The sequence below is a fragment of the Megalopta genalis genome, chromosome 2 (genome assembly GCF_051020955.1).
Source record: "Megalopta genalis isolate 19385.01 chromosome 2, iyMegGena1_principal, whole genome shotgun sequence".
NCBI classification, from domain to species: Eukaryota; Metazoa; Arthropoda; class Insecta; order Hymenoptera; family Halictidae; genus Megalopta; species Megalopta genalis.
Window position 1 is genome coordinate 19,069,112 of NC_135014.1, and position 223,889 is coordinate 19,293,000.

Sequence of the window (223,889 nt, forward strand, 5' to 3'; positions counted from 1 at the left end):
CCTAAAGTCGATAATCAAGCTGATAGTTGCTCAAGATACCGGTAGCAACTCGGATTTATTTAACATTGAACCTGCTGAGAACTAGAAGCGACTAACAAGTGTTGCTTTATGAGAATTAGAAGAAAGAATTTATTTAAATTTTTCACAATTATTATAACAGCGTGCGTCTATGGAAGCAGTTTTATGATTTCAATAATTATGGAGTAAAACATGTGAAACCAGCCATTTGACTGGCGGTGATAGGTCCTGTCGCACATATGCGGGTCAATTATTTAGGCAGATTTGAAAATGAATATTTACGGTAATGTATTAGGGTGACCTGTCCAATGAATGATCACTAGACTGCGGATTTCATGCATTTATGAGAAAAATGAGTAGGTCTAAAATACAAAACTAAAAAGATATTAGACAAATTTAAGGATATTGATACATCGTTTTCACCTATTTATGACTGTTAAAAGGGAAAAGATATTTTCATCTAATTTATATTTCTTACAATTAACTCAGATAATTGTTATTTTGCATAAAGATCCGCAGTATAATTATTAGTAATATTCGTGATCGTAAAGATATTTCCATGTAGCATTAATTTGAATAATTTGTTTTTAATAAACGGTATTTTATTGTCTTCTTAATTTTGAGGTAACTGACTAATTCAAGAATAAATTAAATAGCTTGTGTAAAATAAATTTCCATTTTGGACGATATACGTTGCAACAATGTAATCTTCCGCATCATCATTCAAATCAAATACATTCCTTTACTTCGAATTCGAGCGAAAATGGTAAATAGTATTTTTATATAATATATAAAATATTTTATATAATATTATTTTCATTTAAATAATTGTTGTTTAACACTCCGACTATTGCAGGAGTCATTTCTGACTCACACTGATATTCTACTAATCCATGTTTGCGGTCCTTCCCACTCTTGCTCGCCATGTGACTCCGACACAGTAGACGGAAGGTTAATCGCCCGAATCATACTACGGTAAGCGAACTGTTTTGCTATTAAATTCGTACAGCCCTGAGCACAATCTTTGTGCACATTGAGCATTTTTTGATATTATATAATTCGCGTTCAAATTGGCCAAAAAATGGATACTTTGGGAAAAGGAAATACGATTATCCGAACTTTGTGGCTCGTTTTTATTATAGTTAACTTTTTTGTTGAAGTCTGGAGGTTTGACTATAATCATTTTTTTTTAGAAGTGCGTCCTTCTAGGTTAAATTGAGACATTTTTGAAAAGTGTTCGTTTGTCATTCAACAACGAACAACTGGATGTGTTTCATTTATATGGAAACACATTTCGTTAAAATGATCGCACAGAAGAAGTTTACAAGGGTTTAGAAAAATATTGTAACATGTTTTTTATACGCTAAAGGCACCAGTAATTTTGTAATCAAAAATATTTGCAACAAAAAGTAGACAATACAGAGTTTCTGAAAAATTACATTACTAAATATCGATGAAAGATCTTTTTATTCGACGAAAAATTCAGATCACGCGAATCTTCCTTAACAAAACCGTATATCATTTATGTATTATACTGTATATTAACTGTATATTACATTATTCATTATCTAACCCTGACGTAACTCGATGCATATTTGTATTCCCTTTAAGAAATTATTGACTTACTTAGGTCAAGAATTAATTAGTTTAGAAGTCCTGGTGTTTGTCCCGAAACGCCCGTATGCTCGAAGCCCGATGCGGCGGAGGGATGGATTTCGCAGCGACGTCAATTAGCGTTCGCAATCGCTCGGTATCAAAAAGACTCGTTTTCGTATTGTCACGCACAGACGTCGTTAATCGGTTAAAATGGCCCGGCCCGGCCCGGTCGGCTGGCTGGCCGGCCGGCCAGACAAGCGGGCAGAAAAACGACCACGGGCAAAAACGCGGACGACAATTAACAGTTAACGATGTCATGCGTGGTCATTGAAGCCGGCCTATTCATCGGCCGATTGGACCAGCCTTGCGCAAACCGATAAGATTGCGAGCGAAACGGAACTCGAACGAGAGCAATGGCTTCGTTTCGCCGATATCGTACACCTTTGTAATAAACTCCATCGCGGACTGCATTCCAGGTATATGTATCGGTGTCTACGTCGTGTCGTTGTCGTGTCCTCTTTCCCCTCGGTTTCGTGCGGCGACAACGGGTGCCGCCGGGTTTTATCGGGACAGGAAATTGCGAAATTTCGGGGTGCGAGACACATTGGGGTGATATATTAATTTATTGGGAGGCCCCCCGGTAGTCGGTGGCTGAATAGTAGAACCTGGCGCTGCGACCTCCGCTATCGGCTATTGTGGTATTGTACTTGGTTTCGCACGCGTGGCGCAACCAGCACGAAGTTGACGAAGGTAATGGTAGATAACGAATCGTATTATGAGATCGGAAATTTATATCGTTCTATTTAGTCGCCATGACGGTACGCTTGATATGAAAGCGACGAACTTATTCTCGCTTAGGCACACTTTAGGGGGTATTCCAGTGTGAAGTGGGTGCGTTTTTAACACTAGATTTACGGAACCCGTCGAAATGACGGGTCATTAATGTTTTAATTTACGATTATGTATACATATAGTAAAGGTATATTTATGAGTTATTTATTCAATTTATATGTTACTTATGGTAAATGTTATAATAACATTTTTTAAACATCAGATTGATTCTAGTAGGGGCCGAAGTCAGAAATGTGTTAAATGCGTACTTAAAATGTTGAGTAAATTGATCAAGTACGTTTTGAGATATCATGGACACCGTTCTGAAAAAACATAGTTTTCAAAAAAATGCCTTTAAAGTTTAGTATATCGATAATGATATAAGATCGTCGGGTCCTTTAAACAACCATAACTTCGTTAATTGTAGGAGTTAGCATGTAAGGTTCCAAAGATGCATTTTTGAAATCGCATCCTTCAAGAATTTGCTTTGTTACCGCCAGATGCACGCTTCGAAACTATTTGAATACCGTTTTGTCATTTTTTCCTACCTTTCGTAGTAACGAAAATAATTTTGATGTTCAATTTAAGTGAATCACTGAGTATAATAATATTTATAATAATTAGACTCCTTCAGAATAATATAAACAATATTTAAAAATTTCGTTTAACTATTAGGTTATATTATTCTTCTATAATTTAATTTTTCAGCTCTTCTATTGTTTCGAATTGTCTTCCGTTTGCAGAAACATGTCTAGCTCAAACTTTTAGGTTAAAAGAATGTACTAGTCATTCAAGGATATTCATATCATAAGTAAAATAAATATGGACTGACCTGACTGTTCACCTATTAAGTCGATATACTTAATTGTGCCGATAAAAATTTACTATACGTTTTTTTTGGTTCTGGTAATTAACAAATAAATGATAAATAAATTATAATAGCACGTACGTTCATTCTTCCATAAAATAATAAAACAAATTGCAAATAACTAACTTACTATTTCTTAGTCTCTCTCTCTCTCTCTCTCTCTCTCTCTCTCTCTCTTTCGGCCATATAAATTAATTACGAAAATATACAAATAGTCTGAATCGATGCATATTTTCAAAGTGTTCTTTCGTTTAAGATGAACGACAAGAATATCGTACTAATGAACTGAATATTTACGACCACCTGTGCGCTAATAATTTACCATATTCGAAAAATTTGTGACGCTATAATGCAAATTGTAAACGTCATATGACATAATGTTACTATCGAAGTGAACCAGGTTAGATATTTTGTGCTGCTGGTAACCGGTTTGAGCGGTGGCAATAATAAAATATTATAAAATATGTATTCGAGTCAAAGACTAAAAATACTTCTGCAAAATAAACAGTTCTTACGCGATTATTGCAACTTTAATTGGATGATCTTTTTAAACGCCGGACTATTTTCATATTCAGAACGTGCCTGTATAAGTTTAATGAGTTGTCAAGTCAATAATTTGAAGCAGCGACGGGTTATTCTCGATTATATCAAGTCCTTGTTCACCGTCCCTGACCGTTCCGGTCTCGTTGTTCCTGCTGGTGACGATTATGCAGAGGACAATCTAATTCGTGGGTTTATCATGCGATCGCGTAAGTTTCCTTTCAGGTTAATCAATAATCCGTGTCTTATAAATATTCAGCTAATTAAGCTAAACATTTCTGTGAAACTAGCGCTGCGTGTCGCACGGTGGCACCTTTTCCTAAAAATGTTGGCCGAAATACGATTTTCGAGTAATTAAAATTATAAAAATCGTTTGTTTGTATAATTAAAATTAAAAAAAAAATATTTATCATAAACTGGAACGAAAATTATGAATGCAACTTTCGAATTAATATAAACCGGTCTAAATGACTTGAAATCTTTTTCAAACGTTGGAGGGACTAGTTTACTGTACAATGAATAAAATAGTTTTTTATAATAAATAGTCTAAAATAGTCTAAATGACTTGAAATCTTTTTTAAACGTTGGAGGGACTAGTTTACTGTACAATGAATAAAATAGTTTTTTAAAAATCGTGCCATTACTTGACGTGACAACAAAAGATGAAGAAAATCCCGTTTTTTAACTTTTTTCATCTGAGCCTGTAACGAACATTTAAAAAATGTCATGCAAAGTAATGGCACAATTTAGACAAAAGAGGTAAAAAAAAGTGACTTGTCATTCCAAATAATAAAAAAATTAAAAAAAAGCATTCCAGTCATTATTTAGTAGACTAGTCTTTCTGTCTTTTATGAACAAAATTCGAGTCATTTAGTCCAGCTTTAAAAAAGTCATATCGTTTTAAAGGGTGTACACATATACTTGTCACCGACTGTATGTTGTATAACATTTCAGAGCATTTTATTCTTAGCTAGGCTAGAGGCCCCAATTACTGTTAGTGTTCCTATAACTGCCACTCTTTAATTATTTAAAATACTGTAAAGTGGTAAAATAATGCGTGCAAAATCGTAAAGAAAAAGACGTAACAATAGGGGAACATTGCATACTTATATTTATAGATTAATATTAAAGGATGAATTTACCATTAGCTTATCAAAAATTCGAAAATGTCGTAGTGCCAAAACAGTGGTATTTTTCGTGCCGCAATAAATGAATTACTAATATATTTAACAGTTATTTTAACAATATAATCGAGTAAAAGTAGTGGCTTTTATTGTTAGTTTGTAATAAATAGTAGTGACAGCATCGGGAACAATGTTCTTTTGTTCTGTCCACATTACCGTCGTCAGTAATCGGTACGACATAACGTGACGTGCCACGCATAACTGCCACAGTGTATCCAGCATACATAACCTTAATCTATGCCTCAGGCTTGAAGTCTGTCTTGATTGAAATTCGTTTGTTTGATTCAGATCGTGTAATTTTTACATGTTGCTTGAATTTATTTATCGCCTATGTCGTTTATAATGCGTGTACGTAGCATTATGATTATCTACTTCTTGTCGTTATAAATTATCTGGTCTCAGTCAATACGACCCGCAGTTATTGGGTCACGTTTGTGATAGTTGTACGGACACGACGATTTTTTAAATAAGAGTTATAGGTACACTGTAGCTCTGAATACATTTTCAATTAATTTGTAATTCTTTTTATTGCAATCATTTTATATCATATTTTATGCCTCGTCGAGTACGATGCAATGTGGTGGGAAAAGAGTGGGGCTGGATCGTGTAAATTTAACCGTACGAATTTCAACCGTGAGTTGAAAAATTTATTAAATAGAAATTTCACGAATTCTAGTCTATTTTATTACACAGATACGCCAATGCTATTGCTAATTTCATTCTTATTATCGTCACTAACGTGATCAGCAGTTCTGCGACGAACAGTTTTAGAAACACAGTGCAGAATATGATAGTCAGGAAGTTTCGTGTTACAAGATTTTCGGTTTCTTGATACATACAGTCGCTCGCGAAGAGATTTCTACGCTTTGTTGCTTTTTGAAAAAATCGCCGATATTTAAACTGTTACAATTTTGTAAAACGGAATCGTACAATAATAATCTTAGACACATTTTAAAGCTTGGAACTTCTATCTTTGCTTTGTATGTAGACATGTTAAAAAGGAAGAATCAATCTTTAAACATATGGTAGATTCAGTCATAAAAAATTTTCGAATGTTTCTAAATAGGTTTTTCGCCTGCTACATCATGTTAAAGCAAGGTAGGAAAAGATAAGCGGTGAAGTAGTAGATGCTCGAGTATCAAAAGTAGATGCATGAAGTTTTAAAATGAGTACAGATTTATTGTTGAACGACTGTTCTTTACGTTACTATAAAAGTTCAAATGTCGACGATTTGTGGGAAACCGGAAACTCAGTGTACGTATACTTTTTGCCCCGACTGTATGTAACATCGAAGTACAACTAATTACCGGCATTTCTTCTTTGTGTCGACCTCGCTTAATTGCAAGCAATTTACACAATATTTACAAATTCCGAGCAAAAATGAATTTTTGTATTGCTTCCGCATACTCGCTAATGATACGTCCTTAATTTCGAACGCATTGAACTATAGAAAGTCGCCGTGACGTGGTTATAATGACATCTAAAGTAGAGGTAAAGTACACTCCGCGACAAAAAGGCTGCACACTACTATTATCATTGTTTATTGTCAATTCAAGCCTGAAAACCACGGAATAGACTCGGTATGCAATTTCCAAATGCTTAACCTAAACTCATTTCGGGCTACACACTTATATACATATTGTTTTTAACATTTGAAATAGTGCAGGTTGACCCAAAAGTTACTCAAAATTGGGAAATGAGGGGTTCCCGAGGTCATTTGAAGTAACTTTTTCTTTAGCGCAAATGCAATCCGCGGCTTTGTTTGTGAGTTATTAACGAAAAAGAGTGACCAATGAGAGGCGAGATCAGTTGATGCGAGACAGGCAAGCCAATCAATGGAACTGGTCTTCGTCCGCTCGTTGGCTCGGCCGTCTTGCGCCAACTGAGCTGGTCTCTCATTGGTCAGTGATTTTCGCTAATAACTCGTAAACAAAGCCCCCGATTGCATTTTCGCTAAGGAAAAAATTACTTCAAGTGGTCTCGGGAATCCTTCATTTCCCGATTTTGAGTAACTTTTGAGACACCCTGTATATGTAATTCACTCTTAATCAGTTTCAATACTACATTCCTATCGGAATTAATCGGTATTGGTATTATATCGATCTTGGTATTAATCGATTTCACTATTAATTGGTTTCCATATTATACGGATCTCAGTATGAATCGTTTTCAATATCGTACAGTGGTTTCGTTAATAATCGTTTTCAGTATTAAGCGGATTCAGTATTAATCGGTTTCGGCATTATATTGGTTTCAGTATTAATCGGCTTCGGTAGCAACCGAATTCAGTATTAAATATTAAATATTAAATATTAAATATTAAATATTAAATTATATTTGTATCGATATTAATCGGTTTTGTTATTTATCGGTATTGGTATTATATCGTTCTATTAACCGGTTTCACTATTCCTCGATTTAATCGGTTTCATTATCGTATTAATCGGTTTCAATATCGTACAGCGGTTTCGGTAATAACCGGTTTCAGCATTAAGCGGTTTCGGAATTGTATTAGTTTCACATATGAATCGGTGTCGCCCTAACTTTGTTAGCCTAACACCGGTATCAAAACCATTCCTGTATACAGACGTGTGCATAATTATAGACTCACAGTAACATTTACATTGTTACTGATATCTATATGAAAACTTAACAAAATACGGTAAATTCACCCCAGATTTCCTTCAGCTTGTAAACAAGAATTAACAATTTGGGAACATCGGTCCTGTTGGTTCGTTCATTCAGAAGATCTATAATACACTGCGGTATGTTTACATTACTTATTAAATATCGTATCAATTAACTAGAGAATCTTTTTAATTTTTTACAACGAAATATTTGTTCGAATGATTTATTTTTAACGTTAAAAACTACCAAACACCTAACTGTTCCACAGGAGTACGATTTTCATGAATATATTTCGATTATAGAAACTATTTAATTTTGGCCAAAAATTACGCCTTCCAAACAATCGCTCACTTGCGTCCAACTTCAAAACAAACCACGACACCTCAGACATTTTTAATGATCTGGCAATAAAATGTGTTTCCAACAAAAGTTGGTCAGTATTTGCTTTTCCATATATCAGAGTATAAAAGCTTCCAAAAAACAATTTTGTTTCGAAAAAGTGCTGGTCACCTCGTTTTTTTGAATGTTAATATATAATTTTGACTTGATGATATTCTAGTTAGTGTCGAGACGGATTCAACGACCTGCTATACTATGAGCTTAAACCTTGAAACAACGCTAAAATAATTGAAGCCGAAGAAATCGAGTTCCCAGACCGCCGTGCGCTGGGCGGATTGGTAATCGCACTGTTAGGTGTGTTTCCTTCAATTTCGCGTCGACGATTGCGACAACGCGGCGACGCGAAGGAAAAGGTACTTTAGATCGGGCGCTTACGAAGTTTCTGACACGTCGCGGGCAAGTCACGTTCCGCGGTTGGCCGGTGCGCTTTACACATCCGGTTGCAACGAACGTGGGCGCAGTGGTCGACAGGACGAGCCGTGCACCGGCGTAGAACGAATCGGAGCGTGTTGGAGCCGGGAGAGCAAAGAGCCGCGGTTGATTTCAATTTCAATTAACCGACTGTTTCCGAACGGTGTCTCATTAGCGGTCAACTGGTTGGTCAAGAATCGATGGGGCCGCTCCGAATGCACCGCGCCGCCACGCCGCGCCGCGAGCCACGCCGATCAGCTCGGGATCGATGGAATCGTTTCGCTGCGATCGAATCGATCGCGGCGCGCGATCGTAACGCGATTCATCGTCGACGTCGCGGTCGCTTCTCCGCGGCCGACGCGACCGCGACGTTTCGTTTCTATTTATAGGAGTTGAAAAATGGCTGGCGGATATCGACGGTGACGGCACACCGGCGGCGTGTTAATAATGAGACACGCGACACGGCCCGAGATATCCCGACATTTTGTTGCAAAGCAATCGATCAATGTATCTGTCCGAGTGTCTCTACTCTAGGCTATCCCGGCTCTCTATACGGCAGAAATGTTCGGTAACAGACTCAATGCATCTTTATTGATGTTCTCGAAACTCTGGGTGTATTGCTTTTGCCTCGAGACAGGGTACAGTGGTGTGCAAAAGTAATAGTTACTTCACCGATTTTGATGAAAGGGATAGATAACAGAAATCTATCTATTATTCAAATTATTTATTTATTATTTATTTATTGTTTATTTATTTATTTATTTATGTATACGGGTAAAAAGCCATTTTTACAATAAAGAACAAAAAGCTAATATTAAAATTAGTACAGTATCGGCGAATCAGTGTTTTAGATGAACAATTTATAAAAACTAGTTTTAAATCTTGTGATATGGGCTGGGAAAATGTTTATATTATCGCTGTTGTCATTAATAAATTGCAGTGACCTGTAAAAAGAGTCAATCTCATTAAATCTCGACGAATAGAGGCAAGTTATAAAGGGCAGTGCTGACCTAGCAATTCGAGAAAGAGTATTGAAGTTGACTAGTCGAGTCACGCTCGGATTATTGGTCATAAAACATAGGTTGTACATAAAACATAGGTCAGCAATGATCCTTTTCGACTCCACAGAACTTAAATCAAACGAGAACATTAAAGGACCATAGTTGTGATCCATTCGTGATAACGGTTGACCCATTTTAGAGGCAACAAAGCGAAGGAACTTGTGCTGAATCCCCTCACTGTTGTAGGCATTTCTTACCGTAAAAAGAAACTACAGAGTGTCCCAAAGTTTTTGTTCAAGCGAGAAATGAGGGGTTGCTGAGGTCATTTGAAGAAACTTTTTCCTTTACAAAAATTTTCTCCAAAGCATCGTCAACGAGTTATTAACGAAAAACACTGACCAATGAGAAGCGAGCTCAGTTAGCGCTAGGGGCCGAGCCAACGAGCGCACGAAGCCCACTTCCGTTGATTGGCTCGCCTGTCTCGCGCCAACTGATCTCGCCTCTCATTGGTCACTCTTTTTCGTTAATAACTCGTAAACGAAGCTGCGGATTGCATTTTCGCAAAAAGTTGCTTCAAATGAACTCAGGAACCCCTCATTTCCTGCTTGTACAATAATTTTGGGACACCTTGTATATTGAAACCATACTATAGCTGTCGATCACGAGGAGAAATTGTTCAGAGAACGACGCGATCGGAAGATTTCAATTTTTGGTGACAATAACAATTAACCATTTTGTTCATTACTGGCAATGATTGTTGATTACTAGACTGTGGATTTTATGGATTTATGACTGAAACGAGTAGGCGTCATCCAAAGCAGTAGATATTAATATTAACCTCTTGCCGTATCATTTCTTTTTATAGGTACAATGATTAGAACTTTTTCGATAGCAATAATTTCTTAGAAGAAAAACAACTTTATAATTACTGTGTGTATCTACTTTTTTTTCTTTTTTCATTACTCTGTGAAACCCGCGACTGGGATATTAGCAGCATGCATACTGCTGTACAGAAAAAATACGTAGAATAAATTTTGTATCACAACATTATGATTAGAATTTAGGGTACTACGAACGGTTCAACGAGGAATATTTGGATCACGTCTTTCATTAGAATTTCAGTACACCTTTTTAGATAATTGCTAGCAGAGTTTAGGATTGATCTTTCTATAAGTGTTTTTCAGGTCGAACTGCAGCATTTTCACCGTAAGTATCTGGATAGTTTTTAAATGTTTAAGATACCTTTATGGCTTTCCTGGTATAATGACTTTGCATAATTTTCTTCAGACGTTAAATATTTTCAACGCCCCATCGTTTCGTATCAACTTTTTATGTTTTCTTCTTTCAATATCGTTAAAATAAACATTTTAATACACGTTTCAAGACACGTTCAGTTAGGTAACACGAGGACATCGTAAACTTGCGGATATATCGATGTCATAGTTACGCAACAATCGAAAGTCGCTCTTTTTTTAATTAAGGGAAAGCCGTGTAACCTCCGACATTTTAATATTTTTATTATTACTTCGTATTGACAAACAAATAACAACGGATAAGACCACCACTCATGCCCAGAAACAATTGCACGTTAGACGTAACATGCACGCCAAACGAATTGGATATTGTAATCAGTTTTCGTCGCGCTGAGAGTCACATTGCCAAAACCATTAAATTTCATCGACGATTGTTGTCTGCAACATGTAAGAATTGAGGCATTGGGTGCGAAAACAACTTAACCCAATTTAGGTTTGGGAGCCGGTAAAGAAAAATGAAACCCTTGTTCATCGATTTTACATGAAATAATTAAAACGAAGAAAGCTTTCTAATATAATAAAATATTTTTATCGATCGATAATAAATTACGATTAAAATGCAATCGGGTGAAATAGTCAGTCGTTAAATCTGAAAAAAAAACAGATTTAAGGAGGCACATATTCTAGGGTGAAGTGCGTGTTTTTTTAACTTTGTCATCATCCTGCGATGATTTTTCGCGGAGTTATTGTCAGTCAAAGTTGGCCGATTTTTATTCAAAATTTGTCTATGCCACAATATTTTTGAACAGCTTATATCCAATTTTCACGTTTTTACAGATAAAATTGTATCTTAAAACTTCGAGACCAAAATAATGCCAAAAACGTACATGTAACAAACGTTATTACCATTATATATTAAATAAAAATTTGTCAAATTAATAAGGTGCCTCAGCTCGTTGTCTACGCCTGTAGGATCGAACGCAGCGATGCCGCGGCGAAGGATCGGTTTTCCGGCGTTCGAGGCCTCGTGACCAGTAGGATGCCGTTTTCCTATCATTTCCCATGTGTCCCCGGTCGCGTGTATCGCGTGGAGGTCGTCGACCTGCTGGCAGAGGCCGATTGTGGACATTCGAAAAGGCGGCAGGCAAGATTGGCGAGGGCGAGAGTCAACGGCTGTGAGCTTTCTCTCCTCTCTGGTTCTCTCCTCGTCTCACCTTCGCAGCTGGCTCCCTTCCACCTCGCCGCGTTCGCCGCGTACGTACGTGTGTATGTATACCTTCGAGCATCATTCAGAGAGCCACCTAAAATTAGCGAGGGAGTATATGGCGTAAAGAAATTTGGCAACGGCGATCGGACCGATCCTAAACTACGGGAACCATTCTGGTCGCTGCTCGTGTTTTTCCATTTCTCTGAACCCCGAGGTATTTATTGACGTCTTCCAGAAACTAGATCTCCCCTAAGTTTCAGCCCTGTGGTTTATTCGAGGCGTTCCTGGTCCCATGTGAACGTGTTTACAGCATCGTCACGGATGTTTACGCGTTTACAGGTTGCGCACGAAAAATTAATCTCGTTCGACCACGGATTTCATGCGTTTACGACTAAGACGGGGAGCTGTGATTTTTAAGGGGAAGAAGGAGATACATTACTTTCGACCTGTTATAATGATTAGATCTTTAGGCAAAATAAACGTTTTCTAAGAGGACTGTAACAAAAGGAAAATAGATGGACAATCAATTGTTCCTTTTAATTATTTTGATAAGTTGCAAATGTGCAACAGTGTTATTAAATTCTTCTTTTGTCTTCAGAATTTTATATTTCAGCTACTCAATTTTGCCATCAATGTATAAAATCCGCGGTCTAATGGCGATAAAAGAAAGAAAGACATTATTGTTTCTCGCAACAAATTGCAAAACAGTTTTATTTCGCATGTAAGTCCACAGTCTATTTATCAGTTTGTAGATTATATTTACCCTTTGGCATTCGAAATTAATCTTTTTGTAGATCATGTTCACCTTCCATTTTTTTTTTATTAATCATTAATCCCCTTCTGTAGGTTTTGTTCGTGTTTTTGTAAATTAAATTAACCCTTTCATAGATAAAAATTGGCTATCTTTTAGTCAATTTTTTAATTCATTTGTTATTCATTCCAAGTAATAGCAAAACTAAAAAAAAGGATTATAGTTATTGTCTAGTAGACTAGACTCACTATCATTGAAAAATAATTATTGTCATTTAGTCCAAGTTTTACACATGAAATGTAATGGATCTACATAGATTATTATTTGTTGTTATAAAGCTACTCTAAATCAAACATAAAGTCTCCACTGTTTGAAAATGTAAAATCCTAATTTAATTATAATTAGATTTAAATAGGGATACATTTCAATTATACAATAGATCTTTAATGGAAAGCTCAATTAGAGAGAATTTTTATTATAAACCTAAATTATAATAGATTTTTAGCAAAAATTTTAATTAGAATGGATTTTTAATATAAATTTGAATTACATAAGAATTACGAATACAGATATAAATTATTACAAATTTTTAATAAAAACTTTAATTATAATTCAGTTTAAATAGGAATAAATTTTTGAATTATAATAGGTTTTTAATATAAATTTAATTTACAGAAGAATTTCATAATAGAAATTTACATTGCAATATATTTTTATAATGCAATAGAAATGTAATATTTATATTTCTTACATTGTAATATATTTATAATAGAAGCATCAATCGAAGATTGGCAAATGATAAAAAAAGAATGAGAGTTGAAGAAATTTTTTCTATATTACGCATACAGTAAAATAAAATACCAAAAGATATTTGAATAAAATTGAGTGTATGTATCAGAATTATTTAAAAGTGCGACCATATCAGTTCTCAATATATTAGTTTGTGTACATTCGCATGTGCGTAGATTCGTTCGAAAAATATAAAAGAGAACAATTTGTAAACATAAGATTTTATACTTAAACTTCTATTGAAGCTGTTATTAGGAGGAAGAGAACAATATTTAAAATGCAGTATCTAATAACCAATTCGCGTGTAGTTAATGTAACATTACCTATAACAAATAGATAAGAAATAATTGGCTTTGATGGCCGGAGGAAACGCATTCGTGCGCACAAGGCCAGCACAGTTAACAATTACTGTAGTACATTATTCGACTATGATTCTATTCAATCGACGCAAACAGCTTCGGATCTAATTTCCTGGAAGAACCTCGGTTTTACGAGCGAAGGTTTAGTTTTCATTTCATAATCCATGTTACAACTTTTTTCAAAAATGTCTTCTATACAGCGCACCGTGAATGTATTGGAACGTCTTTCAACCAGTTAGCTACTTTAATATCTTTGATAAGTGTATAAATTACTGGTAATATAAGAATGCAATATAGGAATTGTCTGCACTAATTACAAGACATAGGAGCGCAGATATTGATATCGGTTTTTAATCATTTTAACGAGTTGAAAGTAATGCAACAGCATTTTCAAATTCTTTAAACGTTTTCACTGTTTCGTATTTGATCCACAAATTTTTCTCCTAAACGCATAAAATCCGCTGTCTATTAATTATTTCGTATACATTTGATTTTCTTCAGATTTTGTTTAAATACGACGCTTTTGTGAAATATATAATTTAATTAAGAATATCAAATTATGCAGGATGGGCCACCACATATTCAGATTAAATTGAATATTATATTTAGATGATTATATTTTTTATCGCATCACTTGATGCACCTTGATATTATTCGCAAAGAAGTATGAAACCTTTGCACTCGAATGGCGACTCTAAGATGCGCAAAAAATTGCTATTTTCAAAAGAATTTCCACATTATTAAATTTGTCTCTATTCGATAAATTGTTAAATAATAGAAGTCTTCTACAGGCATACACGTTCAATGCGTGTCAAATAACTACTAGTTTACCAGGCAATGTTCAAAAAATTGTTTTCAGAAATTGCAATTAGTTGAAGTGACAAAAGAAGAGAGAAAATACCACCTTTTTATTTATTCTTAATGACTTATATGGATGCTGTAAAATTCATCGATATCGGTATTTTGAACACAAACAATTTCTAGTATGTAAAAATAATAATATGCAGCTTTTAAAAAAATGTTTTATATTGAGACTTGTCAAGAAGTGAACGGGGCAAGGTTCTCTCGGGCAAATAATAAGTTTCATAATTGGAGATACGTGTAACTGTGCCGTTAAGTAACTGTGTACACAGTTTTCGACACCAGAGATAGATGACTGTGCCTTGTTTACGTTAGAGTTTAGTACTTACACACTTTTAACACCAAAGCTACTGAATTACTGAACGCGAATGGTTTGCGTTACCTTAGAAAAGCAACGATATTGAATTTATAATTTGTAGTATTTCCAAGGAAAAGCGCATCTTCAGATTTCCACTCGTTGTATTATGTGGAAAAAAGATCTTAACAAACAATGAAGGATGGATTTCAAAATCCTAAAAGAGTCAGTCTAGACAAACAATGAATGACGACAGAAAATCCATTGAATTGTTCTCACCGTCCTTCTAAAGTTTCTTATCTGATAAAAGGTCTGTTTCTCACTTTTCTCTTGTAGTTAAAAAAGCAGTATATTTTTCCATTAGAGCTATCAAGCTATTTTTCTACGATTACGATAACGTTGTTTCGTTGAACGATACACATTTGTTGCATCCAAATGTAACATTAAAACTAATCGGATAATAATACATTATGTATAAAAAAAAGTAACTGAAATTAATAAATAAAACACATACTCCTTATTTATTCATCAAAATTTATTTTATCGTCTTCAAAATAGGTTCCATCCGAGACAATATTCAAAATATTTTCTAAATGCTGCAGAAGGTACAGGGTGTCGCAAAAGTTACTCAAAATCGGGTAATAAGAGGTTCCTGAGGTCATTTAAAGTAATTATTTTCTTAGCGAAAATGCAATCCGCGGCTTTGTTTACGAGTTATTAACGAAAATTAGTGACCAATGAGAGGCCAGCTCGGCTGGCGGAAAGCGGCCCAGCCAGCGAGCGCACGAAGCCCAGTTCCGCTGATTGGCTCGCCCGCCTCGCGCCAACTGATCTCGCCTCTCATTGGTCACTGTTTTTCGTTAATAACACATAAAGAAACGACAGATCGTATTTGCGATGAGGAAAAAGTTACTTCAAGTGACCTCAGGAATCCCTCATTTCTCGGAAGTACTATAATTTTCTGCATCCAGTATAATGATAGTAATAATAATAATAATAATAATTCTTTATCTTTGGCCCCACAGTGAAGAAAAGGAACTTGGTTTTACAAATGTAACCTAAATCCATTAATTCGTCTCATTCATACATTCTATTCGTTCCATCACCTGTTTTCATATCTATCTTAAACGAAGTCGTACTATAAGAACATACAAATTCACACTTTGAAAAAGTGATTTTGAAACGATTTACAGCATTTTCAGCGTTTCTCAGTGCTTTACAACCTTTTCCATGGTGGATGGATCACGATCGAAATCAGCGTCGCCACAGAGTACAGTGTTGCCTACTTACATACAAAAAATAATATCGATATCGATACATTCACTACGGGACTATGGAATGAGAAATTCCGGGTACTTCTTTTCATAATGTATAAGCTCAATACACAGTAGACCTAAAAAACACGGTAAAACGGTTAATTTTTCCAGAGTTAATTTAATAAACATTCTCGTACTTCACTCTTTTACTCGTGTCATTTTTTATTCATATCAAATAAATATTTCAAAGTTCATGACTATCGTATAATGACACTTTTAAGTTGTAATAAAATCGATGACAATCTTATGCCCTCTGAAAAGCGTTCCATAATAGGTATCTTTACCTCAGCCTCACTAACATGTGAAACGTCAGAGAATTTCTTCGTTTTCCGTGTTCCAAGGCACTCTTCGTTGTCCCTGTTCCTTCGAAGCATCAGTTCATCTCGTCTTCTAGAGAATCGGTTCGAATTCTCTGCGGTTTCGCCTCCACTGCTTTAGCTCTTTATCACTACTGTGTCAGAGGCCGTTAACCTCTTCCACTCCGTGTCTTCTTCTTCTTCTCCTCCTCCTCCTCCTCCTCCTCCTCCTCTTCCTCCTCCTCCTCCTCCTCCTCCTTCTCCTCCTCCTCCTCCTTCTCCTCCTCCTCCTCCTTCTCCTCTTCCTCCTCCTCCTCCTCCTCCCCGTTCCTCTAGCCGGCTCCTTTTTCTTTCCCGAGAGATCAGTACTATGGCGCTTATCTGGCGTTCCTTTCCTCGTGCATCTCGCGATTCGTTGCCGTTGTGTGGTTACTTGGTCGCTTGGTTACTTGGTTACTCGGTTACCAAGGTGCTAAGGGAAAAAGGACCCGGGGACCCGAGAATTCTTGGCCAGACGTCCGCGAAACTAAGCAGCCGCATCTCTTTTTCGCTGTCCTTTATCTGCTTCTACTGCGTCCCCCCTTTGCCGACCAGTAACGATCAAAGAGACACTGGTTAACCCTTTCGGCCCTGTATTTCGTTTCATCACGGGCTCCGGACGAATCAACTCGATGTTTCGGCTTCGGCTTTGCCAGCCGAGGACTTTTGTCTTTTTTTCTGAGATGAAATGAATGTCCCAGTGATTGAACATGCCCAATGATTATATAGCGATTTACATAAATATACATATAAAACATAAATAAACATAATTAAACATACATAATACATATATATACAAAACTGAATAATTTTTTCCAAACACTTCTTTTTGCAAGAGAACAAACGGTGGTTTTGAATGTGGGATATGTCACACAGAAGAAAATGTTATAATAATATATAATATATATACATTTTACATTTTACATATTACATTTTATATATATAAAATGTAAAATACGTATGAATTGTATGTTTAAGAAGCAAATGAAACTTCTTAGCAGAATTAATAAATACATACATGTTATAACATTTGTATTTTAACATTTATATTATAACATATATATAATGTATAACATATATAATATATGTTAAAATACAAATGTTATAACACGTATGTATTTATTAATTCTGCTAAGAAGTTTCATTTACTTCTTAAACATACAATTCATATGTATTTTATATTTATACAACAAACAGGATATTTATAAGGATATAAAATTCAGATATATTTCCTTTTATATAGTCGAAAGTATTCGATATTATTGAAACATTAATTTGAGTTCGGTACTTTCCCCCGTTTAATTTCGTAAAATTTATAACTGAAAAGCCATAACGTTAAGTATTTTAGGACATAACTTAAGTTATAAGAACATAACTTCAGTTTCTTCACATAGAAGGCTTTACTTAATCTTATTGAAAATGTCAAAAGTGTTCTGTATTAAATAGTTAATTCTTAATTGTATTGAAATTCGTAATTCTACTCGTCTTTCATTCAAGCTTTTTAAGTATTTCGTTTAAGCTTATCATTAATTGAGAATAATGTTCAGTATTTACTTGGATTTAAAATTATATTAATCTTTCCTTTTGATGAGAATATACAATATTTCTCTCCTTTTTGATAAAAAAAATATATTTTTTTATTGGATATGTATATTGTTACATTGTTTAACTTATGTGTTAATTGTATGTGATGTACTGAAGAGATGCAGGAGTGAAGGAAATGGAAGGAACAGCGTTTCGTCCTGGCTTCGCTAGAGGACTCGTCAGTAAGGCCATCTAGTGGACCCAGTCTTAAACGCGGGGATAAGGGATGGACAGTAAAGGACGGTTAATGACGGTATATACATACATATACAAATCGGAACGGATTAGGTAGTTGGGAGAAAGGCATCCATCTGCTGGCGAGCGCCGGAGGTAGCCGCCGCAATTGTAAACATTTTTGTCAGTACACTTTGTAATTTGTTCACTTTACGTCTTACAAGGAGAAATTTCTAGGCATGACACTCACTCTTTCATGAGATTTTGCACGTAAAATATAGAGTTTGTAAAATATTATCTAATGGTACCCCATGTTGAGTGCAGACGGCTTATAGGTTTTAAGATATTTCATGATAGAATTGTTAGTAACAAAGCTAGAAAGATTGGCTGAATTTCGGGCCGTGGCATTGTGCAAGCGCTGGAGAGAAGCAATGATGTCAGAGGAGTGGTAGAGCGAGGGAGAAGAATCTATGAAAAGTAACTAACTGTATCTAACTAACTATAACTAACTAACTGTAACTAACTTACTGCTACTAACTATGACAAACTAACTATAACTAATGCACTATAACTAACTAACTATAACCATCTAACTACAACTAACTATATCTGACTCACTATAACTAACTAATTATAACTAGCTAACTATAATTAACAAACTATAACTAATTCACTATATCTATCTAACTACAAACTAATTAATTATAACTAACTTACGATTATAAACTAATTATAACTAACTCACTATAAATAATTGACTATAGTTACTATAAATAACCAACTATAACTATCTAACTATAACTAGTTAACTATATGTAACTAACTATAACTAACCATAAATAACGCGGCGCAGCAGCTTATCTTTCTGGTTTTGTTACAAACAACTTTAACATTAAATATCTCAAAAATTATAAGCCATCGGCACCCAAAATCTGGTATCATTGGATTCAGTTTTACGAGCTCTACCACTGCGAAAAATCTCGAAGGTAATGTCACAACAGGTTGATGAATTCTCGCCTTGACACGAACTACTATAATACGAAGTAAAGAATATGCAATGGCATTCAAAAAAATGAAGGTGATCTCGGCTTTCAATTTAGAAAATAATAATTTTCTTTAATTCAATATTTTATCACGTAGTCGATAGGAAACCAATAAACTTTCATGCGAAACATTTTTTCGCGAGATTAACAGAAGTGCAGGTGTGCGAAAGTTAAGGTAACACCCTGTATAGAATAAATATCCAATCGAATACAAATTTACTCAGATAACAATTTATCTGAATAGAAATACATTTGAATAAGAAGTTATTTGTTAGTCGAATAAGAATTTATTTGTACAGAAATTAATTTGGAATATAATTGATTCGAATAAAGATTATAGAATATAGTGTTTTCCTACAGTTAATTGATTAATAATTTCTTACAAGTTAATTTGTATAATTAACTTTTTTTTCAACTGCTGCATCGAAAAGTTTCTTATTTTTGGGTAGATTGATTTAATAGATTCGAATGATTTATTCGAATAAAAAATTAAAACTTATTCGAATGAACAGATAAAATAATTTGCTAGATATAATGAATTATTGTTATTCGAATAAAAAATATCAGGTTAAAAAGAATTCATTCGAATAATTCTTGTAGATAATTATTTGTCCGTAACAATTCAAATAATTATTTTAGATAAATATTTATTCAATATAATTCGTATGATGTCCAACTCTGATTGATAAAAATGTAATTGTATTTTTAATAGTCTATTTTTAAGACATTGACAATAGAAAATTGATAGCTCGATTTCGAAAGCATGTTGTTTCGAACGCAGTCAGCTGATCGTTAAGGTGCATTATACGGGCACACACAGTCAAAAAGCAGAGGGCAATGTCCTCACCTGGGGACTAGGATTATCACAGCAGGGTGCCCAAGGAAAGGGCCCCGCCGAGGGCATTGACCTCAGTTTTTTGAAAGAGTACATATGTATGTGAATACATATATTGCTTATCGATCAGCTTATTAAGGTTCAAACAGACACGTCGATCATAGAATCATCAATTTTCCACTGTCAATATCTTGAAAGTTAAGCCTTAACTTGCATACTCGTAATGACCTTCTAGATTTATCCGTGCTTTGTACCGCCACCTATTTTTAGGATACCCTGTATAAATCGTTCGGTGTGCATCAAAGGTATATGTATGTGCAAAATGAGTTAACATAACTATTTTAAATTGCTACAATAGACTTCCGTGATTGTAAGTCTTATGCAATAATTTTTATAATTTTGTTTCATATAATTTGAAATATAACATAACGATATAAGAATGATATAACAATATAATATAACAGTATAATAATAATATTAAAGTTTAAAATATAACATAATCGTATAATAATAAAATATTACAATTTAAAATATAATATAATAATATAATAATTTAAAACATTTCAAAAGACAATTATATTTTAATTAAAAAATCGAAAACACCACTATTAACTCAATGTTTATTTTTTTAAATAGTGAACATGATAATAAAAAGATGTTTGCGTTTGCAATTTTCCTGAGAATATATAAAATTGATAAATATTTTGTTAAAAGCGGGAAATCTGAAGAAGAGTTAGGATATAAGAAGCAAATTAAGATTAAGAATTATTAATATTGCAATTTTCAAAATATATGCTCAAGATATATTACACCTTTCTAGCTTTCTTACTATAATCATAGTCCTTTCTATTTGAATATTTTGTAGTTTTGTGTACTAGATTTGTGTGTTAAATTTTTGTGCACTAGAATGTTCGAATTCGAATAACTATTTCACCAAAAATGAGCGATGGCTGAAATCTGCGAAAGTACCTTTTGGAGGGTGACCTTGATAAAACATGTCAAGATGAAAAGAATCAAGAACTATGGTAGTATTGCAAATATTTACAAAATTGTTTTGTTAATAACCTCTTAACCAAAACCGAGATACGGCTATAATGTCTTGAAGATCACTATCTCCTGGCAAATATGTTGTCAAGGTCAAGGTAATTTATTGGTATTCCCCTATTGTAAATATTTTTTATTTTTGTAATCGAATATTTTTTGCCAGGTGTTGTATTCGCGAGTATTAAAAATGTTAACTCCTTATCTACGGATGACATCTTCTGACGTCAAATTGAATACTGATTTTTGTTACGAATGACGCCCTTTTGCGTTAAATTGAATGCTGATTTTTGTTACGGATGACACCGTTTTGCGACAAATTGTATATTATTTTCTGTTACGGATGGCACTGTCCGGCGTTAAATTGTTATTAATTAATATTATTTTCTATTTCAGTTTACAGCATTGTTTATTCTCATCGTCTCAGCAATGATAAAATAGGGTTATAACCCCGTCGATAAGGTGTTAACCAAGGACACCGTGTCTAGACAGTGCCATCTCCTGTAGCTCGGCCATCTTCGCTTTTACTGGGCCTCGGGCTGCTATTGCGAATGAACATTTCACCCTTTTGTCTCGCTTCCGGTTGCTGTTCACAATAGCTTCTATAAGAAGAACAGTGCACAAAAAAAATGGTTCGGCGTATCATCTAAAGAAACCATCCGAAAGTAGACAGACGATTTACATACACACACAGGCGTCACGAGCAAAATTCGAAGTAATGAAACTGGCTTCAAAAATATATCTGCTCTTTGTAACGATACGTGGAGCTCTCTAAGAAAAAGTTAATTGTTTGAAAAGAATTTTGTATTGTTCATTGCACTTCACAGTATCCAAATTAAAGTTCCTTAAGATTTACAGTAGTATGAATAATTTTGCTTCATAATAATAAAAGCATTGCATTTGTTCAAACGTGGTGCAATGTTTATAATTATATTTTTATTATTAACATAATATATTTATTTTAATCGGTAAATTTATTCGAACAATTCTTATAAAAACATTTTGTAACTTCAATAATTATGGTACAGAAATAAGTAAATTTTGGATTTTCATGCAAAATGAAAATTGTCTGCGTTAATTGCAAGAAATATAAACTAAACAGTAAGTTCTTTTTTTCTTCTATAACTTCAAAGAGTTAACAATAATACATTGATATTTTTTAATTCTTTTAATCTTTCTACTGTTTTAAATTGCAATTATTATATTACATAAAATTGACAGTCTAATCATAAATAAGTAATTTTGATTCTAGTATTAAATGACAAAATTTCGGGTAAAATGTTATTGAAAATTTTATTTCTTGTATCAAAAATCATCTGGTACCTCTCAAATCTTAAATCAACGAATTGTTTCTTATTGGCAATATTGCATATGTATTTACAATTCCCATTTACATGCATTAGATATCGTTTAAGCTGAAACATGATGATTGTTTAAAGTTGATGTTTCAAAACTGTGATTACTTTTGCATTTATGCAATAAATTTAGATTATACGACAAGAATTTCCACTGTTTTCAGAGACGTTTCAATTTGCAGCATTTTTCAAGCCATTTTTTTCAAACAAATGCGAAATAAGATACATCTTATCTTGCACATATTAATATCGTCGTTATTTTCGCTGATATGAAACAATGTTCCGCAGCAACTTCGTTATGATCCACAGTTAAGAATGTTATAATTCATGTTTTTTTCCTCTTGAGATTATTTTTTATATTTTTCGTGCGCATTAAATTCTGTAAATATTATTTATTTTCGAATAACAAAATAATTATAAACGATGATATAAAACTTTATATCATCATTTGGAGATGGGCTACTTTGATGCCATGTAACCGTATCCAAAATGAACAAAAGGTAAAAAAGATTATAGTAAATAATAAGCCACGTGTTTCATTGACTACTAATCGATAATATTCCGCTTTTTGAATGGAAACTGATCACTATGCGACGGTTTCTCGACATAATCGTCGAAAATCGCAATTTTAGTGCCGGAATAATTTTACGACTGACTGTACATGCGATTAAGCTCTTCAAATGCTTGAGTACCATAAGCGTGCTTGCTAGTGGTAGAAACGTATATTCTCGTCACGCGGCTGAAATCGATGGAGTTGGGTGTACGAGATTTAATATTCCATGCAATGATGTTGTGAAGTGTCTATCGTTTAAGAGGAAAACCCGCGATACGAGGAAAAGAGTTACGTATCGGGACAAATTTATGAACCGGTCGAGAGGTTGCGACAAGTGCTTGAAACCTGAACGTATGGTAAGCCTATTCATAGGTAAGTACCGGTGTTTTTTTTCATGATGAACAGAAGACGAGGAATTCATTTTCCTGTTTGCGTCGGTATATACCGAAACGTACTTTCCCATATTTTCATAGCTTCAACTATTTCCAATCTGTGAAAACACAATTATTATTTAATTTGCTAATTATTTCCAACGTAATGATCGAGAATCTGTTAGTTTTATCTGACTGATTTTATGGTTCACAGTTATTACAGAATATTAACGTTTAAACATTGAAATAATTACTACTACACTAAATAGTATATTGTTTGAAAAGTTGGTATTATAATAGATACGACTTTTACTGGTTACAATAATTTGTAAAATAGAGTAAAAGGTTTGGATATATGTATACATATGAGGTTATTAGTTAAATGAATATTATTAGAACGTTCATTATGAGATACAAAGTGCACATCTTATTAATTTTTTATAAATGAAACATACACGTTTCTTGTAGCTAAATAAGGGTCTTTTGCGGTAGTCTTTCGCTTTTGGTCTTCTTTTTTGCGCTATGCGTGTCTTTAGCGAACGTAATAAACAGTATGTAGTTTCTAAAATATTTCCTACTTGCTGTAATTGTGCATCCTATTTTGTAAATTGTAGGTATCATAACTGGTATAATCACTATGAAAAGAGGGGTTGCGTAATAATTATTATTTGAATTCCAACGATTTTAGTTATAATTAATAGTTACATGTTCTGAACTTGTGTTTCCGAGTAATAGATATAAGAGTCACATTCAGCGAAATTCTATTCCCGTTGCATATAACAGTTATCGATGAGAAACATTGATTCCGGTTACTTGTAATAGTTATTATTGAGGAAAAGTGATTTCGATTACTTATAACAGTTTTCCTTAAGGAAAATTGCTTTCGGTTACTTATAACAGTTTCCGTTAAGTAAGATTGACTTCGGTTGCTTAAAACAATTATCGTCGAAGAAAACTGATTTCGGTTGCTCTTGCAACGATTATTGTCAAGAAAAAAAGTTTTCGTTAAGGAAAATTGATTTTGGTTGTTTGTAACAGTTATCTCCGAGGAAAATTAGTTTCGGTTGCTTAGAACAGTTATCGGTGACAGAAATTCCCTCATAATAGTTACAAATGAGAGAAATGTTGTATCGATCATATATTGTATAGGGTGTTCCATAAATGCAAAAATCAATACTTCAGAGAACAAATCTCACAGAAACAAGAGAAAACTATTATATGAACGATTAATAGCTTCAACTTGTATAACAAACACGTTTTTGATACCGATTATCATTAGCAACCGATTAGCAACTATTATTTTTAGTTCGTGATATAATTTGAAGCATTACATTTTGAGCATTTCATCTTGCTAATAATAATTGCGGTAAATTCGAGTATATTTTTCATTCTTGAAGACATTAGTATTGGAAAGTTTCTCTGATATCTGTGGAGAGTTTCATTCTGAGAAAATTGCGAATTCTCAGTCTGTGAAAATTGAGAATTCTCATTCCGTGAAATATTTATTGTAAGGGGAATATTTTTATTTTTAATGCTAAATTGCATTTTTGTTGAATTTCTCTTTGGGATTTTATAAAGTTTATTTATATGCATGTTTCAATAGCATTTAAGAATGTTTTGCTATGAAAAAGGTTAAAAAATTGGTGCCATTGACTATTTTGAAACATAGTTTTCAATTTCAAAAAGATCGTCTCATGGTAACCATGATCGCGGTCATTTTGTACTATTACGGTGATGCTATGAAATTGATATTGTCGGCGAGTTTTAAAAGGATTGATTCGTTTCGAAGGAAACGAAGAAGAGGAATGCGAGCGTGCCGCGCCGTTTATTGAATCGGTATCCTATAACTTCGCTTGCCTTTTGTGTCAGTCCGTGTAACCTTAAGGATACGCAAACGCGACATGATCTTCATTCACGATCTTGAGACGAGCTGACGCAGGAATGTTTGCTTTCTTCAATCCTATGCATCAAGTGCAATTAACTCGCGGCATAATCAACAACAGAAACAGGTGAAATTCTATTTCGATGCTTATCTAGAGCGTTTCCAAGGAAAATGCACACATACACGTCAGTATTAACGTATAATGTTTATTTTATCGATGATATCTAATCAATTGACCGTAAGCAAAATAAACATAGAGACAAATTTAATTAATTGCTTGTTTACTTTGTTATTGGAGTCGTTATTCGAACAGTCAAAGCTATCATATTTTTATTATAACTTTGTTATTAAATATTTACATTGGTATCTATGTCAGGTCCGCCGTTTATAGAAATGATACGTAGTAAGTAAAATCTTCGAGACAATTTATCTTCCTTTCAACATACCATCGTATAATAATGAATGGTATTGAATAGGGTATTTGCCTGATTTTGCTGACCAAAATTATTTTTCTCACTTAAGTACTTACTGACTTATTTATAGTATTTCAACATAGGACAAATAATTATAGGCAGGTAAAAATGATTAATAAGATATTTAAAATATTATTTGTATTATTTAATGGCTTCAAAACGTGCCTATTTATATATTTATGGTACTTTAACATAGTGGAAATAACTTTAAACATTAAGAAACAAATATTATTATTATTTGCTTTGTACGACGGTTATATGATTATTACAAAATATGTAAAAGAAATTGGCGACAATCAAGATTAATTTAAAGATCATGATTAATTATGTGAAACTATTAAAAAGTAGTAAAATCCATTAAAAACTATTGCGAAGTATTAAAAATGATTGAAAATCGTAAAATAAACTGAAAACAATTAAAGACTATTCAAAACAATTTCGTACTTTGGTTTTGTCTCATTTAATAATAAATCACAGCCTTATACAGTAGACTCTCTTATCCGAAGGTTTATTTTAGTAATATCCTGATACCGAAACATTCTATTATCTAAAAATTCCGTTCAAGTTCTCTATTAGGCGATAATGTATCTAAATAACACAATGATTAGATAGTAGAACGTTTGCATACTAGAATATTGTAAAAATAAAGGTTCGCATATGGGAATCTCTATTGTATAATAATATATCCATATATCGCAAAAAATAATGCAAAAGTTGCATTGGAATATCTTGGCAGTCAATCTATTTTGCATTGCTAACAGAAACATTCACGGTTTCCAATGATTGAAAATTGATTTCAATTGCTTATAACAGTTATCGTTGAGGAAAATCGATTTCGTTTACTTATAATAGTTATCGTCGAGGAAAATTCATTTTGTTTACCTATAACAGTTATCGATGTCAGAAATTCTGTTTCAATCAGTCATAATGGTTATAAATGAAAGAACATGTGTCTCGATCATATATTATACATGGCATTCCATAAATGCATATCAATGCTTTAGGGGATAAATAAGAAAATATTTTCATCAAAAGCTAAAAATAATACTTAATAGAAAAATATTCGTGACTAAAATCAGTGTCGAACATGTGTAAATCGTTCATATGTTATTTTTCACTTGTTTTTCTATGTTTTTATTTATTATTTATTTGCACACGTTCGACACTGATTTTAGTCACAAATATTTTTCTGTTAAGTATTATTTTTGGCTTTTGAAGAAAATATTTTCTTTTCTGAAATAGAAATATGCTGGTAAAGGAATAATACTGGCACACTATGATTCATATATATGTATATTCTAATAGATGAGACAACCAAAAATTGTCATCTTACGCAAGATTTGAAAAATCGTATTTTGACTAGCTGTGGGCCTGTGCTAGGTTGCTAGTTCCTGCGAAGCAGTACGCAGAAACTCGGCTTCACGTAAACACGGCCTAAGCATAGCAATTATCACGGAATCGTTTCAGCGAGAGCTCTTTTATTACAATGTACACGCAGGATGCACGCTGCGCTGCCGTGGCAAACATGTCGCTCGGCAGTCACATGTGAGCAAATAGAAGAAGCAAATGATGGGCGTATGGTCCCCGGAGTATAACGGAAAAAAAAAGAAAAAAGAAAAGGGAAACCGTGTAGGGGCCGAATGTAGAGGCTTAGTCAAATTAATACGTCGAACGAACCACGAGTGATTTCGTTTCGGGTAAAAATTACGTCGAGACATTCGAGACGCTCGCAGATGAGAAAATGATACCGGCGAACATCTGTTGCGGTCAACTAATTGAACCCGATCGTATTTTCCTCGCTAATTGGCAACGAAAATTCGTTGGAACGACTCGTCGTTCCTCCTGCGCTTAAATGCACGAGCGTTCGATATCGTACTCGTTTTCAAACTGGTTTCGTACTCCATTAATTGAAGTTCGTTTTCCATGAAAGTGGTCCTGATCTCCCACGCACGTCAGGAAGGCTTGAACGTTAAGATAACTTGACGTATTTGGTCGGTTCGCTCGAGTACTCGTTGCACTTCAAACTTGCACTTTTCGCAATTATGAGATACGAGAAAACATTACGATGCCAATGACATCGGCACAGCTTTTATAATCAAATGTATGGAAAAGTTCTCTCTATACTTCTCTCGAATATCCTTATATTTATACGCGTTATATAGTTAACTCAATATTGGAGCAATATATTCGAAATGATTTTTCAATTCAGGGTGATCTTAAGGTTATAATTACACTATAGAAGTTTACGCAAATACATATTTTATAGAAAAATGTATTAAACGATTAAAACTTTATGAAATATGTTTCATCATTAGAGGATATAAAAAATATTTATTTTCTTGCACATTTCTTGCACATTTTGCGTAGAAGGTGCATATTCTGCATGTTACATACATATGCACAATTTCTCTGCAAATTTGCTTGAAATCGTTATTACAGAGTAATGTAATACTTTGATTTTGTTGTATCAAGGATTTCAAGGATTTCACAAATTTTGGGAGGACTCTTGACGGAACACCTAGATGATGTTGTAAGTTCCGACAAAAGTTATCAATTTTCAATCGACAATTTGGAAAAAAATATTGTTGTTTAGTGTCACTTACATATGCATGAAACTTGATACATAGAAGCATTATGTATAGTATAATATTAATAGTTGCGTCGGCTGATCGTGCCTCTCATTGGTCACTGTTTTTTGTTAATAATTCGTAAACGATGCTGCGTATTGCATTTGTGCTAAGGAAAAAGTTACGTCAAATGACCTCAGGAATCCCTCATTTCCCGGAAACACCATAATTTTGGGACACCCTATATTTTGAAACTTGATATACACAGTGAGCCTGCCAAGATTTTCACCGAAAATATCTCCATTGTTTTCGAATGATACGAGAGAATGTATAAAGAAACGAAATGTTTAAGAAGCAGTTATTGTGATAAATGAGATTTTTTCTTTACGATATTGTTCCTCATACGTCAAACATTTCTTTTCTATCATGACGTTTAATACGTGTTCTTTTCTTCGTTAATGTTAGCAACAAATGAAATGTTTAACAGTCGAACGACTAAAATATTTTCTAAGGCACTTTTTGCAGACACGATAGTTTTTCTCTACACTTTAATAAAACATACAAAAGCTTAAATTAATTGTCAAAAACTCTGGGTCCATATAGACCCGAATCCCGTCGTCCGAGTGTTAACGAATCTAATTCGTCACGTTTCTCGTCAGAACTTGAAACCAGACGGTTCTATTTAAGATAATAGCTAGACATTATGCAGATTGTGTTATGCAGAGCGTTAACGTGCGCACAATACACATACGACACCATCTTCGCAAATACACAGTCGGCTGATAATTATTTAAGGTTCAATCTACCATAAGAGATAATCTGAAGGATAGCATACGAATATAAATCGTTCGAAAATATTTGAAACGTGAACAACTGGACTGCGGATGTTTATGCAAAATAAAAGTTGTCTGCATCGACTGCGAGATGCAGAAGCTCTTAAATCATTAATTAATTCAACTCTTTAATTCCCAAAAATTGTGATTAGCACAGAGATTAGCAGAAGAAATACAGCAAATAACAGTTAATAGTATTTAATATAGTTTATTTCGAAGCTTCTCTATTTAAGTAAACGTAAAAATAATTTCTCATTTTACATTTGATTACATCATTCATATATACAGGATTATGTTATTTACATTTTTCACCTTAATTTTGCTTGGAAACTAGATGTTGTATAACAAAATGTTTCGAACAAAAGTGGTTTGGTATAAAGAGGAGCATACATGGCAACAATTAATTTTGTGTGTTATCAAAATATGAAGGTCACTCGACAAGAAATGAGACACTTAATTACATGTCACTTGCATTGCCTAATCGTCTTCATGCTTGCATTTATTGTAATGCAAAATATTTTCAACATTTCTTGCATTGAAAATCAACTAAAGAATAATTGGATAAATATTAATTTCTCTGCCCTTGCACTTTAATAATTTTTGATCACGTATTTAATAGGCTTTCGAATGGCATGAAAAAAATATAATTTTTCACGTACAGTTAAGAGGACATGTTTTACCATTAAATGAACACATATTTTATAATTATACCATACAATCGTTTTATGGCTTATTTTACAATCCTATGAACTATAAAGAAAGCAGTATTAATTTTGTTTGAAATGCTGTTTATTTAGGTTTTAAACGGCATCACTAAAAATTCCTTTTCTTTTTAGATACAGGATTACTTGAAAGAAAAATTGAAAAAATGCTTAAAACTATGATATATTCTCTAGGCATTGACGATCGAACATTTCCATTTTCGTAAAAATGATCAAAATGGCAGCTGCTTGTGTTTGACCTATCGAATCTGTACCAAAATTGGCATGTTTTCTGTTTATATTTTTCGAAATTATTAAAAATTAGAGAAACATGGATCGTCAGTGGTTAATATACATATATTATCTGCAAAAGGTATCTGCAAAATTTCAAGGTAATCGGTTGATCAGATCTCGAGATATCTTACATACCGTTTTTAAAAACACAGTTTCGAGAAAAACGCGTTTAATGTTTCCGAACGTAATTTTTCACATGTTTAATGCTACGGCAGGCAGGTGTACGAACCGGCTCCAGGCTTCTTATATCTAAAAATAATTTGTTTTAAAGGCTGGAACCTATTGCAATTTATTTTCGAGACAACGAACTACTATTTTTTTTGATAAAAAAGAATTGGATTTTTTCAAAATTTCAAATTATTTTTCAAATAATGTCATTTTAAACCGTTCGTTTAAATGTCTGACTGTAATAGCGTCGTGTGTGGTGATTGCATTCGTCGATTATTGCAAAGGGCATCTTAAGAACAATGATCGATACCAATAAAAATTAAGAACATTATGAAACGATTGATGTTAAATATATTTCCTTTAACTTCACACAAACTTCTACCTATTACTTGACAAAATAAACGTACTAGTACAATATAATATTATATTAATATTATATTGATATAATATTAATATCATTGATATAAAATTAATTTGATATAATATTAATATAATATTATATTGAAAATTATTCGAAGGTCATCGATACTTTTCGAAATCACCAGCCGACTGTACTTACAGCAAACGAAACGCAGAGTAAAAGAATTGCAATAATGTTATATGTGATATTTATGTGTATCATGGCTGTTGCTAGAGGTTTCTTAAAAACAATGTTGAGATACCAATAAGAATTCAAAACATTGTAAAACGATCAGCGTTAAATATATTCTGTCAAACTTTACACAAGCCTCCACCTATTATTTGTCAAAATAAATATGCTAGTATAAACTACTTGCTTAATATTATATCCAAGGTGATTCGAAGGTCACCGATACTTTTTAAGATCCCCGGCTGTACTTACGCCAAACGAAACGCGGAGTCGGAAACCATGGAAGATCCTTCGTGTGGCATGCAAAAATTTCATACCGGAGCGGCCGCGTATCGCCGGCAACTAAATAACGAAAATAACGAAAGATGGCGAGCCAGCGTGTAACTAAGAATATTACAGCGAGCATGGTGTGACACCTTCTGTAACAATAAAAACGCATCTGTCCGTGGAAAAGAAAAATCTCGGCGGTGCGAGACACGACCCATGTGCGCCATCGGGCGAACTGGTTGCGTGGTTTTTTGGTCGACTCGAAAAATAGATAAAAATGTGCAAATAAACGCCGGTCGTGGCTCAGGGACAACCGGTTGCCATCTTGCTTTCTTATATAAGTCCCTCCTTGGTCTTAAAGACGTTCCATCGCTGTGCACTCGCTAACATTTGACTTGCCTTCGCCTCTGCCTCCCTCCAGTCTCTTCCTTCTCCGTTTCGCCCTCTTCGCTCCTCTCCTTTCATCGCGCCGCGGTTTCTCCTTCTTCGCCGCCTCGCTTTTCCGTTTTCTCTTTCCCGTCCTCGGAGTCTGTAGTTAATAACTTTTGCCCGTTGTCTAGCTTCTCTCCCGTCCAAGTTTCACGCTTCCTTCTTTCCTTCTCCCTTGTTAAGCGGTTTTCGTTCGCATCGGCAATCACGTTTCGCTAAACGCGTTTTCGTTATTATTCCATCCCGGTTCAAGAGGTGCCAGGCTTTCTTGTCGCTGAAAATATTTCAGCGAATTCTGTTCACGCTTCCAGTCACGAAAATCGAAAACGTGTTGTAAATTTGTTTGTTCTCACGTCTTTTTTGAATATTAAGCAAATTAATTTGTATCGATGTACTTGTTTTGTCAAGTAACAGGTGTACGCTTATATGGAAAATTTAACACGAATCATTTCAGAATGTTCTTACTTTTTATTGGTATTCGAACGCGTTGCTCTTTTATGCATTTTTTATGCAATCTTATGCAAGATATTATATTAAGATAAAAGAAAAATTAATACAATTAAAAACTGTCGATTTCTCACTTCTAATCTATTAAAGTGATTACAAGAAGAACAATTTTTATTTTGCATAAAAATTCGCAGTTCGATCATTGCACACAACACTGTTTCAATTTTTCGACTCTGCGTTTAGTTTAGCGTAAGCAGTCAGCTGGTGATTTAATGAAGTATCGATTATGTAATATTTAAATACTTATAAATATTAAATAGTAATATTTAGTATATAGTAAGTATGATATACATAAAATATAGTATATATATAGTAAATAACTATTAAATACTTATAAATATTACATTCTTGTCATTCAACTTTATTTTGTATGTACTGTGATTTCGATCATCCTATTAATATTTAAACAATCGTTTGCTAGTGATTTTTAAAAATTCATCGCAGACCAGTTTTATATCTATTTGTAAAACTGAGAACGTACTGCAACTTTGTTCATCCTGTTATTATTTAATCGATCGTTTGCTCGTATCGTTTAAAATTTCGCACAGGCTGTTTTAAATAATGCATGTTACGCAACAAACTCGTAGTTTTGTTGGACAAAGAAGAATTCGAGCTTAGATATTCGTTCGCGGTACGAAACGCTGCATTCTTCTTGCTCTATCTTTTCCTTTGTTGTCAAGTTCAAAACATTCGTTGTTTTTTAACGACGGGAACACGTTCCGAGAGGCCTCCATTGTTATTCCCTTTTGTCGCCGCGCACTAAAAACGCAGTAGATACGATTTCTTTCGTGTGCAACATTTCTTCGTGGTAACCTTGCCGAATCATTCTTCTGCTTTATTGCACTTCTACGTTTGCGAAGTACGTTGTTAAAATATATTCAGGATTAATCTTATCGACAGCCTAAACACAATAATTCACTGTACAAATTGTTGTATTTATTTTACCGAGTGAATGCATTAAATGATTTTAAACAGCAGCACATTAACGTATTGAATGAAATGATCTTAAACAACAGAACATTATTGTACTAAAGTATCTTAAACGCTAGAGCATTAATTAATATATTGCAATGATGCTGAACAATATGAATATATTAAGGAATCTCAAACAGTAGAACAAGTAGATCTATTTGTGCATGCATATAGTTGAACAAAATTATTTTTTGTAAAAAATACTAAACCTTCTTTTCAACTATTGACCATACAAATCATTTTTTTTTTATTTATTTTATTAGTTATAGATCACGAGAATTTCCATTTTGTCTGTATTCGTGTGTCTATCCTTTTTCTTTTTCACCATTCAGCTTATTTTCTCATTCTACTTTGTACATCATTTTCAATTTCATTTTCATTTTCAATTTCATTTTCTCTTTCATTTATAATCTAATTTTTATTTTTGATTTCATTTTCAACTTTGATTTCACTTTCATATTTCACATTTCGTTTTTATTTTTAAGCATGTACATTTTCATTTGAATTTCAATTTTCAATGTAATTTTCATTTTTAATTTCAATTTTCAATTTAATTTTCATTTTAATATCAATTTTCAATGTAATTTTCCTTTTTAATTTCAATGTTCAATTTCATTTTCATTTTTAATTTCCATTTTCAATTTCATTTTCATTTCTTATTTCGTTCGCTTTTTTAATTTCATTTTTAATTTCATTTCCAATTTCACCTTCTGCCTTTAATGATGCTATCCTTTCTATGTAACAAAGCTGTTGTAAAAGACCGTAGTTCCCGCATTGCTTATCCAATACATTCCGGCTAAAGATCTTCCGTTCTTTTGTCCGCGAAACGCGTTTTAAATAACGTTTCTTTTTAAAAGCCTGCATCTCCCCCCGTTCTCGCCCCATTCACGCTTTCTTTCTCCTTTTCTGCAAAATGCACAATAAGTAATTTCTCTTTCTTTCGGAGCGCCTCTACTTCTTTTTTCTGCTCGCCTGAAAGCATATGATACGTAACCCCTTTCCCCTTCTACGATATTTTCTCCGGTTCTTATCCTCTCTGTTATTTTCATTTCTTTTTCTACCACAATGCCTTTCAACTCTTTCTCTCCCTCCTTCTCTTTCTCTCTTCCTACCTTTCTCTTTCTCTCTCTATCCATCTTTTTCTCTCTTTCCCTTTCTCTCTCCTTTTCTCTCTCCCCTTCTCACTCTTTCTCACTCTCTCCCTCATCCTCCTCCCCCTCTCTTTCTCTCTCGCGTCAATCGTTTTCTGTGTTCTTTTATCTTCGAGGTCTTCTCCCCTTGTTTCTCCTCTTTCATTTTATTTCTTCTCCTCCTCCCGTTTCTTCGCCACCGGATCTCAACTTTCGCGAGTCAGTTACGTTTTCAAACGTGGTTGGCCCCATCGTGTGGCTCTTTTTCATTACACAGCCGCGATTACTCCTTATTTCCTCCGAAGACGTGTTAGAGTCACTCTCCGGTATCGACAACGGAACGATATATTATATATAGACGCGCGGCCGATCGGTTATAAATAAATATTTCGCGACATGGAAATCTTCCGACAATGTCATGCGTCATAAGTATTTAATACTTATAATCTTGTTGTAATTAAAGTTTACATTGGAACACGAGAATTTTCTGCGACAGTGTAATTCAATAATTGTAATTGTTGTATAGCCGAAGTTACAATCGAAACGTGAAAAATTTCTGCGACATCGTGATACAATATTTGTAATACTGCTTTTTCAGTCAAAGTCAATATTATAGCGTGAGAAATTTATACGACATTATAATTCGATATTTGTAATTTTTGTTCAACCGAAGTTGCAATCGAAACGTGAACAAATTCTACGACAGCATAATACAATATTTGTAATTTTGCATTTTTAATTACTTCAACCGATTATTATTATTAATTACTCACAATTGAAACGTAAGAAATTTTTGCAGCTCTGTAATTATTTTAATTAGAACAAATGCAAATTATAAGCTTGCCATCGAGTAACAGTAGAACTAAATTACATGTCTTAACATGATTATCGCAATTAATTCATATTATTTCGGCAGTAGGTAATTTACCTTATTTTTCACTGATAGTGATTAAATAAAAATATTTAGAAATAATAGTAATCAGTACGACTAATATACATATAAATTGGATGTTGTTCAATTGAATATTGCTTTAACTTGCCAATGAAACAAATTGTTCACACATGCTTTAATTTTTATTGTTATATATTAATTTACAAAAATATTAATCATTTGGTTTTCTAATATTCTAGTAATTATTAATAACAAATATTAGGCATTATAATAAATATTAACGTTTTATAATAATCCAATTATCTTGAGGCTAGAAAAAACTACAAGTTATTATACTACTTTATATAAAAATTGTATTTTAAACAGTTTCGAAATATGAAAGACATATTTAACACTCACATATGTGTCAATTATTAACACTACTTCCACCGATATTTCGTACACCAACTTTTATCTAATTAATTTTATAATCATTATCATTATTTTCAAGTAATAAATTAAATGTAAATTAAGGAAAGAGAGAGAGAGAGAGAGAGAGAGAGAGAGAGAGAAAATAAGTAAGATTAGGGTCCAAACAATACATAGTATAATACAGTATATAGTGTATAGTATAGTATATAGTATACAATACATAATGTACAGTATACACTAATACAGTATAATTTAAAGTAATATAATATATAGACTGCGTATTTTATGCATTTATTGCAAAAATGGATGGATGAAACACAAAATAGTACAAATATTAAAGAAATTTAAGATCGTTATAATGTTATTTTCAATTTATTAAAACACTTAAGGAATGAAATACATTTTAATTTAGCTCCTGTTGCAACAAATTTTTGTTTTGCACAAAGATCCGCAGTCTAGTAATTTATTATAATTATAAAAGAACATAATACAATCATTATCGAAACAACAATAATATAAAATATAATAATAGAATATAATGCAATCATTATCCAAACAACATAGTGTACTATAACATAGTAAAACGTGTAGTTGTATAATGTAGTATAGTATAATATGATACAACATAGTATCATCATATCGTCATCATAGTTTCAATCTAAAATATTAAAAGCAGTCTTTCGACATCTTGGTAAAAAAAACAGTGTTAAGAACGCTCAATGGTAGGAATTTAAAAAATTTATCTGTCATTTTAATCAGTACCGTAGTTCTAGTGATAAGAAATTGAGCGCTTTTAACACTGCTTTTTACCAATACGTCTAAAGACTGCTTTTAATATTTTAGATTGAAACTATGATGACGATATGATGATACTATATTGTATCATATTATACTATATTACATTATATAATATATTATTATATTCTTTGGAAATTATGCGATAAATTTACTTCTTCGGCCGCAGAAAATAATAAAAAAATCGCTGGAGGTTCGAACAAATAAATGATTATTATTTCTATAAAGTAAAGCGAAATATAGTTCTAAATGAGCGAATCTAGCGTTAAATGCATTTGAATGAAGGCAATTGCAGCATTGAAAAGAAAAGGTTGGGCTCGCGTGAAGATCACTGGCAAGAGCGGGAAAGACGAAGTTAGGATAAGCGAGATAAGAAGATCGAGAAGGGTGAATGAACGCGTGATATAATAAAACGTGTCTTGACGTTTGCATCACTCGATCACACTCGCATCGAAGACATTTTCCGAGCCGTAATTCCGTGAGACTGCGACTTTCGTCACGTAGTGCCACATAACAATTACTACTATATACGAGGGGAACAATTTTCTGCAATTAAGCTGCAAGAAGGATGATAATTCGCAGAAGACAATTTGTAGTGATCGAATAACTGTTTTCTTTATATTTATACCAACGTTCTGCGGATTGTATTTGTTTGTTGTTCGAACGTTAGTTTACATTTCCACGGCATGGAAAATTTTATCAGCAGCCTGAATACAAAGTCTGTATTCTCTCATTTCTAGCTATTATCTGGAAATTGTTCTACGCAAATATTAATATGCTATCATATGATGGCTGATTAATATAATGGTCGGCGATTTTGTTGCGCGACAAAAATCAGCGAAGAATTTAAATACGGACTGGAAAATCGAGATGATTGTGGAAAAAACAATGGAAAAGTTTAGATCGGTAATAAACAAATATATGATATATACTACGTTGAACATTGATATCAGACTCTCTGTGTTAGTGTTAAACAAATGTAGAATACGTACATAAATGTAGATTAATATCAGATATTCGAGGTTGGTATTAAACAAATATGCAGTAGATTGAAAGTGTAGATTAATATTAGAAATTCAAGATTAGTGTTAAAGAACATAAATAGGTTAATACATGTTCATTTAGATCTTTCAAGCGTGCACATACAAACAAAACAGCAACCATGGATTATGTCCTCCTCGAAATGGAATGATACATTTCGTATGAAACATTTTTTTAAGTAACGAAATAATTCTTGCGATCATCGCATGTGGTGGTTAAAATGGGACACCCTGTATTATACAGGGTGAGTCATTTAAAACAGACTACTAGAATAACTCGATTGCTATTGGTGATGGAAAAAATGTATCCAGACGAATTCATGGATTGCATAATTCCGTTTTTTGCAGGTGGACGCGTAGAGGACGTACGAAGGTTAACTCCATTTTTTCAAATGAAATTATACTCTTTTCTGAGTGTTATTAATAAGACGATTTAAGATGCGTACAGTGACGTACTACTAAAGTTATACAAGGTTTTACCTATAAGAATTTTACTTGCAAAAACACGCCATTCAATTAAAAAAAGCAGAGTTGACCTTCATAAGTCCTCTACGCGTTCACCTACAAAAAAATTATTAACATAGACTTACGTATCTCTCGATGCCAAGTAAGTTACGTTTGGCGTATTGTTTTCCGTTGTAAACAGCAATCTATAATAGTTATTTAGACGGCTTGTTTATACTCTTCCACGATGTTTCGGGTCTGTAATGACCCAGACTGTGTAAGAAACTTATACAAGTTTTTCATTCAAAATTATTCTTTTTATAAATCATACTCATCTTGTTACTCTTACTCGTTTTGTAGATCATATTCATTTATTTGTAAATCCAATTCACCCTTTTGCAAATTATATTCTCCTTTGTGCAAATCAAATTAATTCTTTTGTAAATTAAATAATATTCACATTTTCGTAAATCAAATTAATCTTGTTGTAGATTAATATTTACCTCTTCATAAATCAAATGATTATTATTACATTATTAAATTTTGTAGACTATATTCATCTTTTTGCACTTAAAATTAATCCTTTTATAGAACATATTCACAGTTTTGAAAAACTAATCTAATAATGTTTGATCAAATTTATCTTTTTACAAATTAAATTCGATTATTTGCAATTCGCTATAATATAATTCATATTAAATTCAAAATTCGAATGAGATTTTATAAATAATCATTGAGAGTTTATAAGTAGTAGTTTATAAGTCACAACTTTATTCGAGTCAAATTTATTCAATTCTGCAAATAAAAATGTTTACTTTCCTTTACATCTTCGCGCGAATTATTACATTCTTTCATATAATAAGTTTGAAAACATTGTATTGTAGCGCAGTTTCCAAAAATATACACGCGTAATTTGTTTAATCGGTTAAATACGACCTGGAAACGGTCACTCTAAATTTTTACATACGCAAAAGGATTACATGCCTCACCCTATACACTCGTGCCAATAGTTTTTGAACTCACTGTAGAATCGAAAGAACTCTGTCGAACACATTAGCGTTTCGAGTCTCTGTATAATAAAAATACAGTTGCTGTTCTATCACACCGTATCGGTAAAAATCAACGAAATTGCACAGTGTTTTTTTTTGTGTTAGAGCGTTGTTTCCCGTGGAACCGCACTGCGTATTCACATTCAAGAGATCCCGGACTCGTTTCTGCGCACGGGTCCCCTTGTTCGGCAACGACATACATACATGCATGTATGTACGTATACCTGCGGACCATGGGGGCTGATCCCTGCGTGCGATATTTTTCATCGCTCTAGGTTACGGGGTAAGTTACCGTGGTTGGCAACACTTGACTCCTCGGTGCAAGGTTACGGTAGGCGGACTCTATCTCCTCTATATGAAAAACATACCCATAAACTTTGACGTACACGTGTAGACTGCTACGTCGTCTTACACCCACGTGAGTTGCCAGCCCTCTCCCCTTCACACTTTTTCTCTTTTTCTCTCTTTATCTCCTTCTCTCCCTCCCTCTCGCTCCCTCTCTCTCTCTTTCTCTCTCTCTCTCTCTCTCTCTCAAATCTCTTACTTTCTCACTCCCTCACCCTCTCAATCTCTGTCGCATTCTCTCAATCTCTTACTTTCTCTCTTCCTCTCTCTCGATTTGCCTTTACCTCCCCTCCCATGCTCTCTTTCTTTCTCACTCTTTCTCTGCCTGTCCGACTCTCTTACTCTTTCAATTTCTTTGAGAGAGTGAGAGAGAAGAGTACTCTCTCAATCTCTCTTTATCTGGCTCTATCTTTCTTGCTATCACTCTTGTTCTTTCTCTGTCTCTGTCTCTGTCTCTCTCTCTCCCTCTCTTTCTTTGTCTGACTCTCTCAATTTCTTACACCCTCAATCTTTCGCTTTCTGTCTTTATATTTTTTGCTCTCACTCTTTCTCACTCTTAATCTCTCTCTATCTCTCTTGCTATCACTCTTGTTCTCTCTCTCTCTTTCTCTGTCTGACTCTCTCACTCTCTCAATTTCGTACACCCTCAATCTTTCGCTTTGTGTCTTTATATTTTTTGCTCTCACTCTTTCTCACTCTTAATCTCTCTCTATTTTTCTTGTTATCACTCTTGCTCTCTCTTTCTCACTCTCTCTCTCTCTCTCTCTATCTGATTCTCTCACTCCCTTAATTTCTTACTTTCTCAATCTGTCCACCATCTGTTTCTATCTTCCTTGCTGTCTTTCTCTCTCCCTCTCTCTTTCTCTCTCTCTCTCTCTCTCTCTCTCTCTCTGGCTCTCTCTCGCTCCCTCTCTCCCTCTCTGTGACTCTCTCGCTCTCCCAATCTCTCTGTATCTGTCTCTATATTTTTCGATCCCTCTCTATCTGCCTCTACCATTCTCCATCTGTTTCACTCCCACTCTCTCCTTCTCTCACTCTCCTACTCTCTCAATCTTCCACCATCTTCCCTGATGCATCTCGTAAAAGCGTGCTTGTCAGGAACCCGGTTTACAAACTGAAAATTTTCGCGATTTCTTTTTTCTGCATAAATCGACAGGAAGGTAAAAGTTCCTATTGTGATACGCTTTTCAGAGGACATAAGATTATCATTGGTTTTTTCTACAACTTAAAAGTGTTATTGTTAAATATTTATACTACAGTTCGATTGGTTGATGTTTCTAGGCAACGTAATGAACTTTGGGATATTTATTTAATACGAGTAAAATAGCAGCTGTACAGTAGTATTCGTATTCAATTTTGAACGCTCATTTGCACTGCCCGTTCCAAAATAGGGACATTGACTATGAAACACGGATGCCAGCTGTTCCATAAATCTGTTCCATAAACAATGAAAAAATTGAAGTATACAATATGGAACAGCATGTTCTTGTTTATCTGGAAACAGCCGTATTCGAATAAATATTTTGTGTTCAGCTGATTGTTGGATAACAGTATTTGCGCGAATGAATTTACAAAGAACAATGTTCAAAAATATGGGTAGAATTTTTACTTCCACTTTCATATGCTTTATCTAGTTTTTATTGTATTATTTGTGCTGCTGTTTCAAGTAGGGGTCACAATTGAGCTGTGTTTCAAAATAGGTACTTTTACCATGATACATGCTCACCGAAAATATGCCTACAAAGAGTTAAAGCGAAATTCGAAGTATTTTGGTAGATGCAGCCCACGCAGAGTTAGATATTATTCGAATAACTTTCCATCTGGATAATTATGCGAACGAATGATTGAATAATTTTATTCGCGATTAATTTTATTCACGAACATACCACTACTACCTTACTCGCGAATAAATTATTCACGAATAATTTATTTGCGAATAATTCATTCGCGATTAATTCAATCCGGAATTATTCATTCGCGAATAAAATGTTATTTGTCTTTGCGAATGGAAATAATTGATTTCTAAGCCATTATTCGTTGACTACAATGATGTATATATCGTTTCTTCGCAATGCCAATTTATCTACACGTCTAAAGCAACGGCTAAAAAGACCATTAAAGACTCATTGAATAATTTCAAAAGACATTGGATATTTATTCTTCTTGCTACTATTATTTATTATACTACTGCTACAAGTTGTAGTCTACTTTCCCATCTAAAATACTATAATTTTCTCTTGAACGACTTTTTTGTAACGTTACAAATATGAGAATAATTAAGTGTGACAGAGTTGAGCAGGACACCCTGTATAATATCGGCACGGGTTATGTCAAGGTTATTCGTGAATTATTCGCAAATAAATTATTCGTGAATAATTCATTCACGAGTACGGTAATAGTGGCATATCCGTGAATAAAATTAATCGCGAATAAAATTATTCAATTATTCGTTCGCATAATTATTCAGATAAAAAGTTATTCGAAGTTTTCGACAAATTAAATAGTTTCTTTTACCTTTATCGCACTTCTTAGAACATTTCAATTATATGTTGATATCTTTTATGTAAAGAACACGAAGTATTTAACAAAATGGACAAAACAGTTTTCGAGCGAGTTACTGTGCTCTCAACGAAATGAAAAGTTAATTTCTGTGCGTCAGTTGCTGAGCTTTTTCTTCTTTCATTTCTGTCCACCGTTGCAGTTGTAGGTATGTCAATTTCTATACTCTGATCTAATTACTGTACTTCAATTATCGTAATCAGTTTTAAGTAAATAATTCTATAACAAAAATATAAAAACGTGAAATATACTGTACTAAATTATTAAACATAATTTATTATATATGATTCAATACTTACGCTATTATTAAAAAAGAGAAAGTATATCAGGTGGTGTCACATTAATTGACACATTTGTCTTATCGTTGGCTTTTAGTTCAACACATCTTATACTACGTTCAACGAGAATTGACACAAAATGTGGACGGTACGTTCATGTGATCGGAGCTGCTCAGAGACGAATTTTAGGGGACCCTCATCGAGGGCCCTTGCATGCCCGAAAATTGTGATTCGGTCCTGGCCCGATCACGTTCCGCTCGCGTGATTATATTTTATACCAGTTCTCGTTGAACGAAGTATAGTATATGGTGTGCGAGTGAGAATTCGTCATTCGCGAATATCGAATAAAAATCTTATTCTCATTCGAATAAACCCTTTTCGAAAAAATGTAGTAATCCGTCATTTGCGAATTAAGAATTAAAATTCTATTGTTATTCGTTATTCGTCAACCGAATAAATTTGTCCCGACTCTGAGCTCACCGAACAGTTTCTTGCTCATTGTCACGAACCTCGCACAGGATTTCATGCTCGACAAATGATTATCGGGGCAAGTATGAGTCAACGTGCATGACTAGCAAATCCCAATTAGCGACGTTATCTAGGTAAAAAGAGACTTTCGAGAAGAGTAGCCTGTTTCGAGACGGTTATTGTGAAACATTTGAATTCCGGTTGCAGGTGCATTCGATGAAGGATAGATACACTTTCATTTTACGAGCGGCGAATAATTTGAACATCACTATTGGACACCAAAGTAAATTTTTCGCCGACACTTGTGACGCGGAGCGAATGATGAGGCAAAAGCGCCGCCGACTAAGCGCAACCTGAGAGGCTTGAACATCTCTCAGGCAACATCAAATACAGCAAAATGAATTCAACGAGGAAGCAAAATGGTTGCTGTATAGGCCTGGTATGACGGATTAGCCTCTGACTGCGCTAAGTTTCAAACAGCTATAACTTTTTCGAACCGAAAATTTTAAATGTGCTTTTCTCGAAATTGTGTTTTCAGAGTATGCGTACACGATAGAGAAAAAACTATTTCAACGATTGACTTCCCCGACCATTTTTTAGTTAGTTAATACTTAACTATATTCGATGAATTAAAAACAATCGTAAAAATATTAAGTTATATAAATGTTTTTGCATAAATAAGTCGATTGTTCGCTCTAAAAACCGTAATCCGTTTCCTAAAAATCGTCATATTTTTCCGAGTTTTCACTATTTTAGAAAGTTTGTTAGTTCATAGCTGATAGAATTTCGCGTAGAATAAGAAAAATCTCTGTTTGTTTTGTGTCAGACAAAAATTGAATCTGCTAAGTTTGTTCGAAAACCAACAACTCCGCGGCGCAACCTACGAAAGTGGACAATTATAGCAATAATAAGAGGCTTTATAGTTAATGCAAAAATATTTTTGTACTGACTAAGTGTTCAATAAAACTCTCCTAAACGGCTGAAAAAGTTCAATTTATAGTTGTAGGGGAAAAAATTCTTAAAAATCACTAATATTTCAACGTCGAAAAGCAGGTTCCCAATATCTCAAAATCTCTCGCACAAGTTGCTCTGACAAATACTCGCAAATTGTTTATCCATTTGAGGGCAGCTTCGAGTCACTGATCCTTCTCACGCAATTTCTTGATCTAATCAACTACAATGATAATATACATATTTCCGTTACGATATAACGTGACTCGCAGAGAGCTACTATCATAATAACAAAACCGGTTTGTATTGCGAGAGTAGATGTCTGACAGTGGCTCTACCGCGTTGCCACGGTAACTCGAAGCCAGTGTAGTCACGAAAAGTCACTACGCAAGGAGTGGGGTGGCGACGCATGCGCAAGGGCTCTCGCACAGCGGGGTAGGGCGTCTACCGGGCGACCTTTATAATTCTGAACTACCACGGGCAATTCGTGACGCAAAGCCTCTGTCTGAGGAGTTGTAATGTTCGTCCGGTAGACGCCCCACGCCGCTGTGCGGGGCTCTCGCGCATGCGTCGACTGCCCCCACTTCTTGACTTTTCGTGAGCACCCTGCTCGAGCCTCGAGACTTATAGGGCAACTAGGCTTGTGAAGCCAGTTACTGTGGCGTAGCCAATTACTGTGCCTTCGGTTCATTTTCAAGCATAATTAGCTTTATATTTATCGAATAAGACATATTAAATTTGTTTATTTAAATTCAATTAATTATTTCTTTGTTAAAATGAAACATATAAAAAGCGGAAGTTCTTAAAATATCACAAAACTTATTTCAATTTTTTGATACTGAATTCTGTACAGATTATCAGAAAGCTTAAGAAGATATTGAACGGATGAAGATCAATAATCGGTAAAATAAATCGTTCCAGATAAGATATCACAATGTTAACTGTATTAATCAAAAGTATTAAGATTACGGGAAAACAAAACAGTGATTATTTACTTATTTATTAGCAAATGCGGGGTTGTTACATGTACATATGATTTTAATAAAAACTTATTTTTTTAACGTTTTTCTCACGAACATCTTAGCTGATTTTAACATTTTTACGTTCTATTTATTCTGTAAGTATATTAGGTACTGATAAACCTTGAACATTTCATAAAAATAATTAAAAGATGAAATCAACTTGATTAGTATTTCTACTGCGTCAGCGCATTATATTTGAAAGTATTAACTATGATTAATTATTCTTTTTTAATTACTAATTTTTATAGAATTTTTGTTATTTCATCAATTTTCGGTTATGTATCGCGAACAATAATTATAACAATATATCGTGACTATAAAAATTCTAATATTATCACACTAGAACTTCCATGTGAAATCTGCATTTTTTAGGCCATTTTGAGGTTTTTGATATTTTACGAGCAGGATTTTCAATTTAAAAATCTGAAAAAATTACGGAGTATGTATATAGATGTTTGACATATCCCAGATTTTTCTCAGAATTTCTAAACATCATTAACAAGGAAAAATCGGTCAAAAAATTGATTTTTCGATTTTAAACTATAACCACCCTCCCGATCGAGATATAGGGTTAAAATTTTACACAGTATGTTTCACTTGTATCCTTTATCTTTAAGTTCATAAAAAATGTCAATTAAATTGCTAAAATGTTTTTAGCAGCCAAAACACCTGAAGTCCTTCTCTCCATATACAGGGTGTACCAAAGGTCGCTCGTAATCGGGAAATGAGGGGTTCCTGAGATTATTCGAAGTAACTTTTTTCTTAACGCAAATGCAATCCGCGGCTTTATTTGTGTTTAGTTATTAATGAAAAACTGTGACAAATTAGAGGCGAGATCAGCTTCGTCCGCTCGTTGGCTCAGTCGCTTTGCGCCCTTTGAGCTCGCCTCTCAGTGTTTTTCGTTAATAACTGATAAACGAAGCCTCGGATTGCATTTTCGTTAAGGAAAAAGTTTCTCCATATTACCTAATTTCCCGATTGCGAGTGACTTTTGGGACACCCTGTAGCGCTCCTAGAACTATCTAGAGAACTCCTCTGCCCTATTTAGTTTCAGATGGACACACGCCTTTACCTTCTCGGACTCTAGCCGTGAACATCGAAGGAGACAGGATGCAGCGCGAAGGAAAGAGGAACCAAGAAGGACGGCGACACTCGCAAAAAGATTGCCGCGGCTGAGGACGGCCGACGGAGTGGTGGCGGACGAGAAAAAGAGTGACCGGGAAGTGAGAGGGTGAGGACGATGTAGAATGCAATACGTACTGAGATATGGAAAAGAGAATCGTACAGTGAAGAAGGATAAGCAGATCGGTCGGGGAAGGGATCCGCGGGGAATAAAATCGATTTCATTGACAGGAGATAACAAGAAAGGAGATGCTGAAGCGAAGACGGAGTGGGAGAGAGATCCGGAAGAGTGGCGAGGGAATCGCTGGTATGATGGACAGTCCGCGAAAAAGGAAAACGACGTCGCATAAATAGAGGAAGAAAACAGAAGGTTGAAGACATGTATAAAGGATAGTGGTAGAGTCAGGAAAAAGGAATGGTGAGAATCTAGTGAAGCGAATGGAAAGAATTGATGGGACGTACACAGAGTTTGGCATTATTCGAGTTGTTCCGAATCAATATTTATCCGAGATTATTATCCGAATGAATTCTTTTTAGTCGAACGTTTTATTCGAATAACGGATTAATCATTATTTGTCATAAATCATTCTATCTATTTACTCGAATACATTATTCGCATAATTCTTTGTTCAGGATAGATTATTCGAGTGGAGATTGTGAAATTATTCGAACAAGTTATTCAAAGAGAGATTGTAAAATTTTTCGAATAAGTTATTCGAAGAGAGATTGTAAAATTATTCGAACAAGTTACTCGAATGAAGATTGCAAATTTATTCGAATGGAAATTGTAAAATTATTCGAATAAGTTATCGCTGTACGCTGTGTTACTTCAAACTAGAAACATCCGTTTGTTTAAAACGAAGCTGAATTAATCGATCGATTACAGTCATTGAAAATTTCACGGAGACGATCAAAGATTATGGTGACAAATTTTTGTTATCGTCAATTTGCACGTGCAACGTAGCAACGTAAACATCAATTCATCTTCTGAAATCACTCGTCTCTGAGAAGTTTTAAACTTGAAGCCATTGGAATTGTACTATTATCGCGGCTCCACTAGAAGCACACCGAAGCGAGAAATTAGCAGTTTTTATCGACGCTCGTACAGCTTTTATCGCGGCTCCAATGTAAATGTATCCTTACGCTAACGTCAGTCCATGATAACGATGAATCATAAATTGTCTGAATGCGTAACCACTGTTCCATCAATCTATCATTTGATCCAATTTACAATATTTCACTTGTGTGAACGTTCGGAACGAGAACTATAATTTCCAAATTAAACGATCTTCGATCTAAATATTTTAATACTTTTTTTTAAAGAAAATACAATGATGCATTTACTTGAAGAAAAAGAAATATATGATACTTCACAGAAAAAATTCTAGTTACCTTTATTATTTTAGTAAGTAAACAATTTTTTTTTATTAATTTTCATTAACATCGTTTACTGTTACAGTAATTTCCAAAATCCTTCTTTTTTTATATTATATTATAATATGTACTGCGTTTAAATTCTCTCCATGTTCAAAAAAATTAGAAGAAATGACGCACGTCAATATAGTTTGTTTAAAATTGTACTACGCAATCTTTTGCGAAATTTAATACTTCGTACGCCACAACAACGTTATTAACGTATAGCTATTTATTTTTCGGTAACAGTATCGTCGACGTATTCGATCAGTTGGAAACAAATTTAACTAATTCCACGGGGCACGCATTCATCTGTATATGTATATTCGCTTTCACGAGTTGCAACAGGAATAAATCGTAAACTCAGTAATTTAATTACCGTATGTCACGCATTTTCTGTAGATTCTAGGCGAATACGTTTCAATATTCTACGGCGCAATTCACAATTCACCTGCGGTATAAATTCCTTATGTTACAACTTTGCTTTTCACGGAACAGTCAGGGAAAAAGTTTGAGAAAAAGCTGATGCTTTTATGAAACGATCGTTCCTCGTATTACCCAGAAACCACTGGGTACATAGCCATTTCTGTATTTCGTTTGACAAAATTTTTGTGTTCTTCTGAAAACATCGCTATCCATTCCAAATATTTATTTAATAAAGTTTTAATAAATTAGGTACAAAGTTACTTTGTGTCAACGAATGTATTAATTTAATTTTTTTGTAATTCTTCAATTTTTTAATTTTTATTTCACTTTTGTATTTTTTATTTCTTTTTATTCATTTTTTCATATTTTTAATTTCTATTATTTTTTTTTATTTGTCGTGTGTATTAACTGAAACGATATTGCAATATAAATAATGTGTTATCTGATTCACTATAATGTACTTTTAATTTATTATTATTATTTAATTTATTATACACGTTAATTGAATCTATTTGGATCGTATCGGTGAATTATTTAAACCTGTCAGATGTGTGAATCTTTTCTCAAATATTTATTCTCTCATGACGAAACATTCTAGATACAGTTAGAAGATAACAAAATGAGCGAAATTAATCTCGAAAATTTGTTGATTAGCCATGTGTACCAGCTCGTTATCTGTAATACAGCAATGTGAATTCGTGACTTCGAACACGTCAAATAATAGGAACGAAAGCATTGCTGAATTACTAACGTTTTCGTCCAAAACTTTTATACAACTGTAAAAACTGCTGTTACTTTTTATGCGTCGAAATTGTACAAGGTAATTTAATTTAAGTTTTCTATATTTTTATACATTGTTATAATCAAAAGAAGATCAAATTACTATCTCGTTAAAATTATTCAATCGTTATGTTAATATTTAGACTAATAAAACTGTGTCGTTATAAGCATGTATTACAATAAATTATAAGTTTTCCATAATACTTCTATTTCTAACTATTTTTTTATAATAATTGTCAGCAGCAATTATCAGATACAATAAATAAGCGTTACTTGGAAATGTTCCTGTAATAGTTCTGTAATTTCTGTAATAGTTTCAATTACTTCGAAGTAGTGTATTAATATTCTCCGACACTTTTAATCTTTTTTTTTTGTTTAAATTGACACCTACATATTTACTACACACTTTATTTCATCTAATCAATATCGAATAATAAAATCTCATCGATGATTGCCAGAATGAAACTGCGAATTTTATGCACTTATGACAAAAATGAGTACATACATCGAATACAGTTATTTTCAATTCCATAAAATCATTAAAGAGCTATAGAAATGACTATGCAACTTCTGTATCTTGCAATTGATGCAGGCAATTTCTGTTTTGCATGAAAATCCCGTAGTCTAGTTAAAAGCATCCGAAATCAATTTTCCTAATTGATAACGGTAAATAAATAAAATAATGTAATGTAAGTAAATAAAACAAATAAAATAATGTTATAATTTTTAGTAATCATTAGTAAATCATCAAAGTAATCATTAGTTAGTCATTTTTAGTAAGTTGAAAATGACATACACGAACAGTATTAAATTTTTAAAATATAATAATAAATGCATAAGATCCACAATCTAGTTATATAACAACAATCTAGTTATATAACTATTTTTTATTACTAAACCGATTTTAATCGAAATAATAATTGGTATGCACGACTTTTTCATACTAATTATAACAGTTATGATCTTGGAAAATGAAACATGTGCTTCGTACAATGCATGCATGTTAATACGACATTGTTTGCTTGTTTTGTTGTTTAGATTTTCCCCTTTCAAATATTGTGACACACATTTATGAGATATCCTGCATAATATATGATCAAAATACAATTTCTTATAAACGACCGGAATAAAAGTTCTCTCAATAACATCTTTTAAATCAACATTATGGATCCTTATCCGAAATAAAAATAATAATTGCTATTAATAATCATTGCTAGTAATTGCTGTAATAATTGTTAGATGCCGAATCTACATGGACAATTCTATAAATGTTTTCCCTCCTCAATAATAAAATCAAACGTTTCGAATTAAAACAATAATCGCGACGCAACGAGTTTTTTCGTATCGACTGTAAAACAATTACGATCCCCGCTCACAAAATGTGATTTTCATGGTCGACTTCCGCGGCTAACAAACGAATAGTTCAACTTCAGAATCGGTCGGTGACGTACGAAATATCCCGGCAATCCTCTCGCCGTGGAAGATCAAAACAATCGACGTAACGGAGTTCCCTCGAAGTGGATAATAAATCCTGGCTAGCTAAAAGTTATTAGGATTCCGATGGAGGCGATCTTGCGAGAAACAGGACAGCCGGGAGAAAAACCCATGGAAATGCAAGCGGTTATAACGGCGCGGCGCGTTCGTTCAAACGACTCGCGTCTCCGCGCGTCCATATAGCGGAGAGAACCACACCGGACAAAGTTGCGTTTAGCATATGACTCTGATAACCCACGGGCACCGATAGCGGGCTCTGTTGCAGGCTATCGATTAAACATCGCGTCTTGCGGGCATATTGTGCAATTCCTATGATAAATAGTTCGGTCCAAATATCTACACAGGGGGTCAAGAAAAATTCGTTACCCCGAAGAACCCGCGACCCCGAACGACCCCGCGGATCCCAGACGTTGACGCGGCACTAATGTTACGCTCAAGAGACACCGTCTCGTTAAGTGAATGTGCAAGCGAGTCATTTTGTAAAATCCTGTCGAGATATTGCAATTAACCTTTGCACTCGAATGACGACTCCCATGCGATAATAAAAATTCCTACACCATTTTCCTGCGGGGCTCTCGCGTTGTTTTGTGTTTAGCGAATTGGGAAACGTGAGAGGATTTTATGGACAAATTGGCTGAATTTCATGTGTGGTTGTTTTTATTATTTTAATTTGGTATAGTTGAGAATAGTCGAACGACGCGAGGGAAGCCAGAGTTAATTCATTTAATGATCGAACGACGCGAGACAAGCGAGTGATGAGAAGTATGCGTGACAAAATGATATTGCGTGTGTGAAATTTATGATGCGCTTTAAATTGTTTATTTGATAATTTCACGAAACGTTATTGTCGACAAATTTCGCGAGCACAAGATTAATATGTCTTTTAAAACGAATGTACCATTTAAAACTAGATAACTCAGTCTTTACTGGATCAAAATAAATGCTTTTAGTATCAAAATGCTCGTAATAATTATGATTTATAGTATTGTAAGAATAGTCTGTGTTGCACAATATTTTTCATTATTTTGCTTTTTATCGAATAAGATACCATTTTATTTTTATTTTATTCGTATACCGTTCGAATAAAAATTATTCGACGACAACGAAAAATATTGTGTAATTCGTTTGTTTAAACTGTTCTCTTTTTTAAAAAAATAATACAGTTTGGTACAATTTAATTAATGCGTGTATTAACTTCACTCAGTTTATATATTTTTGAATAATACAATTTGGTACAGTTTAACTAATGTGGATATTGATTTTTCACTCATTTTATATATTTTTAAATAATACATTTTGGTACAATCTAACTAATGTGTGTATTCATTTCACGCATTTTATATTTTCATTAATGTTTATACGCATAAATAATATAGCGGCCACGTTTAAATTGCCATACGAAAAACAAATTATACTAATTCCTTTTTTATCAAACTTCTAAAACCTCAGTCGAGATCGTAAAATTGTACTAACGACGTCGCAGACGTTTACAGAAAAAGTAGACAATGAGCAAAATCGCATTGGATAGATCACAATTTCGAAAAAATCCGAATACTCCACGTGTTATCGAATGTTTCGCAAAAAACAAAGACCCTTCGAGAAGAATTTTATCGCGCGATTTCAAGGAAAACCGTTGTATTTATTAGCAACAATGCATTCAATAAACAATCGGCATCACGAATGATCGAACGTTCCAGGTATCGCGTGAATCGACGAGGTTGCTACAATCAGCGCAGATTAACATCGACCGATTACTTTTACCGCATCGAGTACCTTGCTCGGTAAGGTAAGATGACAATGGAAACAATTATAACGAATTTATCAGAAGCGGAGCGTGATCTTTTTTTTCTTACCGTGGCTTATTGTGCGCGTCTCTTTTCGTTGCGTTACACCGAAGCGTATGTGCATTTTTCAATGAAAAAAGCAAAGCTGACGTGGCGAGTGCAACGAGGACGCAGTCAGAAGCGAGTGTGTTGCACTCGACAAGGACAAGGCGTGTTTTCATAAATTCTGTTAATGAAACAGATGCGTGTAAAGTGTTCCGCCGCCGTCCCGCCGTCGCCCTCGCCCACCCTGCCAGTTTTTAAACGACGTTCGAGAACTTGGTGTGTTGTAAAAATTAACTAGAGATCGTCGGGTAACGCCTTTTTTGGATAATGTGAAAGCGTTTATGATTGGCTGTGGAGTGTCTCATCAATTACGATTGAAATGTGCATTCGAAAATGAAACGCCATCGAAATCTCTCTTTTCTTTTCGAATCGAGAATGTCATTGTTCAACGAATCATTTCTGTGTCACTTTTAAACGGAAAATGGTTTTGCGTACAACATAATATTCGGACATATTTTAAAATTCAATGATTTTGCTGTGATTGGACCAAATGACTTATTTCTTCGAGATGTTAAAGCGATGTTAAAAATATTCTAAAGACATCGTTCTTTAAATATTTGTTGCTAAAGTCAATTTACTCATTGTCTAGTAAATTAGTCATTCTAACATTTCAAAGAATTTCAATTCATTTTGTCCTATCGTAAACAAGTTTTATCGTAAAATATTTTCCGGATATTATCGTTACTCACTGTACGTTGCAGTAATTTGTATCTTACTTTTAAATGTGTATTTTGTGAAATGCAGTGAAACGCAATAAAATGTAAGAAATAGTTCAAAGTTCTATTTCATTAATAAAAGCGTAACATCAATGCAATTCATTTTTCATCTGTTTTATCCAATTATTGTGATAAAAGGTTCATTATTTATTGATATATTTATGTTTATAATATTCGTATTTATATTAATATTAATATATTTATATTTATATCAGTATTTGCATGTATATTCACATTTGTATCTAGATTAATATTTATGTTTATATTAGTATTCGTATTTGTATTAATATTTGTATTTGTATTAGTATTTGTATTAATACACTTATATTTACATTAATATTTGTATTGCATTTATATTGACATTTATTTTCAGACACGTCTATAAATTCTAAAAATGCACTAAATGGAAAGAAAGGCATTTGAATTCGCATATCGACTCGCTATGACAAATTCACGGTGGCAGTTTCAGGTGGAGCACCCTGTATGTGAAGTTATGTATATTGATACGCGACTCTCGTAAATACGCCCTCGTCCATATGCGCGTTTATTTAACTCGCTAGGTTTTAAAGAGCGCGCCCCGGAAGTCGGGAGTGGGTTTACGCAGATCATTGGTTGTTGAAGGTGAATGAGTATATGACAGAAACGGAGACGATCAAACGGACCGTACATTTATGTGTCTACAAAGCAATTTCCTGGACTGAATCCAGTGTTTGCTGCGTAAAATTTTCAAAAAACAGTACGGCCACGTGTCTTTTCAAAACATTTCTCGTGCACATATGTACACATGTATATTCGCTTTGATACATTTTCGTTCTTTGTTAGTTGATAATTTATGCTAAATTCGGCTGCATTGGCTCCATATAGTCGCTGTGTACGAAATTTTCATTTTTCGATAAATTGTCGATATTTAAATTGTTCTAATTTCGTAAAAACGAATATTGCACAACAATGAACCTCGACTCATTTTAAGGCTCCAAACTTCCACTTTTCTCATACGTCGTTCATTTTCTCTAAATGTGCTTTTACAATGTTATAGTAAGCGGAAAACTGAGGACATAGATTTATTCGCAAATGCTGTTACATGTATAAACATTCAATTACAGATAATTTATAATCACCTGTTATATGACCTACTTTCTATTTAAGTTCGATCATTATTTCCAACAGAGTATTGATGCAATTAATAAATATAATAAACTGAATTAAATACGATACAGCAATAAATATTCAATAAACTAAATAAGCGGAACACGCATTACGAAGACTAAAATATAATCAATAATACATCCTTAACGATCAAAACAACTAATTTTACAATATACATACATCGTTACTATATTTATTATCTCTCGCACATTCATTGATAAAACTTCAGAAAACAGTTTCGTATAAAATAAATTTTGTTACCTTCTGCTGACAATAAGTTTATAATTAAAATAATATGTGTCGCATACACACATTTCTGTAGATGGAAACGTATCACGACCTTTATCAACGTGATCTTTATCTTCGCGAATTTCTAAGCATGAAATTCGACATAGAACACGCTCGGCTCGAAATTGTTTGCGATTTCCGTGAACGAAATATTGTATTACAGGTCGTTGAGGACGAGAACCTAGCGCGATAGAAACATCTTATCGCGTGTATCCGGATTGGTGTTCCCTCAAATTACAACGACCGTAACGAACCAACGACGCTAGAAGAAGTGCGACAATAAAAAAGCGAGCCGTGTCAACTTCGTATATTCGCTCTCTTCCCGACATAATAACGAGATAATGAGGCTTACCGTATTAAACAATACACGATAAGACTGAGAGGCGATAAGGAGTATTGATAACGGAACGTCTCTGTGACAGAAAACGCAGCTGTACGTCGGATTCAACGAACAGTTAAGATTTCTATGAAAATAAATTGAATCTTTGAAAGTTCACTCTGTGAGAGGAAACTACTTTTACAATATTTTTAATCGGTTGTGGCAAGCTGTTTATGTGATAATGGCGTTGAAATAAATAAATGTGAGATCAGCCATACTTAAGCAAATAAGACAAGCTTAATTTTTATGAAAAAAATAACTGCGAAAATTTCGAGCCCAAAAATTTAAAAATCAAAAGATTTAATTATCCATGTGAAACTATTATTAACACAATAGTTTTATTATTTCATTATAAGCGTAACTCATATCAACTGTATTGATTTTTACACTACTATAGCGTTCACGATGTACTGTACTTCAAAACGTTCATCGAATGAAATTGTTTTCGATCGTTTACTATACTTAAACTATACTTTGTAAATGGGACATGTTATTGTTTATAAGTTTATTTTCCGCAACGTGTTAGCTGCGTTTAAAATGTTCAAATATATTGGTGCAAGTATCGGATTGTTTCTTTCAGATCGTTGTTTATAACAAATCTATATTTAGATCAGAGTACGTACAACTTTTTGGTGTGCACGCGAATGACGGAGATAGGATGTTTCTTGTTCGACCGTACGCTAGACGGGGAAAAGTGTGTAGTAAAAGTGAGAGTGTGACGAGAAAGCTGTCCTTAAAAAGAGTGTGAACACGTTACGTCAGATAACAATCAGAATTAAGTGCTCTGTGATAAAGAGAATTTAACGGATAATATAATTAACGAACTGTGCAGTTACATGCTACGCTAAAGTAATTCGAGAAGCGTAGATCTCGTTGGGAAAATACCTGCTGCTATTTTTAGCTATGCTTTGTTCATGAAACTTCATCAGATATATATACATACATATATGTACATACATATATATAGCATATAGTATAAAATTATTATAACATATGTTATAAAATTATTATAACGTACATTATAAAATTATTATATCGTATATTATAAAATTATTATAACATACATTATAAAATTATTATACAATTATTATAAAATTATTAGGTATTGCATGAAAGTCAATTTTATTTTATTATTATTTTTAATATTAATTATTCTTTATTTATATGTTTATTATTTTATTTGAAAATCAGATTATTGCACGTAGTTATAAGCGATAAATTATGTTAGATAAGACAGCGAAGCAACATCACAAATTGGAATTGTAGTAGAAGTAATGTTGAAGTTTGTTTAACGATAACACCATTCTATTTATACATTATATATATACATTATTTTATACATTATTTATTTATATATACATTATATTATACATTATTTATGAAACTTGAGTCAATAGTGTATAACTTTTGTATTGGTATACACATAACATAACATGTATATAACAATGTAACAATAATATAATAACAATATAATAATAGTATCTAAATACAATAAAACATTAAACATGTTTTTACAAAATAACGTTCCTATGCTGGTTGCATGATTTACTTTGATAATTAGTAAGTAATTAACTTCTATTTTCTCGTATTCTAGAAAAGTGTTTTTTATTTAATGGTATAAAAGTCTTTGAAAAGTGATATTTACCATTTTTTTCAAGCCAAAGCATAATTATTTCTAGTCGAAATTTTGCAAATTTTTCTTCGTCCTACGTGAAATTACACTAATGTACATCTAAAAAATAGTTGATTAATATGCGTTTAAAAAATTTGAAATAAAATTTCAATTAAGTTAATGTATCTGGAAAATAATGTTTAAAAATATATTCTTCTGATCTATTCATTAGATATGTTATAATTTAAGTCCCTAAAGACAGGAACGATCTGAATATGATACAGAAAAAGGAACATATACTGCTACAAATTTTGTTATTTTTAAGTATACCATATTCTCCTATACTTTTATTCTCCAGATATATTTTCAAATGATATTCACAGATTAGTCAAAACAGTTTCTCGAAGAATCGAGTAACTCTTCTCTCGTGTTTCACACTTAATTGCTTGGTATATTGCGACAGCATTATTATCATGTTTTTCATGATACAGCCGTCATGATGCAATTACCAATTTTTTAATCATTGATTACTACTGGAATGTCGGTGATGCAACATTAAAATAGTTTTCTCGAAACCAATGTGCTGCTGTATTTTATTCGGTGTTTCCATTTCTACTTATTTCTAGAATTTATTATATTGACTTTTCAGTGAAGCAAGTTGTTGATATTAATTATTTATATATTTTAGAGATCAATATACAAATAATTATTATCTAATTTTAATAACAATTGTATTATATTTTTAAATAAAGATTTCAAGTAGTATCATTTATAATTTGATAATTAATGTATTTCTACTGATGTTATGTTCCTTAAATGGCCAATAAAGGGAATTGAGAGAATTAATTAATGAAAATTATTTAATGTAATATATCTTCTAAAAGAAATTGAAAAATTGATTATTTGACACATTTACTTGTATTTGTTAATAGAAAGGACGTGATATTAAAAATAACAGCGCAAGGATAAAAGAAGTGAACTTTGTAATATAGTTTCCTTATATTTTTATATATATATATATATGTATACAGGGTGTCCCAGTTAAATCAATCGTCTCGACTATCTGAAGAACAATTGACGATACAAAAAATATTTTATATAGATATCGATATCTTCTTAATAGTTTCTTATAGAGAATCTCGTGATGCATTCAACGATAAGACACGTGTGATTCGCGGTAATGGATTTATGGTGCAAGAAAACTAATCGTATCAGATTATGTTCCTTGAAACCATTCAACTTTTATTGAAAAAAATATATTTCACTTCATCATAGATATTGGAGTAAATGAATTTAAACGAGACACTCTGTATATATCTATTGTATATACAGTGGTTCACGCAGCTGTAACAGATCATATCTTATTTTTTGTTAAACTTAGGAAAAATGTTAGCGGAAGAGATGAACAGTTTCATGCAGACTATATGCTTACGATAATGCTCTTTTTGTGAATGCAACGATGCGTCTGTATTTTCCGGCTACTAATCGTTAAAATGGAAATACTTGTTCCTCTTACTATAAGCAGAATTTTCTTGTTCGTTTTTTAAATAAGATAGAATATTGTGAGTGGTAATGTTGGTAATAGTGGCAATGTTTAAAAAACTTTCCATTTCTAAATATTCAAAGAATTTATTTGAACAGTTAAAAATGTATTTGGAATGTACCTTATAAATTTACTTGGAAAGGCTTAAAATATGTACTTAAAAAGTGTTTTAAACAATTTGTTCGAAAAGTATCTTAAAATAAATTTACTTTAAAAGTTCGGACAGTATTTCACTTCTAAGTTTGTTCAGAAGATCGTATGAAAGACAAGGAAAGCATGAACAGAATTAAAGATGTAATATGTATAAAATTAATTATTTTTTAACTATTCTATTCCAATATTTTTATATATTATAAGATAAGAAGAAGATTAGTTTCATGCATACAACAGTTTTATGTAAATTTATTTATAAAATAATTTTAAAAAGAAATACTGTTATTCTGAATTTTTTAAAGATGTCCAATATTAGAATTGCTCTCGAAAATGAAATAATACGAAATAGCATAAATCCTTTTCAATTAAATTTCTGTTGTACCTTATTTTCAACTTTTTTCTAATTTAATTAATTTCTAACATCATTTTATTAACAAATTTTTGAAAATGTCCATGCTCTTGAATGTGAAATAATACGAATGATCATTTTCCATCAAACTTGTGTTGCATCTATTTTTTAAATAACGCATTTATACTTAGCAGTATTATTTTAGTATTATTTAGTATTATTTTCAAAGACAAATAAAGTTGTTCAAACATATTTTTTCAAATATCCAGGTCTAGGATTGCTCGTGACGCTTTAAAGAACACAAAATAACATTTATCACGTTCCATCGAAGTTTCCCGCATCTAAAATTCGCAATAAACTATTCGCACTACATTATCGATCCAATTTATATGTTCCGCATTCAAATCGCTATGATCATTTGCACGCAAAGAACATTGTGCAGCCTTTCAAAATGCTAGATAAATCTATTCAGCATAAAAACTGGGCGAAACGCGGCAATCACTCGCATCATCTCGCACGAGCGATAAAAACAAACGCTTCGGTTGAAAAATCCGGTTGTGATCTCGCATAAAAGTATTATGCATAGATCGGTACGGTCGGCAATAAACCGGTAACACAAAGAGACACCTACACACTGTGTGTAAATGCGGCATTAATATTAAACGGTCCGATCCCGCGGGGACCTTCATCACACGTTCGAGCTTACCAACATTGCCCGCGAACAACGAAATCTGTTGTTTGACCTTTAGTTCGACGGTGTCAATGGTGCCGTACGCCGACCTTGTATTTAGGAAGGTGTAAGGTAAAAACGTGCGAAATGAGACAAGGACGCACCGCGACAGATCCGTGTACGGTATAACACACACGCGAAGCCTCGCTCATCAGCGATTCACCTTTACACGGCCGGACTCGCGTGTATACAATTTATGTGCAACTTAAACAGAACGAAGTCCTTGATAGACTGAGTTCAGAGACGGTGAAGTTCTTTCCTGCAACTGGCGCCATTGCTGATTGACTCATGCATAGTTTTTGATGTTTCCTGATTTTTACACTTAGAGTCCTACGATCAATGCGATAGCATGTTTCAACATGTACATCGATTAACGATATAATTTGATACCATTTGATCAGCAATGTGAATTTTCATACATCGACAATGTGATTTAATATGATCTGATAAATAATAGGAGTTCATAGGAGCTGGTAAACTATAGAATTTGATACGATATTTAATCAATGTGATTTGACACAGTTTGGTCAACAGTATGATTTGATACAATTTAATCAACAATGTGATATTGTACAATTTGATGAGCATTACTTTACACAATTTTGTAAATGACATTATTCTGTGTAATTCAATGAACATCGTGATTTTATATAATTTGATCAAGAATGTGGTTTGATACAATCACCAACATCGTGATTTGATACACAATTTATTTATTGTTTTTGGTTCTAAATAGCTATAAATTAATGTCAAGGTTTAAAAGAGTGCCGACGTGTTGTAGTTTCTCCGCAATATTTGTGTAATATTACGAAAAGTTCTTTGTCCAGCACGAAAGCTCTACCTTCTGCCTTTAATCATTTTAATAAATTCAAACCGATGTATCAACACATTTGTAGTTTGTTTTCATATTTTCACTGCTTTAAATTATGCATACTCATTTTCGCGGTAAATGTATAAAATCCGCAACCTAACCATGACGAACGATTAATGTTGCTTCGATTGCTTCTTAGTTATTCATTAATCACGATTGCTTGATTACTTGTAAATTATAATCGTTGATCGTGAATATGATTTCGCGTTAGTCATAGCCGTAAATCGTCAATCGGATTACTTTCTGGCAAACTCAGCGTCGACATTGTAGTGCACAAGACAAGGGATCGTAATGTTGGACCAACGCGTCGCACACCACGACACTGAGTCCCGAAATAAATCAACCGGGCAATTATAGAATTAAGACAGGCCCCGATGTGTTAGCGGAAAACACGGTTGAATCAGAAACGACATCGCGCTCAAAATACAACGCCCCTTCGTGGCCACAGCTTTCATTGACCTGCCAAGGACTCGTGCGATCCTTTACTTTTGTTGTATGGAAATTAACGAGCAAGATCCGAGAATATGAAACGAGCCACGACGAGAGGTCTCGCCACTCCCCGAGTTTCTCTCCGATCGCGTTCTTCTTTCAGCGGATTATTTTGCTTGTCGTTAATCTACACGATGAAAACGATTTAAGAACGACTTTATCGAACAACCCTTTCACTGCATTGCGAACTGTTCAGCATTTATCAAACGCGAGCAAATGAATTTTCATAATTGTACTGTGTGTGGCTGATTTCAATGTCCTCGAAGCGCGTTGTCAGCGTACTACGCATCTCTATGGAAACCAGATTGAAAAACATAAGTTTCTACGTAACTTCGAAGTTGTAGTGAGCTATAAAGGGCTAAATAAAAATGTACTTCTTCGTTTAATAATGTCAATATTTTCAGAAAAATGTGACAATAATCTTAAATTCTTTTTAAGTCTTTGCGGATGTTTGCCATAAATGCATAAAATTTATTAACGTGTGACAACAAAAAAACCCTTCCATTATTGTCATTACCCTTCTAAACATTTTTCTTCTATGATAAAAACTAATTTGTTTTGTCTCTTCTCGTTCTGTAATATTTTCGGATATTTTTACAAAAACAGCACCCTGTATAGGCTTTTAACCGTTCGGCATGGAAATAATTGTTAGTTCACAGGTCGAGAACGTAAATTTCCTGACGAAAGTCACGATTTCCATATAGAGGACACCATTAAGGTATTTTGTTATTTTTTTTCTTTCTTTTTCGATTTCGCGAACTCTTGGTCGCAGAAGCTGCCGGACTTTATTTTGTCGTATTTCAGCGGTATTAATGCTTACACCTGTACACACCTACACCCGGAGCGGTTCAATTAATTCCCTCACCTGCGCCGCGAACGTTATGAGAGCCAAAAAATATGCTGAATTTGTCGCAGGTGTAGACTGCTGTTATTTGATGTTTAATTATTATTATCGACGATTGGGCATCACGGAACACAGCTATTATTACGATACATCACAAAAATGTCTCCTAGATGTTCAACGATTGTAACGTGTTATTAGTTCGATGTAATTACTTGATAATACCAATTAAATTTTATCACGCAATGCTATATTATTAGGAACAAGAGAAAATAGGGAAACGTTGAGTTAAATAACAAGAAAAGCGAAATATATGTATAATTGGCAAACTTTTGTCCGGTTTAATAAGATGTTATTGAAAATCGATTAAAAATATAACATTAATCCTATTCAATTGTGTTGTGATGAATTGATGTCATGAATTTGATTTTTTCGAAGTTAAACGTCTCGAGAAGTGAGGGCGATGAAGAAAAAAATGACTTTTTGGATTTATGTTCAGTGCGTGAAAACCCGCAAAATCAGCCTATTGGTTATCGATACTCGAAACAAAATTTAGACTTTGGTGGACGTTGTAAGCAAATATGGAGATTTGGCTCGGTTAAATATGTAAATAGCCCACCGAATTTCAGGTTTCTAGTTCCAGTAAAGCCTGGGAGAAACTGCAAAATGGTACAATAAAAACCGCAGTTTTTGCGAAACGAGAATTTTTACTACTTTTAACTGGTTTTAGTACGTTCTAGATCGGCGAGATTGTCCTAGTTTATTATTTTCATCGCAACATAAATCTCCTAATTCGCTTCCAGCAGTTTCAAGTATGCAAAAGTGAAGATATATTTTTCCCGTCTGCTTACGTTTGTAGACAGCAATGAAGAATTGATATTAACTCATATAGTGCCTGTATTTGCATCATTTATGTACTATTGTAATTTTTAGCTATTACATGCTCTTATGCTAATCTGTAATCTCTATAATATCTATAACTATAGTCTTCGTCTTGAAACTATAATATATTTTCTTAAACTGTATAATATGAAGAGGTTTAAATAAAAATAAATAAATATGATTATAAAAATATATAAATATAAATAAATAAATATAAGTATAATTGCTCATTTATATAAATGGGTGATTTGAATGAGTAGACAATATTCTTTAGAATCGCAAGTTCTACTCGCATGTTTATTTAATTGTAAGTAATAATCAAGGAAACAATTAACAATGGTTCGCCACTAAATTTTGGGCTTATTTAGAAACGAAAGTTTGCCAAGAGTTTTGCGTCTACCTACGTTTCTCAGACAGTCAGAGTTGCTGTCGGTGCTCCTACTCATTAACCTTAATCGTTATTAGCAGACCAAAGAGATTCTTTTTGTAATTACTTATTTATAAAGGCCTCATTAACATTGAGGCCATTAGCGACCACATTGGTTGTATACGTCGAGAAATAAATCGGTGTACGTGTGTACGCACACGAGAGTTAGCATTGCCATAATAGAACAAGTACATAAGACTGACTTGCATTTATTGGTACACAAGGTGATTCTGGGAACTGGTACGGGTTACTGCTTTTTTTTTTTGAAGGAAAACTAAAAGAGAACGGTACAGGAGCAAATCGTATGGCGTAATACGTTCTAACTTCCTATGGCCCTATTTTTTACGTGGATGTACCGATGCACCTGCCAGGTGCAATGGCACTTTATTCTTTAATTCGATCCAATTTTTTTAGTTAAATCAATCGATCCCTTTTATCAGCCCGCGCATAAAAGTACTAATCCGAGATCATCAAAATGTCAATATTTCAAATGTCCAAATATTAACGGGTGTCGCTGTATGTGACAATAAGAAGACACAATCAATAAAAACGAAAACGAGAGTTTCATGTGCTCTTTTTATATTAATTAAATTTTATATTAATTCAAACAATTCCGACAAAAGTGGAATTAACTGAAGTAATATTATAAGTAATATTAAATTTTTATTGTGACAGTTATTGAAGCACAGAATTCACGGTGGGGGCACAGTAACTGAGGCACAGTAATTGATCTTGGTGGGTCACAGGCACACAGGAACTGGTTCTGGAACACACACACATGTTTTTCCACCTAACATTCAAAGAAGATTTAACATTTCTTTCACGGAAAAATTTGTATCGATGAAAGGAACTTCTGAACTTGAACTTAAGATTCTTGAGAAATGACAAACAAATTACTAAAGTTATTTTTAGCAGCGCGAAAGCTTCTGTAGTCCGGCAACAGGACACGCTAATTGGCTCCTCTATACAGCATGACGATCGACTCCGTCAAGGTCAAGTTCAGTCTCGCACCCTTAAAAATCTGCAGATGTCGTAAACGCATAAAATCTGCAATCTAATAATATGAAACGAGATTCATGCGCTCGAAGCACAGTCATGAATAACACATTGATAGAAGACTGTTAAATGCTTTTACGGTTTCAACAGCAATCAATATGAATTACAATATCCTGCTAACAGTGGAAATGAGTTTCACAACTAGGAATCTACATTTAGCATCGTAACTGTTGGCGTTAGTCGATGCTAATTATAGAAGAGAGGTGCTATGAAAGGGACATGTATTGAAAGGGACATTGTAAATATCCTGCAGATGGGGGAACTAGTCGCGGCGATTGTTCCTTTGTTTTCTAGCGGTATTTGTACTTATGCTTGGTACAAATCGTTATGTTATTATATATGATATGCGATGGAATTTTGTCGACAGGAGAAGTAAAATTTTTGGTGATCTCTCAAAACGTTTCCTAAATTATTCCTAAATTATTGTTAAGGTAAAGATACTTACAGTGGTGTAAATAATTATTTACTCTAAATAACTTTTACATTTTTTTGTGATATTTAAACAAAAACTTAACAAAACACCACATTTGTATATCTCTACGTTAAAAATTTCTATAATTATGCACATCACTGTATTATGCTCTTTTCAGGGGGTTCATAATATTATCATTGATTTTATTACAATTAAAAGTGTTTATTATATCTATTAGTATAATTTTATACTAATTATAATTATAGTTATTGTACTTGTATCGTATTTAACAGTCCCTTCATTCTATCACCATCACTTCAAACTTGAAAGTTTCAAGCATTCCGATGGCGCCAGCGCTAGTTATCGATGACCCCACACGGCATTTAACGTATTAAAAGGTTGAGATAAATCTAACTTTGATCTTACGGATTGATTAAACCAGCGGAATGGAAAGCACAGATGAAATTGATGTTTCTACACTCCACGACGAAGCGTTAGTGCACCCTTAATACCCTGTCTGCCGAACCGTCTACTTATAATCAATATGAAAAAAGTCCTTGCGTAAGTTCTTATTAATTTTAATATTAATTTAAATAAATTAATTAAATTAATTAAATATCACTTTTAGTGATATTTAAACAAAACTGAACGATATGTCATATTCGTATATTTCTATTTTCTATTATTTCTAATATAGAAATATATAAGTATAGTTTTTTTCTTGGTTTTTGTTTAAACATCTGTAAAAATGTAAAAGTTACTTTGAGTTTATAATTATTCGCAGCACTGTAGGTGGACCTTTTTAACTGAGTCATCCAGTATATTTAAGAAAAAATTCACAAAATATCATATTTGTATATTTCTATATTAGAAATAATTGAAAATAGAAATACACAATTGTAATATTTCGTTAAGTTTTCGTTTAGATATCAGTAACAATGAAAAGGTTACTTTGAGTCTATAAATATGCACGCTATCTATAAATAATGATATCAGGGGTGATTTCAGGTTCTTATAATTTCAATAATTGTAAAATAGTAAGGTTAATGTTAAATTGTAACTGCCACGTCTCTAAAATGCCCATAACATAATTGTAAATATGAAAGCTGCAAGAATTTTATGCACAGAAGTTTCATAAACTAATTACAACAAATAATTACAATGCAATAATTTTTTATCTCGTCTTAAACAACTCATAGGGTATACCAGCAATACCTCTCTTTGTCTCCGACCACAAGACGCCATCGAATTGTCGACCAATCGGAACCATTGTTTGCAACTTGATAAGGTCTCTCTGTGTTTTCTAAATCGGACGACGTCAACAAGGGACTATTGTATTTCGTCTTTGCTCCCATTGAACTGGCAACTCGTTGCTGCCTTGCAACCAAAAACAAAGATAACACCGGGTGCGTGCGAGAGCGGCCGGTAGCCACGGACGCTTACGCAATTAACCCTCGGAGTCCAGTTGCCATATCATTTTGACCCAGAATATTTAAATTTATGATACTAGCGCGCATAATTACTCAATTTTTGACAATTAAGAGTGAACGTACCGAGCTGTAGAATTAGTCTCACAGTAGTGAAAATATTAGTGATTAATATAAGTAATAATAATATTAGTAATTTAGTTTAATTACATTGCATTTCGATTACATTGTAATTTAACTACGTCGTAATTCAATTACATAATTCAAACTTTTCAGTTAATTCAATTGTTAATTATTTTAATCATTAGTGTGATTATATTATAATATAAAATAATATAATATAATATAATATAATATAATATAATATAATATAATATAATATAATATAATATAATATAATATAATATAATATAATATAATATAATATAATATAATATAATATAATATAATATAATATAATATAATATAATATAATATAATATAATATAATATAATATAATATAATATAATATAATATAATATAATATAGTATAATATAATAAATAAATATAATATAATATAATAAATAAATATAATAAATATAATAAAGTTGAATTTATTATACTTATAGTACTCGCGCAAGTACGGATATCCATTTAGATTTCATTGATATCTATATATCTACCTTCTTCCTCTTCTTTTTCTTCTTCATCTTCTTCTACGTATTCTTGTTCATATACCACGAAACTGCTATCTCACGATAGAGGACCTGCTGTTATCGGTACGCAGGACTGAATCAAATGGAACAGTATGTTTCCCTTGATATGTTAAGAGAATTTGCTGCGAGAACGTACGTCCCTTATCCGCACATCATTTCATAAAGTTGTTTCACTTTACGCAAATAGCTTTATTAATGAAGGGTTTCTCCGCAGCGAGTTGGCCATGAAGCTTATCTCTTCTCAACATTCAGAGAAATGTTAAAGGCTTGCTTGTTTACCAAAGCTACACATGCACACTGCCAGTCCAAGGTGTGCAGTCAGGTTCCGCAATTAATGAGAATGAAAAATATTATATTAAACATGGTTCAGAGAATCGTTTAGCGTAATATATTACACAATATATTTACATATACGTTTCGTCTTTACACTATTTATTCACAATCTGGAATTCATTTGATTTTATGCGACCATTTATAAAATCCATTAGAAATGTAAAAGTGCACGACGTCTTGATTTCGAGTCAAAATTCATCCGTTGCAGCTAATTAAATTAACATATTTCGCAGTGATGCATTGATTATTACCACGATATCACAAGTTCCATTTTGCAATTATTTTCGAATATTATTAACTAAATATCAATCTCGACAATCAACAATACATTCGTATAAATGAAATGTTGCAGAAATCACAATTTATTTCTTATGTTCAAGGTCACTGGCATAGTTTCAGATAATATGAGTATATTTTCATTATTATATTATTATAGCTGATAAAAAAGTGCATTTCAAACAAACAATATTACTTTGAATATTATTCTGAGAATTATTTCCTTTGTTATATTTGAAATAAAAAGATAACAATATAATCAATTATTTTCAAATTGCTATTAATATTATTTTTATATTTAGACGACAACTTTGAAATATAAAATTGTGAACACATAATTAAATAATAATGCAGTTGCACTCTTTTCAGTTTATTAAAACGATTAAAAGAAACAATATATTTTTCTTTAATTTCTGTTCCTCGAAATCATCTTAGAAAATTTGTATTTTGTATAAAAATCCGCAGTTCATTTATCTCAAATATTTATTTCTTATTTTCCAAGACTAAATTTTTATTTTATTTTAGAAGACTAAAACTTTGGCATCCACCTAATAATTAGCAAATAACGCGAGGGTATTAAACCTAAGCGAAGCAATTTATAAATCGTCCATAATAGGATGCATGTTTTCTACGTTGAGGACAATTACGATGTCAAGTAATATAGCATACGCACCGTAAGTGTACGCTCGAGTATGCGAGTGCTGCAGCCTCTGCAAATATTTGGCTGCGTATCCAAAGCGTACGTTAAGGTATTCAAAGTTGAGTTCATTTGAATTTCAACCGATTATTGAGGCGAATAAAGCGAGAGTACAATGTAAACACCTTCATCTCCTACGAGAGCCAATCGATGTCCGTGCGTATGTACATACGTCCTCGAGGCGCGGTAAGAAAGATATTTAAAGAATCCTAGCGAAATCTTAAAACGGTGTCTTAAAAATCGTTATTTGGTGCTAATTATTCATGCTAATAACTTTCACTTTATTCTCTTGAAAGTTGTCCGAGCGTATTATATTATTCGTAAGGTTACACTTGACGATTGACTAACTTGTTAACAACTGTTACATCACTCTGGAAACGTTGAAACCAGGGTTCGAGATGAAATAGTTACCATCCGTTGTGAACACACAATTCTATTCGAACTCATACGTCCCGCTCAAAAAGATGGTTGTTCCTGTGCAACTTTTACGTAAAGAGTTATTACCACTTGATAACTTTTTCCTACAACAATATTAAATAATTTTTACTTTACTTTGCACTGTAACAATTTTAAATAAATCTTACTTTTCTCCCTACTGTAACAATATTAAATAATCTTAACTTTACTTTGCACTATAACAATATTAAATAACTTTTACTTTACTTTTCACTGTAACAATAATACATAATTTTTACTTCACTTCGTACTAAATCCAGATTAAAGAATTTTAACTTTACTTTGTGCTATAACAAAATTAAATAATTTTAACTTTACTTTGGATTATAACAATATTTAAATAACGTTTACTTTACTCTGTACTATAACAATTTTAAATAATTTTTACTTTTCTCTGTACCATAACAATATTAAATAATCCTACCTTTACTTTGTACTATAACAATTCTAAATAATCTTAACTTTACTCTGTACTATAGCGATATTAAATAATTATAATTTGACTGTATATATATTGTAGCAATATTATATGTATAATGATTACTCTCAAGTTGATAATCTGAGTATGTTACACATATGAAACATTTACATAAATAATTCACAGTCAAAGGGTTCTTTGCGTTTCTTTCGTAGGACCTTTCTCAACATACATTCTACGATAGCATGTTTCCAAAGAAGTACATATTATTACTAAAATTTGGAATTTTATACAAAAACTCGCGCTATAAACTCGAAAATGGTACATATGTATATCAATATTCTTAAATTCTTTTAATTTTTCTATTGTTTTTAGAACGTTATAACAGCATTTTAATAATATAAGCATTTGCAACCACAATATTTTTGCTACCGCGATAACTGGAACAAGTAGCTTTTTCAATCATCGTTAATTACATTATTCACATTATTTTTCCTTTCCATTAATTTCGTATGAAAAAGCCTTCAACATTCTGAACTAAACAATATGAAATACAAGGGAAAGTGAATTTTCACGTAAATTTCAGCTGAAAATGCATAGATCCACCATCGTCCTAAATTCGAACGAAACGAAGTGAATTAAAACAAACAATAACTTATGTTTTCTTCGAAAGCTCATGTCCCTTTATAACGCGACGAACCTTTCGGTCAGAGCCAGCTCGGTTTCCACCGAGCGAAAAAAGTCGTGTCTATTAGGAGAGATTTTTAAATTTACATTTCCAAACGTCTTCGTTTGTTTCAGGGAACACTAGTGCCCCTTTGTTAGGGTGGGAGCCGTGCTATAAACCAGCGATTTAATAACCCACAGAGAAGTTAGACCGTCAAAGCTCGAGACGCGGAACTGCAGCTGCCGGCGCGGCGCGGCGCGGCGCGGTGTGTTGGTTTAAAAATTGCAGTTCCAGCCAGGCCGACACGTGGGGGCCTTTTTTACGACTGATTTGATGTTGTGGCAGCCGCAGAGCTCTGTGACGGACAGAACCGTTCGCCGTTACGGAGGTTTAAAAGCAGCAGTAAAAGGACCTTCGGAGAGCGGTGCGCTGTTGCTGTATCGCGGCCGCGTACACAGGACAAGCGGATGCGATATGGATCTACGGTTCAGGGTGAGCCGTGAGCTGTGTACTCTGCTCTCCGTGTGTTGCGAGTCGCGTGTGTCGTGTGTCGTGCGTCGTGTGTCCTGTGGCCGTGCATCATCCACAGGTTACACACGTCTAACTATTTACGTACAGCCGCGGCGGACATACGCAGTGGCTAACGAAAGTATTCGATCACTAGCATAACTTTTAACTTCTACGGCATATATTTAAATAAATATACATCGAAGGGAAAAAATACTTTACGGTATATTAACGCTTCCACAACCGCGCTAGAAAGCTAAAAAATTTTCATAAAATCAAAATATTTCATTCGATTAAACCAAAATTATGAAGCAAACTTATATGGCATCGATTACTTCTTCAGCATTCGTATCTCTTGCAAATCTTGATAAAATTAAGCAATCATTTTTAATCTTTGATTAATCATCCATTCGATCGTCAACCGACCGAATTTTAAACGGGTAGATCTCCCCGTTCGGTTGGTTAAGTGTTAAAGTAGAATACTATAAATGTCGAAATACAAAAAGAAACATTCGATTTAATATAAAACATTACATACGTAATATTAAAAAAATATTGCATAAAACACAGAATTTGCACGCCATATAAGTATTCGAACGCCTTATAAAATTGAATCAGAAAGTTAGAAAAATCTTTTCAAAATTCTTATTACTAGTTTTATGCATCTATTGTTTAACAATATGTTTTAAGAAGTTTGAGATTTTAAAAATCATTATTTATTTATAACCGATGTCATTTTTTTAACACGATTGTATGATTTGTTTATAGTATGTAATTTTTTGTTGTTGCAACTTGTACGAACATTGTTTATCATCACTGGACTGCGGACCTTTATGGGAAATATTAGGTCGAGTGATAAATAACTTTCATTTATCTATCAGACATTTATTTCGCTTTCTTTTTTTACTTATTTCTTTTTTTTCTATTTTATTTATTTCGCCTTATCTATTTAGTGAAAGCAAAACCTTGTTTGTCCCGGTGACTCATAGTGGGTAGATACGAACAATAGATTCTATTTAGCTGTTTCGGAAGTTATTTATGTCTCGACTTAATAAAATTGTTCTGAGTTAATTGTAAGGAACAAGATTTGAATAAAAATCGATAAATGGAGAAGAATGTAGAAATGTCCTTACATTCATTACACTTTACCATTAACGCTACCATACAGAAAGGGTATAAATTAATTTGTATCGCAGCTTTTTGATGGCGTACGTATGTATTTAAAAAATGCAACATTACTTTCAACTAGCTTAAACTTAGAAAAAAAGATAACTACAATTAAAGCCATTTTCATGTGTCGCCTTGCGAACGTGTAATTATGAACATTTCTCTAAAGTCATAATTAGACATTTATAGCAAAAATAGATAAACGAAACACAGAACTGTTAAGACGAAAAAAGAATTTTAAAATACAGCAGCATTACTTTCATTGTACTAACATCATTAACCTCTTACCTGTAGACGTATGAATTAATATTAAATATCATCGTCGTTTATAAAATCGTTGTAGTATTTAGTATACATTTCACCTCGTTATTTAACAATACATATACATATATTTCTTTTAGCAGATGTACAGCATTGGAAAACAAGTGAAAGTCGAGGTAAAAGGTGGACAGAGATCTCACAAGCAACAGCTAAATGTTGCCACAAGAGAAGACGACATTCCGGTGAATATGTTAATTTATTCCTTTCGTTTTTCATTGACGTACTTTTATCTTGACCGATTCCGACAATATTCATTTACATTCAGATAATGTTTCTACAGATTCCAGTTTACTAAAATATTTTCTCTCCAGATTTTCACTTCACGATGGTCAGTTTGCATTTAATAATTACGAGATTTCTTTTTCACGAAACTTTTTAGCCTGGTCTAGTAAAAATATCTTTATAATTAATTATTTCATATTATCTCAGTATAATAATAATAATATTCATTTTGATTTCAATAATAATTTTGATTTCAGTAATATTTTCATTTCAATATTAATTCCTATTTCATTTCATACCCTTAATGTTTCCTTCCAAGTGGAACGTTATAATTTTGTAGGCATTAATTGATTTAGCTTCTTATTCACTACAGAAATGTATTAACTATTACCTCTGTAAAAGAAACATTAAGTAATTTATTATTAAAAGCCATTAATTCAGAAAATACAGTGGGAAGTAAAAATATAAATGGCTGAATATTTGTCTTATGAAAGATAAGATATTTATGAAATATCTCTGATTGTGAAAATTTTAATAGTATATTCATTGCAAAAGTAGTATTGATATTAATATTAATATTAATATTTTCAGTTTATATGTTTGCTTAGTTAAATATAAATTGTAGTTAAGGTTTTTTTAAGCCCATTGTACATAGAGAAAAATAAAAAGCTATTTAAAGTATTTTCTCTAGGCAAGTCAGTTTTTCTATAGACCTCAATGAAACACGTTAAAAGACGGTTTTTTTACGACCGAGTGCTAAAAAAGATAAAAATTACATTATATTACTTGAAGCATATTATTACCTAATAAAAACATAACTTCTTTTGTACTCAATATATTTTTAATTGAGTGCAAAACATCTTAGAATTCGATAAACTGCATTAATCATAGCATTAGCAGCTGAGGTCATGTTTGATTCTCTACACCACAATGATACATTTAGATCTTGTATATAATTCCCCTTAGACAATAATAACATGATTAAAAATTTGCTATGAGTCTCGTTCTTATAATTAGAACATTGGCTTTCGGCTGAGTCGAGCACAGTTTTTCACTTACATAAGGAAAATCTTATTTACCCGAATGAAATCACTATGAAGATCTGCTGATCTCGCGCATATGCAACGTGCAACAGAAAAGTTCGATGCTTACGAAATTCAATGACAGGCTTTCTATTTATCATGCGTCTGTCGTGAAAACGATACCAGCTTGTTTAATCCACAGTTGTTGTTGCCATTTTCACGACTGTATAATCGACGATGTTTATAACAATTCTGTGCTTTATTTGACAATTTCTCCAGACGTATTTTTCAAGATATTTTACGCAGACTTATTAACCTTCCTGTCGTCTACAGTGTATATAAAAGTCATTTATTTCATTAAATTACCGAAAGTTAACTATTCAGGAGACGATTTAAATATATCGGGTCACAACAGACCCGATAACCGCATGCCGAGGATTCATCTTTTACCCTCGAGTGGTGATTCTAGGGTACAAATAAAAATTGTTAGGGAAGCACTACCATAAATGGGACTCTTCTATTTAGAACAAGATAATAAAAAAAAAATAAACGATCAATCTAATTCGAGTTTGAAACATTTGAATTCTTTTGAGTTCTTTGAGTTTTTTTACTGCAAGAATGCACAGCGTTAATATGGTGGTGAATTAAGAAAAATTAAAATTATTAGTGGAAATGTATTTATACCAAGCGATAGAATAAATTTTTATTTCGTAGAGCGTTTCTGCCACAAGTACAAAAATATTTAATTTAACCTTGATATGACCGTCGTTAACATCACTACGTCGAAAAATGTTGAAATCCTGGGCAAATGTCAAAATCAATAAAAATTGAATTCTTCGAATTTATCTATTGTCGTTGGCTTACGAAACATCTGTGCATAATGTTTTGACATGCATGAGTTTTTAAAGCATAGATCATAGTTGTTTTCAAGATAGCGTTGTGATTTCTTTTTATGCAGTTCTGCTAATCTGTTGATGCTGACAGCTTATATGACGTGTTTTGATATATATCTTATTTACATACTAGCACACACATACGGCCACGCACATTAATCTGTACATGTGCGACCTTGCAAAACAATCGTCTATAAGAAAGAAATACAGACATTGTTACTTTTCATTTACGTTTTCTACTACAATACTTTAAATCGCAGTTGTTTATCCTCTTTGGTTATTTTGTATAAATAAATCTAATGTAACATTATTTTATGTTTAATTATAATTATAATAAATTCTTTATATTTTCAATATGTTTTCGATATAATTTAAAAAACATTTATTATATCTCTAAATGATGAAAACATTGAATTTTTGAGATGTGTTATCTTTTTGTCGTGGAATATACCACATATTACGTTATTCTTCTTTTTTCTCTTCTTTATCCCTTCTTTTCTTTTGTTCTTTTTCTCCCTTCTTTTCTCTCTTGTCTTTTATCTCTCTTCATTTCTCTCTTTTCTTTTCTCTGTGTTTTTTACACTCTTTTTTTCTCTTCCTTCTTTTCTCTTTCTTTTTTCTCTTCCTTCTTTTTTCTCTCTTCTTTTATCTTCCTTCTTTTTCATCTGTTTTCTTTTTTCTTTCTGTCTTCTTTTCTTTTTTCTGTCTTTTCTCCTTTGTAAATAAATCGCATTTCACGTATTCTTTCGCAATGTTAAACCCACCATTAAGAAAAGGTGGAGTCAATCGGTTCATCGTATAAACAGCTCATTTATAATTATTAGTACATAAAACAGTTTTACAGCTTCTAAACCAAATCGCAAAAATCGCGTTATTTGCAGGTGTTCGAAACCAGGCTCCACCCTTAACGAAACTCGTCGAACTTACCCCGAAGCAAACACTCGCCATTGAAACAACAACGATAAATCTCGGCCGGTCGGTATACCTTAAACTCGAAAATACAGTAATTTCGTGGTTGTAACCGCGCGTGAACTCGAAAAGTCATTGAAAATGAAGGGGAATTACCGGCGTAATCTATCTGCAACGTCGAAAACCCAGGCGGGACGTTGTTGTACGGAAGATTCGTTGGTAGCCGAGGTCGTGTGCGGAGCCTAAATGGTAGACGTTCGGCTATATTTTATCCTTTCTTCTTGCTTCTTCAACTCGTCTACCATTTCCCGCTGGCTCTCTATAACATTTCATTATTACGAGTCGGCCACGCCATCCATGATTTATCTGCAGGCGAGCGTTTTCTCTGCGAAAGAGGGTTCGCGTGGAGGCAGAGATGTCTTGGTGACTCCGTCACGAAACAACGGAGCCGAGCAACGTGGAAAACGCTGGCGAACAACGTGAGGGAAACGGGCAAACCGTGGGCCGGCAAGAACCGCGCTCGTGCATGGAGTACGTAATTAAGAAAATGAAATCACCATGAGATTCACGTTTACGGCTGCGACTTCGAGAATACGTCGGCCCTTTTTTCTCTCGTCGATTCGCTTCTTTGTTCATCTGTGCTACCTGCAATTAACGATCGCTTTATCTAGCAAGCTTCCCGAGACCTGGAAACGGCGATCCGCTGATAATTCAATGATTTTATGGAACCGAACGATGCGAACAGACTCGGTGCTGGACAAACGCGAATAAGACGCTCGACATGTGTACACTGCCGCTCAAAAGTATGTACCAATTCTATAGAAACTGCGACATATAATGTTCAGACTGCGGAACTTTATGCAAAATAAAGATTGTCCGTGCGATTTTGTTTCTCTCATGAATAAGTTTAATAAGTTGTAATTATCATGGCAACATTTTTTAGTTTCTTCTAATTTATCACTATTTCACCTATGCTGTTTCAATAGTTTGATAGTTTAAGGAAAGGTTACAGCGATGAGACATCGTCGATTTATGTTAAAAGTTACGATACACCGGAGCTTTCTTCGAACCTAAGTTTGTTTAATAAGATCCTTGTCACTTGTTTCGATAACAATTCAGCAAACTCTACACATAAAAAAAGCTTAGACAGTTCGTTAGTACAAAAATCTTCATTATTACTTGCACAAGGTATAACAATTGCTGTTTTTAGAACGGTACAATTTTATAAATACTGCTTTATGACAAAGCTTGATACGGATAACTGACAATGATTCATATTATACTGATAAAATAATTATCACTTGCTTCTATAACGCTTACGCTACGGGCTATAAAGCTTAGAAAGTACGATATTATAAAAATCTTCGATTTTAATTGCACAAGATAGCTTACAGGTTATAAAGCGTTCCATTATTGCATCAATTTTGACTACTTCGTTAGTAGTACTACTTAGTTCTACTACTAGAACTTTCTACAAGAGTACTTTCTACTGCTTGCAGCATTTCGTGCTGAAAGCAGAACTTAGGCGACTCATTGCAACAAAATTGTAGCATGTCTTCATTCTAATTGGTCGCTTTAATAGCGCAACTGCTCATTGCGTCACTAAAAGACGTAATCAAGCTATCATCTCGAGACGAACGAGAAATACTGCGCTTCCATTTCCATTGAATTATTCGTTGATATAAAAAAAAGCGATGTCGATTTGATCCATCGAAAAGTAATATTAACAGGTGTACCTCGACACGTTACACACATTACATCGACGACTGCTCGACGCTTTTAAAGACTCTACAATTCAAATTTAAAAATCCACTTCGCTGAAGTCGATAGCAACAATAGCAACGTTGATTATATTATCAATCGATGAATCATCGCTAGCGATAAAATCAAACCATTCCTTTCGAGATCGTTATTGACTAGTCCATGAACGTTAAGCCATCGAGTTTAGTCTTGCCACAGTACCTCAAACTCAGTCTCCAGACCCGAGAGATTTTTCAAGATCCTGGTATTTTGGTGTCATTTGCTCGCACTTTGTAGTTCTTCAAGCCATATGACGGCTTTTATCAGTGATTCGTTGTCGAAACTCATCATGGCCGCGGAGGACACGCAACGCGTCAAAATTCTCTGCAAGAAGATAGCTGGGATCAGCAACCAGCTGACTGACTTCGAGGAGTACCTGCGAACATTCCAGGATGATCCAAACGCAACTGAATTAACCTGCAGGCTTCAACGGCTGAAGGACGTTTACGCTGGCTCCGACGACATCCAAGCAGAATTGGAGGTTCTTCAAGAAGGCATAAACGTAGAGGTAGTACGCTCCGCCTTGGAGAAGCATTACATACGAGTAGTCACCGCAGCAGAGGTGCTGCGGTCGAAATTCAAGAGCACCGATTCGAACAATAGAGACATTGTTCATTTTAAGAAATTTCTTCGTTTTGACGGCAAATTCGAGGATTGGCTGTCTTTCAAACATAAATTCTTATCGGTAATCGACAACCACGATGGACTCTCTGACGTTCAAAAATTCAAATTACTTTGCACGGCATTATCCGGTGAGCCAGCCAATGCCATCAATGCACTGCCAATGACCAATGCCAACTACCATAAAGCTTGGCAAATGCTTGAAGATACGTATACCCATAAGAGACTCACCGTCGAACGGCATGTGGAGCTTCTTCTAGAAACGGCTCCCGTAACCAAGGAAACTGCAAGCAATTTACGAGTTTTCGTAAATCACATCCAGCATCATCTTCGGTCCCTCACTGCTCTCAACGTTCCAGTCCAGAATTGGGACGCTCTTCTTCTCCCTATTCTGCTGCCCAAACTCAATCAGAAGACGAGGACAGCCTTCGCCGGCACGCTCAAGGGCACGCAGATAACCAAAATCGAGACGCTGCTCATGTTCCTCTCACAACGTGCGAAGGCACAGATTGATGATTCCCCTAGCCTCATTCCCCCTCGTTCATCTGGTTGCCGACAGCGGACAGAGAGAATGAAAGAGAGAGAAACTCAGGGCAGTCGATGAAAAAGGACAGCGACCAGTATGCCGGTGTACATTAACATCTTAATGGCCGCTCGCACAACATGTATGTGATGCTTTAATAATCATCACACAAAGGAAAAATATTCAATTTATTGTATTAAATATGTTGTTATTATTGTTGTATACGTTACCTTTTACTTTAACACTTAAAAATCTATTTAGTGTAATTTTTTGAAGAATGCATCAATTATATCGTTAACCAAATTTATCTTGTTTATATTATTAATAAGGTATATCATAATTGCACTACTAAAAAGTGTATTATAATTACACTATTAATACTTTGACCGCCACGGCACCCACATCTGGGTGACAGAGTTATTTAAAATTTAATTTTCGAAAATTAATTTCTTTGCTATAGTCCACTGTAATTTCTTAATTTTATTAAAATTCACAAGAGGTAAGAATGTTTGAAAAGTAATGTATGTCACATGCTATGTAATGTTTATGTGTATATTTCACTGAATAAAATACTTTAATTTCATGAGTTTTTACTTTTAATTTTTATTACATATAAATTGTCAAAAGTTTGACGAAACGCACGAACTTTGTAAAATTCTTTTCGGAGATGTCGTTTACAGTGAAATTTAATTTCACCTTCCCCTTTAATTGGAAGAAAAGATGCAGGGCTGCGATTTTTTTTCGCAAAGTTGCAGCACTTTGAAATAACCCTTGCATTTCTGGCTACAAGCAGCAATAGAGCAATGCGAAGGAAACACACGCTACTGAAATTTACACACTTACAAACATACATACACGCAAACATATACAATGTGCAAGATCCGACCGACATCTTTCCTGTTATACACATCCGATAATGCCAATGCCTGAGGTACATGAAAAAAATGCAAGATTTACCACAAAGTCCGTGCATTTCGTCAAACTTGGCAATTTTTGATATGACAAACACGGCCTCACATTTAAAGGGTTACAGTGGTGAGGGTACGTCAAACTTAAAACCCCGACACACAATGTCTTAAAGTAGAGGATTCAAGCTTTAATTTGGAAAAAAGGTCATCATCCTACGATGATTTTCAGCGAAGTTATCGTTGGTCAAATTTGACATTAACATATTAAACATAAATTTTAATAAAAATGAATTTCCTTCACGCGAACAATGCAATAAAAGTGAACAATTTCCGTGTAATTTGTAACAATGAAACGGTCGAAACTGTGTTGCCCGATACGAGCAGGTCCGACTGTCTTCGCACGTTTCAAGGATTTGTAAGAAGAAAGTTCACGTATCGTAATGAACTTCAAATTAAACGAAAGTAGTTCTCTCTAGAAAAAAGGAAAAGTAAAGAGTGTCGTAAGGCGAGAGACGGTATAAAAGTGAAATACAGTAAACATCCGCGAGTATAGTCTGCGACAGAACTGGATAGAAAATGAACGATGGCGGAAGAGAAGAAAGTCAATCGATAAGTGGCACAGCTTTCGAAAGCGAAAGTCCTTGCTGTTTGTACATGTTATATACAAGGTGTCCCAAAAAAGGCTTGCCCAAGCCGCGATAGCTGCGTCCATTCTTCGTTTCGTAATATTTGAAAACAACGCGTACGCGATTCAAAATAATGCTTCCCACACGGTATTTCTTACTTGCCATCGATTCGTGTATAATATTTCTTCGAACTTTAAAGTGGGTCACCCGGTACACTTTATTTACCTCATTCGTGACTGTGACGCAACGCTGGGAGACCACGACACGACACAACTACGCTCGCATTAAAATTAATTATCGATCAATACTTTCGTCATCCGCATGATCAATAAACATGTTTTGCCCGTGTATTTTTCGAAGTTAATGAAGTTGGCGGAAGATAATCTCCGTCTAAATTTATACAAACGTAACTATCAACCTCTTCCACTAGAAAAACCGGTCAGACACTTGATGAAGATTTCACACATAATGTAGAAAACACGAATGTCATCCGTTTCTTCGAAATCGAAACAAAATTTGATTCTTCTGTTACCAACAGACTGTGCATTTCTATGCAAAATAAAAATTGCCTCCATCAGTTGCAAAGAAACAGGAATTAAATAGTGAAGTTCGTTTTTTCTTTAATCACTTTAATAGATTAGAGATAAGACGTTGACAGTTTTAAATTCCTTTAAACTTTCTTCTAATTTTTTACTACGACGATGTGTGTGATTATGACGACTCTCAACTTTATTCACATATTTTTGAAGATACTTAACACGAAATTATTCGCATTCTTGTTGTTTCTAATCCAATAATTTTATTATAAAATTCAGCAATTAAGCACAAAGCAATATCTCCGTTACTATTAATGATGCTCAAAAATGCTAGAGGAATATATTGTAAGGTTCGAAAATACACATATTGCTGTGGAAATAGTTTTTACTTAAAGGTTATACTTCTCGAGATTTCAAGATCACCGATGTTTTTTTTAATGGGATTGCATATTTCTGTCATTACATCATAATAGCATAATGCAATCAACTCCGTACAATATCAACTTTTTTCAAGTCAAGAAATTAATTTCTACGCATTTTAATCACAACAGAAAACAATTACGCAGTAATAGGTGCACCCGCGGTGATAGGTTCCTTTACCATATAGTAATTTAAATATCGACAATTTGTCAGGAATCTGAAAGTCGGTGTACGAATACTTTTTAGGCTGACTGTACATAGACGTTTAGATCGTGTCTTGATGCTTTGAACAAGTTCAACGTAATGCAACAGTATTCCCAAATTCTTTAAATGTTTGCACTATCTTGTGTTTTGATCTACTCATTGTTTGTCATAAATGCATACAATTTTCGGGACTTCCAATATACGAGCACCCGCGTACGATAAAAACATTGAGCAACCGGATGCCGGATGCCGTGGCTGTGGCCACGTAAATCTGTTAGCCTGTACTCAGCCGAGGCCTTGAGAAGTTTCGAGCACTCGGTTCTATTTTCAAATGTGCCCAGTGCCGAGGCACCCGTCAACCTCTGCCGGAGCAAACACGTTTTTCGATATAGCAAATTGCTCTAAATTGCACCCTTCTTTGGTACCAAGTTTCAATGGGAACGATTAGCTTGACGTCACAAGGGCCATAATTTATATTGAAGTCGCAACTAACAATGCTTGCAACGATCAACGTCCGCAATTATACGGTTGCATGCAAACGGAACGTCGGTGACAAACGTCTGCAAACACTTGGCAATTAAATCTCTTGTATGTGGAGAGGGTTTTCTAGTATCTCGCTCGATTTTTTGTTCGTAACTTTGAAGAATTTTTGTAAATAATCATTAACGCTACATTTACGAAAGTTGATTATATATCAATTTTTACTAAAGCGAGTCAATTTGATTCGTACAATGCTTTTAGCAGAAAAAATAATTCCAAATCAATTTAAATGGAAGATTTATATTATTAAAAACTTCATTGAAAACATTTTTTACTCTATACAACGAAAAACTTCGTCTTCGCTTTCAGTTTCTGAGTTAGAAATAAATCTGGCTCTTTTTTTGGTCGGAAATACACTCCCTTCCAAAAGTGTTATGCCGCTCACAGAAAATTAAATTTTGAGAAACCGATAGGAAATTATTATAATTTCATCGCGCGCGATTTATTTCGAAGTTAATTGTATGAAATATAAATATATAAATATATAAATATATAAATATATAAATAAGTATACAAATATTTGTAATAATATATAAATAAAATAAATAAATAAATAAATATATAATACCAATGATTACAGATAAACAAATTTAATCTGTACAGGGGATAATGAAGGGTTAAATTCACTTATTTAGAATTATTTGTAATAAATTTCACATTGAATGGCATTTTATATGCAATTATTGAAGATTAATAATTTGTAATGAAATACATACATTTAAGTTTAACATGAATTTATACAGTCATTTACAAAATAATACATATCTTATTATAAATAAATAATCTTCAATAATTTTATGTAAAATGTCGTACAATTTTCAAATTTAATGTGAATTTTATTATCAATAATTACAAATAAGTGAATTTAATGTAAATACATATACATAAAATAAAGGTTAAATTAGGTTGCCCTAATTCCGACTAATTACCGTTTATTCTTGGCATTCGTAAAAAAAATTCTTTACCCATCATTTTCCCGACCTGTTGCATCAGGACTCCTCGTCTAAACTCGTTTTTCAGCTAAAGCCCGCCATGTTTTCTGGTTTTAGTGGAACAGCGACCAGCAACGACGATTCGTTTCGTGCCGCAATCAAGTAATCACGCTCAGCTTTCCTGTCGTCGACATAAACGTCCGTTGACTTTCGCGAACCACCAACGTGTCTTCTGCTGCGCGAACGAGATTACATTGACAGTCGCCCCGTAAGAGGTAAGTGGCCACTTTCAATTGTAACGGCAGAAATCCCGTGCAACTTTCCATTTCAATCTGGCATATTGTTTGGACGGAGTTTTTTGCGCGTGTTCCACCTCGTCTCGGGTAACGTCGCGTTCAGGTGGGCACCTTAGCCCGAAAAGTTGGCCACAATTCTCATAACTTCGTACGATTTTTATGAAAATCGACGCTACTATAAGGTTTTTTGAATTTGAAAATAATTTCAAAAATGCAAAATTCTAAATGGAAGATTGAGCGCTACTGACGCGAGTATTATTCTTAACTTATTTTTTGCGGAAGTCAATAACTTTTTGCTGTATTGGGCTAGGATTGTATATTTCGAATGTAACATTTAATAGGACGATCTTAGTTTCGAACTATTTTTATAATTAATTGTGATAAAAACGTCTGTTTTCCCGAATTTTTAAAACAGTTTAGTAGGTCGTACAAATACGCTCGTATCGGAAAGTACACTGCCAGTCAAAAGCTTGGGACCACCACAAAAAGGAAAATGTTTTTTCAAACTTACACAATATTAGGTTACAGGACACTGATAGACATTCACTTACTTTTATCATTTCGACAATTTTACTTCATTTTGACGAGGATAAGCAGGATGGATCATGAAACGTGATCAGCTTTAATTTATTCTGTTGCTAGTGCTTTGATTGGAAATTTTTTAAGTTAAAATAATATTGTTAAGAAGGCCTACAACGGCTGTTGAGCCTACAACGAAGATTTTAAAAATGCATTTCGCAGATCTTGATAACTTATATGCATGCTGAAAATTTCATCGAAATCAGTTAACCTTGACAGTTTTCCACGAATTTCGACAAAAAAAACAGGCAATTTTTATGTCTTGCAATGGCTGTAGCTCGACTATGCGTCGACCTATTTTCCGTATGCATATAAATTATCAAGATCCAGAAAACGCATTTTCTAAATTTTCGTTCCAGATTCAGATAAAAAAGTTAAAAAACGCGAATTCTCTATTTCCTTTTCACATTCCAAGTAATAGTAAAATCTAAAGAAGGTATCATAGTTATTGTACGATAAACTAGAGTCGCTCTAACATTTAAAAATACTACTTTCTGTCAGGGTTATGTATGTTCCGCGTTATAAGAATCCAAGCGCGCAAAATGCTATAACAGAATAAATAGCCTTTTTTTAATATGATATAATAACACACGTTTTATATATATTTCATTTGAAAACGATAGCACCACGTTGTAGGTTGGTCCTATTGTAGTTCTGATCGTTACAATACAGGAAACGTACACAGCATATAATGACGCGAATCAGCGAAAAGTAAGACGTCGTGTAATTTTCCAGCGAACAAGGTGATAAAGTCAGCTATGCATTTAGAAGAAGTAACAGCCGCTGCGACAATAATTGTTTAATTACCTTCGCATTACCACTCTTCCAGTTCTTCCAACTATCCAATTAAACTCTATTCCGAACTATAATCGTCTTGATGGCTGGTAACGCGTACAGACGCTGGCGTACTCTAAAAACTGGTAACCGTCCAGTTAAGCTTGTAAACGTTTGCGACAATAGCTGAACTGAACAGCGTAGGAAACACGGGTTTCCGTTTCGATGTGCGACCCTAATTGTACCTTATAATCGCGCAGTAAATTTAATGGTTTAATTATTTCGTTCGAGCTGGGGTCACTGCTGGCTGAAATATTTCAAGCGAGTTTCTTTGTTTCATCTTCGAGAGTTTCCAACCGAGCTGAAACAACTCTATTTGTTTCAGGGACCCAATGTAACGGTTACTTGACAAATTTTCTGTGAAAGAAATCAGTAACCAAATCGTGTTTATTGTTCAAATTGAAGCTGTGAACAGCGAAATGTAAAAGAAATTGTTCAACAAAACTACATGATTTCAATTTTTCGATGCAAATAACAATTACAATTAAGCGAAAATTTTGTTCGTTGACGATAATTATTATTGATGACGAAAATTGTATTTCAATCACTTATAATAATTTTCAATACAGGAAATTTTTTTGCGTTTTATACGTATTTTATGCGTTTATGGTAGAAATGCTCGGATGAAATGCAAAACTGCGAAGATATTGGAATAATTTAAAAATATTGTTACATTATTGTTAATCTGTTAGAACTATTGGAACAAGGAATATATTTTTATTCGACTCGTGTTGCTTACAATTAATACAGACAATTTTTATTTTGCGCAAAGTTGTGCGGGCTAGTTGTCGATGTCATTGTATGTAGTCACCGTACAAAAATTGGTGGAACAAATATGAAACAAAGAAGACATTTAAAAATTATCTGTTACTCTATAATCAACTTACTGAATTCATTAAGAGGGGAAACATATCTACATTAACTCTTGACCGTTGCTATATGACTATGGTGTCCGAGAAACGGCGAAACTTTACTTCAAGGATCCAGAGATTTTTGGCTCTTGGTTTGATCCAAAAACAAATTTTAAATGCTCAATATGTGAAAAGGCCAACAAATGCCAATTTCCTGAAAAAAAGTAAAACTGAGTCTCATATTAGAAACCTATTTTTCAAATCTATTAGTTTTTCTTTTATTACAAAGAAACAGAATTTTTTTCCTGTATTTTCCTGTAAACTGTAAAAGATTACGTATTATAATTCTTACACGTGTGTATCTGCTTTTAATAAAAGTGTTTTGAATCGCAGATTATCATTGAAAAAAATTTACCCTACAATACTACCGGTTACACGAAAACCGATGCATTAATGGCATCAGTATTATTGAGTCTCGTATTTCGCTTCGAGCGTATGGCCTATAGTGGTTGCCAAAGAACCGTTTGTGCATCCACGGTGAGAATTATGGCGTCGCTTGACGTCGGGTCGCAACAAGAAATAATATGCGTGCGCGAACAACAGTACCATCGTGCACATACAGAATTACCTTAGCTGTAGGAAATAATGTCAGCGTTAATTCTGGTAGGCACCAAAGACCGTGTAAGATCGTATTTCGTGCAAGGTACAAGAAATTAATATCGCCATGCTTGATCGGAAATATTTATCACAGATTAGATCCTTCCGCAAATTCTCATCGACACAAATGATTTTATGAAAGCCCAGATAAGGGGAAAAATGATTAGATTCGCGTGCTCATGCAATGTCGATTTTTTATAATAATTAAAATAATAAGAATTGTGGTACCCATTTGTTATCCATCCTTTTGAATTTACACTGAACAAATGATCTGACACTGTCAAATTGACAGCGATCAAAAATCAATTCTCGTGAAACTGCAAACCGAAACAAAATTGGTGTTACTTGAGAAACAATTGATTGTTTGTCTCATCAGTCTATAAAATTTAACGAACGAACAAAATGTAACAAGCGCAGAAATGTAATTAAGGAAAATTTAGATTGCAATAACTTTTGAACTGGAAGCGTTTAGGAGATTCCAAGGTCATTTTTCTTTTCTTAAATGGAATACTACATTTTTATATCAGAATATGGAAAAATAGCGAATTCTGAGTAAAATAGTGATCGATCTTTATTAGCCCTAAATCTAAAAAGTAACGAGAAATGTCACTTTATTTTTTGAAAATTTTATTCACTTTCCTCTGACCTTGTAAATCTGTAATAAGGTTGCATCTCCAATTTGATATTACGTGAAGAAAACCGTAATTCTTTTGTCCAACACATATTTTGAAAGTTGCGGGAGATGCACAAGTTGCGCGGGACATCTGTATTTCCAGCTGGGACTGCAATAATTATTATTGCTGATGTAAAATAATGATGAGCTCACACAACAAAACCTAAAAATCAAATTCCTAATATCGCATAAATTACACTTGAATTACCAAAGATTTCATTTACACAATTTAAAAAATATTATATATATTATTACAATTAAAAAATTGTATGAGAGATTAATCCAATGAGTGGTAAAATTAAAATGTAGACTTCTAGATGATCAAAGAATCAGAAGAAATGTTTTCATAAAACGGGATCACTTCCTCCTGAAGTCGGTCAAAGTGTTGAGATGATTTTTTTCCAGCAGTTTGAACATTATTGGAAGCAATCTTGTCGCGTTCATCGTTCAGACGTTCGGTCGTCAAGGATTCGATGGTTCCGGCAGTAGAAGACGACGAAGAAAGAATCGTCGCATCAGTGTTTATCACGGCTAACTATCCTCTCGCGGTAAATATTTTTAGAATGCGGAACAGGGAAACGATCTGGCCAAGGTTAATACGATGAGAGGAGAGTCCTGCTCGCGGAACACGGCGCGACGCGACGCAACCTTAATGCCGGTCGATTGGTACCTTTTGGAGAACGATCAAGAAGTGTTCGGAGCTCCGTCGAACGTGGGGACTGACTTTTATTGTGTCCGCTATGTCGCCTGCTACGGCCTCGCCTTAAAATCCCGACCGCATAGTCCTTCTTCCGGGGTATGGCTGACCCCGCTCGTAAAGCGGATTTACGCTTCTATTGATCTCTCGGGCCCTACGTGATGCTTGCTTTTAATCCTTTCATTCTTTTCTTTGTCGCGATGTTTTTCTGTTCATTCAACCTCTTATCGATTCTTGTTTACAGTCGAAAAGATAGCAGACATGCTCGCTGGCTTGATCAGGTTGGTGCGCGTGGAGTGTCGGACTTTGTTTATTCGTAAAACTTTCTTCCGCTGGTTTTGTGATTCTTTTGTTACTCGAGTAACCTCTTGCACAGTCTGATTGTCTATTAGAAGAGCAACATTTGCATCAAGGAAGGTTGTTGAACGTGATAAAAACACCCTCAAAGTGTCTTTAACTTCAATACACTACTATTGGCACGAAATCAATTTGACTTCAAGTCACCATTATTGATACGAAATCAATTTGCCGTCAAGTCGCTATTATTGTAATTATACGAAGCCAATTTGACATACGTCACCACTCGAAGGTTGAGCATTCGAGTATAAATGTAGGTCCAAAACAAATATAAATTTCCTTCTTCTTCGGTGGGATTATTAGAGACGACGAACTTCTATCCATAGTAATTGCGAAGAAACTGAGACGGTAAGGGGTTAATAATCTCCCTGATAGACAGAGACAATCTTTATTTCCTGTATGTCTTCACTTACTTTCATTCTTGGATTTTAATAACAAAAAAATCAAGTTTTGTTTCGATTTAGGTGGAACGAATAACATCCATATTCAGCAGTCTGTCTCGTTGTTATAGCGCAGGCAGTTGAGAATTTTGTCGGACAATTATGACACAAAAATTTGAACGATCCCAGTCTACATGTAGAAACCTATCAGCTGAAAAATGTGTATACTCGAAAATGATTGTGCCCAGAATGATGTGCGAGTGTATGGGAGCACTGATCTAAACCGAGCCAAGATAAAACGAACAGCAACGGATCACGATTTGCAAATTCTCAGTTTCCACGATGACGCTGTCGCGGGAAAGAGCAACTTTTATCTCTCATTGCCTTTGGCCGATTGCCAAGAATCTTGGGAATCTTCTGTAGTTTGTGTAAACTCGTCCATCAAGTGCTGAGAATACACTTTAGGCTCCCCGCAGAATTGCCACCTTTTCCGTCTACGTAATTTTGTGTACTTATTGGACCCTGACTTGCCTGACCAAACTAGAACACTGAAACTACCAAATCAATTAGAATCACTGGTCTCCAATGTTTTCTTTCGTGGTTACTGAAATTAGAAAAATGATCCTGTGAGGAATCCTTTGATAAACTTCTTGATTCAAGCAATAATTCGACAGCGGATCTTTGTGCAAAATCAGTCTTGTCTACGCGCGATTTTATGAGTCGAGTGCCGGCGTTTTTTCCCGAATTAAACTGCTATTTTACAAATAAACAAAATTACAATTAAATTATAGTTTGCACACAAGCAATCAATTGTCAAGTAAACTTCACAAATATTGATATTTAAATGTAGTGAGTAGAAAATTATTATTATTAAATTATTAAATTAAATTTAAAAAAAAGAAAAAGAAGGAGTATACATAGAGTCATTTCATGCGAAATCGGACATCTTTTAGGATATCGTTTGTGATTTTGGTCAAATTTGAATACGTCGTAGTCTTTAACGATATATGAACAAATCCTGAAAGATTTTTCAAAATTTTCAAAACTGTTAATCTTACAAGCCAGCAAATAAAATGTCAACCTTTTTTCATTAAATCATAACTAATAATCTACCAAACCGATGAAAGTGAAATTTCAAATGGTTATGTTAGAAACATAAGAGAATTTAAGGAAAATAATTTTAGTTGAAACAATTTATGTTTTCGCTATTTATCTTGCAATTGTTTTAAACACATGCGATGTTTTTATGGCACGGGAAAATTAAAAAAATTAAAAAAAAAATGGAGGATATAAACCCCAATGGATAAAAGTCAAAAAATGTTTTCACCTGAGCTGGGAGTTGTAAACATGGCGATGTTTTCACATCATGATTCAGTACGTGAATCTTCATCTTCATAGGGTTTCTTAGAGATGACCAAACAGGTGGTAGTCTGGTGGAACGAGATCTGTGTCGACGTATCGATCCTCTCAAAAAACTTCGTTTTGAGGTGTTATAACATCCTCGCTATATTCCTGATCTTGTCCGTTGGACTATTACCTGTTAGATTCCCTAACTGTTAGAACCTAAAAGAAACTATCGGAATAACTGAAATTAAGTAAGTCCACTTTTTAACACTATATACATGAGTTATTGACATAACTGTTCAATGCAGAAATTTAATTCTAACATACTTTTTAAAACGGACACAAGTGATTGTTTTAATAATATGTTTGGAAAATGTCATTTTAAATACATTTGTCATCTGGGGAGGGTTTAAATTGATCTGTTTGCGTTTTATGTGTTAAGTTTTGCAAACTTAACAAATATATTTCGATGAACAGATTCTTATACTACATATACATAGTATTCTTTATAGATTACACTTTCAATAAATATAGTATTCTAAAATAATTTTTTTTTTATTCTTATTTTCTCCCATCTTATGCAGCTAGTCAAAATATTTCCGACACAAAATTACATTGATTTACAATAGAACCTTTTTTATACGAATTTTTCAGAAGCAACCAGATATTTGAGTCGAAATTGTTTAATCAACTTCACTGTTTCATGTTATCAAAACTAATAGAAGTAGAGTGCAGAATTTCATACAAAATAAAACTGTCAATATTAATTACAACATGCTGTAGTAAAATAAAAATCGATTTTCCTACTTAACGTAGAAGCTATCTAGAGTAATATGTATTTAAAAATAAACTATAATCTCAGCAAGACGTCATGGTATTTAAAGAGTAAACATTGACGTAGTGATTGACATTAGAAGGTTAATAGCTTTATTAGATTGAAAATAATGTAATAGTATTAGTGTAATAGTAGAAAATAATATTGGTATACTAGAAAAAATATATATTTTACGATAATAGTATTAGTATAATACTAAAAAATATACATTTTAACATAGTAGTATTAACATAATACTAGAAAATACGCATATCCTATGATAATAGTATTAGTGTAATACTAGAAAATGTATATATCTTAAAATTATTATTATGTTTTTATTGTTTTATAATTCACAAATTCATTTTGTCTTACAAGCGTACAGTCAGCAATCTATTAATATGAGCAGCTGGCGCGAATAGCTAGTTCATTTCTATTATCAGAATTCATCGGTTATTTGAACTGTCTTATGCCGTGACATGTTTGGATAAGCGAGGTGTTACTGTATCTGAAAACGCCCACTCAGTAACAAATTTATTTGGTTAACTTTCTTTTAATTAGTCTTATATTCCTATATTCTTCTTATTTTTCAACTATTGTTAACCAATAATATTGTACGCGTATTATTTCAAAAGAAATTTTTAAATAATATTCTTTTTAAAAATATTTAACTCCTTGATTTGTTACTTTTTACACAAAGTAATATAACAATTAATATTTGAAAGGCATATATCATCGTTATGTTCATTGTAACTTTACATACGAAATTAACGCAAAATTAATGCACTATTCTAATTAAGAGAATTTTTGCGTTGCATCCAGAATCCCCATTTAACAAATCATAATGTCAAGTTGATAACTTCAATGATATCAGAGAAACAACTTTTAACATTTTACATTAAACATCCTCTTAACTAAGAATTCGTTTGATAGTGTATAACAAATGTACATACATATAGTGAGTGTAGAGAGTATTCGTACACCTTTTAAAACGTAGTAACTTTATTACAATTAAGCAAAACGGTCTAAATTTTGGGGGGAATGTTAGATGCCAACAAATTGCAATTTTTGAAAATAATTGTTTAGTCATTGTCTAGTAACCATATAAAAAAAACAATTGCTGTAATTATAACAGTTTTAATTGCTTTTTATAAGTTAATAGTTTCTCAATAAATTAATGGTACAGGAAGCTATAAGCATTAAACTAAGATTTTATTTGTTAGTACACACATTAAGATGTATAATACAATAATGTATGTAAAATATATTTGGCTTTGTTTATTAGCAGCAGTGTCTGATAATGTACAAGCTTAATGCGCGGAGAAAAGTTTGTCAATTTTATTGAAAACTATCTTTCTTGACCTGCGTCGTCTTCAGGGAAAACTTTTTTTAAGATTCGATAACATACATCTAATTGATCCAAACTTTCCTCTTGCTGTAACTCTTTTATGCAGCGTCCCAATGTTGTTTGTAAACAAAGTTCTGGGCGCTTGCATTCATTTAAGGCTGGGAGGAAATTATTATTGGTCAAACCATCAAGAATGTTCAATAACTGATCCCTGAAATAATTAATGATACATTGAGACCAACAAATTACATCAGCAAAACAAAATAGGAATAAAATAGTACCTAATATCAGGAATTAATTCATTCCTAACTAATAATCCAGTTGCTTGTTCAATGAAACCCATGTTAATTAAGGAGAGTTTCAAATTATTCGTATTTTCTTTATAACAGAGAGAACATAAGAGGAAAGCAGATTTAATCTGCAGTTTTTTCACTGGACTTTGCATAGCTCTTAAAAGTACAGAATATCCATCATACTTGTCCATATATTTCAAAGATGCAGAATGTTCACGAACTATACCTAAAATTTAAATTTAACCCGAGTTAATGGGGAAATGCAATTTCTAATAAAGTAAGTGACATCAGTACTTACAAGATACAGCGTACAAAGCTTTGATTCTGACAATTTCCACAGGATCTGTATCTATAATTTTCAATAGTACAGGGAATAGGCCAGTTTCGAGAAATTTATTTTGACAAAAAGGATTATTTTGAGTTAATTCAGCTATAACATCTGCTGCTCTCCATCTGATGTTATTATGCGGAGAATTTAAGCATGGACCAAAAATGGAAAAACCTCCTATTTTATAGAAATCATTTGCAATATCTACATTATCTACATAATCTGCTATTCTTTCTAGAGCAACTTCCTGCTGTGAGGTATCATCGTCTGGACAAAGTTCGACTACGTTCGACAATATTTTAATACTTTTCTGTAATTCTTCAATAACATTACATGACAAAGAAGAGAGTGCCTCTGTTAAAAACTGTTGTCTCTGTAAATATATAAACATAATGTTTAAGTAATTCACTAGTTACGTAAACTCTATTAACGGATTTGTAAATATTATATCTACTTCAGCATCCATAGGATTCAACTGGGTACTATTAGTGGAATCTTCAGTATTAGTTGCTTCCATAGCATATCTTAGCAATCCTTGCAGATTTCTTGGCTGCCTAGGTTGGTTCGGTACTAATGCTGGATTATGTGATTCAGCATTATTTGTACTTTGAGGACCCTGAATAGATAACGGTCTTGAACTGCTACTCGCATTCGACTGAGCCTCCACTTTGCCATCTGCACCTGAACGATGAGATCTAAAACAATGTTCAGAATAATTAGATAACTGAAAATTGATTAATTATTAAGTTGACAGTTAAAGAAACAAATTCCTCATACCTTTCCATTTTTCCTATAACCTTCGTCGCATGCGCTGCTCCCATTAATCAAATATATTACTCTTACACAGATGTTTCTTTAACACTACAAAAACACATTATAAGAAGTAGCTTGAATCACTGTTATCTTCTTACAACATTTTCGATAATTCTCGAATAAGATTAATAATGATATATTACAGTGTATAGGTGTATGTATTTACAATAGTACCTCACCATAGTAAGTCAAAGCAGGGGCAACTGGCTTAGAATTATGAAGCAGGTATAGAAACTGCTTCTCCTCTGCTTTTCCTCTTCACAACTAAACAGTGCTGCCCTCACAGTTTGCACCGACAATCGTTGTAACTTGTCTCACTTTACCATGCTTGAGATCTGACTCTTTTCACGTATTCGTATGCCTGGCAATCCATGTGAAACACTCGGTGCAATATTCGACTCGTACTTTTCGTCTCGTAGGATTATCGATCACAGAGTCGACAGTTTTGAAACGACGATCATTTCCACAATTATTAAAATTTTCGAAAATCCGCAAGATTCATTTTAGCTAATGATTTCTACATTATGAATCTACAAAATTTGGTTAATTCAGCTATCTCAGTACTTGCTACCTGGGATGGTCAGCAATCAATATTCTACTGTAAGAGGAGTTTCGAAAGCAATGAATAATTTCGTAAATTTTATACGATTTTTACTGTTTGCCGTCATTTCCAGTGGGAAACGAATGATCATTCTCGGGTAGATGTGATACCCGGCAATCCAGTTTATTTACACCCTGTTACATTTAATAATAATAATAACAATAGTAATAATAACAATAGTAATAGTAATATTATTAATAGTATACATATGTATTCGCGTAGCTGAAAGGGATATGGCTAGCGCATCAGTACCGATCTAACTTTGAGTTATAGAGGTAGCGAAGATAAAAGTTTGACTTTTAGAGGATCTGGCTATCCTAAATTCAAATTACAGAGATAAAAGGAAGCATTTGAACTTGTGAAAAATAATTCGAGTTTTATTTTATCGGAAGTTTTATTTCGATTTATAGAGCTTTTTACAACGGAGCGGAAGGAAATGAACAAAGTTTTCGTCTTATAGAACTTTTTAAGTTAAAGAGATCCATATTATCGATATTCCAATAAATTATATTAAAAAATCGGTGTTAAAATATTCATGTCGAGTCGTCTAGATATACCTTTATGATTTTGGAATTTTATAATTACGATATAAGTAAGTAAATTTTAGGATTCATAGTACCAAAAAATACGACAGTTGTCGTTTCAGTTCCACGATGTTCGTATCGTGTAACATGGACTATGTATGCAATCGCAACAGTTTCCTACTTCCATCGCAACATCGTTTTAGAAATCGTGCACTGCAACGAAATCTGATTTTAACGAAGATTATTCCACAGTTCTGACTAAATTTTTTTTTTATAGACGAATCATTTTTATATACGTTTCTAATTATTGTACTTTTCTATGTAGAGTATAGAGAAATCGAAAATACTTTTTCCTTCTTTACGGAATTAGTTTCTCAAAAAATCAACAATTTCTTTTTGCTTTCTTATAATGTATAGAATGTGTTATAATATAAGAGTTATAATACAATATTTCTGAAGAATTCGAAGAAACATGAGAAATACAAGAAATATGAAAATAAAGCTAAACTGATGCTTGATGTTCTCTAAAAAAATCTTTAATACAGTATCTTTATATACCAGAAAAATATTTGGACTTACTTCATTTTATTAGACTTACATGGTTGTATACCATGTTCATTAAAAACAATTTCAAATAAACCGCCATATATTTTAATTTTGTGACGACATCTTCCACGATTCAACTACAGTAGAGACTTCCTTATCCGAACATTTATTTTTATAATGCGTATTCTAGTATCTAAAATTCTACTAACTAATCATTGTATTATTTAGATACATTATCGCCTAGTAGAGAATATAATAAATATAATAAATCTTCAGATATGAGAGAGTTTCTACTGTATCATCAAATTCAATACTTATTTAATGCCATATATGTAATAACGAAACTATTTTTCATTATAATGTTTAAAACATTGAGAGAATATACTGTTATTCGTTTCATATCAAATCGAGAACTTTTTGGTGAAATAAATCTTTGGATCAATAATAATGCAGATATGCTTGGATGGTCTTCGAAGGAGGATTTGCATCACAACGATTCCAAAAACATTGACTCGTTGAAACGTTGTAAACAGACCACTATTAGCCGTGATAAAAACGTTCGCTCTCATGTTTGACTTTAGGCAGTGACTTTTTTTCAGTGAATGGATAATAGATCAGTGCTTAGTGTTACCACTGACAGTCACGAACGTGTTCTGAAATCATGGCGCTACTCGCGAGAATTGCCAAATGCGAGGTACGTTAGCGCTTTACGACGAGTATTTCCGTTCAGGTTTGGTTATTTTGCACTAACAATTCATTGGTAACCGGTGCATCGAATGTGCATTGATTGTATTTGAATGCTTCACTTTTTGGGGAAAGAGCAGGTGTATGCGAGTTGGAGTTTTCGATTGGTCGCAAGAAATCGATAACACTGTGCAGATATTGTGCTCGTTTCATTCTTCTTATCTATGGTTCAAGTCTGTAGATACAGATACGGACCGGAGACTCGTACTGTACGTTCGTTAAGAACATATGGGAACATATGTATAATACTAAATTGTTAAATTGTTATATAAAGTTTTGCATTATGGATAATTTCAAAATGCATTTATAAAGTTTCGTATTATGATTATTTAAAAATATATTAACCCTTTGCATTCGAGTGGTGACTCAGAGGAACCACTAAAATTTGTTACAACACGTGTTAAGATAATTTTTATATTAATAAAATTTGAATTTAAAAAATTGTTATCATATGCATAAAATGCATTTTGTCATATAAAATAAAGATACTATATGTTGAAAAAATTATTTTATATTTACAGTTAAAATAGCTTCGAGTGCAAAAGGTTAACATTAAACAAAAACCTTTTTTGGACTATATTGTTATTTATTTCTATCAAAATAACAATGATTATTAATAGTATTCAATAACTAAATAATAATTATAAATAATTTGATCATTTTATGCTATTATATGTAGATTAAAGAAGAAATTTATTTATATATGTCATCAGTCAAAGTAAAGAAACAGTACATATGAAACATTTTTAAACAATTCTGAAATAGAATTTTTAAATGTTATAACCAGCAGAGAACTACTGATTCAATCTACATTCAAGCTATACAATATATGTATGTAACAATTTGGAGCAGCGGTGAATCGTCAGCCAATCAGAGCAAAGTAATTTCAGTTCTTATCTTCGACTGCTTAAATGTAAAAATTTCTAAATAATTATTGAGGATTAATTATTTACAATAAAATTATGATTTTTATATTTCATTATTCTCTACTTGTATTATATTATCGGAGAATTTTCTAACGAAATAGTTTTATTTAACTTTTTTTATTCTCTAAATAATTTTGAACTGCTCTATATTTGTGTTAGAAAAATATATAACATATTGTAAAGTCAAAATGAGAACATTTTTTGCTTACTTACGTTTTCTTCTCCTTTTTATATCTGAAAATCTTGATTTTTGTCTGTTGCATCCTGCAGGAGATTAAAGAATTTATTTGACTATGCCTGAATAAGATGAAATTATAGGACAATAGTCTAAGAACTTTAGGTTTACGTGATAAAATGTTCGAAATAAATAATTTAATTTTTATTTGGATATTTGCTCTTTCTTTCTAATTCTGTTTCATTTTTAAGAATAATCGTCTGCTACGTATTATATCCACTTCTGCTGAAATCGACACTCTGTACTTAGAAATAATTTAAACGTTTTATACAATATTTACAAAATATAATTTAAGTAATTTAATATGCACCACCATATTTTATTTTCAATGTAATTTCCGGTGACCCTAACCTCTGTTATCTAGTGTAAACAAATTCAGATTTGATTCGTAATAATTTGCATGACATTAAGTAACAATTGACGGAAGCTTCGTATTCGTTGAATTACAGCCTGTTGCATTTTTAACACGTTGATTTTCTACCCAGAAATCGCGAGAATTACAGAAAAGCAAAATAAAGTATAAAATTAAATTGTAAAATTGATGATATCAGTTCGTTAAATAGACAAATAAATACATAACGAATGCAAACATTAATAGTTGTTCACACAATTAACCACAATAATAGGAACTTGTCATTTTTTATCATTACTCTTTCCTAATTTTCCAATTCATCCTCACTTAATTATCATTAAAAACAGTCTTTATATATGATATGACTATAAAGGAGAAGGTGTTTTAATATTTTGAAGATAAGAATGATGATTTCGATAAAAATGTTATCTTCGAGTTGTATTGTTAGTGGAAAAAAGTAAGTTAAATAAAAATGTCTAAAACTTTTATGAAAATTAGCAAATGGTATAAATATTAAAGCTAAAATTAATAGAAATAGACCCCAATTCAAATGAATAAACAAATTTTTCTGAAATAGTTAAAAGAAAGGAGATCTACGTACAGAGTATAATTTTTTTTTATTAACATAAATTAAGCTATTTATTTACAGAGTAGTTTACACACATGTAAATTCTACAAAGTTCACCTTTGGGAGAAATGGAATACGATGAATAAAACAAATTTTTGATTCCTGACCTTGAATGGTCAAGGTTAAAATTACGTTACGATGGTCTGTATATACATATATAATTTCGTAACACATATATATCATTTTGCACAATTTACAAAATTAACATTTTTATTGAACTATTAAGCATAATTTCAACGCTTTTATTTATATTTCAAAAAGACAGAACCTTCTTGGTTACACATTATGTCTCTGTTAATATCTGTTGAATAAAGTGTGATTCCTTTTTTGCGGGAGATTAGGGACGACTTATTTTCGTTCCAATTCAATCGAATGTGAAATTGACGTTGCCATAACACTCGCTAAGGGGAACATCATTACTAATAATCGTGCAATAGAGCCTACGTACTTTATGTAACACATCTTCACACTAAATCGATTCAGCAATCAGAGTATCGCGTCAAAGCGTCGTTTGTCGCGCGTCGAACGAACAATTAGCTTCAGTGGTTGATGTTTCATCTTGATCTTGCTGATCAAGAACCGAGAACAACCAACCGATTCTCGGTCTAATTTCAACTCGGCGAAACGTGAACTTTAACTTTCTGTTGTCGTACAATCACACAGCGGAAAGTATGTCGACACCAAACCGGAATCAAGTCAATCGATGTTTGACTATTGTTAGTGCAATATTTAAATACGAATGCTTTTACTTTTAAATTACATGTGCTAGCATTTTAAATATATAGTTGCATTTGTAAATAGTATTTCAAATTGATATTATACATTCCATTCGAAAACAGATTGTAAAGTAAAATCTTCTTAGAAATGTTTACTTCAATTGTTTACCACTGTTACATTATTACAGTATTTAGGACATATATCAAATTTGAAATGTTTATTTTAATTGGTTGCCATTGTTACCTTGTATAGTGATTTATATAGTATTTAGGATGTAGATAAATTGATTTTCGAAAATTATTGTAAGAATTATGCTGATTATATCGCGTTTGAATTTGTTTAATCGTAATTCGATGATATTTTAGGCGCGCATTGTTGTAAGGAGTTACAGCAGTAGCGTATCCACGGTTAAGATGTACATAGATGGCCAATTCGTAGGTAAATATATTATTATATTAAAATTTGGATAATGTCATTGCATTCAAAATTAATGTTCGAGTTTATTTATGTACAAATAAAATGATGTGCAACATCCAATTTCCAAAAGTAAACAAAGAAACAAAAATATTAATTAGTTCATAAGAATAAAAGTAAATTACGTTAAAAAGTTGATTTTATAACAATCAGATATAATAAAAGCATTTACATTCATAGGTACACGTAAATGTTGGAGTTTTCTGACGTCATTTTATTACAAATAAGAATTATATATAATGCTATAATTAGTAATTGTACAATTTAGTGAATAATTAATTACTGAAATAATAGATGACATTTTATCGATTTTATGAAAAAACAATACATTCTCTTCAATACAAACAATTTTCAGCGAAGTTGAGTAATTAATAAGTTCTTATATAACTTATGAATGAGATTTTAATAAAATTGATTAAACATTGCGTACATTTATTACGGTGAAGAAAGTATACGATTTTTATGAAATTAATATTCATTGTGTGAAGTGGTCCATAAGCTATTTTCAGAAAAAGTTGTCTATTGTCAGTAGGTATTTAAAGACCATTTCTAAAGACTTTGTTAATCGAAGTTAGTACTGCATGTTCAAGTGCTGTTGAAGTAGGCATTGAAACTGAATTGAAAAGGGTCTCCAAACGAATTTAATGCATCGAATCATTTTAACGAGAATCACTTACTTTCTTTGGTCCGCAATTGTGCAAAAAAAGTACAGTTCATTCATCAGTATTTGTAATTTTATTTTTAATTATTCTGTCTTTTAGAGTATTTTGCAATATTTTTGTGCCATTGATGTAATCATCGTATACATTTGGTCAACTTCTGCAATTTAGAATTATTAATTTAGGAATGCTTTCAAGCATTTCTGAGTTACTTAACTTGTTTATCAAACTTTCACAAGACACATTTTAAATAAAACTGTATGCATAAAATGTCAATTATAAGTAAAAAAATGTGAGCAACTATATTATACTATACTATACTAATTCTGTAAAGTAAAGGTATAGTACCTACATTCAAACTATTTTATATTGTTATAATTTTGTACTTAAACACATATATTAGTAAAATGTGATTGTTAAAAGACTTCGTATTAATTCTTAAAATGAACTAGAAACACAAAATTTAGAGCCTAAATTTGAAAATTAACAACTATTTGATAGGGTAGAATGTACAATTACGTATAATTCTCTGAATACTTTAACACATTGACTATCATATCATACGTTGCTCAAAATACTTTCTTTAATCAGTTATAGAAACAAATTTTGGATGTTTGTGCAAAATAAAAATCATCTGTATTAATTAAAAGCAATAAAAGTTGAATTGGAAGTTATTTTTTGTCTTAATAATTTAAATTTTATAACAGTGTGTAATGATATCCTGAAATTATTCTAATATTTATTGTTATTTTATAGTACTTCGTCTACTTATTTTTATCATAAATGCATAAAATCTGCGATCTAGTTATCACTAAGTTTAATCAAGATTTGAAGCATGGAAGTTGATTAAAGAAACAAATTCTTTACCTAGAGTTAGATTAACATATCCTTTTGAAGTTTCTATATTTGGGGTTTATCACTACCCTAATATACTACCAGTTATATTTTTGCGACGTGGCAATTAATGTGTTAAAAGTTATAATTTTCGAAAAGACGTACAAAATTGAAAATACCGTGAAACTAAAATCTTCGCGTGTTTTAGAATCAAAGGCAACGGAATTTACCGATGTCCACGATCCGGCAACGAACGAATTGTTATGTCGCACACCAAAATGCACGAAACAGGAAATGGAGCTGGCCGTTCAGAGTGCGAAGAATGCCTACGGAAAGTGGAAGAATTCAAGCATACTTACAAGACAAACTTTGATGCTCAGATATCAAGCACTCATTCGCGAACACTCGGTAGGATTATTAGAATTATACAATTATACAGTATTCTCCCCGTAACTGTCGAGAAGATCTCTACAGTAACTGAAAAATTCGATTGTCACCACTGAAGAATACGCTCGCCGAACAAGGCAACGAAGTGTCAGCAATTTTATAAAACTTTTACCATTACATTCGACTCGTTTTTTATTATTAAAATAACATAGGACATGATACAAGTACGATTACAATTACTTCTGTAACAAACAATCGAAGTTTCAGTCTTCAATTTATTATACAAGTAATTATACTTGTGTTTATACCGTGTTTTGGTGCTATATCAATCAGAAAACGATCGTAAAAATATCGCTGACAAATAAACCAAAAATGAGGAATTTTGATTTTTTAATTTAAAAGGCTGAGCCGCAAGAGTACTTTAATGCTTGCCGAACGCCTTGAATCTAAGTCTCTCTTTCTTTATCAATTACTATCATTTTCTACCTTCGGAAGACAATCGAACCGGGTACATAATTGGTGATAAGCTGATTTTATTCCAATAATTGTTACAATTTTGCAATATCTCTACGAATGGAAAAATTTAATTCAATTTGGTAGTCTTTTGTAGTACTATTTTTTATTGTGTAACAGAACAGTATGTTTCTGTATAGAAAAATAGTACAGAGAGTTTGTAAGATTCTTATTATGATATATGTGCTATAATATTATAAAGCTTTAATCGATAATGTATAGAATAATATATACAGAATAATAGAATTAATATTCAATATTTAGGTGTCAGTTAATTTAAAGCTCTTATTTATTATATTTTGATGCACGTCTGTTTTCTAGAAAGAGATTGCAGAGAATTTAGTCAAGGAAAACGGAAAGACGATGGCAGACGCAGAAGGAGATGTTCTTCGAGGACTTCGTAAGTATCTTTACGAAAATATGATCGATAGACTGCAGACTTTATGCATTTATGAAAAATGATAACATCAAGTATGAAATAGGAAGAACATAAGAAGAATGAAAGGGCGCAGACATGTTGTTCTTAAATAATTAAAGCTATTAAGAGAAATTATTAAATGATACATTTTTAGTCAACACTCATTTCTTGAAATTGATAGAGACAGACATCTTGATGGAGAGACATTTTTTGCATAAAGATTTGCAGTTTAATGGCCAGATTCAATTACTGGAATTAGTTTTAACCATGAAAAAAAGTTTTAGTGTCACGTTCATGAATAAAATTGCATGGGAACGTGAAAAATATAGAATATGAGACTCTTTGCGTATGTGTCTTGTAGCATATTTACTTTATACGAATCAGATAGCCATCCACACTTGTTAAGTGTTGGCATTACAATTTCCAATACTTCGCAGACATCAACGGCAATCATTTATTAAGTTGGTACATGTAAAATCGTCCGACTTCACAAGACTTGCTGTATATGAAGTACAAAATTTATACTTTGCTGACATGGATAGGAATGAAAAAACGACTAATTAAAAAGTTAACATCAATTTCTATGGATACGAATCTTTCAGTGCTTTTGGAGACGTTTAAATTTACAGCACTTCTGCAAATTAAAAGTAGATTGAAGCCCCAAGCCTTAAAGTGTGTTTTTCGCATATATAATTGTTACAATTAATACAAATATTGTTAGACTTATTTTTCTTACATAAACCGATTTGGCAAAACTTTCGTTGTATAACTGGCAATGAATTGGGACTAGTATTATGTTCGTCGCGAAGATCACTGCCTAGATTTTCTCAGCCAGTTGAAAAATAAATTTCTTTTTAGATATGCATACTTACTTCAGTAGTCTTTTTGTACGTTATCCATCTAAGATGTTATAAAATTATCTAAGATGTTTATAAAACACTTCAATCCGACAATTTGACTGATTTCTATCAAAATAAATATACAACATATAGAAATAATAACTTTTGAGTACTTCCAACAGTCTTGCAAGCAAATGTTCCGAACAAAAGTTAATAGGTTCTTGGTCAGCTATAGATGTCTATATAAAAAATCAAGGTCACCTTCATTTTTCAAAATTGCATAGTATATTTTTTATTTCATGTTATTGTAGCTCGTGTTAAGTTGAATTCGACGACCATGATCTTCGGATTACCTTGACATAAAAAAAAAATGAAATCAATTGCTTGTTTCCATTGCAGAGGTGGTCGACGCTTGCACCGCGATTCCCACTCTTCAAATGGGCGAGAGTATGCCAAATATCGCCACGGATATGGACATAGTTTCTTACAGAGTTCCTCTCGGCGTAACTGCCTCTATTTGCCCGTTTAATTTTCCTGCGATGATACCGCTTTGGTCGTTTCCGGTGTCGGTTGCATGTGGAAATGCCACCATTTTGAAACCGTCCGAACGTGTACCAGGCGCCTCCATGATCCTCGCCGATCTGTTCACCAAGGCTGGTGCTCCACCGGGTCTACTGAATGTCATACACGGCCAACACTCCGCTGTCGATTTTATCTGCGAACATCCGGACATCAAGGCAGTTTCTTTTGTTGGTTCTGATCAAGCGGTACGTTGCTTAATTGTTAATCGCCAAGCCGGGTCATTTTTGACCTATGCTATTGACGGCGTAAAAACGGTAACATAGCGTTCGCTGTATCGTTTATACTCACAAGGGGAATTTACGGACGTGAAAATTGTGTTTGAATCGAGAATGAGTTAATGTTGCACCTGATATCAAAAAACCTTAGTAGGATTTTTTTAAATGGACCTATCACATAAAGTTTATACCTGCATTGGTATTTTAAATGAGTATTAACTCAGATTTATAATTTCTTCTTCAGACAAAAAGACCAACAACCTAATATTGTACCAACTGTTGTTTCCGCAGGGGAAGTACATTTACAAACAGAGTAGCGCACACGGCAAACGCGTGCAGTGTAACATGGGAGCGAAGAACCATTGCGTTGTTCTTCCGGACGCGAATAAGAACAAAACAATTTCACAAATTGTGGGAGCAGCATTTGGAGCAGCTGGTCAGAGATGCATGGCTCTGTCGGTCGCCATATTCGTTGGTAGATCGAAGGACTGGGTGCCAGAATTGGTGGAGGCTGCGAAAAGCTTGAAGGTGAATGCTGGACACATTCCTGGCACAGATCTTGGACCAGTTATATCTCCTCAGTCGAAGGAAAGAATACACAGGCTGGTGGAATCAGGGCTGAAGGAGCAGGCCACTTTAGCTCTTGATGGCAGAGGATTGGTTGTCAATGGTTTTGAGCAAGGAAACTTCGTTGGTCCCACTGTGCTGACAAATGTGCAGGTTTGTATTGTTTAAGAGGAGCAGTTCACGTAACATAAGACAATGTTTTAGAAGTTTTTCTAATGAAACCATAAACAAGTTATGAATGCTATACTTTTCTAAAACTTTTAGTATTGTCACTATGCGTTTTAAGAAGTATGAAACATTTATTGTTAGGAGTACATCGTTTTATGTTCTAAAGATGTTCCCCGTTGATGAAATGCGTGATGTTAAATATATTTTGTTGATTCTTACAATAGAAACTTGTATTTCTTTGTAACTTTTGCTTTGTTGGCAGAATTTGTAATTGTTGGATTTTCGAAATGAAACTTCTGTTTCAAAAATTTATTTATCATTGAAAAATGATTGGTAGTGGCCATAGTAGAAGAAATCATTTTGTACAAATTACTTTATTACAAATTATATAAATTTTTCTGATTATATTTTTCTAGCCTTCCATGCAATGCTACACCGAGGAAATTTTTGGCCCCGTTCTTTCTTGTATTTTCACCAACACTTTGGACGAGGCTATCAACATTATCAATAGAAGTCCTTACGGAAACGGAACTGCTGTTTTTACGACAAACGGTGCAACAGCCAGAACATTTACTAACAGAATCGAAGCCGGGCAAGTTGGTATTAATGTTCCCATTCCAGTGCCATTACCTATGTTTAGTTTCACGGGAAATAAAGGATCCTTCTTGGGTGACAATCACTTTTATGGTAAACACGTAAGTACCGAGTTGTAAATTATTTCTATATTAATTTTGAAGTTTTTAAAAAATGTATTAATCTTCAACTTTATATTGTAACTCAGATTTAACACGGTATATATAGGATAAATTATACAATGAACGCTTATTTTGTAAATATGAAGAGCAAGATTGGTTCATTTTTCAGTGGATTCAACTTATTTCGAACATAATATCTTCTTGTAATTTCATGGTTAATAATTATCATACAGTTATAGTAATAATTGATAATATTATCCATAGAATGATTATCGAAAAGTATTTTTTCTTGATATCTCGTATTGACCATCTTATTCATATTTCATTTAACATAAAAATTTGTATTATTCGCGTCAGCAGTTAACCGGAGAATTAAATTTCGAATGCAATTGGGTCAGCCAATATTTTAATTAAAGAATTTTCTTAATAAAAATTCGCAGTTGTCGCGATATTAATTTTTGTGCTGATAGCAATCATAGCATGCGTTACTGTAATTTTTATTGTGCATAACACATTTTTGTGTAAAGGTTTATTTACATTTGAATGCACATTTTTATATGTTTCATATACTTTCAGGGGATAAACTTCCATACACAGACGAAAACAGTAACGCAATTGTGGCGATCTGGAGATGCTAGTGACATTGCATCTTCAACAGCCATGCCAACAATGCAATAAAGACTGCCTAATTAAAAAATTACTCATGCTGAATGTCTACGCTTGAACAACATGGTTGAAGAGAAAGAAGTCGTTATCTTTATATACTAGTGATACAAATGAAACGGAGCAATATCAAATAGCGGATAGATTGAAACAATTGAAGACAGAACTACTGCATAAAACTGATTAAAATTATTAAAGAAAAAATCAAAAATCTTCAAAGGAGAATATCAGTTCCTAATAGTATGTAAATAATGTCTTCCATTACAATTAATACTAATGTTTTCCACTATATTATACATATGGGATGAATGAAAGAATGTTATTTTCATCAATCAAATAGATATATATTTTCTGTTGCATTTAATAATAAAGGAATATTCTCTGGATTTTGTAATTTATAATCATTAACCATTACTTTCTATTATGTGCCACATTTGATACTTTTTAAATATTGTAACGAAACGTGTAACTATTTTATGTCTCTTATTTCTCTGGAGCTACTTCAATAACAAAATGCTTGGAACTGATGTGAATTTCGTTCCTTAAATATTGTTTAACTTTGTGTACCTTGTGGAGTAATTTTTAGTCACATTGCAGACATAATTGTATTGATACCAATATTCTGATACAATGAAATATAAAGGGACTTTGTACAAATGAACAGAGGATGTTTCCTGTAATTATCCTCACTCTAGCACAGATTATCTATTACCGACATCATTTTTTAGGTGCTGGAAAAAAGTACTTCATGATCTGAACTACCTGGAAATGTAATTTCATTTAATAATGTAAATTATTAGTTATAGCAATAATAATTAATAATGTAAATTATTAGTTATAGCAATAATAATTAATAATGTAAATTATTAGTTATAGCAATAATAATTAATCTATTAATTATTTTATTAGCAATAACAATTAATAGTGTAACCATCTCTTCTTTTTTTGTACATATACGCGTCCTAAGTTTTGGTTACACAATATAAGATCAATTGTTATCTGAATAATCTAATATTTGAAGTATATTAGTTAACCATTAATTGAATTTGTCTTAGCGAACGTTCTCCTGTAATATACAAAACCATGTAGTATTGTGTTAAGAAGAATTGAATATTGCTTTCATTTCTCATCTTTTTAGTATTCATGATTCTTCTTCTTCTCATTATTCATGAGAAAAACGCTGGCTAGAACTGCATGCATGCGCAGTATGCGATATGTATAGAGTTGCTTTGGAAATAATGGGAATTCCACTAGAGAGTTATTAAAATTTTTTTATATATGTCTTGACAAATCGGGGCACGGTATATTGTACTTGAAATTATAAATTATAAATTATAAATTAATTATAAATAAATAATATTGAATGAAGTACACCATATCTGAGATCACACCAAAAAAGATATGTTTCTAAAAAGGGATAAATTGTGTTCACGAGAAAACTAATTTAATCTTGTTTCGTAACTTCAGAACAAACAAAATAGAATATTTAATTTGACAAAAATTCGACGCGAAATACAATAAAATGAAATAATTTAATAATACGTGTGTCCATTTTCAATGAGTTCAAATATCGATTTTGTATATTTCCAATTAGATTTTGTCAAGGCAAAGCTGACAATCTATCCACGCAACACGACATTTACAGGCTTGGTTTTAGAGTAATTAAACATTATCGGAAACGGTATTTTGCTATTTTTTTGTTTCAAAGTAAATATAATTTGTCCTTTTAAAAAGAGACATTGTTTCTCAATACGATTTCGCACATGGCACATGTTATTCATTATTATATTAATTTCTACGTATAAAAACTGAAAATTTTTGGATGTTTTTATAGTTATCAGACGCAGTGTAGTAATAATTTAAACGATATATCAATTTTCGTCAGAAAATCATAGTGTTATTGTATCCATAAACTTCTATTATACATACTTATCCCGACCGGAATAGATCATTCTCTTTGCAACGGAATACCCTGTTACATAATCAATTCGCATAATCGAGGTTCCATTAACTTCACACTGTTATCTTTTCAGTCCTGTGGTCGAGAGGAGCCTAAGTAACCACTATAAGCTAAGAATCGCAAAAGTTCAAGACAAGTTTCGTGTCAGACATAACAGAACTGCCGCATATTGAGCTAAAGTCGTCAAAACGCAGACATAATTCATATCATTGTTATCCATGCATTATTCATTATTAAATAAACTATTTTATATGTTTCTGGGATCGTTGAATACAATTTTGGAAACAATCATAAAGAATAATAAAAATTAAAATAAAATAAAAATAAATAAAATGCATTATGTGTACACGCCCCTCCAAAAGTATTCGAACACCTGCTGATTTAGTATAAATTATAATTTTTCATTCAATTTGGGTAATGTTTTATATTTAGCATTAAGTTTTATGGCATCATATTGTCGAAATTACATATTAAGTTAGAAGCGTTTGTCACTTATGCAATTAGTTCACCCATTTCTTGCATTTTGTTCGTTGAAAGCGCATATTGAGTTCATTTCATACGATGTGTTTTCCAAATTTGTGGAACATACTACAAAATGCATGGAACCGAATGGGATCTGAAATAATAGATAAGTTAATAAAACGGATGCCGAAATTAGTCCAAGAAGAAATTACAAAACGCGGTGGATATGTGGTCGAAGAGAAAATTTATTTTTCTTTTAGAAAATTGACGTTATTTTTATTATAATGTAATTGCACATGTAAATGTACTTGTTACAGTTTAATACGATTAACTTTGAAATAAATTGAAGAAATTATAACAATTTCCTATCGGTTTCTCAAGTTTATTTTATTTTCTGTAAGTGTTCTAATATTTTTTAAGGGAAATGTACATAATACAACAGTATAATTACTAGTAAATTGATTATAAAATATAAAATAAAGTTTGCCATGGTCTGTACAGACTAATGTTTGTTTACAAAAATCCATTAGAACGTGATATATCAGATGCAACACACATATTAGCGAATTCTCAATACAAAACTTAAAATATCTTCTAGACCAATGATTTTTCGCAATAAATACCTTAGTATTATATAAAAAAGTAAAGTTGACCTTCATACGTCCTCCACGCGTCCATCTAGAAATTTTTTATTCATATCAGATTAGATGCGTTCTAAAACTATTCAACTTTCGTTTGAAACATTTTTTTAGTATCAGCAATGGTTTCGAAGATATTTGATTGGGTCGATTTAAATGGGTCACCATGTATGTGCTCAAAATTACAATGTACGATCGTGGAAAAATAAAAAATAAATCGTGGACATTTTTTGAAACGCAATAACTTTTTCAAAATTGGTCCAGACAACTTGAATTTTGTTGACGTGAACGAAACGCTGGTTTACAATTGAGTGAAACGACAATAAAAATAGAAGGGTGATATTTTTTAATTTTTTTTCACTGGGCTTGTAACAAAAATTTGATCAATGCAATTTTTAGGCATTGATAACTTTCATGCTGAAAATTCTGTCGAAATTGTTTGACGTTGCAATTAACTACGAACAATCGAGTTTTTTCCATGATAGAACCGCGCGTCGTATGAATCTAAATTATATTTAAAAAATGATAAAACGTAATTGCGTAAATTTCTATTTTAATAAAAATCATGCCTTTGTTTTTGGAGGCGCGTGTTATCACTCTTTTGCATTTTGTTAAAACAAGGTTTAGATTCATACGACGTGTAGTTCTATTATGGAAAAACCATGTTTTAGTTTCGTTCTAGAAATTACAATTGAATTACTCGAGGAATAATAATCACAAAGTAATTCAGTTATATTGAAATTCAATTATATTGTAATTCAATTACGTTGTAATTTGTAATTCATAGGAAAAACGACGCCACGTTCTCGCGAAATAACTTTTTGCACCGATCCGATTCCGCTCGATGATATCGATTGGTGGTCCCTATCATTCAATTGGCATACCTACACAACCATGCACTCCATTCTCCTTCATACCACTACATTCATACGTCTGACACTCATTGTTACAAATGCAAGAAATATGGAAAATATTCGGATTCATATTTCAATTACGTTGTATGTCAGTTATATTGTAATTCAATTACATTATATATTAATTACATTGTAATTCAATTATATTCTATGTCTATAAAATTGTAATTCAATCACATTTTATGTCTATAAAATTGTAATTCAATTACAAGTCAATTACATTGTATTTCGATGATACTCGTGATCAAAATAATTAGTAACCGAATTAACTCAATGGTTTGAATTACTTAATTGAATTACAATGTAATTGGCATACAATGTAATTAAATTACAGTGTAATTCCATTAGCACAACTCCGACGGGAGGATTACGGTGAACAAGTTTTATTTCCGTATACGTTGATAACACATGTAACGAAACAAAAATTTGTGTATCTTGAAATGTCAAAAACACTTTGTAGAAAAATTGCCAAAAATCATCTTCGTGTTAACGGTTTATTCGAGACTCCACTTTAAATCATTTTACTTTCGATTCCGACATGAATTTCTCTCGCCTTCGAGGCTGCCCAAAGAAACTTCTCGTCGAGTCACCTGCAAATTATTTTCTATAACAGAATTCAGTACAGAGCGTATTTGAAATTTCATCCTTGAAATTTCATCCTTGAAATTTCATCGATTTCGATCGCGATCGAGACCACGATTAACGGCCGCGTTTCGACGATTTTAGCCCGGTGTGCCTCGCGAGGGAAGTTCAAGGTCGACGAATTCTCAAATGTCCTTGAACCCGGCTCGGTTCCTCGCGTCTCTCTCGGCGCCATTCAAACGGTGACGGATTTCCGGAAGCTGGCTGCTGCGGCTGCGCAGCTCGTCCACCATCCCCCGGCCAGCCGATTCTGCGCATTTTCCACGAGAATTTTCTCTCGCAGGGGAGGTTCTGTCTGTCCCGGATTGTCGTGTTCGTTCGACGGAGCAAACTGCCGGAAGTGGAAACGGAGAATAGCAACCCTTTCTGTTGTTCACATATCGTGAGTACCTGTTTATCACCGCATCTTTACACGATTCACCCCCCCCCCCCCCATTACTTTCGTCTAAACCGATTACTATTCCCGATCATTCCAGCCTAACACCATCAACCGAACCGTGACTCACCAGCGAAAAAATTCCCCTCGTTCCAATTGTTTAACCTGTTTCCCTCAACTTGGGCATGATTTTTCGGTCGGTCTACGGCGAACGTACATTAGAAAGTAATTTCACGTCTTGGCGACTTCGTCTTCAGTCTTATAGTATTTTTTTGCTTTTAATCGGCATAGGGGTTCCGTAAGGACTGCCGAAGTTAACCTTCAGGTGGCAAATACCGGTGTCGATTCGAACGGGTTGTTAGGCTCGCGGGATGTTTAACATTTAAACCACGAAAATCGGGAATCGATTCCGCCGACGGAAAATGTCGAGGTCTTCTCTGGATGGAGTCAGTGGACGTTCAGGAATTTTAATCGTCGGCTCTCGCGTTATATGGGCGAGATATCACTGTCGTGGGAAAATGTGTGACTCGCTGTTTAATTAGTTTCCTTGGGCAGTTTGCGAGGCTCTCGTCAGCCCGTTCGATTAACAAAAATTTAAAAATTTGCATTTGTCTTCTCACGAGACTCAATGTTAATTTGTTTGTTTCAATGCCTTCACGCTCTGTGCACCGCTGAAACTCGAACCGTAGATCATTATTCTGGCACTGATTCAACAAGTTTCATTAATAATTTTCTGGTGACCGATTTTACAGAATTTTTCGATGGCCGATTTCTCACAGAACTTTTCGATGATCGATTTTACAGAATTATTCTTAACGAAGGTTTCTGTAAAATCGTCTTCCATAAAGTCATCAGTCGTGCATCTTGCACTGTGTTATTCAATTTAAAATAGTACGAGACCAATTTAGCTTGAAGCTTTTAAAATGTTAGAGGGTCTAGTTTGCTAGACAATTACAAGTTACATGCATTGCAATTGATTGGAACGATAAAGTAACATAGAACTCGTTTTTGGGCTTTAGTATCTGAATCTGGGATGACGAAAGTTTAAACAACTAATTTTGTAGATCTCGGTAATTTCTATGCATGCCGAAAATTACAGCGTAATTGTTTGACTTCGTAACTAACTGTAAACAATCAAAGATTGCGAAAATTTCGACAGTTTCGACTGATCAATTTAAGAAATCTAGAATTAGGTACGGAGACCTGCAAAATGCATTGTCCAAATTTTCGTTATAGGCTCAGATAATAAAGTTGAAAGAACATCATTTTATAATTTTTTTGTCAATGTAACCAATTGAAATTTTGGTAACAATTTGTTTTCACAAAGTCTAGTCAATTATATTATATAATATAATACTTGAAAAAACAAATTCAAGTGATTTTGGCAAATTTAAAAAAATTTATTCCGTCTCGAATAGTCTCTTGAATAAAGCTCAATTTTCGTATAACACATATACAGTGATATACATAATTATTAGACTGCGGATTTTTATGCAAAATATAAATTGTCTCCATCAATTGCAAAGAATAGAAACCAAGTAGTAACTTCATTCTTCCTTTAATCATCTTAGTAGATTAAGAATAATACATTGACACTTTCAATTGCTTTTAATTTTTACAGTCTAATAATTATAGACTCAAAGAAGCTTTTACATTGTTAATGATATCTAAACGAAAACTTAACAAGATATTATATTTGTATATTTCTATGTTAGAAATAATTAGAAAATACAATTATACGTACAAATACGATATCTTGTTAAGTTTTGTTTTTAAATATAAAGGGTATCGCGCAACTAAAAGAGGCCACCTACAGTGCAATAAATAATTATAAACTCACAGTAATTTTTACATTTTCGCTGATGTTCAAACAAAAACCAAAAGAACTATATTCGTATATTTCTATTTTCTATTATTTCCAATATAGAAATATACAAATTTGATGTTTTATTAAGCAGCAAATATCACTAAAAATGTAAATGTTACTTCGAGTCTATAATTATTCCCACCATTCTAGGTGGAAATAGAAAATAAGATGTATAGAGTATAATTACACTAACTTAAGGGGGTATTCTAGTGTGAAGTGCATGTGTTTTTAATTTTGTTAGAGAATTTTTTCAGAGAAACTATTATTTCTTTTACAGTCAATGAATCGACAAGGTTTATTTGCACGTATTTCAACGACGTTTTACGATTTTCTGAAAAAAGGTGAAATTAGTGGCACTCTCGAAATAACGCTTTAAAAAAAAAGTCGTCTCACGGTGTCCATGATTCCGACCATTCTGCTTCACTGAAATAAAAAAAAACCTGAAAGTTCCTTAATTAGTATGAATTGGGCTATAGCAGGTACTAGAACAAAAGAAAAAGTTCGGTAATTAAAAAAGTGGCGATACATTGAAATTCGATTATCACATATTTTGTTAATCTTCGGTGGCCTAAAAAAAAAATAGAAAAGGATAAAAATTTTTGGTTGATTCTAGTAGGAGCTGTAGTCAGATATGAACCGGTTAAGGGGGTGAAAACTGTCCTTCACCCGATTTAACCAGTTAGCTGTTGTAATCTTATTGAAACGTGTGTAAGCTACTGTAACTGAGCGGTTTAACTTGGAAAGTGTTTTCCAAAAAATATCGAGGTAGCTAGCTATTTTAGTATTTACATTTGTACGTTATATATAATTTTATTTCAGCAAAGACTATAGAAGACATTATATTACCATGTTATCAGTTACCATTTGTTTTAAATTTATTAAAACGCAAAATCCTTAAATATCTGGATTTTAAAATAAATGGACTTAGGCCACTTTCAAAGTAAACTGTTCAATGATTCTGTATGCGTTTGGTTTCTTTCATATTTTCTTGAGATACGACACTTTTAATAAAGACTATTCGTTATACTAATTTAATAAAGACTATCAAAGTATATATACAGGATGTACCAAAATTATCGTACTTCCGGGAAATTAGAGATTCCTGAGGTTATACGTAGTAACTTTTTCCCCTACAAAAATTTTCTCCGAGGTATCGTTAAGTAATTATTAACGAAAAACATTGACCAGTGAGAGGTGTGCTCGGCTGGCGCGATGCGGCCCAGCCAACGAGCGTGATTACTTTCAGGAAGCAATATAAGACTTTATAAACCTAGTGTTAAGATCATCTAGTGAGGGAATATTTGTCAATAACCCTTATATCGAGATTTCCATATTAATAATAGAAGAGTAGAATTTGATTTCGATTTGAAAGACGCAAATAACGTTCACATTTAGTGGATTACGTTCCAAATCTTCTTATCGAGTCTAATACGATATTTTAGGGAAAGGGGTTAATCAAATTTCGATAAAAATATAACATAGAGTCCTATTCGAGATTCCAATTCGTTTTCGGGGTTTCGAAATACCGTTGAACTAATTTCAACTTATTAAAATGAGCAAGAAATCAAATAAATATCCACAAGGTGAGTTATTTAACTCTTTCATCAGAATTTTTCTTATAAACTGTATATCGTATGAACAAGTGTTTCGAACGAAACTTGTTTTGTATAAACAAATGCATACACGGCAACAATTAATTTTTTGCTATTTTCCTTTTTTATCATAATGTTAAGCAGCTTTCCTTAGCAGAATTCTTAAAGAGCGTATATTGCACGTTTAAAAACATCGTTTTTATTTAATAATCTATCTAATCCGTTTTTATCAATAATGTAATTGTTAATCCGATGCTCAATATTAATGAAAATATAAATCGATGTTTAATCACTGGACTGCGGATTTTTATGCAAAATAAAAACTGTCTGCATCGATTACGAGAAACCAGAAACCAAGTAGCAACTGCCCCGTTGATCCTTTAATCATCTTAATGGATTAAAAGTAATACATCGACGTTGTAAAATGCTTTCAATTTATACACATTATATATACACATTATTTATACACATTATACTTTACATTGTAATTACTCAATTTCGCCATAAATGCATAAAATCTGCAGAGTCTACTAATCACTGGAACATTTACCTTAGCTTCTGTACGTTGTTTATTGGCGCAGACAATTTTCACGTTGCATAAAAATCGGCGGTCCAATAACAAGGTAATTGCTTGATTGCAGGTTTATTAGTTATGTACAAAACGGTACGAAAGGGCGATGCCAGTCTACAGTACACAATCCTACCGCAAACAGACCAGTTCTCCTCGTCTGGTTTCCCTCAGACCACCGCGAAATCGAGGCCGAGGATCATCAAATACACCATGGGCACGCTGATGATCCTCATAATTCTCTCGTGCGTGGCGACGCCGTTCTTGATGAACCAAGACGACCAGAGCCTGTTCGCCAGCAGCATACTCGCCATGGGCCGCGTCGGGCACAATACGATGTCTAAAAACTCGTCGAGGAGTCACGGTGAGAACGTCGGCGTCAACAGAAGTAGAAGCAGATTAATGGGGGCGATATCGTTGTCGACGGAAGCTCCTAGGAAACAAGATGTCGAGGATAGGATGACTTCGCCCCTAAAAGCGTTGAAAACTGACGCAGAGACTGAGAACCTCACGACTACAGGTAAGAATCGTTGCAATTATTGTCGTATCGTTTCGGTGACATTCGTGGTTTGAAAGTAGTTTCGGTGGGCCCGTGGTTAGGGCAGATGTCCCAATTTCTGCGCCTTTGTGCTAGACTGCGGTTCTTGTGCACTTATGGCAGAAATGAGTGGGCATAATTTAAAACAGTGAAAATATTGAAAGAGACTAAAATTGTTGATGTATATCAGTTTGAACTTATTTTAAAATGATTAAAGATAGTAAAAACAATAACCTCGACTCCCATGTCTTGCAACTTGGATAGACAATTTTTATTTTGCATAGAGTTCTGCAGTTTGCTTTAAGCCAATTTTTGCTCTATTGAATTTTAATGTTGCTAGGAAATCATGACACTCTTGACAATATTATGACTTCATTAAAATTAACACATCTTCTAAACTAATGATTTTTTAACATAAATAAGCTAATGCTTTTTTTGTAAAGAATATCAATATGCATCATCTGATGCAATAAAAAATATACAATTCCATTAAAAAAAAATGTTAATGACCTACGTGTGTCCTCTAAAAGTCCATCTACGAGAAAACTAGTAACATCAGAATGTAGCCCTCTCGAAACTATTTAATTTTATCTGAAACATTGTCCGTGTGACGCGTGATAATAATAACGTAAATCTAGATTTAGTTTGAACAAAATATAAATTTTAGGTTATGGCTCACCAATTGAGCCAAATATATACGCTAATGCGCGCCGCGTTACGTTTCCTGCCCCCACTCCTTCGGTACAAAATCTAGCTTATTTTTCTGGCTACCATGAGTGAGGTCTTGATTATCCGAACCAATCATGGGAACATGAATAGCAATATAATAATTACTTAGGCCGATTAAATCACTTAAATAGATTGAAATTCTTAATCTCTTAGGAACAAGAATATAAATAAATAATGAATGAAGACGTAGAAAAAATGTTACCCTGCATTGTATATTTTGCACCGTGTTGAAGTTTATTGTACTAAAAAAGATCGTTAACAAAGATTTTCAACACACGAGTGTAAGAGGAATTGAAAGATTTAAATATAATTTAATAATTATATTAAAACGTCGATTTATACCTAATAATTCAAGTAAGCAAGCACTAAGCTTTGAGATATTAAATAATATATCCTTTTGATCCACATAAAAAGGTTATACTACCAGAGAAATTGTTTGAATTTTTAGTAATTAATAGAATTATTTTAGAAAATAAGGTTTTGTGTGTGCAAATTTATTTTTCACATGGAACATTAAAAACGTAATTTTCGAAATTGTATACGAGGTGAAGTGTCGGAAGCTTAACTGGTTGATAAACATTTAATTGCACAAAATTCGAGTAATAGATCATTAATTTTCCTTCCTTGATTGTTGGAAATTGTGGAATCTGTGTGCAAAGAAACGGCCTGTTACGTACATCGACTTAAAGAAGTTTCCTGTTCCTCAGAAATCGAGTTAACTCGACAAAAGAAGTAAATTCAGTTTCCTCGTTTAATCTAACTTTGTCTACCGACGTCTAATTTTTGTCACCGAATACAGCTCGATGTATATTAAAACCTCTTCAATTTTATTAGGTTGCGTCTGCTCACTTTTTGCAGCAGTGTTATTAGAAACTATTGATTATTCTGCAGCAGGTAAACATTTCAAAGTAAAGAACTATTTGACTATTTTCATGGTACTGACATGCAGGCAATTCGTGTTTAACGTGAAGATCTGCATATCTAATTGAAATATGCTTGGAGGAATCTCCTCTTTCAATATCTGTCAGTCTCCATCGATTATTTTAAACTTACTGAAATTATTAAGGAAAAGATGAAATTTATATTTGGCTCAAATTTCTTACAGTTGATACAGACAATCTTCATTTTTCAATGAAGATCTATGTAATTAATTACAGACTGTCTGCAGATGTTTCTCTATTCAGTGAATTCTCTTTAAGTATTTTTATTTTATTGAAATTATTAAAGACAGAATAACAACTCCATCTGTCTCTACTTTCCTACAATTGACGAATTGTAGGACAAACGAACGAACTGTCCTATAATTGACCACTTATCAGTGTACGAAGATCTGACAGCATTATTCCCACGTAACTGCAATTTTAAATTTATTCTTCTCTGATGGAAGAGGTATTTTTCTGTTTGTCCTGGCATCCGTTTTCGAGATCTTTTCTTTCGATTCTCATGACATTTAATATACTAGATAACTTGAAAAGAAAACGTACTGCTCGTAAACAAATCCTTAGAAATTTTTCATTGTAGAGCGTTTCTCCAGCTTTACGAAGCAATTTTATTTGTTGACGTTATCTCAGTGTGTTTCTTTACACTATGTTGGGAAGAAAGAATTATATTTTGATTAATTGAATTGTTCTTGTCGTAGGCACTTTCGGTACACTTCTGACGATTCCCACTGATATTTTTCCTGTTCAATAAATAAAAAATTCATCGCGTCATATTTCGTCATTATTACCATAATGTACACCCCTAGCTAAAAGTATTAGGATACCTGATGATTTAGTGTAAATTGTAATTTCTCATTCTGTTCAGGTAATGTTTTATGTTTAGTATTAAATGTTATGGCATCGTATTGTCGAAAGTACACATTAAGTTGTAAGTATTCGTCACTTATGCAATTAGTTTACCCATTTATTGTATTTTGTTCAGTGAAAACATATGCTGAGTACATTTTGCACGACGAAAGACGAAAAGAAAATGTAATCTTCTTTTATACAATCTTTATTATAATGTAAATATATATAGATTTAATCAAATTAACTGCGAAGTAAATTGAAGAGAAATTATAACAATATCCTGCAGGTTTCTCAAATTGATTTAGCTTTCTGCGAGTGTCCCAATGCTTTTGGCGGGGAGTGTACGAGAGTCTGATGCAAAAACGGCAAGGAAGGCCAAAGTAAACGTGAAAGGCCTCGAACTTTTGGAATGGCTGAAAGCTTTGCTGAAACTTTATAAGGAGAGAGGTTCATTCATATGATCTGTAGACTAGATGAAAAAACAAAAGTATGCTAATTTGCACGTTTATATTTCTATTTGCATATGACCAGTTTTATCATTGTATTAAAAGACATTGTCATGAGACTTGAACATTTCCTTCGATTTCTACCATTCTAAAAGTTCTCTATTTGATCGCATTTTCATGCAAAAAGAATTCTACACCGCACAATTTTATCTAGAAAATTTCTCTTCATTTTCTGCATTCTACTTCAACGAAGATTTACCGTCTCAGCGGCGCGCGGCAATACGCTGAAACGGAATATTCCCGTACGTTTTAAGAAAAGAACAAATAACGTCGGAAGAAGATTTCACGTTAACAGATACGAAAGTTTTCTCGTTTCTTGTTGCCTTAGTAGTGAAACAAGTATCGGCGCATGTTCTGTTTGAGAAGCACGGAACATTTTCACGGAAAGTTTTATGGTGCGTTGCGGAAACGAGATCCTGGGATCATCAAAATACAATACGCGATGAAAAGATATATCACTGCTTCTAACTATAACACCGGAAAACCTTGATTATCCTTCGATATTTTATTTCTTTATTATCTCTACGAGCAAGTTATGTTACTTTGATACGATTCTTGAACAGATATCTCCGGGACCAGAATTTAACGGGAATGTATTTAATTAATTAATAAAGGATGAATATGATTTACCAGAAGATTAATTTGGAATGCAAGGTGAATATGATTAACAAAAGGATTAATTTTGAGTGCAAAACCTGTGTTACGGGTTATCACATTATCTCAATCTAATATACATTTAGTTGCTATTACAAACGCTTGATTTCTTCGATGAAATATCTTTTTTTATCAGGTGTACTACACCCGGTTTCATTTTTTACAACGTGTGCTTCTACGCGGTCTTTTGATGCGTTTTATTTACACTTGTAAAAGGTTCCAAACACGTTCTATTTACGTTTGCACGTATTTACATTTACATACGCGGTACACCAAAACACGTTCTATTTACTTTCGTACAGTTCTGTAACACGTACTATTTACCTTCACGCGGTTTTTCAACATGGTTGCCGCCGCGTAAACAGCGACCCAGGTGCACATTCATTTAGAAAGCCATAAAACCGAAGTTACTGCAAACAACTTTCATGTTGCAAGTTGCGCCAAAGAACTGATGCATACATTAATCATGAAAGGGTGGAAACGAAAGACGACCATTCCTGGAGACACCGCCTTGAAAATTATTTCCATGGCTCTGATCCTTTTTAAAAAATAACACTATTTGAAATATTATTTTAAATACATATTCATAATTGAATCGTTTATTTTGAAAGTGGCCTAAGTCCATTCTCCAAAAACGTCGAGCTAGCTATTTTAATATTTGCACTCCTATGTTATACAAGGTTATATTTATCCCATAATTATCTTAATTCCCGGAAAGGGGTGATTTCTTATAGGAGACCCTGTATACAGGGTGAGTCTCGTGACATGACTACAAATAACTCATGAAATATTTGTTGTACCAAAAAATGTTTCAGATAGAAGATGCATGGATTCCAAGGAGATATATAGTATTCTAATCAGTTTTATGTTATTTTGCTTTTTTATCAAGATATGAAGATCAACTTCAATTTTTTAAATGGAATGGTTAATATTTCTTCGAGAATTCGGATAAAGCGTTGAATTCTATATAAAAAGGTATTACGCCAAATTGGGTGTAAGATACACAGTTACCGAGATATTATCAAAATAAGTTTTATTTTAAGCGATGTTCGAACTGCTGCCCGTTGCAATCAATACAATTACGTAATCTCATTATTAGAGAACGAGACTCACCCTCTATAATTTCATTTGGCCTCTAGAACGCAATAACCCTCAGAAACAAAGAAACATTATACTACCATGTTATCAGTTATCAATATTTTTAAATTCATTAAAACGCAAAAAAACTTAACTATCTCGATTTTAAAATAAATGGATTTCACCTACTTTCCAAAATAAACGGCACAATTATTGTTATACTTACGGTCATTTTTTAAATAACATTATTTGGAATATTATTTTAAGTAACATGTTATTCTATTTTATAATTCTTTGAAATAATTCTTTGAGATAATTCTTCGTGGAAATTATCTGGTTTGTACCGTCATATGGATTGACATTTTTGCAAGATAAAAGAACCGATCTGACTATGTTAAATAATTATTCGCTTGCAACAAACACTTTTCTCAAGAATAATTCCACGACCATATTAGACGAATCCAAACAATAATCTTTTAAAGATGAACTTTTTAAAGAAATAGTTTGCTGAAAGCAAGTTGTTGTAAAATAACATTTTTTCTGTCGAATATTATTTCAAGCATTCTATCTTCGTGAAGATAAAGTTTTGCTAGAAAGTAAATCTATTCCTCAAAATAAAATCTTTTCATTGCTTATTATTTTGATGATTCTTTCTTCTGTCATATTTGAAATAAAAAACAACGAAATAATTCATTATTTGAAATTGCTATTATTTCCAATGGATCGAGATGATTTTTATTTTCAAATAACAGCATTGAGAATTTACGGAAAATCAGGAATTAATTGCGAACTTTTAGCTGGAAGTGTATGTAGAATGAAATTCGATAGCACATCCGTATCGGGGCAGGCAATTTATATATGAATAATTTCAAAATTTACGATATTCTCCTCTTATTTATTGCATTCGAAAAGCAACGAACGATACATGAAACAGGATGTTATTAATATGCGCTTGGAGAGAAAATTCCAAACATATTGAAATCACGTTTATAACTTAATTGTGTCAAGATAAGATAATCAATACTGATAAAACGACTTAAACGAAAATATCTACATGAACGACTTTTTAATGTGCATCTTTTATTATTTTCTAATGTTGCATGTAATAAGTTAATATTACCTTTCTATAATTATAATAACTAATTATAACAATAATTACTTATTATATTATAATTATAATAACGTGTTCTAATATAATTATACCAATTATTATATAATTGTAATAACTTATTTCAATATAATTATAATAACTAATTATAATTATATAGTAATTAAATATTTATACAATATAAGTTATTATAATAATAAATTATAAATAATTACAATAGAGTAGAACGATTTTCATTTTATTTCTGATATTAATTAATTTATTGCATGATCATTGCATGTGCTGCAAGTTCATTAACGCGAAATAAGCATTTCAGCCAAAATGTGAAGGAAAAATGGAATCTCGATAAAAGTAATTGATCCAATTTTTCTGGATAGCTGTCGTATCTTCATCTCTATTTTTCCCTCGCCAGTGTGTACAAACCTCTCTTTGATTATCAACAGGAGATATCTCTATTCTCAATACTCCTCTCGATATCGTATCGAATTAAAATCGATAATTTACCAGAATAGAACATAATATAAAGATCTGTAACATGATGTGCTGACCTGAACAGAAAACAGAAAGTCCCAATAAAAATTAATTAAACTGCACGAAGTTTTATATTGTATTAATTAAAATGTATTGAATACTTCATTTGAAGTGCGATAGAATCTATATTATTTTGAAATCATTATTATAGTATAAATATATTATAGTATCGATATCATTGCAAGCATCGATGTACAGTGGTGTGCATAATTGCTACTGACATCTAAACGAAAATTTAAGAAAATATCGTATTCCTATATTTCTATTTTCTGTTATTTCGAATATAAAAATATACAAATTTAATGTCTTATTAAGTTCTTTTTAAATATATAGGGTGTTTTAGTTAAAGCAGACCACCTACAGTACTCTGAATAGTTTTAGACTCAAAGTATTAAAAACCAAAAAAAAGTTACATATGCATATTTTTAGTATTTATTAATTGTAATACACAATTTAGAATTCATTAATTACAATATAATTTAGAATTTATTAATTATAATATATAAATATATAAATATGGTGTTTTGTTATGTTTCTGTTTAAATATAGTAAGAAATGTAAAAGTTATATATATACTTTGAATCTATAATTATTCACATCACTGTATTTGTCACTTTGTCATTACTGATTTTACTTAACCTTCCAGCAGTGTTCGTAGAAGCTTACTCGAATGCTGTTCGGGTCACATAGATCCAATTAAAAAAATACTTGCACACCTGTGGAAACTATACTATAGTGCAACGTTTTTAAACTTAGTGTATGAAAGAATATAATAATTAATATGAAAATGCAAAAAAATTGTAAATATTGATTTGCGCAATTTAAAGAATTTGAGTCCTCTAAGTTGGTAATTAAAAAAGTTCTATCAGTCTAATTATAGATCCGTATCATATCGATCATAAACACTGTAAAAGAGTTAATAATAGGTCCAATCTTCTGCATTATCGATTATAGTTTGGCAACGTTTCAGCATGCTTTCTACTAATTTTCCGTGCGAAGCAGGCAGTGATTTCCACGTTTTCCAAGTGTAGCTAATTGAAGCTCTTAACTCTAATGAAAGTTTGCCTGAAGTTTGTACTTTGAAATACACTAAACATTTTCTATGACTTTCGTGTACGTTGACATTTATTTCCGGCTAAAACTTAATCTTTAAGACGCTCTAAACTGTAAATATTGTTGTACCACAAAATTTCGTTTCTTTACTCCTACAAGTCAATAATTATCACAATTGTCATTAGTTATTATTATTAGACCACGAATTTTATTCACCTATAGCAAAGATAATTACCCAAAATACAAAATTGAGAAGACATAAGACGAAAATAGGATAATATAGTTACACTATTTTGAACTTATTCAGATTTTAGGAAGAAGCAACTTATTTATATTTAATTCCTGTTTTTTGCAATCGTATTCAGATATTTTTATTTTGCACAAAGATTCGCGATCTAGTAATTACAAACAACGAAAACAACATTTCGGTCACGTATAACTATTATTTGTAATTAAAAAATTTGAATCAAAATAACAATGTACCACATAATATCATTTTTCTTATTGATTATAACTAGACCGTGGATTTTTATGTAAAATAAAAAGTGTTTGTATTAATTGCAAGAAGTGGGTATTGTACAGAGATTTACTACTTCTTTTATTAACTTTAATAAGTTGGAAGGAATACAATAGTATCTTTAAATTCTTTTATAGTTTTGGCTCTCGTATATTTAATGTAACTATTTTTATTATAAATACACATGAACGTCCGTAGTCTATTCTTAACATTTCTTGTTTAGTTCAAGAAGAAAATATTTGACGAATAGCTGAAGTAGAAATCTAAACTCATCAAATCCTATAAAAGTATAGTCCTCACGCGACAAGAAAGCACCTCCATGTTTACATCCCTCCCCCCGTTTTGCTAACTGCCCCACTGCCAGAACCATCGATTGCTATTGACCGAAAACTGTGACGAAGATCACTGTTGGCCAATAGCGACTGAGAGCTGCGGTAGTGGGACAGCTAATAAGAGGGGGGATGTAAACACAAAGGTGCCTTCTTGTCGCGTGAGGACTATAATTAGGTCAAACAGATTATCCGAATTGATTTTGATAGAAACATCGGTATGCTATGCATAAATCTATTCTGCTGTTAAAATACAGTTGTTTTAAACTCTGATCCAATGAGATATTTGTTTTTTAACGCGCAAAAGTGTGTATCTGTCATATGACTACTTTATATTTAAAGATTAAATTGTTTATGCTTGTTCACAAGCTGAGGCACAATTGGGGAGAATTTAGTGTACTTCAATGTTAGGCCGTACAATCGGCTTTACAACCAGATAGATTCATTTAAAATCGCGATATTGCAACGATTTTCTATGTGCCCCATATATAGGATAAGTCGATTGTGATTTCTCACTGAGAGATTATCTCGTATCACACGAAACGTCGGATTTCTTATCAGCCGCAAATTGATCGATCAAGTGATTAATCATATAGAATTATTTATGCGCCAGAAACACGTTTATAAAAGAGAATAGGAATAATGCATATTGCATTAATACACATTTTGCATAAAGACCCACGCTCTAGTTATGACAGGAGACGTATAAAGTTTTCATGCTAATGACTGTGCGTTGAGTCGTTCCATATGTGATGTCACGAATACCTTTCTCAGTACTATTCATAATGGTTCACACGCGGACGTCGCAGTCCGGGTCCATTTTGACCCAGATCATAAACATTGTCATTATGGAGCAGATTATATGGATTTATGAGAGAAATGAGTAGTTGCAATTTGAAATAATAGAATAATTGATATAATTGCTGAGTACTGAAGTATACAGGGTGGTCTACGCAATTGTTTCAGGTAATAACTTCGTTATTAATGCATTTAAGAAAAAATGCCAAAGAAGCAAGATAAATGGCTAGAAGAATACTACATTTGTTGATCCTTAGATCTTTTTTGAGTGCATCGGTGCATGTGTAATTAACGATTGCATCGTTTCTTTAAGTGGAAATGCATATTTTTGATTTCACGCATCGATTCCTCTGTTCATTCCACGTAAAACATTATTAGGGTATCATGACGAAAAAATTAAAATATGTGTTGAAACGAATTTAAAATTAAAATAATAAATGGCCCTAAACATACTCAGTTATATTTTTGTCAAAAAGATTCGATTAATAGAAAAAGATCGACAAGATCGCAAGAAAAATTACGACAAGATTGACGTAATTAGGTTTAGATGAACGCGGGAAATCTAAAATCGGCATACAAGAACGAAAGAGTGGGAAACGTGTTCATGATAACAATAAACAACAATCAAAAAGTTCAAGCGCTCTACTGCCAAATTGTGGTATAGATCTATCTTCTATAAAATTGAAGTATCCAACAGTTTCTTATTTTCAACATTACATCGCCTTCCTGCTGATATCTGAAATCTGCATGCACTAACATGATCTTTACAGTAACTGTAAAATCATACTCTACCAATTGCTGTGCTTTTGGTTTGTTTTTGGGCATAATTAATTTTATATTTATCAAGTAGGACATACTATATCTTTTTTATTCAAAAATGAAGAAATTAAAAGAATAAAAAATATTCGATATGTCTTATTTGATAAATATAAATATAAAGTTAATTACAGCCTCATGCTTCAATTTCCCAAGTAAGCTATTTAGGACGCTGTACAAAGATCCTGTTGCTTCCTCGAATATTGCAAATTAGTGTGCCGAATTTAGCAGGGTCGTAAATCCCGCTTTGTTTGCTTGCGACAATATTAAAGGACCGCCTGCGAAGTTGGATATTAACAACGCCACGTTGAAATTAATTTAGAATGCTCGATTTAACGATTGATATACCAGGGTAGACGAGCCAATTACTGTGCCTGAAAAATAATCTTCGGCAAGTTTTGTTGAATAAAGCAGTTTCATTGACGTCTCTAAACATTTCGGATTATACTTCGAGGTTCGTCTACTTACTCTAAACACTTCTTTCGAATAAAAATATTGAAATGAATTTGAGATATTAATCGAAATAAAAAGAAAATTTATGAGTTATTTATCGTGTTGGTAAATTGCATGTGAATATTACGTAGTTAAATATATTTGATTATTATATTTCCCGCATGTAAATACTATTTCAAGGAAAGTTTATTTGTGAAATTCTGTGTTAGACCTATGTGTAGACCTATGTACTTGATAATGAAATTGTTGAGGTTCAGCAAGACCTGAACAGATGATCGGTTATATTGAATTTTAGTTCATAAAAAGTTTGTCGCTAGGATAGGTGACAGCTGAAACACTACCTCGAACGTCTACTAAGGAGTTGTAGCCCCCTGAGTTCACCTAATAATGTCCCTAATTTCGAACGTCTGCCATTTTAAATGCCCGTCCCAAAATAGGTACAATAGCATATGAAACACGCATGCCAGTTGTTCCGTAAATCGGAACAATAACAAAATTGAAGTATACAATGTGGAACAGTATATTTTTGCTTAGAAACAGTTGTATTCGAATGAACATTCTTTTATAGCTGCTTGTTACCCAACAGTATTTGTGCGAGTGAATTTCTAAAGAACAATGTAGAAAACTGTGGGCAGAATTTTTACATCCACTTTAATGTGTTACATCGATTTTTTATTGTATTGTTTGCGATAGTGCTTCTACTAAGGGTCATAATTGAGCGGTGTTTCATAATAGGTGCTTTTACCTTAAATTTTAACCAAAATGTACTCCGGGGCCTTATTGCCGGTTCGTATTCATTTGTTTTTCATGGTCGCAGATTCTGTGGCGAGCAGCACGCAACGAATTCACGTTTCTCCTGAACCACTGGCAGCCCTCCATCAGACGTCAACGTCCATCACTTTTCCCTCGAGCTCATCTACGACGTCTCCTTCGACCGCTTCCAAATTATCAGCGAGTATTTCGAACGAGCTCACCACATCGGTCTCGAGTGAGTCGCGGAAAGACTCGATGCCGAAGGTGACGCTGAAGCTCAGGGAGAACGAGACAATACCGCAGAGGTACATGAAGGCTGGCATAGCCTCCTACAAGAAGGGGAACATCACTACGAGCGTCCTGGCGCATGGCCTAAGTCTCGAGGGATTAATCTTCAAGACACCGGAGGGAACGATAAAACCTTGGCCGCAGAAGTGGTTTTTCACCGACCCCGCTGCCGATTTCCAATGGAAGGTAGGTGGACTTTCAATTTCAAAAGAGTGCAAGGAAGATTACAGATTTCCGATTGAGATTCGTCCGCTTTCGGACCACGCCAGAATGATTAGTAAATCATGTTCGGAGACAATAGGTTATATGTAACAAGTCCGTTATCGTTTTCTTGGGAGAAAGGGCGTTTTAATTACTGTGACCATCAAAGTGACGTCCGAAGTTTTCGATATGTATTTATCTTTTATAATATTTTCTTTAGCTTCGCTGATATAAAAAAAAATGTGTCAGGACAACTTTGTTCAGTTCGAAGTTAAGAATATTGTGATTCATGTAAGTATAGTACAAGTCAAATTATTGTAAGGGCGTGGTAACCAGGGGAAAGCACAGTAATTGACACACTTGACCTATAAGGCGTGCAGCCGTCGACGCAAACGGACTTATTATACACAGCCTAATAATTTCACATTAATAGGTGCTTCAAATAAAAAAGAAACACACGTAAAACTGTTTTTAATTTTACTTTCTTTAACGTTTTACGTCACAAAACATACCGGGAAAGTAATATTTACATTTATTTGAGGTACTAAGTCCACTTCTACTATAGTCCATTTCAATTCCAAGTCAGGTTATCGATAGTCTGGTTATGTCCTGCTCTAGATGCACTAGAAGAAGTTTTATCAAAATTAATGACCTAACGATTGCGACTTCTTCTTGCAAGTAAAAAGATAGATAATAGGTAATAGAGAAAATATAAATCGAATACACCGTTAACTATTGCAAGAACATACTATGTATCCTTTGATTAGAGCTATAACTAATTAAGCATTATCGTTGGTAGAGGCAACCACTCTAATTTCTCAATAGAAAACAAATACATACATTCAAAAAGTTTCGTACAAAAATTCGCGACGAAGCCGTAAACCAAAATACAATCGAGTTATACAATAAAAAAATTGACAAAAGGAAGCTGAAAAAGTTCAAATAAAATTCTGTTGCAAGCTCTACCTCGAAGGACAAGAGCGTATTTATTTGATTCGAAGTCCAAAATAGGAGTGTAATTCGTTTGTTTGTGTAATTTCTTACCGGAACCCGTAGCGATCGTCGTATCTTTGGCACGGATAAAAATGGAATTTTGAAGAAAACGTGGTGCACGTTAAAGTTCACCGTCGTTCCCGAACGTCGATTACTATTTAGCATAAGAGCGTGATCGCCGTGCTCCAAAGACGGCGAAACTGAAATACCTAGAGACCGATCGATAACCGGAGCACGTTCGTGAATCTAAAAGTAGAGACTGGAAACGGTCGGTTTCTTTATTCCCGAGCAACGTTTCCCGCTAGGTCGCCATTATCTTCATCTCTTGGCCCGCGAAACAGACATATCGTTTCCTTCCTTCCTCTCTCTCTCTCTCTGGGGACTATGTATTCCGTCCGTTCTCGTCATTAATTTTCGACCGCTCCGTTTTGTTTTATCTCTTAATTTCTTAGCCGCGAAACAGCGTCGCGCGACGAGCCGCCGATTATTATCCGGGCGTATCTCTTTCTGCCTTAGTTTTTAAGAGAGAAACGAGGACAACTTCGGTGATGACACGAAAATCGTTGGGCGGAACAGCGCGAGACAAGAAAGCCATTCATTTTGTTGAAACACGGGCATTACCGGCAGTGAATAATTGTTGTCAAGCGTAGGAATCAGCATGAATTTCTGCATGAATTACGAAGTTGTCGCTATTGTGGCTTTCGCGGGCGTGCTCGGCGTATCTCTTGGAAAAATTATCGTTACAATACACTGCTCTAGTGCGGCAGAGAGGATCTTTAGAGATGATTTTAAAAGCGGGACAGTTGTGTTTGATTATTTAGTGGAAAGCGTTCCGTTATCTGGAGCAGAGATTTTTCGGCGAGAGAATGGGGAAAGTTGCAGTTGTTAGGGGAGCGGCGGCATGAAATGGACACCTTTGTTCCGCACACGATATAAAAAAGGACCATTCTCTTTCTATTTGGTCTCGCTGGAGAGCTCGATTATCTGATTATTAGACTGCGGATGCTTATGCAAAATTTATACGTCGAAATATGCGAAATATATGCAAAATTAATGCAGAATATATTAAGAAATATGAAATATAGACGCAAAAAAATGTGAAAATTATATGCAAATTGTTTTATTATCTACACTATTCATTACCACTTACTATTGTTACAATTGTACTTGCTAATATTTACCGTAATTTGCTTTATATTGTATTACGATTATTATTTCTATAATGATAAACGAAATTTCTATCCAAGTCCCATAAATACGTACATATATTATATCTGTTTCCTACAAACATATGAATTTGCATAAACATCCGCGGTCTAAATAGAAAGAGCGAAATAGAATAGACCAAATAGAAAGAGCCAAATAGAATTTTCATAAACATCCACAGCGTGTGTCGTATTTCTCGTTTGCATTTTTTTCGTAACCACATTTTTTCAAATAGTTACTATGATATCTCAAGTGCCAGTTGACCGATTACGACCAAATTTGGCAGTCATCTTCAGCACATGTGTCTCTATCACAAATAATAAAATAGTCGTAAAATATCGTAATAAAATTTTTTAAATCTAATATTTTTAACTATTTCTTTTGGCACGCTAAAGTTGTGAAAACAAGCGCAAGAAATTGATAACCTAACTTTAATAATACCTAACTGCCAAAAATGTTCTCTTTGATATTTTTATACACTTCTGGTATCGACAACAGTCACGTTCATATTGAACATAACGGATGTTTGTTTGTCCATTTCGGAGAAGAAGAACGATCGGAATCGTGGCAACCGCGCAGGCATGTTCAATTGAAGGGGCACTACTAAATCAGCTGTATCTTCGACAATTCTAAATATTTTTTCATGAAAAAAATAGTGTATATTCATCAAATATAGGTCAAAACCATGTCATAAATCCCGACACAATAATGTCTTTATGGTTCTTAAAAAAACTCCCAAATAGCACCTAAAAAATTGACTACTAGACTAGAATACCCCCTTAAATTGATGTCCAACATCAAAAGACAATTATTACACAAAAATATTAATGATTTCAATTTCACGAAATGTAAGTGCCACATTAGCAGCGACTGTTGATATCTGCGACGAACGTTCATTTGGTCCTGGAATAAATATCGAAAAGTCTGTTCTAGTTTCGCATCGAACGAACTTCGATAATTTAGAATAAGGTGTTGTAGGGTATCGCGTTATTAAAGGGAGTTTTGTGTTCTTGTAACTGCGCACAGATGTAGGGATCATTTATTATGAACTGCTCTATTTAATAAACACGGGGCTTAAAGCTATTATCATGCGGAGTTAGTTAAGTGGGACAACATTTCCGATATTGAGTTTTGTGTCATCACGGAGGATTAATTTACTCCTTATTTAAACGGACATCGTCCGTAACGAATGCATCTGATCACCTATATATACCTTGCTCCGAAGATAGATTATGCAATGTTGTTTAAGGCATTCTGCAGTAGTCTGTTCTACCGTTACCGCAATACAAATTACAATACAATACAATGAAGAATTTGTTTTCTCACGCTTTGCATATTTCCATGAAAAATGGAAGTTTACACTGAACCTTCGATATTGGATTTCGTTATTTCATATAAAAGCAACCTCATCGTTTTATCTTTTAGGTGTGTGCAATAGAATTTTTATTAACTTTCGCAGATATATGAACCTCTTAGTTGACAAATAGCGTAAGTCCCGTTTCTTAATATTGTGAAAATTGAACCTTTGTGTAATGCTTCATAAAAATTCAGAACAGAACGTAACTTTATTTTAATGAAGTAAAGTGAAAGAATAGAAATTACGATGACATAATTTAAAGGAAAAACTATATTTCTTTGGTCAAATTCTCCTCTTCCCAAATTACTGTATTACGAAAAAGGCAGTCAATACTTTCCAATAGATACAGTATATTATTACTACATTTTTCAGTGGATACATGCATGTGCAAATTTTGTTCCAATCTTTCTGGACACCCTGTATGTTGCGTGGAATAATGAGTGAAGTCCACGATTTAACCCACTTTTAGTTTTGTCAATTTTAACGTTGTTTATTTCTAGGGGCTGATCCAAGTACCTGTAACAATTTACGTAGTCCTGGCAGGACTGGCAGCCTTCGCCAGCGGTAGCATCGTCTTGATGTTCTACATGCAACGGAAAACTACCAGGCGTCAGCGTCAGAACGTGGAGGAACCGGAAGCCGGCGGTCAGGAGGAAGACAAATCGACCTTGCTGGGCGCCGAGAGCCAAGAGATCGAAGAGAAAGAGTAATCGTGATCTCGAAGCATGGAAAGCGTGTAGCATCCAACAGTCGTATATTTTTACAACACTCACACCGGTTTGGCACAGGTATCTTGCGCGCAAGACCGAACGGACGACTATGGATACATTTTGGTGAGCCGAACCGTTCTATAGATTCGTTTGGTCGAGCGCTTGAAACTCCATTCAAGGAATTGACGACTAAGTATCGACGTTCACATTCGTTTGATTTGGTTCGCGCAGAGAACGAGAGGGCTGCATAAAACCTAATCAGCAAATACTTCCAAAAATATTGATAATCACCGTCGCCGAAAGACGGCCGGACTATTTTAGACTATTCTCAAGCTGTCCACGATTTTCCTCATTTTACATGTTCAAACTCATTTTCAATTGTTGTCTCGTACTTCCTTAGACTAAGGAGCCGTTCAGGCGCGGAAACAAAGACTTTTTAGCTATGACCGATTATGGTTGACGAGTGAATATGTTGTCCTTGACGTCGTATCCGTGATAAGAACCCGCGAGCAGAAGTAAAATCGCGAGGGACGCGTGACCTAGCTACTACACGTAGGAACGTTAATTGTCATCGACTAGGCGCCAATTAAACTTACATATCAACCGCAATCTGAGCATTTTCTAAATTAGTCGATACTTATCCGGAAGTATTATTTCATACCGTCGATATCTTTGGAAATATTCACACCTCGGGTTTTATACATCTCGTCTTCATTGTCGATAGTCTTATCGCCGTAGCAAGAACGAAACTTAAAACGAGTCGCGGCCGGTGCAGTCAGGAGAAACAGCTACGCGAGGCAGCGCATGCGCAGGGAGCTCCGCACAGCAGCGTGGGGCGTCCACCGGGCGAAGATTGTATTCTGAACTACGATAGCGACGCGGCACAGAGGCTCAGTCTGATCACCCGGTGGATGCGCCACGCCGCTGCGCGGGACTCCCTGCGCGTGCGTCGTCGTCCCACTCCATGCGTAGCGACTTTTCCTGACTGCATCGGTCGCGGCTAACATTGGTGAAATACAAATATCCGAAACATGCGCGCGCACGTTTTGAGAACTCCTGCTAGATTCCATGACGCCCGGTCGTCGGCGATCGGTGGTCATGGTTTTTACTTTTGATACGAAAGACGTCAGGTAATTTTTACTGAGTATCGTGAAATAATTTGCAGCGATAATCGATTCGGTATTCGTTCGCCAGCGGATTTCAGGCGACATTGCTTTCGTATTAAGCTTCGCGTGATACTGTCAGAGGCAGCTATTAAAATAACTGCTCTTCGAGATACCTCTATACGAGCCGTTTAACGTCTCCATGACGATCAAAGATCAGCCTATGGAGTGAAATCTTTTGTAAAGAGAATCGGATTCGACCGGTTGGTTCGGCGCGTTTGCTTCTGCATGAACACGAATGTACAATACACCGCTCTCGAATGCGATTCTACAGGGTGTCCCAAAAATGTTCGAATAGGTCGAAACGGGTTACACCTGAGAACATTCGAAGACACTTTGTGTGAAGCGAAAATGTTCTCCGTGGCTTTGTTGACGAGTTATTAGTGAAAACTATTGATAATCAGAAGCCGAGCGTGACACGGCAGTGGCCGCGGAAGAGCGACATCGGTCACTCGCTCTCCGATTGGTCCTTGTTTCTCGTTGTTAACTCGTTAATAGAGCCGAAACCAACATTTTTCCAAAGGGAAAAGCGTCTTCGAATCACACTTTAGGAATCAGCCATTTTATTCGATTCACACATTTCTGGGACACCCGGTAGGAATTGATACGATAGATAGAAGTCTTCAAACACAAACGCTTTCCATTGATGCTTACTAAAATCTGAGCCAGCTTCCATATGGATATTTGCAGCACGGTGCTTTGATGCGCAGACGCATTGCTCTCCGACTACATTTCGTTGACATAATTTTAAGAGATGTCTTTATCGTCCACCGATATTGTTGAATATTGTTCGCTAACGGAATCGATCGATGACGATCGACGCGATACGCTTCAATGATTCTTTTGCGCTCGATTACAACCAACGCGAAATCACGTTCTTGATTAACGATTAATGATTAAGGAGTCCAACAATCGTCAATAATAAATTAATTGAGAAAGACGAAAGAAACGAACGCGACCATAACAGAATAAATGGAAATTTTAAGGTTAATGGTGGCATTGATACTCGGCGTTGTTTTAACTTCTTTTCGTGACAGTTTTATGATATTTTTTACGTGCAAATGAGATTGCACAGATTGAGTTAAGTCCAGAGATCTATTGAAATAGCAAATGATTTCGTACCGCTTTTCGTAAAGTTGCTCCGGTAATAGCATACATAATAAAGGAATGATCTCGTTGACGATTAAACTGTACGCAATGAATATACAAGGCGGTTCGTAATTGGTGATACGATTGAGTCCGAAACGAGTTCACGAGAAAAAATGAGACGGAAACGTGATAAAAATATTATTCACACGAGGCTTTCGTTTTCGAGACAATTAACTTTCAAATTTGTGATAATATATTAATTTTTGTTAAACATTGTATCTAGAGATTTATTTGAAAAGAAATTGTTCGAATAGTATGAAGGTACACCACGCAGAATAAGAAGTATAATTTTTCTATATTATTATAGCCAGATCTCGATTGAATATCGTATTTTGTCATCTAAATATTTTTGTTTATCGATGAATAATCTTTGTTATCGAGAACAGTAAGCCTAAACATAAAGAAGGATATATACTATAACAAAATCTAGTAAGTCGAGATTTTCTATAGCATATTTGATAAATTTCGTTAATCAATTTCCTTGAAAACTAAGCATTTTACATTTTCTTCGTCGACTCGCCTTTGACACAATTGTAGCTACGTCATTGATTTCGTAAATGTCAATAATCAATAATAAACAGAATTTCGTTAGAAACTATTTTCGACAATTTGTTATATATTTTATGAATTTCTTGAAAAACACTTAAAAACACTGCTTTCTTATCTCGTTAGTTAAACCAATATTTTCAACTTATTTTTCTAAATCAGTCTTCGCATGTGATACGGTTTTCTGATTAACTAGCAGAGTGTTTCTAACAAGTGAATCTAATATAACATGCAAACGGTACAATACAGGTAGAAAATCAGTCTGAAGAACGACGAGTGTCTTCGCTGTATGAAGTCATAACGACAAGTAACATTCAATAATTGACATTCGAAACACTCTTTGATTCACGTACAAAATACAATACACAATATATGCCGATTGCTTACCACGTGATCTCATTTGACACGTGTTGCTACCAGTCATCTGGTCCCACGAAACTATGAAAAGCAAATTAATTTTGTAATATTGCCGAACAATTAAATGATCTCATGATGGTACTGATAGATTCGAAGAATAAGAACTGATACAATCTTGCTCTCTTCCTAAATTCTACTGCGAATGCAATTACGGATATCCCGGAGAATATTTTAAATAATTGATTGAAAACATCCGAACGTTTGTTTACAATTGAATACTCTGGAGAAAGAAACTTTGCTGCAACAAATTCGTCTTTATTGAGCATTATTTTTATGTACTTCTCGTAACACGATTTACAAAGTGAGATACGAATAAGAATTTAAAAATGAATGAAATTGATTAAATTTACAGTAACTGTCGAGTTACAACATTGTACGGAATATCCTATCGCAGCTATGATGTAGAGGGATTCATTACGCAGGTCAGCATTAATTTTAGTGCCAGAAAGTTTAGACCTGATTTTGAGTATACCTGGTACACAATTTCAGTTAATCTACATCGAAGTACTATGTCCACAAACAATATAATCTTGCGAATATTTTTTCAAATTGCAGTGGTAGATATTGTAAAAGTGAATTTGGCTGAACTTTTGAAAACGTCTATGCTCTGTTTTGACTAAAATTTTGCAAATACTTTTGTACAGATGTAATGTTTGCAATAAGGATTTTTGGCGAATCGGAAACAAATTTTTTGACATTTTAATTACATTGCCTACCTTGCCGACAGGACGCAATATAACGTATAATCCTCGCGCGACAAGGAGGCACCTTTGTATATTGCCCCTCTTACTAGCTGCCCCACTGCTGCAGTTATCGTCCGCTAGCGACCGCTATAGAACTTTCTCACCGTTTTCGGCCAATAGCGACCGATCGGCAGTGGGGCAGCTAGTAAGAGGAGGAGCGTAAACGCAAAGGTGCCTTCTTGTCGTGTGAGGACTATACAAAGGCGTGACCCAGAATTAACCAAAATTTAACTCAAACCTAACCTAGACCTAATCCAAGCTTATCTACCCGGAAGTAACGTCATTGTAACGGTTCTTAGGCGGGATGTTGTGGGAAGAGGTGGGAACAAAAAGAAGAGACCCAGCCCAATCCTTGCAATCATCGTTTTTGTCAAAGGAGAACCTATTTCCAAAATTTTAGCCAATTCGAAGCACGATGATGTTGAAAATTTTCGGGATGCATTCCCTGTCGAATTAACACTGATATAGAACATTACTCAACGGTTGCCTTTGAAATGAATTTAACCCGAAAATACAAAAACTCCAGATTCATAGGAACAGACTATTAATTTCTTAGTTACGCGTACATACACTTTATTTTTATAACGATATTCTAAAAGAGTGTGAAAATATTTACATAGACATCTTTAATTTGTTTAAAAGTAAGATAAAAATCGAATACATTTCTCGAAATAAATTATACTTTCAATTTGAAAAAAATAATTATGTTACTTCGTTTTATGTGGGCGGCGTTACTTCATAGCATTTGTAAATTTTTCGGTAGTTCGAAACTAAAGTTACTGCGTAAACTTCGTCGGAATTTGTTATTTAAACGAATAGTCTAAGACGAATTACTTGGAAATTTTAAATGTAAAGACTGTGTATTCTTTGGAACAGGTCGATATGTTCAAATTGTGATTAGAGTGTCCTTTATTAAAATTGTAATTTTTCTAAGGCCTAGAGTGAAACAGAGTTTCCACTGTGAATACATTTTCGCTACACTTATGCGCGTACTTTTTGTTGACGGAATATAATCGAAACAATAAAATGTTCGCTTGAAATTACATTCTGCATTCGAACATGACACGTCGTTCAGTATTTTTCGAGCAATATGTACAGGATAAGTGAGAGAATATTCAGTATTAGTCGAATGACAAATAATTGGACATTAACAATCGATGTTTGCAAATGCGTTTATTATTAAATCATTCGATTGGAACTGTGAAAACAGTATAACGCAAAGTGTAACAAATTCGTGGAAATTTGTTAAAAAATTTGAACATTGTCGATCGAAACTTTCAATACTCGTTTGTAACTGTAAAAAGAGTTTTGTTATATCGACACGTCGAACAATTGTTGTATACTAATTTGTGATCATCTGTACAACGCGAAGTATGAAAAATCGGTGATAATTTTAAATTGTAAAAAGATGCGTTGTATCGGTGTGAAAATAGATGTTGAATGACGGATGTATAATAATTTTTTGTGATCATTCGTGCAACGCAAAGTATGACTTTGCGATGATTCGTCCGAATGATTGAACATCGTCAAAATAAATTTTTCAATGTGTTTATTTATATAAATCATTCGAATGTATTAATCTTGACCTGTAAAAAGCTTAGTTGTATCTATACGAAAATATACGTCGAATGATTATTGTGTACTAATTTGCGATCGTTCGTCCAATATGAAGTATGAAGGATGCGTGACGATTTGTTCAAATAATTGAACATTAGCGAATCGATGTTCTCCGATGTATTTATTCATAAATCATTCTAATGCATTAACGTTGAACTGTAAAAAAGCTTTGTTGTATTGATGCGAAAATACACGTCGCACCATTGTTGCATAATAATTTGCGATCGTTCGTACAACACGAAGTGTGACAAATTCATGTGCATGTGACGACGAGTATTCTTATAAAATATAATCTCAGTTTTTTGTTCAAATATAAATTGTTGACACACCGCGTAGCGATGAGAAGAAGTTGTGAAACATTCGATGAGTGAATCTCAGTGTATCTAATGAATGATTTAATCGGTTTTGTTCTAGTTCGTTATAGTTTTCTTAAAGACAGCAGAATTTGAAAATGAACGTCTGCAGTTTCATTTAACGGTTAAGAAACAATCCAGATTGCGTTAACGAGGAGTTTGAATATTCCTGAGAACAGAGTTTGGCAAAAAGTAATCTAATTAGTGTATAACAATTACAGCTAACGTGAAATACCGTTCACGATTAACGTTTACGATTGCTGAGAAATCGCGAGTTATCATGATTAATGAATAACTTAAATAATCAATAGAAATGTAATTATATTATTGGTCGTGACTAATTCAGTGATCATTAATCATAAAATGATTACTTAATTTTCTTTTTATATTTACTTAAGTAGTTCGAAATTATGGTGAATATTATTCATTTCTTTTTACATTTCTACAATTACAGATTACCGATTAATGTTTACTGATCACCTAATCTGATCATGATTACTGTTTTATTTCAGTAATGATTAATTGATTAATGATTACATTTGTCATGGTTACTGTTAACAAACAATTATAAGATTATTCATCCTGCGATTACAGATTATCAAATGTTTATAATGATTAATGATTTACTCCAGTCATGATTAATTGATCAGTGACTAATCATGATTACTGATTTATTCCATTAAGGACTCATTGATCAATGATCGTGATTATCACGATTATTTTTAACAATCAATTATACATGATTACTGATTTATTTCATTAAGGACTCATTGATCAATGATTATGAATATCACGATTATTTTTAACAATCAATTACATGATTACTGATTTATTTCATTCAGGACTCATTGATCAATGATTATGAATTTTACGATTACTTTTAACAATTTATTCTAAAACTATTCAACCATGTTATTAAAGTAAATATTACCTAATGTAATCATGATTACTGATTTATTACATTAAGAACTCATTGATGAATGATTATGAATAATCACGATTACTTTGAACAATTAATTACACAAAACAAATTCATCCTAGTATTAAAGGTTACCGATTACGTGATTACCCAATGTAATCACGACTACTTTTTAGACTACACGATTAGTTTCAGTCACAAAATAATTCATTTCTCGATTACAGATTATTGATTAACGATCGCAGACTAACAAATGTCGCTGTAATTACTAATTCATTCCAATAACAAACAATTGATTAACGATTTCCAAGTGTAATCATGATTACTAAAATATGCCCGCGACGTTTAACTGGTTACTGATTACGATCAACGCGGTTACTGTTAACAATCAACTAAAAAAGTAGTCGCAAAATAATCGATTACAAGTAACGATGCTCTTGCGAAGCAATTCAAATAACGTCTAAGATTAATGGAGCTAGTGGAGGATTTAACGAGAGCAATCGACGTTTCTACGACAGGAGTTTTTATAGGGAAAATTCGTAGTGTATCCACGCGTCGACCTCGACGGATTCGCCGGGGTGTAGTTTTGACCGATACGCCGAAAATATTCGCGAACGACAGATGTATTGTTCAATTATCCTTTGTACCGATCAGTTGTCTAAGCCCGATAATCGAGAGGCGGGTGAGATTTTCGACGAACCCGTAAACTTTTATTTTTACAAACGTTCTACGGTTCTCCGGAGCCGATGAACCGCGGGTGTGTATATCACAGAAGTAGTAGGCGCGTGTACAGTTCTGTACAAAAACGAAAAAACGAAAAAAGAAATAAAAACCGAGAGAACAAAAGAAATGAGCGAAAAAGGGGGAATGATGTCCGACGTGTTTTCGTGGTAATAAAATGAATGGACTCATAAGTAACACAATAGTGCTGTAGCTAAAGAGAAAGACGGTTATAGTTTCTATTTTGAAGATTATATTTTTTTAACTTTATTAATTTTTGACTTCCACATACATATATTTATATATATATACATACTATATAATTGTATATACGTATTCATATAACTATTATATACATATAAATATATCTATATACATACATTATAAATATTGTTTAGCGAGTAATATGAAGCAACACGTACGCGAGATGAGTCAGCTAAAAATGGAATTGCCGGTTTCGTTCGGGTCTCGGTGTGGAGATTCCAACGGCGGTTGTCTGTGTTGTAAACATTTGTACATACATACACACACGCGTGCATAGCCTTAGCCAAATTTTACCGTGACGCAGATATATGTATGTAATATACTTCGTTCAACGAGGACTGGCACAAAATATAAACGGCTGCACGCGAGCGACACGTGATCGGGGCAGGTCCGAAACACAGGCCCTTCTACACGAGGCTACTCTGCATGCAGGGACCCTCAACGAGGGTCCTCTAAAAGAGGAGCTCCGAGCATCGTCGTCCAATAGTGCGACGTCACGTGAATGTTCTGTTTCCATTTGATGCCAGTTCTTGTTGAACATAGTATAGAACTCTGGAGAAATTTGATACGCAATTGGGAGACACTCCTTGCAGTTCTCAAAAGAGTAAATAAGACGTAGGAACAACTAGACTGCGGATCTTATTAACCCTTTCGCTACGGGCGGATTTTCCGCCGCGGTACTTCTGCTGAACGGCGCGCTGCGACATCACTGCACGCTACAAGACGTCGATCGTTGCGGGGGTACTGCAGCGGAGAAACCGCCCGTAGCAAAAGGGTTAATCCAAATAAAGTTAAACAAAATTGAAAGAAAAAATAAAGGCATATCTATTTATCCCTTGTTGAGAGAAAAATAAGGTGAATTATCTTTCTGCAGTAAGCACTGACTTTATTCGCTACAAACGATCGAACTTATGGAGGGCCACTATAGTGACCCGTAGTACCTCAGTCGCATTTTATGGAGGGCCACTTTAGTGGCCCGTAGTACCTCGGTGGCATCTTATGGAAGGCCGCTATAGTGGCCCGTAGTATCGAAAGGGTTAATGTGTGGGAACAGTGAGTGCAATTTAAAACAGTGACGGAAACATCATTTTTAACTCGTTAAAGTTGTTAAAGAAAGTTAGAAATCTGTGTAAGTGTCTTATGTTTCTCGTGGAATATTCTTATTTCGCATGAAGATCCGCATTCTAGTACATTGTTGACACTGCAGCCATAAATTCAGCAATCAGAGGATTTCAGTATTCGTTGCGCCATCGTCGCAAAGTACTTCGAAGACAAACCGTTAGATTTGGGAAGAATGAAACGCGAAGACGATTTTTTGATCTCATAACAAAAAGAAAAGATATATTATTTTCCATTGAAACGTATTTTTCCATATTTCCGTGACGGATACAATAGCGACGACGTTTAAAATTCCAATTTTAGATGAATCACCTTGTACATATATTGTATGTATTCGAAGGAGAGGCCGTGTAACGCTTGAGATCGTACTGTTTTTCTATTGCCGTACAATTGATACGACGGAATCATTGTTTGTATCGTTTATGCCGAGGATTTCGAGGTAGCGACTGCAGCTAGACAAAAGTTGTACGTTAAACGTCGAACACTGGGCGCAGCAACTTGTTACTCGAAACATGTGATACTTTTGCCTTTGGACTATTAAGTTTTTCGAGTTTAACCGAAGGAGGATTTATCAATCTGTTCGAATTACACTTCGATCGTTCAATAAATTTCGATTTTCTCAGTGTCGCGCTTGCTCGTTGTTTACGATATGGATTACGAAAGGATTCGTGCACGAGAACTGTCTCAATCGAGGAAACGAGCCTCCGTAACGAAAGAACCTCGAAACGTCGCGCGAGACGAGACTCGTACATCACGCAAAAGCTTTTGTGAAACTTGTATGCCATGCAAATGTATAGCCTGATGTCACGCACATGCAATCGCGGTGCAATTCAACACTGATATTGTTACGATTATTGTTACAGCGATTTCCGATGGATAAATACACTTCCTTTAGCCGATTGTTATCGATCATGTTAAAATAAGAGAGGAGAGCGTGGCAACAGCAAGCAAGATAGACCACCGGAAAAAATAGTAACGCAATCATTTCCGTAAGCTATTCTGTGAAAAAATCATTACAGTTGAAATCTTGAAAATAGTACGCGATAATATCTGAAGTTCCGCATGATTCTCGGGCCGTGTTTGAGCACAAGGACAAAAATTGCTCTGCTCCGATTGGCTGACGATTCGCTGCTGACAGAGTATTCGTTGCGGATTGAATGCGCGAAAAAGCGGCAAGGACTACCAGTGCTTGCTTCGACCGGTAGACAAACGTGCAGGAATTCAGATATCACTGTAATTAAAAATTACATGAATTGCAGCATTTTTGTCTCAACATGATTGTTCTGTTGACGAAAACATTCGAAAGCAGCCTGAAAATAGTAAGAGAATTTTAGACTGTCTTGACCGAGTTGTTAGCATCGCAGTGCAACGAGTTTATTGCAACGTCCTATCTTGCTTGCTTTGAAAGTACAATATTGCCTCGATAGTTGTCGCTTGTTCGGAAGCCAAAAATGTAAGATTCACAAAAATTTCCCGGATATGTAAACGACTCTTTTAAGAAGGAGACTGGGTTCTAGAAGAATTTTAATAAGTAGACTGCGGATCTGATGCAGTTCTGTCAAAATTGTGCATGTGCAATTTAAGATTCTACTTCTACTTGTCGCAATTGATACAGAAGTTTTTTTTATCGTGCATAAAGATCCGCAGTTCACTAATAAGTGACGGGTGTAAAATGAGACTGTTAAAAGTGTCAACGACAATTGCTACATTCGAGGCATTATTATATCTGATCGTTCTCTTCTTCCATGTTCACGCTTCGATAAGTTCGACCTGATTATTGTAAAATAGTTGCCTTCCCCGTCTACGAGGTATCATGCGTACCTCGTACACCATGATACGTTTGCACTTCGAACAGTGAAAAGTGTATACGGTTGTTTGCATGCCTGTATAACGATTCGAAACGGTGAGAGATTCGATGTACAATTGGTTTCAGTTACACGGCTTGCTGCATTAGCTAGCTTAGGTAGGCAAAACAATTCTGTGTAAATACATTATTAACATTCTAATGTATGTCTTAAGGATCACGGCATAAACTACTGATCGTGATACGTTTACTATTGACAATTGAATTGTTAATTCGAGTTGAAAATAAAATAGCTCATGCCTAATTAGGGCCTATAAGTGTATACAAACAAATAAAATATTGAGAATGAATTGTCATTGTTTTCTGTTCCGTTTATTGTCTGTACTTATTTATAAGGGTAGCCCTTTGTTACGTTCGCGGCGAGTTCTTCGCGCGCTCCTCTGTTCGGACCAGTGAAGTCAGGAAAAGTCACTACGCAAGGCGATGTATGCGCAAGGAGTCCCGCACAGCGGCGTGGCGCGTCTACCGGGCCGACATCGTAATTTTGAACTACGAAGGAGACGCAACGCAGATCCTCTATCTGATCGTAGTTCAGAATTGTAATGTTCGCCCGGTGGATGCTCTACACCGTGCGTAGTGACTTTTCCTGGCTGCACTGGTTCGGACTGCTATCAATTGAGATTCAAACAGATAATGAGTAGCGTGATTGAAAATTGAGCATTAATATTATCTAGTGATTCGCGATGAATGAACAGCAGAGAAAAGCAGGCTGTTGCAAAAGATTATAGCATAGAACAATTTTGGATAAAAATTGATCAGCTTTGACTGACGATAACTCAGCAAAAAATCATCGTAGAATGATGACTGTCTTTTTAAATTAAATCTTGAAACCTCTACTTCAACATAATTTTTCGGGATTTTATGTTTCATGCACCCTCACCACTATATCCCTTTAAATGCGAGACCATGTTTGTCATATCGAAAATCGCAAAGTTTGATGAAATGCACGGACTTTATAAAATTATTTTCAAATATGCCGTTTGCAGCCGAATGAAGTTTGATTTTTCCTCTAAAAAAGTATTTGACTAATTGAGAGTCTGGAAAAAAGTATTTGGTTATTCAACTCTTTATAAAGACGAACAATAAGTTGCTTTATATTCGCAGTATCCAATATTTTAGGACGCTTTTTCGTATGTGTGTGTATAACTGTTTTAACGAGTGCTGATGCTGATTTTATAAAATTTTTCAATTTATTTTTCCCCGTGATAATTTATTGCTTTGCCATTTTTATTCTTATCTTTTGCTATTAAGTTTTATACATTTTTCACAGAGGACAGTGGTAGAAATTTATCAATTTTGGCCTTGATTACAACAATGAAAGCTTTGTAGGAGCTTTGTTCTGAGGAACTCGAAATGTGTAAATATTTGCTTCTTTGGACAATCATCTATCAGAAAAGTAATATTTAAATTATTTAATTTTTCTAAATTAATATTAATTTAGAAATTTATCTTTTGAATTGAAAATGAAAAAAAATGAATTCTGCTTAAAAGAATAATGCATATCGATCTAATGAATACAATCCGATATTGTGTTTACACGTGTAGGTTTTGATTTCTTCACCACTTAAAATATTACACTTAAAAATAAAATGTATATAAATATAAAGTAAACTTACAAAAGTTGATTAAAAAATAACTTTTACACTACAAGAAAAAGAATTACTTATATATTGAATAAATGCATTGAATTCATATTAACTGTTATCGATTAGACGTAATTATGTAATAATTAACGATCTATATTTTATAAAATACAAAAGTAGCTATAATAAGTTATTGAAAACTTGATCTCTTTCTTTCTCAGTTTGAGATCAAGTTTTAAATAATTTATTGAAGCTATTTTTATACATAAAAAAGTATAGATTGTCATTTATCTCGTAATTATATTTAATCTACAATAGGTTATAGGCCCAGATCCCAAATGCATGACAGCAATAAAGTGATTAAAGAAATAACGATGTAAATTGATTTACAGTGCAAGATAAGTAAAAATGGGATATTATTGAAATAGAAGATTGTTTTAGTACATTTTTATAATATTGTAATTAATAGAAATAATTGTAGAGAGAAAATGTAAACAAGTGTACATATAAGGTATTTATGTTCATAAAGTTATTAAACTGCATTTCTGTAGCACTTGTAGTATAAATAAGGTATACACGATATTCGGTGTTTGCTAACACGTTTCAAATGGTGAATTATCGGTAATACTGGGAACGTTACAGAAGTGGTATTGAGACCACTGCATTGTGGGTTCAAATACAGCAACTAAGCAGAAATCTATTACGTCATTTTCTTCAGAAGTTCAATAAACATTCACTTAATTGTACAATTATGTAATTGTATAATTATGTAATTGTACAATTATGTAATTGTAATTAAACATATCTACAATATTAGATCATCAAAATGTTCTTTCTTTTTGCACGATTTGTAAATATTCATTGATTCTCCGGTATTATCCGAGCTTTCAGTTATTCGACCTAGACCCGATCCACGTTATCTCGGATAATCGAGACTTCACTGTACAGTGGTGTGCATAATTACAGACTTAAACTAACTTTCACATTGTTACTGATATCTAAACGAAAACCTAACAAAATATCGTGTTTGTATATTTATATTTTCTATTGCTTCTAATATACAAATGTACAAATACGATATTTCGTTAAGTTTTCGTTTAGGTATCATTAACAATGCAAAAGATTCTTTGAGTCTATAATTATGCACACCACTCTATATGATTCTACTATATATGCATTGCTTCAATACATTCTTTCATATTCACTCATCTCTGCATTTAGACCGAGTTTACAATATAACAGTCTCATACAAAAAACACACATTCACATGTGAACTTTTACGTAATTTCGAACATTTGTATACTCTAATAGTGTATATTCAAATAGTACTATACTAATCGATTCTAGATCCTAGAACTAAAGTTCGTCGATGATCCATACCTAATTGCATCCTTTATAATTATTCGCACCACTGTACTTAGGATTGAAATTTATTCGAAGATAGAAAAGAACATAATATGCAACGTCTATACGTTTCCTTAGTCTGTATGAGAAAATTATTTGAGGCGCGCAAGTTACGTGACTCACCCTGTACTCTATACCGCATCTGTACTCAAATACGGCGGCGCTATTTCCGATACCGTCGGTAATTCAGATCCGGACACCAAAAGTTGCATAGAGCACGGGACGTCTGCACTGCGCCGTAATTCCGCGTAGACAACAACATTTTACACCCGAGAACCACTAGATGGCAATATTTTGACTGTGTAAAAGCGCGCCTCGTGATACGAGCAGACCAAGATTGGTTCACCAATCACGTTTACCTCTATTTTTGCAGAGGTCGAACGCATGTGCCAGTAAGAGCTGGCCGACATGCTCGGGGACTTCAGTGCGGCTTAGACTTCAGCCGGACGGGGTCTGGCCTTTCTCGTCTCTGGTGTGCGTTAACGTAAGTACATGAATTTTTGACTGAAATTTGTCGCATTTTCATGTCGCATCGGCTGTGTCGCGTCTTCTGCGCATCGGATTCTCTGAAAACGGTGGCGTAACGAGATTTCGTGCCGCGACTGTTTTTAATCGCTCCAATTATCGACGATTCCTCGTGGCCGTGCGAAGTGACAGACGAAATTGGCTGGGAAACCTGAACCCATGCTTTCCCGACTGTGCTACGAAACTATAGCAGAATCTTTTTTACACGTTCTCGTGTATGTCTCTCGCTAATTGCACATCTGCGATCAATTTCACCGACGAACACCCGTGACACGGTTCGCTCGTATATTTGTGACCTCTGCCATCGCAACTCGCGAGGGTTAATCTCGCGGGTGTTAAATCTTTACTTCATACCATCGCGTTCCCTGACTATTCCTTGTTTCGGTGGACCATCGAAATGTACGCGTTTCTCGTTCCATTCTACTTGTGTTGGTTACGAAGTACCCGTGGTTAGTTTACGCGAGGGTCCGAAATGAAAAATACATGAGCAATTAGGGGTTGCAGATTTTCATTCGTGTCACGTAATTTTGAAACTGTTATGAACACTGTCTAAATGATCTCCAAATGACGTTTAGGACATTTATGTAATAACCCGGTAGTTGGGATAACTGTAGGCACATCGATCGGCGAGGTCTCGAGGTAGGGTCAAAGATCACGATCTCCGATATCGATCACCTGATAGTAACTTCAACTTTCCATTTTTCGAGCAGCTTCGTTCGAATTGTTTGCATATTACGATTTACTATTCGAAACGAAACCATTGGCTTTGCATCCTTTTTGTGAGAGAAAAATATTTGTAATTAAACGATGCGAGATATTCTAATTTATGCATCTTCCTTCGCGTGTGTGGATTAGGGAAATGGCGTGACAAGGTTAAGGTGAAACGTAGTTTCAAAAAATATACGAGAAAGCGTAGAATCTCTTCACTCGATAACATAATCTTTTATTACGTGAATGCATTTGTTATATCAATCGATTCATGTTATTTACATAACCCGTTTCGTGACAAACGCTATAGTTTTGCCTGTGTGAGCACATATATATATATATATATATGCATTGCCCGTGTCGATCTTTGTCACACCACTGCAACTTTGCCATGTATCTGCTCGAAATGGCAAGCGACAGTGCGTCAGTCGGTGACTGACTTCTATTGCGTGCACATCGTAGACATCGCGCTAAGTATTGCGCATCACTACTACACATTCTCTCTCTTTGCACAGAAGAATCAATTTTTCCGTTAAAGTGCCACCACGAGCGAAATGGAATATCTTGTACTAGTGTATGCTTTGGTAGCAGTCTCATGTTAAATTAATTAGCTCAATTAATTATTGTATTGTGAATCAAAAAGATTGTGATGAGTTGTAAAATTGCTTCGTGGTAATCGTCGCGTCGGTTGTAACGACGTACGTTTTTTTATAGTACGCTTTTATGCGACATACGGAACGCTATTGTCATATTGAATCGGAAGGGTTGAGCACCCTTCCCTCTTAACTATACCGGTGCATGACTTTTTCTAGTCTCTAGTTGCGAATTAAATTTTCACACGGACTGGACCATGTCGTATTCCTTATAAAATTTTGTTATTTGTTGAAACAAAAGGTAGAAAGCAAAATTATATAAATATGCTAAATATTTATCATTTTCCGTTGATGGTGTTTAGTTTATGTTCCGAGAAGTATAGGTATTTATAACACATGGGAGCTGTATAAAAAATAATCAAATAAAATGGAAAACAGAATTGAACGAATACTCAATTTTATGAGCAAGTAATATTCCTTCCTACAATTTTTCTTGTTAATTGAGAGCTTCAGCAATTGTTGTGTATTCTAATAGAAAACAAATTATGTGAAGGGTATGTGACAATTTTTTTTGAAATATTTAGACGTTTTCGTCGGTACCGTGAATTTATGTAGTTGTATAGAAAATGTTAAAATAAAATGTAAAAGAAGACTGAGTAGACCCTTGACCTCATTTTTAATGCCGTAATACAGGATAATAATTGCTTACTTAGTTTTATTCTATACATTAATTTGACGGAATAGGAATTTTCATGAGTACATGTAGTATGATAAGGAAATATAATACAGTGATTATATAGGATATATGTTTTGAGAGTGCTATGATAAAATATACATATTAATAATATTTCTCGTTAATATCGTGCAGAATATTGAGTACCATGTTTTATAAACACAATAATAAATTGACTAGGCGGGCGTAATAAAAGTTCATCTTTAAGGAGGTTTCGGTGAAAGATTCTGATTCGATAATAATGAACCTGGCGAGAGTCTAAACTTAATTTTCGCTAATTTGTTTCTGCTAATTGTTCTATAATTTCGTTGATATATGCGCCATAAATTGAAAGATAGTGACGGATCATGCTAAGTACCTTAAATTGACAATTAAAATACTGTTTAGTATTTAAATACTGTTAAAATACTGTTAAGTTATCTAAAGGTAAGTTTAAATTACTTTAAGAACGCTTAATTGCAAATATTAAAGATAATGTAATATTAAACTTTTTTCATTTTAAAATTGTGTTAATTGCCTTACAGAATTTGTATGATTGAATAAAATCTGTATAAAGTACATTAAGAGTCAGTATAAATATATTAACAGTTATAATGATATGATTTTATAATCTAACCTAATTAGTGAAACTTGGTATTTAACGGGACGCAGAAGACTAGCACTGGGTCATGTGTGACCAATGCTATATGATCTTAATTAGTGAACTTTGGAAACAATTTTTTTATGAAATTTACACATTATGACGGATTATTAAGTAACAATAGTGTTGAACAGGTGAAGGAAAGAAAATAGACTTTGCGAGCGTAAATAATTGTTTTCTATTCATTATTTGTACAATGTGACACAGTGTTGAACGAGCTTTAAACGACTGAGGGTTAAAATCGCTTTTTAAAACATTACTTTCTTAAAGTTAATTCTTATGAAGTGAATATTCTTATAACATAAATCATATAGGTAACTTATTTATTTTACCGACTATTAAATCTTTTCTCTTATTACTCTAATGATGTAATCTTGTGTTTATATTTTTATATCTTATTTATTTACATTTAATACTTTTTTTCAAATTGATGAAAATACACCTTTTAAAATTTTAATTTAACTCTACTTTCACCAAAGTTATTAGACGTTAAAATACTCGTTTTTAAGTTCTAAAATGGTTCTTAAAAATGTTAATTCGTAATTATTTTCAAAGTTTAATCGCTTTTCCTCACAATTTGCTTTTCAAATTCTACTAGAATTTAGAGTTTCATTTAGAATTTAGAATTAATTCGGTAAAATTAGGTATATAGAACAGATCGGTAAATATAGCGTTAATGATCATACAAGAATCTGAACTTTCCAAAAAGAAACTTGTTGAATCTCGTTCCGATAAATTATAAGAAAGTTATTTTGCTTTAAATGGTGATTGACGATTTCTTCTCGACTACGTACATTTTCAAGTTTCCAACGCGTATAAGAGAACTATTAATAACCTCACGTTTCATGGTACTGTAAATGTAAGCATCAACCGCGAAATAAGAAAACGTTTTTCATAGGACATCAGTTATACAATACTATTCGTTCGACTTTGTGTTCGTACGCGCGATATCAAGCGTGAACAGCAACAGTGCTAATGTACACCACGTGTTACTATATCCGTGTGAGTCACAGTCATCAAACGTGGCACACGTTAGAGATATTACTATTATACATTTATGTAACCTCATTGGACTCGAGAAGCGTGTCGCATTCACAAACTTTAATACCTTAATTGTTTGCTCAACGATCTCAAAATTGGGTCAATTTATTTTATTAACACTAGATTTATATATATATACGGACGTTGATTATATACCTATTTTTACTAAATTGAGCCAATTTGACTTATACAACAAAATTGAAGTTTTTTTGCATACAAAAGTGAAAGATTTACTATAAAAAAACTTCATTGAAAACATTTCTTACACTATACATATAACGAAAAACTTCATCTTCATTGCTCGGAAATTCAATTCTATTGGCTTCCTCCCCTATTTCAATTTCGTTATCACATAGTTCCATGTCCGTTGCATCCGATTCATTATCTGATTGGTCTTCCCTTATTCCTATCAGTTTTTTCTCAGCGAAAGAAAATTTTTCTGATTTTTTCCCATAATAGCAAGCCTACGTAATTAGATGTAAAATAAATATCAATTGAAATACCTTTTACAAATAAATATTGCAATTACCTTGCTGGACCAAATTTTTGTTGCAAAAAATTGATTTTACAAAATTATTTTGTTTCGCTAAAAATGCTGTGTTTGCACGCGATATACATATAAATCGGAATGATGAAAGAGGTGAGTAGATAAGGCTTTTTTGGCCCCAGCTAACTATTAAATTGACAAGATTGAACATGAATGTTTACGCATCAGATGTTTTTAGAATACTGATAAGAACTTTTTTCATGTGTTTAAAGTGATTAACAGTGAAATCATTTTTTGAGTTAAATTGGCTCATAACCTTAGGTCGGCGGAGGGGAGGAATTAATATTTACATGTATTTCATTACATAACCAAAAACCAACATGTGTGTTTAGAAAATATTTAAGTTTTCGAGTTTTTATTTAAATTGATTATTTAATCGATTATTTAAATGTGAGTTAAGTTTTTATTTAAATTGATTATTTAATTGATTATTTAAATTCGAGTTAAGATTTTATTTAAATTTTGAGTTATTCGAGAAAACTGAGTTGAAAGATGCGTCAAATTCGTGTGGCTTGTAATATGACGCGAAGTAGAATTGGTATATCATGATCAGACGCGCCAGTTGATTCCTCTTCAACAGTATTACTTTTTCAACCTAATTTTTCTCAAAAACGGAACCTTAAATAAAAAAATGTTATTCCTCTTTCTCGACTTATTTTTGCATGTAGAATCACCCCTTTGCCAGTTGTATCACGTTGGTTGTACCATGGTTGTATCATATACATATATTATATACATATATATTATTATATATATTATATATAATGTATATTATTATTTACATTATAATATTTAAATGTGTTAAATTGGCTCAGTCCGTAAAACCTAGCGTTAATTAAAAATATACCATACTGAATATTCCTTCAACCTTTTTTGCATTTTGTAAGTCAATACACAGAATGTCTGCGGCTGTAAGGAAAAACGTCGTATGTAGCAATTCCAAGAAACTGAAGTTTATGCATTAACCCTATGACTGCGGCATACTCTCGGATAGAGCCATAAATACAAGTGAAGCGAAATATGCGAATAAGTGGCTGTGACATAAAGGAAGAAATCCGATATTAATAAACGAACAACAAATTTCATTTAACGTGTTTAAAGCAATGATAAGTTGGTGCAATAGCGAATACGTTGGAGTTCACAAAATGTAGAAGGCGTATATTTACCCCTTTCGTACATATTGGTAGACTTGTGAGAGCGTAAACAGGGTGTCATGTACAATAAAATACAACCGGATATATGGGCTGATTCTACGTCGAGAAATAAGTCGAAAAAGGAGTAACATTTTTTAATCAAATTTGTTTTCATGATTTCTCTTTCCGATAAATATCGGACAATTTTCTCTGATAAATTCTATATTCTACAGCTCAATTAATCCTTTGCGCATGTGCAGGGTGTCGTGTAACTGTCGAAAAAAAGAGTAACATTTTTTTATTTAAGGCTGTTAACTAACAGGTTATTCATTGTAAAAAGAAAATAATGATGCAATTAAACCTTATTAATTTATACTTCCTTTGCACTTTAAAAATCTGCATATAATACAGATAATAAATACATAATGAATTTTCCATAAATACATAAAAATCTGCAGTCTTGCGATTTTACTCTGTCGATTATTTTACTTCCTGGAAATTCTACTAAAATTTAATTTACATAATGATGTCTCAGCAAAAACTAGTTTTAAAGCGTGGACACAAAGTTATGGCTAGCATCTGTGTCAACATGTTATAATCACGTGTTTTCATAATTAGTACCTAGTCTATCTTCGTATTATCCGATTTACTCTGCACAAATAGTCCACAATGTAGTTGTGAATTGCAATAAAACTGTCCAAGGATTTGTATTCTCCGGATGTAGTTCGCATAGTAAATCCTCGAGTTTGACCTTCCTCAAGTTATAGTTTGTCATTGGTCGGTATCAACACATTGTCAGTTATGTTGGTCGTATATGCGTGACACAATACTTCGTCTATTTTTAAAAATTCGTGTTTGTGTATCATATTTTCGTAAAATGGAAGCAGTACGATAAATTTTTATTTCGCAGTTTCGATCACATTGACTAAATTATTTTACTTTTGTAAGACTTTTTCGGCCTGGGATTCGGCCCTATTGAATATATTAGTGCAAACATTTATTTTTAAATAATTCGTAACGATGCTATTTCATTATCTACGAATTGAACATTATGTAAAGTCTTTAAAAAAAAGATACTAAAATTCAAACATCTTCTAAACCAATGATTTTTCGTAATCAATGCCTTAGTTATTTTATGAAGAGAATGACGAGCTGAATCGATTAGCATAATAAAAAATATATGATTCCATTGACAAAAATAACGTTGACCCTCATATGTCTTCAACGCGTTCACCTAGAATAATCTTATTAATATTAGGTTACGTGCCCCTTAAAACTATTCAAATTTCGTTCGAAACATTTTTTAGCATCATCAACGGTTTCGAAAATATTTTACTCTTTTTTACTCTTATTTTTTGCTCTTTACTTTTATTATTTTATAATAAATGCACCAAATCTGCGGTCTATCATAATTATTAGAAACCAACAGGTAATGCGCGCTGATAACACGAACTCTGCATCCGGGACTCGAGAAGTTTCAGTTTCGAGCTCGATGAAGTTGAATGAATGAAGTGTTATTGTCTGTACGTGTCGCGCTTAACCGCTTGCGCTTATTTTCGCGCGCTGATTCCAGCCGAGAAGATAACATCATATATCGCATAACATACGCGCAATTTGTTAAGCAATGAAGCCACCGTGCACGAATTATCAGTCATCGCGATGTAAAATGGCTTGTGTAAACGCTTTGTAGAACATTATCTCTAGTGACGGGTATTCGATACTCTCTTTCTCTTTCTTTCTCTTTCTCTCTTTCTCTCTTTCTCTCTCTTTCTCTTATACGTGATATCGAGCTGTTTAGACTTACTAATTATATATTCAAGTGACTGTTATATTTTTAGTGATACTTAAACAACAACTTAACACAAATATCATATTTGTATATTTTTACTCTTACATTAGATATAATAGAAAATAGAAATATACGAATACAGATTTTTTTGTACTTTTCTTTTTTTAAATCTCTGTAAAAATGTTAAAATTTACTTTGAGTCCATAATTATTCACAGCACTGTAAGCGGACTCCTTGACACCTTGTATATTTAAAAGAAATATACTGACAAAATAACAGGTGTATATATTTCTATGTTGGAAATAATATAAAGTAGAGATATAAAAATATGATGTTTTGCTATGCTTTCATTTGGATACCAGTAATACTGTAAAAATTATGTAGAGTCTACAGGATGGCCCAGAATTATGAACGTGATTTCGCATCAGTAACTATCGTGAATCATTAATCAAATCCCTTGTAGCTCAGATTGTGAGTGATTCTTACTGAGGTCAATGAAATTTCGGAAAACGCGATCTTGAGAAAAAATCTTCGCTACAATAATCACATCATTGATTCAAACATTTTTTTCTTCATACATTTTCGAATATCATGAAAAAAAGAATGAAGATATTTTAGGAGAAAATGTTAGACGATTCAACCAGTGTTTATTTGTAATGCTTGGAAATTTGAAATATTTTTTTAGTAACTCTTATATTAATATGTAATAATATAATAATAAATTTGGGATCTCATCGTTCTGACGGATGCTGCGAACTTGGTGCAATAAATATTGCGAAAATTTATGATTGATTGATCCACTAGGACCGTAGACCACCCCTTCTATATTTGTCCCGAGGCTACGTCACTGCTCGAATTTCCAGAAGCCTTTACACTTTACGCCATGCGAAGTTTAATCTAGTCCTGGAGAAGGGCCAGTTGTTATACTACTTCCCTATTGGAAATATCGATCCAACTGAAGCTCCTTTTTCGAGGGTATACAGGGTGTCCCGTTTGAAGTGAACAACGCAAGTTTTTCCTAAGTTCTAAACCATAGCTTAGTATTTCAAGGACATTCAATATCATTTTTTCATCTTAAAACTTCCTTTATTTTTGTACGAACTCGTAATTTATCTTGTCTTTTCTTTTGTATGACTTCTACGTTTTCTCAGCTTTCTAGTGTAATTTCTTGATTTTCCTAGCTTTCTAGCATAACTGCTTGATTTTCTTAGCTTTCTAGTATGACTTTTTCATTCTCATCGTTTTTTCGTATGTTTTCTTTGTTTTGCTAAATTCTCAGTACGACTTCTCGATTTTCCTAAATTTTTAGTACGATCTCGTCATTTTTCTTGCTTTTTCGTACGACGTCTACGTTTCCCCAGCTTTCTGGCGATCGGAAAGACTTTTACAAGGAAAAGGACAACAATGATTTTTCTGAGCGAGCTAATAGTAAAATAGCGGGATGCAGCTTCTACGATCACCCATATTCTTTCCGTTGGCAGAAGTTCCTCATAGGTATTCATAAAAATGACGGTTCAGCTCGTTCAATCGTTACGAAGCTTTTAATACTGAAGATCGATACAACTTCACTGGTACATCGAATCGCGTCTAACACTAGAAATACCGCGCCCTAAACGCGACTAATATACAGCGAGAGTCATATAACATGCGTACTTTCACCTAGAAAAAAATAAATATACTTTTAAAACAAATAAAGTTTGTTATTATTTTTTTACTTATTTTCAATACCCTTATCAAATATCTATCTCATATATTTCTTGCATACGTTTGTAGAATATCTTCATACTTCGACGTATTTTAAGAGCATTTAGTATAATCACTAGAGTGCGTATTTTATGCATTTATGGCAAGAATGAGTAGATGAGATATAAAATTGTGAAGACACAACAAGGATTTAATAATATCGTTGAACTATGTTCAAGTTAACAGAATTACTAGAAGAAACAATTTATTATTATTTTATTCATGTATCTTGCAAACGGTGTAGGGCATTTTTATCTTACATAAAGATCCGCAGTCTAATAATCACAACCATGAAAATGAAGATAAACTCGCGATGTTTTGGTAGAACTGTCTCTGGTGTTACGTCGCTCTCGGATCAATACTCGGAATTGTTTCTCACGCTTCCTTGTTCACGTGTACACTATGCAACAATGACGTAACCTACACGTTTTAATTAAAACTCAGTTCTATCGACGACAACGCGAACTAATTTTATGTTAATTCGGCGAAAACATAGTGTAGAAACTACGAATTATCGCAAAGTTCTCCTGTCGAGGATAGCTAGTGTATAAAATTATTTTTTTTAAACAAACATAATAAACATCGCATGAGCTGTGTTTGGCTGAACAAAAGTATGCTTAAAAACGTATGGAAAAAGAAACACTTTCAAAACGCAGTGGTTATATTATTATTATAATATATATATACAATACATTATCACTAAACAATAATTATCACTTAAATTGAAATAACTCGAACAATAATAAAATTTTCGAGCTGAAATTTTTACCGCATTTTGCGTACATGATGTTGAATAGAATCAGGTACGGATTGTTCAATCCGATTTGTTTTTCATAAAAATAAAATTTCTTTATTCTCAAACAGATTAGTTAGCAGAATAATTTGCAAATAATTCGAATCAGCGTAAAAAATGCTATGCAAATGCAAATTTTCCAAATTTTATCTGGAAAATTACCGGTAGTTGAGTTATGCCTGGGCATCCTACCTTAACGGAGTATTGTGGTAATGATCAAAGATTGAATTAATAATGCATCGTACTATTGCCACTATTTTATAACAACAAGAAACGTTAAATGTCACGTCGTGACGTCAGCAATGTCTATATATGTCTCACATTCTTTTGCGTTTATTAAGTAATACAAAACGCAGCGGTGTCTGCAACAAGGTTCAGAGGTCAATAGTTCGGAAGATTATCCAGCAGACGTTCAGTGACTACGTAATTCATGCAGAGACAATGACTTCCCTCTGCTATTTCGAGCGTAAAATTCCTGGGTTGTCCGAAACAAGCATTCGTCTGAACGATGTCGCTAAAGAATAAATAATTTTCCGAACGTTTCATTACGTTTCAGAGTGCGAGGACGTACGCTGTCGCATCGAAATATGCAAACACCAACAGCTACCTGAGGAAACAGTTCCCAATTGTAATTTCTAATTTTGTTTGCACTTTGAAACCATAATTAAGTTAGTGACGAACTTTGACGTACATACTTTCGAAACCTTTTATTCTTGTCACGGCTATATCGCGTATACAGACACGAAAATTATGCTCGTCGCAAAATTTTTTTGTTGTTACGGTTGTGCATTTGTTATGACGTGTTGTTGTTATTATTATTATTTTTACAACACGCCAATTATGAAAAGTCTTGGAAAATGACATTTTTCGTTCTTCATCGTTTTGAATGATATTTTTCAAACAATTTGTAGAAACATTTTTGAAAAGGAACTGTTAGATTATGGCAAATACATTTATGAATACTTAAAATATACAAGGTGTCCAATTTAAATTGAGCACAAGCAGTCACACATTTTTTATTTCGGCATCTTTTTGTAGCAGCTATGTTTATTTCTATCATTATTTATTATCTTTTCATCGGTGTTTTATTAAACGAATTAATAAATGTTTAGAAGAGTTCAGGGTGAAAATTTCGAGCATTTATTACGATTTCCATAAATGAAACAAAATAACTTTCAGAAGAAAATAAGATTTCATTTTATTAGAAAAACAAAATTAACTTTAAAATAAATTTGAGAAATCAGTGAAATATCTTAAGAAATAGGGAACCTACAAAAGAATGGTGTGCTCCATTTGACAAAATCGTGTTGACTTTGACGTGACCTTGGTCCGTCCATTCAAGCGCAAACAGTTATGACCATTAAGTAGAACGGTTAATATCTCCACACTTTGAAATTGACAAGTGCAGATATTAAGAGGGGAATTATTGAGCTCCTATTACATGAATTACTCGATTACAAGTGTCATCGTGTTCCCCGACATGTCTTCCGTCATGTTCGATTAATATTCATTACAGTGTCTCGTCTTATAAATAATCGACGCGACTAGTTCATCATTTTTACAGACTTATAAAATATTCCGCATCGTTCCATCTATAATTACTTACGATCATTTTGACGCGATCAAGAATTACTTATATCAATCAAATGTTTACTTCTGTTCTGCTGTCTTAAAATATGAGTAATTTTTCAGCAGGTTCCTGCACACCGTCAAGTCATCTTAAGAAAAAGGAATTCGGTGCGATGCCGTTTAAAACCTAAATAAACGGCATTTAAAACATAATTAACACTGATTTTCTTATAATTCATAGCACTGTAAAATAAACCGTAAAAACTTATACCAATCGAATGTTTACTTCTGTTGTACTGTTTTTCTTTTAAAATATAAGTTTTTACGTAACTGTTCCATAAATCAGGACAATGGCAAAATTGAAGTGTATACATAGTATGAAACAGTATGCTCTTAATTAGAAACATCCATGAATATGGTTCGAATTTTTACATCCACTTTTATTTGCGCTATCTATTTTTTATCGCATTACTTGGGTTTCTGATTCTAAAGAGGGGTCAATACTGAGGCGGTGTTTAATAATAGGCGCGTTTACCTTATCAATGTAATTCCAGCGAAGAACGTCAACTTTTTTTTCTACGTCAAAGTTTCATGACGCAAGGTGATCTAATCTTTTATCGATGATCGCATGAATTACATGAAACCGTACCTCCTCCAACGTGATCGATGGATTTTGATCGGAATTGCTAATCGGAGTCGCAGAATTCCAGGTGGAGTTTATCATGTTGACAAAGTTGTTCATCCTTGGTACGTGATTTTGTCGGTTATGATTTAGCGATTCTAGAAATCTGAAGTGTTTCGAGTCCGATACTGATAAATACATACTTTAATTCACAAACAGAAAAATTTCATTGACTCCGCACTTGATTGATTAAATGTCGTTCACGTTGGACATGTTGTTATAAACAAAGTTATCTCCACTGTGAATCGTATGCAGAAAGAGTTCAGAGGAAAAAGTTGTGAGTCATGATTTTTATTCGTGGGATGTATGTACATATTGTGTTTTATTTACTTAATATTTTGATATTAATGCAGTGCATCAGATTATAGAATGCCTGAAATCTTCTATCACTGCTCACACAATCAAAGTCCTCGATTAGAAGATGCAAATTGCTAATTTAACAAACAATACAATGATAATTTAATTTTATTATTTATTCCACTTATTCTCAATTTTTAGGATTTTCGTATTCTGTATTCTCACAGTAAGATAATTCCGAAAGTGCTCAAACAAGTTTATACAATGTATATGTATATGTATGTGCGTGCATATATGTGATTTGTATGCATGCCTATGTAATGTGTAGGGTGTTTATTTCACTCTGGAGATTGAAAAAATAATTGTATTTCCTCTTCCAAAATTGTCGATTTTTGTGCGCGAATTAGGGAGAAATTATTGTAAAAGATTAGGCGCGTTCTACAAGTGAAAATAAGACTAAAATGTTATGTAACAAAAAGTCTGTCAACGTTTTGTTGAGAAGTAATAACAAAAATAAGAAATGTGAAAGATATGATAATAAAATATGATAACGTACAAAAGACGAATTAATTACAAAAGTCAACATCGCGTGCCAAAGGTTGGACGAAATGGCAATCAACTGAAATCAACAATGAAACTCCAAAGTACTCGATGTCCAAAGTATCAACAAAGACAGACGTATGAAATTGAGATATAGGTATATTTAGAAGCGTTTAAATCGTATTTTCTATTTTTCTCATAAATTCTTAATTTTAGTCTTATTTTTATTTGTCGAACATAGTCCCGAAGCATATACGGGAAAATGCGGGACACCCTGTATAATTTCGTAGAAATTAATAAATAAAAGATTTAGTGTTTCTTCTTATATGTATTTTATTTCTGTGTATAGGGTGTCCCATTTGAAGCAACGCACTCAATTATCTCGGAAACTATAGTTCGTTTAAAAAAATGTTTTAAATGAATCTTACCCTGTTTCGATGGGGATATTCTATTAATGGTCGCAAATTTTTGCTGGGTGGAAGTACTTTCGAGATTTCAGGTGATTCAAAGTGAGCTTGGTATTTTTTTTCAGTCGAACTGTATTTTTTCCATGTAAGCAAGTACTGGATTTCAAGGTCAATTCATTGATCCAAATACTTGATCTTTGAAGGTAGTTCAAGGTCATTTAATGCTTTATCTCTTGTAGTGCGAGTTCACGTTATGTTTACATACGAAATACAGAAACACTGAAAGGGGATATAATTATTGTTACGTTTAACGAGAATATTTAAACAGCATTAAATCAGCTTTGAAGACTGGAGTGCAGTAGGTAATTAAATTGACCTTGAAATGCACAATCAGTTCACATAAACAAAAATATTCAGTTCGATTAAAAAATACCAAGGTTACCTTGAAATTTTAGATGCATGTCTACCCAGCAGAAATATGCGACCCTTAGAGGATGTCCACCTTGGAACAGAGTAAGATTCACACACACACACACATTTGGCACATTTTTTAAAACGAATTATATTTTAGGAGATAATAAAGTGCGTTACTTTAAATGGGACACCCTGTATAATGTGAAGCTTCAGAGATGACATGTCAATTGAAATAATAGCTTTTCCGCGTTTAGGGCAGATCTGAGTTCCTCTGTTAGCAAATGACAGAAGGCTCCTTCATGCGACGAAGTTTCGATAAGAATCATGGCGATACGATTAGTTGGTTTGTAAATATTGGGCGAATGAATCATGGATTATGATTGACTTACCATTAAACCTATCGAGCATTAAAAGTTTTTTGTCTGCGATGCTTTATAAAGATGACCAGACCCGTTTTACTTGAATCTTGCGTGATTTTTATTCGAAACTATGATAGAATAAAGAAGTTCATTAAATAATTTTCCATCGAAGTATTTTTATGATTTTGATAACTTTAAAAACAAATAATTTTAAATCGGTAATTGTTAGTTTAATAAATTATTTTCTTGCTAGTGAACCGGTCTAAACTTTTGTAATCTGATCTGACATCGCTTGCAATGAGTTTTTGTAGACGTTCGCGACAAATGTTCTAGCGACGAATTCGAAAAATATCGAATATTTGTTAAAAAAATGGATATAAACAAATGATAGGTACATTTGTGAAAAACTGGAGCTAACCTTGAAAATTCTGAAGTATAAACGAGTTCATGAAAGATTTAATCTAATCAACTTGAAGGCCTTATTAAACCACGTTATACGAGATACAAAAATTGACTACAGAATAATCTAAGAATCTAAGCTGATCGAATTCCGTGGGGCATTCTGTGTATTAGATAATGTCTTTTGTATTAAGTGATATAAAATTAAATGTCGGATATTTAATCATTATCATAATTGCACGATTATGAAGTTGTATAATTTTTTGTAATACCTGAATGTTTACTAATTCTTCATCAATCAGCATTTCTTTTTTAATTTTTGCATGTCTGTAATTTTTCAATGTAAATATTGTTTAATGTTAAAACAAGAGTATTTTAGAATCTCTACAGTAAAAGTTTCATCAGAACGAATTATTTTAGAACGTTTATTAAAACAATCCTTCCAAAAGAAATAAAACACCGAATTATTATGTGCTAGATTTATTTAACGATATTATCATGTTTGGTTTATAACCAAAATAATCGTTTTATATTGTTATAATATTATTCATTAAAGAATATTTGGCGTTTGCTGTATTATTAACAAAATAATAAATTAAAATTAAAATATTAAATATTAAATAAAATGAAAATACAAATATGTTTATTTTGTAAGAACTACCGCAATTAATAAATTCCAACGTAATAAATTCCAAATTAACTTTTTCCAAAAGCTATAACATCCAGAAGATAAGGAAAGGCAGCAGTGGCAGACAACAAAGAACTGTATAAACATTAGGACAATAATAAAAGAAAACAAAAATTATCAACATTAACATGAGAATTAGAAATTAGAAATATCATATTATAAAATCGGTCGCGCATTCTTATTCGTAGTACGTGAATTCGAAAAATATTCGACTGCTGGTATAATCGCAGTTTGTTTACATGAACGCTATAACTTTACGAATAAATCGCAGTTTTGAACCGCGCAAATATTTGCATCGAAATGTAAAAATTCCGGAGACAAAAAGCTAGCGGAGTTAAGTCTCCGCCATTTGCAAACAGTTTTAATGTAGGTCAGAAGTGTCTCGGCTCCGCATCTTTTTCTTCCTCTTCTCGACTTTGTGCTGTCAGACTATTAGCAATATCGTAACCGGTGATTAAGTGCAGTTGCTGAAGATAACGCGTCAACGATTCACTTGACGAAAATTCATTTGTCGTAGCACGAATGCCTGGCTGCAGTTGATATTAATACTTACGATTGCTTTCTTCCAGCATTGTGTCTGTCGATAATTTTCTAATCGCCGACTTTAAGGAATCAACGGTTTAGAATTTTTTAAAAATCCTTCGAATGCGGCATTATAAATAGTCGGTGGTGTTGGAATTATTGCAAAAGAAAAACGAACGAATATTGAATTAAAAGAATTGGAGCTTCCGTAATCGATATCTTTTAATAGCCCTACCAGTTTCGATTATGTTCAATGAAAAAATCATTAGACTGTGGATCTTTATGCATGTATGTGAAAAATGGGTATTTCAAATATAAATAGCCAAAAGAGTTTAGAACAATTTAAACATATTATTAGATTCTTTGCAAGTTGTTAATATTGATAGAAAAATAAATTAATCAATACTCACTTCTTGTAATATAATGTAGATCATTTTTATTTTGCATAGAGATCAATTTTTTATTCGGTTATTCAAAATTCTATTGTATGTAAGATGCCTAAGCTAAGTGGAACATGCTGTAGAATAAATGTAGACCTGTGTTTGTGTTTTCATTTACTACACAAAAGTGGGTGATAATGGGAAAAGCAAATTATCTATGTAGCGAGACCAGACCAGTGGAACTTTCTAACGAGTTTTACATAATTTTTTATCGAACGATGCGTGACGTACCTGTCAACAGTGGTGATGATAAAGCACTATCTATATATATTTACTGAATAGTCTCAAATATTCGACAGTCTCATTCAATAGCGTTATCATAACGTGACATACTATTAGCACTGCGATGTACATTATTGAAAATATTGATTACTCATAACAGCACACTATTAGCTTTTCTACTGACACGATATAGAAATGGATGTTGAAGAGGAACATTTCTTTTCAATTAAATATATCGATCTTTTGGCATATTTTATAAAACAAAGAAATGCAGAAATTTGTAATATACGATTGTTACTGTATACTTCTATCAGACTATTCAAGTTTTTTTCAGTTTCATGATTAGAGATTAATTATGAAATTATTTAATTATGCAATTATATTAATATTATTTAATTATATTAATTAATCAGTAATTAAGCATGCAATTTTTACTGTTTGGTTTGTGAAATAGATCACTAGATTAACTGCTGGAAAGAAGTATAGTAGAACTTTGATTATCCCAATTCAGAATTGATAGTTAATTTCTTTTTATTTTCGATAAATTATTAATACAACAGTATAAGATGATAAGTCAAGGTTCAATCGAGGTCCTTCTATAGATTCTTCGTTAATTACACTGCTCCAAAATAATTACAGCATAGAACAATATTGGATAAAAATTGGCTAACTTTGATTGACGATAACTCCGCAAGAAATCATCGTAGGGTGATAACTTTTTTTTTAAATTAAAGCTTGAAATCTCCACTTTAAGAGAATGTTCCGGGATTTTAAGTCCGATGCACCTTCACCCCTATGTTACATGTAATATGTCGACTAGTTGCTTGGAAGGACCACCCCTTTCCAGGGGGCTGACGTATGCGATTGACAAGGGTTACTTTAAAGTGCCGTAGCTTCGCGAGAAAAAATCATACTTACGTTTCTTTTTTCCTAAATCGAAGGGCAAGGATCGAAATTCATTCCGCTGGAAACAGCATATCCGTAAAGAATTTTATAAACAGCGTCTATTTCGTCAAAGTTGGCAATTTTCAATATGCTAAACATTGCCTCACATTTAAAGGATTGCAGCGGTGAGAATAGGTATAACTTAAAGTCGAGAAACATTATCTTAAAGTAGAAGTTTCAAGCTTTAATTTAAAGAAAAAGTCATCATCCTACAATGATTTTTCACGGAGCTATTGTCAGTCGAAGTTAGCCAATTTTTATACAAACTTTTTCTGTGTTGCAATTTTTTTTAAATAACGAAGTTATAAAAAAATATTGTATTTAAATGGTAGACATTGATGAATAGAAAATTTTAAGACGAAAAAACGACATTTTTCAGTTTTGGCACTAATATTGTATTCTACAAGCACTCTTCGAATGTATCTTTACAGTCTGAATAACAGTCGCAAATGAAAATATTCGAGCGTTAAGAAAGAAGACTGATCATAGGTCCGTGCCGAAAACACTAACGGGGTAGTTAAACTCTGCTGATGCAATTGCAATGGATTTAGTAGGATTATTACGAAACTTGGCTCTCGGCCGGGAGTTAGCAGTCGATATCGTACACTATGTTAAGCTTATTGAGCCCGTTTTATGACGCGCAATCAAGGCCGGTTAATGACACGTTTCAATTCGTTACTTCGCGCAACAGTACAATCGATTTCACTTCTTACGCGCGATATCTCGGATCTAAGAATTAAAAATGTTCTTTTCGTATATAGAAATACGAAGCATGTGGTGTGCGATTATGATTGTGACTAGACTGCGGATTTTATATAAATGAATTTATTTATAAATTTATATGAATTTATATAAATGTATTTCTTCGTTTAACCAGTTAACTATTGCAATCTTTTTGTAAAGTGTGTAGGTTACTATAATTATACTGTATGTGTTTGATTTTCTTCACATTTTGTTTAAATATAACACTTTTAGAAAATGTACAAGGAGACACCTTGTATAATTTAATAAAGAATATCAGAGTATGTATCCTTCTTAATTAGTTAGCTGTTTCTGGCGAGTATACTCGCCGTGAATAAATGATATTTCATTTATTCAATTGTACAGGATGTCCCGCATTTTTTCGTTCTACAAGTAAAGATATGACTAAAATGTTATATAACAAAAGGTCCATAAATTCTGCGTTCAGATGTTATGAAAAAATAAAGAAATATGATAACGCTAACGTGCAAGAGACGATGATAAATTCAACAACTCATTGATGTCAAATCTGTTAACAATGACGGGCGTCACTTTGACATAGGTACATTTAGCAGTCTTTAAATCATATTTTCTATTTTTCTTATAAATTCTTAATCCACACGATTTGTTTATCAAATTTGAAAATTCATTTTGATTACAATTTATTGAGTAAGTCAAACATTATTGGGATCCACAGAGTGCGAGTGGGTTGCAAAAGAAATGGCTATAATAAATCTGTTACGCTTTTATATTATTTAACAAGTTGTTCTGATATTTTGTGTGACTTTTATGAACATTGATGAACGTGTTAAAATAAATATAAAAGTAACGAAGCATCGGATGAGTCAATAAGGCCTGCTATCTGTGAAACAACTCGTTACTTATTTTATTAACAGTACAAAGGTCACGGTTGATGCGGGAGATACTGAATGTATAGGAATATAATATGAGCGACGTTTCTCTTAGTAAGTAGACTGTGGATTTTCTGCATTCAACACAAAAATTAACAGGTCAAATAGAATACATTAGAAGAATTTAAGCATATCGTTATTTTATTCTCAATCTATTTTATATATCATAAGAAGAAAGGCATTTACGTCTGACTGATATTTCTTACAATTAACTGTGTCGAATTTTTATTTTATATAAAGATCCGCAATTTGTTAAGAGTGTATCGAGCGTATAGTGCTCGATAGTTTTAGTGCCAAGGTTAACTTCGATAAAAATAGTAAAAGTCACTTTGAATTTATTGAATTGGTTCTAATTCTACAGTTCCATAATTATATAGATTGTTTACAAAGTTATCAATCGGAGTTTCCCGGTCAAGTGATAAGTATACGAAAACATGAAAGAGAAGAAGCTCTCTCTCTATTACTGTTTCGCATAAACAACAGACTTTTCATATTCGGAATATTCTTGAAAAAAATCAATTAGGTTTTTTCAATTTTTCAAATAAAATGCTACATATTGTTTTTGTACTGTAGAAAAGCCTGTATCGGAATCAATTCAACTGTAAGTGACAGAACAGTCACAGAAATTCTTAGATAAAAGAAATATTTTCTTTCGAAAGTGTTAAATCTTTCTGATTTCGATTTCATTAGCTAAGTTACTTTCATTTTCTGAGAAATGTTTTCGGGTAATCTTGGATTGTTAACGTGTTACATAATAGGAAGTGTGACATGATCGATGATAGTGTTCGAAAATTAATATTAGTAAAAACTAGTTAAATTGGTCTTTGAATCTCAACGAAAAAGACAACAAAATAAAATTGAAACTTTACGAAAATGTTCGTAAATTTATTCAGTGTACACTTAACAGCATATAACAATTAAAGTATAAATCCATACAATGCTTCAGTTTATTTTGTTATTCTGTAATTGTGAAACTGTAAAAAAGTAAAATATACTGGTGTTTTAACTGTATTTCATTCAGTGAACTAACATTCGTTAAAAAATCCTACAAATCTATACGTTGTGCAATGTTTTTGTCTGAGAGTATACATAATGAACAAGATGAAGTTCCATCTCATAATTATAGAACAGTAATAGAATCTCTTGTAGATTCGCGAAACGGCCTTCGATATCTATAGATTACCTGTGGATTCTTTGCTATGATTCACCGTTAAGATTGTCAAGATTTGTCGTTCTATACCTTTTTTAAAATTAGATCGAATGACTTAAATTTTTTGAGGTCCAGTTTATTAGATAATGTCTAAAAAAAATTATTTAAAAAACTTACAACTAGTTAGAATCACATAAAAAAATAAATTACGCACGTTTTTAAACTTTTTAATTTGAGCCTATAACGAAACTTTAAAATTTAAAGGTATCGACGATTTATTTGCGATGGAAATTGCACCTTTTTTATGATTTTTGATAGTTTTGACTTATAATTGTAAGAAATTCGACGATGAAAAACTCTCAGCACGTGTATAAGTTATCGAGATTTACGAAATGCATCGCTTAAATTTTCGTTATGGACTCACAAGAGGAAGCTGGACATATGGGACACGAATTTTCGTTTCTCTCAAATCAGATTTTCAAGAATTCGGCGTTTTTATTTCATTATTATTTCGCAAACGCGTAAGTGCCAGATAAAACAGTTGAAAAAACATCTTTTTATTTTTAATGTTATTCCAACTAATTGCATGTTAGGCGATAAGTTTTTTTTAAACAATGTCTAGTAAACTAGTCCGTCTAACATCTAATAAAAATTCAAACAATTTGATCCAATTTTGGGAAAGTTATTCCGTTCGAAAAGATGATAAAGATAACGGAGGCGTGAGCATCGATATCTGGAACAACATTACGAAATGTCCCTAAAACGGAATCACAGGGTGGAGGAAGTGGAGGTCACACTGAACTTGTTATGTAAACTTGTCAATAAGAAATTGTATTTAGAATGGCACGAAACATTCAAAATAGTTTAGGTGTTCCTGACCTTGTATGATGCTGAAGGTCATTCTGTTCCACATAGCTAAATTTGTCTTGATACTCGCTTCTATTTGATACACCATTATATGACATACTGAAAAACAATACTACACATTGCTGTCATTTCTTTCAAATAATTTAACATTGTTTACCAAATCTATCTAAATCTACATTGTTTACCAAACAGAGGAACCATAATGAAATTTGCATTACAATCACAAAAACAGTATTATTAGGTTGTTTCACATGAAATGTCCAATTTTCTAGTAACTTTGAACAAATATAATTTTTCTTCAAACGAATATTGTTAATCCTTGGACGGCGAACCATTTTCACAACTGCACTATCGACGATGTTTGTAATAATTCTGAACTTTATTCAGCAATTTTTCAGAACATATTTTTGATGATATTCCTTCGCAGATTTATTGGCCTTTCTATTGTTCCTAATGTAACAGCAATTTATTTGACTTAATTACTGAAAATGGAATAATTAAGTAAACGATGTAAATAGTCTGGATCAAAATTGACACAGCTACCACCTTTTCGAAAGTTAATTAAGACAAACGTTAATGGAATCGACGTATTTTTTTACAAATTATTTATTTTTTATACATTTCACTTTAAAATATCTGTTAAGGAAATAAATGTCCTTTTCTTGTTATTATCAATCAAATAAAAAATAACTGTTAAAATTGAATCTTTATAACAGAATTAAAGTTGAAATGTTGATGTTAACTTGAAACAGAAAAGTTACAAGTTTACTAAATTACTTACATTTATGAAGGTTTAAAGTTAAAGTACAGTTAAATTCAAGATCTCGAAACGTAGCAAGTTTCTTCTGATATATTTTTGTCTATTACCAATAACGATCGAGTTATTCATGTGGCCTGTTTTAAATAACTCACCAACAAGCTAATATATTATATAATAATATTTCTCTAGACTGCGTAACAATAGAGTTTAAAATGGTTGATTGTCAACTGTACGAATATTCGTTTGAAAAATCAAGTGACTGTTAGCGTCCATTGCAATGTAGTAACTGTATTTTCTGCCAGTATTTTCGTCCGAAGCAATGAATGCGAATCAATTCTACTTTGTAGTTCCCTTGGCAAGCCAGTAAACTCAATCTCGGTACGTAACCCTGCGGATTTGTGTTTCCTGGCATATGCGACCGGTTCTATTTCAGAAACGCCAAACTTATAATAATGTAGGAGTAGTCAAATTCGGCAATAGTAGACAATGCAGGAAAAAGAACCGATGTTCAAAAATAGTCTTCAAGTAATCTATTACTAATAACTAGACTGCGGAATTAATACGTTCATGCCAAAACTGAGTAGATGAATATAGAATAGTTGGAAGATGCAATAAATTCGAGAGTAATGATGTACTGTCATCAATTTAACAAAATTATTAAAGCAATGATAAGGTTTGTATCTGTTTCTAAATTTGCAATCTAATTCAATATATCTTGATATCCTGCATAGGATCTTATATAGTGTGCAATTATGACTGAGTAATTAGGCATGAAATATGAAGGCATACAGAATCTACAAAATTAAAAGAAAGACCAGTTTTCCAATATTTCTTAAAAATTGATTAATCGTTTTTCGAATTTTTACAAAAAGAACCAGAAAATACAGTAAATACGATAAGGAAATATTTATGTTTAAAAATATGACAAAATAAAATATTCCCATGTATTATGCAAGAAGAAATTAATACAGAGAAATGAAATTAAAATGCCAATAATGTTTCATTTTATTGTATAGTTATGGAATTACAAGGAATTACAAGTATAAATAAAAAAGGGTACGCAAAAGTTTAGAGAAGCAAGTTACAGAAACCCTTCGATAAGTTGACAGAGGGTACAGTTACGTTAAAATGTGAACGTCGCCAGTTCTTGTCTTCGTAACAATAATATGAGTTTATATATACATAAACGTAATAAAATTGCAAATGATAGTCTCGTCTGAGGTCCATAGTCTATGCGTTATGCAATTAGAACGCCGTGTGGTGCACGCGGTGTGAAGGAACGATAAAAGTCAATCTTGGGCATTATCTAGCTTCGACGTTCACTGAATCAAAATCACGTTTCTCTCCTATCCGCCTATTCAAGTTTTCTAGGACGTTCAGCAACTGGCACAAATTAATGAATAACATATACAATTACGTAAATGACTCTATCAGTTGTCATTGTTACCAGCTGGACTGCCAATATTTATGCAAAATAAAAATTATGCAAAATGAATATTATAAAAAATAAAGGTTATGAAAACTAAAAACTATGAAAAATAAAAGTTAACGATAAAAAATATATAAATTAGATATCTAGATAAAATATCTAATAAGTTGAAATAAGTTGAAAATAAAAATATCCAATAAGTTAAAAATAATGTAACAATATCCTTAAATTCGCCTAATGTCATTTTAGTTTTTTATTTGACCTATTCATTTTTATCATGAATGCTTAAGATCCGCAGTCTATTAATAACATTGCGTTTGAAGAAATAGAAACTACTACAAGTAGAAGTGGAGCAAAACTTTCAAATGGAATTATTCGTAGAAGTCATTTTACGTAATAGATAATAATCATATTATCTCGCATTTATAATTTATCATACGTTGCAGAAGTAAACTCAAATGATCTTGTCATTTGACATAAAAAATATATACAAAATGAAAAATTATATTTTTTCTGCTTTTTACATGCTCAGTAAACATAACGTATTCAGGTGATTTACAGTGTACTTATGCTTATTGGCACTGAGACTTTAAATGCAAATTCAATATAGATTGTAGTGCTACGTTTTTAGATACTTTGCGAGAACATAAGCTTTCGAGTGATCTTTTATTTATCGCAAATTATTTTGTAGATTATTTAGTAACCAGATTAATTTTGTTTATTAAAATAGAGTCGTTACTTAAATATATAAACTTAGTAATTTAGAAATTTAAGATCATTTACTAATTATCCGTTACATTGAATGTACACCAAGGTATATTTATGAAATGATTTGAATTTTATTTATTTATAATTTCGTTTTACTGTAATTAGCGACCACCTGCTTTATAGAATTAGCATGGATAATATTCAAATACATTGGTAGAAATAAGCATAACAACGGATGAATACGCGGTGTATAATATGTTGAATTGCAAACTTTGAATAGATTTTTACATATTATTTATAGTATTCGTGCACAGTGTTTAATATATTTCTTTACATCCCTAAAAATAACAAACCTAATTGGATTCATCGCCAAGCTGCAAATCTTTATCCAGAATATTACGAAAATATAAAAAAGAAAAGTATTTTAGCCACTTTAAAATTTATGAAAAAGTCCCTCTAACATTTATAAAAAATTCAAATCATCTGTACAGAGATGTCAAGTAAAATATGAATTTAGGATCGTAAAACAAACTTTGTCCTCTCGAATTATGCTCGCAAATGCTTCCATGAAAAAATGTTTCATACAAAAATTTATTCTTCTTTGAATAAAGAAGAACATTTCTTTCATTCTTTTGTTCCTAACATTTTTCCCGAAAATGTGTTCTTTTCGAGATATTTAGATTGGAGAGGTTTTCAAACGATCACCTCTTCGTGTTATCTACATGGATGCGTACAAATTTGAAATCAAAATATCTTGCAAAAAGATCGCATTAGGCTTTTTAATATTGGATATATACTGTAATTTTAACCCGTTCCCGTTTCAAAAGCGATTTCCACGTTAGCAAGTTTCCCTTGTAAGCCTTGCAATTAGTAAATATCTCGTCGACGGAAGTATTTGCGAGCATAAATCCGCAATACACATTTGTTTATTTTACGGTCCTGAAACATCGTGTATACATTCGAGAAGACTTTATACGAGCTTTATTTATTTTTAGGAGACGAGTGCCGCATCAGAATGTTGACATCCGAGACGATTCGCGAATTGAAAGTGCTGCATTGCCGAGAAACGAGAAACAAGTTGCTTTGTATTCACCTCACTCGCTTGACTCTGTTTAATTCGAAAACCAGTTGAACGTAGGAATTCTGAAATATAAAATCACGTGCTTTATTTGATTTTGAATAAGGTTTACTGCTTGATAATATAGGAAGTTGTTGCGAAGGTTTTTGGATAAATGCAGACCTTTCGAATAGATAGACTTAATATACAGGACGAGTTTCGTAACATGACGACATCGAATAACTCATAAAATATTTGTTGTACGAAAAAATGTTTCAACTAGAAGTTGCATGGTTTCCAGAGGTACATATAGTATTGTCATTAGTTTTATGTTATCTTGCTCTTTTATCAAGATATGAAGGTCATCTTCAATTTTTTCAATGAAATAGTTAACATTTCTTCCTGAATTTGGATAAAGCATTGGATTCTACATACAAAAGTGTATAAAAATGGGATCGAAGGTACATAATTACCGAGACATTAGCGAAATAAGTTAGCCCGTTACAGGCAGTATAATTACGTAATCTCATTATGCTGTTGTTGCAGAACGTGCACGACTAATACGTTGTTGTATACGTTGTTATCTATGTAGCATCTAAGACTATGTTTTCTAATACTAATCGGCCGCTCGTAAATAAAGTTGCCTGACTACTTTGTGTTAATTGTTACGTCGATTAACGTCTTTTCTAATAAAACGTGATTTACTTTTGCTAATATCTCAGTAATCATGTATCTTAGACTCCATTTGGTGTAATACTTCTTTGTGTAGAATTCAACGCTTCATCCGAATTCAAGAAGAAATGTTAACTATTCCATTTAAAGGATTGAACTGGAAAAATTCACTGTGATTGCAAATCTCCAAAATGACGTCCCACGTATCGCGATCCATCGGGAGAAATACGATTGAATATTATGTCTTTTCTTACAAAATGTAATCTTAATGTTTGTCAAGTTACATACAATATGTAAACACATAGTTAACTCCGATCTTTCCTAAACGTATATAGCAAAGCAAATAAATCTCAGAAAGATTTGAATGCTTCAAATAGAAAAGAAAAAAAAATACGATTGAATTTTAACTCGTCCGAGAATAATACATCTTGCCAATCCTGACTTGCCCACTGTTTAGATTAGAGTATGATTCGGACCCAATGACAGCGTCTCTACAGTCGGACGACTTTTTCTTTTGTTTTTAAATAAACATTCCATATTGCAAGGCTAACAGTTACACAACAGAGGTTATGTAAAAATGTATAACAATATGTACGATTGTTACATACAATTGCCCACAAAAGTGTTCGTACACCTTTTAAAACACAATAACTATTTTAAAACTGAATTAAATTACTTGAATTTTCTTTAAATCACAGAGGGACTAGCCTACTATACGATGGCTAAAAAGCATTTTTTTTGTAATTAAGCTATTGCAATGAAAAGAAAAAATGAAAAATCCTTGTTTTTTAATTGTCTAGTAGACCCTTTATCATCTAAAAAAAATTCGAGTTTTTAAATAGTTATCACTTTTTAAAAGGTGTACGAACACTTTTGTGGGTCACTGTACATTTGTATAGTCTTACAATTAGTGTGCTTCATACAGACTTTGTTTCTATTGCACTACGCTTATTGTTAGGTTAAGAAAGTATATGGTATATAGTGTATGGCATATGGTATATAGTATACATATATATATAAGTACATAGATTTGCTTTCGAATGAATTCTCCAATTTTCGAAAAATCGTCGCTACTTCAACTGTTATAATTTCGCAGAAGAGAATAGTCCAATCTTGAATTATTTTAGCGAATGAATACAGTCTACTCCCACGAAAATAATGTTCACTTTTCTCCGCCCACCCATCTTGCGTAGAGCGAACGATCACGTGACAAGAAACAAGTACTCTTGAATACGGGATAAATCACGTTTCTGTTTAGACATCCGTCACGATCAATGCGATAAAGAAATGATGAAATGACGACAAAAACAAGCAGTAGCGCAATAACTTGTTAATCTTCAGTCGCACTATTGGTTCAACGTTCAGTTGTCATAATACCTATCGCGAAGTTTACAAGAGCAACCATTTAATGTTGAAAATATTTCGCAATGTGTGATCACGCTACAGCGTTACATAACGTCTCAATAACAAAAATCAGCAGGATCGATGACACTCGTAATCGTCAACAACAACGTACGCATACACTTGCCGACAAAAGTTAAGAAAGCATGTTACACTGATACGAATTCTTGGGTGTAGTCAACTTTCTTATCGTAGGCTACAGATTTGTATTGTGTGTCAATATTAAATGTAAAATATTAATTTTATCTTCTTGTAATCTTGTAATCTTTTATTTTCATTTTATTTTTCTATTTTTCACTTTTAAAATTTGATTTTATTATTTTTTACTTTTATTATTTTTGGTATTTTTATATACGAGTGTGAATGAAATTATGTCTGCCCTCTGACTAGAGAAATTCTATTAATCAACTGCAACAGAAATAGATCATTTAATGATCTAATCATCCGGCTTATTAGTAAATAAAACGACGAATTTGGAGTGCAAAATCTGTAGAGCCAAAGCAGTTAAATATGGACGTATAGTATAAAAACAATTTTTACAGTTCCGTTTGGAATGGTTTTAAAGTGACATCATAAATAATTGGCAATAATGAAATAGTTTTTAAAAATGTCATAGAACTATGCCATAAAACTAAACCATATGTGAAATTGGTTCCCAAATATTCTCAAAACAATTGTAACGAGGTTTCTATGATCTTTAACTTGTTTTTGATTATTTGCAATTCTTCTAGATCCTCTTACTTACAGAGGCCCGTTTTGAATTCATTAAATAATAAAAATAATATTTTTATATTTTATTAATAATTTTTATTCGTTTATAATCATTTTTACTTGTCTATAATCATTTTTACTTGTCTATAATCATTTTTATTTGTTTATAACCATTTTTACTTCTTTATAACTATTTTTTTCCAGCTAAAATACCATAAATAAATTAGTAGATACAATTTAAACGCGTTGATTGAGAAAAATAATTTCGGCCAGTGATATCGGACAGATTTTGCGACACTTTTGTTATGTGTTTCTTCCGGTTATTGCTGCCAAGACTTCGGCTCGCTAATCACGAATTTCTAAATTGTTTGTTTCAGAAAGCTGACGACCACACCACGCAATACTATCGATAACGAACGAATTAGACTCTGGTGCACCTGTTCAAAGTCCGCGTGCAGCAGCAGCAGCAGAAACAAACCCACCCCGAAACAGCGTTCTCGAAACAAGAAAAGTAGTTGTTGTGTGATCAGTTCTGTAACAAGAAGTAAATAAGAAGAGTAAATAGGAAATAAATTTCAAATCGATATAAAATGTGGCGGTGTCTGCTGTGCCCATCCGTTAGAAGTTCGTGCAACAGTGTATGAGTTGGTCAGGGTTACAGTGTGTTCAGTGAAATTTAGGGAAACGACGCGAAAATTCTTTTCGACTCGTGCGTAATTTTTACGAGGCTCGGTTCAACTAAATTAACGGACCTTCCGTGAAAGTGCATCATATATTGTAAATAAATAACTACGAGCGTTTTAATCGATCAGTTGAGCGCCGGGTAATCTTTCGCAGCCATTTGTACATAAAAGGCTCTGCGTCTGATATATTTAAAGACCGTAGTCGAAGTAAATTATTCAAAATGCAATCCGCACGAGCCAAACATGCCTTAATAAGGCATCGAAATGTTCTGCAAGTGTACCAAATTGCGTCAAGACTTTTCGCCAGCGATGTCCAGTTCAAACCAATCAGAAGCGTCCTCGTTGCGAATCGAGGTAAGTCGCGTCCTTTATTCTCGATTTTTTTTAATTACGGAAAACATTTGCAATGTTAATATTGGTATCAACTAATAAAACATTTTATCAACTGGAAAACTAATAAACAAATTTTTAATAATTGTATTGTACCAACGGAAGAAAAAGGACCTAGCTGATTAAGTTAGCTAATTAAATTTCCCTTAGAGGTTTTTTGATGAGTGTAATACTGTTCGATAGCTCATCAAGAAAAACTCATTTGTACAAAATTTCAAACCTGTAACTGTGTGCTTTCCCGCCCATTTCCCCCCTTCGATGACTTTTAAAAATTTTGAAGAGTTAAAAAACCTTCAAGGGCGATTTTGATCGTCTTAATCGGCTAGGCACTTTAAATATCCTTTTTCTACACAATACAGTAATTTCTCCCAGAAATGTTCGGAAGTCGGAATTGAAACCGGCAGATCTGAGAATACTAAGTCGTGATTCTTCGAGCCTCGCGTCTCGTTTTTATAGTTGCTGACAACTGATTATTAGGATGAAATTACCGTACCTACAACGTACCTTTGTAGCTCCGCGGTTTTATATTGTCGTCCGTGAAATCTCATAAAGTAAAAGAAAAATGTATCACAACTGCACTTTTATTGCAGTATTAGTTGTGCAAATAACAAGCGAATTCTGATAGAATGGAACTAGCGATTTTTGTTAACATAATAATTCATTTGCACTTCTTACTTCTTCGTACAGCTTTTCTTATCGATTTTAATACCTTATTTGCGTTTTCTGTTTGCACGTATCGTTAATGGGATAGCTTTCTCATGCAATATTTAATAAAAATTTCATCGACAGTCGTATCTGTCAGTTTACCATACCTCAGTCATAGTTTCATATATTTTGTATGGGCACAGTTGTTGAAAGCTAATGCGTGTCTTTCCATTTATCTGTCCACAGTAACGTACAAAAGCTTCTGATCAGTCAACTTTTCCATTTTACAGTTCAAAAATTTTCTAAAAGAAAATAGCGTAACAAATAGACACGCTTTATCATTTCATATGGGCATATTCAGAAAATGATTTCTAAACTTACATTATAATTAACATAGTGTATGTAGTTATAGTTTCATTGTTTAGAGAAAAGTTATTTCTGAAATCACAGAAAGCAAAAAATTGAATTGCATCAATATTAAGAAAATCACTGACTCTCGGATTATAATAATTTCTTAAATATTATTGTTTCAAGTTTTTAACACTGTTCCATCTTATTGACAAGGTCATATTTTCCAATGATCCAAGGTTACTGTAAGCTACTGAAATCGACAATTACGAATTAAGACGATTTTTATATTCTATTGTAAATGTGACTAAGAGAAATACAGCTCAGAAACCAGAAGAAAATTAGGAAAATTGTTACATTACTTTTGGTTTATTAAAATTATTAGGAAAATAAATATATTCTTATTTACCTTCTGTCGTTTGCAACTGATGCAATGTTTATTCTGTATAAACATCCGTAACAGAATTTATTATTAGACTGCGGATTTGATGCATTTATGGCAAAAGCGAGTTAGGCATAATTTAAAACAGTAAAAATATAAAAAGAAATCAAGAATGTTGATATATCAGTTAAAACCTTTTTAAGATAATCAAAGACATTGCATAAACATCCGCAGTCTAGTTATGATACATTGTTGCAACTTGGCATTTTGTAGATATTTATACTCCACTGCGTTTTAATTAGTCTAGTGATCGATATGATCGCTTTGATTTTGTTTGAACCTAATCGTTTTTTTTTTATTTTTTTACGCCGTATGGATAATAATTAGTGAATTACTGCATTCAATCATTATTCAAAATTTTATTTTGCGTGGGAAAAATCTTGGAATGGACTGTACACTGTAGGTCCCCAAATATTTGCATAACAGAAATATTGTCCAGGTTATTAGAATAATTTGATAACACGTCGCAGCGATACCGTGGGTGGAAACTATTCTGTTGAAGGGTGGGAGAGATAGTAAATACTAGCGCTGTTATGTAGAAACTTATAACGTAAAGGTATATGTAAATCCATTCAAGAAACTTATCCTTTACTACAAATTCAATGTTCCATAATTACTGATATTGTTTAAAACTGCGATATTGAAATACCAGAGAATGTTCATTTTCTATTCTACATAACTGGGTAAACGAAATAGCTTGTTCGTTTCAAAAGAAAACATCGTTTAATTTGGAAATTAAAAAATCTGACTTTTATTTTAATTTATTTAATTTTATCTTTTTAATTTAATGTATTTAATTTTATCTTTTTAATTTAATGTATTTAATTTTATCTTTTTAATTTTATGTTTTTAATTTGTTCTTTCTAATTTTATCTTTTTAATTTTATCTGTTTAATTGCCAAATGTAATGACCAAAGTGCGTTTTTTTATGCAAAATAGAAATTTTCTGCATTATTTGCAAGAAACACGGATTGAATAGAATTACTTTCCTACCGTTAATCCGTTTACTAAGTTAGGGAAAATGTTACATTTTTATATATTGTTTATATTGTTATATGTATATGAGATCGTTAAATTCAGATGTCAAAACTTATCTAATGACCTACAATATCGTGATCTCTACGCGACCGAAAAAATGTAAACAACGATAATCTCAAAATCGCGAAAAGCATGGCTTAGGTTAAAAATCTTTGTTTATAATAACAGAACGGTGTTCGTTGAACATCGACCTTCGTCAGCGTTTCCACGCGTACGGGACGTAAATCTCGACGAGACTAATTTGACGGACTGAGACAGGAGATAACGCAAAGCTGTAGAATTTTTATTGCTGTCTGTCTTTGATAATGATGCTCTGTATGTACTAAACAATCGACAGAATGACAGCATTTCCTCATAATACGACTTGCTGTTTGATTTGTGAATGTGCGACAGCTTTATTGTTATTTTCATTTGGGATGTAATAGCAAAATGAATACCTTATAAGGGTGCGACTCCCGAATTTGGCCTTGAGTAGAATTATCTACAATAGAACATTTTAATTCTATTTTCTTAATTTTATGTTTCAATTTTATCCTTTTAATTTTATCTTCTTAATTCTATGTTTTTAAGATTTTCTTGTCAAAGTTTCGACAGATCGGTGGTTTAGGTATAATTCTATGTGATGGGCTATATCCTACACGATGTATCGGTAAAACAGAATATATGCAACGACGACTGAGGGAAGGTAACAGTTGCGCTAGTAGTGAAAAATGTTGGAACCTCCAGTCGGTGTTTTGGAATATTTCGTTTTTTCTCTTGAATAACTCAGTAATCAGCTAAAAGTACATATTACCACATTTGCACATGTCCTGTCTAGAACTGCTAGGTTTTATTTTTTCTATAAGAACGCTGAATCTCTCGATGTGTAAAAAAAAATCTGTCAGCGGCGGTCATCTTGTGACGTCACATTTGCCTTCGGAAGTCTCGTGACAGGCAGCAATATTTGCCTCGTGATTGTCGAATATTTCAAATTACTCCACGATATTGTAAAAGATGGCATTTTGGAGACCACAATTGACTACTTCTGAACTGCTCATTGCGATACTGAAGCGTCAAATATAATATCATTATGAAATATACGGAACCCTTATAGGTTTCTTAGATTACTTCTTTACTTAGATTTACTTAGGTTTTGGTTCTTCAGAACCGATGTTATAATGGTTTCATTACTATTATTTTTCGATTCTCGGTTTCGATTATTCACTTCGGTTATGGTGAAACAATACGTATCAAAAGCATTGCATTTCCTTTAAGTTATAAAAGTGCGGGTAGTATATTTAAATGGCAAATGTTTGAGATATGATTACATCTTTGTAATACCACACAAAATTAAAATCTAGAACTAAAAATAAGTTATAGAACCGATATAATATCGGTTTTTTGAACAACTGTAACCTTATTAGAAATAATATATATATTATTCTCTTATAAGAACTATATTTTATAAGAGTTATAAAACTTTCTCGGTTCTCCATAATTGTTTCAATAACCAAAATCGATATCACATTTGTTTTAACCCTTGTTATCAACACTTGGACATATTATGGTGTAATATTATTTACGAGAGAAAAGTTAAAGTGTGTAATCATGTGTCACGCAATTACCTTACGCGGGGGAGGGGTATTTACTGTTATAATTTCTTATTGAAATAAAAAAAAACCATATATGTACATATCATTGTTTGTATATTGCTATTTTTTTTTTTTACTCATTCATTCACATCACTGGCTTTTACATCCCTTCCGATATCTTCGGTCGATAATATAGAGATCGCTTACTTTCTGTGACATTCGCACCATTTTAGTAATAGCGATAGTGTTGAAAAATTTTTAAATATTGAAACTTATTCGAATTATGTGCTTTACAAGTACCTTTCGTTTCTAAAGAAGTTCTGTTAGTACTCACATCTTCTACTTAAGAAAATGTCTATATTTGCACAATTTTTAATTTTTACCATGAAGAATCGTTATAAAAGTGTTCTTAACTTTATGAAAGTGAGCAAATTATTTCAAAATATTTATTAGAAAAAGTTTTGTAATATAAATTGAACCACTTATGAAAGAAATACAACAATCGTAATTATACATACATTACGTGACTAATAAATTTTACTTACACTTTTCTCAAAACTTGAACATAAATATATGAATATTTCATTACATAATGTATAGGTCTCGAACAAGCAAAAGCTTTGCACATCTTTATCAATGTCTTAGTTATTTTTACGGAAATGAAAAAATATGAAAAATAATCTTGAGTGGAAAAAAATGTAAATTATTACATTCTTAACTTTGGACTATACGAATTTATCCTGAAACAAAAGTATCGTTAAACAATACCTTAAACGCGATGTTTTTACGAGATAGGAAAAAATATAGTATAAGAGAAAGATACCGATATCGATGATAAGCATAAATGCAAATAAACATGAGATTTTATGTTAGATTTGGTAGATGTTACGTATTTACACATCTAGTGCAAAAGTCAGGGTACAGTAACGGAAACAATGTTGTTATGCCTGTTCTAAAAATATGTTACCGATTATCTTGACCATAACAAGTTGAGTAATTTTTAACAAATTATGTTTCACGTTCAGTGCGATATACCGATATAGTAACGTGAAGAGAGAAACTTCAGCGAGGAAGATCAAATGATGATGTTGATTGTAAAAGAATTCTTCGTGGATGTCTTAATGTTCTATAACATGTTGACACTAGTAATTCATTTATTATGCGACAAAGCCTTCTGTTTCGTCATTAATAATGAAATAAGTATGTTTGGGACAGCAGAAAAATATATCAGGATCCATAAATAATTTTAAAAATATTTTCTTTATTTTATGTATATATTTTATAAAAATATCTTCAATATTATTTATGGATTCCAGTATATTTTACTGCTATATTAAATTATAGTATTATTCCTTAATGCACTGAATTGCGTTTAAATTACATTCTGTTTGTTCCTGAAACCAGTTTAGTTCTTTCTTTCAAACGCAATAAATGCTTCAGAATGTGATGACACATCTTCATCGTGACTTTAATTGCAGTTTTGTTCTACTTCAACATGAGCTGAGTATGTATTATGCTACATCATAATTATTACATTCTCAACATCCAGGTGTTTTATGAAACATAGCAATGGTTACTGTTATGTTCTGTGAACTGGTTTCCTTCTGATTAATTTCTTCAGTATCGTTAAGTAATGGTCAATTTTTTATTTAATTTTATTATACACTTCTTGCTATAACATTGTATGAAACGTCCAATAACTCTTTCATTCAGTGATTAGATTGGACAAAGTAAAATTTTAATAATTCAATTTTTTTCGTCAATTAACAAAAGAATGTTTGAAACTAAATCTTTTTGCATTCAAGGAGATTGAACAAATAAATGTATTTGGATTCTTTCGTGCTTTATAGAGGATGAGTCATTTAACTCTTTCACCTGAATTTTTCTTATCAATTACATGTTGTGTAGAGAAGTTTTGAAAACAGAAGCTGTTTGCTATACAGAGGAGCATACAATATAGCCAGTACATTTGGATATACCAAGATAAGCTGAAGTTTTTTTCCAGTGACAACATTTATTTGTTTTTAATATGTTGTTGTTTCTAGAAGCGATGAATTGAGCAATAAGGAAACTAACGGGTAACCTTAAACCTCAAAACGCAATAAAACTTTGCTAAGAGTGACTGCATCATCTTCAATGGTTTCGCATAAAATGATGTAAAGACCAGTTAGAGAACTTTTTATGATCATTGAACATGAAATAGCATTGTCGAGGATAGAGACAGGTGTGTAAAAAAAAACACGCGTTTCGAATGACAAAATAGTAACTTGAGTCCATCTGAAGGCTGCCAAAGAGCTTTCCGGTTCAGTGAATCACGTCTCTGCAAGGTCAATTGAAAGTCAATTTATAATAGGTTCTTGAATCCGTCCTATTAATGGCCACGACGAATGAAAATGTATTAGGTATCGTTGAAAAATTCAAGGTTACGTTGATATCTCAAAAATTAGGTAGATCTTTATATCTTCAAGGTATACCAAATTCAAATTGTATTCTAATCAGCAAACTACGGATCTTTATATAAAGTAAAAATTGACTGTTTCAATTGCAGAGGGAGAAAGAAGAGAATTGAAACTTGTTCTACAAAGCAATAAAAATTCGATAATAGTCGTTGTAACGAACGTAATAAATTCGTTTAATTACGCAATGTATTAAATTATCCACGGAAAACAGGATTGTTACCCAATGTAAACAATTAAGGTGATTCATGCGTTTCTCATCGGATCGAACAAAATCTTGACGTGTTAATAAATCGTGTACGTTTAATCTTACGTGAACGTTGGATTTGAAGTATCGTCACATTATTTGGAACAAGGCCGTGCGATTAATCAAACCGCGTTTCTTCTACTTTGGAATGAGACACTCCGCCGAGCACTCTGCGTAATTATGCCGCTATACTATTTGGTATGTATGTAGCTCCCGGCCGTATTTAATGTGATCCATTCGGTTGCAGAAATATTTCCTATTTTCACTGCACTTTTTCATTCCTCTTTTTGGATAAGATTAGAGTAAATTCTCCCTAATTGTCGCTCAGCTTGGATACAAAAATGGACAATTTGGGAAGAGGAGGTACGATCAATCGAGCCTTGTGGCTCGTTTTTATGGTTACCAATTGTCAACAACTAATTCAACGTGCGTCACGACGTGCGTTACTTTTGTGACACGTTTCATTTTTCTTACGAAGACTGACACCTTTCAATTTGCCACGAAAAGAAGCACACGCTTCATTTATCCCGCCGAAGACTGTTATGTTGTACTACTATATTGTAGTACGAAAACTAACACGTTTCATTGTTGCGACGAAGAATAACACGTCTTAGTGTGTCACGCACAGGCGAAAATTTCGGCAGTGAGCATATTAATTAATAAAATAACACTTTACAGGCAGCGCGGTTTAATGAAAAACGACGTTTTTTCCTGGATTAAACTGCTATTTTACGAATAAACAATCATCTTTTCACGGGCAAAGTAACTCGCTTAAAAACTATTTTGTATGTTTTATTAAATATTTGATGTTCTTTATATATTTTAATTATAGAAAAAAATCATTCTTACATAAAAGACAACGACATGTAACATAAATGTTTTAAGAATTGCAACATTGGTAATAGAAATTGTTTAGTTCGTCGAGAACTTCGGACGTTACTTTAACGAGCAGAATAATTCACATACTTGTCCTATTCCGTTTTAGAAGTGTACGAATATGTATGTTTTCGAGTCACTCTATGTCTCATTTCAAATATGGAACGTGGTTGCGAAACAGTATCTGTACCGTACGATAAGTTAACAGAAAGTAGAAAACTCAAAGGTTATGGTGTTCGTATACAATGTAGCATAGAACGGTTGATATGACTGTTCGTCGATATGCCACTTCAATCTCTTATCTGTTAGCAGAATTTTTAATTATGAGATTTCCGAGAAAAGATAATCGAGAATGGCCGAATCAATATTCATTTGGTACAATGTACAGTGTGTCCTAAGAAATGTATAGAAGAGCTTATCACTTCGAAACTATTCAGGAAAAAGAACAGTTTATAAATAAAAATGAAATGGTGAATGTATAAATATTTTTGAGCAGATTTTCAAATTTTTCTTGCAATGAAATTATATGTTGTTCGAAGTTCGTTTTATAATATAAGGGAACAACAAATTTAATAATGATTAGCCTTGCAGATTTTTATGCAAAATAATAATTGTCCGTACTGATTGCAAGACACAGAGGCAACATAGACGTTTATTACTTTTCTTAGCAACTTTAATATGTTGAAAATAATATAACTATATTTTAATATTTGTCTGACGTTTTCACTGAACATTTTTTTCACAAAAAGTTTAAGGATTTGACCTATACAGGGTGTCTTAAATAAATTAGTGTCCTTAGGTATCTACAAAATTATTAAAAACACTGTAAAATCTTGCAGGTGTTTAAGAAAATTTACAATTTTAATGATTCAGCTATTTATTTTCATGATATAAATGAAAGTACCACGACGCTGCTGCTACAGTAATTCTCTCGATAGAACCAACGTTATTTCCAATTGTTTGTGAAGAGAATTAGTTAACATTGCTTTCCCACCAAGTTTTTCATGTATATTTCGATGTATTTTACATGCACATAGATGTATTTTGATACGTCGATAGTTAAATCGCCAACTTCTCGTTCGTTACTTAACATGGCCATCTTACTTTCAACTATTTAAGAACTGTTGCTATATAGATTTAAATCTAAAATAGCCTTATTACATATATCGAACTCCGTGATCATGCACCGCGCAGTCTGATATACTTACACATGTATGTAGGTGTGTATGTAACTGTGTAGCACACAGGTAAATAGTTGGCAGTAACTTCGTTACTATAACACATTGCACTATGACCTGCAATTTGTGGAAGCTATTTTTCAGCCGTTGCATTATTATTTTATACGAGAAGGATTATTTTTTTCCTCTCTTTTTTTACATATTTAAGTTCTTTTCTCTATCTAGCAAACAGCCGGTAGTGGTAAACAATTTTAGAGACTCTTTTCGACACGAAAGCATTACATTTGACTTTTTGCATGCGAATGTACCCTCTCAGGGACGTAACAAGACCGCGGATAATTATGATACTTTTGAAATTCAAAATTTTTGTTTCGCGTGATCTGTATCGATGCAATCTTATGCAAAATTCTATTTAAATGGAGTAATTCTTTCAAATGTTATTCTGCTTTATATTTTATGTGAATCATTAGCTATTACTTCGCGAAAAAGCACGTCGAAGTTGTTGGTAGCTGATCCAACAAAATTCTCCGAGTGCAAAGAGCTAATGAAGTGGGAGCCATGTCTGAAAAACTTGAAGACAAGGTTTAATGCGACCTGTTCACATTTGCATTTGCGAAGTAAACTTCATAAACATATATCGTTCCATTTTTTTACCATTTTCTTACCGTAAAAAGTCTCGTAAAAAGCCAACAGTTTTGTGAGTACAATAACGAATATTCACGTAACGACGCCAGATCAAAGTTTTACTATAAGCATAGTAGATTCAAAACCTTGACCCGAAGTGATCTTTGAAGGATCGCGAATATGTGCGTATACATATACTATTAACACGCAGTTTTGTGTCATTTTGTCCGGGTATGCGTTTTCAAGTTAAAATAATGGGAGGCTAAGAAATTCGAATTCAATGTAACATCGACAAAAATTGGGTTTCTATTTTTTTTTATATTTTAACCTAACCTCCTTAAAATTGTTCCAATCGTCGAAAAATTTCCTTCGTGAGCTAGCAATAACATTTTTTTCTTTTATTGGCGTTTATAGTCTAATTTTAACTATTTCTATACTGTAAACCTAGCATAAGTAATCAAAATAATTAACGGCATAAATTAAAACAATCAAACGTACCTTCGTCGCTAGTTTCAATTATAACAATTAATTTTAGCTATAAAAAAGTAAATACAGAACTTATTTTAATAGTATCAGTTGATGATAATCTAAATAAGAACTTCTAAGAATTGTTTTAAGAAATTTAATACAATATAATATAATATAATATAATATAATATAATATAATATAATATAATATAATATAATATAATATAATATAATATAATATAATATAATATAATATATAATAATATCGGAATTAAAAGCGCACGCACTTATGGACCGACCTATTATTATTTGTCCACTCAATAAGCATTAATCGCAACGTTATGCATCGTCCAAAATTTCTTCCCAATACTAATAAACATAATTTAATTCTGTACAGGAGAGATCGCGATTCGTGTGTTTCGAGCATGTACGGAACTGGGCATCCGTTCGGTGGCGATTTACTCGGAGCAGGACAAGATGCAAATGCACAGACAAAAAGCCGACGAGGCCTACATAGTCGGCAAAGGGTTGCCGCCCGTACAAGCATATCTGAACGTCCCCGAAATCATCAAAGTCGCAAAAGAAAACAACGTCGACGCCATTCATCCAGGTTACGGTTTCCTCTCTGAGAGATCAGACTTCGCGCAAGCTGTGATCGATGCTGGTATCAGATTCATTGGCCCCACTCCGAAAGTTGTGCAACAAATGGGTGACAAGGTGCGTATTCTAGAAATTTTTAGGGAACATTTAGTAGAGAATGTGTTCAGAAGGAGTGGATAATTTTTCTTTACACATAAGGAATAAGTCAAGATTATGGTTGCTCGCGTATCATGAACACCATATTTGGGTCAACAAAATTTCAACAAGAAATACAAATATTTGCAAATACTATTTTTCTCAATTTTACAATTTTCTCGTATTACATATGCTTCATTTTGGGATAGTAATTTATTTATATATTAAATGTGAGATACTAGTTGAAATACTTCATTGATTTTACAAATACATAACAAGATTTTAAAATATATATTTTGGGGTTCGAATAATCGTGTTCCCCTTTCCCAAGTTGTCCATTGTTGTTTCCAAGTTGAGGATAATTGGGGAGAATTTATTGTAAATGTAAATTATATTGGGAAACTTATGTGGTCTCGCGTAACCGTTCCGTCATGATAACTTCTGTACCTTTATTGTACACTAGGAATCAACAACATCCAGAGGACATTTGGTTCCAAAACTAATCACATTTCGGGTGTACTTTCCATGTTAATTATAATTTTGAGAAGAACGCTGCCGACTCTTATTTTAGAACGTCTAAAAAATATTCAGGAATATTTGGCACACAAAATAATACATCGTTAAATTAATAATAAAAATTAATGCGAGGAGAACTGCAATTAAAAATTTGACGAGGTTGTTCAGGACGATGACTTTGGCACTATATTTAAAAAAATGTCGAAATCATCAAAGAGGCCTTCTTTGTGTAAATATCTATTATATTAATCTCGTTGAAGCATTTTAATGAGAATGACGCGAAATTTCCTCGATAGAAATAAGATGAATCACGACATTATATGTATAAAGGAAGTACATAATCATTTTTCTCAGAATTTATTGCAGCTACTTCAACTTCTTCGTAAAACTTCTAATAGCACACTAGATTTACATTTTAACTAAACACTACACTTAACACTAATAATGTCAGAGGAAAAATTGAACGAAGATGTTGCTGCCATTTCAGCAGTAGGCAGAATTTAAAAATAATTTTCGATTAAATTACGTGTTATCCTTGTTGTTCATATGAAAAGCACATTTAAGGAAGACTTACTCTTACTCGAGTAGATCATTAACTATTGATGTTGATTATAGATTTTGGCGGAATTCGATATATATTATCAAAGAAAAAAGTACAAAAAAGTCAACTATTTGACAAAAAAAATGTTTACTCTCCTCTTAGACGTTGTCTTTCAAATGGATAACAATCATAAATGTTCATCGCGTTTCGAATAATTAATCCGTTAAAATAGTAAAATATGCCAGGTTGAACAAATTAACAGATCAAGTGTCTCATACTGATCGCGTTTCCTAGTATACAAAATATGCATAAAATATAAATAATATTTTCATGATTACGTCGTTGCATTTATACGAAGATTTTCTTTTGATATGAAGTATTATTGTTTATGTGTGAAATATCAGGTCGCTGCGAGACAAGCCGCAATAGAAGCTGGTGTGCCGATTGTTCCGGGAACAGACGGACCAGTGACCACATCCGACGAAGCGGTAGAATTTTGTAAGAAACATGGACTTCCGGTCATCTTCAAAGCTGCTTATGGAGGTGGTGGCAGAGGTAATATTGGAAAATTGTTAACGAAAATTCCAGTCTCGGTTGGTTTTGCATTAAAATAGTTTGCCCCTGACATATGTATATAATATAATAATTTGTTGAAAACTTCTGAAAAAGAGAAATGCTTGTTATTTCGATTAATAATTGTGAAAAGAATTTTAGGAAGCAATATTTTCTACCTGGAAATAGTATTAGCAATAGTAATAGCAATAAATTCATACTGGAATCTTTCTATGCTGCATTTGCATAACTTTTAGCGGCATTCATAATTTATATTTATTTCTACTTCGTACAAGGACGGTGGAGTCAGTTACTGCGGGGTAGCCAATTACTGTGCTTCTTGTTTATTTTCGAGCATAATTAACTTCATATTTATCGCATAAGGCATATGAAATTTTTTTATTTGTATTCAATTAATTATTTTATCTTATATTAATTTTATTGTTGTATGCATGGTCAAATGTTGTACGTTATAGTTACAAAACTCAAGGTGACCCAAAAATTTGGATAAAAAACGAAAATATCGTAACATTAATTGCCACCGTATATGCTTTATACCAAACAACTTTCGTTCAAAACACACATTATCTTTTTACAACGTATAGGGTACTGGAGCCGGTTACTGTGGGGTGACCAAGTGTTGTGTCTTTGGTTTGTTTTCATAATTAACTTTACATATATCGAATAGGACATATTAAATCTTCTTTATTAGAAAGTAAACAAAATAATGGAATAAACAAATATATCTTATTCAATAAATATAAAGTTAATAATAACCAGCTCCATTACCCTGGTTTACAAGAAAGAATAAGGTGAAAGGCTTAAATGACACATTCTGTATAATGAATCCAAAAAATCTCCTTGAACAAAATTAGGTCTAACTTAGATTTACGTTAGGTCTAGGTTAGATTTACGTTTGGTCTAGGCAAACCACAAAGTTGTTCGAAATATCAAGCTGTACAAAATATTCAAATTAAAATCAAACAAGAGCACCCTTTTGTAAATAATCATCTAGAAATCGTTTCTGTAATCCAGAAAAACGAATGTAATGCACACATATGAGTGTAACACGTGGAAACTAATCAAACGAACAATACAAAATGGTTTTTTAATTTGTTCAGGAATGCGAGTCGTGAAACAAATGGAAGAAGTACGAGAACTGTTCGATAGAGCTTCGTCAGAGGCGAAGGCTGCTTTCGGTAACGGAGCTATGTTCATTGAGAAGTTCATCGAAAGACCAAGGCATATCGAAGTTCAATTGTTGGGAGATACTGCCGGCAATGTTGTTCATCTTTACGAACGTGATTGTTCCGTGCAACGACGCCATCAAAAGGTCAGTTCATCGTAATAGAAGTTGTGCGCATCTGTACTACAATTGCTATCTGCTTGCTTGTTGCACATGTAGTTATACATACATATATATGTCATCAAGCATCGACACGAACAAAAATTAATGATAAAAATCAATAATTGAAGTATGAATAACATGTGAGCCGCTGATTTCCCAAATTGCTTAAATCCATAAAACAAAAAATAGAGGATGATTATAAAATAGAATAATTTCTTTTTTAAAATAGTTGCTCTTTAAAACTTCATTTAAAATATAAAGCTAAAAGTGTACATTGTAGAATATAATATTATCGGCACAGTTTTAATACATAATGATATGTATTATGATACACATGTATAATAGTAAAGTATTTAATATAAAGGTATGGTAATAAATTGTCTCAGATTATTATCATGTATAATATAATTGTACATACGTAATAATTAATTTTGTCTAATATATAAGCATAATAATATTTTGCAATAGCAATATTTGCAATAGCAAGCAGTATTGCAATAGCAATACTGTAATACTGTAATATTGCATACAAAATTTTGATATTTAATTTTTGTGGTAAAAGATTATGTCATGTTGCTCTCACAAAGAGTCTCTATACGACTGTATTGTTTTGATAATATGGTTCACTATTGTAGGTTGTATAAATAGAAAAACCTACTAGATAGTTCATTCATATTACTATTTTATACTTCGAACTTTATACATTTATTATGCTGTAAACAAGTAATTTAAAACAAATGTGTTATATATATTTTTTTACATTGCTAGTGCTTAGTTTACAGCTTTTCCTATCTCTATAAATAATCAGTAATGCTGTTACCATTCGACAGATAAAATTATCAGAAACAAAAGTTGCATGAAAACTACTCCTACAGCCTACAAATTAAATATTTGCATGTTCAACAAATATGAAATATACATAAATAATTTTCTAAATTTCTGGGAACATGTAATTTTGCTTACTATATAAACAATCTATTACGATAAAGCCTCTGAAAATAGAAGTACACTTGTTTATAATAAACAGACTGCAGTCTAACTGCAGACTAACATATGCAGAATTTTCAAATGCAAGAAAGCATATAACTAACGAAGTCTATCAGCGTTTTTATTTTATTATTATAATGAGCAATCTGCTAGTTGACGAAGGAAACTTTCTAATTTTTGTAAAATCACATATGAAAATGACAGTTTGCCTCATAATTTGTTTAATTATAAAAGATAGATCACATTCATTCTCACATCGAAAGTACAGTAATTTCTCCCTAATTCGCGCTCAAATTGCGCACAAAAATGGGCAATTTGGGAAGAGGAGATACGATTATTCGAGCCTTGCGTCTCGTTTTATAGTTGTTGGCAATTGATAAAAATAAAAACGAGCCATTTTTGTGTGCAATCAGAGCGCGAATTAGGGAGAAATTACTGTGTTTCAAACAATGATGATAAATACTTGCAGGTCGTCGAGATTGCTCCTGCACCATTGTTGGACATAAAAGTTAGGAACAAGATGACCGACTACGCTGTACAGTTGGCAAAGCATGTCGGTTATTCGAACGCCGGTACCGTTGAATTTTTGGCCGACGATTCCGGAAACTTCTACTTCATTGAAGTTAATGCTAGGCTGCAAGTCGAGCATACAGTGACAGAAGAAATTACTGGGTGAATACATTATCTTTATCTGAAAAATTAATTCCACGCGAAGGCGCCCGATTCCTGTATTCTGTACCTGCATAAACACACGTTAACTATTTTATGATTTCTTTCACAGCTAGATTGAGTGGCACTTGTTTTATTCTTAATAATTCTCCTAATGGAAGAAGATAATTTTTGTCATTTGTTTGCCTTTATTTACATTCATCCCAGATTTTGCTAACAGAAGAATCTGTTTCGATTTAGAAGAAAAATCAAATCAATAACATTCATATTTAGTGGATTATGTACGAAATCTTCGTCACGAGTACGAGTCGATATATGGAGTACAAGTGAATTAATATTAAACGTATCAGTAGTAAAAGTGACTGATATGTGTTGTCTTATAAAAATTACAAGATTGAATTTACCCAGATTGCAATTTTTATAACAACGTGTGAATTTCGAATGAAGAATTTTATTCAGTAATATCAAGTGCAAACAAATGTATTTCAGTTACTGAATTATTTTAAATAGAGAAAAATATATCTACGAAGTCGATCGTATTATTATATTTCTGTAATTAATTAATTTATTTTATTTCTGTAATTTTTAAGAGGTGACAATTCTTTCAGAATCGACTTGGTGCAGTCTCAAATCCGTATTGCCGAGGGTATCACGTTACCTGAGCTAGGAATGACACAAGATAAAATCATTCCTCAAGGTAGCGCTATACAATGTCGCGTAACTACAGAAGATCCTGCGAAGAGCTTCCAACCAGATACCGGAAGAATCGAAGTGTTCCGTTCCGGCGAAGGTATGGGTATCCGATTGGACAGTGCGTCTGCATTTGCTGGTGCTATAATTTCGCCTTACTATGATTCTCTTCTTGTCAAGGTATAGTAAACTGCGAAATCTTAACGTTAATCAAATATCGATAGCCTGAATAGAATAATAGAACTGTTCAGGGTGTTCCAAAATTATTGAAATCGCTTGAAACTGGAAATGCCTGAGGTCATTTAAAATCACTTTTTCCTCTGCGAAAATGTCGGCCACGGCTTTGTTAACGAGTTATTAGCGAAAAACTCGGACCAATCAGAGGGCGAGTATGACTGGCACCTCACCGTTGTGGCCAATGCTGTGTCCAGCTCGTTGTCGCGCCAAAATTCATAAGATGTACTCGCCCTCTGATTGATCGTAGTTTTTTTTGTTAATAACTTGTTAACGAGGTCGCGGAGGATATTGTCGCCAAGGAGGAAATGTCTTCAAATCACATCAGAAATTACCAATTACATTTGATACCAACATTTTTGAGACACCCGGTATATTCACGTAGAGGGAAATGTGTGAACAAAAACCATTTGTATGTACTATTTGTATTAGGTGTATACAAAAGTTTTAGTGGTGTGCATGTTGTAAATAATCTTGCGAAATATCTTTTCTCGTTTTCAAAAACTATATATTCTGTCATTTTTTAAATATTTCCTGTAGTTCGTTGAAAAAATGTTTCATACAAAACTTTATCAGTATTTGGTGGACTATTGGTTCGCATATCCTTGAATCTCAAAAAATGTTTTTGACATAAAAGAGTCAAGGTTCACGTTGACATCATATGTTCGAACTGCGATCCATATATTTAGAGCAATCTACAGGGTGTCCCATAATTATTTTAACTGTCGGAAAGGGATGATTCCTGAAATCATTTGAAGAAACATTTTCCTTAACGAAAATGTAATCCGCGGCTTTGTTTATGAATTATTAGCGAAATACCCTGACCAATGAGAGGTGAACTCAGTTGGCGCAAGGCGGCCGAACCAACGAGCGGTCGACCAACGATTGGCTCGGCTGCCTAGCGCTAGTCGAGCTCGCCTCTCATTGGTCACTATTTTCCGTTAATAATTCGCAAACAAAGCCGCGGATTGCATTTTCGCTAAGGAAAAAGTTACTTCAAATGACCTCAGGGATCAACCCTTTCCGAGTGTTAACATAATTATAGGACACTGTATAAACATAGAAATTACTTTACTCACCTAAAATCGCGTTCTTAACCATTATGCACTGTTATAGTATCAACGACCAAGAAATTATTATGAAACAAAGACCAGCATTTGACGGAAACATTGCTTCTGCTTCCAGGTGATAGCTCACGCGGGCGATCTGCAAGCATCCTGCGCGAAAATGAACCGTGCGCTTCGCGAGTTTCGCGTTCGCGGTGTTAAAACGAACATTCCATTCCTGCTGAACGTGCTGGAGAACCAAAAGTTCCTCAACGGAAAGGTCGATACGTACTTCATCGACGAGAACCCGCAGCTCTTCCAGTTCCACCCGAGTCAGAATCGTGCGCAGAAATTGCTCAACTATATAGGGTCCGTCCTCGTGAACGGGCCGAGCACTCCTCTGGCAACGGACTTGAAACCAGCCGACATAAAACCGCACATTCCTCAAATCGCTTTAGGTATAGTATCAGATCTTATAGGGGCGATTAACGCCGAATCATACTTATCCGCGGTTCGAGGCCGAATAGCGAACCTTGACGTTCTGGTTTCGCGATGAATGTGATTGGGTGCGGTTCGAAATTTGAGATCGCATGCTCTTCATGCGAGGGATAGCAAGTTTTCAGATTCGGTTATCTTCTCCGTTTATTTCGCGTATGGGGTGTCCTCTACTCATCGATGGTTGCGGAGTTCAATTTCTTTTGGAGTTTTAACATTTTAACCCTGGATAACTAAACCTTTTTTCGAGTAACGTTGACGTCAACGAAGGGCTCAGGACGCAATAGCGTACGGTTAAATTTACATGGACTCGTGAGCGAGCACGTAAAAACGGAGGGATCCGAAAATGTTCGATTGAAATGAAATGGGTAATTTCTGAGGTCATTTGAAGACACTTTTTCTTAGTCGAAATCTCCGTCAGGAATGAATAATTTCATTTGGTTCGAACATATTTGGGACACCCTGTATAAATGTATGGGCATCTTTTAATGCCAAGCACTGGCAACAGCACCAGCAATAAAAAAATATACAATAAGAAAGATGTTATTTTTAGTAATTGTTGTTTCACCTTTATAATTGTAGCATCAATGAAAAACTGAGATTCTTTTGATTAAAATGAGTCCAAACATGATGGGAATCGGATTAATTAATAAGCAATCTACAGGGTAATATAACTTTAACTTGCACACCTCAAATAAATGTTAAGTTATGCTTTTCATAAAAAATTGTCAAATACACGGTTTCAAAGATGAGTGAAGGGTCTTGTATGTCGAGAGTTTTCCATGTTTTTAAGTTAAACTCAAAGTTATTTGAGATGTGCAAGGCACGTGACTCACCCTATATAATAATAAGCTCTTCGTTAAACGTAATCCGATTTCCATCGTGTTTGGACTTATTTCAATCAAAAAAATCTCAGCTATCCATTGATGCTACAATCACAAAAGTAACATAAAAATGACTTAAAATAAAATCTTTTTTTGCATGTTTATTTTGTATAGTCGTGTTTTATTGAAAAGAACTATTTCTTAAAATATTACAAGTATTTTTTATAGTTGATATATGGCCCTTAAAGGTGTAAACATAATCGAATCTATTTTAGTTAATGATGACAATATTTTAAAGACGGGATAAATAGAACTGGAAAGTTACATCTGGCATTATGGTTAATATTTATACACGGGGTCTAGATAAGAACGGTCACTCGAAATAACTCGTTATCTACTGGCATCTTTCAAATGACGGGATCACATGTTTGGTTCAATGTTTTATTACTTTATATTTTCCGAGATATGAAACATAATATTTTAGAAAATGAATGTATTAAAAACTCAAGCTATATTTACAGAATCAGTTGCCTCGAATGTGACAAATTCAATTCAAACACATTTCGATAAAGCGAATAGGTAACGAATTATTTCGTATAAGTAGACTTTTTCACTCATCCTATATGTATTACATTAAAGTTTCGGACATCGCATGATAAAAAGATTCCGATTATCGTACTGGCAAATGTTTAGTTATCTAGAGTTAATGACATGGAACAATGACAATGAACGATGCGAAATTGAAAATGCATTTTTTAATAAATTGCGCTACAAATTATAAACGAAAGATCTTTTGCTAATTGAGTTATATGCTAGTTGTAAATAGATGAAAGCAACAAGAATTATGAGATTACTGTTTAGTGAATCGGTGGTAAAATCATATTATTTCAATCTTACCGCGAGGATTAAGTTATCTCTACCACTTGAAACACTATCCATATGCTCTTGCTCAAAACCAGAAAATGATGTAGAAAGAAGAATGCAAACATAACCGTAAATGAAAAGAACAATAGTTGGAAAAACAAAGACTCTCTTGAAAACAGATTACATGAATGACTCGGCTGTCTTTGGCAATTAAAAAACGTATGCGTCAGGCCAATCTTGCATGGCTTCAAGAATAATCTGGTATCAATAGTGCTTTTTGTTGACAGAGACACAGTGGCCTACAGAAGTGTTCCTATATCTTTTAAAACGTAATAACTTTTCTAAAACTGTACTAGATCACTTCTTTTTAGATGATAGAGGGACTAGGCTATTAGACAATGCCTAAAGTGCTTTCTTTTTAAATTTTACTATTACTTGAAATGACAAAAAAGGAATGAAAAAACTCGTGTTTTAACTTTTTTATCTGAGCCTGAAAATTTGATCGAAATCGGTTAATATGATAAAAAAGTTAAAACACGAGAGTTTTACCTTTTTTATTGTCGTTCCAAGTAATAACAAAATTTAAAAAAACATTTTATTAATTGTCTAGTAAATTAGTCCCTTTATCATCTAAAAGAAATTCAAGTAATTCAATCCAGTTTTAAAATAGTTACTGCATTTTAGGTGTACTTTTGTGGACTCTGTATGTATGTAGAAAACGTGATTCTTTGACTTCTCTACTAATATAGCGTTATTTTATTTTTACAATGGCTTAATTACTATTAATTACTCAATTTGAGTGGAAAATAATTGATTTCAGAACAAGTTTCGCTAAAATTTTCAAATCCATTATAGAAAATCTAAAAGAATTAATACAGTTGTAAAGATTTCAATAAAATTCCTTCGTATATTGAAAAAAGATAAAAATGCCGTAAGTCGTCCAAGGTCGTCGTTTTGAACACTTGCATCAACAAGTGCGTGTATGTATATGTAACTAAGCGAATCGATGAATTGCGCGTTTGGTTCTTTAACCATGGCTCACTGTATGCGTTTTGAAGCGCTTCATTGCAAGGTAAACAAAAACCCCCACAACTCTGTTTAATAAAAACACTGTTAACCTTTGCGTGTTCTTTGCTTCTGTACTCACAAAAAGACTATTCGCATGTCATTATGTTCTCTTTAAAACCAAGTGACTTTGGTCTGATGTAGCTTTCTTTATTGCCATCGGTAGCCAAGTTATTCAGGTGATCTGTTTCGTGTGGTTTGCAATTTAGACATGTTTGTGGTGTATCTAAATTAGAGGCAAATATGGCAATAAAAAGTTCGTCCCATGTGCAGGAGTAGAATCAAAGGTGAGCATGTAGTTAATATAATGTGAACATTTTGTTACCACCTTAAGCTACAATTTTAGTGCAGTCAGGGACAGATCTATAATATAAAAAAGCTGATGTTGGTCGAACTTTATGTCAAACTTTATAGTAAATCCAAGTCTTTATCAAATGAATAAAACATGAATCATTTAAATAATTGAAATAATGCTTACTTTATAAATGGGTATTTTCAATTGCTCATATGTAGACCAAACACCCGAAAAATCTGAAAATAAATAATAGATCAGCAAAAAATCTTACACAACTCGTTTGATAAGAAATGTACAGAGTTGAGTGTTTATAAATAACTCTGCTTACTCCGTGATAAATATCTTTAGTTCTTGATGTGTTTAGCAATTACTTGTTTACCAGATATTGTACATCTTATCTATAGTTTTATGTATAAAATATCTTACCTATTGTCTTAAAAAAATTTAAATACGTATCTTATCTGCAGTGCTATTTATTTGATAGATTTATGATAAAAATGAGCAAGTCTAATTTTGAAACAGTAGAAACATCAAAATGACCAGATATAATTTGGAGCGGTATAAATATTAAAATGAGCAAGTGCAATTTAAGGAAATAGAAAGATCAATAGAATTAAAGAATATCAATATGTTACTCTCAGTATGTTACTCTAAAATTGGTAATGAGAAGCAGAAACTCTTATATGGCACTTGTTTCTTGCAAAGACGCAGACAGTTTTTGCGTTCCATAAAGATCTTCATTCTATTTGTTTAATAAACGTAGAGGTAAACACGAAAATATCAAATAAAGGAGGTATCATTATTCACATTGTGAAGTAATTATATATGAAGAGGATAAGAAATAATTATAGTGTACATGAAAAGCAAACCTACATGATTTGCAATAGCTGAAAACAATTGGAAAACGTGAATGTTTTGTATTATTTTTGTCATTTTCACGAGCAATAAAGATTGATTCGTCCCTGTTTTACCATCGGTAACAAAGATAGGTAGCGATAATCCCATCACAGAGGACTCGAGAATGTACCTCCCGAAGAAGAATGACTATAATTCTTAATTATTTATGGAATAAAAAGTTATGACATGGCTTGCGATTTATTGAAAAAGCGCATTTACATTTCAAATCGTTTTCTCGTAAACAAAGAAATTTTCAAAACCAAATTTGCCTCAATAAGTAATAATCATAATAATAATAATAATTATTATTATTCATTATGATCATCAGCAAGACAAACTCTTTTTTAATAAACATTTCAAAATGCAGAAAATATGGAGACTCAACAAATTAAAATAAATGTTCAGAAGTCTATTCAATTTTCTCGTAAGAAAAATGAATGCAAGAAATTATTTAAATACTTAATATCATCCATTGTACCGATTGCAATTATAAAACAATAACAGGTACAAAAACGACGTAGTTATAAAATTTGCTAGAAATATTTTTGATTAATTAGTAAATCGATTACATATCTCAAGTCGATTTCTCCCTGTAGGATTAAAATAGATATAAAGGTTATTTCTTATAGTTTCTCAATATTAGATTATGCCACAGAATTTTGGTAAACATTAAATATCTAATTTGACCTTCTAACATTTGACCTGTGGTTTGACTTTTGTTTATCACTTCATTCTAGTATACACCAGTCATTTTAAGATTAGTAATTATGAAACAAGATAGATTGATTTACTGTAAAGGTATTTATCATTCTACACTTGAAGTAGAAACAGTAGTAGAGACACCCTTATTACCTTCCGATTAGTCAAGTAACTTCTCACGCTTTCCTGCTGGGTACATTGACAACTGTAGTGGGTATTCACTAGACAACATTTTATGTTGCACTATATTTCTGCACATATTTAATCTTACATTCCCGGCACAGACACGAAATTATCATTTATCTATTTTATACAATCTGGCATGGTATTTTATGTTTTTATGTGTCACAACTTTATGTTTTCGCCGAGGGGTACAATCCGACTAAAACTGTTTCTATAGTCCTCGCACGACAAGAAGACACCTTTGTGTTTACATTTTCCCTGCGGTAGTGGAGCAGCTGGTAAGAGGGAGAATGTAAACACAAAGGTGTCTTCTCGTCGTGCCAGGACTATACTTGAGCATTTTCTCTTTGTGCACATTAATTACGTAACAGTTACCCGACTGGAGGATTCTAGTTTAGAGTGTTACCTTTCCAGCACATTTATTCTTTGTTGTTGAATAACTCCTCGCGTCCTGCTAGATATTAATGACCTTTTAGTAATTATACCTCATTGTTTATCGCATGCTTTTATCTTTTCGTTTGGCCATTTTTTTAGACTTTGCTAAGCTTGCAGCTGCTGACGAGAACAGTGATGCAGATCTACCAGGTATGCCGACTATGTACTGTATTTTCTACACGTGTATTACTTTTGGTTTTGTCCCTTGATTTGAAGAGATTGTAATGTATATTTTTGAGATCACGAAACATCGTTATCATGCAAAATACTGCGTAGAATTGGTAGAATTGATCAACGTTCCATTTTTCTTTATTTTCAGGAGCATTTGTAAATTGGTATTTAACTTCCTTGCGATCATCGTACTGCGTATTCTATATATTATCCTATATTCTATATTCCATATAGTTGAATACACACTTTTGGTTCACCTCTATTTTTCAAAAAAATACTGTCCACGTAAAACAATACTGCGTTCTTTTCTTTCATTTTTTTTATTTATTATTTACGAGAATTATTTATCATTAGTAACTGCACTAACACCTCGTCTACTAAACATTGTAAAATTAGTAACAGTCCTTATTAATTCAAAATTCAAGATGATCTCGACTGCTTTCATCAAAACTCCGAATTCATATCCATCTCAGAAATGAAATTGTAGATACAGTCGACGAGATACGTTAAAAATACTCGAAATCTCGTTGATATCTTCGAGAATTGAAACCATGGAAAATGCGGATATTGTAGGAGCTTCAACGAACATACATTCTTAAATGATTCTAAAATTCTAAAATTTACATTCGCACGATTACTACAAAGCAGATAAGTTTCATAGACAACGTAATTGACAGAAAAATTAATGAAAACGAGTACAACATGTTACAAAATTTGTGTGATTCTCGAATTGAAATCGAAATATTTATTAAGAATCACCTGTCGCGTGAAATTGCTACGTATTTGGGGTTTATATAGGATTAATTAAATAAGTGATATATTTTTTTCAGATGGAAGACATTACTGACTCATCCTGTAAAGCTTAACATTTACAATCAGTTTCAAAATTGAACAAAACAACAGAGTTAAACAAAGTACAAAATATGACAACACAATGGTCACTTGCAGTACAATGGTTACAAGTAAAGCATTAAGAACGTTATCCGCAAATAATAAACGAGTCACTAATGTTTCATAATTTTTAATGGGTATAAAATTGTCAACTGTAATAATAGCACCAATATTTGAATTGCTCGTAGACTTCGGCATAAAATCACTTAAAAACGCGGATTTGCTTAATGGGAGGTAGTATAACAATCGCAAACGCTTACGTCTTAATTCCTACTTCTTCGACTTTTGGTGCTTATTGTTAATTTCTTTTCTTCTAAACGACGTTGGAAATAATTACAATTCAACTTCAGGTCGCTTTTACTCTCACTTGATCTGTGGCGTTTAATACCATATCTGTCTCACTAACAACTGCACGTCAAAGCTTCTTCGAGCCGTCTGTAACATGTTCAACAAATTGCGACTGATATTTCAGACATTCTGGAACCACCGAAGGGTTTTCGTCACATCTACAAGGAGCAAGGACCGGAGGCGTTCGCGAAAGCCATCAGGAAACACAAAGGATTGCTGTTGATGGACACCACCTTCCGCGACGCTCATCAATCCCTCCTTGCCACTCGCGTGAGATCGCACGATCTTCTCATGATCTCGCCCTTCGTCGCCCAGAAATTTAACAATCTCTATTCTCTGGAGAACTGGGGTGGCGCCACCTTCGACGTCGCCCTTCGGTTTCTTCACGAGTGCCCGTGGGAACGATTGGAGGACATGAGGGCAGCTATACCGAATATCCCCTTCCAAATGCTTCTGAGAGGCGCCAACGCTGTGGGTTACACTAATTATCCTGACAACGTTGTATACAAGTTCTGTGACCTGGCTGTGAAAACCGGAATGGATATCTTCAGGGTATTCGACTCTTTGAACTATCTGCCAAATCTACTTGTTGGTAAGTCATCTTGAATCGAACAGACACAGTAGCTTATACTAGTTTCTTTCTATAGAGTGTCCCATAATTATGTTAACACCCGAAAAGGGATGATTCCTGAGGTCAAATGACTTCAGTAATTTGTATCTTGAATCGAACAGACTCAGTAGCTTATACTAGTTTCTTTCTATAGAGTGTCCCATAATTATGTTAACACCCGGAAAGGGATGATTCCTGAGGTCAAATGACTTCAGTAATTTGTATCTTGAATCGAACAGACTCAGTAGCTTATACTAGTTTCTTTCTATAGAGTGTCCCATAATTATGTTAACACCCGGAAAGGGATGATTCCTGAGGTCATTCGACACTTTCCGATTGTTAACACCATTTTCGGGCATCCTGTACATTCAGATCTGCATCATAAAGAACCACTATCTATTTGAAGACAATTTGTAATATTTCCTTAGTAGATTAGTTGTTTTCTAGTATACTTCAAAGCATTGCTATAAAATAGTAAACCTTGAAATATTTGCATAAGTAAACATTATTTGAAAATACTGTTTCATTTAATTCATAACTGAAGTACTACTTGGAAATATTATCTAAATTAAATATTTAAATTATGGAAAAATACTATTTACTATTTACACTCAGATTTAAGAAGAAATTAAGTAGTAAAGAAAGTATTGAATTTCTGCAGGTATGGATGCAGCTGGAAAGGCCGGTGGAATTGTCGAAGCAGCGATTTCGTATACGGGAGACGTGAGCGATCCAACCAAGACGAAATACAATCTGAAGTACTATACCAACTTGGCTGATGAACTAGTCAAGGCTGGCACCCACGTTCTGGCGATCAAGGACATGGCAGGATTACTGAAACCAAAAGCAGCCAGAATGCTGATTGACGCAATCAGACAGAAACATCCTGACATACCTATGCATATCCACACGCATGACACTGCCGCAGCTGGAGTAGCGTCCATGTTAGCTTGCGCTGAAAGCGGAGCGGATGTCGTCGACGTTGCTGTTGACAGTATGTCTGGAATGACCAGTCAACCATCTATGGGCGCCATAGTTGCAGCACTTGATGGTGAGTCTTTCCTCGAAATGACAGAAGCTTGTCAAGTTTCACGTATTGTTGATTTTCTATCATTTTTATGAACTAGTCGCCATAATCTCTACCATAAGTTGTCAGAAGTTCTGGAACTTAGACGGGGAGATCGAAAGTTTAGGTATATGACTGCCACTGTATATAATAACTGATAGCAAACCCCTGTTTAAAATGTCTAATCGATTTCTGTCTTACAATTGAAGTACCTAATTGCTATCTATCATTCGCAACTATAAGAACAGTTTTGTGCCATCTTAGAAACTGATTTAGTCTAATAGTATAGCTTGCAATAGTAAAGTATCTTTTTCGGTGAATTCAGATGTCCTTAAAAATCTGCATTATTCTGTGTGTATCAATTAGTCATAAAATTATGAGAAGTTACATTAAAAAGATCAATTAACGCATTAGTTGTCTGCTACATTAATTACGGTGTACGTCTAACTGTATTTCCATGTTCTGTAGGAACGCCGTACGACACTAAGTTCGATCTCAGAGACGTTTCGGAATATTCCGCCTACTGGGAGCAAACGAGGACACTGTACGCGCCATTCGAATGTACGACAACCATGAAATCCGGAAACGCAGATGTCTACTTGAATGAAATTCCCGGTGGCCAGTACACGAACTTGCAATTCCAAGCTTACTCCCTTGGATTGGGTGCGTTCTTCGAAGACGTCAAGAAGGCTTACAGGGAGGCGAATTTGTTACTCGGAGACATCATCAAAGTTACTCCGAGTTCAAAAGTTGTCGGCGATCTCGCTCAATTTATGGTGCAAAATAAGCTCACATCCGATGACGTGAGAAACAAGGCTGAAGAACTGTCGTTACCAAAATCAGTGGTTGAGTTCTTCCAGGGCGCTATTGGCGAACCTTATGGAGGATTCCCTGAGCCGCTTAGGTAATGTCGATTAATGTACAATGTACCTGATTTAACTCAGAACGCTCGTATGTCTCAAGAAATATGAATAGCACATCATACTCTTCTTCATTTGACCTTCCAGTGACCTTGAATCGTCCTATAAAAATCAGGTTGAGATTTTCAAATAGTAACCTGCTTAATCAATATACGCATCATACTCTTCTTCGTTTGATCTTCCAGTGATCTTGAATCGTCCTATGAAAGTCAGGTTGAAATTTTCAAATAGTAACCTGCTTTTTGCATGTATTGACATGTATTAAGCATGATTTTTCTTCTGTACCTTGAAGTGGTGGCTCTAGTAAAACTATATTTTTAGTATTTTGTATTTAATTTTTTGTATTCCCTTCCGCGTTCTGAATTTTGTGATTTCATAGTTGAGCAGGTACAATAGTACCAGTTGTCAACTGTTCACGAAAGTATACTATTTTACAATTGTTTACAAGGCAATCATTGACAGTGTTATATTTTATAATTGTTTGTACAGCATTCTTTAAGTATATTTTACAATTGTTTCTAGGACAATCTGTAGCTATACTATATTTTATAATTATCTTTGAAGTAGCCTTTATCGCTAGTATATTATCCAATTGTCTGTAAAGCAGTCTTTGTTAAAGTATATTTTACAATTATTTGTAAAGTTATCTATGACAAATGTATATTTTAGAATTACTTGTAAAGCAACAACTACTTTATGGTTTCAGGTCGAAGGTTTTGAAAGACATGCCAAGGATAAAGGGCAGACCCGGAGAGAGTTCCCCACCGCTAAACTTCGAAGCCTTGACAGCGTCACTGAAAGAATCTCATCCAACTGTCACGAACAGAGACGTAATGTCGGCGGCCCTCTACCCTGAAGTTACCAACGACTTCTTAACGTTTAAGGAACAATATGGGCCGGTGGACAAATTGGAAACCAGGATTTTCTTGACAGGGCCGAAGGTCGGAGAAGAGTTCGACGTGACGATTGAGAAGGGTAAAACGTTAGCTTTCAAGACACTCGCCGTTGCGGAGGATCTTACGCCAAACGGCGAACGTGAAGTGTTCTTCGAGATGAACGGTCAGCTCAGATCTGTATTTATCAAGGATAAGGAAGCCGTCAAGGTAAAATCATGTTCTTCATTTTGTCTTAACGAGCAGTTGGGATTTTTGCGAATGCATATTTTGAATGAAATCATTTTCGTTGCTAGGAAATTCATGTGCATCCAAAAGCTGAGAAATCAAACAAGAACCAAGTTGGAGCACCAATGCCCGGCACTATAATCGACATCAGGGTGAAAGTTGGTGACACAGTGGAGAAAGGAGCACCGTTGATTGTCTTGTCAGCTATGAAAATGGAGATGGTGGTGCAGGCGCCAAGAGCTGGAAAGATTAAGAGCCTCGAGGTTTCTCAGGGAATGAGATTAGAAGGAGACGATCTAGTCTTGACTTTTGAATAAGGTTCCCCTTTTGAATAAGGTCTTTCCAGAGACTGGAACATCTCTGAAATCATGTCGTTGTATACATTTTTGAGGCAAGAGTACGTTTCGTTTAATTGATAGTCGCTGGATGTCGTTACTATTTGTAAATGGATAAATTTTACTGGTCTAAGAACTTGTAGAAAATAGAAATTGTACATACTTTAGTTTTAATCGAAGTTTGAAATTTCATGGATCTTTTACGTTGAAATTTCACGGCATTACAAATATAGAATTATATAAGGAAAGTGTCTTTTTAAAAACACATTTTTATCTTTTCTTGTCTTTCACACACATGTATACTTTAATGCGTCTTCTATTTGTTAAAGATTTGATAATATTAACTACAACATGTGAAAGTAGTAGTGCAGAAAATTATACACTGCCTTATGAGAGTTAGAAATGAATGAACTGCCCATAAAATCAAAGAAAACAGTGGAAAGCTGTTTAATTAAACAAAGGTGTGTGGCTCTTGATCAATTTCTAAAAGAATATTGCATACAAACAGTCAGTTTATCATATTAAAACTTTCATCACGTTGTGTATCACTTGCTCAAACAGTTCTGTGACATTGTTATGTAATATATTTTTTTATTTCAATCGATTCTTAATCATTCTCCTTAATCATTGTGCTTCGTGTGAATCATTTACTAGTATTTAATTTAAAGTCACTAGTATACAAACTGCTTTTAATTAAAAATCAGAGGAAACCATTCTACAGCTTGAAGAAAACAGAAAATAATTGTCAACTAGCGCATAATAAAAAATTGAAAATTTATAGTTTCAGTCCAACGTTGAAGTTTCCGTGCCTTGATAAATGCCTTATGACGAAACTGATCGCGTCGCTTTGAACGTTTCGCTTCATGTTTAACAGCACGTTTTCATGAAAACATCAGATTGGTAATATTTTTAAATAAAAACCATAAAATACTTATCCAACATTTGTAACTTTATACACTATCAGAAATCCATCTGAAGCTAAAAATATGAATCAACAAATTATGGAACTTTAGATTGAAATGTATATGCCTTTTATTTCAAATATTCTACTAAATTGTTTCAACAAAAAATTCCGCGAAAAAATGACTTTCTTAATTGTGGAGACAATTTTATAAAAATAAAATAAAATAAAAAACCCGTTACATGAATCGACTTCAAAGTTTTAGATATAACGTAAATTTCGTAATTTGATGACAGTTGTGGAACCAGTATAGTTTCTCATTAAATACCTTTTTAAAGTTTTTACCCTTTCATGTGTTTTCTAATTAAACTACTTAGAGTAATGTAATTACGCTGAACAGATAAAAAAACTCTGATACCTTAAATAGTTTACTTGTAAATAAAATTATAAGATATGTTAAGAAAAGTTAGCACAAAATTCTAATACATTAATAGTGACATTCTTAAATTAAGATTTCGGGTTTCCCAATATCCTGTGAGTTGGAAAGTTGCTTAAAATATATTTATACCACAGGAAATGAATAGTTGCAAATAGCGTTATTTTCTGTACAAAATTTTGAGTAGTATAAAAGCAGTTTTCTTCCAAATACAATTCAAAGCTGCCAAAATATGTTGCTGTTGTTACAGTAAGCATCGCGTAATTTTAAGTGGAATTATGAGAACTTACAAGCTAGAAAGCGTTATTCCCTTAGTTATAAGTTTAAACAGAAGTTCGAAACCCTGAAGATGTAGAAAGTATCTTTGAGAATCTTTGAATAATGTGTGAATAATAGATTTATTGTGTGTTTATTTTGGAAGCATCTACATGAAATATTATTTAATATTTGAAACAGTTGCAAGCACAAATGGTCAATTACAATAAACAATTTTTAAAATTGCATATATTTTATTAGTCGTCGTTTTATTTGGTAGTTTCTATTATATTCTACGTTGATTTTCATTGTAAGGAAGAATTACATACCTTACATAATAATTAATACTAAATCAAAGTAACGTTATGAATATTCTTAATAATTCATAATGATTTACAATATTTTTGTATTCATTAATCTGATGACATACCACTATTTAGAACAAAAACCCGATGTATATGCCAATCTTGTATTTTGAACATTCTATGTGTATGCAGCTGTAATACGAAATTTTAACGTACTGTATTCATGAAATCGTTGTACATATAAGTAAAGATGGCATGTGTATGTAAAAGATGACAATGTCTTTTCTTTGCTCGCATTTTAATGATATATAATACAAAGAAATCCAGATGCGTCAAATGTCGCAAACTTTACGACAGCAGGCGTCTAAAATTGATGTTCGTAGTGTATTTATACAGATATTAAAGTGGGGTGAATGTAATTATATTTATAAGATGTAAAAGGAGCAAATGCAAAGAGTCTCTTACGATTGATGGTCTCAGATATTTTTCCCCGCGACATTATTCCTTTTTCACGATATATATAATACGTATTTCCCTAATTTTGTCAAAATTTTCTCCAATTGACGAGCATTAAGAATATTTTAGCGATATTCATGTACATTATTAAATGTGTCTATGGAGAGTCTGTGTCTCTATGGAGTTGAAAATATGTTTTTCGTGCATGCCATTTATAGCATCATAAAGTTCAGACTTTTTGCTTTAATTTGAGGGACGAATTAAGTCGTCCCGATTGCTTTTCGCGAAGTTACAGCACTTTAATTGATAAATGTGCTGCCGGCATTAGAATAAAAGGAGATTATTTAAAATAGTAATAAGCTCGATACATTTATACAAAACGTACTTAGAGCATATACTCACTTTACACTTAACTAACACTAAATATACACTGAGGTATAAGTCTCATACAAGAGGTACAAGTCTGACCGTTCAACATCCCTTAATTTCTACCAATGCCGGCGGCACATTTATCATTTAAAGTGCTGTAATTTTGTGAAAAAAAAATCGTAGCAACTTAATTCGGCACCTAAATTAAAAGGGAAAAATTGCCAAGTCCATAGAGGGCGTTAAACTTCGCACTTCTATGGTAACACGAACATCCTTTCAGATTTAGGATACTACAGCCGTGGGAATGCATGATATTAAAAATTAGAATGATATCGTAAAGTAGAGGTTTCAAGCTTTAATTGAAAGACTTTAAACTCTAGACCCAGACTGTCACTCCAGGTGAGCTGTAGGGGACCTTCGCCCACAACAACGAGGTCGCTCTCCAAAACTACTGCTTCTGCAGAATGGTAACTAAATTGTATTCAACGTAACTCGCCCTCTGACTTCCTCAAGTGGCACCAACCACTCATAATCAGCATATGGGTCAACCACTGCTACCACAAATTCAACCACAAACATCGACCAGAACAGAGGAACCCTACCCTAGGGCACCACCGATCGCCTGTGGTGCTACTCTCCAAGTCATAGTCACGCTTTTCGTAGTTTCCCACCATCCAGTCGAGATGTCTTGGCCTGGATTAATCACATTCGCTTAGAGAAGACTCCATATTCCACATTGATGTAGCTTCTAAACAATATTTTAGTGGAGGTACAAATATTGAATAATGAAATTTTTGCTGACCACCTGCAATATGCTATTGTATTTTTATGCTCTTTTATGCGATTTTTATGCTCTTTTACGCGATTCTTATGCAAAATAAGAATTGTCTGCGTCAACTGCAAGAAATAGAAACTGTATAGCAAGTTCAGTCTTTTGAAAATTATTTGTATGGATTAAAAGTAATGCATTGATATTTTTAGATTCTTTTATTATTTCTACTGTTTTCAATGTTAGTTTAACTGGAAATGGTTATCCACAGTCTAATGATCATTAATTAAAAATACGAATCATATATTATGAATCTAACAAATGCAACAAATAATAAACAAGGCTAAATGTGAAATTTTTTAAATATATTTTTTAAATTTGTTAGCGTTAGAAAAACGTTCTAGCGAGTCAAGCAAACATTGGATAGGTGTAGCATGACACAATCATCCGATTGCATTCTGTTCATTTTTCATGGCACGTTTACGCGTCACTTTCTATTCATTGTTATCCAACCGTAAACAAACTCAACGACACGCGAGCTACCGTGAAATTCAAATTTCCGATATATGCGCTGGTTATTTCCGAATTTAATTATGAGGTTCCATAAAAAATTTCAATATACGCTCGGGCTATTTCTGGATTTAAATACGAGGTTCCATAAAAAATTTCGCAGAATTTTTTAATTTTGCACGTTATTAGCATCTGACTGTATACGTCACGATACACGGTCTGTCTCATGAGAATATTCGTATCCTCAGTACTTATAAAAAAAATTGTTGAAATCAAGTAACGTATTTAAGACTTTGCCAACAATTGTTTTGTTATATGTACTAAATTTCAACAAAATTGAGTAATGAATAAAGGAAATATCAATTCACGCAAGTATTCGTCGCACTTTTAATAAAGGCAGTTTTGTTCTATTTGCATTGTTATTTCACATTGGAAATAAATGAAAAAGAATGAATTGAAATGAATTAAAATGAATTGAAGTGAATTGAAATGAATTGGGACGAATTGAAACGTAAATGAAATTAATGAAAATTAATGAATAATTTTGGATTGTCTATAAGAAGTTATGAAAGAAAAATAGCAACGAGCAAGAAAGTACATCGAATGAAATTTTGTATAGTATAGTATACTGTATTACATCGAACTACTTGTAAATTAAAAAATTCAGAATGTTATTTTCGTAATTAGGGAAGTTAGCTTCGTTTCATAAGAAGTCTAAGAATCTGTTCTTTGCCCCATACAGAAAGTTTGGCAAATGTACGGATCATTAAATAATTAACCGTAGACCGCAGAGGAAATCGATTGAGAGGTTATTGACCCTTTGTATAACTTATGCTTGTGGGTGGCATAGTCCGACCGATTAAATATTTTATTCGCAGAGAAGTCGTCAGGAACATGAATGTGCGCCGATCGATCGACGTTACCACAAAATGTCGACGTTATTCGTTGAAATACATCGTTTGCAAACACCGTTACGTCGGCAACAGAAACAGCAAGTCGTGTTTGATGAAATACGCTTTACGTTGCTCCCGGAAAATTCGAGAATCTTTTTTCGAAACATGCTACCATATTTTTCAGATTTTTAAAAACGATTATTTATAAACTGAATTTTCAGAAACAAGGTTTTCACAATGCACACAGAAACTTTGTTTCTCCTTTCACGTTTTCTGTTTACTCAGATTATGGATTTATTGAACGTGATCAATTGTTTTAGTTTTACACTTTTTCAATTTTTTAGTTCTATTCTGTGCTTCACGTAAAATTATGGAAAACGAAGAAGCAAAAGTCACGTTGCAAAATGATTATGGAAAGCGAAACAAAAATATTATATTAATATAATTTAATGAAGCTTCTATATTTTCAATGTGATAAAACAATTGATAAGAAGAAAGTATCCTTACTGAAATTTATTTATACTGTAAATATATTTAAAACTTATTTAATAATTGAAAATATAAAGAGGTTTCTCTCTTACATTGAATTAAACCAATCTCTTGTGCTTCCCATAGTTGTTTATAATGTAGTTTTCGCTTCTTCAACCATGAATGTTTAATTGCATCTGATAAGATAAAATCACTGATAAAGATAACATCGATTGAAATATTTGTAAGAAATTATTCCGAGTATTTTTAGCAAAAAAATTTCATTGTCTATAATTTTATAATAATTTTGTCGAAATACTGAAAGAATTATTGCAATATCAGCTCTCTATTACTATTTTTTACATTTTTTATATAATTGACGTGTCAATAATTGTTTTATAATGTTCAACAATCGCTTTATAATGTTTATAGTAATAAATAATTGATACGAGTCGGCTATACGAAAGCAAACGAAAAAAATAAATGTTTATGGACATTTTTTTTTGCAAACGCTTTATACTTATGCTAATAATTACAAGATAACGAAGTTCATATCGGTATTACAAAGTATACGCCAACAACTCTTCCGTTAAAATATCTTCAAATTTTCAGTAAAACAAACTTTTAACGAACCCCACGTCAACGAACCTCACGTTTCGAGAAAACCGTAATTTACATGAAAGTATGATAATGAGTGTTTGTTTCGCAGGTAAAGTAAGCTACTTTCAATCAAATTTTCGCAATATGATATTTATTTCACGTGAAGCTGTCTAGAGTTTTAGCTTCATAGTAACTAAAATACTTCCTATAAAAATAAAGTGATCTACTTGTTATGTATAGGAAAATATTATTTAAAATTAAATTATTATTATTGTTATTATTATATATTTACTATGCTTAAGTTCACACCAATCTCAATCTTAAGTGTACTTAAGAAATATTTATTTAACTATAAAACTTTTTTCATTTTACTGCTAGCGTATTGTTTCATATAACAATATAGTAATGACTATTATAATGTTAAGTAGTCTTTCGTTTATTTTAAGTCAGTTGAAATATATTTAAACAAACGTTCGAATTATTATTGAATTATTATGTATGCAACAAAATACAGACCGATCGTTAAAACAATTTACGTTTTTCAAAAGGATTGCAGAAACTGAATATAATTTCTATTGTACTTTGAAGAAAATGTGTTTAATAAATCTTTCTTATTAATTGTACTATGTATTTAAATAGATATACTACTTTCGTTGCATATTCAATACGATTTTGTTTTGGCCAGCAAGGAAAATCAGACGATACGCCCACCGACATAAATTATAGATTTCACGAGGGTAATAATCGCGCCTGGCATCGAATTTCAACGCAGCGCCGCCATTATGCTTTTCATATGTCACTTAGCCAATATGAAAGACGATTTCGATCATTATTAATACCAGAACTACCAAGTCGATCGAAATGTCTAGTCTTTTCTTTTGCGATCACTGAAATTCTAAATATTCTTGATAAATTTCTTTCTGCAAGCATATATTATAATGGAAATTATAATTTAAAAAAATATATTATAATAGAAATGATATTATTATGGAAATTAGAATTGAAGTTACATTGTAACGGAAATTATAGTAGAAAAAATCCCGCGAAAGGGTAATTAATAAATAAGATTAGCATTGTTATAAAACAATGTACGTATATTGCTTGTGTTTAGGCTCGACAGTTTTAGCGTTATCTTCACCTTTTAGTCATTCGTCATTTTATTATTGTGCGTTCACGTTGTTTTCAGATACGTTAAAATAAGTATTTACAATACCAAATTACTGGCTTAAATTATTCAAGAAAAAAAAGTGGCGGCGCCTAAAGTTGTTCAAAAATTCTAACTTATATTCTTTTTCGTGAAATTTAGAAACATAGCAATTTCGTACATTATAAATAATAATTACTTTATTTTATAAAGACATTTATTAAAATATTCTTATTATTAAAGAAAGCTGACACATGAAAAAATTGATTTTACTTGTTATTTTATGTGCACGCACAAATATTATTATAATATTTAATCTATACTTAATTATAGTATTGTTGCGTCTGATAACTTTATGTTTTATGATTGTTGCTAGAAATAATACAAAATCAATATTCAAGATGGATCGTAAATCGTGTTGCATTAAATATATTTTGTTAAACCTTGCGTAATTTTCTTGCACACGGAAGCAGATTTAATATATACGATAATTATAGAATAAAATTCTTTCGCGTGGAACATAATTTTTAAACAAAATGCGCTCCGCAAATTCATTATAATTCCAATATACGTTCACTTGTACTCGCAATAAGTGGAAACGAGAACTAATGGTCGGTCAAGCCGTCGGAGTTGTTTCAATAGCACTCAGGCACTCATAAATATTCAAGCACATTTCCAGAGGCGGAACCTTGTATTTCGATATTTTGTGTTTTACGTTTTCGATTTACTCTTCGCACATGAAGTTATCTGTTTTTCGATTGTCTCGCGGCTGTGCGGTTGCGAACTAGTAATTACAAAAAGAAAAATAATCGCGAACGAAAGAATAAAACCTGTCGGAATTTGTTTCATGCAAATATTACATGTATTACGTTAAAATTACAAGTGCACTGCGAAAACAGAATTTTTCTTGCGCGAGGTAGTATCATTTTATAATTACAGCAGTCGTATGATATTGTCCTATGATTTCAAATGTCGCAGAAATCATAACTCGGTTCACTGTGTGTGTGTTATTATATATCTTATAACGAACTTATATATCTTATAAAGATTATCAAGAAATGAAACATTATTTTTTGTATTAATGGATTTCATTTAATATATCAAAAAAATAGAGATTTTAGTAAATTTTGTATACGAATATTTTATTATTTTATTAATTTTGAGTTGATTATTTTATTAATTTGTTTGTAATCATAAGCAAGTATATCCCAATTATGAATAATGCATGTGAGCAGACGAAAACGATAAATATATGTTTTTATTTGTTAGTATTACTATTTTCTATTAAATATATATTTATATGTTATAGATTTATATTTAATAGATGCACCTGTATATATGTATGTGTGCATACGATCAATTCTGAATATGTATCGATTATTATTATTTTTTATTAAATACATATGTATATTTTATAGATTTATATTTAATAGATGTGTCTGTATAAATATATGTGTATACATAAGTAATTTATAGTATGTAAATATTAAATCTCTTGTAAGAACCTCTCATTGATCATTGTATTTCGTTAATAACTCGTAAACAAAATCGCGAATTGCATTTGCGCTGAGGAAAAAGTTACTTCAAATAATTTCGTAAACGATTTTTGTTTTTTGTCTACAATGTTATCATTCAGCCGTATTGTGCGACAGAAAAAGATGTAAAAAGTAAAAAAATAACTTATATTTTGTTCGCATATATCGAATCCTGTCGTTATTCTGTGTAAAAAGTGTTGGGATGATATTATTGAAAAAAAATAGATTTAAAAAATTTTTCGAAAAAATGTCTTTATCGAAGTAAATGTTTAAACAGCTTCCCATCATATTCTAAATATTAAAAATCTCTGTCTAATTTATTTAGACTGGAATTGTAATGGAATTATTGGAATTATAATGTTCACCCGGTAGACGCGCCGCGCCACTGTGCGGGATTTCAGGCGCATGCGTCGCCTACCCCCACTCCTTGCGTAACTTATTTTCCTGTAAACACTGACTGTGAAAGTCGAAAATGCCGCTCGAGTATTTGTTTCTTCGTAAAATTCCGATAACTACATTCTATGATCGGAAATGTCCACTGTAACTTTTTATCCCCGTAATTTCTGGCCCCAGTGTGTCCTAGCAGCTCTTGAAGTAGCAGAAATTAGATTTCCTTGATATACTTAATCTGCTATACGCCCCTTCAATGAATTATCAACGGCACCACCAGGCGGCAGTATTTTTGATAACGATTTTAATACTCGATCGTAAAATTTTGCATGATTCACATGCTCCTTTCGATATTTGTATGTGCGCGCATATGCATACAACGTACGTAGGTGGAATATGCTCACTCATAAATATTTATTGATCGTCCGTGTGTCGATATGACAGTAGCGTGCATTCACTTTAAACGCGGTATAATGCTCTCCTGCAAGTGATCATCAAAAAGGTCATAACTATGAATCATTAGGTATTTATTGCGTATATGAAGGAACGCATGTATTATCGGAAAGTGTTAACGTGTCTCATTTCAGTTTTGCTATAAGAAATTGTGTTTCGTTGTTTATATTAATAAAAAATGAAGAAGAAAGTTTGCACTAAAAGTCTAGTCATAACTAGACTGCGAATGACTAGTCATAACTAAACAGTTGATGAAGTGCAAAATAGCAAAAACATTTAAACAAACGCAAAATATCATTGTACTATTGTCAACTTATTAACGTGGTTAAGAAAATAAATATATGTCTATGTAGATTCAGCATCTTGAAACTATATATATATATATTTTAAGTAAATTATATATATAATTTACTATAATTTACTTAAAATATATATAATTAAAATTTTCAAAATGCTTATGGAAAAATGATATCCTACTCCATTGGGTTATGACTGGGTTAGACTGCGAATTTTTATGCAAAATAAAAGCTGTCTTTATTAGTTTAAGTTTTAAGTTTAAAGCATAGGTCCTTATGAAATATTAAAGTACATTGTTGTAAACATTTGTCGATTGCGAAATATTTTAAATTAGGGACGCACAACTTTTGTTTGATAAATTTTTGTTGTAACATGATGTTATGACTGAATGCTGATAAATCGATAAAAATTGCACTCTCACCTTGCTCACCATAAATTATTAACATAAAACAGAAGTAACGTTTTGTAGAATGTACGTAAGTGGACTAAAAAATTAAAAAATAATGGCAGAAACGTTACGTATAAAGAACTGAATATGATCTGAGGATGTGACCTGCGAAAGGATGAATTTTATTTCCAAAAGAGTGCATCTGATTAAAACAAAAAAATGAATACGATCCGCGAAAGAATTTAGAGTGCAATACCTGTACAAGTTTTTGATTCTAATGCAAAAAGGTATTTGTAGCTGCTATGTGGATAATGATTGACTTACCCTCGTATTTTGTTGTTCGTTAACGAGAAAAAGCCACAACACGTGTACTGGTTAGCAGTCTCAAAGATCAGGACGAACGAGATCAAGGTGGCGGAGAAACGACGCTTGTCTAGAAGCGAGATTAGAGAGAAGGTTAAAAAGCAAGCGGATTTCCTTGACACGATAACAGTTATCGGACGTGAGAAAATATACAGTAACGGCTATAAAAAAAACTGTTAATTATTTATGAAGTTTGTTTCACTCCGAAATCTACAGATTCCCTTTCTTAATCTCAAACATAGGACTATGAAATTTCAGGTGAGAAGACGCAGCTGTTTTTACGTTTCTATTCTCTTAACTTTTACGAACGCCGGACCACAATCGCTGGACTCCCATTCCTAGAAATCATTGAATATGTTTCTTCATTCAGGCACAATCTTACAATTTTTATAAGGCATTTGTTCTTTTATAGAGAACAAAGATATTTTAGATACAAAAGTTAGATGACTTACCACGTATATACGTATATCGAAACGAGAGGATAAACTTCGTCGACGCAAATTGTTCTTCCACTTCGGTGTTTCATTCCATCTTACCTAGGATTGAGGCTGCCTCGCCGTAATTGTACGATTTAATTTCGGGTTAAGGGCACCGTCGCATCGCCTTCGACGGAGCCAATCGATAGAATCATGGAATTACATGGTTAAACCGAGACAGTAATTATGGCGCCAACGGAGGTCACTGGATAATGGAACCTTGCTAAAGGATAGTCATCGATTCGAAACTCTAGCAGTTTTTAAGTAAACGCAGAACAAGCGTGACGGAATCTGATTTTGAAAGTCGCAATTGTAAAAGTATGTTTTTGCGCAGGTTTGGCAAGGTGTTACAACAGCGTTCTGAAGACATTGTATTTCTACGGTTATTTCTTGCGCTTGCCGCCACTCGCTAAACTATTCTGACAGCTCCTACGACAGCATAACTTTTTTAAAAATTGTACCAAGTGACTTGAATTTTTTTCAGATATTAAAGGGACCAGTTTACTAAACAATGTCTAAAAAGATTGTAAAAATTTGTGCAAGTTTCAGAAGATTGACAGTTTAAGTCGGAGCGCTGAATATTTATAGAAACGAAGCGTATTTCGCTCAAATACTAGAATAAAAACCGCTGCTACCGCACTGTATGTATTTAAAAATGATAAAGCAATGAACATTGTGCATATGTTAAAAATGTTTCGAAAACATGATTTATAAGTCAATTGTAATTGTTATTTCTAAACAAAAATTGGAATTTTTCAATCGTATCGTTTCTTGAACAATTTCATTTACATCTCGCGATTCAACTTGAATAATAAACACGATCTTTTTACTGATTTTTATCGCGAAAATGTTTTAAATAACTGTTATTTTCGGACGCTGCTTCAAAGTCTCTTTCGAATATAACACAATCATCTCGAAGCTTATAAATAGATTTGCGATAAATATTGTGTAGAGCACGGATCTTTATGCAGAATAAAAATTGTTTATCTCAATTGCAACAAACTGCGCTAAAATAAATATTTATTTATTTTCGTAATTAATGCAATAGAATGAAAATAATATATTAATGATATATAAATGCAATAATGTAATAATATATGTAAATCTTTTATTCTTTTGAATATTTTGTGTTTCGCCTATCTAAATTTGTTATATTTGTAATCATGTGTTAACATTCAAACTGTAGATTACCAAATACCGTACTTTAAATTCACTGTTTCCTAACTTGACTGTATCGCGATTCGGTTTAACTCTCTATAATTATACCGAAGGTGCAGAAACTAATTCTATGGCAATCTAGTACTAGTATGTGCAATTGTTGGGTTAAATTGATCCGAAATTCAGATGATAAGGTTTGGTAGAGCGGCGCTCTCGTGATTGTAACTTATACATTGAGTTTCGAAGCGTATAGTTTGAAAACGAATTGAACCGCGGGGACTGTCATACTATTGTTAAATATTGCGAGCCTGCCGACGAATATCTCGCATGTCCAGGCAAATATATTCATGCGAGCCAGAGATTACAAAATCCATCGAAGTTTGAACAATGTCAGCCGAGTAACTTGTTTTCCAACGAAGAACAGAGTTTCTAACTTCGGGAAATCGGTTGCACCAACATTTATCGAAAAACTTCAGCCTCGGGACGTGCTTAGAATATCGGAACAATTGTATTTCTGCGGCTGATAGCAGAATATAATGTTGGATTAAGTCCTGCCACCAAGCAACTTGAGCAGCTAACTTCATTCTAAACCGTATTGTCATTACTGGACTGTGGATTTTATGCATTTATGTGCGAAAATAGGTGTGAACAATTTTGAAACAGTGAAAAGATTCGAAGAAACTAAGAACGCGTTGCTGTACTAATTTCAACTTATTAAAATTATTAGAAGAAGTCAAATTATATTCAAGTTATTTCAAGTTATTCAGTTATATTCAATTATGTATCAAGAGACGAATACGACGTAAAAAGTAGTTTTTTTGCAAGATCATTCTTTTCAGAGTCTTCAAAGTCATCGATGTTGATTTGCATATAATATGATATCAATAGGTCTTTTGTTTGTGGAGGCATAGAGAAGATATAAAGGCCAAACTTGTTTTTTTCAATAAGACGTTATTGTTTCTTATTTATATTTTGATAGGTCCTTTCGAGACGAATACAATGACCTCTAAATGAAGGTCATTGAAGGTCAACTGTAGTATCTTATTAATTTACATATTGGCGTACTTTACTTACTACTACAAGCGTTCGATATGATGATCCTTAATGTTGACCTTATAAGCTTGAATGACCTTTATTTATAGGTCATTATATACATCTCGAAAGGTTCTATCAGAAAATAAAAATAAGAAACAATATCGTCTCTTTAAAAAAAAAAAACAAGTTTAACCTTCATATCTCCTCCATGCCTCCATAAAAAAAAATTATTGATATCATATTATGTGCTCCCTGAACTCAAACAACTTTTACCTGGCACTTGTTTTTCTATCATTGTAAGCAAACAAGTTATTCAGGTGACTCGTATTCAAATACATATTGGAGAATACATTTACAGATACATATTTGTTTGAACTCGTTCGTAAAATTTTGTTTGGATTCGTTCACACAGAAATTGGAAATGGAACATGAAAAATGAGAAACGTAGTTTGCTGGCAATGTAATTATGTTAATACCTGCGATTATTAGAAATTTCATTGAACCTTGACACAATTAAACCTTCTCTATTTGTTCCCGTGCTTCGCAAAGGCAGGTAACGTAGAAATATGATTTTTAAGCTTGCCGTTATCTTCAATTGGAATCTCCGCGCCAAGGTAACAATCACTACGGATATTTCGTTTATTAACAACAACATGACACCGTGAAAGCGTGAAATCTACTGCAAATTACATGGTATGGTGTAGCAATCAGACGAAGTTACATAAACGAACGAACCGACTTGCATCGGGAGATGCGCTGCCGGGAATAGTGACTAGTAAACAAAAAATAATTTGAAAAACAAAAAATAGATTGGAATTAGAAGCTAATTTAGGATTTCGAACGTATTTACATTTACGGGTTCTAGAACTTCTTGTGTACCAGAAATTTTATTAATTATACAAAAAGTGTACAAAGATTATACATGAATTATACAAAAATTATACAGAAATTATACAAAAATTATATAAAAATTATACATAAGTTATATAACAATTATACAAGAATTATACAAAAATTGTGCAAAAATTATACATTCTACAACAGTTATACAGAACTATCATAGAATCGCGAAAGTTTTAAAGCGTTGTATTTCAAATCTGAAACTGTACAAAAAAAGTTCAGTGATCCACATCATTTATTTACAGTAATGAGAATTCTATTCAAACGATTAAATTGACTATAGTTAGTTCTATGAAAATCTTGTCGCAACAACGAACGTTTTATGGCAATCCGAGAAGTATTAAAGCTGAAATAGGATTAGATCTCTGTATTAAAACATTCAGTACTAACAAAAACATTGGTTGGCAAAATGCTATCAAAATGTATATTTTAAAAATTTTATGTGGAAAATTACTTGGAAAATTTTCGCCTGAATGCCCACCCTTAAGCGCAAACAATAATTCAAACGTAAGACTACGATGCCCAAGAGATGGCAAATTGAGGCGAGATTTTCTGACTGTGAAATCCTGATCAAACGGCGACGTGGGACAGTCAAGTTTACGTGAAGCTAATCTCAAAATCTGAGAAATTGGTGTTGCACGCATTCTAGTTTCTATCGTAAAGTCAGTCTCAATGGAGATTATATTGCAGAACAATACGGTAAGTTGTATAATACTAAAAAATACAGTACAGTATTGACAATTTCGACAAGAATTGAATATCATGCGTTACGACGACTAAAGTACTCTTTTGAGAATTTGTTGCGAATAATCGTTATTCGAATAAAATATTCGACTAAATGAAATTCATTCAGATAATTATTTTATATAAATATTTATTCGAATAATGACCAACATTATTCTGCTGAACAAAGATTTAATAAAGAATCTGATTAGAATATAATAGCGCGATTCAATTACCGGTATTCCTGCCGTGGATGAAATCACATTTCGGGAAAGGCAGATTATGATGTAGGAAGATGCGTATTGTAAAGTAATATAATAAATTACACCGTGCATACTGCAGCATAATGAAAGGTACATCTATGGTGATCTGCGTCGTTCCATATTCACGAGGCCGTCGTATTATTACCTTTTGCTTGAAAAGGGAACGCGAAAATAAGTCTCGTACCCCGTATCCATTCTCATTTTCATTCTTTAGACGCAGCATTAGAGTCGCATGCAATGAGTTAGTATTTACGGGCGTAATTCGCTTTGTAGTTACAGAGAACCGCACTTCTATCTCACAGCTCGAATAGAACATGCTCTCGCAGCCTATCTCTATCCACGTTTACAAATTATACAGGGTGGTTCGAATGAAATGTCATGCACGGTGGACGCGCACCATGGGAGACGAAACCGTGTGGAAAAGTTGTTTCGAGCGTGGCACAGTGATCGGTTACCATACAAGAAGCGGGAAAAAGTCAGTTTTAAAATATTTCCCTATAATGCATAATTTATTCATTAGTAGTCAATTAAACATATGGCTTATTATTTACTGTGATCTGTTTTATCATTCGTTCATTTTGGACACGGCTACATGGCTTCAAAGTAGCCCACCTGCAAATCATCCTAAATTTATATTATCGTTTATAATTATTTTGTTCTTTGAAAATAAATAATTTTTACAGACTTTAATGTACTTAGTATGTACTTAAATTATGTCACAGGACACTGTTTTATCTCTCATATTTTTTGGATTATGTTCAATTGAATATGTTGAATTGTACGATGGTGTTCAGTGTTCGCTTTGTTCGCATTTTGAAGAGTGATACCTTACATTGATAACAAAATAAAAATTGGCTGCTATTAGCTGCTATTTGGAGAAATCATCTAATAATAATGCCAAAATGGCACATGTCACGAAACATACCGTGATGCATATAGGCTACCGAGTTACGCGAGATGTCTTGAATATAGGTAGACGGTTTTATTTCCCTCGCTTTTTCTTTCTTCCTTGTTGACCTCTCCAGGTTGGACCAGGATTTTTAATTTATATTTTTGTGATCCTTGTAACATATTCTTGTATATCTATTTATCTAAATCTGCGCGATTTTGTCATCAGTGAAATACTGTTACTTATAAGTCATATTAAATGGAAATATTCAAGTATATTTAGTTTAATGCATTTCTTTTCTCAGTAATAACAGTTGAGATATTCCATGGTCAGTTTCAGATGTCACTCCCAGTTTATTGTAATATATCACTTTCGTCGTTCGAAATATATATATCCTCTGTTTGCAAAAGTCAATGAAACATGTCCAAAAACGGTGAGAAAAATAAATGAAACGAGTTTTAAAAAACCGTGGAAAAATAGCGTGTAAAAAAAGTATCCGATGTAAATTGTTTTCCTGTTTGTAAAAGGCACATATTGAGACAACTATTTCAACGAATTTTCTACTTGCAAAAATCAATTGTCTACTTTTCAATAGTGTATCGAAAAGTAATATTTCGAATGAGTTCCATGAATGAAATTTTATTTGAATAATGTTTCTAATTGATTCTTCGAATAAAGCTTTATTCGAGTAATATTTCGAATAAATTCCAGGAATAAATTTTATTTGAGGAATTTATTCGAAACATTACTTCTGATTGCCCAATGTTTTTCGTTAAATAATTCGTAAACAAAGCCGCGGATTGCATTTACGCTAAGCAAAAAGTCATTTCAAACGATCTCAGCAACCCCTCATTTCTCGACTGCGAGTGTGGACACTTTTTGTACACCCTGTATTCGAACACATATCTATTTAGCTATAATCTGTGACGAACGCGTTCCGGCTTCCAGTAAAACGAACAAAACATCGCATTATTAAAAGTTTTTCCACATATGCGGTCCGCTCCGTTAACTCCGGCGCAATGTCATAAAGCACAGGGATAATAAATCGTGAAAGCACAGTTCGCGCCGTTAGAGAAACATAAAAGAGAGTTTTCATACAATTCAGCCGAGTATGTGAACATCATTAATTTGAAACCCGGTTCCCTGTATCTCCCGCGTGTTTCCTAATTAAAAAGTCATACACGGGCTTTCATAATAACGGAAAACAATGTCAAACAATTTTTATAAAAACAATTGTTCCGTGATTTGTACGTACCGTGTCCGTTCTTTGTTTCATGGGCCCCGGCTCACGGACATAAAGTTACTCGTTATCGTTTTTTTAAACAACTGAAATGTGTAGCCGTTGCGCGGCAGCATAAAGCATTTCGTCTTTCGTTTCCGTGATATGACGCGTACAATGTTGCATTGTTCTCGGGTAAAAGAGTACACACTATGAGTTCATATAAAGTCCCAACACATTTCGCTTTGTAAGATCCTTCGGCGTGCGTCCCTTTTGTGCGCGCGTTGCGCGTATGTTTGGCGGGCTTGTAATTTAAATCTTCAAAGCATTTTCCGCAATAAGAGGTATATTCATTTCGAATCTACACTCGTGCGCACGCCACGGCATCGCTGTTGTCGTTGTTTACCGTGCGATATTTATTTGTTACGGGATCGACAATTCAACGCTGAACAATGTCACGGTACGCTTAGTTCCTGAATTAAAATGCCAGGGACTACATAGTTAATTGTATCGGCTTTAAATGGCACAATATGCATCGGAACTGCGAAAACCAATTTAGATGCTGATGTAACTAATAAAAGAGAGAAACCTTACAGAGGATCCCAAGGTACCTAGGCACCGGTGTATTATAATCAGACTGCGGACGTTCGTCCAATTTCCACTTTTGCAGAATAAATCTCCGAACGTTGGAATTAGATGAACATTCATTTTCCCGGGAACGAGTTTTAATTTATTATATCATTAGCTGTGGAAACGAGATTTTATATAAAATTTATTACGGAAACTCTGTTTCTAATTGAAATATTGTTCGATTGAAATATTATATGTGTATAATACTTTCAAATATTAAGTATGTAGTATAGTTTAATACGTAGTCAAGATAATTAAATTCTTTTATAATTTCCACATTCAATTACTTTAATAATAATATGTTAAATATCGTCGAATATTTCTTCGGATATTACTTTCATAACGTACTCTATGAAAACATTTAACACTGATTTTAACACTATAATTAATATTATTTAATTGAAATCTTGTTCGATTGAAATATTATTTGGTTGGAATATTGTTCGATTGAAATTTTATTTAATTGAAATATTATTTAGTTGAAATATTGATCCATTGAAAAATTGTTTCATTAAAATAATTAAATACTATTATAACTTTCAAATATGATTATTTTAATAAACGTTTGTTAAATATTATTAACTTTTCTATCATGTTTGCCCAATATGCATAAGAAACTATATTTCTTTTTCAAGAAACGCTCTAATGATTCTTGCAGTAATCGTATTCAGATTTAGTATACGTATATTTCACAATATTTAATTTATTACACAATATCAGAAAACTCTTACAAAATACGTGGAGGTATAGAAAAACCTTATTCACAGTTTACACGCCCCTTTATTTAGTTTATTTGAAATTCGAGTGGTCGCGGCGTTTGCAAACAAGAACTGTCATGGCATTCGTAAATATTTAAACTGTGGCGAACCTTGCGTCAATAAAAGAGAAATTCTATACTAACGTAGAGTATTGTTTTTTTTACATACCATTACGATAAATGACTTTTCGTAGGTATTTTAGAATATTATTATCGATTTCCCCAATGTCGTGCAAACATATTTTTGACATCTTGTCTACAAGTTTAATTTCAATTAATGCTATTTTTATCAATCTTCTGTGTGTATGCCTACCCATTTTTACTAAATGATTTTCATAATCGTTATTTATGAAGTTTAATTTCCTTTGCAAAAAGTTTCCATGTATTCAATGTGTAATATTCAATACAAAAGGAGCTACAGAATGTATGGTAAGTATGTTGGTAAGTATGTTAGGCTTTGAATTTATCTTATTGCCACTTAGATTGCTATTCTTTACAGTCGGTCACGAAAATATTATAAATATACCAGTCTACCGAAGTAATGAAAACCTGTTACAAGCGATCAAGATTCCCGAAATGAAATGTACATTTAATTATTTACACAAATAGAAGAGTTAAAAAATATGAGTTCTTTTATCTTTTCAATCGTGCAACAATTCCAACCAATTTTAATTTTTGCAACCATTTTTTCAGTGATTGTTTACTAAACTAGACCGTCCAACATTTCAAAAAAGATGGTCATTTGTTTCAATTTTTTAAAATTAACTCCGTGTTGAAAAGTGTTCGAATATTTTCGACTGTCAAAATTAGTGCCACTTGAAATAGTGAAAGTAACATTGACTGTTCGTTGAAGTAATATTTCACTTTAAATTCCCAGTATCGCGAATTGTATTTGATTGAAAACTGATTATTAATACTTGAAATTTGTTCCCTTGAAAATATTTAAACAATCGCGGAAATTCGCATTTATTCCATCCGGCATATCGCAATAAAATTTACATTCATATCGATTTATGTCAATTTAAATACATTCGTTTGTCAAATCTGGAAAAATAAAATGTAAATTGCGTCGAATTTAATTAACCCTGTAACCGCGGCCAACGTGGAATTTGCGTCCTGAATATTTTGAAAAATTTAGCAAAGAAAAATTAAATTAAAAAGATAAAAAATTGTTGACGTTTTAAAAAATGTCTTTTTTTGTTTCTCCTGTTACATCCTTTTTAGACTAATTCTTACGACGCATCTGCGTAACAAATAAAACTAGCCCGCGATTTCATACCGAAAAATGAAAAATTTGACCGCGGTTGAAGGGTCAAACGTGGCAGCTGAGTTTTATTTAACATTTGCGCACACAATCGCAGTTCATTGATTGCAATTTCACGTTAAATAGACGAAACGTGTTGTAAATAAAATTGTAGTAATATCCGGGAAAGTAATTGTCGTCGTTATAAAGTCAAAGCAGAACGTTTTTTTTTGCCGTAGATACGCTGCTATGTTCTTGGGCTCGCAGCGAAAGGATTTTGAAGTTAATCAGTGCTCGTTATTACTGTAATTTGTTCACTGTCCGGGAAGCACAATTTTCGAGTTCACGCTTCGTAACGAGGAAACCCGTGGACCGTGCCAAACGGTAGCAACGCAATGGATTTTCTCGTTTTATTGTAGGACGATGCACGCTTCGAGGAAAAATATAACCCCCCCGTATATGTGTGCAGAATCGCCGATGCTGTACAATGAATGACTCACACGTTCGATCAAGTGTTTCAAATATTCGAAGCAATAACTGGTTACAATAAGCTTTTCCTTTTGTTTCATTTCTTTTTTAACAATTTGCAATGAAAAGCCGATAGAGAGGATGAGAAATGTATATAAAAATTTAAATGCAAATTGCAAATAAATGTGGAAATAAATTAGATAGAAGATAAGAAGCATTTCAATCCAGATAACATAATATAATTTAGTATAGTATAATGTAGCTAATACGATAACGATACGATACTAATAATAAATAATAATAATAAATGTTTAATGTCTATTGTAATGAAGGGAGCTTACAATTGCTTGAAAAATAGCATACAAAACTAGAATACTGTTAATACAAAATTAATAAATTAATAATACTGATAAAAAACTAATAACACTAATAATAAATTACTAATATTAATAATCAACTAATAATACTGATAACAAGCTAATAATACTAATAATAAACCAGTAATACTAATAATAATAGAAATGATCGAATTTTCTTAGCTCACTCGTACGTTACACTAAAAATGCCTAAACGCTTAATAAATATCTTGCTATTCATATGAAACAACGCACGTCACTTGCTTTTAGTGCCCGGTAGGTTTAGTATTAATAAAACAAGTGTGCAGACAACCTTCGTATAATATCACACAATCTTGTAACACGATTTCGCTCTAACATTGCTGGACGAAATTGACGAAACCCCCGGTATAACACGGCATATCCATTAAATGAAGCACGACATTGCAGGGAAAACTTCGCAATTACGCTGGCCGATGCTGCGTCGCCGTTTATAAAAGTCTCTAAAAAGGATAGACACTCAAATGTAAAAAAATATCTTGAAAAAAGGTAGACACGCAAATAAAAATCACTTTAGGAGAAAGCTCAAAAAGTGAAGATATTTTGAAGAAATCATCGAAGAAAGAGATTAGCAAGAGTTACTTAAAATTAATTTGCAATGTATTTCGATGATCCTTCAGCGTGAAACATTTTTTGGAGTCATTTAAAGCCCAGTTTCGCTTATTGGCTCGACCGCCTCCTGCCAGCTGATCTCGCCTCTCATTAGTCACAGTTTATCGTTAATAACTCGTAAACAAAGCCATTGCATTTTCTTTGCATTTTCGGTAAGGAAAATGTTACTTGAAATGACCTCAGGAACCCCCTATTTCCCGGAAATAACATAATTTTAGGACACTCTGTAGAAACAAAATATTCCAGTTCCGTAACAATTTCTGTTGTTGTGCTAATTCTTAATGAAGCCTTTTTGAAATGTATTATACTCTTTGTAATTATAGAGGCTATATATGTATATTACATTTCTATGATATAGTTCATAGAAATTATTGTATATGTTTCATTATATGAAACACATTGTTTGGACTTATGGAAACAAAATATTGCAATTCTGCTATACAATCCTTTTCGCTGTGCTAATTCTTAATGAATTCTACTTCAAATGTACGTTTGGGCTAATGGAAGCAGCATATTGCATTTCTGTGATATAATCCTTTTTGTAGCACTAATTATTATTAACGTCTTAATGGAACATAATTTTTGGACCCATAGAAGCAAAATACAGGATGTCAGTAAAATAAACCTCCTTGTGCTAATCCTTTATCGGAAGCTACTTTTTGCTGTCATGGAAGCAATGTATTGTAGTTCTGCAACAGAACACTTTTTGTCGTGCTAATCTTTAATGTCGTGTGGCACTTTACGTAATACGACATTGTTTTAGAGTATAACTCATCCGTTGTGCAGAGGTTGTCTGCATATACAATAGGGAACATGAACAAAATCGTTGAGGTTGGCTTGAATTCTCAAGTGCTGCTCGTGAAACATCGTTGCAGGAAGCAGTTTCAGAAGGACTGAATTATGAGACAGAATTATGAATTAGATCATGATGAAAATGGAAGGCTAATTCTTGCAAATGTATTTGACATACATTATTTTCATTTATCGGTCACCGTAAGTATATAGATAATTTCAAAATTATTAAAAATAAAAGCATGTCGCAGGATTGTCTCTGTTAATAAATCGCACTAATTACAGTGAAACAGTGGATACTAAATAAATCATTTAAACGGGACATTAACATTAAATTTAAACACACGTTACGAAGATGAGGGATAAAATAATTCCATGATCATCGACAACAAACAGAATCACTAATTTGATATTATACGCTCGTTAGAATATTCATTAGATTGCATGCACAACATCGATTAGATTACATTCATTTATTGTATATATGTGAGTGTGTGTGTGTGTGTATTATTTTTCAGTTCTGTTCACTCTTTTGTGAAATATTAATATAACGGCAGATTAAAACGGCAAATTTCAAACGGCAAATTAAAAAGAAATTTTAACTCACTGTTATTAAAATCTAAGAATTTTCTTCTAGGACAGAAACAGCCTTTACGAATTTAAATTTGAACTTCTGAAACAGCAATTAAAAAGGAAATTTTAATTCACTGCTATTAAATTCCAGGAATCTTTTGTTCAACGGAAATTATTATTAAGAATTTCAATCCGAAGCTTTTCAAATAGCAATTTAAAAGGAAATTTTAACTTACCGTTTGTAAGTTTTTCCAAATTTAAATTGAAATTTCTCAAACTGCAATTTGAGAAGAAATTTCAACTTATCGTTATTAAATTCTAGGGATTTTTGTTTGACACAGAAACGATTTTTTACGAATTGAAATTGAAGCTTTTTTAAAACTGCGCTTTGAAAGGAAATTTTAACAGAAATTTCAAAAAGTCATTCGTACTAACCCCAAATAAATTGCGAGAAAGAGGATTGCCATTCCTTTTTTAAACCACGTCGGCTGAAAATCCTATAAAAAGAGCGCGTAAAAACAGGATTGGATGTGATAGCTTATATGTATAATTGCCACGAAAAGTTTTTGTTTGTGACGAGCGTGTTGCAACAGTCGAATAAAACCGCCGTGAATTTGTGCAGATGTTTTTCAATCTATTTAATAGCTTCATTTTTTTTCTGCGCGGGCTTGCGTGATCTTCCAATCGACATTATTATATAATATTCCAACCGTGCATATTTACCACTAAACCTATCAAGTGTTAAAATGTAACTGGAATTTTAAGATTTTGTGCGATCTCTATTAGATTGCTTGAATAAAGAAATTAATTACATCGTTCCCCATAGGAACATCGTTGTAATTTCAATAATTGTTAAATTGAAAATATGAAACCAGTCATTTGAGTCATTCGAGTGTTAACATTAGTTCTGTATTTATGATACACGCTTGTATGTTTAGAACTG

At 33.1% G+C, this 223,889-nt stretch overlaps 5 protein-coding genes and 2 long non-coding RNA genes across 17 annotated transcripts; 5 read left to right on the forward strand and 2 right to left on the reverse strand.

Moving 5' to 3' along the window:
• Positions 1–45,271: 45,271 nt before the first annotated feature.
• Positions 45,272–48,608, forward strand: LOC117220574 (uncharacterized). Its single transcript, XR_004490303.2, has 2 exons — positions 45,272–45,895; positions 46,018–48,608. It is a non-coding gene; the product is annotated as an uncharacterized LOC117220574 (long non-coding RNA).
• Positions 48,609–68,681: 20,073 nt separating this feature from the next.
• LOC117220561 (uncharacterized) lies at positions 68,682–81,073 on the forward strand. 6 transcript variants are annotated; one of them, XM_033470646.2, is made up of 3 exons: positions 68,682–69,145; positions 70,729–70,830; positions 80,922–81,073. In XM_033470646.2, exons 1-3 carry the CDS (start codon positions 68,987–68,989, stop codon positions 81,009–81,011), a joined length of 351 nt encoding a protein of 116 aa, XP_033326537.2. In that variant the 5' UTR covers positions 68,682–68,986; the 3' UTR covers positions 81,012–81,073. The 6 variants fall into 6 exon arrangements, with proteins under 6 accessions (XP_033326537.2, XP_033326538.2, XP_033326535.2 ...); XM_033470647.2 differs by having other exon boundaries at positions 70,732–70,830; XM_033470644.2 differs by lacking the exon at positions 80,922–81,073 and adding an exon at positions 73,667–77,221.
• An 8,404-nt stretch (positions 81,074–89,477) lies between these two features.
• LOC117220560 (hsp70-binding protein 1) lies at positions 89,478–91,486 on the reverse strand. 4 transcript variants are annotated; one of them, XM_033470641.2, is made up of 6 exons: positions 91,248–91,486; positions 91,033–91,116; positions 90,710–90,950; positions 90,226–90,628; positions 89,916–90,153; positions 89,478–89,845 (listed from the first exon to the last, which is right to left on the reverse strand). In XM_033470641.2, the coding sequence occupies exons 2-6, from the start codon at positions 91,074–91,076 to the stop codon at positions 89,635–89,637; spliced, it is 1,137 nt and encodes a 378-aa protein (XP_033326532.1). In that variant the 5' UTR covers positions 91,077–91,116; positions 91,248–91,486; the 3' UTR covers positions 89,478–89,634. The 4 variants fall into 4 exon arrangements, with proteins under 4 accessions (XP_033326532.1, XP_076374803.1, XP_033326533.1 ...); XM_076518688.1 differs by having other exon boundaries at positions 91,212–91,266; XM_033470642.2 differs by having other exon boundaries at positions 91,243–91,261.
• A 1,800-nt stretch (positions 91,487–93,286) lies between these two features.
• LOC117220559 (putative methylmalonate-semialdehyde/malonate-semialdehyde dehydrogenase [acylating], mitochondrial) lies at positions 93,287–106,140 on the forward strand. 2 transcript variants are annotated; one of them, XR_013032676.1, is made up of 9 exons: positions 93,287–93,433; positions 96,707–96,779; positions 98,517–98,716; positions 99,530–99,608; positions 100,865–101,232; positions 101,554–101,982; positions 102,414–102,692; positions 103,269–103,595; positions 105,389–106,140. XR_013032676.1 is itself a non-coding variant. In XM_033470638.2 (8 exons), the coding sequence occupies exons 1-8, from the start codon at positions 93,401–93,403 to the stop codon at positions 103,368–103,370; spliced, it is 1,563 nt and encodes a 520-aa protein (XP_033326529.2). In that variant the 5' UTR covers positions 93,287–93,400; the 3' UTR covers positions 103,371–104,016. The 2 variants fall into 2 exon arrangements, 1 of the variants encoding a protein (XP_033326529.2); XM_033470638.2 differs by lacking the exon at positions 105,389–106,140 and having other exon boundaries at positions 103,269–104,016.
• Positions 106,141–108,222: 2,082 nt separating this feature from the next.
• LOC117220528 (uncharacterized) lies at positions 108,223–139,945 on the forward strand. Its single transcript, XM_033470552.2, has 4 exons — positions 108,223–108,353; positions 112,448–112,894; positions 124,091–124,500; positions 128,572–139,945. Exons 2-4 carry the CDS (start codon positions 112,459–112,461, stop codon positions 128,779–128,781), a joined length of 1,056 nt encoding a protein of 351 aa, XP_033326443.2. The 5' UTR covers positions 108,223–108,353; positions 112,448–112,458; the 3' UTR covers positions 128,782–139,945.
• Positions 124,976–125,743, reverse strand: LOC143258805 (uncharacterized). The gene is made up of 2 exons (XR_013032677.1): positions 125,560–125,743; positions 124,976–125,138 (listed from the first exon to the last, which is right to left on the reverse strand). It is a non-coding gene; the product is annotated as an uncharacterized LOC143258805 (long non-coding RNA).
• A 3,022-nt stretch (positions 139,946–142,967) lies between the features above and the next one.
• On the forward strand, positions 142,968–202,645 carry PCB (Pyruvate carboxylase). 2 transcript variants are annotated; one of them, XM_033470490.2, is made up of 14 exons: positions 142,968–143,126; positions 171,156–171,815; positions 182,142–182,461; positions 183,941–184,091; positions 185,210–185,421; positions 186,893–187,095; positions 187,701–187,962; positions 189,202–189,520; positions 194,919–194,969; positions 196,354–196,821; positions 197,501–197,890; positions 198,374–198,809; positions 199,532–199,928; positions 200,015–202,645. In XM_033470490.2, the coding sequence occupies exons 2-14, from the start codon at positions 171,683–171,685 to the stop codon at positions 200,261–200,263; spliced, it is 3,591 nt and encodes a 1,196-aa protein (XP_033326381.2). In that variant the 5' UTR covers positions 142,968–143,126; positions 171,156–171,682; the 3' UTR covers positions 200,264–202,645. The 2 variants fall into 2 exon arrangements, with proteins under 2 accessions (XP_033326381.2, XP_033326384.2); XM_033470493.2 differs by lacking the exon at positions 194,919–194,969.
• The last annotated feature ends 21,244 nt before the right edge of the window (positions 202,646–223,889 follow it).

Coding starts and splice junctions, on each gene's coding strand:
- LOC117220560 (XM_033470641.2), bottom strand. CDS start 91,076: ATGGGAGCAGCGCATGCGACGAAGGTTATAGGAAAAATGGAAAG. Junction 90,951..91,032: donor GTTATAGGAAAAATGGAAAG/GTATGAGGAATT, acceptor ACATTGTTTTAG/ATCTCATCGTTCAGGTGCAG. Junction 90,154..90,225: donor AGCTTTGTACGCTGTATCTT/GTAAGTACTGAT, acceptor TTTAAATTTTAG/GTATAGTTCGTGAACATTCT.
- LOC117220559 (XM_033470638.2), top strand. CDS start 93,401: ATGGCGCTACTCGCGAGAATTGCCAAATGCGAG. Junction 101,983..102,413: donor CTGTGCTGACAAATGTGCAG/GTTTGTATTGTT, acceptor ATATTTTTCTAG/CCTTCCATGCAATGCTACAC. Junction 102,693..103,268: donor ATCACTTTTATGGTAAACAC/GTAAGTACCGAG, acceptor ATATACTTTCAG/GGGATAAACTTCCATACACA.
- PCB (XM_033470490.2), top strand. CDS start 171,683: ATGCAATCCGCACGAGCCAAACATGCCTTAATAAGGCATCGAAATGTT. Junction 184,092..185,209: donor TTATGGAGGTGGTGGCAGAG/GTAATATTGGAA, acceptor TAATTTGTTCAG/GAATGCGAGTCGTGAAACAA. Junction 198,810..199,531: donor GGATTCCCTGAGCCGCTTAG/GTAATGTCGATT, acceptor TTATGGTTTCAG/GTCGAAGGTTTTGAAAGACA.
- LOC117220561 (XM_076518690.1), top strand. CDS start 75,745: ATGACGGCTTTTATCAGTGATTCGTTGTCGAAACTCATCATGGCCGCG.
- LOC117220528 (XM_033470552.2), top strand. CDS start 112,459: ATGTACAAAACGGTACGAAAGGGCGATGCCAGTCTACAGTACACAATC. Junction 112,895..124,090: donor TGAGAACCTCACGACTACAG/GTAAGAATCGTT, acceptor TCATGGTCGCAG/ATTCTGTGGCGAGCAGCACG. Junction 124,501..128,571: donor CTGCCGATTTCCAATGGAAG/GTAGGTGGACTT, acceptor GTTTATTTCTAG/GGGCTGATCCAAGTACCTGT.